At 42.8% G+C, this 268,965-nt stretch overlaps 1 protein-coding gene and 1 long non-coding RNA gene across 5 annotated transcripts; one reads left to right on the top strand and one right to left on the bottom strand.

Moving 5' to 3' along the window:
• Positions 1–25,793: 25,793 nt before the first annotated feature.
• PIP4K2A (phosphatidylinositol-5-phosphate 4-kinase type 2 alpha) lies at positions 25,794–203,946 on the top strand. Of its 4 annotated transcripts, none has more exons than XR_012330417.1 (10): positions 25,794–26,198; positions 130,639–130,736; positions 131,969–132,065; positions 145,271–145,423; positions 158,940–159,086; positions 163,193–163,231; positions 188,297–188,410; positions 196,917–197,160; positions 199,089–199,305; positions 201,756–203,946. XR_012330417.1 is itself a non-coding variant. In XM_019933393.3 (10 exons), exons 1-10 carry the CDS (start codon positions 26,055–26,057, stop codon positions 201,834–201,836), a joined length of 1,221 nt encoding a protein of 406 aa, XP_019788952.1. In that variant the 5' UTR covers positions 25,798–26,054; the 3' UTR covers positions 201,837–203,946. The 4 variants fall into 4 exon arrangements, 3 of the variants coding, with proteins under 3 accessions (XP_019788953.1, XP_019788952.1, XP_033708332.1); XM_019933393.3 differs by having other exon boundaries at positions 25,798–26,198; positions 199,202–199,305; XM_033852441.2 differs by lacking the exon at positions 25,794–26,198 and adding an exon at positions 57,150–57,172 and having other exon boundaries at positions 199,202–199,305.
• Positions 143,810–163,582, bottom strand: LOC141278107 (uncharacterized). Its single transcript, XR_012330418.1, has 3 exons — positions 163,256–163,582; positions 161,756–161,935; positions 143,810–144,060 (listed from the first exon to the last, which is right to left on the bottom strand). It is a non-coding gene; the product is annotated as an uncharacterized lncRNA (long non-coding RNA).
• Positions 203,947–268,965: the final 65,019 nt, after the last annotated feature.

Below are 268,965 nucleotides of genomic sequence, written 5' to 3'. Positions count from 1 at the left end.
TTAGAATCAAGACTCGAGTCCTTAACAGGGTCTCCCAGGCTCTGCGCAGCCCTGCCCCTCCCCACTTAGCCCCAGCTCACATGGTTTCCCCAAGCTGTTTCTGATCCATCCCCACTGTCTTCTTTCAGTCCCGGGAACTGCCATGCTCCCTCCTCTCACTGGGATCTGCACGTGTGGCCCTCTGTCTATAAAATAAAGCTCTCTGCCTGGTTTATCCCTACCCATCTGTATCAGTTAGATGTTACAGCTAATAAATATTTCAAAACTCAGTCTCTTAAAACCACGATTACTTGATCGTGGCTGGAGATCGGTGGGTCAGCTGGATGGTTCAGCTGCTCTGGGCCAGGCTGGGCTGATCTCAGCTGACTCGCTCGTAGGTCTGTCCTTGCTTAACAGGTCAGCTGGGGCCTAGCTGTTCTTGGATGGCCTTGCTCACATGTCTGGCAGTTAGCTTGTTGTTAGTGAAGGGGTCAGGGGCGACCGGGCCATGTGTCTCTTAACATCCAGCAGCCTAGCTCAGCTTATGCATATAGCGGTGTCAGAATTTTCAGAGGGAGAACCATGAACCCTCTTAAGGACTAAGTTCAGAGCTGACTCACCATCACTTCTTCTGCTAAGGGATGTCACAGAGTCAGCCCAGATAAAGACGGTCATTGAATAGATTCCCCTGATGGCAGGAGTTGCAAGTTACCTTGCAAAAGGAGGGAAATAATTGGGACACTTCTGTAATTATCTACCACATTATCTTTTAGATTTTGCCTCTGGATAACCTTCCTTGGGGGAAGCCCAGATTAAATCACACTATTACGGACTTGCTCCAGGAACCACTCCTTCACTGCACTTGTCACAGTTGGAATTCCACATGTATTTGTGTGATTTTTTTTTGCTTAAAGTCTGTTTCTTCCCCTCCCCACCCACCCTGCTTCTTCCCAGACTTAGAGGCCAACAAAAAGCTCATGTCCATTCGTGCTCGCCTTGGTATCCCCAGCATCTGGCACACAGTAGGTACTCAATAAATATTTGCTCAATGAATTATTTTACTTTACATTGTGTTAGTTTTAGAACAGATTCCCTGTCTCTTAATAAAATGCTTTAAAAAAAAAAGTGACCTTTTGCTTATATGGGGGAGGTAGCCAGAGGATATTGAGTCCTGTCCACAGCAGACCCCCCAAGTGATAAAGTGAGAATTATCGCCTCTTTGGGACATGTGGTCAAGAAAGAACTGCATGGAGAGCCACTGGGTGCTGGACAGTAGCTTCAGAACTTAATATATAGAGACTCTTAGGGTCTTCTCGTTAATTGAGGCAACACATATGCACGTACACACACACACATACACACACCTGCGTGCCCAGGAAAAGCAGCAGGTTATTGGGAAAAGAAAATGAGTTCCATTGTAAATTTATTGAGTTTAAGGTGTCCAGAGAACATCCGTGAATCTAACACTTGGGAGAGAGCTCAAGATTGAGACGGCTGGGGAGCTTACAGTGTAGACACTGGTGGGTAGCTGCAGCCATCGAAGCAGATGAGCTTGGGCAGGGAAAGAAGAGAAGCCTCAGCGTGGAACCCAAAGGACAATAATATTTAAGAGGCAAGAGGAACAAGCAAGGAGCAGTGAGGGACGCTCAGAGAAATGAAAGCGGAATTGAGAAACAGCCAGTCTCAGAAGTTAAAGGAGGAAAGGGCCTCAAGAAGAAGGAAGCAGCCACTAGCTCTGAATGCAGCTGAGAGGTCAAGAAGATAAGATGCAAGAAAGACTGGTTTCCAAACGACAAACGCTTTAAGGTTATGAATTCTTTTCCCTCAAGGAATTATTTCCACTGATGTGTATATTCTAAAAGTCTTAAATACTGTGTAAGTTGCAAGAAGACAATTTACAAGCACAGCAATTCACATATTGTCCATTTTGTGGATGGACTTCTACTTTGGTTGATTAGGTAAGCCCTGTTCAAATTCCTGTTCCCTTCCCCCTGTGCTGTTTGGCCTCTCATTTATATGCATAGGTGAAGTTATTTTGATAATGTTCACTGCCACTTGCATCAGCAAAAAATGCCAGTATAGCTTAAGTATAATTTATTCCTATATTCCACTTAACTTCAGTTAAATATCATTGTGGCAAAGTACCTCTAAGAATAGCTTTTTTTTAAAAAAAAAGAAAGACTGTCTAATAAAGCAAATAGGACATGTTCGATCTCTACCAGCAAGTGAGAAGGCTATTGCTGGAATAAATTCATTCAGTTGTTAAATAAATGTTGGCTGTTGAGCTATCAACTGAAAAATGTATAGAATTCTCCTCTAAGTTCTGTCTTTTCAGAGAATTACAGTACAATTAAATTATAAAATCAATGCAAAGAGAGGAAATATTAAGCAAGAAATACTGAATGTTCCAAGTATTGAGGAAGCCCATGTCTTCCTTTGTAGATAGTTTTCTAATGTTGAACTAATCAGAAGCACGATCGTTCAGCAATTTTTTTTTTAAAAAAGGCTTTTTAGAAGTTATCTTATCAAAAGTCTTTCAGATCCATTATTTTATTATATTTTTAAATAGAATTGAGCTGTAACAAAATGGGATACGTAGTGCAAGAGAAATAGTCTGACTTCTACCTACAACCAGGTAGCTACACAAAAATTTTTCCAATAATTTTCAATAATTGAGGCTCTAACTAAACACTTTGATATTTCTACCCTTATAGATACCTGGGTTTTGGTTTCGCCATAGATTTATTCCTCAAAAAAGAAGCTGTCATTTTACTCCGGAAATAAAACAGTGATCTTGTTCCCCAGAGCATCTATTCTATAAATAAAGAAACTGAGCCTTCAAGAGATCAAATGATTTGCCTAAGAGGGCAAAGGATAGAGGCAAAACTAAGGCTAGCCCCCAAGACTCCTCCCTCCTGGTTTCCCCACCCTAGTATATAAGTATTTATAGTAATATGTAAATAAATTTTTAAAATCAAATGTTATTTTAATCTAGTAGGATAACATTATCTAAGAACAATAACCTTTTTAAACAAAGAAACCTTTTAAAATGTTGCTATCTTGTTCTTGAGGTTGTTGTGTTATTTAACAAGGTATGTCAGTGAAAGATTACATAGTATTTGCATTTCAAGGAGTTCATTAGAAAACATTTCAATACTTACACTCAACCAGAGGCTCTGATAACGTCATTTAACAATGAAAATGTTAATGAGAACTTGGTGCTACACTGTGGTAAATAATACTTCATATCAATGTAATGTTAATCTAAAGAGAATGGATAGATTGTGAAAATAGCCACAAATTCTTCCCTCCCTGCATGCATTCCCTTGTGAAGTGACTTTACAGATTCTCCTACTGGGGAGATGGAGTCTATTTCTCCACTCCTTGACTCTGGGCTTGGCCATGTGACTTGCTTTGGCCAATGTAACATCAGCAAATGAGACTCAAGTGGAGATTGAAGCACTTGCACATTAGAGCCTGCTCTCTTTTATCTCCTGGGGATTCCACTACCATGTGGAAAAGCCTGGGATTTCTACTGGTTAATAAGAGACTAAGTGATGTGGTCCCAGCTAAGAGGTGAGCCATCCCAGCTGAGCCTCCAAGACTAACGAGCTCCCAGTGTACCTGGATGCTGACCATAGATCCATGAGTGAGTCCAGCCAAGACCAGTAGAACTGAGCTCATTCCAAATTGCTGATCCACAGACTTGTGAGCTAACTGAAGCCACTGAGTTGTGGGGTGGTTTTTTACCCAGCAAGACCTAACTCATCCAGGGAGAGAGAACAAAAACCATCAGAGATATATTAATGTTTGGTAAACAAAGCTAAGTTAGAAAGAAAAGAATATTATCCTTTTTATCTAAGAAAAGAAACTAAAGCACAATGAAGTCCCACAACTTTCTCAAAGGTCACATTTTTAATATAATAAAGATTATGGACAAAAACAATCAAAATAGGTAACGTACCAGCTGTGTTCTAATTACTATTCTGTAATTGTTCCAAATACTGTTGTTCTATCAGATTAAAAGTGATTTGGATTTTGGTATGCTGATCACTATTATAACTAAAAATTCTAGATCATCTAGGCTGTAGCCAGTTGGGTTGCAAAGTAATCAAAGAGAATGTTCCCCTAGTTGTGGGAGGCTATATTACGAGATTTAGAGTGACTAAACTTTAGTTTTCATTGTTCCAGAATTAGAATGGGAATATGGAGGGTTTTCCTTACTGATACTTTGAGTGTTCTAGAATCTCTATATATTCCATGTATCTTTTTATGGGGCTGTGTTCAGGAAAGACTGTCTTCCTCCCACGGTTCTCCCTGACTCTTCCCACACACTACTACTACTACACTCACAGGGCTTCTGACACCAAGTGTAGGGATTTTCCCAAATACAAAAAGGTTTAAACAAATATTTTTTAAAGTTTAGACTTTAAAAAAATCTCATTGGCAGGTACAAGGCTGTACCCTATACTTTTTTTTTAAATTAATTAATTAATTTATTTTTATTTTTTTGGCTACATTGGGTCTTCGTTGCTGCACATGGGTTTTCTCTAGTTGCGGTGAGCGGGAGCCGTTCTTTGTTGTGGTGCGCGGGCTTCTCATTGTGGTGGCTTCTCTTGCTGCAGAGCACAGGCTCTAGGCAAGTGGGCTTCAGCAGCTGTGGCACGTGAGCTCAGTAGTTGTGGCTCATGGGCTTAGTTGCTCCGAGGCATGTGGGATCTTCCCGGACCAGGGCTCGAAACTGTGTCCCCTGCATTGGCAGGCAGATTCTTAACCACTGCACCACCAGGGAAACCCACCCTGTACTTTTTATGTTGGAAATAATGCGTACAAATGAGAATAACTAAAGACTATTTAAATGCATTTTTCCATACGTCTGGTACAGATTTTCTTAAAATATAACTCTTTGATTAAGTTTATTGATTATGTAGGTTTAATCTACATTTTAACTTATTTTCTAATCTATTTACTTCTAAGGTATTTTGTCAAATTTCCTTTTATATTAAAGCAGTTCTTACTTTTTTGTTTTTGAGAAATAAAATGCTGCAGGTACAGCAACCCTTTCTTATCCCATTTATCTCTGTTCCTCTCTGGGGGTAACAACTATCTGTACTACAATGGTGAACTTCCCACCCTGTTTTTATATTTTCATTACATATATATGTCTCCATGAGTAATATATAGGATTGTTTTATGTATTTTTAATACATACACTGTAGGGAAGGAAAAAAAAAAAAACACCTTTATCTCTATCCTCCTAGGTTCTGTGGCTGGGTCCCTGGAAATTAAACTAACAAAGACAGATCAACAAGAGAAAAACATAGTTTATTAACACACATGGTAGAAACTCAGTGATGAGTAATTCAAAGTGGCATTAGAACTTGGGGCTTATATAGCATCTTGACAAAGAATAATACATTTGTAGAGAAGTGACAAGACAAAGGAAAATGTGGTTAGGCTTTTAGGGGTGGCAAACTGTGGGAAGGTAAATGTATGGGGAAACTAAGGGAAGACAAGGGCGGCTGAGTGAGATTTGTCAGGCAAAATCCTCTCCAGGCTGATAGATCGAGTCTCTAGTCATCCCTGGACATGAAGAGTGATCAGGTGATGATGAGTTGTTCTCCTCTTATGTACAGCACGGTGACTACAGTTAACAGTTCTGTAGTGTATATCCGAAATTTGCTAAGAGAGTAAATCTTAAAATTTCTCATCCAAGAAAAAAAATTATATCTATGTGGAATGATGGATATTAATTAAAGTTGTGGTGGTCATTTCACTATATATACATATATCAAATCATTATGTTGTACACACCTTACACTAATACAATGTTATATGTCAATTGTATCTCAACAAAATGGAAATTTTTAAAGATAATAAACCAACAACAAAAAGTTCTCCTCTTCCTGGTACTGGAGAGAGTACATTTCCTTTACAAATGGAAATGTATGTCCTGCTTTTAGCCAGACAGGGGGAGGGCAGAGAGCTTTTTTTTTTCCTGTCTGCTGTCTCTTAATTTATTTAAATATGTATCTTTCTGCGATATTTTTAAAATTCAAAATAAAGTAGCCAAGCTGTATCCCTTTATTTTTTCCCCAGCTTTATTGAGATGTATTTGATGTGTAATGTATCCATTTAAACACGTAACATCAAGTTCATTCATTTTAGCTGCTGTGAAGTCTTCAATTCAGTCATCCATTCTCCCACTGATAAAATTTAGGTTGCTTCTAAGTTTTTGCCATGACAGTAATTCTTTAGCGTACACCTTTGTATGCACTTTTGTAGGAATATGTAAAGGCATTTCCCAGAGAAGTGGGATTGCTGAGGAACAGGCAATTCACATCATCAGCTTCCCTAGATATTGTCAGATTGTGCTGAGAAGTTGCACGAATTTACATTCCACCAATTTACATTTACTGGAATGCAGTGGCTAAGATTTCTGATTTCCTCACATCTTGACTAATTCTTTGCGTAATTAGATTTTTTAAAATTGGTGCCAATATGATGGAAGAGATATGGAACAGTTTAGTTCAGGTTAGATTTCTAGATTACTCAGTAATCTGTTGTCACATGGCATCTAACGTTGCAGCTGAGAGATAGATACCAGTTTAACTGTCATCCTTTTTAGGTGACTTATTTCTCTATCTTTAATATTTTTCTTTGTCTTTGACATTAGACAGTTTACTGTAACATGATTAGGTGTTGATGTTTTAGTTCATTCGGGTCTAGACTGGTGTCCTTACATTAGAGCCTTTATAACTTATCATGATTGAAAAATTCTCAATCATTATCTTTTAAAACACTGTCTCCTGACTTCTGTTTCCAGCAATTTGGTAAAATTTGGTGTAACCATCCAGGTACAGAACCCTTTTTAAGTTATGGATAAAAATAGGAAAGCATATGTTTCAAAAAGATGCTTCTCTGCTGTCGAGAACATAAGGGAAAACAATCAGGCTGTAAAGCACTTGAAAGCATGATTTCAAATCACTCAACCCAGCATTTAACCTGAGGGCATCTGGAGATCCCTGATGGCCCAGAATCTGAAGGCCAAGCAGAGTAAAGGGCAGACTAGAGGAGGCCCACAAAAGCCAGAACATTCCGCTAAAGATGATTTTGTAAATGGATGAACTAGGAAAGATATACCTTGAAAAAAAGTAGTTGCCTGTGTCGGCCTTGACTCTGGGTAGAGTAATAAGAGGACTGACAGGTCTGTAGCACTTCAGCCACAGTGTGTACTCACGCAGCTTGGGGAGCCAGAGCCATACTATTTGTAAGGCAAAACAAGGTCCAAGCTGGCATCGTCTCTAAAGGAACATACGTTAAGCATAGGTCCCAAGGAATGCCAAAGTATTAAGTTCCAAACACACAGTCCTATTAACACCTTGAGTTTAGCCCAGTGAAATCCATTTCCGACTTCCGGCCTCCAGAACCAGAAGATAATAAATTTTGTTGTTTTAAGCCATGCATTTGTTACACTCCCCCGCCCACATTCCCCATCCAAGCTCTCTTGGAGAGACCCCTGTCTTGAGGGAGAAGCAGCCCCCTGACATGTCAGAGTGTTCTGTCAGATTTACTGTGATTTGTTACAGTCTCAGGAGGAAACTAAAAGTCTGGCAAAAAGCCTTAAGTTTTCCCGTGGATTTAGTCGGTTTGCAGAAAGTAGCCTGCCCAGCACTTACCAAGATGAATGGCAAACTTTTCTGGCCCTTCACCAGGAAAGTGGCGAGTTCTTTCTATTGTTCTCTTCATGGGTGGGGCTGACTTTTGAGCTCAGGTTTATGCACACGACCCAGTTCTAGCTTTCAAACCTGTGCAGAACCTAGGTCATGACTCCTAGGATTTGAAAACTTTAGCAGATGGCCCCTCAGGCCTTTTTCCCATCAGCCTTAGGAAACAGGGCAAACATGGCATCATTTTCACCTAGTTATATCATTTCATTCTTTATTTCTGGCTTCTTTTTTTTTTTTTTTTTTTTTGCGGTACGCGGGCCTCTCACAGTTGTGGCCTCTCCCGTTGCTCCGGACGCGCAGGCTCAGCGGCCATGGCTCACGGGCCCAGCCGCTCCGTGGCATGTGGGATCTTCCCGGACCGGGGCACGAACCCGTGTCCCCTGCATGGGCAGGCGGACTCTCAACCACTGCGCCACCAGGGAAGCCCTCTGGCTTCTTAAGGTATCTTTTTTATTTCTGCTGAGCTACTTACTAAAAACATTTTTGTTATATTTTGTTATTTCATTTCCAAATAATATTAGGTTCAAAAGGACATTCAAAATAAAATTACAGACTATTTGGAAAAGAGCAAAAATGAGGAAACATTAAACCTGTGAGATGCAGGCAGAGTGGTAATTAGAAAATATTTACGTACTTTTTTTTTTTTTTTTGGCCGCACTGTGAGACGTGTGGGATTTTAATTCCCCAACCAGAGATTGAAACAGGCCCTTGGCAGTGAGAGCACGGAGTCATAACCACTGGACCACCAGGCAATTTCCGAAAAAAATTTATGGATATAAAGGCATATATTAGAAAAGATGAAAGATTAGAAATTAATAAACAAAACATCTAATCATTCAAGAATCTAGAAAAAGAATAAAGTAATCCACAGAAAGTAATTAAGAAATTTAAAAACTAAAATTAAAGCTATAAAATTATTTTAATCAATAAAACTTTTTTTTTGAAAGGAAGAATAAAATACTTGGAATTCTGTCAAATAAGCTCAAGAAAAAAACAAAAAAAAATACAACTTGAAATTGTACATAACTCCAGGTATAAAAGATATTAATAATTTACAGGAGATTACTATGTAGAAATTTATATCAATAAAATATAAAACCTAAGTGGATAATTTTCTAGAAACATGTATCTTATCAAAATTGAGTCCAGAAAACTGAACAGGTAAATAACTACCCTCCAAACCCAGACATAGACACTCTGACAAGAGGGTTTTATGAGTGTTTTCTGCTATACCAGATGAACAGATGGATCCTATTTTATTTAAATGTGATAGGAAAAACATGTAAAGTTTCAAACTTATCTGTTACCAAAACTATGTAAGATTTGTTAATAAGAATATCATTATAAACCAATCTCACTTATGAACATAGGTATACTAAAATGTTAGTAACCAAACGAGCAGATTGTTACATGTGTAATGTAATACATCACTGGAAGAAAAAAAAAAAGATTCCATTGACAAACGGGAGGGAAATAAGCAAAATTCTTAGAAGTAAACCTAACAAGAAATGGAAAGTCCTATATGAAGGAAATATAAAATTTTACTAAAGGTAATTTTTTAAAAATCTTAAAAAGAGAGAGAGAGAGGTGTGCTTTGGTGAGAGTCTCAATGTTGTGAACTTGTAATGTTTCCGTTTAGTCTACACATTTAATGCAATCAATAAGACAAGTTTATTCTCAAGTTCATAAGAAAGAGAAAATGCTTAAGTACGGATAACGGATTACTGGAATTGCAGAGTCAAAAAATATTCCCGTTTAAGTGAAAATTTTAATCCTAGTATGTATACCCATTTACATCTATCTATAGAGAATAGTCTACTAAATACATGGTGTTGGACATCGCCTCTTACCATGAACACAAACTCCAGAGGAATTAAAGAGCTGTAGCTGTTTCTTTAAAAAGATGGAACCATGCAAAAAAAATATAAATATTTTTATAATCTTGGAGAAGAGAAATGGACAAATTTGATTATCTAAAAATGTAATAGATCTTCAAAATAAATGACCCCTTAAAGTTGAAAACTAGCAGTAGACTGAGATAAAATATTTGGAACACATGCAATATATAAAGGATTAATATCCAGAATAAAGCACCACTACAAATCAATAAAAAATCAGAAAGACTCTGAACAGACAATGCACAAATTAATAAATACAGTCAGTGTAGTGCGTGCTGTGCTGTGCCCTAGTCCTGAAGGATTTATTCCCCCAGCTGCTGAGAGGGTTGCTGGCTGACTGCCCTCAGCTGTCAGCCTCTCTGGAAATGACCCTCAGTGGAAAATAGTTGCCTCATCCAAGGGTATGTGCCTTCCCAGGGCAGCCTTCATCCAAGGACTGGGCAGCACAGGGGTGTAAGGGCCTGGCACCACGTGCTACTCAGGACAACTCCGAAGGGCCATCCTGACTTCAGAGTTCACCAAGAGGTCAGCTGAGGCCTTACTTGTGCAGCCCAACTTTTCCCTCTGCCTGTTCCTGTCTCCCTCCCTTCCCCCATGGATGGTAATCAAAAGAGCACTCCCCAATAACTTCCTGCACCCTAATCTACGTCTCGGCATTGTCCTCCTAGAACTTGACCTGCAACAGTCAGTGAACATGGAAAGATGTCTTACCCCAGTAAGACCCCAGTAATTCGAGAAATGAAAAAAAAATTTTTTTAAATCAAAGATCCCATTTTGCTCATTAGGTTGGAAACATTTTCAAAACTGATAGTATCAGGGTCCGTGAGGGTGTGGGAGAAGAACATTTCATACACTATCAGAAAGTAAACGGGTACATTATCTTTGTAAAGCAATTTGCCATAACCTGTCGATTCCACCTATAGGTACCTATCTTAGAGAAATTCTGGTACCTTTGTATAAAAAGACATATATAAAGATGTTTCATCGAAACATTTTTAATAGTGAACAACTGCAAACAACGGTACGTGTGCTGGTTTATAATCTCAGCTTTCCTTCCTTTGGGGAATCACCTCTTCGCATCTCACTTAGTGCAGGTGCAGCTGTCATTTACAATAGGCCTGTGATGGTTAATTTTATGTGTCAGCTTGACTGGGCTAAGGGATGCCCAGATAGCTGGTAAAACATTATTTCTGGGAGTGTCTGTGAGGGTGTTTCTGGAAGAGATTTGCACTTGAATCAGTAGACTGAGCAAAGAAGTTCCCCCTCGCCAGTGTGGGTGGGCATCATCCAGTCCATTGAGGGCCTGAATAGAACAAAAAGGTAGAGGGAGGACAGATTTGCTCTGTGCTTGAGCTAGGACAGTCACCTTCTCCTGCCCTCAGACATGAGTGCTTCTGGTTCTTGGGCCTTTGGATTCACACTGGGACTTACCCCACTGGCCCCCTTGTCTTAGGCCTTTGGGTGTAGACTGGAGCTACACCACCAGCTTTCCTAGACCAATCATGAGACTTCTCAGCCTCCATAATCACATAAGCCACTCTCATAATAAACCTCTTTCTGTAGATCTATATCTATACCTATGTCTATATCTATCTCTATGTTTGTATCTATCCTCTTGGTTCTGTTTCTCTGGAGAACTCTGATTAATACGAGCCCCTTCCTCTATCTAGGCACAATGGCAAGCACAGAACTGAGTCCTGATCAACCACAGCATCTCATTCACCTGTACCAGTGACAGATCCAGAGGGGTACCCTGATTCCACCATGGCCAATCTGAGACCTGGTCTGGAACTGATGGATAGACACTGGTACAGAGGAGTTAAGCCAGGGGCTGTCAGGGACCGTCTTCCCTGGCCCATGAAGAAGCCTGTTGGTGAAATGAAACCAACACACACACACACACACACACACACACACACACACACACACACACACACACACGGGCTGATCAAGAGATGGAAGCACTGATCTTTGAAGCAATCATTCAGTCTCCACATCCAGCTATGCCTAAATCTTCAGAAAATCAGCAGTTCCCCTAATTTTGCTAAAACTGGTTTAAAGTGTTTGTAAATCTTGCAGCCAAAAGAGTATTAACATAATTTGTTGAGCATTCATGACCATAATTAGGGGACAAGTTAAATAAGTGACAGTACCTATGTACCAGGAGTCAGCAAACACTTTTTCAGTAAAGAGCCAGGGAGTAATCGTTTTATTTTAGGCTTTGCAGCTCATACAGTCTGTGTTCACCTCTGCTGCTATGGCGAGAAGCAGCCACAGACAAGATGTAAATGTTGACTGTGGCAGTGTTCCCATAAAACTTTATTCATAAAACCAGGCGGCAGGACTTCCCTGCTGGTCCAGTGGTTAAGACTCCATGCTTCCAGTGCAGAGGGCCCAGGTTTGATCCCTGGTCAGGGAACTAGATCCCGCATGCCACAACTAAGAGCCTGCATGCTGCAACTAAAAGATCTTGTATGCCGAAACTAAAAAATCCCACACGCCGCAACTAAGACCCGGCGAAGACAAAAAAAAACAAAAAAAAAACCAACCAGGTGGCAGCTGGATCTGGTCCTCAGGAAACAGTGTGCCAAGTCTTACTGTACCATGGAACCATGAAGTATTTTAAAAGTCATGTTCTTCTATAGATACTCATGTAGTAGGATAATATTTTGTGTCATAAACCCATAGCTTTTCATTCTCAGTAATTCCTTTTAACCTTTCTGCATTGGAGCCTTTGTACTTGTAGATGTTCTGCCTGAAATACTCTTTCTGCAGGTACCTGCCTGGCCGGCTCCCTTCCTCTTTCAAGGTCATGATTCAATGTCTCCTCAGGGAGGTTTTCCCTGGCAGTGCTATCTAAAATTGCAAGCACTCTCTTTCTTCCTCCCTTGCTTTGTTTCTCCTTAGTTATTTTTCCTATATACATATTCTATATTTTTCTACCCTGAATGTTCTATGAGGACAGGTCTTTTACTCTGTGTTATTCTCTATTCCAATGCTTAAAACAGGATCTGGCACATAGTAGATGCTCAATAAATATTTGTTAAATGAATGAATAAAAATGACACCATTTGGCTTCCCTGGTGGCGCAGTGGTTGAGAGTCCGCCTGCCGATTCAGGGGACACAGGTTCATGCCTGCCCCGGTCCGGGAAGATCCCACATGCCGCGGAGCGGCTGGGCCCGTGAGCCATGACCACTGAGCCTGCGCGTCCGGAGCCTGTGCTCCGCAACAGGAGAGGCCACAACAGTGAGAGGCCCGCGTACCACCAAGAAAAAAAAAGATACCATTTATTGACCACTTACTCTGTGCCAGGCTCTGTGGAAAGTGCTTTATTCATTACATTAATCCTCACAACAACCGTCTGCAGTAGGTGCCACTAAATCTCTGATCTGTATCTGGGCAGGGAAAATGCTGGCACCTATTTCCACAGAGAAAGGCCAAAGAGCAGAAAATACAAAGCGAAAATCCTTGGCTTTTCCTTCCAGAATAGGTCCTTGAAACTCAGAGAAGGTAATCATCTTGAAAGCCAGGGCATTTTCTTCAAGGGCATTTTAAAAAATAAGAAATGTGAGGTTTTCGTGTAACCAAAAGCCAAGTATCCAAAGGACTTGAGCATAAAGGTTATCCTTAAATGATAGCTGGGGATGAACATATGCCTTTTAGAGAGAGATGGGGAAAAACACTTCTGGTGTAGCCTGGAGATTTTCTCAGAGTAGAAGAGCAGCAGAATCCGTCCCTGGTAAGGGGTAGGAGTCCCAGATCAGAGAAGGTCCAGGCCTTGATGACTGGGTGTGTCCCAGGAGGCTGAGAGCCTCACAGAGAACAGCCAGGGAAGGACCAGGGCATGGAGCAGTGCTGACTGATTGAGGCTCCAGGGGGAAGGGCCAGTAGCCCAGAGCCCAGGGGATTCTCTTAGGGAGCCTGGATGGCTGAGGGGGGAAGGGTAGGTGTGAAGGGAACTGGAGTTGGGCTGGGAAGTTTCCTGACCGCAGGGGCCTAAGTAGAAGAGACTGTGCTGTGAGAGGGGTCATCTCGGTGGACACCAGGAGAAGGGGATGCCCACAGTGCATCAGTGGTCCCCAGGCCACAGCGCATAAGCCCTCTGTCCCCATCCCAAGTCACTCCTAGGAAGAGGGGAATTGACTTTCACTGACGATTTACATACTGGAGACGGAGAATAACTCAGAGTTGACCGAGTTTATCCAGAAGGGACTCGACCAAGTTCTCTGCGGCTCAGCTAAGAACTGAGCTAAAAGCTAAATGAAGTACACAATGGATTAAGAAAAAAGACAATTTTGTATACATGAGATTTGTGATAATGAGATCAGTCCCTGTTACTAAACTATGGAAAGATCTCCAAGGCATAGTGTTAAGAAGAAAGGAAGCAAGTCGTAAAACAATATGTAAGGTATATTCCCCTTTGCAGTAGTCTTCCCCACTTTTATCCTCAGTTTTGCTTTTTGCCATTTTAGTTACTCATGGTCAACCTGGGTCCAAAAATATTAAATGGAAAATTCCAGAAATAAACAATTCATATGTTTTAGATTGTGTGCCATTCTGAGTATCGTGATGAAATCTTGTGCCATCCCACTCTGTCCAGCCCAGGCCTTGAATCATCTCTTTGTTCAGCATATCCGGCCAGCTAATCACTTGGTAGCCATCCTGGTTATCAGATTGACTGTTGCATATGGCAGTTCTTGTGTTCAAGTGACCCCTGTTTCACTTACTCATGGCCCAAAGAGCAAAAGAGGATGCTGGCAATTCAGATTATGCCAAAGAGAAGCTGCAAAGTGCTTCCTGTGAGAAGGTGAAAGTTCTCAACTTAATAAGGAAAGAAAAAAATCATATGCTGAGGTTGCTACGGTCTACAGTAAGCACAAATCTATCTGTGAAATTGTGAAGAAGAAAAAAACTCACGCTAGTTTTGCTGTTAACACCTCAAACTGCAAAGTTAAGGACACAGTGGGTGATAAGGGCTTAGTTAAGGTGGAAAAGGCGTTAAATTTGTACAATAATATTTCTCAAGAGAGAGAGAGACCACCGTCACATAACTTTTATTACAGTAGATGGTTGTAATTGTTCTATTTTTTTTAATGTATTTATTTACCTATTTATTTATTTTGACCTCCTGTTACTTCACATCCTCACCAGCATTTGGGTCTGTCAGTGTTCCTAATTTTGGCCATTCTAATAGTGCAGTGGTATTTTATTGTTGTTTTAATTTGTATTTTCCTGATGACATATGCTATGAAGCATCTTTTTATATGCTTAATTGCCTGTCTGTATATATTCTTTGGTGAGCTGTCTGTTAAGGTCTTTGGCCCATTTTTTTTTTTTTTTTTTTTTTTGCGTTACGCGGGCGTCTCACTGCTGTGGCCTCTCCCATTGCGGAGCACGGGCTCCAGACGCGCAGGCCCAGCAGCCATGGCTCACGGGCCCAGCCGCTCCGCGGCATGTGGGATCTTCCCGGACCGGGGCACGAACCCGCGTCCCCTGCATCGGCAGGTGGACTCTCAACCACTGCACCACCAGGGAAGCCCATTTGGCCCATTTTTAAACTAGGTGTCTACTTTCTTATTGTTGAGTTTTAAGTGTTCTTTACGTATTTTGGATAACAGTCTTTAATCACATGTGCCACTTGCAAATATTTTCTCTCTTCAAATGCTTTTTCCCCCAGTTTTGTTGAGATATAATTGTCATACAGCATTGTATAAATCTAAGATGTACAGCATAATATCAGTAATGTGACTTATGTTCGTCATGAAATGATGATCACAGTAAGTTTAGTGAACATCCATCATCTCATAGAGACACAACATTAAAGAAATAGAAAATAATTTTTTTCCTTGTGATGAGAACTCTTAGGATTTACTCTCTTAATGTTCGTATATAACATGCAGCAGTGTTAATTATATTTATCATGTTACATTACATCTCCAGTACATATTTATCTTACAACTGGAAGTTTGTACGTTTTGATCACTTTTATCCAATTCTCCCTCCCCCGACCCCCTACCCCCCCACACCCCCCCAACCCTGGTAACCAAAAATCTGATCTGTTTTTTCTATGAGTTTGTTTGGGTTTTTAAAAATTTATTTATTTTATTTATGTACTTTGGGCTGTGTTGGGTCTTCGTTGCTGCTCGCGGGCTTTCTCTATTTGTGGTGAGCGGGGGCTACTCTTCGTCGTGGTGTGCAGGCTTCTCATTGCAGTGGCTTCTCTTGTTGTGGAGCACGGGCTCTAGGCACGTGGGCTTCAGTAGTTGTGGCACACGGGTTCAGTAGTTGTGGCACGCGGGTTCAGTAGTTGTGGCGTGCAGCCTCAGTAATTGTGGCTCGCGGGCTCTAGAGCGCAGACTCAGTAGTTGTGACGCCTGGGCTTAGCCGCTCTGCGGCATGTGGGATCTTCCTGGACCAGGGCTCAAACCCGTGTCCCCTGCATTGGCAGGTGGATTCTTAACCACTGTGCCACCAGGGAAGTCCCTGTCTGTTTGTTTTTGAAGTATAATTGACTTACAAAATTATGTTAGCTCCTGGTACACAACATAGTGGTTTGATATTTCTATACATTTCAAAATAATCACCACAATAAGTCTAGATTTGATCTGTCACTGTACAAAGATATTACATAGTTACTGACTATATTCCCTACACTGTACATTTCATATCTGTGACTCATTTATTTTGCAACTGAAATTTCTATTTTATTATTAGTTATTGTTGTTATTCCCTTACTGTGCCTAATGTATAAATTAAACTTTATCATAGGTATGTATGTGCAGGAAAAATCATAGTATGTACAGGGCTCAGTACTCTCCACGGTTTCGGGCATCCACTGAGGATCTTGGAACACATCCTCCAGCATAAGGGCACATTACTATATACAAATGGGAGCAGAGGGAAGTGGGAGGGGGAAGGGAGTAGGAGAGGGAGGGAGAAGGAGAAAGGAGAGGGGGATGTGGTGGACGAGTGGGAGGGAGACTTTCTCTTTTTAGTTCATGACCTTCTATACAGCTTGAACTCTTTACAGGAATGCACTTAACTACTTTTTATGTAAATACAACAATGAAATAAAGTGATGCAATGATTATGCTGCATTTTTTTTCTCTTTTACTCAAGAACCATCATTTCAGGACCACCCTCTCTGGCTCTGACCACCCAGTTTCCCTCCTTCCTCTACCTGATCCAGTGATCTTCCTCCATGTATCCCTACGGTCTCACTATAGCATGTATATAGCATTGGAAACAATTGACTCATGGATTTATCTTCTCCACTAAACTATGTGCTCCTCAAAGCAAGGATGCATCTTAGTCATGTTTGTGCCCAGAATCTTCTAGGACCTCAACACATATGTGATGAATAAGGAAAAAAATTATCATAAACCTATTTCTGACTTCAGATTTCTCCCTGAGTTCTATTTTATCAGGTTTTAAAATATTACTATTATGATCTACTTAAAATTTGAATATGAAAGCTAAAACATAAAAAGCCTGAATTAATAAAGGGAAAGCAGCATTCTTTGTTGAAAGTTAGTTTTCTGCCAGCTCTCTAAGGAAGAGCCATGTCATATTTAAGATGAAAGCACAAATAAAGGCCATGAATATAATGAATGATCAACAATCTCCGATCTTTAAAATTCAGGCCTAGAATTTTATGTAATAATGATTTCATCTGTAGCCTCCTTTTAGTACATTTAAATATTAGCTGGCACAAAAATATTTAGGGGAATTAAAAGGTACTCTTCTGAGTCTAAGCAACCCAGGAAGTCCATCCCCCCCTCTTTAAAATGTAGGAGACATGACTAAGGCATGGCTGGGGTGACAGAATGGACACCAGATTATGATGACTGAAATTGACCAGCACTTTACAGGCTAGGCACCCAAACCTAAAACAGTGAGAAAACTCAGGCATAGAATTCTGAAATCTTTGTACAGGTAACAGGGAAGGTTCAATGGTTTTGCATATTTCTGTATAACTTTCAGGGGTACAACTGGGGTGCGAAAATGGAGGCTTCCCAGGTTTGGGAGATTCAATAGTTTTGCATACTTCTGTATAACTTTCAGGGGTGCAATTGGGGTGCGAAAATGGAGGCTCCCCAGGTTTGGGAGAAGTGGTGTGAGAACACTGATGTGCCTAAGGGATGCCTTTACAGCACACCTCCTGACTGAGAGCTGCTTCTGCTTACGCAGGAAGCAGGAACAGCTAAGTTCAGGAACTGAGAGCAGCGAGGAGGAAGTGGAAACAGCCTGGGTAGGTCTGGGAATCTCTCAGGAACCTCTCGTTCCTCTTTCCCACTTCAGTTCTTCCCCTCCCTGGCTTGCAGGACTAGACCTGCCCGGGGTTAACCAGCTCAGACCCTGGCTGCTACCAGGATAGGAAGGCTTTTGTCCTTTGTTAACTCTCAAGGCTATTGTTTTCTATCTTCCATTTGGTTCTCAAGCGCAGTGGGAACCATCCCATCTCAGACTATTGGACACAGCAGCATGAAGATGGCTGTGATCATTTTCTTTATGCTGATTTCAGGTTACATTTCTTTGGATGTGTTTCAAATATACACATCAACTCTCTCTCTTAGGTTTTCTTTAGTGTAGCATCAGTATAGCAGATACTAGATGTGAGAATTAAAAATACTTCCGTGAAAGCAGACTTTAGGGGAGATTTCCTTTTTTGTGAAGAGCAGCAGGCACTTAAACCAGGGTGCCCTTTGGTTGCAGGAATGTTAAAAAGGGCAAATGAGGCAGTGGCTGAGATCTCCCACTATGTGCCCCGTTAAGCTGAGGCCAAGTCGGCACTTCCTCCACACCCATCCACGTTAAAACACGACTGCCCCTCCTAGATGAATTTGCCCACTTTTCCCTTATCTTTATTGTCAAGATGTTAGTCCAATTCCCCGTCATCTCTTACCTGGATTCCTGTAATATTTACCTTGTTTGCCTCTCCATTTTTTTGTTTTGTTTTGTTTTTTTGCGGTACGTGGGCCTCTCACTGTTGGGGCCTCTCACTGTTGTGGCCTCTCCTGTTGCGGAGCACAGGCTCCACACGCGCAGGCTCAGCAGCCATGGCTCACGGTCCCAGCCGCTCCGCGGCATGTGGGATCTTCCTGGACCGGGGCATGAACCCATGTCCCCTGCATCGGCAGGCGGACTCTCAACCACTGTGCCACCAGGGAAGCCCTGCCTCTCCATTTTGACATTTACGTTCCTTCAATCTATTGGGTCCACAGGGATCTTTTTTTTTTTTTTTTTTTTTTTTTTGGGTACACGGACCTCTCACTGTTGCGGAGCACAGGCTCCCGTTGCGGAGCACAGGCTCCGGACGCACAGAGCTCCGGACGCACAGGCTCAGCGGCCATGGCTCACGGGCCTAGCCGCTCCGCGGCATGTGGGATCTTCCCGGACTGGGGCACGAACCCGTGTCCCCTGCATCGGCAGGCGGACTCTCAACCACTGCGCCACCAGTGAAGCCCCACAGGGATCTTTTTATAAACAAATCCTCAGCTTCCCAAGGGCTCCCGTTGCACTGAGAATAAAATTCAAATCCTTGCCAGGGTCTCAGTGCTGAGCCCTGCCTGCCTTGCCAACCTAGGCCTCCTGGGGTTCTAGAACGGGAGTTCTCATGCCTGATGACCCCCTCTGTCCAGGCTGCTCTCCACCCCACTGTTTACATGGCTGACTGTTTCTCATCTTTCAGGCTTATGTATCTTTTCCTTGGAGAGGATCTCCTTGACACTCTGCCTATTTTCTATCAAGGTGCCGGGTTTATTACCTTCAGAACCCTCATCACAATCCGTAATTATAGGATTGTCTGTTTACTTGCTTCTACTCTATCCTCTCGATCTGTAAACTCTATGAGGGAAGAGGTCATACGCAGTACCTACTATGGTACCTGGCACATAGTAGGTGCAATCGATAAATAGTAGCTGCATGAACACGTTTTTTCTTAAGCGTCAATGAAAAAATAAATGTGGAAAATACCAACCGCCTTAACAACAGTCAGACTTAACTCATGCCACAGCCATAAGGGATTGGGGCAAATTCACAGGCACCCTGCAGGGTTTCCTATCTTCCTAGTAGGGTCAGGGTTCCCGTGTTTTCTGCATCTGGACACCGTGGACTTTTCCCTTAGCCGGGACCAAAATCTCAGGCGAAAATCTTCTGATTCTTCTGGTCTTTTCATTCAACCTTGACTTCTGAAGGTCACACCAATTTGCATGGACATTGTTGATCAACAAAGAATGGAACCTCCCTTCTTCCCAGAACTAAGTGCCCGGTATTCTTATTTTTGGAGGCTCCACCCACTCATTGTATCAAGCATACTGAGATGAGTTCATATCCCACATTTAATACAATTCTTTTGCTGTAAAATATATTAGAAAAGGTGGTTAGAATTTTGCTCTTAGAATTTTTGGCTATGACTGACATTTAATTTTTGATTGGCTATTATATTTTTAGGCAATCATTATGCATACTTGTAACACGAAACCTAACTCACAAACAGCTTCTGTCATGATTTTTTTTTCAAATGTTTATTTTTTTAATTTATTTTTATTTATTTTAGTTTTTGGCTGTGTTGGGTCTTCATTTCTGTGCGAGGGCTTTCTCTAGTTGAAGCGAGCGGGGGCCCCTCTTCATCACGGTGCGCGGGCCTCTCACTGTCGCAGCCTCTTTTGTTGCGGAGCACAGGCTCCAGACACGCAGGCTCAGTAGTTGTGGCTCACGGGCCCAGTTGCCCCGCGGCATGTGGGATCTTCCCAGGCCAGGGCTCGAACCCCTGTCCCCTGTATTGGCAGGCAGATTCTCAACCACTGCGCCACCAGGGAAGCCCTGTCATGATATTTTTTATATAAAATCTAAAAAACTTGTTAATATTATGTTACGTGTTGTGCACAGTTAATAAAGTGTTTATTAGAATATTAATTTTGCAGTTTTCTTTTGGAGTATGTATTTTTTTTCCTGATTTCGAACTTTTTATAAAAAATAAAAAAATAAAAATTCATAGGCCCTATGCATTGGGGATATGATGTCTAATAGATAAAAACAACACTATTCTATTTTCCTCGTATTTGTAGCCTTCCTTTCTCTTAAGGACTTTTTGTGAACTCAGGGAAGCTTCCCTCCCCTCTACATGTAGAAAAATGGCCTGTTCCACTAAGACTTGTTTTAACAATAACTATGATAAATAGCAAGAAGTAACTTAAAAAGCTGTTCTCTTATAGAAATTGAACTACTATGTTAAATGCCATTACTGTGTTATTTATTTAATGAGGGAAGATGGTTGCATCTTTTTATAAAAGATGGATTTAGACAATAATTTAAAAATTATTATAAAAGACATGAATTTTTACAACAGTACAATGTATTTTCTTTTAGTGTTTTACATGTATACATACACAAATACATCTTCTAATCTTAATATACAATATACAATTTTGTATCCTATTTTTTCACTTATTTTAATATCATGATTAATGTCATTACATTTTATGTGAAATTACCATTTTTATTGGTTGCATTATAGTCTGCCATAGGGATCTACTGTAATACATTTCATTGCTCTGTCAATGTTGGAAATTTCTATTTCTGTTATGAAGGTATACATAATAAAGATATGATGATATTGGAGATTGACTCCTGTCCTCCACTCAGCTTCCTGTCTCCCAAGGGAGCGACTAAAGTCCTCTTCGTCTGCTTGGGGAGTGGAGGGGAAGGCAAAGCAGGCTGGGAAGTGGTCACCCTAGTGTTGGCTTTTTTATATACTGTCTTCCCTGTCCGATCTGCCCAAGTCAGGCCAACAAAATAACTGCCAACCAAGAGGAAGATTCCTGGAATTGCTGCCACTGTCCTGGAAGTGCCAGCCAGCTGCAGAAGCCAGAAGAATCACCATCATTTTCAAATGGGTGGACAACCCCTGCCAGCGGGTGCCAAACCACAGCCAGCTCAGGAGGCATTTGGACGGCACGGCTAGACCCTCAGAACTCCCAGATGGCAAGCTGTGTTGCATCGTGTCAACACCTTCCCCCCGCAAAAGTAACTCATATGTCACAATTGAATTCTTGGATCCCATTTATTTGGCTGGCATTCTGGCTGAGTTTGACTGTATATGCACTTTAATAATGGTCTTCTAAAATAATACCATTTTTAATGGCAAGGCTCTGGATGACACTACAGAAGATCGAACGGCCTTGTCCCACATTTTGCTCTGATCTCTTCATAGAGCAATGGAAAGCATAACAGCTTCCGAACAGCACTAAGGAAGTTACTGAATTTATTTTCTCAAGGAAGAATTCTAATTGAATTATTAAATTGAGGAAGTATTTTTTTTTGATGAAAAGGGTAATAAAATAAAAATTCAGAGCATCCACCCTATTTCAACCTCCATTTCTGGTATTGCGTACCTTAGTTAACATAACACTTTCACCGTACTCTTCTAGGACAGTAAATAAACTTGATTACAGTAAAAGAAAGTATTTTTTTAAAAAAGTAACAACAAGCAGAAGCAAGTCAGTATTGGGAGGCTTTCAATCTTCCCAACATTTCTTTCCTGCTTCTTGGTGAACTTGGCTGCTGGAGCATTTCTGGCAGCTGTAATGGCCTTGGAAGCTGGATGAACAGCCCAACAGGCCAAATGCAAAGAGGTGGGAATGGCCTTCTCCTTGACTGACATGACCACATCCCCATCCTGAGATGGAACTTCCTTCCTCTTCTTTCTCTAGCCACGCCCCTCATCAAGACCATTGTCGATTGTTGATGGTTGGGGTGCTTCCACCCTTGATATATAAGCAGCCTGAATGAGATGCTGAACCAAAGACATGTGTATTGTTTTGTTATCACACAAACTCCAAAGGAAAACAGTGATCAAATTGCTAAGTTGTTAAATCCAAATGTGGCTAACCCTCAAGTTTAAATATTATGCCTAACCTAACCTAATTTCCCAATAAAGTATTTCTAAATGGACCCCTCCACACACAGTTCCTGGGTGTTGAATCTTGTAACTTTGATGTGAGAGATGAAAATTTCCTTTTCATTTATTCATCAAAAGTTTGCCATAGGTGCTATGGGAAAGGGAGTATGTTAGGTTCATTGGAAGCATACAGAGTGAGTATAACACAGACCCTGCCTTCAAAGAGTTTGTCTCCCAACAAGTCAGGAAATCACTTAAACTTCTCTAGATCTCCATTGTCTAATGTAGATAATCTGAGAACTGGGTTAGGTACTTTCTGAGGTCATTTCTGCAACTCTAGAACTCCTACACCACATACATCCTCTGCAGAGTACAAAGGTAGTGTGAAAGGTCATTGGCAAAAATCATCTCATGACCTATTCCTGAATGGCATTATCGTAAATGCCATTCAAAGTAAGTTAAATCACCCAAAATTCTGTCCCTTAACATGATTCTATTACAAACTCTGGTTTCTAAGAGAGTAAATCTTAAATGTTCTCACTGCACACTCACACACCCACCCACACATGGTAATTATGTGTGATGTATGTGTTAACTAAACTTAAGGTGGAAATCATATATATATATATATATATATATATATATATATACATCATCAAGTTGTTCACCTTAAACTTACCCCATGCTATATGTCACTTATATCTTAATAAGGTTGGAAAAATATTTCTGTCCTTTCAAAGCTACAGGTCTCCTCATTACTATCTGAAAATACCACGTGGATTTTCATCTCCATGCCGGCACCTCAGTCTGCCCCTAACAGGGATGACACTGTGCGCCCATCCAGACCTTGCGCCCTCCTAAGTGAAACCTCACCTGACAGTGCCCACACATATCCATCTTCCCTTCCTGTAGGTTCATTCAACACTTTGTCATCACTAAATTCAGCTTTTAAGCCTTCACAGCTAGCGTGTCGTCTTCCATTATTAATATACAGTTAAACCCAATAGAGCCGTCATAGAATAAAGTGCTATGGAAGCACTGAGGTGGACGGATTAATTTCAACTAGGGGGACCAGTGAGAGCACCAGGGAAGAGATAATATTGGAGCACAATTTTTTTCATGGACAGGACCTGGTAACAGGGTTTATGTGGAGTGGTGGTGAGAGGCAATAATCAGTGATGATCCTAAGCTTTGAAGCCTGGGTCAATGAAAATTTGTTAAACGAATGAACTTGTGGTTGGAGTAACGCAGTGACATGAATGCCATTTTCAATATAATAGAAAAATGAACCAACATGTGAGATGAAGGACAATGTTGAACTTGGTTTTAGACAATTTTTAAGCTGTCTGTGGGCAATTGATGTAGAGATGTTCAACGAGGCACTTCTCTGAGGTCAGGGGAGAGTTTATGGGTCATCCACAAGTACTCTGCATTTCATCTTGTATGTATACAGTGCTGTATGATTTATAGAGTGCTTTTCAGAGCCACTGTCTACTGTTGATTTTGATTCTAACGAACATCCTATGAAGTAGGTAGGGCAGGATTATAATTACCAGGCCCAGAGTAGTCCCTAAAGTGACCGTTGTGTCTGATTACTCTATTATTTTATACATTTATTTATTTTTGGCTGCATTGGCTCTTCGTTGCTGCATGTGGGCTTTCTCTAGTTGCTGGCAAGCGGGGGCTGCTCTTCGTTGAGGTTCTGCGGGCTTCTTATTGCAGTGGCTTCTCTTTGTTGCTGATCACAGGCTCTAGGCACGCGAGCTTCAGTAGTTGTGGTGCGCGGACCCTAGAGCACAGGCTCAGTAGTCGTGGCGCAAGGGCTTAGTTTCTCCGAAGCATGTGGGATCCTCCCAGACCAGGGCTTGAACACGTGTCCCCTGCATTGGCAGGCGGATTCTTAACCACTGCGCCACCAGAAGTACCCTGATTATTCTATTATTAACACAAAGAACCTGAGGCTCAGAGAGGTTCTCTGCTCAAATATGTGGGAGAACTGGGCAACCCCACCTCTTCTCACTGCAAATTCAGGTTGTTCTTTTTTTAAACCACTAAGAGTGGTGATGGTTGAGGCTGGGGGAGCAGATAACATTTGGGACAATAGTATGAAGCAAGAGAGAAAGAATAAGAGGATGTTGGGGCAACCCTTGTGTTTAAAAAACAGTCAAAGCAAAAAGGAGCAAATGAAGGTGACCACGTGACCTGTCACTTCCCACCCTTCGAGACTCATCAAGCTCCTTAAGGGATCAGGATCTGTCATGCTTTCTTTCCCTGAGAGAACCAAGCAGGTTAACTGGTACACAGTAGGAGACCACTATACTTGAGGGGGAGTATTAATGACAATAGATATATAATGACTTGCCCAGTGGGCTGAACAGGGTTATGATTACTGGGGAAGATATAGGGACAACAGGTTTTTAGACATACTTGGAATGGCAGCTTCCTGAGGTGGTTCAGGTATTCCCAGCATTAAGAAGGGCTAAATTTAGGTGTACGTGTATGAAGACAGTGAAAAGGTTTCCGCGGAAGGTGAGTGAGATGAATTAAACGGATATAGGAAACATCGCGGAGGATTTGACATAGAAGGTGCAATTTGGGGCATGATTCTCCTGGCCAAACCAAGGGCTCTAAATGAGGAATCAGGGTCCCATCTAGGGAGGGCGTTAGTGGTGGTGGGAATGAGAGCCCAGCGGCTTAGGTGGGAGTCTCCCTTCTGCATGCATGTGGGAAGGCCCAAGTTTAGGGTCCAAAAGGCCCCATGGTTAAAGGCACAAAAGGATTAATAAGTTCATTGCAGGGCTACTTTGGGAGGCGGCCAACCATGTGCCCAGGTCCTTTCCCTCGGTGCTAGGGAAGCCCTGGTCTTCACGCAGCGTTTCACGTCTCACTAGCTCTCCTGATTCTTGGCACCGGTAAGCGGCGATGCCCCGAGCCTCCTTCCTTCGCCTGACCACCGTCTCTGGGGGCTCCTCTCCTCCGATCTCCCTACTCTCCCCATCCTTCCCTCTTTTCTCCTGAGCTGCAGAAGGGATACCTTGCGGGAGTCCTCACGCTCCCCGCGCCGCACGCCCACCCCGCGGCCTCCTGGGCCGGCGGGGAGCTGCCGCCCCGAGCTCGCCTGCGACCCGGGGGCGGCCAGGCCGCCGCAGAGCCGGAGCGCGAGGGCGCAGCTTAACGGTCCCGCGGCCGCGCCTCGCGCTCCGCGCCCCGCCCGGCGGCGCCGCAGCTGCTGCCCGCCCGCCCCCTGCGTCATGACGCCGGCGCCCAACGCGGAAGCCGCTCGCGGCGCGCCCGGTCCAGCCGCGGGCTGAGCTCGGAGCCGCGGCGGGCGCGGGAAGCGGGCCGGAGCGCGAGCCGAGCGCAGCCTCCCTCGCCAGCCGGGCAGAGCGGGCACCGCGGGACAAGGGTGCCGGCGGCCGGAGCGGGGCACGGCGCGCCGGGGCCGCCGCCGGGGGTGATGCAGCTGCCTCCCCGGGCCGGCGTGTAGAGAGGGCGGGTCCCCGGCCTCGGGAGCGCGGCGGTGGAGGGGACAGAGGCGGCGGCCATGGCGACCCCCGGCAACCTGGGGTCCTCCGTCCTGGCGAGCAAGACCAAGACCAAGAAGAAGCACTTCGTAGCGCAGAAAGTGAAGCTCTTTCGGGCCAGCGATCCGCTGCTCAGCGTCCTGATGTGGGGGGTAAACCACTCGGTAAGGGCTCGGGCTGCGGTGCGCGGTCCCTTTCCTCGTCCTCGTCCTCCTTGTCGTCCTCCTCGTCGTCGTCCTCGTCCGCCGCCTCCTCCTCCCCCTCCGCCCCCTGCAGCTGCTGAGGGGCGGGGAGCCCGAGCGGGGCCCGGGCCCTACGGCTGTTTGCCCTCCGGGGCTGCCCGTTCGCCGCGGCGCCTCGGTGCCCCCAGCCCCGCGCCGCGCGCCCGCCCCTCGGGGCCGCCCAGGCGCCACTTGGACCCCCTAGGGACCTAGGGCCGGATGCAGGACGAGGGGGTCCCATTTGCAGTGGAGCCCTGCGGCGGGTACCAGTGTCGCCCCCGGTCCGTGCGTCCGCTTGCTGGCCGATCTGTCCCCTGCAGCCCGGGAACTGGGAAGTTTGTGCGGGGCACGACTCCTCCTGGGCTGTCACCCCAGCGGGGGCTGTTGGGGCGAGAGTCCCGGCGCTTTCTTTCTCTGCGGGGGCGGCGGGGGAGGCCGGGTCCTCCGCCGTCCGGCAGGTGTATCTGCCCGAGGCTGGGAGCCTATGAAGCCTCCCCGCACCAGGCACAGGGGTGAGAATACTGGAGATCGCGGAGCTTTGGGCAGCGGCTTAGTGCTTAGGTCCTTTTTTCCCTTTAAAGGCGATATTCTTGGACGCCAGGAATCTTTTTGGCAAAGATAAAGCCAATGTAAATATGGCTCTGGTGTTTAGCATCTTCCTCTGCTCCTCTCCCGCATAGCCCTGCCGCTGTGCCCGCTGAAGAGCTGCCTGGCGGGGAGTCTTGCTCCCCAGACCTCCTCCCCCACCTTGGGGAGCCAGGCCGAAGTCGCCGACTGCGGAAGGGCGGCCTGGGGATGACAGCGGGAGGGGGTCTCGGCGGGCGCGGTGGACGGCTGTATTGAGTTGACTGCACCCGTTTGGGGGGGTTTGTTTCAGAGGTTGGAGGAGACGGCTTGGAAAGGTTAGCGTAGCCCGCTAGCCCGAGGTCCTGGAGATGCGCCGCTGCGGGCTATGCGGACTGCGGTCTGAGGGTCCGAAATAGTTTCCTGCTGATCTTCCAGCGAGAAACTCTTGCAGTTTTAATCTTCTTGGGATCAGGAAATCTGATAGGAGCTGTTGGCTGAGCCATGAAAGTTTAAATGAGCCTGTGAATTTTGACCATGACCTTACCCACTGCAGTCGGTTAGCTTCTGAGGAGAAGTGTACGCTTGCCTTCCGTACTTTTGATTTCGATGGATGTCTGTGGGCCCTTTTCAGCATAATAGAAATGACAGAAAACCATGTTGGATTTCGAAAGAACATTCTCGGTGTAGTGAAGAAGTTGGTTGAAATGGCTCAAAAGCATCGTATTTGTATTTTTCTTTCCCAGGCTGAGCTGGGGAAAAGGTGAAACTGTATCAGGATTGATCGATTGTGCTTGCAAGCAGTGACTGTTTTTAAGAAGGTTGAGACTTGATTATTCCTATCAGCCTAATGCCTGATCGCCTGGAGTTCATTTTAACTTCCTGATAACTTCTTGAGCAATTAGGAATGCAAGCTTTTGCAACAGCGGACACTACTGCATCAAAAACCCCCTACGTTTTATTAAAGTAAACAAAGTGTTATTTTTCCTGTGTAATAAGTGTACAGTTTAGAGTTATGTTCTAAATTTAAGTTTTTTTATTATGTTGCTGTTAGTTGCTTTTTAAAAAAATAATATTGTTAGTTCTGTATGTATGGGTGCTTTTATCTCCTTTGAAGTTCTGGTGTTTTGGTCAGGAGAGTGTTTGTGTCTGAGCGTTTAATCTAGTAAAGTAGTGATGATAATATGCCTCTGAAAGGGTGTGCTGTCTGGGAATTAGTCCCAACTCCAGTTTACTTTAGAAAACCTTGTAATTGTGTGGTGTTTTACTGTACCCACTTCTGTTGCTACTTTATACTTTTGAATTGCTACATTTGTTTTAGAGTTTCTTGCTAATTGGAAATATTTTGAAACTACTTAAAGCTTATTAAAATAATGTGATTTGTAGATAGTGCATTTTCTTTTGCTTTCAAGAGAAGTTAGCAAGTCTAAGTGTAGTCATCCAGAGGAGTCATTTCCATAGTATGCAGTATAACCATGTTATTCATTCAACAAATATATATCAGGCACATTGTGCTAGCCTCTGTGCAAAAGATTGCTAAAAATGCCCCTCACATTTTTGTCCAAATATTTTTATTTTTAGGGCTCGAGTTGACATAAGAAAGGTCTGTTTCACAGGCTTCTTTTTAAAAATGTTTATTTTCTTTCTTTCTTTTTTTTTTTTTAAAGAAAGGACGGGTATATAAAGATGAGATCTACACTCAGATGCCATGTGTTTCTGGTTGATTTCATTTTAGGTAGCAAAGTCTTAGATAAATGTTTTCATATGACCTTGTATGCACCAAAGTCTACAGTATAATATGAAAATAAATTTGTCGGTTGTATTGTGTATGAATGGAGACATTTGAGAAAGCCTAGTAGAGCAGGAAGAGATCATTCAAATCAGTCCTTCCCTACATTTCTAATGTGATCAGGATAAATGGGAAAAGATGTCATGAACATAGCAATTTCTTGCTTTTAAAATTCATGTGCATTTGTCTTAAGGACATTTAGAAATAACCATATATTTGGAGCACTAAAGGGGAACCATAGTCATCTACTACATGGAGGATCCTTTAAGCATTTTACAAGATTGGGAGTCATCTACACACCATAGTAAAATGCTCATTGGATCCATGTTCTAATTCTTTCTCTAATGCTGTTGACCTTGGGCCTGTTAACTATTTTTGTATCGATATTTGTATCTGTGAGTTAAGGTGACTGGAATGGATGATTTCCAACTTTTTTTCTAACTTCAAGATTCAACTCCTTTTACAGTCGAGTAGGTTCCTACCATTAAGTTAGGAGCCCCAGACTAGGAAGAATAATAGTGTATAACAAAAGTTGCATCGCTATTATAACCTTGCAAATGCAGCCACACTCAGGGAATTTTCAAGGCCATGGTTGGGGCAAGGAAATCTGTGGTGATTGCAAGAGATGTGTGAACTAAGAGTTTGTGGGATAGATTGTAGTCGGACTGCGTTGCAGTCTATTAAGTCCAAGTCTATTTGATTGAAATATAGAAACTTGCAGTTAAGGTGGAAAATTTCAAGTCCATTGTGGTGGTAATTCTCAATGACAAGAATAAGCTTGACTTTGTGTGGTTAATTCGATATGTTACTGCTTTCTGACTTAGACTACCCATCAGTGAATGGATCACTGCCAATTTTTATTTTAAGTATTTTAAGCGGAGAATATAATTGAATACATAAAGGAAAAGATGACTTGAGGCAATTTTGTCTTGTTACATTTGGAATTAAACTAAAAACGATGAGGGAGTTAGCTTCTTACAATTATATTTTAATAGTGTGTGGAGCATGCATGTAGAATGTTAGGAGTCAAGCCTTGTTTTAAATAGATATTCTAAAAGATTTTTATGCGGAGTGAAATGAGGGCCTTTTAGAAATGAGTATTTAAAAGCCTATTTCAATATCTAAAGGAAGACCTTTGCATAGAAAAAATTGAAAGGGCATAAAACTTGTTTAAAACAAACATAGTGTTTCGAAGTAACCAACATTAGTGTTCCTTTTTTTGGTTGCAAGCTGTGGAAATGTGGATGAGCAGAGGCAAAATCTGTAAATATTAGGAGGGTTTTGGAGGTCACGGTGGAAGGACAAATTGGTAAGCAGACCAGGAGAGCGGGGCTGGGGCTGGGCTTTGGCAATAATTGGAACCAGGTGCTTGGGTGTCGTTGGGTGCGTTTGGCTATATTCTTGCTCATTGCTGTCCGGTTTCCTCCACAGGGCAGGGAACTAATACTTCCTGAATTTCACATTTTGTAATTTCCACCCCCCAAAAGGGTCTTTCTGTCTCCGATTCAGTTATAAAAGTCCAATGGAAGGATTCTGACTGGTTTGGCTTCCATCATTTGTGGCATTTCCCTAGACCAAGCCGCTGAGAAAAGGTGGCAGCTCTTGCCCATTGGAGTTGGGGAAGAACAGTTCCCAGAGAAGGGACAGGTGACATCAGGCAGGTATCCATCCTAGTGTTAGAGCTAGTACTTACCTAGTACTCGTCTAAGATTGTCTTGGTGCCCATGCGCCATGTTTTGTGTGTTTTGGCAGATAACGCAGTTTTCTGAGCTGAGCATCGTAGCCTTTGTTATATTCTCAACAAGGTCCTGGAATTGAAATAATATTGAAGAAATAGTGATGTCTTTTAGGTTCATGGGTTTATATTTGGGCACTGAAAAAGGTAAAAGAAGGAAACTAGGGTTTAAAAGTGAAATAATTATGAAATAGTGTCTGAATGGAACGTAATGAAGCAATTAAATGAGAACAGTAATGAGCTAGACATTAGATGAACCCAGTGAATGGAACCCAAATAACCATTCATTCAAGAACTAGTCTCACACAATTTTTCTTTCTTCCCTTTACTTTAGAGAAAAGAAGAATGCCAAGCACACAACACACACAACGTTTATTATTAGGGAAATATTTTCATACCCCCTAAAACTTGGGATTACATCCTGAGAACAGAATATATTTTGTTCTCCATTTATTGACTACCTTAGAATGAACTTGAATATTCAGAATGATGCCCTTGGCAAGACCATGATTTCTCTTTCTATGATAGGATGTCTGCTATGTCTTTAGAAAGATTTTCAGCAAGAATTGTAAATAAACAAACAAAATCTACCTTATGTTGATTAGAAAATGCAGTCACCCAGAGTAATTAAATCTGCCAACATACCCTTGGAGTTACAAATTTTGGAATTTAAGGGAATTGGTGCAATTTGGCCAAATGGTTTGTGTTCAGACAGATTAGGTTCAAATTCTGCCTCCATCTTGATGGGCTGTTTGAGCAGATAGATGATTTATTCTCTTGAGCCTCAGTTTACTCATTCTTACAAATGGAGATGATGATGATTACCTCACAGTATTATTTTGAGGGTAAGATAATGTATTTAAAGCCTAGCACTGTAATTGGCACATAATAAGGATTCAGTAATTGATACCTAAAAGTGAACAAATTCCGATGCTGTTAGGCTGGTAGCATATTAATAAGCGCTAGACAGGTGTTTCTTAAAATTTAATGTGTGTTAGAATCACCTGGGGACATTTTAAAAATGCAGATTCTGACTCAGCAGGTCTGGGGCGAGTCCTGAGATTCTGCTTTTGTCCCACTCTTAGGTGATGAGACGCCGCTGGTCCACAGCCTGTACTTTGAGTAGCCATACAGTAGAAGGAATATCGTTAAAAATAAGGAAAAATGTTCAGGATTTGTCCTCTGACAGCATGTGATGAATCCTTGGAAGAATGGTGACCATGTGATCGAGCTTGAAAAGTTAAGAGAAGGAATTGTGTGTTGAGAAAGGATACACAGATTTTTGATTTAAGACGTGTTGAGTTGCAGGTGATGGTGGTGGACAGTCTAATGACTGTGCCCACCTGCGGGGTGTTGGAAGGTAGCATTGGGGCTCAGGAGAAGGTTAGGGCTGGGATGGAGAATTGATAGTTATCCATGCAGGATTGGTGGTTGAAGCCATGGGGGTAAATTCAATCTCTGAGGGAGAAATAGGAACACCTGGGACGCTTGGCTTTGAGGGAGGGATGGAGAAGGAAGAAATGTGAGACAAGAGAAAAGTCAGCCGGAAGGTTAGCGGAATTAGATGTGCCGGAGACCACGGTGTTCATGGATATACTTTTGAGACAGTGGTTGATTCGGATGTGTGTGTGCAGGTGTGAGAGCTTAAAGATTTATGGAGCCAATGAGTAGAAGTGGGGCAGCTTCTTCTAGAAGGTTAGAAGGGAGGTAAAAGATGCCGTTTTATTTAGGAATACCTAGGTATTTCCCTTGAGTCCATATCTTAACATTCTCACCTCTACCAACCAAACCAGGTTTATTTCCTTTCTTGAACAGTTAAAAATACCTCCTAGCTTATTTCTCGGTATATACTTTTAACCACATTTCCGCTTTTAGTGCCAGGGACCCCACGGGAGTCCAGTGAAGGCTGTGGATCCCTTCTTAGAACAATGCTTTTGAACAAATGAATGAAAACACATAGGATACATCCTACCCAGTTCACAGATCCCCTGAATTCTATCCACGGACCACTTGAGGGTTCATGGAACCCAGTTAAGAACCGTCGCAAGAATAAGTTGGGGATGGTGTGGGGTGGGAAGCCCAGCGGCTCGGAAGAATAGTAGGAACAGGCAGAGGTTGAATTAATTACCTGCCGAGATCACAGTGCTAGTAGGTGGTGGGATTCAATCTCGTACCCTTAACCGTGGAACTGTGCTACCTGGGACAGGCCCGGGAGTTATTCATTTCTTGGAGATCTTTTCTTTCCTTCCTTAGTCTTAAAGGCTTTGACAAAGTATTAGCTATTAGCATGGAGAAAAAGAGAAAACAGTTTTTCCTTTACAGAAAGAAGAGCATTGCTTATATTCAAAGCATGTAGGAAGAGGGCATATATAAAACTTCTTTATGAAAAGTCTTGTAGGGAGTTTTAAAACAGTAACCTACCTAAAGATAAGCCTTGACATTCAAAGTAAGCATAGTTTTTCACCGGTCCGCAGTGGTTTGGAGTTCAGGCTCTGAAGCCACACTGTCTGGTTGGCTGTGTGACCTTAGTCACAATTCTTTTAGGAAAGGAGATATTAATAGTGCTTATTATGGAGGTTATGTGGGTTAAATACGTTGGTACTTGTAAGATGCCTAAAGAGTTGCTGGCACATGGCAAGTTCTCAATAAATGTTAGGTTTCATTTTATCATTTTTAAAGTATTTTAAATGGCAAAACATGGAAAATTACTAGAGCGCATGTTAAATTAATTGTTCTCTTATCCTGGTTCACAGACAAAACATCACCATTGCACTTGGCATCCTTGTGCATCTTTGAGTTACAAGTTAATCATTTTAGAGTTATCTTTGTGCCCTTGCTTTGATGTCTTTTTCTGCTTTGTTATAATGTTCTTTTTTGTATCTTTAACGCCTTGATCAGGCAGTTCAAGGAGTCAAAAATGTAATTCAGATTCATTAGTTACAGGTTGTGTCAGCTATTAATTTGATATTTCACCTTTTTTTTTTTTAACATAAGGACACTATGCAGGACGCTTGGGATGCAAAATAAATATATTGTGGACCGTACCTTCAAATTGCTCATAACTGCAGGGGAAACAGACATATGCATAAACATGTGTATAAACGACTATAGTATCAGGAATGCTGGGGTGGAGGGTGTTATATAGGGTGGTCAGAGTATAAACCTTAAGAAGAAGACATTTGAGTAAAGAGATGAAGATGAAGGGGTTGGGCATGAGGATATCTGGGGGGAGGGCATTTTATTTAGGCAGAAGCAATAGCTCATGCAAAGGCCCTGGGGCTGGTGCTGACTTGGCATGATTAGAAAACTGCAAGGAAGCCTGTGTGGCTGGAGCAGAGTGAGAAAGGGGGAAAGTGCGGGGGGTTTGGAGGTGGGGGCGACTGGGTCATGATTACTTCTGCCCAGGACTCTTGGAGAAGGTTCAAGAGGATGTGACATTGAGAGGCCCTTGAAGATGGAATAGAATCTCCCAGCTGGAGGAGGCAAGGAGGGGTGTGTGTGGCCAAGGGGAAATACTGGCAAAGGTAAGCCGACCGAGTGAATGATGCTGAGGGCTCTGCTGTGGCCGTGGCCTCGGGCCTCGCCGCTCACTCCAGGTGTAATCCACAGACGCATGACAACAGCCGTCACCCAGGAGCCTGCTGGAAAGGCAGAACTGTGGGCCTCTCTGCAGACCTTCTGGGGCAGAATGTGCATTTTAATAAGACAGGTGATTTGTAAGCACCTTCCAGTTTGAGAAGCACTGTCTGGGGTAACTCTTTGGTTTCAAACCCTGGGGTTCCCTGGAGGTGCCTCTGAGGCTGGGGGGAGGGGGCTGAGTTGGTGGGGGAATTTATCCCTCGCCTCAGCCTCATCCACAGCAGCTTGGTTTTGTTCTCATCGTTGTCAACTTTTTTTTTTTTTTTTTAATTGGCAAGGAATACATACTGTACAGGTACAAGGGAAAAAAGGTTCTGCCACCAAGAAGATCGAAAACCACAGAGGTGAATGAGGGGGAGTGCTAGGAGATGGTTGAAAAGGTAGTTTGAGGGCAGATTTTCAAAGGCCGAGGAGGCTTTGTTTGCCAGAGAAAAACTTAACAGTTCTGACAAGGGCCACTTTAAAATTTACCATCAAAAGCAAGTGGTACTCAACCCTGGGACTGTACTATTCTCTCTCAGTGTGTTCTCTGCTCTTTGAATCTATTTCTTACTTTTCCACTCTCCTTAAACTTCCCTCTGGTGTTTTGTCCCTCTGTCTCCCCCACCCCCTAGCTGATTACCTTTAAGGCTTTAGAAGGCGTTGAACACGTAGAAGGTATCGCCTTCCACTCTCCCTGCTACCCAATCCACCAGCTTTTGGACACCGAATCCATCAGCCTGCAGATGCGCTGGAGCACCGTGCTGTCTAGTTTGCTGGCTGCTAGTCGCAGATGGCTATTTAAATCTCATTTAATTAAAATTAAATCTTATGATTCAGATTTCCCTAAAGTGCTCGATAGCCACCTGTGGGTGGTGGCCACCGAATTGGAGAAAAAGACTTTTTCTTTCCATTGTTGCCTCACTTGGTGTTGGACGGCGTTCCCGGCTCTGGGACCTCCCATCTCGGAAACAAAATAAACAGCCCTGACAGCGGAAACCCTCCTTTGGTGTCACATCTCTCATGTTAGCGTCCACTCTCCTTCTCTGCTCCTTGTTAGAGCAGAAGTTGAAAACCCTCGCCTGAAGCCGCTCTGTCCTGTGGTCTGTAGTGGCTGTCCGGCCCCCCTGCGTCCCACCTGCCATTTCCACCTTCACCGCTCCCGGGAAGCTGCCCCTGTCAGCCTCACCTTCATGTTTTCAGATCCAGAGGCCACCTTCTTGGTTTTATTCTTGTTTTCCTTCACTCCTTAGGTGCCTTATCGAACTCTTCATCCTTCTTTCAGCCCCTAAATGTTAGAGCGCCCCAGGACTCTGTCCAGGGTTTTCTTCTGGAACGACAGAGTGTATTTCATCTGCATGACCTTATTTGTTTAGTCCCGTGGCTTTTCACGCTCATAGTTAAGAAATGGACATCTTCCCTTCTGACCTCCCTGCCGGGCTCCATATTTCAATTTCTTATTTGGTATTTCACTTGACTACCTAACGGGGCACCTCAGATGTGTCCCCACCAGGACTCCTGGTTGCCTCTCCCTGCCCTGCCCCACCTCCCGTCATGCCCTGAACTAATTTCTCCCTCATCTCAGTCAATGGACCACCATCTACCCAGGTGCTCAAGGCCCAAACTCAGGAACCAACCTCCTTCTCTTTTCCTCACCTCTCCCTCCTGATCCGCATTTCTGATTTCTGACTCTGCATACTTCTCTCTTTCCGTATGAATTCTCTTCCTCTAGAACATGGCAGGGGCCCTCAGGTCCCTCGGGTGGTCCCTTTGCCCTGTCTCAGTCCCAGTTCTCAACAGCAGTAGCAACGTAAATGATGTCCTGTCACTTCTTCAGAGAAAACCTTCCAGAGGCCTCCCTATATACGTATAACTGAATCACTTTGCTGTACACCTGAAACTTACAAACATTGTAAAAAGAAAAAAATAAGTAAAAAAATAAAAACAAACTTGAGGGACTTCCCTGGCGGTCCAGTGGTTAAGACTTCACCTTCCAGTGCAGGAGGTGAGGGTTCGATCCCTGGTCAGGGAACTAAGATCCCGCATGCCTCGTGGCCAAAAAACCCAAAACATAAAACAGAAGCAATATTGTAACAAATTCAATAAAGACTTTAAAAATGGTCCACATCAAAAAAAAATTTTTTTAAAAACCAAATAAACAAAAAGTACAAACTTGAAGAGGAAAAAAAAAAAAGCCCGAGCTCTTTCCAGTGGCTTAGACTTCTTACTGGCCTGGCCCCGACGACGCCCTGTGCCTTCTCCCTTCCAGCCACGCTGGTCTTCTGTTCCTTACACAAGCCAAGTTCAGAGCAGCCACAGAGCTTCTGCGTTTACTTTTCTCTTTGTCTGGAATGTTCTTCCCTCGGGCCCCTTGTCATTTTACTTTGCCAGCTGAAGGGCTGCCCTCTCCGAGAGCCTCCCTGACCACATCTAAAGAAGCCCCTCCACTCCCACACAGCTCTTATCCTCTCTGTGACACTTGACACTGTCGGAAAAGGAGGTGTTTACATGTTTATTACTTCTCTCCCCCAGCTGGGCTGTGAACCTGTTAATAACTTCAGCTCACCAGCAGCTGAGACCAGGTCATATTTGCTGCCACCTCCCTGCACCCGGAACGGTGCTTGCATGTAGCGGGTACCCAATAAATACTGTTGAATGACTTAGTGGAGCCGCTGAAGTGCTCCACGGGTGTGCTGTGAGCCCTTCCACGTTGAATTTTCATCAGCACGTAAGCTCTGTTTCTGCTAGGATTGAGCAGAGTGTTGAGAGCGGTTTGCTGAGCGGGTTGAGCAACGCCTGGGAGAGTAGGGGAGGACTCGCTGCAAGCTGGTGATAAGAGATGTGGGGTAACCACAAGCTGATGACAAACCAAGAGCCGATGGCCACAGCCGCCTGCGAGAACTTTGCCTTGTGAACATGGCAGAGAAGTTTCAGGGAGAGTCAACAGCTTCTGTCCTAGAACCTCACCAAGTCAATTGTGTGGAGGCCTTGAAAGCATTTCTGAACAATCCGAGACCTTATTTCATAGAAGAGTGCACTGCAATGTCATTTTTGCTTTATTCCCCGTAGTTGGGGCCTGTTAACAGCCTCAGGTATGCCTCTCAAAGTTCTAGCGTTCAGAAACGTGCCGTAAGTTAAATTTAAGATTCTTCAAGCATTGTGAGAATAGCGATGATACTAGTACCTTGAGTCTTCCGGGGTATCTTTCTACCATGTTACGTTTCTGCTGGTTCTTAGTCATGGTGCCTTGTTCCCATGTTTGCTTGGTAATTTTGGCCATGAGCTGCTCATTTGCCTTGAACCATTACTCGAGGAGGATTTTCAAGTCTTGGAGTGAAAGTGTGTCCCTCTAGAGAGGATTGTCTCCTGGCCCAGGTGGCTTAGGGGCACTACAGACCCAGGCCATTTTAGACTAAGCTCACAGCTTGGGAGTTTTTGGACTTGCTGGTGATATACATTTGGGCTGCAGTCCCCTGGGGGTGGAATGGGTTTATTCTGGGATCACCTTTACGCTGAGGCTGTGACCCTTTTGGATCCTACCCTTACGGAGAAAGGGTTTCCTATTAGATCCCCACCTTGGGGATCCGACTTCTGTTCCTCTCAGCCCATGGGACCATCAAAGCCGTCAGAGTGAGTGGCTTCCATGGGAGCTCACAGCTCTCGCACTCTGCTTTCACTCAGATTTTGGCAAGGTAACTCCTGCTTCTTCAGCGCTTTGATGCCTTTAAGGAGATGTTTGAAAAAATATTTTGTTCAGGATGTTTAGCTGTTTTCAGTGGCAGAGTTGATCTGAATAACCTAGTTCCACCCTATTAGCGGAAATGGAAATCAGCATCAAAGTTTCTAAACAGAGGGAGTGACAGGCAACAAGGGAGAAGTCAGAGCCCCGGGGTGCTCGGGTGTTTCTGTGGCCACCCCAGGGATGGGTCAGTGACGGGACTCAGTGCCACCAGAGGAGACTCTGCTAAAGCCATTGCTGTCCTCTGGGTAAGAGGCGACCAGAGTCTGAACTAGGGCAGTTCCGTGGTGGCAGAGAGAGGGTGTCCCCAGAGATGTTTGGGAAGTTGACTGAGCTGGATTTGGTAACTACCCGGGGGAAATGGATGGGAAGGAGTTGAGGGCGACCCCAGGTTTTCTAGTTTGGGTACCTAAATAGTTTTCTTCCGTTCACACTCTCCATTACATTAACGGTTATCTTTTGGGCTATTAGCCAAAAGGAGTTCTTATTATCTGCACTTAGTTTACTCATATGTGGAAATGATGTTATTTCCTATTTTGGTGTTTTCACAAATCTTCCAATTTATAGGTAAATCCAGCATTTGATGTACTTCATTTTGTAAAATGTCATTTTCATATCTAAAGTTCTACTACCAATAACCTGTAATTGGTTTAGGGTGGTTTTTTTTTTTTTTTTGAGGTGTTTTCTTTAAGGCCTTAGAGGAAGCATTATGAAAAAGACAGTTTTTGCTTGTACGGAGTTCCTAGTCCTAGTGGGAAGATAGGCATGTAATTATGTAAACAAGGTGCTAAATTGGTGAATTAACAGAACTGCCTTCAAGGTTTATTTGGTTGTAAATGACAGTCAGATCAGCTAAAAGAAAACACAGGGAGGGGTGATGGGGCAGCTCCTGGAACAGATGGGCGTTGAGAGTCCAACAGAGACCAGGATCCAAAGCTCCTCCTTCCTCGCTTTCTCGCTAATCTTTGCATCACTTTTCGTGAACCTTTTCTCTAATAATATTGTCTTTTCTCAGCTGCTTTGTACAAGTAGACCCCACACAGCAACAATGTTTATTTGCCCCCAGATCCAGGTCCATTCGGATGGCATTTAGTCACCCTACATCCTAATTTCAGATTCCATAAGAGGGAGAGAAGGGTAGAGACAAAAAAGAGAGCGGCCATCAGATCAGACAGCTGCGGCCATTGGGTCTCCTGCCGTGCAGGCTTGGCTGCTGGGTGGCACCTGGGTGGAGGGACAGTGATAGTTCTCAAGCCTTGGAATCCTTCTGGACGAGGGACCCCTCTCCCCAGGTTGTGTGCACAGATCTCCAGACAACAGAGGCTTCATAAACTGCCCAGGGAGAGTTAGTGCTATTTGAGTTGTATCTTGATGAATGAGTTGGCATTCAAAGAGGCTGGAGAAGACGGTCATAGGCAGAGTAAGCAGCATGTACAAAAGCATAAAGGAGGCTTCCCTGGTGGTACAGTGGTTGAGAATCCGCCTGCCAGTGCAGGGGACACAGGTTCAAGCCCTGGTCCGGGAAGATCCCACATGCCACAGAGCGACTAAGCCCGTGCGCCACAACTACTGAGCCTGTGCTCTAGAGCCCGCGAGCCACAACTACTGAGCCTGCACTCTAGAGCCTGCGAGACCCAGCTACTGAAGCGCGCGCACCTAGAGCCTGTGCTCCGCAACAAGAGAAGCCGCTGCAGTGAGAAGCCCGCGCACCGCAACAGAGAGTAGCCCCCGCTCGCTACAACTAGAGGAAGCCCGCGTGCAGCAATGAAGACTCAATGCAGCCAAAAATAAATAAATAAATTTATTAAAAAGAAAGGAAAAAAAGCATAAAGAGCCTGTGTCATTTTCAGGGACCTGCTGAACCTTTCCTCAGGTGCCATTATGCTTCCCATCTTCTATTTTTACAGTTCTGTTTTTTTCCATTCTCTTGCATGTATTCCTTTTTTTGGGGGGGGGGGGGCGTGCCTCTTGGCATGCAGGATCTTAGTTCCCTGACTGGGGATAGAACCCGTGCCCCCTGCAGTGGAAGCATGGAGTCTTAACTACTGGACAGCCAGGGAAGTCCCACGTATTCCTATTTAAATTGCTTCTGTTTACATTGATTCCTTTGGGCTTGGTCATTTAGGATTCAAATCCTATCTGCAAGTTGCTGGACCCCCTAACATTCAGAGCTTAGTGCTATTTGTAACTGTAATAAACATGCTCTGTTTTTGTTTCCACCTGCATGTTGAGGAAGGTATTCTGTATTAACCGACCCCAGAATGAGGGACCTGGATGGCACTGCAATCACATAACCTGCACAGAGGCACCTGGGTGGAAGGGGCAGTACTGCCAACCACCCGCGGCAGAGGGCCACAGCTCCCTTTTTGTAATTTGCCTGCACAGAGGAAGTTCATCTTCTGATGTGCACAGAGGTGCCCTGTGTGCTAGCAGCTGCCCTGCTTTTCTCAGGTCATGCATCCCAGACTTCTCATCTGGAATTCCTAAGTGTTGGTATCCTGGAGGAAGCTTTCACGCGGTGGTCAGGCTGGATGGAAGAAAAGAAAGTGGGGTTTCCTTTACAGATTTGAATCTACTTTAGAAAATGCGTAATCATGCAGGCTTTTTTGCTATGTGCGTGTTTACATTACACAAATTAGTTTACACAAGTTTGGTCAGTGGGGAGTGCTGACATACGAGGCAGAAATTGGTCCCTACACAGTTTTCCTTGGGCACAGCACTGTTTAATGCCTCCAGATAACAGCAACTGGATGCAAAAATACCCGATGTGGCCAAAGGAGCAGACCAGGTAGGACAGCGGGACACCTGTCCCCCTTGTCCTTGCTCTTTGCTTGACTCAGGTGGCCAGGTCCAATGTCTTGGAAGAACTAATTTCATGGTTCTGTCCAGTCTATGTGCATTTGGTTCTAGTCTGTATAAACTCAATCGTTCCTTATATTATTTGTGTTGAATGATCTTCACAATTGTATTTTTAAAGGTAAAATTTCTTCTGTTTTTCTTAGGAATTAAACAGTTTTGAAGACGGACATGTATATTTTTAACATTTTTTTTTTCTTTTTTTCTTTTTTTTTTTTGCGTTACGCGGGCCTCTCACTGTTGTGGCCTCTCCCATTGCAGAGCACAGGCTCCGGACATGCAGGCTCAGCGGCCATGGCTCACGGGCCCAGCCACTCCGTGGCATGTGGGATCCTCCCGCACCGGGGCACCAAACCGTGTCCCCTGCATCGGCAGGCAGACTCTCAACCACTGTGCCACCAGGGAAGCCCAACGTTTTTTTTTTTTTAAGCCTTCCACAGGTTTTGAGTGTTCTCCCTAAAATCTATTTTAGTGTTAGGCAGAACCTAAAGTTTTTCAAGAACACCTATCGCATTATAAATAGAAACATTTGTATTTACAGTTTATTTTGCATACCCGTACACCCAGGTTGGAATCCGGCTACACACAAACATACACACAATCGCTGTCATTGTTTTTGTTTGTTTGTTTGTTTGTTTTGTTTTTCTAAATAAATTTATTTTTGGCTGCGTTTGGTCTTTGTTGCTGCACGCAGGCTTTCTCTAGTTGCGCTGAGCGGGGCCTACTCTTCGTTGTGGTGCACGGGCTTCTCATAGCAGGCTTTCTCTTGTTGCAGAGGCTCTAGGTGTGCTGGCTTCAGTAGTTGTGGCTCACGGCTCAGTAGTTGTGGCGCACGGGCTTAGCTGCTCCGCAGCATGTGGGACCTTCCCGGACCAGGGCTCGAACCTGTGTCCCCTGCATTGGCAGGCAGATTCTTAACCACTGCACCACCAGGGAAGCCCAGTTGTCATTGTTTTGTTTCCAGGGATAACCAGGTATGAATGGTGCTGGAAGCCTTGCTGACTGAGTCATCCATAGTCTTAAAAAATTTGAAGACACTCATCTAAATAAGCAGAAACTTAATTTCTTTACTCTTGAATTTCCTGAGTCATCCTCCTCCAGCCCGACCACGTTGCCCTCTCCGTCTTTCACACACCCAAGGCCTGCGGTGTTCATGCATCTTTCACACGTCTTCCCTGACTCCTGAAGTTTCCATGTTCCAAAATGACCCGTTTCACTGTGCTGCTAATTAGCTTTACCTTTTTGAAACTGTGCTCTAGCTTTCTTCTGTGCCCAGAAGCCTGAGAAGAAACTTTCTCTTCAACTAACCGCTCCCTCATAGGACCAAGACCCCAGGCTTTTACTCCATTAGGAATTGGAATACGTTTCCGCATTGAAACAAACAGCCACCTTCCAAATGAACACTTGGAATACAACCCATTCATAAACTAGGCTCTGCCTGCACTCAGGTGAAAAGTTCAAATGCTTTGGCATAGCAAGAACTGTTGAGAAACAACTGTGATAAACCCAGAAGACACTTCTTTTTTTTTGGCACATTGAGCCAAAGTAGGAGGACAGGAGCAAATTTAAGAGGCATTTTAAATGAAAAATATAGGTTAGGAGAAGCTAGTGTGTCCCTTTGACTTACTTTTCTTTTGCAGTTTCAGCATCAGATATTCACAGATTTAAAACATGTCAATGAAAATTTGGTCCAGTAAATAGGCCACAGTGAATATTTTTGTTTTGTGTTATATGGAACTTCTTTTTTCTTACGTCTGTTTAGGTGAACTAGAGCTTTTCATGGTTTTCAGTGGCATTTAAGAGGAGAGACGTGTGTGTGTGTGGGGGGGGTATATTTTCTATATGAAAAACTTGAAAAATATTGACAAATATAGTGAAGAATTACCGTGATCATTTTATCCAGCAATCAATGTCAATGTTTTGGTGGGTATCTTTCCAATATCTTTTTAAAAAATCTCTTTGAGATTATACTGTCTCTATATTTCCTCATATCATTAAGTATTCTTCACAGTGACAATTTTTAATGACTGCCTAGAAGTCTAATGAAGTTTCAATAGCCTGTATATTGGTTCCAGTTCTTTGCTACCATAAATAATGGTGCCATCAACATCTCTTTGTATAAAACTTTTTCTTATATTGGATGATTTCCTTAGAACAGATTCCCCTTTGGGGGAGTTACTTGTTCAGAGGGTATGAATATGTTAAGGCTCTCAGTACATGTTGCCAGGTTGTTTCACGGAGGGGCTGCACCAGTTTGTAGTCCCAGCAATGTGGGTGAGAGCCCTTTACCACATCTCCTACTCTTTTTTTTTTTTTTTTTTTTTTTTTTGCGGTACGCGGGCCTCTCACTGTTGTGGCCTCTCCCACTGCAGAGCACAGGCTCCGGACGCGCAGGCCCAGCGGCCATGGCTCACGGGCCCAGCCACTCCGTGGCACGTGGGATCTTCCCGGACCGGGGCACGAACCCGCGTCCCCTGCCTCGGCAGGCGGACTCTCAACCACTGCGCCACCGGGGAAGCCCATATCTGCTAGTCTTGATTGAGTATTTCTAAGTTGAACAGGAAAGATTGGAATAAAAAGATACATTTTTCTTCACATATATATTTTTAAGAGGATGCTAACTTTTTCAAGCTCTGTTTAGAGAAGCTTTAGGCAGAATAATAAAAGGGGTGCCCACATGGGCAGTATGGGGGCGTCAAGTCTGGGGGATGGAGGACCGGCTGCCAGGTAGGCTGGCGGACAGAGGAGTCTGCCCTCTAAGGAGAGCCGCTTTCAGCTGACCCACTTCTCACAATTTCGTTCTTCCTTCTGCTTTAGAATCCTCAGTGTCTCTGAAAATAAAGCTTGATAATTTTCTAACTTCCTTTCTTCCTTCCTTCCTTCCTTCTTTCCTTTCCTTTCCCTTCCTGCCTTCCTTCCTTCCTTTTTCTTCCCTTCCTTCCTTCCTTCCCTCTCCCTCCCTCCCTCCCTTCCTTCCTTCCTCCCTCTTCCTTCCTCTTCCTTCCTTCCTCCCTCTTCCTTCCTCTTCCTTCCTTCCTTCCTCCCTCTTCCTTCCTCCCTTTCCTTTCCTTTCCTCCTTTCCTCCCTCCTCTCTCATTCTTCCTTTCCTTTCCTTCTTTCCTTCCTCCCTCCCTCCCTTCCTCTTTGCTCTGACATAGAGTGGGACGGTGGTGTGGGTCACTGGAAGTTGGTGATTTGTCAGGCAGAGTCCTTGGATCTCAGAAGCAGTGTGGTATCCACTGTTTGTGGTTGACTCACTTTAACTGGTCCTACCCTACGTAACTTATGGTACACCGAACCCGATGGCGTTTATCGGCAGGCAAAATTCTCCAGCTAGAAGTATCCTAGTCAGGAATTTGTCATTAGTTATTTAGTCTTGCTACTTCACATCAGACTTGACTTATGAATGATTCAGATGAACCTGTTCAGAAGATGTCATGGGCGTCCACCAGAGTCCACAGTCAGAGTGTATGTGTTTGCTTTTTATCACCCGTGTGTAGTCCTGTTGTTGGCTTGGAGCTTGATTGTGTGTGCTGTGCGCTCCGCTCGGCCTTATCTGATGTAAACATGTCAGTCACCTGTGCTGACTTTACAGCCATCCTGCAGCCTGGCAAGGCTGGGGAGGGGAGGTTGAAGCTTTAGCCGATTTTAACTGTGAGTGCCCGGCTCCTTACTGTTTAGATAACTGGTATACAGAAAGGAGAAAGCAAGGTAATTTTTCCTTGCAGCAGAAATGAATGAGTATACCGTGTATTTTCATAATATAATAAAATTACCTATTTTAATTCTTTTACACAATATAAAAAGTAACATTTCTCTTTTGCGGAAGAAAAAGAACTGAGAACATTGAAGAAAGTTGAAGGAACAAAGGTAGAACTCTTAGAAAGAAAGGAATTCTTATAAACCAGAGCCGTCCAGATTAGCTGTTATTTCCACTTCCTGTGAATGTGTTTTGTTGTGACAGTAGTAGATACAGTCACCAATTTTCGGGAGGCCTAAATTACTGACTATGTCAGATGGATGCAGGCTTTAAAATTAGCCCCTGGGGAATACATTTGTTTAAAAATTGAACCTTAATTGATTTTTTTTTTAAGCTTGAATTAGAAAATTAAGGGCCTTTTATAAAAGATGGTAATATATATTTAACTTGAGTGATTGATTACCTAAGAGAGAAATATTCCTATCCTGTAATTATTTTAAAATATTAAATGCTTGATACAAAAAGCAGAAAATATTCTATCTTATTAAAGAAATCTCTTTATTCACGTGTTATGAGTCACAGACCATTCTGAATAGGCTTTGGGAAGTGTGTTGAATGAGAACATAGTGTGACTTCAGTTAAATAAACAATATCAATTTTTCATTAATTTCAAAATAAGGACTTTTAGAATTATGAATATAAATCTTTCATATTCTTTTTGTTTTAAAGAAATTACCTTGTTTCCTCATGTGAAAAATTTTTGCAAGAGTTCGAAAAAGCTTCAGTGCACAGTAACATTTTGAAAGCAATTGTTGTTTTCCACTTAACCAGAGTGGCCAAATACTATTTCAGAACAAATTCATCCCCATTTCTGCAAATCTGAAACAAAAGACCATTTAAGAATTCATTTCAACTTGGTATTTATGAGAAGAAAAGACTGTTCTGATGATATGCAGAATAGTGCTAAATAATGAGTTATAAGCTAGAAATATTTACCTAAAACTATTGGATACACCAACTGAGGAGAGACCTTCTATCCTGTGTTTCGTTAAAAAACAAAAACCAAAACACAGATCTTTCATAGTAGTACATGAATTGGAAATAATATGAATGTCCATTAGTGTGATATTTGGGCTAAGTGAAATAAGATGTATCTGTATATTGAAATGCATTGAAACTATTAAACATGTTTATGGAGGTGAATGTTCTACTATGGAGAAGTGACTTTGAATATTGAGTGAGAAAGTAGCCAGTGCATTTAAAAAATATTACATGCTTTTCTGAGGAGGGAAGGGAGTGTAGATAATTTTTCACTTTCTACTTATATCTTTTTCTGTGTGTGATTACTTCTGTCTTTTTATAGTTTGATTTATTTTCCCCACTACTACTCATTGCAGTACTTTTACAGTTAGAAAAACAAGACATGTACTAAGGTGTGATGGGTGGAAAGAAATCTTTTACATATTGAATTTGATGAGGCAGAAATAACTTGTAAATTTCTGTTTGTGAACTAGATATACTTGCTTGGTACAAGGGATTCTTTTCTTTGGGGAGCCATCCCAGGAAATCCTTTGACTTAAGGCGTTATTTATTGTATTGGGAGAAATGATTAAGTAAATAATGATTCTAAAGTTTGTTACTTTTTTGCGAGCTTGGGAAAAACAAAGATAAATTGGTGTGATTACCACAGATTTACCAGGTGTCCAAGTTTTTATTGTGCATCACATCAGGGAAAAAAATCTGAGCACATGCTCTCAACATTTGCATTTTAATTTATACGTGTCATGTGTGTACTACTGCATTATTTTATGTTTTATAATCTACAGGAATTTTAAAAGGATGCACTAAAGATAAAATAAATATTAAAGCTAAGAACTTGCTCTTGTTAAAAATTATCATTGATATGTTGTGGGGTGTTTTTTTTACCTTAATGAAGGTACTGTGTATGAATTTATACCATTGTCTTTAAAAATCTCGGTAAACACTTAGCGGGGAAGCAATTTGAAAGTCTAGCTACATTCAGTTTATTTTGCTATTTGGTTTTAAAACTTAGAATAGCTGAAAAAAAGGTTACCTCACAAAGGTTTATTGATCCAAATGGACGAAGAGCATTATTGGCTAAATTTATTAACTAAAATTAATTCTCATTTTTAAACAATCTACCAGTTATGCAACAGTTTTGGTTAAAATCTGTCTGGTAAATTTCTATTTTCATTATGTTCTCACAAAAGGTATTAGAGTTTATATTAATAAGGATGAGGGAGTTCAAAATAAAAAAACCTTTTTATATTTATTGAAAATGTTAAAATAGGGCTTCCCTGGTGGCACAGTGGTTGGGAGTCTGCCTGCCGATGCAGGGGACACGGGTTCGTGCCCCGGTCCAGGAAGATCCCACATGCCGCGGAGTGGCTGGGCCCGTGAGCCATGGCCGCTGAGCCTGGGTGTCCGGAGCCTGTGCTCCGCAACGGGAGAGGCCACAACAGTGAGAGGCCCGAGTACCGCAAAAAAAAAAAAAAAAAAAAAAAAAGTTAAAATAGATTAGAAAAGTATTTCTAAGTTCTCTATAGATACAAAAGCACATCTCTTTTCAAAATGCTTTCTCCATAGTATGTTTCTTTCCAAAAGGCAGCTATTTTCTTGCACTTGTTAAAACCTCATCTTTACCTTGAAGGGATTAAGTAAGCTCACTGGAAAAAAAAAATCTGCCAGTCCAGTTGTGATCATAGAATACGTCAGTAAATTTAGAACAAATTCTTCTATGTATTTTGCCATAAAGTAACTATATCACTTCTGTATAGTACAAAATATTTTTGTGGTCACTCTTCACCTCATTGCTTAAAGGTTTTTTTTTTTTTTTTTAAATAAAACCACAAAGATGACGTCCTACCGTAAATAAACCAGATGCTTGACATAGGGCCATCTAACGAGTGAACCCAAATGAGGGTGCTGATGTTGATCTAAGATGCATTTCTTTCCTTTTAAGGTAAAAAGAACGATGAACGGATGTTCTGGTCATTTTTTCTTGCACCAGTAGATCGACTGTCTTGCTTACTCCTCTCCCCATACACACCCCTAAGGAGATTCTTCTAGTACAGTATGTAAATGAAGGAGTGACTCCAGCTTTACATCTCTTTCATCAGATTCTTTTCATTTCTTAGATTCCATCTCAAAAATCATAAAATGTTAGAACCGGATAGTGCTTGCGGCTTTTTTTTTTCCCTAATGGCTTCATTTTGCAGATGAGAAAGCAGACACAGAAATAAAGAGACAACACTCAGTGATAGAGCCGACGTTTCCCGACTTCGCACCAGGCTAGTTTTTGTTAAATTCATCTCTGGAGAGTGTGTAGATGACCAACAGCTGCCCAGATGTGGACTAGTGAAGATTTGTTGATAACTAGCTTCCTAAAGACTAATTTCCTTCCCACATCTCGCTGCTGTGTTCTTTTGCTTCCCAAGCATATGGCCTTGAAATCATCTTCATCTTTCTCTTTCTCCTTCCTTTTATCTTAGACACATATGCTTCGTCTAGATATTACTGAGTCTTCTTTCCTGAGAAGTAGCCTTCTAAGTGAATCAAGATGCAGTGTATCATCACTCTGACTCTTTTTCTTGATGAAGATGAAATCCTTATAGGTGTCAGCTCTCCAAAAACCTTTGAGGCTTTTAACAATGAAAATATAGGTAAAATAAAACAGAAAGCAAGCGGGGTGAAAATATCAAGTTGGAAAGAAGGAGAGGGCCATATATATTTACTATAAATTTTTGCAGTCTTGGTTAAGGACATTTGAACTTGAGACTTAGGTTTGAATTTCATAGCAGCCCTGAGAAAGCTGTTATATAACTATTCTTGTCTAATGGGAAGACAAATACTAGTTTATTTCCATTCCCTGGTTCTGAGGGGAATTTGCTATGAAGGGAGTTAAATGACAAAATGAATGACCCCGATTGAGTAAAAGAGGATTAAAATTATTGGATATGCATAACTATTTATTACTGACTTCAGTGGAAGCCAAGGGCAGAATGTGACACGGGGACTTAGTAATGTAGGCCAAGTGTATGGCCTTCCCCTCGTCTGGCTTTATACAGAGATAAAGCTTGAATAAATGATTGCTTTAAGGAATCAGCTTTCCAGTCTGGCTTGGTGACAATATGAAGTCATTCTTGAGTGGCTAAGGACGTGTTTTCTACATCGCTGACTGAGAGAAGTTTCATATACTGTAGGTATGTTGGTAGGTAGGTAGTGAAGACCATGTAAGGTGAGAACCTGACTCGTGGACCCGTCATAATGAAGGGCCATCTCTGTCTAAGTCAAGGTCACAGGCAGGACCTGGCTCTTTCTCAGAAGCATTCAGTAGCAGTACTAAGCTGAAGCCCCCAAATCCTGAGCTCTAGAGCAGGGAAGACAGCGTTTAGGGTAGAGCTAGCGCGTACCTACCTGACAGGAGAAGAATCCAAATACAGCTTCCGTAATATGCTTATTTAGGAGCATATCCTAGCCTACGCTCTTCCTCAAATGATCTGGTGTAGGTTTTAGACTATTTTCTGTTGTCTAAGAAACTGACAGTTTTCTGATACATGGTCCAGATGGACAATGCCAATAATTCGTTTTCAGTAATTATTAGAAATGTGATGAAGAAAAGCTTATTTCTGAGACGTTAGCCGTGTGCTGCCTCGAAGTGTGTTCTTGAAAGTCACTTACGAAAGCCCTGTGGGTCCAGCCTTTGCCGAGAGCTGCGTTTCCTTTCTATCAGGGGCTCACAACTGAAAATGCAGGAAATGACATCCAGCTGTCACAGTCATGGATAAACCACCTCATCCTTTGTGGCATCAGGTGGGGCACACATAAATAAAGAACAATTCTAAGTGTTAGAGAACTTGTATTTTGTACAAATGACGGTGTAAGGACTTATATTTGATGATGAAAAGTAAGGAGTAAAAAATTTTAAAAACTCAGTAACCAAAAAGTTCTCTAAGTCCTTCTGGAGGAAATAAAAGCCCAGCCCCCTCTTTCTCATGCGACGACGCATATACACAGAAATCTACTGGGATAGAAGTCAGTCATCCCGAGAAGGCGGAGAAGGTGTGAGAGAATGAGGAGAAACCTGGGGCTCCGTCATATACAGATGTGAAGAAAAAAGTGATGGATCTCGAAAAGCACTCCCGGTTTTTGACCTCCAAGGTCCTGTGAGACAGAGCAGGAGGGAAGATGACAAGGACTCAGGAGGGCACAAGCCTGATGTCGTCGGGCTGAGGGCGGGTTGCCAGGGAAAGACCTCGGGGTTCAGCTGAATCCCAGCCGCCATCCTGAACGCTGCTAGTGAGCACGGAGTGTCGTGGGCAGTGTGGACGGCGGCTGTCGTTTGGCAACAGACACTAAGCATCAGCGTCGTCTGAGCCTCCAGTCTTCTTCAGGCCTCCCCAGAACTCTTCGGTTTTCATATTTGTCAAGTGTGAGTACCATCCCCTCCTCTGCCTCTCCCAGTTTGTTCTGTGGGGACACATAAGATGACGTGAGCTCGGTGATTAAGGACACTTCCAATCCTTTAGCGGGAGCAAGCGCTGACCAAGGGGCAGGGGTGGTAGAAGTGTTTGCTTGAGCACCCCACAGCCAATTTATACCCACTGCTCTTGTGTTTTACATTGACTCCCGCTGTTAATTTTTCTTCTCGTTCGGAGGAAATACATATATATTGATTTTACAATCCAGGCAGCGTTGCATAATAAACAAAGGGTTGGCCTTATTTAAAATCTTCTAGTTCGTGGACCACACGTTACGATGGTAAATAATCTCAGGAAATCTTCGAAGTTGAATGATTTCCAAGGAGGGGGTACCCTAATCATTTAAGTGGGACCTGATCCTGTATTGGAGACTTATGAAAGACAGTCACACGGTGCCCAAGAGTTCAGATTTAGGAGCCAGACTGACTGGGTTCCAATCCTGACCCCATCACTTGTTAGCTTTGTGATCTTGGGCAAGTTGATTAACCTCTCTGTGCCTCAGTTTCCTCATTTGTACAATGGCGGGGGATAGTACTAGCACCTAGCTCATAGGGTCCTTCTCCCCTGCCCCCAAAATAGGGTAGTTTTGAGAATTAAATGTGTTCATATACATAAAACTCCTAGGACAGTGCCTAGCACTACCTGCTTTTTATATTATTGTTATGATTCTACTGCTGCCACTGATGTAATGCTAGTAAGGTTAAGATTAATACACATTTAAAGAAATAATTAGAATACAGTATTTTCTAGGGATAAGCAATTACTACAAGACTCTTTTTTTTCCACACTCCTCAGGGCTCAATTGTCCAAAAAGAGTAGTAAGCAAATTTGGGCCTTGTTCAGGGCTGTCCTTAGAGTGATCCATCCTTTTTTGACATGAAAGCTTTTGCCAAAGAAAAGCTTGAGCTGTCAGTGAAGACCCTACCGGGCGTTGTACCAGTACCAACACCCTCTGTTTGCCGTGGTCACGCTTCGTTAGTTGCTTTCCTCGGGTTCCACTTTCCCAAGGTAGATACACCAAAGCCATATATTCCTTTCGTGGTATTCATGGAGGAATACCTGTGTCTGTTTCATCTGAGGGATCAGTGACATTGCAGACCAGTCGGCTTGTTAACATTGCTAGGTATGTGAAAGGGGAAGAAGGGCTCTGGGTGGAGCGGCCTGGAGAAAGGGCGGGGGTGGGGAGTGGGGGGGGGGGGTTGGAAGGAAGGAAGGACCTGGAGCTCAGGGGGCCCCGCCCCAGCAGCCCCGTGAAGGGTTCCCGCAAGCCCCGCTTTGTGAACTCACCTAGAAGGAAAACCTTGCCCAGAAAGGAGAAAAAGGTAGGTCGGTGTCTTTCCAGTTGTAGACAGACATGTAGCCGAATCCTGACGTGATTCCTTTCTCACATCTAAGTCTTGATGTAATTGGTTATTTGGAGATGTGCGGATAAATTATCATAAGCCCAGATCTTTGGGCTCTGGGTTCCAGGCATGCACATACGTAAAGAACTGAATGGAAATAGGAGTGCCTCGGCTTTTGTGAGTAAAACACTTCATGCTTTTAGAAACCGTGCAGTTTTCCTATCATATGCCAGCACTACAACTGAAGAAATATAAAAGTAAATCCTATAAGGTGGTTTTTAACCTTGTGCTTGATATCTGAGACTGTGTACAGGTTTATTAGGTGCAGTCTTTGTTTTAAGTCTGTGCAGAATCCTGTTTTCTATTGACACCCTATTTTAACTCTTGCGTGTTACGTGATCATTTTCAAATTTTTCTATTCATATTGCTTCCTTAACGTAGTCAGAAAATGTTTCGTAGTGTTTTCATTTTGGTGGGCCCTTTTACTCCTCTCTAATAAGATGTGAGCTGTATTCCTTTTCAAAGTTAAAATATTAAAGTGGTGCTAACCCACTCGTTACCACACTGGCCTTTGTCCGTAGATTAAAACGGAAAGAAGAGCTTGCTTGCTTGCTTGCTTCAATTACTGATTGTCTCTTTAACGTAGAATCACTGCCAGGAAGAAAGTAGTCTTCGACACCTATTAATATCACTTTTCAAGTCTCTGAAAGGAGCCCAGGGGTTCCGTGTCCTCTCCCTCCATTCCTTTGTGGTGTTTGATGAAGATGTAATACACAGAGCTGATTGGAGATTAGATTTCCTTCGGTAGATAAGAACAACTGTCTAGGAGGTCAAGTTGTCCAAGGATGAAGTCAGCTGCCTGGGAATAATGAGTTTCCTGTTCCTGAAATTCTCCGACACTGCTGGGTCAGCACATTTCACAGTTTTTTCCACGGTGGTAGACAAGACTCGTAAACATTCACACCCGGAGCAACTCCCATGGGCACATTGGGTTTGGGTGGCCTTCCTGACCCCCAGCCTTAAGCCCACCCCTAACCCCTCGGTCAGGAATGGATATCAAAGCGAGAGGCAAAGAGATACAGTGGTCTTGAATCTACTCACATTCCTATGTAAAAAGTGAATTATTACAAAACTGTAATTATTACTGGTGTCAAATGACCAAGAACACAGTTGCTAACTGAGCAGTGCCCAGTTTCCAGCATTGGAATTGACAGCGGCTGCCCCCAAGGCCTGTCCTTATCCAGGGGTGGCAGCACCACGTAGGTGATGGGATTAGGTAGCTTTTAACTTTCTTTTTTTATTATTAAAGTATAGTTGCTTTACAATATTATATTAGTTTCAAGTGTACAACATAGTGATTCAGTATTTTTATAGATTATACTCCATTTAAAGTTATTATAAACTATTAGCTCTACTCCCTGGGCTCTACAATATATACATGTATCTCATTTTATATATCGTTGTTTGTACAGGGTCAAGTTTTAACTTTCTTGACCCTGGGGCCTTGATTCTGTATCATGACCAAAAATTCACAAGGAAAAATTTTATTTTAATGACTCACTTTTCTTGTGAAATGTATTGCAGTTGACATTATGATTCAGAGAAGTAGGGACTTATGTCCTAGCCCATTCTGCCTATGTCCCTATGTAGCAGTAAGTACTTGACCCAATACTAAATATAAAAATCACTGGGTAAATAAAAGAAAATCAACTGAAGAATATGCACAGGTACTCTGTTAAACTCCTCTTAAAAATTATAGGCATAAAATCTCTTATGCTGTCATTATACATTATAATTTTCATTCCATGTCTTTAAACACTCTCAAATGAAAGCAGAACCATTTTAAGAATCAAAATCCTATTGAAAATGTAAACCTGAGAATTCCAGAAAAAAAGTACACATGGCCTATCTGCCATAGTTGACATTAAACGACAAGATTGTCACCAATAACGAGGAGTTTTTTCCTTTGCATCTGTTGCACGAGCATGAAAGTAATCCTTCTTAACCCGCTGTTTTTCGAGGCTGGACACTTGCCGAAACAGCCGACAGTATGAGCAGTCAAGCAGCTGTACATGTTGGGCTAAAGAGAAACAGCTGCGAGCAAGATGGGCATAAGAAATGCTCTAAGGACCCACCAGAGCACAACTTGAAATGATTTGGCCGAGCAGTGAAATGCTAGGAAACAGCAGTAATAGACCGGGCTCTTTCCCAGAAGTTTTCAAAGAACTTGAGGGTATTTTTACAAGTCCCTCTGCCATCCACCAGAGACATCGTAACAGTTTTCAGCAGGTGACTCTGCTTCCAAGGATGATGCCCCAGGTGACTCTGGTGTCCTGTAGACCAGGAATCCCTTTAATAACAGGGAGCTTGAGCTGATAGTGTATATTGGGAGGGAGCTTCCAGTTTTCTGATAGACATAAATGATGTTTCACTAATATAGTTTCCTTTTGAGGTAGGAAATATCTTTAAGGGCATAAGTAGAGCTGGTATGTGTGTATATATATATATATTATTATAAACATGTACACAAAAGGGTATAATGACACGAACAAGTACAGTTCAAAGAATAATGGTAAACACATTGGCTGTAAGCTGGGGTTTGGGTGGGGGGCACAGAGAGAGAGGCTTAAAAGTTTTTCGACAGCTTCCTCTGGCAAAAGAAGTGGAGGGACTGGCTGTGAGAGAAGAAACAAGGGACAGGACAAAGGATACTTAGTGTTGACTGTTAATATCACAGACGTTGATGCTGGTTTTTAATAAAAGGGGACCCAGTCTGTAATATCTTTGAGATTGCCTGAATTTATGTTTTGATATTAAGCATTTTCAGATAGGAAAATAACAAACCAATGGGGAAGATAAGGCTGAAGGTGATCTGCCCCAGCTCTGAAGCTGTAGGAGTGGGCAAGCCAGGCTACTACATCGTGTACAGAAAGAAAACGGTAAGGCAGTGCATTTAGAACCACTACAAAAAAAGAGCCTACATTATATGTAGCCAGTCATCGGGCTCCAAAGTTGTATTTCAGGATCATTCAGACTGTTTCTAACAGGTATTTGGCTCATGTGCTGCCTGTTATAGCCGATGACGTCCAGGAAATGCTGGGCGGTTCCAGGACAGTTATAAATATTTCAAGATCTTACGCTTTGAATCATGTGCACGCTTGTGTGCGCGCCGTGTGTGTGTGTGTGTGTGTGTGTGTGTGTGTGTGTGTGTGTTGCTATTTGGTAGAAGGGCTACAAGAGCGCTGGAAAGAGTTAAGAGGAACAACTAAAAGACCTACCAAACCAGGAGAAGAAATTAAAATCAAAAAGGACTCTTCAGTCTGGAAAGATGAAACTGTGATTACAAACCAAAGCAAAAACATAGGCTCATCTGACTTCTTTCCCAGCCCCTGCAGACCTGAACAAAAGTTAGTTGTTGATGCTTGAGGAAGAAGGTTTATAATAAAAGAAAATAGCTTTTGTTTTAACGTTTACAAAGCAGCTGTACCTTTGTCACGGGCTTGACCTTTACACAGCCCTGAGAGGTCAGAGGGCATGGGTCATCATTCACGTTTGACGGATGAGAAAACAGCCCAGGGAGCCAGTTGGCTGAGCAGACACTGTTGGGGGGGTGGGGAGGAGCAGGGGCGGGAGCAAACCCAGCTCTGACTCAGGCCCCGGGCAGTGGTCCCACCTCCGTGTTTGAAAAACTCAGGATCAATACGCCCCACATGTGGAGCCTGTCTCTTTGGTGACTTAAAATGTGATGGCAGACTCTAGGTAATGAAGTACAAATGTAAAATGTGAATAGTATTAAGATCCTCAAGGAAAGCCTTGACTCTGTGGTGGTATTAGCATCACTTTGGAGAGTCAAGGTCATAGACAGTAACCTGTCATCTCTTAGCTCCCTTGGTGAAAGGTTGGGGACTGAATAGGATAAGGTTACTGACTTGATCCAATATAAAGTCTCGTCATTTTTGTTTGTACTGTACTATCATGTAAAATAAGTTTTTTTTTTATCTTGGTATCAGAGATGGCCTCTGCTAGGCAAAAAAAAAAAAAAAAAAAAAAAAAGCTGAAGGATCCAAACGATCAGTCTTGTTTGAAAAAAGGACTGCAGGTAACACGGGAGATGATGGAACGCTGCTCCTTTCCTGGGGCAGGGGCGCTGACAGCATTTTCAGAGGCAGATCATGCATATTTAAAGATTACCGGACCATCTGTGCCTCTTCAGATGCCTGGTGAGAATGCCAAGTGTTCCAAACAAGGGTTAATGTGGTATGTTGACCCCTTAGCTGACGTCAGGTTCGAGTTGTCCCTCACTGAATAAAGACTAAGAGCCAGATTCAAATGCGAGGAGTTCACAGACGAGGCAGGTTCAATGTCAGAGCAGATACTCTTAGTATTTTAGAGGCCGTCATTCCCTCTGTACCTGGCAGCTTGGTCCTGCCACCATACCATCACCAAGAGCGTTGTTTGTTCCTTTCGTATGTTTTGAGCTAAACTGACAAGTGTCTAGTTGCCTGCACATTTTTTTTTTTTTTATGTTCCTGGATACTGTTAATGTGATCATCAGTATTTTTTTTAATCATTTGAATAAAACACTACACTAGGAATAAAATAACCAGAATAGGGTAGTTTTGTCATTTTTAGGTTGCTGGCATTTTCTAGTAAATAAAGGCAAAGTGGGCTCGCTTGAGGTTGGAAGGCTGACACAGGAAGAGCACAGGCCTTACTGTTGTCAGTAGCAAAACAAAAAGAAAAGAAACCAAGAATTAAAGTAGTGAGAAAAGTTGAACGGAAGGTAAAACGGCTCTTCGGTAGAGCAGTTTGAGGGCAGTGAGAACTTTGGTAGCTGCAGGTTGAAGGTTCTACACAGGAAATGCATGTGGCTGTGTGTGTATAAGGTACTCAGCGGAGTATTTCCTCTCTTGGCATTTTAATATATCTTTTGAATCAACTATAGCACAGGGGTTGGCAAACTATAGCCTGTGGGCCAAATCTGGCCCCCTGCCTGTTTCTGTATGGCCCTTGAGCCAAGCATGGTTTCTGCATACAACCTAAGAATGGTTTAAAAAAATTACAAGAATATTTCATGACGGGTGAAAATGATATGACATTCAAATTCCAGTGTCCATAAATGAGTTTTATTGGAACACAGCTACACTTGTTTCGTTTGTATACTGCCTGTAGCTGCTGTTGTGTTACAGTCAAGCAGAGTCAACTAGTTGAGACAGAGACTGTATGGCCCACAAAGCCTAGAATATTTACTATCTTCTCTGCTATAGCCAAATATGACTAAAATCGAGTTTTCCCTCTTTTTTTTCTGTGATTTTTTTTTTTTAAATAGTGAAGTTTTAGCAAATGGAATGGGGCTGTTTATCAAATGAAGGGGCCAGCATTTTTTCAGTAGACTGCATCTCTTACAAGAACAGTAGAAAATAGGGGCCAGGGGCTTCCCTGGTGGCGCAGTGGTTGAGAGTCCGCCTGCCAATGCAGGGGACACAGGTTCGTGCCCCGGATCCCACATGCCGCAGAGCGGCTGGGCCCGTGAGCTATGGCCGCTGAGCCTGCGCGTCCGGAGCCTGTGCTCTGCAACGGGAGAGGCCACAACAGAGGCCCGTATACCGCAAAAAAAAAAAAAAGGAAAGAAAATAGGGGCCAGATAGCAGCCTTTCACCAAATACAAAGTTTATCTGTTGTGTTAGGGCTGACTCTACTGGTAATGGGTTTCTCTGGGTGTGTCTCCAAACTGCCTGCAGACAGGTTCCCCAACAATCCCTCCCATTCTTGCGTCACGTACTGCTTCTCTCCTCGACAGGCAGAGTCTGTGCTCTTCCCTCTGAATCTGGCCCATCTGACTTGCTCTGACCAGTGAAATATGGGGATTGTGATGCTCGGTGGCTGCAGGTACAGGCTTCCTGCAGTCCGCTTTCGCCCTCTTGACCACCAGCCTCCAGGAAAAGAGGCCTGAGCTGGGCTCTCACATGGTGAAGGAGGGAGAAGGAAGGCCGTCCAGCTGACAGCCATCACCAAGACCCAGAAGTCAGAGTGCGGTCACCTTGGAGAGCGGAGTGGAGCCCTTCTCGAATTGTGAGCCCACAAAATGGTGGTGGTTTTAAGCCACTATACTTTGGAGTGCTTTGTTATGCAGAATTAGCCAATGGGAAAAGTTGGGGGATATATGCGACTTTTTACTATGAAAAATGAAAGGGAAAAATATTCTCTAATATACGATATTAATAAAGGATCTGCAGTTAAATAATAATTACAGTCACATGCTTGCGTTCCTGGTGCATGTGGTTCATCTGAAAAATTAAATAGCTGCTTTTATGATTGTAAAAATAATGTATGCTTGTTGGATAAAATTTAGAAAAAGGATAGAAAATTCTAAAGCACAGTATTTAAATTGCTCACCATTCTGCCATCCTAGAGAGAATCCTTTTTTCATTTTTTTACAAATATATTCTTGTTTTATAAAATTATAATTATATGTAGTTTTGTACTCTGCTGTATTTGTTTACTATTATACCATCATTAAATATACTTCAAAAACATGGTTTTTAATGACCACAGCAGCCTATTTCAGTGGATTATAAAAAATTCACATAATTCAAAGGTATTTATTACAAGGTCTTCATCTTCTATTTCTAGGTTTGCTAGTTAGAGAATATTTTTACAGCAAACTTTTTTTTTTTAACAGCTTTATTGAGCTGTAATTCACCTACCATACAAATGTACAACTTAAGTACCATTTAAAGTGTACAATTCAGTGTCTTTTAGTATATTCACAGGATTCTACAACAATCATCACAATCTAATTTCATCCCCTCTGAAAGAAACCAAACCATATCACCCTCCCAACCCCCATCCCGAGCAGTAGGCAACCATGAATCTCCTTCTTGTCTGTAGTTTCATATAGCCTTTTGTGATTGGCTTCTTTCACTTAGCATAATGTTTTCAAGGTTCATCTATGTTGTAGCATATAGCAGTACTTCATTCCTTCTTCTGGTCAGATAATATACCATTATATGGATACATCCCATTTTATTTATCCATTCATCAGTTGATGGGTATTTGGGTTGTTTCCACTTTTTGGCTATTATGAATAATACCACTTGAACATTCACATACAGGTTTATGTGTGAACATATGTTTCTGTTTTCCTCAGGTATATACCTAGGAGTGAAATTGCTGGGTCATGATGGTAACTCTAACTTTCTGAGGAATTACCAAACTGTTTTCCAAGGCAATTGTATCATTTTGCATTCTTACTACCAATGTATGAGGTTTCTAATTTCACTGCATCCTTGCCAACACTTAATACTGTCTTTTTGATTATAGCCATCCTCGTGGGTGTGCAGTGTGTTTTTGATTCACACTCCCCTAATGGCTAATGATGTTGAGCGTGTCTTGATATGCTTATTGGCCATTTTTATATCTTTTTTTTTTTGAGAAATCTCTATTCACATATTTTGCCCATCTTTCAATTAGGTTGTCTTTTTATTACGGAGTTAGAATTCTTTCTGGATACAAGTCCCTTATCAGAGATGTACTCTGCAAATCTTGTCTCACATTTTGTGGGTTTTCTTTCCCTTTCTTCCTTTTTTTTTTTTTTTGGCGGGCCTCTCACTGTTGTGGCCTCTCCTGTTGCGGAGCACAGGCTCCGGACGCGCAGGCTCAGTGGCCATGGCTCACGGGCCCAGCCGCTTCGCGGCACGTGGGATCTTCCCGGACCGGGGCACGAACCCGTGTCCCCTGCATCGGCAGGCGGACTCTCAACCACTGCGCCACCAGGGAAGCCCTCTTTCCCTTTCTTGATAGCATTGTTTGCAGCATTAATGTTTTCAATTTTGGTGTTAGTCTGTTTTATCTGTTTTTTGTTGTTGTTGCTTCTGCCTTTGGTGTCATATCTAAGAAATGATTGCCTAAGCCAAGGTTACAAAGATTTTAGAGAATTTTAAAATATGTTATTTTATTCATTTATTTTCAACTCTACAGCTAGTACTGACAGGGGTTGGGTTTTTTTGTTTTTAAATGCAGACCCCCTCCAGGACAATACATACGAAGCACATTTTTAAAAATAGCTTCATAATATTCTATGGTGGAAGAATAGACTATTTTCCACAGACCAACAGAGTGAAAGAAATGCAGAAAGTCTTGGAAATAGCCACTAAGAACAGTATCTCAGTGTGCCCCATCTTCTATGTGGATTTATTTTGGTGGTCCACATAAGGACACACACATACCCAGCCTATGTTGATGTATAAACTAATGGGATTGCTCTGGGAAAGTGGAGCCTGTGCTGGTTCTTTGCTGAGGTCCCGTAACTGATATTTAATTTCTTATGTATTGTTGAAGGGGGGATCGGCAGGGCTAAGAAGGATGTACCTGATGTTTTTCAGGCGTTTGTGACAAAATAAAGACATTTTAGAAATGAAAGTCAAGCAATTAAAATCAAATATTATTTTTTGTATCGTTTATTCCTACTGGTTTAAAAGGAGTGAAAAACCTAGAGGAGTTTTAACTGATGTCCTGGCCCTGTAAAATCTATTTTAGCATAATTACTGGTCAGCTTTTCACCTAAAAGTACCAGAGTGGCAGGGTATGTTTTAGTAGTTTTAGATTGTTTTAAGAGCCCTTAGTGGCCTGTCGTATTTGACTCTACCGTGGGACACACTCAGCCTCCTTTTAATAAATCTTCGTATCATTGCTGTTATTTAGACTCTGGTGAGAGGGCCACTTTGATGCCTCAGTGACTGACTGAGAGTTATCGTTTAGCTTCATTAACAAATTTTTTTCTGATGGTTTTAGAATCTGTTGTTGCCTGTTATGCGTTAAACTAAGTAAATCATTTATAGGAAACTAACAACTAGAGGTGCTTTTGAGGGCATTAAAAAAAATCTTTCTATTAATGGAAACTTTAAGACTTTTCAAAAGTAGAGAGAATAGGGCTTCCCTGGTGGCGCAGTGGTTGAGAGTCCGCCTGCCGATGCAGGGCACACGGGTTCGTGCCCTGGTCTGGGAAGATCCCACATGCCGCGGAGCGGCTGGGCCCGTAAGCCATGGCCGCTGAGCCTGCGCGTCCGGAGCCTGTGCCGCGCAACAGGAGAGGCCGCAACAGTGAGAGGCCCGCGTACCGCAAAAAAAAAAAAAAAGAAAAAATTAGAGAGACTAGTGTACTGAACCCCCATGAACCTGTTCCTCATCTTCAGCATCTAGCATCTTAGAGCCGATTCTGTCTCATCGTTCTGTGCAGTCATCCTGCATGGCAGCCACAGGGCTGTGGCTCTTGAACACGTGGGCTGTGGCAGGTCTGAATTTAGATGAGCCTCGAGTGTAAGATACCACTTCACAGCCGGTTTGGACATTCTGCCCTCCCTCCTCAGGGAATCCTTCCCCGACTCCCATATCTAAACAAACCTTCCCTCACCCCTTTTCCCTGCAAACCCCTTGTTTGTTTGTTTCCTTTATAACCACAACTTTACAGCTGGTGGTTATTTAACTGTTTGACTTGCTTGGTAAGTTTCAGTCTGACTTCCCACAGTAATGTAACTTGCAGGAGGGGGGGTGGGCAGCACGGACATGCACGTGATTCGTGGTGACTACCCGGTGAGCGAGGGCTCCATGGTCGGAATATTCAACCCGGGTAGATCCCACACCTCCTTTTTTGCAAAACATAATTGTAATCTCCTTTACTGTCCTGATGTGAAACTCACAGATTACAGAAACAATCTACACACATAATTAAAAAAAAAAAATGAACAGAGTGCCCTAACTAGAATGTCCAAGAGAAATGTAACTTGTAAAAAGCAGCTAGCTTCCCCTTCTTTGCTTCCAAGTCTGTCAGTCTATCTGTCTGTCTGTCTCTCTTTGCTGTAGCATGATTCTTAGGAGTAGAGGTGTCTAAGAAGCATGGAAACTGCTTTTGAAGGGACGATTCACCCAAAGAAAGTGAAGTGAAATGAAAGGGATTACTAGGGAGACAAGTGTCGATACAGATGTCAAGGCTAGTTAACAGTTTTGTAAGTACCCACGATGAGCAAGGTACTATCTGCAGTTGCTTTAACGCTAAAATGTTAGGGAAAGTGAGAGTCGGCTTCCCGGTGGTTAAATGTTTCATTGTCAGCATGCATGAAATAGACATGACACCACATTAGAAAGAGGAAGAAGCAGAAGCAAAGCAAAGGTTCTGTGTAGAACCAAGAGGGTGGAGTAGAGAAGGTTTGCTTGCACAGCACATTTCTGCAGAAAATAAGTTGGTCTTTAGTTGGCGAGATGACTTCATTTGGCTGTAATCCTCTGGGATGGCTCTGTGAATTCAATAAAACAAAGCTAAAGAAAAACCTATTCTGTTTGAGGGAATATATAATTAACCCACAGAAATTAGTGCCATCCAGTATATTACTGAGGAAAAAGGATTAAATACTGGTATGAATAAAAATAGTATCTATTATTGTTCTCCCTGGGATAACAATTAAAAGGACTGTCAATCATTCTGTGCAAGGGTCTAGTTTATTATTGGTTGGGTTGGGAACAGTGTCTTCTATCTCCCTGTTACATAATAGTCCACAATTAGGTGAATAGTGGGATTTTTTTCCCCCTTTTTTCTTAAGGGTCTGGTGTGAGATGCTACAGGACCAGAAAAGGCAGTTATGGTTGTTTTGGGATTGTGTTTGGTATATGTTTGAGTGCTGTTAGAGGGATTTGTATACCTTTCAAAATTTCTTTGTTGGTATTGCATGCTACTTTTTAGTTTAATGTATCCTCAACTTGAAACCAGACCCCCAGACCAGAACGGGGACACCTGGTTCTAGTTCTAGGTCTGCCTTTGACTTTTGTGGTCATTTAAATTAATTAATTCATAAACATTGATTGCATTTTCCTGCATTAATTTCTTGGAAAACAAAGCACTAGACCCCAGTTCCTGCCCTTAAAAAATCAGTTTAGTCATGATGATAAGCATGATGATAATGTGTATGGACTATTTTGTGATGTAGGGAAGGAGCCCAAACCATTCTTGGTGGGGAACAGTGGGGAAGACTTTCTGGAGGAGTTGATACCTGAACTCAGTGGAAGTTGCCACCCTGGGGGATCAGGCGATTTGTAGGATATTTGGGCCAGAGGCAATCGCACAGCAAGGCAAATAGTATCTGGGTATTTTCAGAGGACTTAGTGGTCAGAGGAGTTATTGGTCCAAATAGTATCTGGGTATTTTCAGAGGAGTTATTGGTCCACCTCCTGGACCAGGAGGCAGGACATGAGATCCCTGGATCTGTTTCTGCACCTGAAAAAGAGGCTGAGTTAATATTAGAACACTTCCAAAGAACTCATTAATTTTCTTGAAAAATTTTACATTGCTACTATAGGAGAAGAAAAATGTCTTTTTTTCCCCTTTGCCCATCATAGATTCATTGGCTGGGGCCCTGTAAATTAGGCTGACAAAAGACAGATTAGCAAGAGAAAAACAAATACAAGTTTTTTAACATGTGCATGATACACACACCTGTGAGTACCCAGTGATGAGTAATTCAGAGGACTGGCGAGAATTGGGGGTCTATACCCCTAGTTTAGAAGGGAAAAGGGAGGGACAGAAGGTGCTTTTGGAAAAGCGAATGACCTTTTGGAAGTCACTGGAAGTCATTGGAAACGGGCCCTTAGAAGAATAGATGGGAGATGTAAGAGTTCGTGACAACAAGATCTGTCTGGGTGTGGTGCTGGCTTCTTTTTCCCAGAAGGGAAGATCAGAGTTGCTGCCAGAGATGGGGTCTATGACTGTGAGTTCTTCTGAGAGCTTCTGCTTTTAAGCAGAAGCTACAGAAGCTACAGGATTTCCGGAACTCAGATGCCTTTCAGCTTAAAATAATTCTTATGTCAATGTGGCATATTTTGGGGTGTCATGTCTTGATCCCCTTTGCTTTTCCTTGGTTGATAACATATTACCCCTCAGCCCACCTTTTTAGGACGTTGAGGGCTGGGTATTTACTCTCTGGCATTTGGCATCGTTTTGAACAAGCACATCCTGAATCAAGGTTGGCATGACTCAGGTTTGAGATGTCAGACTCTTCCTTACGTTTCCCGGTCTGTATCTGTTGGTCTTTATCTCCGTGTCTGTCTTGTTCTGTAGGTCTCCCTGTGTCTCTTTTTGCCCCTTCCTAATCTCTTCTGGAATTTATCCCTGCATCCATCTCTTCTGGACCTAAATGCTTGTTTCTGTTTTCTCTAGTCCTTCCCCAGTTCCCATCCCCCATACGTGTAGCTGTCCCACACATTTGGCTGGATTTGCCCCTATGCATATCCTCAGGTATTCTTTTGTATTTTCAGATATTTGCACTAGTGAGAAATATGCATAAAAAGAGACTGAAGTGAGCATGTTTGTAAGATTAAATCACTGTGGACAAGGAATCTCTTTATCCATTTTTGAAATTCTCTGGAAGCAGAATGTGAAGGTGTAAATAGATTCACTGTTTGAGGACACTGCCCCTGCTGATATGTTATTCATGGTGTAATGGAATTAAGGGTGTTAGATGGCTAGGCTCCTTTTTTCTTTTTTAACAATAACTGCATATTGTTGATTGGTCTTTATCCTTAAAAGAATTAGAATTATGAGGAGTCTTTTTGAGGGAGAACCTTTGCTTTAGGTTGAGATATACCTTATATGGTTTTCGTTGTTAGAATATATGTAAGACATAGCTGCATATTTTTGTAATAATTTTGATCGACGTTGGAGCTTTGGTTGCTGAAAGAAATTATTTCATATCAACACGTTATTAGTTACTTTGATAATTTATTCTTCCCAGTGGGTGCTAGTCCAAACATTTTTATGTTTCTTAATGGTAATGGGCCTGCATCCTCCGTGAAAGAACAGCTTTGCTTTTACATTTAGCTAGAAGAAGATTCTTGGAGGAAAGTCCTGGACTGCTAATTCGTGTGTGTGTGTGTGTGTGTGTGTGTGTGTGTGTGTGTGTGTGTGTCTGTGTGTGTGCATATATGTGTAGATTCTAACTAAATCTGGAAATTAAGGCAAGTAAGAGTGAGAAGTGTCTTTTCTCAGTAACCTTTTTTCAAGTCTCAAATGACATTTCCTCAAGAAGTCCTGCCCTGGCTTGTTAGATCTGGTTGCACCCCTTTGCCCCCCGGCACCCCGTGTGTAATTGCTTACATCACGCCCATGATTACTCACACAGCGTGGAAGCTCCATGCAGCGGGGCCTTGCAGTCTTGTTTATTGCTGTATCCCCAGCAGTGCCAGGACTCAGGCTGCCCCCCTCCAGCTGCGTGCCCTAGTCACGTGGTCCTGAGGATGAAATGAGATGGTTTAGGTCAACACCCGAGAACAATGGCTGACCATAGTACGTAATCAGTGAATATCAACTCTTGTTAAAAATTAATCAGTGCTTTGTCTCCGTCCAGAAGAGACCAGCAGTTAAGGTTCACTAGGTTTTTCTTCCCCCTTCGTTCTTTGCATTTTTATTCATATTTCTACAATTGTTTATTACTAAGGACATTAAATAAATAGTATTTAATTAGCTATTTTGATAATATTTTAGACCAATATATTCTTACTTCATATATATGTGTGTATATTTATAAATATATATGATTATATATACATGCATATGTGTATATATGTGTATTATATATATACATGTATTATATATACACACATAAGTATATATAAAAGGTTTTCCCCAACTCTTCACTAAGAGATTACCGTAAGCACCAGTATTCACCGCAGTGCCTGGTGAGTATTCAGTAAAGGGAAGGGCATTCACACAACAGTCATTAGTCACTGGATGCCCAGTGTGAGGATGCCAGTGCGAGGATGCCAGTGTGATGTTTTCCTTCCTGCTCTCTCACTTGGAGTCCATTCATTTCAGGACCTTTGTGCTCATTGCAGCTATGACCGTACTTGCAATCAAATCATAGTTTCCAGTGTCACACTTATATTAGAAGTGAAACTAATCAACTGTCTTGCCTTTTTTTTTTTTTTAATTAAAGGTTAGAATTACATTACTGTCCCTGGCAAGAATTTTTAGTGGAAAAAGATAACCAAGCATTTTTATGATCAATGATAAGTACCAGTTCATTATAATATGTCAAGTAGTCATATTATAATGTATTTTTTAAGATTTCCGTGGTGTGAAGTAAACTGTTTTTAGGTACCATGGAGAAGTACAAAAGTGAGTTCTTACTGATTTAGCTTTGAAAGTTATATAAGCAATATAATCTTATGGTAAAAGCAGAAAATATGGATGAGCAAGAAATATAAAAATTACAGTCATTATTAATTGCACTGCTTAGCCCCTGGAATAGATCCTGGAACACAATACATATGTAATAAGTGGTTGTTGAATGAGAGGATGAATAAATGAACCCCTGGACTTTATAGAAGGGAGGCTTCCGAGCAAATAAGGGCACAGCTGTTTACATCTGGGAGAAATTAATCAGGTAGAACTTGCAGAATGGGTGTGCAGTCTTTTTAATTGTCAGAATGAGTTACATTATGTGTGTTGTTATGGTTACTCAGTTAAGACTGCACTTGATGAAAGCACTAAGAGAGAGTATAGGTCATTGTAATGTTGCATAATCATTTATACCTGGATAAATGCTGAGACCCCTCCAACACTGTGATGAAGCCTCAGCTAGCACAACCTCCCTTTCTGTAACCATGGTCAGTATGTCAGCAAACAGATCATATTCATTTACACTGCGCTTCTGCAAATAAACAAATGTGCAGATCATAAATCAGAAAACCAGTCCTGTTTTTTGCTAGCAATGATTATTTGGTAAAAATTTAAAAAGTGAATGTGCCGAATCTTCCAGTCCTGCACTGCCCTGGTACCTACGCCTGGAACTTCGTGAGTTGAAAACCATCGGTATGGTTGCTGTTCTCTGAGCTGTGACCTCCTTTCCAGCCAGAGCTTTGCCTCGTTCCACCACAAGCCTTGCTCTTCTAACTCAGTGGAGATGAATTATGGGCCAGGGTTGTCCTTTCTCCTTCTCTCATAGCTTAGTTTCCACTTCAGAGAGGTTTTTTTTTTTTATCGTTTATATAAACATACCTTCCCTCCCCTCTTTTCTTGATCTTCAACCTCTCCTCTTTCTCTTTGTGTACCAAAAAAGTCTCCCCTAATTATAGTTGAAAAACATATGGTTAGCACTTGTGACGCCTATTAGAGAATTTCAGAACCATACATTCTGAATTAAAGTGAGGCTTAAGTAGTGTCCTCTGTCTCCCGAACTCTTGAAAGCTCCGTAGAAATGTTTAAATCGTCTTTCTCTCCAGTTAAGCATGTTTTTCCTAAATAAATTTAAACTGATAATTTTCTATATAATAGTAGTGTATTATTAGCTAGCAAGAAAAGAATGGGTATTGAAACCAGGGTTTCACTAAAAATGAAACATGTAGAACAGAAGCTAACAGAAGCCAGCCTTCAGAATTACAAATGGTTTTTTCTCTATACTTTTTTAACTCCCTAAATTACCCACCATAATTTTGTATTACCTTCTTAAAAATTTTATTTTATTGAAGTATAGTTTATTTACAATGTATTAATTTCTGCTGTATTACTTTTAAATATATATATGCATTACAAATTCATAAATACTTATAATTTTAAAAAAAAACACAACAGAATATTGTTGTGACTTATTGTGACTTGATACATCCCCAAAGTTTGCTATTAAATTTTTGCTATTAAATTGTCTCATTTGTTTGTTTTACAAAAACAGCCCAAATTATGTTTTGCTTCAAGCACCAGGCTTCAAGATGAGTAAAAATTTCTAATATAATTTCCATTAGTGTTTGGTTTTTGTTTAATGTCTAATGTTGATGATAGAATGGATATTGCAAAGGAAATTATTTTCTGGTATTTTCTGCACTGAAACCCATGTAATAGTATTCATTTACATATGGGTCATAGAATTTTGTGGACTCATTTGGAAAACCAACTTCTATTTATAACATTAAATTTTAGGGAAAATGCATTTTGAATTGGGAGCTACTTAACTTGTAAGCCAACAAAGGGCTTTTACTTTGTACCATGTTGAAACACGATCCAGAAGCATCTAGTTCATCTAGCAGAAGGAAAGCTTTTTTTGGTAATTAGCCAGGAAAGGCCTTAGTTTTCATTGACAACCCATTGTCTTTTAATTCGCTGACGAAAAACACCTACAGAGAAACTTCTGGAGAATTTTGAAAATTTTAATGCAGAGATTTTAAAAGAACAATTTAAAAATATTACTTATGTAAGTCCACTGAAAACTTCAGGATTTTCCATGGCTAAGAGTCATATCAATCATGAAAGCATGACCTATCTTCTAAAATATTTCAGAGGGGTTTTAAAACTGGTGTTCAAAGTTTTTTTCCAATGTTCTTTCTACAAGTGGGGAAAAGTGTCTGAAAGACACATATATTTTCTAATTAAGAAATACAAGTAAAGGATTCACTTTAGAAGAGAGTTTTAATCTTATAACCCTCCCATATTAATGTTTTGGTGTGAAAATGTGTGTCCAGGGAAACATGTAACATGAGAATTCATTCCTTTGTTAGGTGTTAATTGTTTTTATGACCATTAGTTTTATAAATGACCCTTTGTTTGTTGAAGAATGATTAAAAACCACATAGATGTGACTTTCCCACTTAAAACTTTTGGATGAAAGCCAACACATTCAAAGCCAAGGAGTTTATAATGAGATTTTAAGGTATTTGCTACCATAATTGTGATTTGATATTCTATGAAATAATCAAGCAGTATTTCAAGAGTAGTATGCTGGAAAAAAAAAAAAAGAGTAGTATGCTGTATTTGAATACCCACATCAAAATTTGCTGGTTACTTTCTTTTTCCTAGATGGGAAATTTAATTTAAGACTATTTAATGGAATGTAATTGAACTGTATAGTTATTTTAATTTCCTTGCTACTTGATTGAGATCTTGTTCTTTTAAGCATCATATGAAACCATTAGTACCCGCATTCGTACCTGGTAAAATAAGGTGTTTTACATGATGTGGAAAATATTATTCTGAATCTGATGAATTTTTGTGCCAGTCACACATTATTATTATGATTATTTTTTTATTTTACAAAGTTACAGTCTGTGTATTAGAAGCATGAGTATTTTTTTCTTCTCATTTTATTTGGTATAATTATTAATATTGTCAAAGTCTTTTCCTTTTTTAAAAGTAAGTTTTCCTAAAGTAAGTAGTGAATTGGATTCACCTGCCCTTTTTACACATGGCCCATAGAATGGCATCAGCCAGTGATGAACTTTCCTGTAGAGATTCGAATGCTGGTTATTCTGATGCTGTACTGGCATATCACTCATCAGCATAGAACTATTAAAACCTCTTTGCAAAGGTAATGGGAAAATGTGTATTTGGGGAGCAAAGGGGTAGCGTTTATCAAATGCAAGTGACTGCTGGAGCAGCTCTGTTTCAAATGGGGCTTCAACTCCGTGTCTGACAGGGCCTGTGGAAAAGTGCGTGCCCGGAAACAGTGCAGTGAGCGCTTAGGTCCTTGAGCAGACCTGCAGCTGGGGGTTGTGGCCACTGAAGCAAAGCGTCTGATGATAAGCCAGCTGCAAGATGTTTTCGGGTTTGGAGTTGCCTTCCGCGTAGAATTTTAGAGCTGCCCCTTGGTTCTCCCTAAGTATTTGAGTATATCGTTTTGGATTGATAAAATTTCAAAACAGACTTCCTAAATTAAGGCCTTCCTGCTGCATAAAAAGGTATTCTTTGATAAACTGGGGAGAGAGGACTTGAAAGGTCCTGGTTTCCTTTGTGACTTTTGTATATACTCAGTGTTTCCCCCCCTGGAGTTTAGATGGCTAGCATAAAAAACTGTGGTTGATAATCAGTAAGTTTGTCAATATATTTTAAAGTCATTATAACGCTCAACATTTTTCAGATGTTGATTTTGAAGTTCATGGTGGAAAATTTTATTTTCTGTGTTCCTTAAGTAGTATCAATAATTAGAGTGTTAAAGATGTTAAAAAAATAGTGTTAGTGGCAAACAAAGATAGTATTAAAAGTAGCACAAACCGTATCATTAGAATTTGGGGAGAATAATTAAAATGTGGTCAGTGGGTATTTAATTTTTTCCTCAGGATATAAGTGATAAGTCAATCTCTACATGGTCAAGTTTATTAGAAACCTATCTCAAACATTGTAAGATAAGGCTATATGTTTATAGTCTTTCTGGAAAATGATCTGGAGATAACTATCAACATTAAAAGTATATATAGACCATAGCCACAGTCCCACTCATGTTAGTCTTTCCCTAGAAATAAAAGCACTGGGCAGGAAGGTCTTATATATACAAGTACATTTATGGCATCATTGTATATAGTGTCAAAATATTGGAAACAAAGTGAATAACCTTCAGGAGTGGAATGGCCAAATAACCTGTAATACACTCATACTCTGGGATATTGGGCAGCTATTAAAAGTGAGTTAGACCAATTGGGTAAGAGTTAGACCAGTCGGGTGAACTCTATGATGTAGTTAAGGGAAAGAAAATTTCAGACAAGTGTATGTAATAAGATTCCGTATTTTAAAAATACAGAATGTTTCTCTGCATTGAGTTCTTTTTTTTAATGTGTGTGTGTTTTTTTCCTCTCTGCAGTGCTTTTACTGTCATATCTTGGGAGGGGCAGGAAGGTTAGGGGAAAAAAGTGAAGTGATGAGACAGCTATAGAGCCAGTTGTTTATGTAGAAGTATCTGTGTGTGTATATGTATGTATATGTGTCTCTGTATGAATGTATTGAGTATATGCATAAAGATATGTATATAAAAATGTTTAAAATATTAATGTGGTCACCTTAGGTATTAGTATTATAGTAATGTTTTTCTGTTTTTTCCTAATTTTTCTCTATTTGAATTTTTTTTCCCCAAAAACCCCATGTCAATATAATGTGAACAAGAATAAAACTTCTTATAGCGGGGAACAAGTGAACAATGTCGTCTAATGTTCAATTGTGTGTTCCTGTCATTATGATATAAACCCCAAACCTTTAATGAAATGTGCTGCCTATGCAGAAATACATTTCTTTACAAAATGAAAATAATCTTTGGCTCTGGGATAGTAATTTGTATACATCATAAAGCTATTTTCTTTTGTGTTAAATCTGTGTAATAAATACCATTTATTAGTATTAAAACTTAAAAAGTAAGTTTCAAAATTGTAGAATTTTTGTTTAAAAACACATGGATACCAGACTGAAAACATAAAGGGAAAAATATAGATATAACCACATAAAAATGAAAACGTCTTATCATCAACGCTTACTATAGTAAAATCAAAAGAAAACAATGGAGAAAACTTGGCAACCATAAAAGCATACTATTTTGTGTGTGTGATCAAGAAAAAACAATTCAGTAGAAAATAACATGATAAACATGAACAAAAAAAAACCAGAGATAAAGAAATATAAACAACCAGTAAATACAAAAATGTTCAATTATAGTAGTAAGCAAGGTAAATTAAAACAACAGTTATACATTGCTGATAAGAATATAATAAGGTCGGGCTTCCCTGGTGGTGCAGTGGTTGAGAATCTGCCTGCTAATGCAGGGGACACAGGTTCAAGCCCTGGTCTGGGAAGATCCCACATGCTGCGGAGCAACTAGGTCCATGAGCCACAACTACTGAGCCTGCGCGTCTGGAGCCTGTGCTCCGCAACAAGAGAGGCCACGATAGTGAGAGGCCCACGCACCGCGATGAAGAGTGGCCCCCGCTTGCCACAACTAGAGAAAGTCCTCGCACAGAAATGAAGACCCAACACAGCCAAAAATAAATAAATAAATAAATAAATAAATAAGCCAAGCATTTGAAGCCCTTTAAAAAAAAAAAAAAGAATATAATAAGGTCTTTCCGGGCAAGAGTTTGGTGTATATATAGATATAAAATTATATATATGTATATAATTTTATATATATTTTAGTGCCTCAAATTATGCATATCTCTGACCCAGTAATTCCACTCCTTGGAATTTATCATGATTTAGCTAATTAGAAACATCTTCCAAAAAAAGTATGTACAGTGATCTTTATTATGCAGCTCTAAGGGCCAAATATGAAAATTATAAATGCACAACAGTAAGGATGGTTAAATTATGGTATGGCTATACATAGTTGAGTCTTATTAATACTAATCATGATGTAACTGTATTTATATGGAAAATCAGTACAAAAAATTGCAAAATAATATATATAGTATGATTTCCATTTTTGTAAAAAAAAAAATATTTATAGAGTATTGCATGGAAAAAAGTCTGGAGGAATATATGTTGAGACACAGTGATATCCCTGGATGATAGAGTGAGTGATTTTTATCTTCTTCTCTTTGTATTTGTTTAAGCATTCTGAGATAACCTCAAACTTTTAATGAAATGTGGTGCCTACGCACAAGTGCATTTCTCGACTTATAAATGTAGCGTGTAATATTTTCACTTTCTACAATGAACATGTATTACTTTTATAATTAGAATAAAATGACTTTTCTCATTTGATAAAATGAAAAAAAGAAAAAAAAGCCAAAAAAAGAAAAAGCCAAGTGGAAAACCACATGGAAAAAACACACAAAGTTCAAAGTTAGAGAGGAAGAGGAGGGTCAAAGCAGTGAACATTTATTAAGCCCCAACTGTGTGCGAGTTCTTTGCATACGTTATTTCAGTTAAGTATTCCTTTATTTACTAAGTTAGCAAATATATATTAAACACCTACTATTGTGTTACAGTCACAACAAACAGACCTCTTTACAGAAAAAGAAATAGACCCAGAAATATGTCTTTGGAGATCATATGGTGCGTTAACTGGAAAGCCAAGGACTGACATCCAGTTAGAATCGCCAGGATCCTCTCAATTTACCGCTGACACGAAGCTCGAATGGTTAATCTGCCAGTGGTCACCAGACTGTTGGTAGGATTAGCAGAATTTGCATCCTAATTCCAGGGTGATCCCAGAATATTAGAGTTTACCAGCTGCCTCCCCTCTCTTCTCATCCTGGGCTACATATTCTGGATGTTGGAGAACCGCATGTGGGCTGCACTGCTTGTCCCAGACCTTCCTTCATGTGTGCATTCCACCCTGTGTCCAGGCATGGTCAGATGGTCAGAATTGCATCACCATGTTTAGATGTCCCTGCCATTGGCTTTTAGCCATTTCCCCACCTCTCTGAGTCCAGATACACCGTTAGTATAATTTCTTTGTTTCCTGGCGGGGGTGCTGTTCGTTTCTAAGCCATTCAGGCGGTCCTCAGATCAGGCCAAAGGTTCCTTGTATGTTGCTTGACTTCACATCTTGTCAAATAAGCTTTTAATCTGGCTCAGGAGTGTATTTTCCCCCCAGATGAACAATGATGTGCCTTGCATATTAAAGGGCAAAAGCTGAACACTGAAGGCAAGAATCCTTAATTATGTGTAAAATGTTTTCAACTGCATCTGCTGGCATGCTCGCAAGTATCAAGTTGAGGTTGCCTCTTAGAAACCTCACAGCGTTACATTTCAGAAATCCTCTTCAGCATTCAGCAGAATCCCACTGAAATGTTGGACCCAAACCAGAGAGAACGCTTCTGATCTCACAAAAGCCTCTTGGATCTTTGAGTTATATTTAGGAAAGTGGAAAAGGAAAGGATTTGGAATGTGGGAAGAGAGGAGATAGAACTGATGGAACAATGAAATCTGATAGAAAAATGAGATTAAACGATTTCAGTCTATCTATAAAAATGAAAATGTGGTGGAATAGGAAGGTGGAGAATGTAAGTAGATAAGAAATGGTGCAGATCCAGTATTGACTAGATATCTGATGTTGACCTGATACTGATTTGGTGTGGAGACTAGATAGCTTTTCATTTCTGCTTCCTCCAGAGTCATCGGTGGTTACTTACTTGGGTTTTCCTCTTGTCATGGCTTGTGCCCAGCTTTTCAGAGTCAGATGTTTCCGAGTCAGATGCTGTCGTCTCTGCTGGTTAAGGAATTTTTATTCTAACTAACTGTGAGCTCCATTTTGGCCTCTGACTGAATTTCATAGGATTCTTTCCACATCCCCGTCCCCTTTCCTCATTTTTCCCAGTGTTCATCTGTGCTTTTCCTCCTGTGACTTGTTCTCTCATTTTCAGCCTCTTCTCTCTGGTCCTCAACCCTAGATTCTGCGTCAAGTATCTGTAACGCCCTGCTCAGAAATACCAAAAAGAATATACTCATTTATTGACTGATTCATTCAAACAGCGTTTGGTTGGTACCTACTGCCTATACCAGGTGTCAGGGGAAGGGGAAGAACATCAGTAAAAAGCAAGTTCCTTGCCCTCAAGGAGTTTATGGTTTAATTTAAAAGAACCTTTCGATTTAGACCATTGATTTCGACAATTAGAATGAGGTGCAAAGAAAAGTGTCCCAGAATGTGAAGGGCAATGGGCTGGCTGCTTGCACACCAGCAAAGGAGCAGCTGGGAGGGAAAGGGCTGAGTGGCTGAGGGTGTACTGTGAGCCTTGAGCTTCTCTCCAGCGGTGATCTCATCACCCTGTGGGTGGGATTTTCCATTTCTGGCAAGGAATCCCTTTGCTGTCCAGGCACACTGCTTTTCTGTTTCCTCATTAATATTGTCAGCCCTGCTCTTCCATTATTAGGAAACATCGCTCTCAAAGTCTGCTCCGTCTTGCCTTCTGATTCACACTTGGATTAAAATGGCCTCCTCTGAAGGCTTATTGATTGGTTCCACCTTGGGGACGGGGTCTGGAGGGAGGAAGGTGTCCTTGATGATGGGGGTTCCATGGCCCGCTTCAGAGCAAGTGACACTGCACGTCTTTGTTCTCATGTATTAAAAGCATTCATACAGATAGTATACCCTCATATACACAAGTCCGAATTAAAAACAAGATGAATTTGGAGGATAAGCATGCATCTTTCCTGGGAAAACTCCATCTGATTCATTTTAGGCGCTTGCAGATAACAAATGATTTTGTCATGCTGTGGTTTTGCAACTGTGGGTGTAAACAAAGGGTCTCGGTTAAAACACTCAAGTCTTTAACAGTGTAAATTAACTGGGGTCGTGTCCAGGTTCCATGGCACAGTTTTTGCTTTAAAAAAAATGCTGCAAATTTTCTTGAGTGATAGAGGCTGTCAAGTATATTGAAGTATTTATTGTCGTCAGGAGATGGAGGATGTACAGATTATTAAAGAAAAATGTAAGGAAATGCTCCATCTGAAATTAAGGTTAAGATTCTTGGAAATTATTAGCAATATGAGTTCAATGCATAAATCTCCTTGTCTTTCAGGAATAGGTCTTTTGAGCAAAATGAGACAGGCCTGTACTCGGGTGTGTGCTGAATGGGATCTGTGAGTCATAGAGCATATAGATCACCTAGGTTCTTTTCTCTCATCTGCCTTCCTGCCTGCCTTTAAAAAAAAGAAGGAAGGGAGGGAGGAAGGAAGGAAGGAAGGAAGGAAGGAAAGAAAAGAAAGGAAAGTCAGTTTTCAGGTGAACGTTTATTGAACGCTGATATGTGCGCAGCATCGTAGCAAGGAGGCGGTGCCGAGGATGTAGGGATAAGTGAGATGGTGTTCATGCCGTCAGGGAGCCCACATCTTGCAGGGCAGACAGGCATGGAAACAACCATCAAAGCTTGCCGCAGGGTGTGATAAGGGTACACTGTCTGCAGTTTGCAGCTGGGAGAGACTGAGTTCTTCTGTGGGTGGGAGGTATGTGGGAGGGAAAGCTGCTTAAGACCAGGACGTTTCAGCTGCATGAGATCACCAACCCTACCACAGCGCTGTCACCCTGAAAACAGCCTCTAGAAAGATCCCCAATAGATTCCCAATAGGTCTGTCCCGTATGACCTCTGTCCAGTTTGTCCTTAGGGTGAGTCATTCTGTGGCTAAAAGGTGTAGAGTGGCGTGTATTGTGCGTATACGAGGTGATGCGTGCTTAAGAAAAGGAAAGTCGTTGACACCTGCTTAAAGCTAGATTTCTCCAACTGAACTCAACTCTTAGAAAGAGAAGGAACCAGGACCCACCCAGTCCAACCTCCTCCTGAGCTGAGGCCCAAGGGCTGGGGCTGTGTCTGGCCCGAGGGGAGCCAGGGACAGCTCCAGATCTCCGAGATTCTGGTTGGTGCACATTCCACAGCCCTGAGCTGCCCCAGGCAGCCTCCGGGAGCCTGGAGATCTGCTCTGGGGCCTTCTGGAGCCCTTATCAAAAGGACCTGAAAAGCTGTGGGTTTTGTGTGGGATTAAATATGACTTTGTGATCTTGGGTGAGTTATTTAACTTTTCTGAACTGAGTTTCCTCTTCTTTCAAGTGGAGATAAAAATTCATATCTAATGGAATTGTTCTGCAGACATTAGGGAATAATATATGTAAAATGCCTAGGATATTACTGGGTTTAGGATAGCGGCTTAGAGTTAATTAAAAAGGACATTCTCATCTGCATTCCTTTGGGATCTTTCGCTACATAGCAACTATATAATCCCTGTGGGTTGATGAGATAGAGATCTGGTAAAAATCTAGTGAAAGAAGCTTCTCATTTTTTTTTTTTGAGGTTTTTCTTTCTTTTTTTTTTTTTTTAACAGATAGGTATGGAATTTCTTCTAATTGCGATTCTTGAATTTGAGTAATTTTCACTGCCTCACTGTATTTCGACCTTTTTGTGGTTTAAACCAATTATCCTTCTTGTTTTTCTTCGCAATGTATTTGCATCATCACTTCAACATAAATTTTTTTTAAAGTTCTCAGATTCCTATATGTATGCAAAACATGAACGTACTATGGCTGATTTCTCCACCAGAGCATGGACTTCAAGTGTTAAAGATGGTATTACGTTGCAAAGTGTTGCAATTCTTTCCAACAATGAAAAAAATCTCTTTCATTGTACTTTATGTCACATTCAACACTTGGAGTCATTTTTCATAACTGTTGCATTTTCTAATTGGCAGTATTTTTCTAAAATGATTTATATTGTGGCATGACATTTTGTTGCCACATGTTCAACTTAGAGCAAAGCCTTGAAAGTCTAATTCTGAAAAGATCAACAAAAGTTTATCGAAAACAGTTTCCCTCTGGGTTGAGTCAAGTATTTTTGCATTTTACTCATCGCCGATTGCTTAGAAAAAAATTACACGTTTCTTTTTCTGTCTGTACATTTGGTGTCACATAGTTCTGTAGCAGTGACGTCAGTATGGTTTGTAACATCCAAACTGGTTGGTCCTATTTGTAAGTCCAGTTGAAAATGATTTCACAATAGTGCCAGCTTATATCCATCAAAGAAAAAAAGAAAGAAAAGATACTGGTTCTGAAATTTAGTATGATTGTAGCCATTTAAAAAGTCATAGTAATAATAATATTCCCATCTACTATCTCCTGTCTCATGCCTGGACTTTAAGCTTTGCAGGTAGACAGGCCAGCTATGCTATATGCCTTTCAAAGAGTCACACGTGGTAGAGAACACATTTCCAAAATTCAAGCTTGTCATCAAGTCTTGTCTTCCTTGGTGGGTATATTCTTTGAGAACACATTTATATTAAGAGCAAAGAGGGGCTTCCCTGGTGGCGCAGTGGTTGAGAGTCCGCCTGCCGATGCAGGGCACATGGGTTCGTTTCCCTGTCCGGGAAGATCCCACATGCCGCAGAGCGGCTGGGCCCGTGAGCCATGGCCGCTGAGCCTGCGCGTCCGGAGCCTGTGCTCCGCAATGGGAGAGGCCACAAGACTGAGAGGCCTGCGTACCGCAAAAAAAAAAAAAAGAAAAAAAAGAGCAAGACGATTAACGTCAGGACTTACCTGGCGGCGCAGTGGTTGAAAATCCGCTTGCCAGTGTCGGGGACACAGGTTCAATCCCTGGTCCGGGAAGATCCCACATGCCGCGGAGCAACTAAGCCCGTGCACCACAACTGCTGAGCCTGCGCTCTAGCACCCGCGAGCCACAACTACTGAGCCCGCGAGCCACAACTACTGAGCCCGCGAGCGACAACTATTGAAGCCCATGCGCCTAGAGCCCATGCTCTGCAACAAGAGAAGCCACTGCAATGAGAAACCCGTGCACTGCAACGAAGAGTAGGCCCTGCTCGCCACAACTAGAGAAAGCCCGTGCGCAGCAACGAAGACCCAATGCAGCCAAAACTAACTAACTAAATAAATAATGATTAAGTTCTAGCCATCTGCTGTACAACATTGTGCCTATAAGTTAACAATACTGTATCGTACACTTAAAAATTTAAGAGGGTAGATCTCATGTTAAGTGTTCCTTTCACAATAAAAAAAAAAGGAAGAAGGACAGAATGTTTAGTGCTATAGACTCTAAATTAGTTCTAGTTTTTAGTCTTTTTTGGTTTTGTTTTTGTAAAAATAGTCTTTCTTTCAGTGACATGGGTCTTTTTCTTTGCTTTGGAGTGTGGAGATTAAAGACACCCTTTTGGAATCCTTCAGGTGAAGAGACAAATCTGAAATTGCTCTTGGAGGAATTGTTATAACCCCAACAGAAGTAAAAAATAAAATTTAAGAAGTTCCTTGAAAAGGCAAATGTTAGTCCCTTGAAATTTGGAGGTGTTGACAGAAGACTGGTGCTTTGTTCCTAAAAAATCACTCATTGCCCTAAGTGATCTGGGGTTATTCTCACCTGTTCTTCCTGGACACCCAGAGGGATAGGCAGAGGGCAAGAAGCACGGCATTACCAACAGCACTGTCTCCACCAGCAGGCTGTGATGGGATTGATACTTAGGAGACTGTCTTATTCCATTTGGAAATATGAGTTCTGAAAAGTAACAAACAGATGTTCGGTGTGTCCTTCGCAGTATTAGGTGCTAGGACAGAAACAAAACAAAATAAAACATATTCCTAGACCCAAGGTCTACATTAAACATCGAACACTGTTCTCGATATTGTTGGGAGCCAGAGGACACTTACTTAGGCTCAGGGAATTTAAAATCCAATTGGCAAATAATTTAGGACTCTAAGATCAGTTTTAATACCTCAAGCTGGCTTGATCAAGAAGGGCACTTCCTGTCCCACATGTACAGAATCCAGGTGTCGTTCAGCCTAGAGGCTCCCAGAGTTCACCACTCCCTGCGTCTTCCTTTTTATCGCAACGCCACTTGCTTGGTGTTTGCTTTATCTTCATCCTTGTGGTTGCAAGATGGCTTGGACTGCCCCAGCTCTACATTTTTCATCATTGAGTCCAGCAGGAAAGTGTCTCTTGCCCTAATAAATGTTTGAATAAAAGTCTTGGGCCTGTCACTGGTTCAGACTGGGTCCTCTATCCCTGATGGTGTTCACGTGTTCCACTTCTGGGGCTGGGCTGGAAAGCAGAGAGGGGCTGGTTGCCCCAGGTAAGGACACGGGATGCCGTCACCAGAAGGAGCTGAATAGATGCTGAGTGGCAAGAACAGCAGGTGTCCATCACAGGGAGACAGGACTAATCCAAGAGGAAAAAAAAATCACATGACATTAAACAGTTGGGGGCGATTATATAATTATTTCATCAGATGTGCTATACGAGTTGAGAGTAGGGCTCTCAGCTGAGTGCTGGAGTGATGAGGGCATTAAAGCTTCTTAGAGCAGACGCACGTGAACTTGGTCCTTAAAGATGGGTAGAATTCTTGGTTTAACTCTCCCAAGATGCTGACGAGGCTGGTGGCTCATGCTGTCAGAATTAATGGTGTCCCTTCCAATCCTTTGTGAGTCTCCAGTGGAACAAAGCAACACTGCGTAATAGACCCAGCCGTTAGCCTGATAAAGGAACTGAGAAACTAAACCCTCCACCTGAGCAAATCATGGGTGTGACAAAATATGGGGGTCAACAGTATTTTTTTTAAATGATGAATTATGGTTCAGATGCATGTTAGAATATTTTCTAGCCATTTAGTCATGTTTACCTTTCAATAAATAGTTACTGAGTACCTATGCACCAAAATATTTTGAAGACTTTTTAAAGGAGAAAAGTAGGCTGCAGGATGGTTTCAGTAAACCCCTACAGTTAGGGGCTCAGCCATCTGCAAACGATTTTGAACCCAAAAAGGCTAGAAGGAAATCCATCAAAATGATATGCGGTTGCCCCTGTTCTGGAGACTCACCTGTATTTTCAAAACAAATAAAATGTGAACCAGCTAAATCAAGAGGTGGCGGTGTCTGAAACGTGGAGCATCAGGCTTTGCAGAGGTAGAGCAGGGATCTCTGCAGTTGTGAACGTCAGGGCAGAGGTCACAGACAGGCCTTCCACTCCTGCAAAGAGCTCCAGCCTGGAAGATGCCATCCAGGTGTGCAGAGACAGGTGCAGTGTTAGCGAAACTTTCCACAGTGCCTATCCCATTGGTTTAAGAACTCCTCCTTCCCTGGAAATCTAGGGAGTTCTGCCTCCTTGGCGTTGGGTCCAATCATTCTTCCACCTGGTGGTACCCCAGGACCTCCGTCAACTTATCTTGCATGCGCCCCATCTCCTGCCTCTCAAGAGGCACTGTTTCATCCCCTGATTTCTTTCCCCTGCCTTTTCCTCGGCGAAGCTCCAGACCTGCTCTTGCCAGGGCCTTCCTCTTTGGCTTTAACTTGAAGAGTCGCAGGCGTCACCCTTCATAGTTTTCAAAACAGTCTCACACATCTCGTTGGATACCTTGTGATATAGCCAGACAATGTTCTAACCCCTATTTCAAAGTGTGAGGAGAGGGCTAAGGGGTTTTCACTCGCCTGGAATCACATACCCAGGTCCTGTGGCTCCCGATCAGTTTACTTTCCGTGGCACTGCGTTGATTCACACTTTCGGGAGTGCTTTCGTCTCACCAGCAGAAGGACCAGGTCCTTTGCTGGGAATTACATGGTGACCCCCCCGCCCTTGCATCTCTTTATAAGCTACCACCATTTGAAGGCCTTGCTTCTCAGAGACAACTAAATTAGTTCTCTTCAGTCTAGCTAACCACCATCCCTCCTAACACCTTTTAAATCCTGAAATCTTAGCCCGTGTTGAGAACACCTTTCACAGATGTCGTTGTTAATAGAATTCTCTAGTTTGTAATTTTTTATACTTTGTGATTGGAATCATTTGTCCACTAAGGATCTGTGTTTCTCCGTTTTTTCCCCTCCTCCTTACACTGTAGGTTCTTGGAAAGCAAGAGCTATGTTTTCCATTTCCTTAACGGTTGATGTTTCTCCTAGGGGAAAGTTCAAGAAATGCTGAGTAACTGACCAGCCGACCTTGGGGAAATAGAATCATTTTCATCCTTCAGGAACCTTTTCATGGCATTTCTGGAAATGATTATGAGATTAAATTTTCCTGAAAAATTTCCTGAAACATCTGTTTTCCAAAATTAAATTGGAAATAGGAATGGCCTTGGGCATCTCTGCCCAGCAGAAAGTCATTTACCATTCCAGATCCCCTAGCCAGGAGATTTCCTTTATTCCGAGTTATTAAAATCTATGCCCCTTGGCAAGCAGGGACACGATGCACTTGCCCCAAAATCCAACTTTATGAAACGTACGGTCACTTCAGAGGCTACAGCTGTTTGGTCTCGGCAGTAATACTGACCTACAGTTATTCAGATTGCAGACCTTCACCAAAGTCTCCACCAACTTTGGGAGTGTCAGATTGACATCTGTCAGAGCTATGGTGGGAATTTCAGAGCACCGCCTCCCAGCAGGATTCTTTAAGCCGACAGAAGAGGTGTCTGTGCAAGTTTACCCCCAGTCGTTTTCTCACCACCCCGTTAGAAGCTGCTGATGGGCAGGAAGCACCTTCCCCTCTTCTCTCTGTCTCAGGGCAGCGTGTGCAGTGTCTCTGCTGACTGAAGTCTCTGAGAAAAGATGAAGATTGCGGGGTGGAACCTGTAGCCTGCTGATGCTGAAGTTCACCTCCCCGGCGACACTGGGCAGTGCAGAGAAGACAGAAAGATTGAGAAGTTTGAGAGTTAGCTTTCTGCATCAGCCTGGCTCAGGGTCTCGGGAGACCTTCTCAGAGTTGTCTTTGGCGAGGCCCCGAACTTCACTTACATCCAGTTTGATTCACACCCCCAGGGGTGGCCTTTCTCATAAACATTTTAAAGCAGCTTTTAAGTAGAGCACGGAGCAGCATTTTCCATTGAGAATTATTTGTTTTCTGTTCATCAAACCAGCTATCATTTTCCATTTCCCTGCATCGCACATAATAAATATAACCTGAGTTCTAAGACTGAACTTAGCACACAGTAATAGACTTTTAAAAAAATTTTTTTTATTGAAGTATAGTTGATTTACAATGTTGTGTTTATTTCTGCTGTACAGCAAAGTGATTCAGTTATACATATACATTCTTTTTCATATTCTTTTCCTTTTCTGGTTTATCACAGGACACTGAGTATAGTTCCCTGTGCTATACTGTAGGACCTTGTTGTTTATCCATTCCATATATACCAGTTTGCATCTGCTAACCCCAAACTCCCAATCCTTCCCTCCTCCACCCCCTCCCCCTTGGCAACTGCGGGTCTGTTCTCTATGTTTGTGAGTCTGTTTCTGTTTCATAGGTTCATTTGTGCCATAGTTTAGATTCCACATGTAAGTGATACCAAATGATATTTGTCTTTCTGGCTTACTTCACTTAGTATGATAATCTCTAGCTCCAACCATGTTGCGGCAAATGGCGTTATTTCATTCTTTTTTTATGGCTGAACAGTATTCCATTGTAGATATGTACCACATATTCTTTATCCAAGTGACAGACTTTTTTGATTCTGAGTTTTAAGACACATTTGACTATCTTAAAAGCAATCGTTCACCTTCGACCCATAAAATAATAGGCTTGATGACTTTTTATCACAGATATTTAAACTTTCTGATTTTAATTATTTCTTAATGAAAGGTAACCACAGTGTTACATCACTCTGAAGACATTGCTTTGCCAGAGGAATCACCCCACAAAATGTCACAGTTCAGCTGTAAGTCTATAAGACAGTCGCTAAAGTGGATAGTTAAAAATTGCCACGTGTGTAGCTTATAAATTTGTTCATGAATATCAAGTGGTCACTCAGCCCACGTCAAGCACTGTCCGAGTCAGAGTTCAGTTACAGAAATCAGAAGCTACTGCAGCTGATATAACTAGATAATAAAGGGGCTTCCCTGCTGGCGCAGTGGTTGAGAATCCACCTGCTAATGCAGGGGACACGGGTTTGAGCCCTGGTCCGGGAAGATCCCACATGCTGTGGAGCAGCTAAGCCCGTGTGCCACAACTACTGAGCCTGAGCTCTAGAGCTGGTGCTCCGCAACAAGAGAAGCCACCGCAATGAGAGGCCCGCACACTGCAGCGAAGAGTAGTCCCCACCCGCCGCAACTAGAGAAAGCCCCGCGCAGCAACCAAGAGCCAACGCAGCTAAAACTAAATAAATAGATGATAAGTAATCAGATGGATTAGTGGGTATTAACAGTGGCTCAAAGAATCTTGGCAAATGCAGAAGAAGCGGCTCTAGGTTGAGCTGGAGGTAGGGATTCTGGTTTTATATCCAGAGGGCTACTGTCAAGGAAGTTTGAGAAATGTAGTTTTTAGCCCCCAGCCTTGGCAGTACAGGAAGGCACACAAGAAGGAGTGGAAATGGGGAATGAGTGCTGGCCAGGCTGTCCGATCCGTTGAGCTTGAACCTGAGCGGACTCTTGGGTGGCACTAAACTTAAGGGTCCTGGTCTGCTCTCCTGGGGAGACAAACACTAAACACATGACACCAGTAGCGATAAAGACAATCACGATGAGGCTGAAAAGGGCATGTACAAGATGTAACTTAATAGTAAGTGGACTTGGGCTTCCCTGGTGGCGCAGTGGTTGGGAGTCCGCCTGCCGATTCAGGGGACGCGGGTTCGTGCCCCGGTCCGGGAAGATCCCACGTGCTGCGGAGCGGCTGGGCCCGTGGGCCATGGCCGCTGAGCCTGCGCGTCCGGAAGAGGCCACAACAGTGAGAGGCCTGCGTACCGCAAAAAAAAAAAAAAAAAAATAATAATAATAAGTGGACTTAATCTGAACTGGAGGTGGTGGTGGGGTGCTAGGCTCTTAAGGAAGATGCCTTTAAGCCTTGAAGATGGAGGTGAGCTTGCCAGGTGAAGCAGGAAGTGGGGTGGGTAAGAGAGTTCCAGGCGGAGAAGCACACATGAGACCTGAGGCCCACTGGAAGGAGGCGAGAAGGCCCGTTGGGGGAGTGACGGGTGACAGGGCTGCAGAGCTGGGCAGGGTCCTATCAGGCAGGGCTTTGAGATCCCAAGAAGGATTGTTTCCTAAAAGCAGTCGGAAGTCATCTTTTGAGTATAGAGTGATAGGAGATGAGTGTTTTGTTTTTAAACAACCCCCGATTTTTAAAAAATATTTATTTATTTATTCATTTATTTGGCTGCGCCGGGTCTTAGTTGTGGCACGCGAGCTCTTTTAGTTGCGTCATGTGGACTCTTAGTTGTGGCATGCGGGATCTAGTTCCCTGACCAGGGATTGAACCCGGGCCCCCTGCATTGGGAGCGCGGAGTCTTAACCACTGGACCACCAGGGAAGTCCCGCAGATGAGTGTTTTTAAATGATGCCAGCAGAGACCAGTTTTGAGACTAGTGTGGTAGACAGACCAGGTGGTGGAGCTGGCTTGGATTACGGTGGTGGAGATGGAGAGACGCAGATACGGATGCATATTTAGGAAGTGGACTCTCCAGGACTCAGGGAGTGATTGAGTGTCACGGGTCAGTGTGAAAGAAGTGTCAAGAATAAAGTTTCCTGGGGCTTCCCTGGTGGCGCAGTGGTTGAGAATCTGCCTGCCAATGCAGGGGACACGGGTTCGAGCCCTGGTCTGGAAGGATCCCACATGCCGCGGAGCAACTAGGCCCATGAGCCGCAACTACTGAGCCTGTGCATCTGGAGCCTGTGCTCTGCAACAAAAGAGGCCGCGATAGTGAGAGGCCCGCGCACCGCGATGAAGAGTGGCCCCCGCTTGCCACAACTAGAGAAAGCCCTCGCACAGAAACGAAGACCCAACACAGCCAAAAATAAAAATTAATTAATTAATTAATTAAAAAAAATACAGATTCCCAGCCCCACTGTAGACTTTAAAAAAAAAAAAAAGAGTAAAGTTTCCTGGGTTCTGGCATAATTAACTGGGTAGTGAGTGCTTTTGACCCATCTCCATGGAGCTGTCAGGAAAGCCGCTGGATCAGAGGAAAGTGTGAGCTGGGGTTATAAATCGGAAGTTGTCACACCCAGCAGCAGAAGAGGGAGCCTTGGGAGAGGGTGTAGCACGAGAGGGCCTGAGCCCAGCCAACCCTGACACGTAGAAATGGGCCAGAGCGGGGACAGCCAGTAAAAGATGGAAAAAAAAAAAAATTCAAGCAAAATCAGTATATTTCCAAAAAAGAGGAAATACTTCATCAAGTTTGGTGGGGAATCTTTATTTTTTGGAATAGACCACTTCTAAAAACTGGAGAGATGAATTCAGTATGTCCTGTTCTGCTAGCAGCTAGACCATGCCTAGAAAAGTTCATTTAAAATAATGAATTTGGGACTTCCCTGGTGGTCCAGTGGTAAAGAATCTGCCTTCCAATGCAGGGGACGTGGGCTTGATCTCTGGTCAGGGAACTAAGATCCCACATGCCGCGGAGCAACTAAGCCCGCGAGCCACAACTGTTGAGCTTGCGCGCCTCAAGAGAGCCCGCGTGCCGCAAACTTCAGAGAGAAAACCCGCATGCCACAACTAGAGAGAAGCCCGTGCGCTGCAACGAAGAGCCCACATGCTGCAACAAAGATCCCGCGTGCCACAACTGAGATTCGACACAGCCAAATAACAATAATAGTAAATAAATATTAAAAACAATAAAATAATGAATTTATTTCTATCATGTTAACTGTCAGCGGCATACCGTGAGTGATACCTAAATGTGAGACTATACTTTTGAGACCAGAAATCCCGATTATTAACAAAATCCAGCTCAAATGTGGCCTCACATCGATAGAGCACTGTTACAGTGTGCCCTGATATCTCATGGTGCCTGTTTCCATTTTACAGTTGAGAAAACTGAGGCTAAAAAAAAAGAGTGACCTGACAGCCAAACATTGACGCCCCCTAATAAATTCCTCAGATGGATCATCAGATCAGCTGTCTGTCACCTGAGAAGTCCCCAAGGGATGAGCAAGTACCGATAACAGAGAGACTGGGGGTGCTCTTGTTGGTTTCCTGTAGCCAGATGGGAGGGGAGGGTGGTGTGAATGACCTTAAGGGAAACACAGCAAAGAAGGGGCTGGTGGTCCTTTGGTGAAGAAAAAATCTGCTTAAGCATTTTGGTCCAGGATCAGACCTCCCTCCTACACTGCACAAGGAGTCATGTTTTGTTCCTCCTATCGAGTTAATCCCCTGTTCCGTTGTGTAGCCATGGGCCCCATGGCTAGACAAGGTACCAGACGCAACATGGCACTTGCGTAGAAAAGAAATGGCAATTTGGCATGTATTGGGGCTCGGAATATTTTCTCACATTCCAGAGTGATTCCCATCACTCTGCCCTTTATGTGTGGAACATGAATCATTTGATAGCCAAGTTAATATTTTCAAATGTGAACCTAACAAAGAAACTTTTCTTGAATCGAAAAATTATAGTCGAAGGAGAAAGAAACTTCGAGACATCATAGATTCATCTGATAGTCAGTGGAATACTGGAAAATGTTAAATTATTCATAAGTTGCTTGCTAACTGGTGAATAAATGCATGACGGAACATTTAGAATTTGGCAAAGCCTTCTAGAGAATCCATTAAACAAATGCATGCATGCTCAGTCTCACATTTGCAAGAATTTCTGGAGAAATTTTCTCAAAACTTGAATGACATATAAGCTAAACTCCAGTTAGCACTATGAATGAAAATATCCCAGTGCCTATGTTAGTGATTTTTTTAAATCAGCGCTTTCCGACTTGTAAAAATGAGATTTTGAGATTACTTCTTGATGGTAAGGTATTGGTGTCAAGAATGTGCTTATTGCCCCTAAGCAAATACCTTTGGGCTACATTCTCATAATCAGAAACATCTCTCTGCTTTCTCATTTCAGGAATGTGTTTCTCCAGCTTTTATTGGCCAAATTGATCTCTCATAGACATTGTGGTCTGGCAAAGACACTTCTTGCTAGTTAGGCTTGGAGTAGGTTTTAAATAGTTACATTTAATTATATTTGTTGCCTTGAAGCAAGTGGAAAAAACACGCCTGTTTCAGACCACAAAGAGCAAGACATTTTTGTGATGTTTGATTGTGGTTAATCAATTTTCTGTTCTTCCTGGAGTTAAACTGCATTAAAAAAAAAAAAAAAAAGTGTTCCAGGATCCCCTCCCATAACATCAGAGAGATTTATGGAATGACCGAAAAGAGTCAAACTCACATTAATGATTGTTTTTCAGTCTGAGGAAAAATACTTAAAAGACGCATAGAGTTCATTGTCTGGGACAAGTGGTTAAAGATCTTCAAAGATATTCATAAAAATTTGAATAGGAGGAATAATGAAAAGAAGCTGTTCCGTGGAAGAAAATTCCTTGATATTACTTTTCCTCTTCTTTGATACGGTAATAACCTAAGGGCCATTTAATGTTGGCGAACAGAAGATTCACAGAATGACTGCATTATGCAGCTTTGCCCCTTCATTTAAATGAGTGCTAGTTGTTTTTGTTGTCCGAATATTTTCTATTCATAATATCACTGATTATTTGGTGCCTAATATTCTTTTTTCCTTTTTCCTTTACTCAGTCTATTTTAAGATACAACCTTTGCAGAAAAAGAGGGAGAAAACTATATGTATAAACACTGAATGGTCTGTTAATATCCTGCAGAGGCTCACTGACTGGCAAGAAGATCAGTCAGGCTGGAACATCCCGGGATGGCTTTGAGGGGGAGAGAGATCAAATTTGAACAGCCTTCAAGGATGGGTAGATGTAGGAAAGGATTCGGGAGGGTTTTTAGAATGATTTCCCAGGGGTAAAAGATACGGTTGAGATGTTCTCCTTGATATTTTATTTTTATCTTCTAAATGTTTTTCTTGGAACATAATTCTTAATTCTTTTCTCACATTGTATTTTTTTTGTGGTTCTCAGCCCTCTGCTTCCAAGGGCTACAGCTGACTTCTGTTACTCACTGGAGATTTTATTGCATGAAATCCAAAAGGGTCACTTTGCATATACTTGTTGTCAGTAGCATATTCTCATTGGGTCACTGTGGCTTAATTTGCCAGCTTCCTCAATGGACCCGATGCACAGCAAGTCTCCGCAGCCCCATCCTCTGTGACCTTTCAGGGGCAATTCCCTTGTTACTGGGAACACAGATGCGGTGGCTAGTTGTGGGAAGAAGCATTCCCTGTCAACCATCGCACCAGTCACTTTTCATTTTTTCCATATAGTTGAAGGCACACTGAATACTTGTCATTTTTTTCTGTTATTGTCTTGCACGTTGTGATGGGTCTCAGGTGGGGTTTGAGAGGGGATGCCTTAACCATCGAATCGTGCGAGTGTGTGTTTATCTCTAACTAAAACCTCCTGATGCTCCTTTCATTTTCTTGTCTGTGTCCCTACCTCTACCTACATCCCAAACCCTTTCACAAAATAATGGCACATCTACTTTATGACAAAGCAGGAAAACACACGCACACCACACACACACCACACCACACACACACCACACACGCACACACCACACACACACCACACACACACATACCACACACACACCACACACACACACCACACACACACATCACACACACACACCACACACACATACCACACACACACACCACACGCACACCACACACACACCACACCACACACACACACCACACACACACACACAACCACACCACACACACACCACACCACACACACCACACACACACCACACACACCACACACACCACACCACACACACACCACACACACACCACACACACACCACACACACACAACCACACCACACACACACCACACCACACACACACCACACACACACACCACACACACCACACACACACCACACACACAACACACACACACCACACACACACCACACACACCACACACACACACCACACACACACCACACACACACACACCACACACACACACAACACACACACACACACACAGTATTTAGACACCGAATTATCTGGGAAGACTTAGAATGTGATCCTCCCTCCTTGCTGGTGCTACTGAATGACAGGCATGTGGCCACTCTTAATAGGCTTCTTGGAGCTCAGGAAACAATGAGAAGAATAATGACAATGGGAGTTATGAAACCTTGTATTATTTGTGGGATTTTTTTTTTCTGCCACGCCTCGAGGCTTGCAGAATCTTAGTTCCAGGGATTGAGCCCGTGCCCTCGGCAGTGAAAGCTCAGAGTCCTAACCACTGAACTGCCAGGGAAGTCCCAAAGCCTTGTCTTTATTCTGCCTTTGCCAGAGAGCCATAAAGTCTCTTTTAGAAAGTGGGTATCCATCCTCTTTAGAAAAAAACTTTGTAGTGTAAGCAAACAATATTGTTTATTTATTTTAAGGAGAGAAAACATCCATGGCGGTCAGCCGAGTTGACAGACTAGTCAACTTTCATCCTGTTTGTTTTTTTCCTGCTGATTCTTTTCTGTAAGAAGACTCAGTCTTCTTACAGAAAAGAAGGCAGTAATTAAAGAAAAGACTATGTCAGCCAATTTATCTTGAGAATGATCTTGGTCTTTCTTTGATGTGTGCGTCTAACACTTGGGGGTCGTCCCAACTCTGCAGGTAGGGGTTATAAAGAGAGCAGCTTCCTGGAGATTCTTCCAGGGAGATCACGCTGGCTCCCACCCCTGCTCGGGTTCAAAAGGGGAGGAAAACATGTCCCTCGTAAGTTAGAAACTCAGTGTAGAGACTGTAGCTTTTACTCTGATAAACAGATGGCATTCCCAACAATTATTCCCAGCAGAAGTAAGGGTGGTCTTGACTTCCTGCCATCCAAACTCCTCTGCTTCCTGTCTCTCGGAGCCCAAGGCTGTGGGTAAGAAAAATGTGTGTACTTAAACCCACCTAGAAGCAAAATGCAAGCAAAATACAAGCTCTCAGTTAACTTCCTTGGTGTGAGGTGAAAGAATAAAAATGCAGTATCAGACGGTTTGAATTATTTTTTAATAAAAAAATTATATTGAAGTGTAGTTGATTTACAATGTTGTGTTAGTTTCTTCTGTACAGCAAAGTGACTCAGTTTTATATATGTGTTCTTTTTCATGTTCTTTTCCCTTATGGTTTGTCACAGGATACTGAATATAGTTCTCTGTGGTTCACAGTAGGACCTTGTTGTTTATCAAATTATTTTTTAAAGTAAAAATAGAGTTGGAACTCCAAGGAAATCTTAACCTTCCCTTCTCTTCTCTTGGCCCTTTCTCCAGCTACATTTGGGGACAGGCCCTGTCTTCATTGAGAGACACATCATCACCCCAGAGGTGGGTCCCTCATGACCAGAGAGCCAGCCTGCAGAAAACAGAGAAGATGTTTCTTTGTAGTGCATGTGGAAAGTTAGCTTTCGGATGTGGTCCTGTTTGTTGATCTGCTGTGCACTACCAGGGCTATCAGTTTCCTAGGGGAGTTGATCATGAAATGAAAAGTGTTTTACCTGGGTTAATTATGTTATTAAATATTATATCCGATTGTAGCTGAGCAGAAAGAGGGCTTTGTCTCTAGGATACCAGGGTGCTTTCTGGAGGTTAAAGCTTGCAGCATGGCAGGGACCAGGGCTACCGACACTGCTAGGACCTGTCTGTTTCATCTTCTGCTTCAGCCCTCTCCAGGCCAAATTGTGGAGGATGCTGACAGCCTCCATTCTTTGTATCTCATCATTCAGCGGCAGGGAGAGGCCAGCGTGAAGCTCCCCAGTCCAACCTGGGGAAGAAGATTCGTTGCACCTGCGTGGGGCTGGGGCCAGCCCTGAACAGGGCAGCTTTGGCAGGGAGTGGGGAAGTCTGACGACCAGGGAATAGGGTCCTAGTATATGTCAGTAGAGTCCTGTGTCCTGTGTTAAACAGGTGGGTGTGGGGAGGGATGTGAGTGGTGAGCAGGGCATTCAAAAGAGGTGGCTGAGTGTGCGTTAGATGCGTAAATATGAGGTCTCTTGAAGACAATAACAGTTCACTTTTTATGCCAGTGTCATCAGCTTAATGTGATCTCTGAGGATCTGTTTTCTGAGACAGACTGTGTTTGTCGTGACACAGTGGCCTTGGTAAGCTCAGGACCATTTCAAAATGCCCTCAAGCCTGTTTCTTCATTTATAAAATGAGGGAGTTATATTAGGGGGTCTGCAGGGTACTGGGTACCCTCTGAATCTAAAACTGCTTTTCTGTCTGCAGCGTCATTTGTTGTAGAATATCATAAATTTACCATGAGATTTGATGATAAATTTTAAAAGTGCTGTTGCCCTACAAGCATACGTTGCACTTGTCTACTTGATAAGGTTTGATATGGTAGAGGCATTACAATATTTTTTTCAAAATGGAATGTGAAACATATTACGTATTTTTTTCCCCAAAATCTTTCTCTTGCTTCTTGGAACTGTGCATTGCCTTTTTGTTTGATAATTTTCCCCTAGATCTCATTGGGCTCCACCTCTTTGCTACATGCTTATATAGAGTCTTAAATGTCGTTCTCTTTCATCTAACTACAACTGCTTCTCCTTTATCTAAGCTGCACTTTACTTCTGCTTTGCAATAGGGAATACAAAACGGAGCCATGTTTAAGCAACTTAGTGTCGATCACTGGAGTCTAGATTCCATTTTCCCACAGGCTGAGAAGAAGGTAAGTAAATTGGACCGAGCAAGAAGCCTGAATATTAGGATGTGCCCATAATTGTCTTTTTCAGCAGAACTCCATGAAGAGGGCTGGCAAGTAAGTCCCCAGGGCGGTACCCAGGTCACCGGGAGTGCTGCCTTATCACACAGCATCAGCATAATCCACTCCCGGGGTCCTTTGTGGGGCAGGGGGTCTCGGCCAGCCTGTCTGCCTGCCACAGCTGCCGTCCTACCAGCCTATTCTGCTGCTCCTTAAATGCTTTCCCCTAATTTTTTATTCCCATGAAAAAGACGTGTTGGCCAACAAGCTGACACATCTACGGGATGAATCTCGTTTCTCATTTCGCCCTGCCCCAGGACTGGCATGCTCTTGTGTCTGTAGAAAGAGCACTTGAGTGTTGCCAAGGTTTCTTTTGGTTCTAAAATACCTGGTGCTGCTACCAAGGGAGATATTGAAGGCGTGAATTTCCCAGATGTAATACCGTCATCATTCTTCCATGATTTATGAGTCCCTATTATGTGAAGCTAAACAAACATTTTCCTTCAGTATTCTAGAACTAATGAAAAATCCAGTGGGCTTCATGTAAAGGATTGTGTTTTAATAAAAGTGGTAATTCAAAACACCTGTTTAACTCGTGGCTCTCAATTCTAATCAAAGCTCTGTTAATCCTTTGCTTGGGACATCTTGATTTTTCTTTTGCTTTTTCTTAAAAAAAAAAAAAGACAACATACCCATTTGATTGAAATTTGATTCTTCTCAGTAAAACTGCCAGTTTTAATTAAGTTTGAAAATTGGAATACAGCTGTGAGTTGGATGAAATTCAGCATAGTAATTTCCTTCTTGTGTTCTGTGTGTTCTGCTTGGAGAGATTGTGGATTTGTGTAGATGAGGACATAGGACGACTAATTGTTCCCGCTTCGATGAATTAAATACAACTTTTTAGTTTTGTCGGTGTTCATAAAAGTCCTTTTATGCGTATTGAAGTAAGAGATCACTAAAAAAGATGCTCAGTTTTAAGCTATAGGTACTTCTTTTTATAGCTATAGCAAATAAGTGTTTTGATTGGGAAAATTAGAGGCATTTTGGGCTTGAAAAAATTGTGCTCTGATTTTAAAGAAATTTTAGGTACGGTATTCGTCTGCGATGGTGCACGCTCTGTGTTTTTACCGATTTGCATTCTTGGGTGTGTTATCCACTTTTTTCCTTACTCATTTCCAAATCTGTTTGGACCTGATAAAAGTTGAGGATATACATACTTTTTTAAAAAAGCTCTTGATCATGACCCTTGAATGGTGAAAGTAAGAGAAATGCATTTATTTTGTCTCAATTAATTAAAATATTAATTCCTTTTAAACCTTCTTTGATTTCTCTTAAGTATAAACAGGGGAGCCCGGGAGGGCGTTTTTGGCAAGCTGAGCTGTGGTTTCTGTGAGCAGTTTCTGGTTTGCTTACTTTCATGGTAAAAGTTGACAGTGATCTAAACGTGCTTCAGGTATTTTTTCCTGGTCTCATTGGATTATCTATTTGCCTTTTACTTTATTTTTTTTCTCTGATATCTTCCTTTTGATGGGTGTCCTTTTTTTTTTTTTTGCGGTACGTGGGCCTCTCGCTGTTGTGGCCTCTCCCATTGTGGAGCACAGGCTCCAGACACGCAGGCCCAACGGCCATGGCTCACGGGTCCAGCTGCTCCGCGGCATGTGGGATCTTCCCGGACCGGGGCACGAACGCGTGTCCCCTGCATTGGCAGGCGGACTCTCAACCACTGCGCCACCAGGGAAGCCCTGATGGGTGTCCTTTTACTGAGGATTCCCCCCGCCCCGCCCTGCCAACTCTGATCACATGTTTGGGTAATTGTTTTTCCTATCAGTATAACCAGACTATTGATTGATTGATTAAAGTATAGTTGATTTACAATGTTGTGTTAGTTTCTGGTATACAGCAAAGTGATTCAGATATCTATATATAGATGTATATATAGAGCTATATATATGGGTTATTACAAGACACTGAGTATAGTTCCCTGTGCTAGTGGGTCACTGTTGTTTATCTATCTTATGTACAGTCATGTGTATCTTTTAATCCCATGCTCCCAGTTTATCCCCTCCACACTCACACCTTTCCCCTTTGGTAACTGTAAGTTTGTCTTCTCTGTCTGTTAATCAAACTAATTTGATTTTGCTGCCTCTGGTTGAAGGTACAGGCTAGTGCATCTGGTTCTGGCCTCGAGAATATACCTGCCAGCTTAACTGCCCTGTTAGTCACAGCACACCCTCAGGGTGCTGTTAACAAAAATACTTTTATTTATTTTCGAACAGATGCTGGAGATCAGTGAAGATTAAAAAATGTGGATAGTTACAAGAAAGATTTTTACTTGGGTATACCACTGCTAATATTTTAGAGAAAAACTGTAATAAATATTCCAAGACACTGTAATTTTTAGACCATCTCCTTCTTTGAACTTCAAGGCCCCACAGAATTCTTCTAAAACAAAAACCAAAAAAAGTGTGTCAGAATTTCTTGTGATTGAACATAGAATAATAGTAGAAAAGTGTTTTTCTTTTTCCTTCCCTTTAAAAAAATTCCTGTTCATTTAGGGAAATGGTAGTAGACAGTTTCTGTTTTAAATGTTTATTTTGAAAAATGTTTAGATGAGATCAAGAAAAAGTCGGAAAAAAAGAAGAGGGAAGGAGGGACAGGAGTTGTGGACTCTTCCTGCCCTTCCTTTTGGTTTCACACTTAAATATGGGATACTTTCAAGACATCCTTTAAGGATAATTGGAGGCAGGAAGTCAGGAAAATTGATTCTCTGGAGAGGGGAGGAGAGAAGTTACTGAGACAGGTTATAAGTTTAGGTCAAATCAACCAAAGAACATGGCCACACATATATAGAAAGTTAACAGGGAGCTATAAAGAGATTATTCAAAGAAAAGGGACAGTGTGGTAGAGACAATGGAGTTCGTTTAATATGATGTGCTTTTAATATCTCTACACCTCATTTTATATCATATAGTGTTTTTATAAACATTGCTTAATCTACCTCATCAGAAAGGTGGGTTATTTATTTATTTATTATTTTTGCTGTGTTGGGTCTTCGTTTCTGTGCGAGGACTTTCTCTAGTTCTGGCAAGCGGGGGCCGCTCTTCGTCGTGGTGCACGGGCCTCTCACTGTCACGGCCTCTCTTGTTGCGGAGCACAGGCTCCAGACGCGCAGGCTCAGTAGTTGTGTCTCACGGGCCTAGTTGCTCCACGGCATGTGGGATCTTCCCAGACCAGGGCTCGAACCCGTGTCCCCTGCATTGGTAGGCAGACTGTCAATCACTGTGCGCCACCAGGGAAGCCCCCATATAGTGTTTTTAAAGTCAAATCCTAATGCTTTTTATTTTTATTTCATTTATTTATTTATTTATTTAGCTATTGATTTTTGGCTGTGTTGGGTCTTCGTTGCTGCTTTCTCTAGTTGCAGTGAGCGGGGGCTACTCTTCGTTGCGGTTTGCGGGCTTCTCATTGCGGTGGCTTCTCTCGTTGCGGAGCACGGGCTCTAGGCACACGGGCTTCAGAAGTTGCAGCACGTGGGCTCAGTAGTTGTGGCTCACAGGCTCTAGAGCACAGGCTCAGTAATTGTGGTGCAGAGGCTTAGTTGCTCCGCAGCATGTGGGATCTTCCCGGACCAGGGCTTGAACCCGTATCCTCTGCATTGGGAGGCGGATTCTCAGCCACTGCGCCACGAAGGAAGTCCCAATCCTTTTTACTTTAATTATATTAACTTATTCTTAGCAAGTACAGTCAACCAGGAAGATGACACCTGCTTCAAAATGCAGGTTATTACCCCAAATGCAACCCTCCTGGAGCCCCGATGGAGATCATTAGTGCAAATTCCACTGTAGGTTTACAATGAACCCGGGGGACCGTTCAGAAAGAGGGATGAGGAGAGAATAAGGCAGCCAAGTTGCGAGCGCTGGGTCACCAAAGGGCAGATTTTCCAGAGACAATGTTTGTTTGCAGAGCCATCACAGAATTGCCTTGGCGCTTATTTTCAAATTATCCATTTAAATCATCCTGTGAATCCTGTGAGTCAGAAATGCCTGTTTCAAAGCGTACTGTGAAACCCTTTCAGTAAACAAGTACTGTACATCCTGGGACTCTGTGTGCATCAAGGCTAATTGTTGCAGCAGCGTGGTTTTCAGTTGCTCTGGTGCTGGTGGCAGCCGGAGTTCTGGGCTTGTCTCGGCCCCGTGGTTACTGCCACCCTTTAGCCTGTGCACTTCATGCTCCTTGCCTTGCTGCATGTTACTTCATCGAGCACCACCTGGATGATTCCATCCAACCATTGAGCCTGACTTGACGAAGAGGAAAAGACCGTGCACCCCGTGTGCACTAGGGCATGTAAAAGGCTGGCTGTCTTGCGGACAGTGAGTCTATGAATAGAGTCCTTACACACTAAACTATGCCTAGAGTCTGGTTATGACCGGGCAGGTTTGTACAGCCCAGAGCACATCGGGCTGAGGGGTAGCACCTCTGGATTCTGGTTTTGACGCTAGAAGTAATTAATTTGTGGCGCTTTAGAAATGAGTCACTGCTTTGGCTTTAATTTCCTTGTCTTTTGGTCATCTCTAGAACCTCTCTGTTCTTAAATTCTGAAATCCATATTTGTAGATTATTATGGATGGAAACAACAGGTGAGAATGTAACAGTTTAAAAAGAGCCATCTGGGAATTCCCTGGCCGTCCAGTGGTTAGGACTTGGTGCTTTCACTGCGGGGCGTGGGTTCGATCCCTGGTCAGGGAACTAAGATCCTATCCTGCAAGCCACAAGGTACGGCCAGAAAATAAATAAAAATTTAAAAAATAAAAAGAGCCGTCTGGTAAAGGTGTTCAGTGCCAGAGGGACGAACCCCAGTCTCAAATCTTGGGGCCATTTTCAATCTTCTGTGGAGACAGAGTGAGTTAACCTTTCATTCTGAACGTCAGACTTCTTCCACATTTGCTCTTTCTTGTCTCCCCACATACAGGTGCTTTGCCCCCATCTTTAAAATGTTCCGCAACAGTTAGTTATTGCTGTACAATAAATCACCCCAAAACTCAGTGGCTTAGAAACAACAGCTCTTTATCCGGTAATGATCCTGCAGGTTGGGCCAGCCTTTGCCGGGCCGTGCTTCTGGTCTCACGCGGCTGCCGTTACCTGGGGAACCCACCAAGGCTGGCTGGCCCCTGATGGCCCCTCTCAAGTGTCTAGTGGTCAGCTGAGGCTGTCACAGCAGCGGCAGCCCAGAAGGACAAGCCCAGGGCACAGAAACTTGTCAGGTTTGTGCTTATGGTCTTGTCTCCTCCGCTGATGTCCCACTGGCCAAAACGAGCCACGTGCAAGGCCAAGACCAGAGTCAGTGAGGCAGATGTGCTACCTGAGGGTGTGAATGTGGGAGAAGGGATCCACTGGGGACCGCTAATGTGCAGTCTACCACATATTTATCCCCTGAACTTATAGTTTAGAAGTCTGTACTTCAGATTTGAAGTACACATTTGTATTCCTTGTCCTAGATAGTAAACTTTCAGAAAGTAACAGTGTAGGTTTTGCTTAACAATATCTATGCCCTGTAGTGAAATGGGGAGGGGGCGTGTGAATGATTTGTGATGATAGGGGTAGATGTCTGTATCCCCGAGTGTGGCCAGGAGGGAGCATTCCCTGCTGCTTTCTGGTTCCTCCATCTCTGAGTACTCCTTTTCAGACTCCTTTGCTGAGTCCTCTTCCTGAAGATTCTGGCCACTTTCTTCTTTCATTCTGAATGAGTCCCTTTGCAGTGTTATCAATTTCTATAATGGCGGTTCTTCTGAAAGCTTTAATTACTATCTCTTTGCAGGTTACTTCTAAATATTTTTGGCCTCAGAACCACATTTGTAACTGCGTGTTAGACTTCTCCACATGAATAATCTGTGCACACCCAAAATAATACATCTTCTATGCACCCGAAATCTACTTCTCTTTCTGTATTTCCTATTTTCGGTAATGGTTTCACTGTTCTAGTCTCAAAGGCTCAAAAACCTCTTAAGCGTTCTTAGCCCCTCCCTTCCCCCCTCCCCTCCTGGGTCCCTGCCGCCACATCCTGTGCCCCAGCTCATTGCCTCAGGCCTCACTGTGGCCTCCAGGCTTCATCTTTGCTCCAAATTCCAGCCCACATAGTAAGAAGCTAAATCCTTAGATGGTCCTTGTCCTGTTACCCTCTGGCTCAGGACCTTCTGTACCTCCTCACTGCCCACGGAACAGAAACCAGCCCTCTGGACCCGGCACGCAGACTCCTGTCAGTTGGTCCCTTGAAGTCCTCCACGTCCCTGGCCATCCAGTGGTTAAGACTCCGCGCTTCCACTGCCGGCGGCGGGGGTGGGGGTGGGGGACGACGCAGGTTAGATCCTTGATCGGGGAACCAAGATCCCGCCTGCCGCGTGACACAGACAAAACAAAACAAAAAAACTCCACGTCTTGGGCTTCCCTGGTGGCGCAGTGGTTGAGAGTCCGCCTGCTGATGCAGGGGACACGGGTTCGTGCCCCGGACCAGGAAGATCCCACATGCCGCGGAGCGGCTGGGCCCCTGAGCCATGGCTGCTGAGCCTGCGCGTCCGGAGCCTGTGCTCCGCAACGGGAGAGGCCACGGCAGTGAGAGGCCCGCATACCACAAAAACAAAAACAAAACTCTACGTCATTTTCCAAGTTAGTGCCACGTTCTCTTCTTATCCAAACCCAAGTCCTTTCCCTCCTCCAAGCTCCAGCTCCAGCATCTCCTCAGACAAACTCCGTGGATAACAGTCTCTTCCTACCTGATGCTGGTAGCACTTTTTTTTTTTAATTAATAGACTGTATTTTACAGATATTTCAGATTCAGAACAAAATTGAGGGAAAAGTTCCAGAGTTCTCCCTCACCCCCGCCCCCAGGCGCACCACTACCATCACCATCCTGCACATCCAGGCAGTACCTCCGTTCCAGTCCATGAACCAGCACTGACACCTCATTACCAACCCGAGTCCATAGTCTACATTGGGGTTCACTCTGTGTTGTACATTTTATGGGCTTTGACAAATGTACCATGACATGTATCCAGCATTATAGTATTATCCAGAGTATTTTCACTGCCCCCCCAAACCCCCTGTGCTCCACTTATTTTTCCCTCTCTCCCCCCAAAGCTGCTGGTACTTTTCACTCAACTTACATGTGTCTGTTTCTGTCACTTGGTTTTGAGCCCTGTCGTCTTAGTCTCCCTTCACTACATAGATCTCTAAAAAATATGGATACGTATATTACATCTTTAAAACCTCACCTGAAGAGCAGTAAATATCTCCTATGGAAGGTCTGGATTTTACACAAATTGGTATTTTTGCGGGGGGAACACAGCACCAAGTTTACGAGGTTGCCTTTGGAAGAGAACAATGAACCTTGACAGTTAGGGAGACATTCTTCAGCTTAGCTCAGGTCAACAAGTATTTGGTGAAATTAGAGATAATCTTTGCTTCATGTAACAGTTGTGCTCCTTCCTCAATGGTTTCTCCATCGATTAAAAAATCTGTGCTTCCTAAAAGCTTTGTACTCTGCTGAATTGAGAGACAGAGACAGAGAGTTGGGCCGTGGAAAAGAACACTTCAGTGGATTCTTCCTTAGAGCCACCTCCTTTTCTAATGTAGAATAACCACCTCTTAATTAGCTTTCTAAATTCAGACTTTTTCAAGATGGTGTTTCATTATAATTAAAAAGTGAGTAAACACCGAACAGGTTAGCAGTAATGTATGCAGAGCATGATAACTGCTGCAGAGAGCTCAACAAAAGCATATACAGGGTTCTAACATTGTGTGAACAGCATTGTCAGCAAGTGTCTAAATGTTCCGCAGATCTGCAACCACTAAGGAAATGAAGGTTCACAGTAAACAACAGATATTATAGGAAAGGAAGGGGAGACACCAGAGAAAGACATCATCACAGTTTCTCAGAACAAAAGGTGTGATGTACCGTTGTCTCAGGTTTGCTAATGGTCATGAAGGAAACGGGCAACGTAACTTCTGGAACACAGTCCTGTTTTGGTCAAGCCTCCTTCCCCCATCCTCTTTCAACTGAGTTCTTTGGTCCTTGCTGTAATCTGTGGCCAGAAATTTTCCAGGCGCTCGGGGTTGCCTTGGACTCTCAGCTGCAGTGCGTCTGCTCTGTGGAATGTCAGCTGTAGTTTCTCACTTTAGTTGCAGACTCATCAGGTCTCTAAGCCAAATAAGCATTTCTCCTTTTTCCAGTTTTATTGAGGTATGATTGACGTACAGCACTGTATAAGTTCAAAGTGTACCGTGTAATGATTTGACTTCCATACGTCATGAAGTGATTGTCACAGTAAGTTTAGTGGACATCCGTCATCTCATAGAGACACATTAAAGAAATAGAAAAAAAAATATTTTTCCTTGTGATGAGAACTCTTAGGATTTCCTCCCTTAACAGCTTTCATATATAACACACAGCAGCATTAATTATATTTATCATGTTGTACATGGCATCCCGAGTAATTATTTATCTAAATAATCACATTTTGATGTAACCACAATTTGTTTTAAATGAAAGTCAGCAGAGATTTACTAAGGATCTTCTCTGGAGCAGCACCCCGGGGATATTGATGACAATGACAGCCAGGCTCGATGACCAAGTGCCAGGCAGTGTTGTAGACTCAGTGGGGTCCTCCCAGCAACCCCAAGCACATGGGCTTGTGCTCCGAACACTGCGTCTGAGATGCCTCGAAAAGATACACTATCTTTGTCTACGTGTAGAAGTTTCACTTCCTATGGCCAGTTGTCCCCAGGCTGGGGCGAGAATTTGAGAAAACAAAACTACCCTAAAATGCTTAGTATTTGTTGTCTCACCTCTTTGGTTGTCACTTGTATGAAGTGTTTTTAGAGCATAAAATTATGAACAGCTTTTGGGTGTGGCATCACAGAATGACAGCCCAGTTGCGAAGGAATCAGCGCCGTCCGGGAGGGGGAAATCTCCCCCTCTTCCCCTCTCCCTACCCTCTCCCCCTGCTGAGTTCACGTGGCTGGACTAAGAATCAGATCCACACAAGAAGAATTCACCAGAGAAACAGAAACACATTTTAATTCATGCACAGGGAGGTCTCACAGAAACGGGACCTACAGAGTGGCCGAAGTAGGCAGCTTTTACATGTTTTAGACAAAGAAATCAATTTGCAAGGAATTGATGGGACAAAGAAACTTAGGTTTGGAGTACCCAATTAGTGAAGAATTTGAACAGAGTTTGGGCTTGGGGTCATCAATGAAAGAAGTAACCAGGTTTGTTTATATAGGCTTCTGGCCGCAACTCCCTATCTTTGGTGATAAGGGTGTCCTTCCACCTCCACAGGCAGGGAGGGCATCTTTCATGGGAATTTATGTCTTGCTTTCAGGGAGACAGAAAGGAGGGTCAGAGTGTCCCTCTTGGGTTGGCAGTTTCTTAAGTCACTTTAATTGAAAATAGTCACTATGCCATTGAGGCACATCTGGGGGTGGCCTGCCCTGGGCCCCCACAGCACCCCTTCCCTCTTGGGCTTCTTGCCCCATGTCCCTCTCCCCCGCCCCCCCCCTTTCTCCCTGCACCCTCTCCTCCTGGGAGGAGCACCCAGAAGGTGCAGCCTACACTGAATGATGAGGGTAACATTGTTTTTTCCCTCTCTTTACCAACTGACCGGGCAGAGCTAGGATTTTTTTCCTGAGGAATTTCTACTGTGGGTGACTGGGTAACCTAAAAAGAGCAGAAAACTGTGTAAACTTAAAGTGGACAAGTGTACTTTACATAGAGCCTTTGGTTTGTTTTAATTAGTTGCCATCTGCCCCCTAAGCAGTTTTCCTCTGGTTACTTTAAGTAATTGAACAGGCAGTTTTTTGGTTTGTTTGTTTCTTTTTTAAATTTGTGTCCTTTTTATTTATTTATGTGTATACAAGACAAGGGGCAGTTGAGTGCCATGGCTGAGAGCCCAGGTTCTGGAGTTGCTCTGACGGCTGAACAGAATCAGGCCACACTGTGTAGAGGTCACTGTGACCTTGATCCAGTCACTGAACTGCTCTCAGCCTCCTATCTGTTTAGGGCTGGAGAGTCTAACAGTCCTGTTCATTTCACAGGGTTGTTAAAATGATTACCTAAGAAAGACTATAAAGCAATTTGCAGATACCTGACACATAGTAAGCCCTAAATAAATGTTAGCCTTGAGAATGTGGTGTTGTTAATTTTTAGAAATAATGAATGTTGAGGATGAAAAGGTGCTGCATAGATAGAAAACCAAAAAAAATAAATAAATAAAAATAAAACAAAAAATAAAACCCAACTGCTTTCCAAAAGTAAGGCTTTTTTTTTCCCCCTCTTGACTGGGAATTATTCATAAAACTTGATAATGAACAGAGTCAAGAATATATCATTTCTATTCCCCTTGACTTTTTTCCCATAATTTTAATTCTTAAAAAAATAAGCATTAAGGATCGATTCATTGATTCATTCATTCAACACTGAGCCAGGCACTGAGCCTGGTGCCTGGGCTGTAGATACCTGTCTTACCCCTGAGGGACATGCTTCTTGTTCATGGAATAGAACAGATGGCACTCTTATCCCAATGGGGCATGAGAGAAATATTCCAGTTAATACTATATAAAATGCATATGTGGCATAAGAGCTGCAAATTGACATAAGACCAAGTTAACTTCAGTGAACAGGGTGCAGATGATTGAGGAGAGAAACGATGGATGTTCTATACTAAAAACACAATTTTAATTTTTTTAACTTTTTATTTTAAAATAATTTCAGACATAAAAACGTTGCAAAAAATAGTACAATGAATTCCCATATACCCTTCATCTAGATGTTACCATCGTACGTAGCCAAGAATACATTAATGAAATCAGAACATTAACACTGATACGATGTTATTATGAAATTAATAGATCTTATTCACATTTCCCCAGTTGTCCCATTTTAGTTTCCTTTCTGGTCCAGGATCACATGTTGCATTTGCTTGTCTTATCTCCTTAGCCTCCTTCCGTGTGGACCAGTTTCTCCATCTTTTTGTGTCTCTCTGGATCTTTACGCTTTTGATGAAGAACACTAACCAGTTTCTTTTAATAGAATGGCTCTCAGTTAGGGTTAGCTTCCTAATGATTGGATTCAGATTAGGTGCTTTTCATCAGAATACCAGGTTATCGATACTGTGTCCATCTCAGTGCATCATATCAGAAGACATGCGATGTTGATTTATCTCAGTACTGGTGATGTTAACTTTGATCTCTTGATAATAGTGGTATCAGCTTCCTCCACTGTACAGTTAATTATTTTTCCCTTTGTTCTTAATAAGCATTTGGTGGGGAGATACTTGGAGACTATGTAAACATCCCGTTTCTCACCATACTTTTGCACATTAATTTTAGCATCCATTGATGATTCTTGCCTGAAACAGTTATTACTGTAGTATTTGCCAATTGATGATTTTTTTTTAAATTGCCATCATTCCTTCTACATTTATTAGTTGGAATTGTATTGTAAGGAATCACTTCCTCTTCTCCTCTGTCTGTTTGTTACCTTAGCATGAACTCATAGATTCTTATTCTTTGGGTTACAATCTATTATTACTGTTATTTACAAAAAGGTTATTTAAAAAATTATATTTGGGAGAGGGAGTATCAACACCAAGTTCAAGTGCACATCGTTTGGTGTGGGGAGTGTACCATGGTCTTATCTGGGCAGCGTACATGACTTGGCTCCTGACCTGTGAGAAGTTGGCATCTTAGTTCCTGCCAACCTTCTTTCCATTCACTAGTGTTTGCTCTTGTAAAAAGAGTGAGAGAGTTGATGTGTCAAACTTGGCCTGAGTCTTTGGCTTAATTGGGTTGGAGGACAGAGGGAGCGGAGAGGACTCAGAACTCAGGTGCATCACAGTAACTGGCAGGTGATGAGTCAGACCTCAAATTTGCACACGTGTCTGAGCTTTAGTGGGTGTTGTGGTTCCTGAAAGTAAGACTTGTAGAACATGAGTTTTCTGTTAGTCGTTTCGAGTCTTTTGCTCTCTTCTCTGGCTCTTTCTAAAATTTTGCTGATAATCACACAGTTGCCCATGTCTAAAAACAGAACACCATGGTCACTGGTGTAAAGTGAATAAATGCAGCAGTTCTAGAAGCTGCTGACTTGGTGGACTCACATTTACAAGGTAAAGCAGAACTCCATTCCATGTGTTATAAAGATCATCTCTATCTAGTTAGATGTTTAACAGTCATTTAGTAATTCTGTATTTTAATATCTAATTAGAAACGTGTAACATATTCTGAATGGCTGCAACATCTACCATCTGAATGGTAGAACATTTGAAACAATCTTTGTAACATCACGGTATATAATACACGCTGTCAGGACTCTCAGTTTTAGTGTTCTATGTCATAGGGTTAGAGGAAAGAGTATAAGCTGCGTAATGAAACTGTTATTGCAATCATCAATGTACTATAAGTCATTGTTAAAATTGGCAGTTGGGTGGAGGAAATGGTATTGTATCATTAACAGCTTCCTATCAAACAAGAAGGCAGTCTGTCCTATATACTCTATTCATGCTGTGGCCTCTGGTTGGAAACCTAGCCTAGTGGGCAAGCAGTTAGTCAGGAGGAACCTGCTTATCAAGTACAGACCATCATGTACACGATCCAATCAACTAAAAGGTCAGACTTTTGGGGAGAACATCTGTCCTAGTCCATTTGGGCTTCTGTATCAAAATGCCACAGACTGGATGGCTTATAAACAGCAAAAATTTATTTCTCACGTTCTGGAGGCTGGAAGTCCAAGATCAAGGCACAGGCATGGTCACGTTTGGGTGAGAGCCCTCTTCCTAGCTCATAGCTGGCATCTTTTCTCTGTGTCCTCGCTTAACAGAAGGGTGTAGCCATCTCTATGGGGTCTCTTATAAGGGCACTAATCCCACTCCTGAGGGCTTCACCCTTATGACTTATGCACCTCCCAAAGACCTCACCTCTACTACCAGCATATTTAGGGGTTAAGATTTCAACATATGAATTTTGAGGGAGCACAAATACTCAGACTATAGCAATACCTAATACCTCTTTCTGTTTTCCATCATTTAGCGAAGGTAACATATCTTTTTTTTCTTAATCCCGTTTTGAAAGAAATCTTTTAGAAAGGAAGGTTTTCCCCCCTCTTTAGAATTGAGCATAATTATTGCCATCAATAATTACAGGCTCTGTCATCTTTGTTGTGAAGTAATACTTTACATAGGAAGTATATATCCCTCTAGAGTGTTAAAAAAAATAGAAAAGATAGGAGAAAATGGTGAGATTGGGTTAACAAATCAACAAATTAGGAAAATGACATTTTCTAAAGCTTTGGTGAGGTTAGGCCTATCTTCTCAGTAAAAGTGGTAAACCACCTCAAATATTACATTTGGCTATGTTATTATTTGTATTTTAAATGTATCTACAATGTTGTTTACTTATTATCCAAAAGTCACTCTTGCTTTTTGAAATATAACATAGAATTTTTTTTTTTAACGGACAGCCTTTTTTTATAGTTAACTCGGTTGATATTTTGCTTTCCTTGAAATAAAAATAGTCATCCCCCTCTAGGTTACTGTGTCATTTGGGATATTACTGTCCTTGTCTTAGAGTAATCCAGGGTCTCTCGAGCTCTTGATGAATCCACATTTTTAAAGAACTCAAGTAGATGACATTTAACCAGATGTTAAGTAAAGTATTAAGCAAAGCATGCTTATAATAGCTGGTTTCTTTTTCTTTTTTCTTTTTCAGGCTTTCAATAGTGTTTATTTAGATATGGTGAGATTAAAGATGCTTGTGTATTAAAACAATACATTCTTAAGCTTTATTGAACTAAGTTTGATTAATGCTCTATTCTGTTTGATTTGCTGTCAACAAATTATATGGGAGTGGGAGAGGAACTTGTGTTTTGTTTTGTTTTGTTAATGTGAGGAATTACTGTTTCCTTAGTGTAAAGTAACACTTTAAAGTACTTAGGGCAGTGGTCCCCAACCTTTTTTGCACCAGGAACCGGTTTTGTGGAAGACGATTTTTCCACAGACCGGTGGGTGGGGGGATGGTTTCGGGATGATTCAAGCGTATTACATTTATTGTGTACTTTATTTCTATTATTATTACATTGTAATACATAATGAAATAATTATACAAGTCACCATAATGCTGACAGGAGGCGGAGCTCAGGCTGTAATGCGAGTGATGGGGAGCGGCTGTAAATACAGATGAAGCTTCTCTCGCCCGCCTGCCGCTCACCTCCTGCCGCTCACCTCCTGCTGTGTGGCCTGGTTCCTCACAGGCCGTGGACCAGTACCTGGGAGTTGGGGACCCCTGACTTAGGGTACCGTTTTTTCTGTGATTTCTGGGCCTTTGGATGATGTCAGAGGTTCATGTAGTATAACGATGATTTAAGTAAGAGATATGAACATCCTTTGTAAGTTTGAAATGCTATGCCGATGTACAAAAACAAACGTTATCTTCCTCAAGAATTGCTCAGCTGGTAGAATTAGATAGGGTTGGAGAATATTTAATTTATTTGATTTTATGCCAGTAAAATGATCTTTCCATAAGTCATCTTGCATTCTATCAGCCCAAACTTCGATAACTTGGTAAATAGGAATTAGTCATTGGCATTGCAGGTTTTGGTTTTCTGAGGGATTGATACAAAGAGCAGGACTTGTCTTTGCTAGATAAAATAGTAGAGTCCCTTTTAAGTTTATAAGTGATAGATTTAGCTTAAAATCTGTTCAGCAACTATTTCTTGTAGTTGGTCCCTGGGCTGGGCAGGAATGTACAAAGATGAATAAAATCTAGTTTCCACCCTTAACGTGCTTATAATCTATTGGGGTAAAAAAGCTGACTATGGGCCAACTTTTCATGATGTGAGAAATTTTGCTTTATTCTGCCGTTACGGCAAATGCCTATAGTCGCATAGTCTCCATAGTTTGTCCTTAGATGAGGGGTCATTGGGGCCCTTGAATAATTGCTGTCACTGAATATCACGGGGATTCTTAAATTCAACAGTAAAGGCCTTGATCATAGTTAGAGGGCGGTGATGAAAAGCATAATTTGTCATGTATTGTAGCAGGGTTTTAAGTGGCTTTCCTTCTCTTTGTTCACGTATTAGATTTTGGTTTAACAAATGCAGGTTTATTTCAAATATTTCTTAGAGCTCACATCCTCAGTGAGCAGAAAAAAGCAATACAGTAGTTTTTGGCTGCCTTCCTGTTCATGGTCTACCACAGAGAGTCTGAGTTTTGTTTTCGTTTTTATCTTGAATTGGTACCAGTGAGCATTGGTTAAAACTCTCGTTCTTCACTTTCAAAGGTGTAAGTGGTTCCTGTGTGTCATCACTGAACATTTCCATCAGGCCACAACGACTTGCTTGTGGCCAAAAGTGTCCTTTCCTGCTACTGAGAGACATAGGAAAATTCAAGTCCTTTGGCCTCTCCTGAGATACTGTGTTGACCTGTGACAAAAGGGGAAAAAAAGAGAACATGAGAAAAATTAGTAATTAACAATGAAACAATAAAATTTTGGTCTTTCTCTACTAGAATTAAAAAATATTCATGATTCTCATGGAACTTCACACAGCATTTCCTTGATTTTACCTTAAGTAGGTTCAGAGGTATCAATAGAAAAAAACCAAATTACCAGGAATGAACTTATTCAGAGCGGACAACACATGAATTTGGAGTTATGTCACGTTTCTCTCTAGTAAATATGCCTTCTACCTGAGATGTGACTGATAAACTTTGTTTAGCTCTTTAAGTCATGTTTTCCAAAGGCAAGCATGCTTCAGACACTGAACCTTTAGCCTTTAAGATCAAAGAGGAAAATATATGTGAATGCAAAAGTTGACTCCTGAAGTGAAGGTAAAGGAGACGTTCCTGAGAAAATATTAAAAAAACTAATGCACTATTTTAAGATCTGCCTCTTAAACCTCATACCTTACCTTGGAGAGACCACTTAGGGCAGCCCTGTGTCCTGTGTTGTTCCTGAGAATATATTTGTGATGCTGGCACAGGGAGTGGATTAAATGCCCTCCTGCAGTCTTTTCCTTATCTTAATGAACACTATTAGCCTCAAATGATTGAGAAAAAAGATGATCGAAATATAATGAGGGGGAATTCCCTGGCTCTCCAGTGGGTAAGACTCCGTACTTTCACTGCTGTGGGCCTAGGTTTGATCCCTGGTCAGGGAACTAAGATCCCACAAGCACAGACAAATTGAAAAAGAAAAAGAAAGAAATATAATGAGGAAAGAGAAACATTTGGATCTTCTGTAACAGCTAAGAGTACAGTTCCCTGTCCAGACTTTAGAAGTTTCCAGGTTTAAAATAGAGACACAGATGTAGAGAACAAATGTATGGACACCAAGGGGGGAAAGTGGCTGGTGGTGGTGGGATGAATTGGGAGATGGGGATTGACATGTATACACTAATATGCATAAAATAGATAACTAATAAGAACCTGCTGTATAAAAATAAATAAAGTAAAATTCAAACAAGAAAAAGAAAGAAGACAAAAAAAAATCAAATGAGCAGTGCCTGGATTAAATCTGGTGTGTTGCAGCCTTAATTCATGTTCGTAGCATGTGGAGAATGAGAAATTAATGTCGGTTGAGCTAATTAGGAATTAAGATTCTCTGTCATCTAATTCTCTGGGGATTTTTGCTTACCTATTTTTATAGCTGATAGAGTACATAGAATGTAGTGGGAGGAGGTGGGGAAAGGAGAGATTAATTTATGCAAAACTCATGTGATGACAAGTACTCTTTTTCCTAAAATAATGAAAACAAACAGCATTTTTTGTTCTTTTGATAGTTTGTGAATTAGGAGTATTTGTGGATAGGAGATCTATATTCGTTGGTGTGACATCTTTTTGAAAATTAATGAATCATGAAATGGTGACAGTTTTTTTTTAAACCAGGTTAATATAAAGTGCTTGTTACTTGCATTATTTGTAAAACACTTCAGGACATTTATTTGTGAGTATATATGCACCTAAGTAAAAGGTTAAAAAGATCCTATTTTCAGCCATGAAGAAGAAATTAGCCGAGCTAATGATTATTTTTTTAAACCACACCCCTGTGCTTTACAGCAAATGGAAAATAAATTTGTATCTGTACAAAAAAGTGATTTTCTGTAGTTCAACGTGATGGAAGTGTAGGTATTTTAACTGAAATCTAAGTTGAGCTTATCCTCAAATTTCAGAAGCATTTTCAGTGACAAAAGAAAATTATGTAAGAAATGTAGTTTGGTATGTCTTAGAAACAGTATCCTATTGTTCTGAATAAAATAGCTTTGGTCTGTTGTTTGTTAAACAATTATTTCTTTTCTGGACAAAACTTGAGTTGCCTATTGGCTTTCATTTTTTAGAAAATGCATTTACACATGCTTGGAATAGTCTTTTAGGCTAAAGAATGTAACTCACCAGGAAAACATGATTAATTCAGCACATCAGATAAAAAGGCTCAGAAGCAGGTTACTCTAAAGTTTTTGAACAAAATGTATTTTAGAAATGGGGGAGGGGGGAGGAGAAATTAACCTAGAAGATTGTGATTAGAAGATTGGATACTAAAAGTGCGGTTAATCCCTTGCAATCATTTGATATACATTTATATTCCCAACTTTCAAAAGTTTGTGCAAACTCCTCCCACCTGTGCTAACCGGACGCATCCTCCCACAGACCCACAGAAGGGGCTCAGCTGGACCCCTGCTCCTTTGTAAAATATGGGGCCACAGGGGTGGCTGCAATACCATTTCTTTCCATGGGGCACCCCCTTCGGGACTGTAGGGTCCGGTGTCAGAACCGTGTGTGCGAGGTTGGCACGAGCATAGGGCTTAGCGGAGAGGTGTCTAGTTCTACCTTTTCTCATGATCTGAGGGAGGCCGTTTACCCTCTCTGCTGAGTTATTTAACTTTATTTCTCATCTGCTCAGTGAGAATAATCCTACGTCATTGTTACGAGGGAAAAAGCAGGTATATAAGAAGGTTTTGGTGGGGACAGTTTTTAAAATGAGCTGTTGCCATGGCCAAGCGAATGCTGAACCGTATGCCTGCCTCTGGCCAGCACCAATGTATCAGGATCAAGCTTCTTCCTCACTCGTGATCACTAAATGCTCCGAGCAGCAGAGGGCCCGCTGGCTTCCTGGGGGGAGGGTGCGGGGGGGAAAAAGAGGGGGGAGAGGATTCTGTCAAAAATACCTGGGGACTTTTTATTCTGCAGAACACACAGCCAAATTCCTGTTCCCCACCACAGGGCTAGTGGATGGGTAACGATAGGTGCATTTTGAAAAATCCCCCATAGAACGATGTACTACAGCTTTTTTTTTTTTTTTTTTTTTTTGCGGTACGCGGGCCTCTCACTGTTGTGGCCTCTCCCGTTGCGGAGCACAGGCCCCGGACGCGCAGGCTCAGCGGCCATGGCCCACGGGCCCAGCCGCTCCGCGGCACGTGGGATCCTCCCAGACCGGGGCACGAACCCGTGTCTCCTGCATCGGCAGGCGGACTCTCAACCACAGCGCCACCAGGGAAGCCCTACTCCAGCTATTTTTGATCACACATCATGTGGATGAAATTTAAGCATGCTAACATGTATACTTATTTATACATAATGTTTGTATGCAAATCTTAATGTTGTGTACATGTTACAGCATCTCCAAAAGTGAAAAATGGTAAGATTAAATATGTTAAAATAATTTTAACACTATAAAAAAGTCTTTTGCCCTCATTAAAAATGATTAATTTTTTAGTGAGAGAAGTATACTTTGTGTATTTGAAGAAAAATTTGTCTTAATATTGATTTTTTTTTAAAGCTACCTCTAAGGTTCCATGTATTTTGTTTTTATTGGAGTATAGTTGATTAACAGTGTTGTGTTAGTTTCAGGTGTACAGCAAAATGACTCAGTTATACATATACATGTATCTATTCTTTTTCAAATTCTTTTCCCATTTAGGTTGTTACAGAATACTGAGCAGAGTTCCCTCTGTTTTATAGTAGGTCCTTGCTGGTTATCCGTCTTAAATATAGCAGTGTGTACATGTCAATCCCAAACTCCCAGTCTTTCCTGCCCCCCACCCCGCTTCTTGGTTTTAATGGCTTTTGTTTAATGGCTGAAAAATATACTCACAAAGATTTATAAATGGAAACAGAAGAGGTGTATCACTAGCCATTGTCACTAAATCATCATATGCCTTGTCTCGGCCCATCCTGCCAGTTTCGGTTGACTTGACAAAGCTTTTAGTTGACTTTCAGATGTTAAATTTTAATTTTCCTGAAAACTTTAAAATTTACTGGAAGGTATTGTTGTTTTTAAAGTTTTAACAAATGGGTTCAGCACCCAGTAGTAACAAATAAGCTTTGAAACTCTTTGGCAAGATTTCTAATAGGCTGGAATATTCTACTTCCAAGGCTTTGAGTGTGCTGATACAGGAGTTTTCAGATGGCATAGTTACACTGTTTTTGGCTACAAGATCACAAAACAGTGGAAACATCTCCCAACATCTGTTTTCTTAGAACCTTCTCTTTTCAAAGCTTTGGTTTCTCTTAAAAAGCAGTTATTTTCTTACCCCATGTTGAGTCTTTACTTTGAAAGGAAGCTTAACACATGTTTATTTTTTTGCTTCTCAGTAGCATGCTACTGACAGGCACCTCCCACCCCTGCAAAGGTCCACGAATTTGGAACACTTGTGTTTTCGCGAAGGAAAAGTGCATGGCTCATGCCTTAAATTCCACAGCTTTTTAAAGTACAAGGGCTCTGCTTCCCTCTCAGCCACACACAGTGGTTCTTTGAATATATGGGATCATTTAGCAAATACCAAAAGCAGAAACATGTTAGAATCCTCTTCACTTTGATGCAGCTATAAAGGAAATCATGCAGGCTACATAATTTGTTCTCATCCTCAAGTCTTAAGATACTGACCAGTATTTTCTGTGTATCTGCCAGTAGTATTTGCCGACAAAGGAACTCATTTGAATTTGGTGCCATATCGGTTTTTCATGTACTTTTGGCCATTTTTACCTTAGTGGGAATAATGAGTGGTATGTGGTTTTTAATCCTTGGCTGTTAAAGGAACCCAGAAAGTAGCTTCAGTATGTTAATCATTAAATTCGTAACATTTTGTGGAGTGCTAAACTTGGTAGTTTAGTATTACATGATGTTAAACATCATTGAAAAAACTACAGCTGTTTGTCTTTGGTTGAGTGCTTAGTTTTTAAACGACTTGCCCATTTTGATAGCTGTCCTCCATCTGTCATCAGCTAATGTCTCAAGGTACAACGTACTAAGACTTAGAGAAGTGTACGTATATCAGTTAACCAAAATGTATGGGAGTCCACATTTTAAACAGTCTTCTCAATAATTTCAGTTGTTCTCGAACCATTCTTGTCCTATCTGATTAAATCATCAGTTCTTTGACCTCATAAATAGTCAGTGGAGAGAATGTGGCAGAAGCTCGGCTCTCTTAGCGCTGCCGTAGTCTTGTTAACTGGTGCTTGTGTTTTTAGTATTAGTTTCACTTGGTGGTTTCTTTTCGGGTATCCTCTTAAGCACAGGTCTGTTTTTCGAGGGTTGATTTAGCTTAGTTAAATCCAGATGGTATGTTCTGTAAATCCACCCCGGTGGGCACACGTAAGATGCAAGCCATTGCAACACACCAGGCATGGACAAAGCTGGGCTGTTTCCCGCTGCCAACCCCTCCACTGCCAAGACGTGGGTTCCTACTATTTCTTCAGGTGATCTCCCCTACAATATACAGCACATGACAGTTTGATATATGGATTGTAGAGGCCATATGTCAAACTGTAAAATAAATTTCGCGAAGGTTAATTTTCTTAGATAAAAGATAAATAGAAATGCTCCAATCTCCTTGCAGGGGAACATGCACTGCTTGTGGGGAACCATTGACTTGGAGTTACATGATATGCCCCTGAGGTAGAAACTTCACGAGCACTTTGGTTTTCCCCTCCATCATTATTATGAGAATAAGCATGTGAGGAACTTCACCTCCACCCCAGACCCCCAAACCTGCTCCTCTAGCTTTTAGGTACTTCCTATAAGTTTCATATACAAATATATGAATGTATAACATTTCTCAAAAACAGAAATGAGGGTGTATTAAAGGCATCTTGCTCTTTTCACTTCATACTGTTTCTTAGAGAACTTTCCATATTAGCACACACAGATATTCATAATAATAATTTCCCCTGGTATTTACCCCTATGCTTATAGGTAATAAGCTTATACTGTTGTTTATGAATTTGTCAATTATAGATATCACCTGTTGACTTTCTGCCATGATAGATGATGCTATATTTCCTGTTCCTTTTCATTTCTCCTTCCATCCCTCCTTTTGGCTAAAATAATACACAGCTTTTGGTTAAAGGAATAGTGTTCACCTTACTAGGCCTCAGATTTTTTTGTTTGTTTTTGTTTTTTTTTGCCGGTGGGGTGGGTTTTGCCTGCACTGCACAGCTTGTGGGAATCTTAGTTCCCTGACCAGGAATCGAACCTGTGCCCCCTGCAGTGGAAGCATGGAGTCTAACCACTGGACTACCAGGGAATTCCCTGCCTCAGTTATTTTGAGTACTTTGTGAAGTACTGAATTTGGTGATTTAATATTATGTGATGTTATATATCACTAAAAATTGTAGATTTCTTTCAGTTCTTTTCTTCCATATTAGAAGCTTTCCTTCTATATCTGGTGGTTCATTGCTATCCATTCAGATTTCAGAATGAGATGTTGGAAAACAGATCCCGCCCTCTGGGCACGTGGCAACGCCTGACCTGCTGGGCTTTTACGTGAAGGTGGGTGGGGAGTGGGACAGCCTTTCTCAGCGGTTGTTCCTTCTGAGAGGCGTGGCCACTGGATTTGGGTATGTCTGGAGCAGAGCAGAGAGCAAGGGCTGAGGTCCCAGGGGTGACAGCGGAGATTTCCACTCCTCCCGTGCCCCAGCCCAGCCCTGCTCTGGGCCTGGTGTTCCCAACTCTGAAGCCTCCTGCGTTCAGTTCCCTAAAGAATCCATCCCCTGTCTCCCGCGGGGAGCCGTGGTTGGCAACGGGCAGCGCACCTTCTGTTACCTGAACCCTGGGCGCCTGGCCTCTGCATCTCTGAAGCAAAGTGGCCATGGGCACTGAAGTAGCATCTTTCTCTCCTCTTCTATCAGTTAACAATCCTCCCTTTATTTTTTTGTCTTTGAAAGATTCTTTGACATTTCTCCTCTTATGTTGTCCATGTTACAGTTTTCTTTGTTAGGGTTGTTTTTTCCATTGCAAGCTTCCTTTATTGTCATTTTAGCAGGGTTTCTGGAAGGGAAGGAGATAAAAACGCATGGTCAATTCATCACTTGACACGGGAATCCGGGAAAGCTATATAAACTGCATAATGGTAACCTTCCTCATATTGTTCTTTCTTGTGCAATAAAACAAGCCGCCCCTCTGTTCTGCTGATGGAAAGGAAAACAAAATTCAGCCCTAACCAAGTCAGGAGTTCAGTGCTTCCCTTCTGGAATCTTAATATAGGTCCCAACTGCTGAAAAAATCCTTTTTTAAAAAAAAAGAAATGCTGAACTATACATGTTCACCCCCTTCTCCATCATCTGGTAGGTTTTATTGATCGTGTGTGAGTGATAGGTTTACTAAATGCATGCGATCTCTCACTGACTTTTCAGCAGATGTGGTCCCCTGGGTGTACCGGGGAGATAGCTGTCTTCCACACCGGACCCCACCCTGTCTTCTCCGTAGCCAGCCAGGCCCCACTCCTGGAGGGCTGTGGGACTTAGGGCCCCCTGCCAGAATTGCTGCCAGCATCGGGTCTTCCAGTGCCTTATGGAAGCCTCTCTTTCACAATCCACTTGGGGGACCCTCCTTTTAGGGTGACCTCATTGCAGGATGAATATCCAGAAAGCCATCAGGAAGTATTCAGTGATTTTGGCATATGTTAGATCTCTGACTATGAGAAGTAAAATATGTTCATTGGAAACTTTCAGGATCAGTTTCCAGAAGTGTTGCGTCCTTGCTGCTAGCATTCATCTCCCCCAGATGAAAGAGGTTTATATTCATTCTATCTTCACTAAGTGTTTTGAGTGTTGTATTTGGATGTCTTCAATGGCAGGTGTCAGAAACCTAACTTCCGCTGGCTTAGAGGGTTGGTTGGTTTGCGTATCTGGGAGGTACTGCGTGGGTAGGCTGGCCTCAGATACACCAGGTCATCTCATCTCCACCTGGCTCTCGTCTTTCTCATTCCACCTTTCCTGTGAGTCCACCTTGATGCTCCTCTGGAGACACAGTTACAGGCAGCTGCAAGCGTACATCTCCGTTTAGCATCCCTTCCACATCTTTATGTCGATTTCAGGGAAGGCCCAAGATCATGCCTGTTCCTGATTATAATACTGGAGCTGTGGCTTATCTTTCTACCTTGTCCCTGCCTCCTCCACCCATATTAACGCCATACTTCATGAGGTCTTCTGTTTCTTCTAGGATTAAGAGAATCTCTGGGGACAGTTGTTTCACGATTCATTTACATTTGGGAGACTGTCTCCTGCATGCCAGGCACTGGAGCCCAGGGGTGGCCGAAACCCTGGATGAGCAAAGACATTAGGCGGAAGACTATAGGGAATGGTGGGTCCTGTGCCCGACTAGGGGTGCATCTCTGCCACTACTCAGCGCCGGGTGAGTGATGCTGGGCAGGATGCCAGATCTTTCCTTTTTTCAAAGAAGCCAGAGATCTAAATCCGTATGTAAATTTTCTCCAGTCTGAAAAAAATTGGTGATTAATTCAGACATTTTCTGAATCACAGTCTAGGCCAAACAGTACATCATTTGCAATCTCTATCTTCTCCAACTCACTTTTGAAAGTATAAAAAGCGAGATCATGAGAGTTGGGGGCTTCCCTGGTGGCGCAGTGGTTGAGAGTCTGCCTGCCGACGCAGGGGACACGGGTTCGTGCCCCGGTCCGGGAAGATCCCATATGCCGCGGAGCGGCTGGGCCCGTGAGCCATGGCCGCTGAGCCTGCGTGTCCGGAGCCTGTGCTCCACAACAGTGAGAGGCCTGCGTACCGCAAAAAAAAAAAAAAAAAAAAAGAGAACAATTTGCCCAAGGGTAGGCAGCGATGAAGTGGTAGGAGGACCAGGGCTCTGTCACAGGTCTCCTGACTCCAAGCCCAGGCTCCTTTTGAATGGACCACATTCACATTGTTTTCATCAGCAAATTTTTCTTGAATTTTTTTAAAGCCTGTATTAGCCTCTAAATCTTTGGTCTATTTCAATAATTTCATGTCAGAGTCTTTGGGAGGTAAAATTTTAATGTGACTTCATTCTTTTCGTTGAAGTTGGCCACAGGTCAACCAGTGAGAAACACCCATCAGAAGTGTCTGATCGAGCTTGAAGTCTGGTACACTCTACCATAGACCATCTGTCAACATAGACCACGTTGACAGATGGTCTATGGTAGAGTGTACGTCTCTGATACAAATTAAAGTAAGATTCTAAGCAAGAGTTTAAGTATTCCTGATGATGTTTTAATTTTAGTCAAGTAGTCATTAATCAAAAGATTGATCTAATGATCCTTGTTCAACACAAAAATCCCCTTAAGGTTACTAACTTGGGCTTTTGAGTTTATAGATGCTGGAATGGCAGACCTTTGTACTCTGATTCACATCTCTATCCAGCTTTGCTATCGGAACACTTTTATTTGGCTCGTAAAAATAAAACATTTATTTTCTAGACATCTAAAGGTAGCTCACATTTCAAAAGAAGGCTTTAATTGAAACCTACGTGTGTCTTTGCTTTTGTCTTATCTGCACACAGAAAGATATTAACTTTTAAAATATGGTAATCTTAGTAAATGAGTGTTGATGGAGCAGTTGTTGAAAATTGACCTCTTGCCTCAGGACAGATAAAAACACAATTCACAAACATTTTCAACTGCTTGTTTTTTCCTGCCTCTGTAATTGACTCTAATTTGCCGTGTCTGCTCCTGTGAAACCTCAGAACTTTCAAATTGCTGTTCAATTTGCAGTCTAAGTTGTAATGAGAGCCACACCTTTCCAAGAGTGGGCTTCATGCTAGAATCGTATTGAGACATCAGTTTTTTAAATTCTAAATTATTTCAACCTATATTCTTTACAAGATTATAAAACTATTTCCAAATGAGAGCTGATGTTCAAGTTAATATATATAATTTAAAACATAGAATAAGAAATTAGGTATCAAAAAGTAAAAATAAGATTAAAAATTTTAGGTGATCTTCTCCCACTGCCACAAACTTGTTAAGAAAATTAGTAGAAAAAAGTCCTTTTATGATATTCTTTGTTCTGAGATTGTTATGGTTGCTACCACCACCATAAAATAGAAACTTCAGTATGTAAATTGGTGGCGGTATCCCCATTTTACAAAGAAACAGATATAATTCAAGAATTTTTTAGAAGTCTTCTTCAGAAGGTATTTGGAAGGGGTGGTCATAGGTATTGCACCTAACTTGGACAATTCTGTACACGCCAGGCAGGCTACCTAATTGCTTAAAGTTTGTTATTACAACCCTTAATGTTATTACACCTCTCTGCTTCGTGGCTGCTCCCCAAGCTACCGCTCCCCACCCTCTCCAGAAACAGGGAGGCAGATGGTCTGGACAAGAGTGTGGAGAGACTTGCACAATCTTGGTGACCTTTTCTAGGTCACGCTATGGAAACTATTTTCTTAAAAATGCGCCGGAGGTCATTTTGTACACCTTTGGGGGAGAACCAGGGAAAGTTCCCATTCTCATTTAAACGACCCCTGCTGTTTGTGGAACAGGGACCAAAGCATTAGACCATCCAGCTGTGATTTGTTCCAATCGCTCTTGGAACACCCTCAACTATTATCTCTTGGTAGTAGTAATTTTAGTTTTCCACTCATTCACTTCCTAAAGCCAATGAACCCTGGGGCAGAAATGTTCAGAGTAAATTATCGGGTGGGAGGAATCCTATGCTTATCAACCATAGAGTCATAAAGGAATTTTGTGGGGTTTTTTTTTAGGATGAGTCCAGTAAGTGGAAAGTATCTATTTTCAGACACTGATATGAAGGAATACGGAGGGGGGAAAAGAGATTTTTTTGTTTTAACATTAATGGTGAATTTGTATCGCTTTTTTTTAAATTGTGAAGTCAGGATTCTTTTGTAGAAGCTAGACGCAATTGCAAAACTTGTAAAGTCTAGGGGATCTGGTATGACATATTTATTGATTTCCCTAAGAAATTAATTAAAGTTAAAATAGTATCCAAAATTACAGTCATGTCAAGTTACACATTATAGTTCTTTTTCCCAGTGGGTCCTTACTGATCTTGAATCCTTTGTGGTTATGTTGTTCCGTTTTCTCATTGTTCAGTCTACCCTCTTTATTATTATTATCATCAAGTTGTGTTTTAAAATATGCATTCATATTTAAGTGGTAGGAAATGTTCAGGAGATAAAATAAGCCTGGTTCAATCTGTGTCTTGAGATTTTGAGGAGGAATAAATAGCCCTTTTAAGATAATTCCCACTCCTGCCGTGTCCGACTTGCTCCAATCTGGGACGTGCTCCCCCCACCAGTGCCCATGTACCAGCTTCCATACCCAGCACCATACCCCGCGGCCTGACGTGCTGGATGCCTCCTGTTTCACCTGAATGTGGCATAATTTGTAGTGAATTGTCTATTATAATCAGATTAAATATCTCAGTGTCTACTGCGTGTGAGAGATTTCTGGGTTTTTTTCAGTCCTTTTTGTGTAAACTTGGCTGAATGAAAACCAATACAATTCTGCATTCGTCTGGGAACATAGTATCTAGGGTGCATATATCTGAATTAATGAAGTGTCATTAATAATGCCTCACGATTTATAAACATGGTTTTGACTGAAAAAAATCATGTAAATTAGTGAAGTTGATTTTTTATATGTCTCAGTGTGAAATGGCTATGCGAGGACACGTCTGTATGCCTTCACTTCAGAACCATTACCAGCTGGGTCTCATTTATTCCTTGTCCAGTAGTTGTTTATCATTCCCAGGTTTGCAGCTTAACCGCAAACTCGGTTTTCTTGCCAGTGTGAATTCAGTGTTACCTCTGCAGGAATGACACCCCTTGCAATCAGCAGATTTAATACACAAAACAAATAAACAAAGACCATGTTTTGCAGCATTGGAGGTGACTTGAGTGGGATAGAAGTTTGAATGTTTTGCTGAAGAGAGTGATCAAGATACCTTTTGTGAGTTGGGTCATTTAGTAATATAAAAGGAAAAGTAAGTCACATGAGTTTTACTGTACCATGTGTTAATCATACTTTTCATAAGGGAAAACTCAGCAATTTGCTTTAATAAATAATGGCTTTCGGGCTTCCCTCGTGGCGCAGTGGTTGAGAGTCCGCTTGCCGATGCAGGGGACGCGGGTTCGTGCCCCGGTCCGGGAAGATCCCACATGCCGCGGAGCGGCTGGGCCCCTGAGCCATGGCCACTGAGCCTGCGCGTCTGGAGCCTGTGCTCCGCAACGGGAGAGGCCGCAACAGTGAATGGCCCGCGTACTTTAAATAAATAAATAAATAAATACTTTGGAAATCAATTTCGTATCCTTTAAGGATACTATTTATGATTCATTAGGATTTAATGAAACTTTGAGGAATATTTATTTTCTCCTTTTTTTGTGTATTTTTTTGTTTTTTATTGAAATATAGTTAATTTACAGTATTTTCCTTTTTTGAAATGACAAAGGATGTCAGAGAAATGAAAACTTCTCAGTGATACAGGTCTTTGCAAAGTTAGATTGTGCTTATTAAAATCACAGCTGATGTCATTGTAGGTTATGGCGCGTATCCAATTAAACATGCATTTAATCATTTATTCTAAACATCTGTTTAATTACTCCTTAAAGAAAAAAAAGGAAAGGACTCCTTTAGAAGTTTTTAACATGATGAAGACTTGAATTTCAGGTGGATGGTTTCTGACGTTGCTGTGACTCTTGCCTCAGAGGCTGTCAGGATCTCCAAAGGATCTTAGGGTCAGCCAGCCGTGCTCTCTGACTTGCATATTTGAGGTAACTCATGTGAGTTGCCTGACTGAGGAAGGTTTAGGCTGGACTAGTTTACCTAATCTTACTAAGCCTCAATTTTCTTATCTGGAAAATGGAGATAATAATACTAGTACCTACTCCATTTGGTTAAAGATCAGATGAGATACGGTGTCTAGAGTGTTGAATGTGATGCTTGGCAGGTGTCCACTAAGTATGAGCAGCAAGGTTAATGCCAAGTATTAATGTGAGTCAAGGCCAAGGGTAGCCTAGACCTCACCAGCTCCCCCCACCCTCCTCCCTCTACCATCCTCCATGTCAACAATATCTTCCCCTCTACACACTCTCCCCTGACTCTAGAATTGTAATACAATCAGGAACACTTGGGCACTTTGTACTAAACCTTTTCCTCACCCTCCCACCCTCCACTTTGCCCTTGTGTCTGTTGACGTTCACAACAAAGCTTCTTTATTTAATGTCTTATGTTGGGCTCCGGCACTGTCCACTCTGATGCCCAGTGGCTCAGCGGAAAGACTGGGCTGGTCCACATCAGTCTGTTGGACTGACACGGTATAAACAGGAACAAGAGGCCCTTCCCAGGGCACCGGGGAGAAGCCTACAGCTTCTCTGTGTGGGAGTATCTACAATATACAATCATGAGCGTTATAGGACTCTGAATGTGACTGTCAACACAAATAGAAAATGAAAAACTATTTGCCCAAGTGGTTTGACAACTATTAAGTATAAAGTGGTATTGCACCTTTGTTGTGAGAGTTTATTAAATATTTGCAACCTGAAGGAACTTTAAATGTTGCCTTCATAATACAACTAGTGCTTCCAGTTTATTATTTAACTAACCAAATAAAAGTTTAGTAAGTAAACTCCAAAAGCACTTTTATCTCCATAAATTAAAAACTATTTGGATTTCATGATGCATGCTTATTCCTGCGGGGTGTGTTATTTTTTCCTTCAAAATAGTAATGGTTAACACAAATCTTTTTGTTTTCTTTCATGAATATTATGTAGCATATATAAATGAAACTATATATGTGTGTGTGTTTCCTATATGTATAGAATATCTATAAAGACAGGAAGAAAAGTATAAATGCTTTGTTAAAATACTGATGTAAAGGGCTTCCCTGGTGGCGCAGTGGTTAAGAGTCCGCCTGCCGATGCAGGGGACACGGGTTCGTGCCCTGGTCTGGGAAGATCCCACATGCCGTGGAGCGGCTGGGCCCGTGAGCCATGGCCGCTGAGCCTGCACGTCCAGGGCCTGTGCTCCGCAACGGGAGAGGCCGCAACGGTGAGAGGCCCGCGTACTGCAAAAAAAAAAAGTAAAACTGATGTAAGCTAATGATAATAAACCATTATTAGTTGTGCCACCAGTTTCGAGGTAGGCCATATAGCAATAGAATGGTTGAGCTAGGTAGAATGCCAAACTAATAAATTAAAATTTTCTCAGACTGAAGACTTTGAAACCCAAGAATTTTGTCCTAAAGTCTGAAAGTTCACAGTCCATTGCCCTATGTGGAAGATAGAAGTTGACAAATAAAATCAACTCAGACTTATTCAAGATGATAGCTCATTAAGGTGAATTAGAGACAAGGATATATTTTAGTTTGTGTGATGTCAAAGTAATAGGCTACAGGAGAGAATTATCCAGGCCTTTCAATGATCAGGCAGCGCTGTAGTTAATATTTTGGTAAAACTTATGAATGACTGGTGAGCCCTATATATAAAAAAATTAAATGTGCTTATAGAAAAAAGGGGGGGGCTCACGGATACACTATTGAAAAATATTGTTCACTACTTAAGAGGTTCTTTTAAGTGGTAGAGCCTGTGGTTTGTGAAGTGTTTGTGTGCAAATCATTAAATCTAGCTATTCACCTGACCAAGGGGTGTGGGGAGAGGATGGGGGGGGTGGCTGGCGCATGGAGAGAAACCCAAAGGAAACGTGAAGGCATTGTGAAGGAAAGGCATTGTGGAAGAAATGCTGATGCAGTAGCTGTCTAGTACAACTCAGTGGCAAGCTCCTCCTCGATTATAAAGGCTCGGCCGTACCAGGGGGTGCTGTAATCTGCACAGTGAGACACTAGCATTAGACTGGGGGATCGCTATGGGTCTCCGTTATTTTATTTATTTATTTGGAAAAATGAAGAATATTTAATACACAAAAAAGCACAACAGAATCAACAGGTCTTAAAAGCATTACATAGTGCAAACACCAGAAAGATACAGAGCTATTAACTTGGCGGTGCTTGTAAAAGGTTAGGCAGGAACTCATGAAAATCTCTCCTTTGCTACGGGTCTCTTTTAATTTCATCATGATTGGCTTTGACTTCTCATCTCTTTTCTTCTCAAATAACGAGGGCCAAACATTCCCTTCTTCCTGGGGAACTCTTGGTTTGTGAAGACGGAACTTGTCGAAATGTATTTAAATGAAACACTAGTCACGTCTCTCCATCTTTCAAGAGCCACATCGGGCTTCACTCCCTCCCAGAAGCCCTTCCGCACACCTGTCACAGGTCCCTGCCCTGAGTTCCTGGGACACTTACTGTCTGGACTCTAGCTTTCCTGCTCTGCTGCTTTGTCCTTCACGCTGTGTATGTGCTGCCCCATCAACTACAGTGGGAAACTCTTTGTGGTCGGGGATGAGTGTTTTGTACTGACTTTCCATTTCTGAGTGATTATCCTAGAATTAATTCCATTGCTCTCTCCGTGACACTTTGTGTCATCTTTCTGGCACACCCAACTAGCAAAAACCTCAGACCCAAAGAAGCCCAATCATCCTCTATCAGCAGCTTCTTCCTGCGGCCCGGCTCTGGGGAATGCCACTGCACGGGTTCGCCTGGTGCCCTGCACACTAACCATCACCGCGAACGGACTCCCAGCTCTGCCCCAAAGCCCAGCCACATTTCTCTCTTCAGACTTGTTCTCCCACATCCTGCAATCACTTTTTCAGCTTCTCTGTGTTCTCTCTAAGCCCCCGCACCGCTCGGCCTGCCTCTCACCCTCAGCAGGTCGTCATGGCTCTCCTTCCCAGAGAAAAGAGGAGCCCGTGGAGGGAACCCCGTCTCCCCTGGGGCAGGTTCTGCCACGCTGCACAGCCCCTGTCCCCTTTCTCTCTTCTTGATGGAGGGGCTGACTGCCTCCCCAAAGCCATTCCCTTCAGGCAGGCTGGGAGTCCGGAGCCCACACCTCCCCAAGAAGGAATATCCCGTCTTTAGACTCAGCCCCTTCCTCCATCCCTCACCCCTCCGCATCTCTCTCCTTCCAGACTTCTGAAAACCTAGCCAGATCCGGGTCTGCCTTCTCCCACCTCCCCCTGCTCTCCTCAGCGTTCCCCAGCCTGGTTTCCTTGGCTGTCCTCCATCAGAGCCCCCAGCCCAAGGGCCCCAAATGCTTCCAACTGCCATGTTACAATCACCGTCCCACTCCGCTTCTCAGAAGCATTCGCCACTGTTCGTCCCCTTCTGTTCTCGACTCGCTCGCTCCTTGCTGCCCACGAGCTGACCCTGCTTTCACTCCCTCCCTTGCAGGCAGTTCTTCCTGTTCGCCTTCGCCGCCCCCGTGGATAACCTGTGTCTTACACACAACGTGCCTGTTTTCCTCTCTCCCACCCCACTCCTCGTCTCCCCTGGGAATGTCAGAGCCACAAGTCCACCTGCCTGCCTGACACACATAAGGTGTCTCAAGAGCACATCAAATTTCACAAGTTCAAAACTGGACTCTTCCCTTGAAGTGCGCTCTCTCGACAGATGCACTACGCTGTCCTGTCCCACAGCCCGTGTTTAGACCCGTGCTGTATCGCCAGAACCTTCTCCCTTCCCCTCCGCCCCGTGCGTCCTCTCTTGGAGCGCTCCTGTGGCCTCTTACAGCCCTTTTAGGCGGTTCAGCGCCATCCCGTCTCGTGCGCCTGGATTCCTGCACTCCTAACACATTAAGCTGCCGTCTCTCCAGTTAACTGAACCCCCCACACACAACCCCACCACAGGGCCTTTGCATCTGCGACCCTGCTTCCTGGAACCCCTGTCCCCTCCCCCTCGTGCTCCAGGCTGGCCCCTCCTTCACCTCCATCCCCGCCCTGGGCCACGCCTCCGTCCCGCTTGCTCATAGCCCGATGACCTCCTTCCTCCTGACACTAGTCATTGTTGGAACTTTACATTTGTGCACTTCTTCAGCTAACATGTGGGCCCCTCTGGACTGTGGACTGGGTGAACACTGGTCTCTGCACGGCGCCCAGCAGAGCGGATGCTCACATAACAAGGCTGGGTATGGAACACATATCGATGAGGGAAATTCACAGATCACACATTCCATTTGGGCTGGAAGGTTTTCATGTTTTTAGAACAAAACATTTTTCAGAGCAGGCTCTCCAAAGTTCCTCTTTCCCTGCTGGCTTTCTAAGGAAGATACTGTTGTTACCAACACAGATCGCAGCAGCACAAGAGTGGAATGGATGGATTTCCATGTTCCTGCTGCCAGGTGGGGTTTTGCTTTCTCAGAAATCACTGGAAGCACAGATGCGACAGGAATCACTTATTATGTTCTCTCCAACTTTCTTATGTATAATTTGGTGAAAGCAACGTGAAGTTGTCTGCTCCTTCACTTTTCCTTGTCACCCTGTAAATTTCCTTTGTTTTTATTTATTCTCTTCTATTTCCCATACGATATTGAGAAATGGATTTAATTGCCATCCAGCTTCATTCTAACTGTGCTTGTCACAAGTCTTGGTTTCCAGGTCTTATTCTCTCTCTCTCTCTCTTTTTTTCCCCAAACTTTGATATTCCAGTGCTAGCATAAAGAGATATAGATTTTAATTTTTTACAAATATACTCTGAGAATTAGTTAATATTATAAGATACATGAGTAAACTGAATGGGAGAGATTATATGATTTTAAATCAGTCTAGTGGAAGTTTCATACATTTTTATGGGCCATAACACAGAGGAGATTTTAATAATATAGTATAGAATGGGCTAAAAGTGATGTCTGATTAGGTTATTGCCATAATTTGATAGGAACAGAATTGTAATTTGGCTTTGCACAAATGCAGTTGATATAGCGTTATCCCAAGAAAGCTATTTGCTTGGGAAGGTTATAGAGATCATCAGTTTATACGGGCTGAGGATTAACTGGTGATTGTAATGAAGGTCGTTTGAGGTGAATATAAAGTGGTTATATGTTATAATCCAGTACAATGCATTTAGGGGATTATTCTGATTATCTTATTCTATAATTAGATTATGTCATTTGCTCTTTTAAACATCTGCTGCTGTTTATAGCTGTGGTCCCCAAACAGTGCCCTGGGGCACTGCAGCAAATTCACAAGGAGTACGGAGGGAGATTTTAAAATTTCAAGGGAAACAGGGTGCTCTCTACATCTGTGAGACACCATGCAAACTGCTGGTTTGAGGGAGTTCACAATTTCAACTTTGTACTACTTCCTGTAGCACAGTGATAATCTTTAGGAAGCTGGAATCTCAACGGTTATATGAAAAAAAAGCAAATACCACATGAAAGTCAACGTGGATCCAGAAATGAGGGTGGTGGTATCCAATCTGAAAATCTGTGCAGTGCTCAACATAATATAATTCTATACTAATTATTATAAGTAGTAAATATTGTATGAATATATATTTTATAACTGTAGCTGATAGTTTGCATATATTTTTTTTGTCATAGGGTTTTTAAAGAAGTATTAAATTTTTAGACCAGTCAATTCTTTAACATGATTCAAAAATCAAAAAGCGTAAAGAGAAACACGGTGAGAAGTCTCCCCCATCTCGGTCGATGGCAGCTCCATCTTCTAATTGTTCAGACCAAAGCCTGTGAGTGGGCCTGAGCTTCTGTCGTTCTGACACCCCTGCTCAGAGCTCCAGGAAATCATGTCTCTACTTTCCGAAAATATCCACAATCTGACTCCCCGTCTCTAACTACACTGCTGTCGTCCTGGTCAAAACAGGGTATTACGGGACTTCCCCGGCGGTCCAGCGGTTAAGACTCCGTGCTTCCACTGCAGGGGGTGTGGGTTCAATCCCTGGTCGGGGAAGTAAGATCCCACAGGCCACAAGCCGCGGCCAAAAGAAACCCAAAAACCAAAACAAACAGGCTATTACTACACTTGCGTGTAACTAGTCTCCCTATTTCTATGCCTGTGCCCACCACCCCGTCATCTTTCTAAGCCCTAAGTTCACTGATATCATCTCTTTATCACCCAGAAGCTGCAAGAGCTCCCTTATCTTTCAGAGTAAAAGCGAGTCTTTCTAGTGACCCGGAAGGCCCTATAGGAACCCCTTGCCTTTACCGCTGATCTCAGCTCTTACTGTTTCTGCCCTCACATAATCTGCTCCGGCCACACTGGTCTCCTTGTCCCAAGCATACCAGGCATGTCCCTACCCGAGGGCCTTTGCACTGCAATGTTAAATCTCATCTCCTCCAAACTCTGGCCTACTTGAATCCACCCTGTTTTAAATACTTCAGTGACTCTCACCTGTGCCCTGATGCGTGCTCCCTAGCTCTTTTGTCCTGCTCTTTTTCCTTTTTCCATAGCCTTTTAACATAGTAGATAATTTACTTCTAACACAATAATTTACTAAGTTTATTGTTTTATCTTCTGGCTCTTCCCACTAAAACAGAAGCTCCAGAGGGCAGGCATCTTAATCTGTTTTGTTCCACAGTGTATCCCAATCATCTGGAAGAATACTTGGCCATAATATAATAGGTATGCAACATATTGGCTTCAATATGTTGTTTAAAAATCTCTATCTTTCTTAATTTTGTGTCTGTTTAAACTGTCAATAAAAGCACATTCAAATGTTCCTCTATAATGATGGATCGCCCGTTTTCCCTGAGGTCCTAACAATTTTTGCTCTATACTTTTCAGGCTAATTAGGTGCTTATAAAATATGAATCCTATCTTCCTGGCTAATTGAACCTTTTATCATTGTGCACAGACCTTCTTTATCCTTAGTGATGCTTTTGTCTTCAAGTTATTAGTTTATTTGATACTAATAAAAGTAGGCTAGCTTTTCAGTAATTTTTAGTACTATTTAATATATTTTTTCTGTCCCTTAGCTTTTGATGTATTTGAGTTCTTATGTTTTAGGTGTGTCTCATGCACATACCTTATAGTTTTTAATTCATTATGACAGTCTTTATGTTTAACTGCTAGCCTATTTATGCCTATTGTGATTAGGTATATATCCAGATTTATTTATATCACTAACTTTCTATTTGTCCCACTTTTGTTGTGCAAATTTTTATCTCTTGCTTGCATTTCTTTTTTTATTTTTAAAATTTATTTACTTATTATTTATTTTTGGCTGTGTTGGGTCTTCGTTGCTGTGCACAGGCTTTCTCTAGTTGCAGCGAGCGGGGGCTACTCTCTGTTGCGGTGTGCGGGCCTCTCACTGCAGCGGCTTCTCTTGTTGTGGAGCATGGGCTCTAGGTGCGCAGGCTTTAGTAGTTGTGGCACATGGGCTCAGTAGTTGTGGCTCACGGGCTCTAGAGTGCAAGCTCAGTAATTGTGGTGAACGGGCTGAGTTGCTCCACGGCATGTGGGATCTTCCTGGACCAGGGCTTGAACCTGTGTCCCCTGCACTGGCAGGTGGATTCTTAACCACTGCGCCACCAGGGAAGCCCCACGTTTCTTTTTTTTTTAATTGAGTTTTGTTTTCTTATTCTGTTTTTCCCCTTCTACTAGTTTGGAAGTTATCTACTGTGTTTCTTATTCTTTTAATGTTTGCCCTTGAATTTGTAGCATAATACTTAAAGTCTGCAGTTAATATCTTACCTCTCCTCCTGAACAATACCATGAGCATTATAACCGTGGCCATCTACTTTCCAACTCATACTCTGTTGCTATTCAGTGTGTATTTCTGTCCTTTTTAATCTCATAAATTTGGCATTATTACTTTATATAGATGATGTTTACTTACATTTGTCCTCATATTTACCAGTTTATTTACTTACTAATTCTTTTTGTTATCTCAGACCTTCCACCCACAATGTTTACCTTCTTTCTGAAGTATATCTTTAATAGAGTCTAAATAATGTGCTTCTAAAGCTTGTAAGTTCCTCTAGGGAGGTGTGTTGTAGATAAGTTCTCAGTTAAAAGCCTTTATTTTGCTCTCATTTTTTTGAAACATAGTTTTTTAAAAAATTTTTATTGGAATATAGTTGATTTACAATGTTATGTTAGTTTCAGGTGTACAGCAAAGTGAATCTGTTATACATATACATACACCTACTCTTTTTAAGATTCTTTCCCCATATAGGCCATTACAGAGTACTGAGTAGAGTTCCCTGTGCTATACAGTAGGTCCTTATTAGTTATCTAATTTTTGTTTGTTTGTTTGTTTGTTTTTGCGGTATGCGGGCTTCTCACTGTTGTGGCCTCTCCCGTTGCGGAGCACAGGCTCCGGACGCGCAGGCTCAGCGGCCATGGCTCACGGGCCCAGCCACTCCGCGGCAGGTGGGATCTTCCCAGACCGGGGCACGAACCCGCGTCCCCTGCATCGGCAGGCGGACTCTCAACCACTGCGCCACCAGGGAAGCCCCTAGTTATCTATTTTATATATAGTAGTGTGTATATGTCAATCCCAATCTTCCAGTATACTGAAAGATAGTTTTAATGGGTTTGTCCCACATGTGTTTTTTTCCAATATCCTGAAGCAGTAAGTCAGTTCTGACACTGTCTTCCTGGAGATCGAATCAGACCCCACAGGTTATTAGCCCAGTCCCACAAGACTGCCCCTTCCGCGACTTCAGTTACCACTCACAATTCCAGGTTGTTACGTGTGCTTCTGAGCAACTGGCTGCAAATCAGAGGTTCCCACAGTCCCCTCCTCCAGTTCCATTATTTTGCTAAGCGGCTCACAGAACTCTGAAAAACATTTATATATGTTTACCAGTTTATTATTATTATATGTTTAAACATTTGTTTAAACATTTTATATGTTTAAACATTTATATATGTTTACCAGTTTATTATTTATATATGTTTACCAGTTTATTATTATTAGTATCAAATAAACTAATAACTTTAAGACAAAAGCATTACTAAGGATAAAGAAGGTCTGTGCACAATGATAAAAGGTTCAATTAGCCAGGAAGATAGGATTCATATTTTATAAGCACCTAATTAGCCTGAAAGTACAGAGCAAAAATTGTTAGGACCTCAGGGAAAACGGGCGATCCATCATTATAGAGGAACATTTGAATGTGCTTTTATTGACAGTTTAAACAGACACAAAATTAAGAAAGATACAGATTTTTAAACAACATAAACATAAAGGATACCGATGCAGAGGTACATAGGTCCCGAGTACAGGAGCTTCTGTCCCCATGGAACTGGGGTGCACCACCCTCCTGGCGTATGGATGTGTTCACCAACCCAGAAGCTCTCCAACTCTTATTGTTCAAAAGTTTACACAGAACTTCATCTCCAGCATCTCCCCTTCCCCTTCCCTGAGGTCAGTGGGTAGGGCTGAAAGTTCCAACCATCCAGTCACTTGGTCTTTCTGGTGACCAGCCCCCTCCTGAGGCCATCTAGGGGTCTGAACCTAAGTCACCTCATTAGCATGAATTCAGGTATGCCCCGAAAGGGCTTCTGGTGAACGACAGAAGATACTCCCGTCACTTAGGAAGTTGCAAGGGTTTTAGGAGATTTGTGCCAGAAACCCAGACAGTGATCAAAATATATTTCTTCTTATACCACAGTATACAATTTTATGTTGACAGTAATCTTCCACTCTGAGGATATCCTTCTACTGTCTGTGGGCGTCCAGTTTTGCTGTTGGGAAGTGAGCTGTCAGTCTGATAGTCATCTCTTTGTTGCGTTGTGTCTTTTCTCCCTGGCCACTTTTCTTCTCTCGGCTTTTGGTGTCCTTTAGTCTAGCTGCAGTGTCTCTAGGTGTGGGTTTCTTCTGTGTACATTGGGTATTATGCGTGTACAGATTTATAAAGTCATGAAAAATTCTCAACCATCACATCTTCAGGTATTATCTCTTCCCCATATTCTGTATTGCTCTCTTCCTCTAAGATTCCATTTAAACCCACTCCACTCCCCGTCTTAACCATCCTCTCATATATTACGTTTCCATTCTTTCTGTCTGTGGTCTTCTAGGTAGTTTTCTCAGATCTACCCTCTGGTATACCAGTTATCCAATCTGCTGCGTAAATACTAGGTCAGAGGCTTTTGGTTTTGTTTTCAAGTCAACAGTTACAGTTTCCATTTTGTAAAATTTTTATTTGATTCTTTTTCAAGTCTGACTGGTCATTTTGAAAGTCTCATAGTTTACTCATTTTTGCTAGTCCATCTCTTACTCTCTTCATACGTTTTATTCATAGTTTTTATCTTCTGTTCTGTATCTGATTGTCCTACCAGCTGAAGCCTTGAAAATAACATCAGTCTTTGTTGCTGTTGACTCCACTCTTGTTGTCTTTGTGAACTCCTATTTGGTTGAACTTAATCTGTGGGAATCCTGGAGGTCTGTGTTAAGGGTGTTTTCTTCCAGGCACCCTTTACATTTACTTCCACTGGGTTTTGGGACCACTTTCACTTCCTTCAGGGGTCCTAGTTTAATGTTGAAGTCTTGGGTTGAGCTCCGCAGTTACGCTTTGACCCAAAGTGTGAAATTGGCATCTATCTTCAGAGAAACCCCTCCTTTCACGCTTACCTGATGGTCACCACATGCCCTATGGATGATTAAACTCACTTTAGGGGAAGGAAGGTCTTGAAAATTTCCTTCTGCTTTCTGTGAACCCAGCAGTGGGTTAACAACTCTGCTCCATCAAGAAACTCATTCTGTTTGTTTTTGTAACTGAGAACCCTTCCAAGTATCTCACATTTACTGGAAGTATAAACCTTTAAAGTGGTTTTTATTACTAGCAACCAGGGAGTTATCACTTGGGAGCTAAATGCAAAAATAATTAACCAAGAGGTTCAACTTTTTCAAAGTCAGGTGTCAAAAGCTGTCCCTGTCCCTGCCATTCACTGGAATGTAAACCGAAATGGATTTAACCTTTTGTTCTCTGTAACCACATAAAGATGTGTCTTTGTCTTGACCCCTGGCCAACCCATCTCCCTCTCATCCAGTTGCAGGGCCACATGCTTCCTTCCTTTCCTTCATGAAGGTTCCTGTTCTGGTAAATTCATGCCCTATCCCAATACTTATTTTTAAATTAGTTCCCACAAGAAAGGTAAAGACCACATGAATGGCAGTGTTCCTTTTTAGTACCCCGAAGTGTGAAGAAATAGTCTTATTGATTAATTCAACAAATATTTATATCAGAAATTAAAAAGCCCTCTTTCTCAGAGAATTTTTGTTTGTTTGTTTTTGTGTTTTTGGATTTTTTGTTTGAGAGAATATTTTCTTTACAGAGGGAAATTGACCTGGACATGGGATCAAAGGAGCTCTGGGTCAAGGCTCTGGAGGGGCAGTGGGAGGGTGGACGGGGAGAAGCAGGGACGGCTGGCCCTGAGGGTTCACCCTCCAGAACCCCTCCCTTGCCCCTGCCATCCAGGGGGCCAGCGGCAGACAGGGCTGAGCCGGGGAGTTGCAGCCGACGTGGGCTTGGGGGCAGTGGTGACGGCTGATGAAAAGAGTGGGGAAGGCGTCAGAAGAGACGATTTGGGGCAGGAACAGGGAGGAATGTGGGCCAGGAAGTACAAGCATCCAGGAGGTTTTCTTGGTAAATTACGTGTTTAAGTCAAGCACTTCCCACCTAGATACTTACAACCTGTGCCATTTATTTTATATTTTTCTAGATCAATGAACTGAGCCATGTTCAAATCCCTGTTATGTTGATGCCAGATGACTTCAAGGCCTATTCAAAGATAAAGGTGGACAATCACCTTTTTAACAAGTAAGTACAAGCACAGCCTTTTGTACAACTTACGTGGCTGCCAGGAGTGTGAATTCAAATTTGACTTTTTGTGAATTTCTATAATCACATTATTTTTCAATGGGTGAGAGTGAAGTTTTGCTGATAAAGTTTATCCTGTGATCAACATAACCATCTGTCATTTTCAGAGAAGCAACAGCAGGCCCTCTTGGGTAATATCTTTTTGCATACGGCATATTGTTCTCTGTGAATATCTTATATGTTAAAAGTGATGTTCTCATTACTATTTAAATGTTTGAAGCTGTACATTGCTTGGATTCTTTTTTTTTTTTTTGGGGGGGGGCAGCTATGGACCTCAGCTCTCTTACACAAAACTCTCCTGATGATTCCTTTATGAACAGAAATGACTACTTCCTAAAACAATAAAGAATGAAGGTGTATTTTTATAAAACATAATTGGATGCCATGTTGGGCATTGAGACTATTTCTCCCTCTTTTGAATGTCATTTTAGACATCATTATGGACCACCTTCTGTGGCAGGCAGTCCATTGAGAGCCAGACATACACCGATGTATAAGAAACAGTCCTGCCCTCGGGGGTTCACAGTCAGGCGGGTGGTTGAAAATGGACACATATACAAATCACCATCACTTAGTGTGTGGAGTACCCCAGTGGGGGCACGGGGTGTGTGTGTGTGTGCGTGTGAACACAAAGGGGGAAGCAATTCTGAATGAGTGGGATGAGCCCCAGAGAAATCCCTCCCATGTGAAGATCAATTGTGAAATTCCTTAATGGGGCCATTGTTCTAATGTGAAACTGATGTATTAATTATTCTCATAATGCCCTTTAAAGGTTGACCTTTTGAAGGGATCTTTTCTATGTGAATATAGAATGTGGTATGTATATAAAAGATAAAACAGGTCAATCTAGGAGTGAGAGTCAGTCTTGTTTTGTAAGATTTCATCAGCAGGCAACCCAGGACCAGTGTGGGAGCCCTGTTTGTGGCTCTCTGTGCTGCCCCTCCCGGCCTCGCCAAGCTCTTTGCTTTTCCTTCACCGTTTCCCCTGCGTGTCTGTCCCTTCTGTCCCCCAGATCCTACTGTGGGTTCTGGTTGGCCCCTTGAAACCCACCTGTGCCTTCTGTGGGTCGGGAACCCCAAGTGCTTCTTTGGCTGCAGGAGAGCATGATGGTGGCAGATTCAAGTCTGGTTCACTGTTTGTACGTCTGAACTTTATTCCACAACCTGTTTCAGAGAAAACATGCCGAGCCACTTCAAGTTTAAGGAATACTGCCCGATGGTTTTCCGTAACCTGCGGGAGAGGTTTGGAATCGATGATCAGGATTTCCAGGTGAGTTGCTTTCGTAACATTCGTTTCACATGGGTTTCATCGTGCCTTTTGCGCTGTAAAATGGGATTCACATTTTTGTCATGACAAGTAATTAGATAAGAGTAATTTTCATTTTGTATGAGAATTTTTCAGTGTTCTTTCTGAAATAAAGGGTTCTTTCAGTTAGGGACCACTATACAATATGATTTCAGTAGTCCGCAGAAGAAATTATTCTTTGGGAAGGGAGCAAGCCTGTGAGTTTTATATAATATTCTCACTTACAGATGAAAGTATTCTGCCCGCAGAGCTTCCTTTTGATTTTCTGCCCTCAAACGGGTTGGCAGCCCCTAGGGCTGTGTATGTGTGTTGAATTCACATTTCCTTTATTTGCAGAGGCCACTTAGGAATCTTAGAAATTTGTTTTCGTTCTTGCTGATTTGCCGAATTGGCCCACCCTGGCCCTCCCCGCGGTATTTTGTCAGAGACCCCCTTAGAACCCTGCAATGCCCAGCGGTCTAGTGACTGCAGCACCGCTGTCACCACCAGGAGCCCGCCAGTCCCAGGGACACTTCTGTGCAGTACCGTCTCCTGCTCTTGGGACCCACCATGTAAAGATGTGCCCTGTTGCTTTTCTCCCCATGTTTGCCCAGTTCTCAATTTCAGCTTTTAAAATCGCTGTCAGATCTGGTCATTTCTGGTCATTTCTCCTGAGAACAGACCAGGCATCAGTTACCTGATTTTCACAGAGCTGGCCAGATTCGTAGAAGCCAAGGATTTTTTTAAGAGCAGAAATCTAAGGCAGGAGATACAAGGGCTGCTTTCTGGTCTGTTATGGCAGGCCGTTTATTTTACTGTAAGAGTACTGACTTATTTTAAATGTGGTAAACACTTTCTCTCGTTTGCCCCAAACCAGAAATCCTTTTATCTTGCATTACGTGTCCTGTTGCTGCCCCGGGTGACCTTACAAGGTGAATACTGGCACAGCTCACCCTGTACTTTCCCTTAAAGAACAGGGCCCTAAGGCAAATCAAGCTTAGCCAGCATGCTTTCTTATAGATCTGTGGGCCTCCCTGCCCTGCCCCATTGTTGAAAGTTTCCAAGAATCTCTCACAGGCTCACTCAGGCATGAGAAGCCTTGAAGCTGCCATGTTTTGAAAAAGCAATGCTGGCCAGGCTGCCGGTGACGTTCCCTCCTCTGTGGACCTGGCCAAGGTTTCCACGGAGGTCCGGGCTCTGAGCAGAGGCTCGGGTGCGCCCCGGAGAGGGCTGAGGGGAAGTGGGCGGGGAGGGTGTGAGCGCTCGGTTTGCTTTTAAAAACTGCGATGGAGCCAGTGTTCAGGTGTGGGCTTCATGTGTAAGAGAGAAAGAACTTCGATCACACTTGGACTTGAATTTACTGCTGCAAAAGCCAAGTCACCTTTAAAGAATAAATTTTGGAATTGTAAAAAAGCCTCGTATAAAATAAAAAGGAATCATTCTACATTATGTAAGAACTGTTATTACATTTCAAGAGGCCTATGAAAATAGTATGCTTTGAAAAGAATGAACAGCTGATAACTTTGACATCCTAAGAAAATCTCCTCTGACTCTGCTGCTACATTCAAGTGTGTATCTTCCTTTGTGCCCCTCCTTTTTTTTTTAATTTTAATTTTTAAAAATAAAATAGCGATACTGGCGTTTCACAGAAACTGACTTTCAGGGCCTGTGCTACAGGATCTTGTTAAATTCCTCAATTCATTACCACAGTGAAGTCCTTATATTTCTTCTGAGAACCAGCCCTGTTAAATGAGATCCAAATGGATCTATTAGATCCTTAGTTGCTGAAATACTAAGACAGGAACGGGGTTTCCCTCTCTTTTTCCCCCCTAAAAACAAAACCATGTAAGTTGATATTTAAGTAAGTGCAAATTGCTGATACAAACTTTGAAGGCAAATTAGGCGAGTGGAGGATGATTCACACGGAACTAATTGGCAAGTCTGTTAAGCTCTTAGCGTGAGAGATCAGTACAAGGGAGAACCGGTGTGAGTGTAATTAATCATTTGAGCACCACTCCTTCCCTCAGCCATGCCTGGTGCTTTTGGCATTTAGATTGCTGCTTTCTCTTTGGCAACTGTATTTCTATTAAAAAATAAAAAAGTGGGTGTTTACAGTAACTTTAGTAAACCAGACATACACAGTCCCTCTGCACCCACAGATTCCACCAACTGTAGATCAAATTGCAGTTGGAATCTGCGGATGCGGAATCTGCGGATGCGGAATCTGCGGATGCGGAATCTGCGGATGCGGAATCTGCGGATACGGAGGGCCGATTGTACTGGCCCCATTTCTATGTTCCTTTCCCAATGTTTGTACCTCTTAAAATTTTTTCAGCTGGGGCAGGGCCCCTGAGTTTAAACGGAAGATAAGATCGTACACATGGGGCTTAGCCCACCTTGTTGGCTACTTGGTTTGGAAAACGGAGGAAGTTGTGCCAACAGTGGCTCTGGCTTGGTGCGTCTGGGTGCCTGCGCGCCGCAAGCCAGGGAGGCGGAGTGCAGTGCGCTTGCGGGGGCCGGCGGGGCTGTGGTCTCGGCTCTTCGGCTCACCACTGCCCGGACACTTCATTCACTGTGGCCAGAACAGGTAACAGGTATCAGTTGACACCTAGTGCCAAACTGAACTCTCTTTCTCAATCTGATTTAAAAAGTGGGATCAATGACCCGGCGTCTCATCCTCTTTGGAGGCACTGGATGGCTCAAGGGGCCCAGGCCCCTCACTGTTCCCCTTGCCTTGCTCTGTTTAATTTTCAGAAGCGCTTGCTTATTGGACAAATGACTTTTAAATCTCTGTGGCGGAAAGGAGTTCCACCGTGCGGTTCATTTAGTATTCAAACCTTCATGTTATATCAAATGGATAAATGTTCGCCACCTGCCTTGCGTGTGTGAATGCAGTTTTGCTGCACCTGAAAAAAGTCAGTATCGATCCATCTGATCAAAGTAGAACATAGTAATTAGCCAACTTAATTGACCTCCGTCAGCCAACTTAAACTTCGTGAAAGGAACTGAGAAACATCCCTGCTGTCTCCGTAAACACTTGTATCTTTCCTCTGGTTTTGATTTCTTGACAATGTCTTTTAAAAACAACTTCTTTTTCTTGCTGTTAAAGATAAATTCAAGCAACAGTTCTAGAATACTCATTATTAACAACAGTGTCACTGAACATACATATGTAAACCTGTGTGCGTATGTGTATGCATGTATGCTCAGTGCTTTCAGATTCAAAATTTTCTCCAACTTATTAGGGCTTTTTAAAATCACTTCACTGGTTTGTAATATGCACAGAGGTGAACTGTGTTCTGATCATTGTTGGGACAATGTGACTCCCCATGACGGTTCTTTTAAGATGTCTTTCAAGTTGAATGCTCCCCCAGAGGCCTCGCTGTTACGGTTGCTACAGTTCTGTTCTTCCATCTCCTCTGCCACTTTAAGCTCCGCTCCCCATAGGTGGATGATTTCACGCACGATTATCAACTCAGTGTGTGTTTATTTGCACCTACTGTGTGTAAGGCTCTGTGATAGACATCATAGGGAATGCAGAAGAGAAGAAAGGATGAAGGAATTTTTTTTAACTATTACATGACAGATTCTGTATTAGATGCTAATGAGATTTACAGAAACCCAGGCATCTTGATTTTTAATGTTCTTCAAGAAAACCTGCATCCCTCTTTCCAGTCTCTCATAGTATCAGAACCTCTTATGACAGGCCTGGGAAGTCAACTAGAGGCTTCGGTTGAAGTTTCTGAGCTGCAGGAAGGATTGCCCACCAGAAACCAAAAATTTATACAGGATGGCGATGATGCAGTTAAAGCTAAATACACCATATAATAGAAACTGAGCCCTCTGGTTCTTTGTGGAGGATAATACTAGGTTTGCTTTTCCCCTGCCGCATCTTCCGAATTAGAATCGCTCGTTATTCACATTGGATGCATTTTCTTCTTTGTATTGGTAACAGAGGATTCTAATTTTAAAATAATTAATTTTAAAAGCTAACGTTTTAGGGCTTCCCTGGTGGCGCAGTGGTTGAGAGTCCGCCTGCCGATGCAGGGGACGCGGGTTTGTGCCCCGGTCTGGGAAGATCCCACATGCCGCGGAGCGGCTGGGCCCGTGAGCCATGGCCGCTGAGCCTGCGAGTCCGGAGCCTGTGCTCCGCAGCGGGAGAGGCCACAACGGTGAGAGGCCCGCGTACCGCAAAAAAAAAAAAAAGCTAACGTTTTAAACTTTTGATGTTCTTGTTTCAAGTTTAAAAATAAAATTCTCACGATGAATAGCGGACAGAAACTCCACCTGGGCTGGAAGCCAAAGGGCACCCCTCAGATTGGACGTCTCTCCTGACAGACTTTAGGGAAAACTCGCTCCCAGCCCATCAGCATCCTCAGATTTTTTTCACGTGCTTTTTCTGCTGTTTCTCAAGTGTTGAACCAATTACTGCCCCACCACAAACTGATCCCACCTGACAGCTCAGCCTTGCTGTTGGCCTGCGTTTTCCGTTCCTGAGCCCACGTTGGGTTAAGTCTCCTCGTTTTCAGCCGAGCGCTGACAATCATCCCTGCCAGGGAGCTCCTGTCCAGGGCAGATGCTGCCTGTTTGCTTATCAGGAGCCTCGGACACAGGCCTCTGGTATTTTAATCTGAGTCAAGTACCAACCTGATCTTTGTAAAGGCGATCTCACGGCGCTCAGTGACGTTCCTGCAACTTTTCTTCTTTCTCTGCTGGTCATTACCGTTCATATCTGTTTCCTTCTTTTCTGGTAAGTTGTTTCATGATTAATAAGTGTTCAATTGCACAGTGTTCTGCCCCCCTCTGCAGTGAAAGCCATTCCACGCCTGGGATCACAGCTCAGACTTTCTTTGAAATTCCCCAAGAGCATAACACAGGGCTTTAAACACAGTGGGCTTTTAATAAATCCTTGATGATGATGTTAGCACGTTGGTCTTTCCCTCCCTGATGAGGTCAGAGGACCATCTGCTCACTCAGATCCGTCAAACGCAAACCCAGGTCCAGGCTGTGGCTCCCGGCTCCTGGGCCGTGTGATTTGAGGCGTGTAATCGTAATCCTGAGTTGTCAGCAGGGCAGGTGTCAGGTCCAAGAAACAGGTAGCCCGAGTTGGGAGAAAGAACATTTTCCTGCGAGTTGAGAAGCTGGTTTGCGTCTTGGATCTTCAGTGACGGATACTGTGACTTAATCTGGTCGCTTAGCCCTGGTAGGTCTCAGTTTTCTCATCTGTGAAATGAGGGAGAAGGACTCCATGCTCTCTGAGGCCCTCTCAGCTGTCACATTTCTGAATCTGTTATTAAGTCACGGCCAATAGGTCACTGACTGTCACTCAGGTTCCTGTACATGATACTGCCGTGTCTCCTTTGTAAGGAGCTGGCTTTTACACATTTGAGCATGGCAGAATTGATTGTACATGGCCTTCCTGTTGACTAAATGGAAAAACTTTCATACATTATTTTTAGCAGAAATACAAACTCATATCAAAATGGAAAAAAAAAAAAACCCAAATGTCTGTAAGACTATATGAGTAGTTCAAGGGTATTAAATGTTCAAAATGCTTGGGTATTGAAAAAATGGATAGGGGACCGTAATGGTTGATGTTGATAGATTGTGACATTTTATGAGAAGTATAGAAAAATTGGTGGCAAAGATGAGCTAATTAAATTGACATTTCCTCCACCCCCCTGGAGGCCCCAGTAATCCTGGACCTCCCACTGTGGAAATAAACATCTTCAATGCAGACTTTTAGAGGCTTGGAGGCGAGCACCATTAATCCCTTTCTTTGGGGAAAGGAGAATAAATTTCCAATTATAAATGTAGGAAGGCCATTCAAGAGTGAGTTTCATCTCTCATTATCTTCCTTTATTTCTCATTGAAGGCTGACATGGCACTAGAGATTCAAACACAGCTCTTGAGGTTTGAGATGTGGTGTTGTAATGCTACCCACCGGGGTTCTTGGACTCCTTAATCAACAGAAATTGATAAGAGGCCAGACGAGAAATTCAGGCAAGGCCTCACTGGGACTCATACTGCAGCACTAGGGAGCGAAAGCACGTAACAGGTGCCCATCCTCGCTCACTGAGTGGGCAAGCTGGTCCTTTAAACGGGGTAAGGGTGGGGGTGGGATGGAGGGGGGCTTAGGGTGGTCAGCCCCTCCCCCAGGTGGTGCTGGGCGCAGGGATCGTGTGCAGGACCCTGCTTTTCTCCCGACACCTCAGAAGTGGCAGTTGTGTTTTTGGTCTTTTTGTATCTTGTTCACAATCTGCCCCGACTGCATGTAGTTGTTTTTCGTCCCTTACAGTTTCCTTGTATCTCTTGCTGGAGGAGATGCTTGTCCAGGTGCAAGCAGTGCAGCGGAGGGTCCCAGGTCCCAGCCTGTCTCTGTAGATCTGTGATGTACTTGGCTGTGGAAAACAGGAGTGGTGGACAGTGAGCTTACTTATCCAGAGGCAATCGTCCAGCAAAATGGACTAAATCATCCTGTTCTTACGTGCCCTGCATCTACTAGCTTTGCCCTAGCACTTTAATTTTTTTTTTTTTTTTGCGGTACGCGGACCTCTCACCGGTGCGGCCTCTCCTGTTGCGGAGCACAGGCTCCGGACGCGCAGGCTCAGCGGCCATGGCTCACGGGCCCAGCCGCTCCGCGGCATGTGGGATCCTCCTGGACCGGGGCACGAACCCGTGTCCCCTGCATCGGCAGGCGGACTCTCAACCACCGCGCCACCAGGGAAGCCCTAGAACTTTAATTTTTGTCCAGCGGTTTATGGTATCCCCAGCTCCCCAGCAAGCCCGGCAGCATCCTCAGAAGCAGCGTGGGCTGGCTGTCACGGGTCCACCACACTGGACTGAACAGGGAGCACCCATGATGTCGCCTCGCTCGCCCAGACACGGCCCAGGGTCTACAGCCGGACCCCTCGGGGTGCGTGTGCTCCGGGGACTCGGGGGAAGAATGTTTGGACCAATCACAGCCGCCTGTGTGCTGGATGATTGTGCAATAGGAAATGTCCCGACAGGCAGATCTCTAGGACAGAAAGTGGATGAGAGGTTTCCTAGGTGGGGGGTGGAGGGAGAATGGGAGGGACTGCTCATGGGTATAGGGTTTCTTTTTGAGGTTGATGAAAATGTTCTAAAATCCGTTGTGGTAATGGTTGTTTAATTTTGTAACCGTACTAAAAACCATTGATTTGTATGCTTTAAATAGGTAAATGGTCTGGTGTGTGAATTATAGCTCAGTAAAGCCATTAGGGAAGAAGAATGTTTGGAGTTTCAGATTAGTCTATATTCAATAGGAGAACTTTTTCCCCCTCCACCATTGATTTCGGCTGCCTTTTTCTTGATGTAGGGGCTTATGTTAATAGTATTTCCACTTAGAACAAGTGAATTTAAGGAATTACATAGTTTATAATATACAACTATCAAACGTATAGGAGAAGAGGGTAGCCAGTGAATAAAAGCCAGTTTGTTGCGGTTTGCGTACATTTATCATTAGATTTCCCCCAAACTAAAAGCAAATCATCGTCCATTTGCTAAGTCTCCACAAACTGAAAGCAGTAACACATTAATGAACCCTAATTCGTAGAGCAAGAAGGAAACCTAGAGACCATTAAGTCCTACTGTCTTTCCTTGCAGATAACCAGATAACAGAGTAAGGAGTGGGGGGTCTGACTGCCCTCAACTTCTCACTGCTTCTCTTTCTGCCATGCTGAGACCTGAAAACCTGAAAAGGACAGAAAGGTAGTAAAGGAGTGACGGTTGTGGGCAGACGCTATGTCAGATTTCTATTACGTCTGTATTTTCAGTGTTGAATTAAATAAGCCTTTTAAGGCTCTGCATTGAACGGGATTGTGGATTTTGTGGTAGCCCAGTACGTTACACAAATGACTTTCCAGACCGGCATCCCAAGGTTGCTTTTCCAAACCTTCTCTCCCCTCAAGCCCTCCCACAGCCCGCCGCGGCTCACCCTCCTTGCCCTTGCCGCCACCTCAAGGTCACTAGAGGCCCGGCCGTCAGGCTCCCTGACGTTCCCTCCCCTGTACCTTCAAGTCTGTCGGCATCTTCAGCCAGCCTGCTTTCCTCCCCTCCTCGGGAAGGGGTCACCCCAGCTCTGCTGGCTACCTCCCCCGTGCTTTCTCCATCTTTTAAAGAACTGGCCTACTCTCTGCCATCCCTCCTGCCCTTTGGCTGGAGAGGATGCTGGGAGCTGAGCAGGGGCCACGGATAGAAGGGAGACCTAGTGGGGCTGGAATTTTTGACTTGAAACTTAACTTGTGTAAAATGTTTTAAATTCTTTTTCAAACTGCAAGTGGTTCTTATTGAGGGCTGTGGAAAGTAAGCCGTGAAATGGAGAGTATGAGAGTGACAAGAATGTGGTTCTTGATCTTCACTGGGTACGAACCAGAGGCTTGGCCAGGGTGGACTCAAGAGCCAACTGAAGGGACTTCCCTGGCGGTCCAGTGGTTAGGACTCCTTGCTTCCACTGCAGGGGGCACGGGTTCGTTCCCTCGTCGGGGAACTAAGATCCCGCCTGCCACACTGCAGCCAAAGAAGGGAGCCAACAGGAAGAACCCATTCCGTAAGTCCTTCATTTTTGACTCACCAGCTCACAGAGTAGTTTGCTAATGTTGATCTGCACCTCTAAATGTCTTCTAGGTTGAAATTTGCTATTTATAATAATAGCTACCATTAAGGAGTGCTACTGTTCCAGGCACTATTATCAAAACTCTGTCTTATCTAATTTAACCCCCAGGCAAACTTCTAGTGATGGTGATTCTCGTCATTATTACCTTTCTACTAGTACGGAAACTGAGGCACAAAGAGCTTAAATAACTTGCCCAAAGTCACACAGTCTTAATGTAGAGCACCCGTGTATATGCTTATCCTGTCTTCTAGCTTCAATATCAGAGCTGTTTGGAACCTGAAAGGTCATCAGACCTCTGCTTATGACAATATGAACCTGAGAGAATATGAATAAACTAAATGTAACACAAGAGATAGTTTTGATGTTCAGAACCCTCTGATGAGTGTGTACATCGTGGGCTTAGAATGTCTGCTCTTCTGATGGCTTCTAGACTAGGGTAGGTCTATTAGGATATTTCAGAAGACCAGTCAGGGGGTGGAGGCCTCTGCAAGGCCTTCCACGGATGCCGTCCCACTCAGGTCTCAAAGCAAGTGGTTTCTGCCCTCTGGGCCTCTGTCTTCTCATCTGTAAATTGGGTGGTTTGGAATAATCTCCAGGGTTGCCTCCACCTGTCATGCTCTTTGATTATGACGTTTATTTACACATAAGGGGACCCTCTGGGGCTTCTGGAGGTCACTCCCCAGCTCTGTTTCTCTCAGGCCTTTCTCCTCCTGGCCTCCCAGACTTGCCCAGGCATCCTGTATGAGGCTATGGTTCACTCTTCCTTTGTGACACAACAAGGGACACTGAGGAATTTCAATATTCAATTTCTAGATAGCAGACTGTTTTGACTACATTCCATGTGTGTCCGCAACCTCCTTCCCTTAGCTCGTCCTCTCGTTCTTGCTGAAATTGTCCAAGTACATCTGGAACCTCTGATGTGTTATTTCCATGCTGCTCTAAGAACTATTGCCATCTCTCTTTAGTCCTGGCCCAGATGTCCTAAGCCATCATCATGCCCCTGCTCAGATGGTGGTTGGACTCTCTTGTGACTGGACTTCTGCTGGAAAACATCAAATCACCTTCTGAGGCCTGTGCTGCCCTGCACTTCCTAGAGCCATATCTTCGAGGAAATACATTTTTTAGAGTCATAGGAGGTCTGAGGGAGAGACCTAGTTCAGCCTGCCCCCTCCCCTGGGCTTATCCTCTGTCACTTTATAGTCCCGGGAACTGAGGCTCAAAGATGCTGAATGCCATATCCAAGGGTTGGTGAGTGGAGAGAATGTTCTAGGTCCCAGACCAGCACCCTGCCTTACTCGGTACTGCCCTTACCAACACACACTCACTTCTATCTCATGTCAAAGGTTACAAAAAGTCAGTGATTGGTATTAATTAATGGCAAAAGTTTAGCCTTGTCTTTGTAAATTGCCCCTTTTTGTTACCTCAGAGGAAGCTTTTAGGCGGGAGCCTTAGGCATGTCACTCGGTTCCACTGTACCCCAGTTTTATTATCTTCAAGTGGAAAAATGCACCTGGCTCTATCACATAGGAATGTTGTGGGAATAAATGAGTATGGATTTTTCCAGGCCTTAGAGTCATTCCAAGGATCACACATTGTGTGTAAAATCGCATTCACTCTTCTGATCGTCTGTTTGTCTAAGGCTTTCTTTAAATCTGATTCGTATATTTTTATATTCATAGTGATTATAAAAGGTACATTCTGAATTTTGACACAGTGTGATTGTTCCTAATTTCACTGGTTATTGGAAAACAATGAGCCTTAAAAAAATTCCTCCACACATTGGAAGTAGATATTGTGGGTTGGGACTACTTACGTGATTATTGAAAAATTGAGTTAAGGCAGAATCAAGATGAGAATTTGTAAAGTTTTATATGCCAGGCCATTATGGGAGGGCCTATGGCCTTATACAAAATCTGTAATAAATAATTATCAATGTCTGAAACTGAAGGGAAAGGCAAAGAATTTGGAAGGAGATAGCATCTGTGCTAAGGAGTTTGTACATTTTTGACTCTGCCTTTCTAGCCCTTTAGTTTGTCAATCCATACGTTGCTTTGAATGTAGTATTATTAAACATTTCATTAATGAATTAATGCAGTGAATGCAATGAACTATCATTCTTCACTGTAAAGTTTCACATTTTAATGAAACCAGAGTTGGACAGACTATAATGGGACAGGCATTCAGGCAGGTACGTTTGTAATTATAACACACTTAATACACTAGACTCTCCACACTCTGCACCAGACAAATCCCCTCGTAGCCACGATTCAGTAGACTCTTGGTTCTCACGTGTGGTCTGCAGACCCGCTGCAGCTGTATCGGCGTCTTCTGCTGCTTCAGACGCCCCATCCCAAACCTGCCAGGTCAGACGCTGCATTGTCACGTGATCCCCAGGTGACTCCGTTGCTCATTAGAGTCTGAGAATCACTGACTCTGCAGCTTTCAATTCTGTTCTTTCCCACTGGTCCGTAATAGAATGTTACATTTTCATATCCAGTACGCCTAAGAAAACAGGCTATGAAACTGATGCTGCTGTAATTCTGTCCTTTGCTAAATATAATTATCCTTTACTATTCCCCCCTCCCCCCAAAAAGTTATTTTACATGTGTTGTCAGTTTTACAGAGTTTATAACCTGGTCCGCCTGTCTTTCATTAAGTTGATTGTTCCTGCTTTGAGTTTTATCCCTGAAAGTAATTTGTAATCTTACAGTTCCTAGTGTTCTTGTTTTATTTGGAATAACCTTTTACAAATTAATGTTTGGGAGGAAAAAGACCCTTAAGCCAAGAGCAATGATTGCTTTTTTTGGCCAGTGTTTAAAACCCCCGAAGAGGGCATTCACTTTGACTTTCTTCCCCTTTGTTCTTAGTAGGAAGTGGTATAAAGGAGGAGTTTTATGTTTGAGGGAAAAAATCAATATAAGTAAGAATCAGACTCTTGTTGTTATAGCCATTTTCATCCTGAAAATCCTTTTCCTCCTTCGCAGCCTATCTGATGAGTTTCAGCTGTCTTCATCATTTAACATGGCCAGTTCCTGCTTTTTAAAATCATTGGGAGTTACACTGATTTCCCGCCCCCTTCCCGCCCCCTTCTCAGGTTTTCTGATAAGCTAAGGAAAGCAAATTCAGTTAATTGGCAGGAGTGGCTCTGCACTTGGCAGTTGTGCCCGGCTACATTCAGATCAGGATGTGCTGTCTCAGGATGTAAAGACAGCAGCCGAGGTGCCAGGGCTGGTCCTGGAGATGAGAATGCGCTCACTTCCCTCAGCCCGAGGAGGCCCTCCACAAGTTGCTGCACCACCGCAGTGTCATTAAGACCTCATACGGCTCAGTCCTGGTGGATTTCACCTGGGAAAGAAGGAAAGGTTAAGGAGGCTTGAACATTCTAGACTGATGGGGAACTCTCACTGACAGTCATGATGCAGTGATACCACCTGCCTCTCTAAAGATATCTGTGTCCCCCTAACTAGACAGACTTTGGTTCATTGGGGCTTTCAAATGCCCACTTTGGGAGAGGAAGGTGAAGTGGGACTGTCTTTCCCTGAGAATCCCTCATACGCCGTCCAGTGGGGCTGGGCAGGGAATGGAGGTCGGTTCTGAAGGGCACAGTTAGCAGAGGCGAAGACCAGGCTTCCTCAGATGCTGGGGGTTTGCTGATCCACTAGCCTGGTGACCAGTGTAAGACGGTTGGGGGAAAGCGGGACAGACTTCCTGGAGGCTCTGGGAAAACAGATTCAAACAGGGGAGTCACAGGTGAGAGCAGGGGAGACAGCAGGAGTGACAGTGAGTATGGAATGGAATGCTAGATCCTGGAGTGAAGTGATTGCAGAAGAGCGCCCACTCAGAGCCCTGCCCCATCCTCTCCAGGAGATGAATCATCCTCAAAAATGGCTGAAGTGGGGTGGAGGATGGGCCAGGTCAGAAACTTCTGGAGCTGGGTTAGAGCACACCTGCCCAGGCCAGGCCCTCCCAGGGCAGCCATGGGCCACAGAGTTTAGTAATTAAGTTGTTTACTACTTGAGTAGTTGACTAGTTGAGAACTTGGGTTCCGAGCCAGCCACACTGCAGATGGCATTCTGGCTCTTCCCCTTACTAGCTGTGTGACTTTCTCCCAACGATTATACCTCTCTGATCCCCATCTCCTCGTCTGTACAACGACGGTGATATCACTAGTAACCATTTCATGGGAATGTTATCAGAGTTGGGAGAAGTCCTCTGTGTATAACGCTTGGCAGAATACCTGTCATACAAGGAAACACTCAGGGAAAGTAACATGTCCTTTCATGGCTGGAACCTAATTTTATTGAGAGGGAAATCTCAGCTCTTGTCCAACTCAGAAGAACAAGGTGAACAAAGTAACTTTGATTATAATTCTAGACATTAGAATCGCTGTTTTCATTTCTGCCATTTGAGGTACAATGAATAGAAGATGTTGTCCTCCTACTTAGCAACTTCTTCCAAACACAGATGTTTTTGAAAACTTGTGGTGACAACAAATAACCTGGAAATTAGTCTTTAACCGGTTTTCTTCCCTCCTCCCCTGTCATCCCACGGGAAGAATTCCCTGACCAGGAGTGCACCCCTTCCCAACGACTCCCAAGCCCGCAGCGGAGCCCGGTTCCACACGTCCTACGACAAGAGGTACATCATCAAGACCATCACGAGTGAAGATGTGGCTGAAATGCACAACATCCTAAAGAAATACCACCAGGTAATGTTTATCTTTATGTGAAACTCTGAGAAGGTTGACATTTGTGACAAATTATCATCAAGGCCAAAGATTTAAATATATAGTTAGGACATGACTAGAACACATTTGACAGAAAAATTCCCTCTAGCTGTGTTTTTAAAAATTACTGTGGCCGGATTACCGACAGTTAACATTTAGGAATGAATAGATCGGTGGTTAATAGACGTAACACGTTTAATCTAAATACCCTTCTGTACAATAGTTGTGATGATTACCACTCTGATTTTAAAATCACTCTGCTTAAGGTTTGGCAACATTTCGGAAGTGCTTTTGCACGTGCTGGAAGTGAGGTGCTGACCTCTGAGTATTTATCCATTTACACCTGCAGATCCTCTCCTGCTTGCACTGGTCTCTTCCTGTCCTGGCCCCAGAAAGGCCCACCCCCACCCCCACCACTCACAATCTCCTGCCCAGAGAAGTTTCTGATTTTAGAAAGTGTTTGTCTACTCACCACCTCCATTTCACGTCAGCGTTATCCCCTCATCATCACCTGGGCATAAAGTGAAACTACCCTTGGGAACAGCCATCTCTTTCTGTTTCTTTCCCACCCCCCAATCCCCCCTCCCCGACTCCCTTCCTCAGTACGTTCCAGCACAAGGGCCTGGAAGAGCACACGATCCCAGCCCCCAGCTAGAGCTGTATGAGGCCGTACTGTGAAGTAGTAACAGCGTGAAGTCCCACGTCAGACAGTCCTGGGTGCAGATCTCAGCCCTGTCACTCACTCATAGCCACGTGACTTCCAGACTGTAAAGCCTCAGCTTCTTGATTTATACGGTGGAGATGGAAACATCAGCTGACTCCGGAGCCCTGACGATTGTAGGGCAGGTACTCAGCACAGCGTCTGCCACACGCCAGGCTCTCCACACGTGGTGGTGGTCATAGCAGTCGTCAAGTCCTACCCCAGTGGCCAGTAACAACAGTGTCACCTTGAGAAAGTGTAGTCTCATGGCATGAATATGACCATTGATGGAAATATCGCAGCAGCCACCTTGAGAACTGGCGTTTAAACCACACACTGAAACACACACACACATACACACACGCTGTTGCTGTTAACCAGGGGCTTCTCAGGTGTTTAAACCATCACATCAAGTACCAGCCTCTCAAAGTGACTCCTTCAAAGGTACTGCTTGGTTGGATTTGTAGGCTCTGAGGTGCCTGTAAAAGTCAGCTTCCTTCCTTTACTGTCACGCTTTCTGCTGTAACATCAGGAATTATTTCTTTTTTTTTAATAAATTTACTTATTTATTTCTTTCCTTATTTTTTGGCTGCGTTGGGTCTTCGTTACTGCATGCAGGCTTTCTCTAGTTGCGGCGAGCGGGGGCTACTCTTCGTTGCGGTGCGCAGGCTTCTCATTGCGGTGGCTCCTCTTGTTGCGGAGCACGGGCTCCAGGCACGCGGGCTTCAGTAGTTGTGGCACGCGGGCTCAGTAGTTGTGGCTCGCAGGCTCGCAGGCTCTAGAGCACAGGCTCAGTAGTTGTTGCTCTGTTGACATGGGAGATCTTCCCGGACCAGGGCTCGAACCCGTGTCCCCGGAGTTGGCAGGCGGATTCTTAACCACTGCGCCACCAGGGAAGCCCCAGGAATTATTTCTTGGCAGTTGCTTATTCTTCTCAAATATGAACAACTGCATTTTTAAAAAATTTTTATTTTTTTTAACATCTTTATTGAGTATAATTGTTTTACAATGGTGTGTTCGTTTCTGCTATATAACAAAGTGAATCAGCTCTACATACACATGTATCCCCATATCTCCTCCCTCTTGTGTCTCCCGCCCTCCCTATCCCACCCCTCTAGGTGGACACAAAGCACCGAGCTTGATCAACTGCATTTTGCTTGCAGTGAGGTCTGTGAACATCTTGAGGCTACCTTCTGTTCCTGGAAACTTGGGACTGCCCCTCATTTGTTTTTCTCAAAAACACTGTTCAGCCTCTAAATCCATTAAACATCTAATCACTCTTTTATAACATCTATTCCTTTTGAAATCTGTCCTACAGCACTTATGCTGTTGCCGATTGTGAAGGAAATTTTGAAGCGCTGGGTTAGTACCTATGAGGGTAAAAATGCTCAGGCGTTGGCTTCTGAATAAATGGAATTCTAGGACGCAGCTTCAGCCATTCACTCCTCTCTGGAACTTAAGGTCGCGCTGATGCATTCTTTTTCTGCTTTCTTTAAATTGTCTCAGAACTCTTAAAGCAATGTGATACTTCAGTGACCGATGAAAACATATTATTCTGATAAGTGACTATGATACTATTCTAATACAGTGTGACATGCAATTCAAATATCAACTTCTTGATGACATCTTTGAGTTCAGAATTTTTTGACTCTACAGAAATTACAGTTTGAAACGTCTCCTCTGGGGTAGTTACTGTAACAAACATGCAGATTTGACATATCATCATTATTACATAAAATACATTGGGGAGCAAAATATTAACATGCTCCAGGGGCTGTCACAGTACTAAATATTTCATTTCACTGCTACAGAATGATTATTTTCTTGGTATATTCTTTATCCAGAAAAAGTTCATTTCTTCAGCATCTGTGTTTTGCTTCTTATAAAAAGTATTTTAAATATAAAGGGTCTTAGTGTTAACCTTAAAACAGAGTGTTGTAGGTCAATTATTCTTGAAAAACAAATAAAGCCATAGAAAAAGGGATCGGATTTGTGGTTACCAGAGGTGGGGGAATTGGATGAAGGTAGTCAAAAGGTAAAAGCTTCTAGTTATAAGTACTTAGAATGCCATGTACAACATGATAAATATTAACGCTGCTGTGTGTTACATATGCAGGCTGTTAAGAGAGGAAATCCTAACAGTTCTCGTCACAAGGAAAATACGTTTTTCCTATTTCTTTGCTATTGTGTCTCTGTGAGATGCTGGATGTTCACTAAACTTACTGTGATCATCATCTCATGACGTATGTGGGAAATCAAATCATTATGTGGTACACCTTAAACTTTGTACAGTGCTGTGTGTCAATCATATTCAATAAAGCTGGAAGAAAACAAGTTTTAAATAAACAGAGGTAAAGGGTCTTAGTGATTGAGAGTCACCATTGTTAATATGATTTATTTAAAGGACGCTACATTGAAGGTCAGGAGACCTAAGTCATAGTTTGTCACAAACTGGTTACTTAAGCGATCTCTGAACCTCAGTTTCCCCATCTGCATTTCGTTCACCCTTTCATTCGTTTGTGCATGTATTTACCCTCTTTCTTCTTGAAGTATAATTGACTTACAATATTATACTGGTTTCAGGTGTACAGCATAGTGCTGCGATATTTTTATAGATTATGCACCACACAAAGCTATTATAATACTATTGACTGTTTTCCCTGTGCCGTGTATTTACTCTTGACCTAATTCCAGAGAGGATGTAAGGTGGCCTAGACTACTTTTAGGATTTATGTCTAGTCAAAATTTTTCTGTCTCCTGCTTCGGTGTGGGGACTGTCAGTTCATTTATTTCTTCTTGCTTTTTGTTGCTTTTACCTTCGAATGTGCCTTTGCTTCTGAAACCCCCCCCCCCCCCATCTGGACAGGTCAGTAGGCGTGTTCAGATCCCAGATCAGTAGATGGACAGGCTCTCAGAGAGGGCGGCTCCTGTGGAATAAATTGGATGGGCTTTCTGACAGCTTTGGTTACTCCATGGCGCTTGACGTCTCTTTTTTCTTTTCTTTCATTGTTTTATTGTTTTAGTAAGATATATCCGGAGGTGCAGCTGTATTCTGGAAGGTTAAAATTACCCCGAGGCCAGCCTCTGGAGAAGTAGAACATTGCTAGATATTTAAATAAATTCCTCTTAGGGTTAATTTTCTGATGAGCCAACCTCACCAGCAGTGCTGTGTGACAGGTGGTTTTCAGGGCACACACTCAGCAGCTGACTGCTTTGCTCCCGACCTGCTGTGTGACCTTGGCCAAGTTTCCCATCCTCTCTGAATCCGCTTCTCTGTCTATACAATTTGGATAATAGTACCTCCTTCATCCAGTGTTGTACTAATCAGGTGAATTGATATTTATTATATAACCTGCTCAGAATAGTGCCTGGTATATGATAAGTGCTATGTAAATGATCGAATAAGATCATTAAATACCTTTCTTGCACATACTTAGTTGCCGTAGTCCCAGTGTTGAAATCATTTGCTCTTTGAATCCACTAGGGGGCCTGGTTTCTGGTAGAGTGTGGCACAGATGCAGAAAAATCTGAAGATTCAAACCATGAGGAGTTAGATTTTTTTTTTTCCAAGCTCCAGCATCTTGCCTTAGTCCTTATTTGCTGCCCAAATCCTACCCTAATTTCCACTGTTCGCTAAGAAAGCATAGCATCATCTTTCAGACGAATGGAAAATTTATATTAAGCAGAGCAAACTTTTATGTCTCTTTTCCTTTTTCTCTTTTTTTATGGTTGGGAAAATAACTTAGTGCTTTTGTGTAAATATCCTTTTCTTCAAATTTCTGTTAGGTTAGGACAAACTCAGGTCTTACAAATTACGATTAGCCAAAGAAGAGGGGATATATGTATATGTACAGCTGATTTACTTTGCTGTGCAGCAGAAACTAACACAACATTGTAAAGCAGCTATACTCCAATAAAAATTTTAAAATATAATAAATGACGATTATCACCTGATTAGCTGAGCAATGCTGAAGAGCATTCAGAAAGGAAAAAATGGTCAAGAACCTTCTTGAATGTCTTATTTCTTCGAAATTGACTGATTTTTCTTTTTTGACCTGAATTCATTGGGAGTTTTGGTATCGTGTGGCTTCGGCTTTAATTAAGAGTCAACGTCAATAAAATTTTAGAAATTTTAGCGGAGGGAACAAGTTCCAATGCAGATGATCAAGAAATGCCTTATGAAAATAGTGTTAGGAATATCTTTTATGTTTTTGAAATGTAGTGTTTAAATTTATTTGTTTTTTATTTCAAAGTGACTGAGTTGACAGAATTGATAAAGTAACCTAAAAATCCTTCCTTATCCTTTGTTATTTGGGAGACAGTAACTGGAACCAAATCTAGAAGTTACACCTAAAAATCTGAAATCCTTGTTGAAAAAGCTGGCTAGTACCTCAAGTTTCAGTAAAGGATTGGGGGGTGAATGCCTGACTTTTTTGGAACCTCCTTGGAGTACATCTTTTTATCCTCCCACGAAGGACAGTCACATTGGCCACGAACAGAGAGAAACCGAGAAAATAGGTCCCTTAAAAGCCAAAAATTAAAATTTAAAAATTGAGGGCGTGCTGCCCAAAGAGAAGAAGTTACACACTCCTTCAGCGCTTCCCAAACTGCCGATCATAGACGGAACCCCCGCGCATCTTGTAAAAAATTTACATTCCAACTCAGTAGATTGTGGGTGGACCTGAGGTGCTGTGTTCTTCACGTGCTCCCGGGTGATGCTGACGAAGCCCCTGTAAGTGGCAGCACAGGACCAGCTTTCCAGAGCAGGAGAAACGTTCTGAGTCTGCTCTTTGGCTTTTCTGTTCTCTTTGGAGGAGAGGCCAGTGGAAATGTGAAAAGCACATTAAAGTGTGAAGCCCTATAAGCACCTGGAGCTATGAGATTCAAGGCAACTCCCAGCAGAGCCTCTGTGCCTTCAGAAGTTGCACATACTTTTCTTGCTTCTCTCTTAGTAAAGTCTGGAAGGCGCTGCCACCGCCAGGGTCCCTGAGCACCCCTTCCAGTTCCACTCTGCAGACACTTTGCAGGTGGGGGCGTCACCGTCTGTTCCCAGCGTCCCAGCCGTCGTTCCCCAGGTTTCCAGCTGCGCAGCCCACTCAGCAGCACGTGTTTCCTGCAGCACGTTATCTCCAGTTTCTGGAATTCCCGTTGTTCTTTTTTCTTCACACACCGCCTGTCTCCCCGCCTCTCTCCAGCATCTACGGATTTGACATTTTCATTCCAGCCTCCACGGCGCTTCACTTTCCTTTCCCGTTTTCCGTCTCCAAACATCTCTGCTCCGTTTGGGATAAATTTCTCAGCTGTGTCACCCACTCCTAATTCTCTATTCAGCTGTTCTAATCTGTTGCCTCCCCGTCCAATGGTTTTTTTTTTTCAACGATCATATTTTTCCTTCTAGAAGTTCCATTTAAAAAAATCCACCAGTGCACTCCTGATCGTTTTTTATTATATATGCTCATTTCTGAACTTGCATCCTTTTATTTCTTCAAATGCTCTATGCATAACTCTTCAAGTTCTATTTCCGGTAGTCCTAAGCTCTGCCATTCCTGGAGGTCCTGAATCTGTTGCCTCTTGCGTCTGCTGCTCAGGAGTGACTGGCCTGAGCAGAAGGCCTACAGCATGTGGAGTCAGGATACTGATTAGGGATGGAAGCCAGTGAGGGAGGAGGAAAGGAGGAAGACTGGACAGAGGGGGAGGGGCAGGCTGCCAGCCAACCTGGTGGGGCCCTTTGGGGTCCTCCACCCAGATGCTACCATGTTGGGCCAAAGGGACAGGAAGGCAGGCCCAGAAGGAGCTGCCAACCAAAGGCTGCTGACTGCAGTCCAGAGCTGGGCAGCCAGGCCTCCCAGAGCGCGTAACACCGGGATGCTTGGGGCAGTCCATCTGCATTTCAGTTGTAACCACTGAGTAAACTCCATCTATACTTATGGTAAGGTGAGTTTTTTTTTGTTCTGGTTTTTTTTGGCCACACTGCACGGCTTGTGGGACCTTAGTTCCCCAACCGGGGGTTGAATCTGGGCCCTTGGCAGTGAAAGCTCAGAGTCCTAACCACTGGACCACCAGGGAATCCCTGATAAGGTGTTTTTTACAAAGCCATTTCATCTTTAATGATGATGTTATGTATGGGTCTCTAGAACAGCATAACAAACAGAGTTAGGGTCACCAATGTTTGCATTCAGGTATATTCTGCAGTATCTCAGTACTAAGAATGTTTGTAAATACTGCAGAGGAATGTTTATTCCTTTTAAGCCTGCTTTTTATTAAGTTTAAGAAAAGTAGTAAAATTTTATACTTACATTAGCTTAAATGGAGTCATCCGTACATTCTTTTATGACTTAAAACTATTTGAAACCAAAAGATATCATATTAACTGACATGGACCATTATCCCAAAATTCAAGGAATTTTGAAGGATAATTCAAAATATTCAAGGAATGTTTGGATTATTTATTTATTTGGTCCTTTTAAAGCAAACCAATCCTTAATTTCAGGCTGGCTTCTTTCTTTTCTTCCTTCCTTCCTTCCTTCCTTTTTTTCCTCTTTCCTTTTTCTCTCCTTCCCTCCTTCCTTCTTTCCCTTTTTCTTTCTTTCTCTCCCCCGCCCACCGTTATGGAAAGAATGTTGTTGGAGCGATCTGTAAACATAGGCAGAGGCACAATAAGGATTACAGATAATTTAACCTTTCAAAAACATTAACTGAAGCAAGACTTTACATTGAAGTATTAATTTGATGCTATATTAAATTGTCACTTCAAGCCTCTAAAAAAAATGAGTGAAACATGATAATAACAGCAATTTCCAAGAGCTGGAGCTCAGGTTCACACTATCATGCGGAGATATAAATATTTATCCGTTCCAGTACATCACTTAGAATCCTCTCTGCTGAAACCTTCAGTCAGCTGTGAGTCTTTTAATGGCATTTCATTTTGCATGAGAAGAAGCAACAAATCGGGGATTCATAATACTTGTTATTCTTGCTGAGCACCCAAGAGCAAAGGAAACCGAGATCTTGTGGCTGTTGCATTTTATGTTTTTAAAATTCCTATTTCACCACGTCAATTTGTCATTACATTACAGTTCTGACAAGCTGTTATATAGGAAAAAGCTCTAAGGGAGACTAATGAAGAGATAAAATTTGCCTTTACTGGTGACACCATGGAGTTTTCGTACAAGAAGATATTTTTTAAAAGAAGACAGAAAAAAGTAAAAACTGTTATTGGTTACAGATGAACATTGCCAGCAAATACAAGTGTCTGAGAAGCGCTCTTGGAAAAAACAGAAGCCACCGCAGGATAAATGACAACGCAAAGTGACACGAGGCATCCAGCTATGAAAATGCAAAATTGAAAAATACTTAATAAAAAACAATATTTTAAAAATGCAAATGTAGGTAATGCCGTGAGTTTAACACTGAGAATATGGACGCTGATCCCAAGAATACTTGTGATGGTTTTAGCTCCATATAGTAAGTGTAAGAAGAATTGATGACCATCAAGGTCACTTTTAAAAATTTGGGACTAACTGTTCCATGCCTTATTCAGATGGAAGCTCAGTGTCATCACTGAATCGCAAGCATCTGAAAGCTGCCAGTTCATGTGCCAGACAAGACTTTCCCTGTTTGACGTGAGAGAAGGTGACCTAGAGAGCCTGGAGGGGTGGAAATAACAGGCCAGCTTTGGGCCACAGATGGGAAGGCCTCTGGGAAAGGAGCGGATCTAAGGAGCCACTGAGAGGAAGGCTCTGCAGGCTTGTACGTACACAGCTGGGGCCCTCAGAACAGTCAGCCCTCTGGCAGATGTGCGCTCCTAATTCCTGAGCCACACGTGGATGACCAGCTTTGCCAAGTGTTTGGTCCACTTGTGACCTCTTATCTCCCTTGGGACCTCAGAGTGGCACAGGGCAGAAGTCCACAGACTCATCTGACCTCTAGGGAAGAGTCTACTGGGTGGCACTAGGGCACTGCACCTGTTGAGTCTGTAAATTGAGATTTTAACATGGCAGACAAGGAACATCTGCGTTATGTCCTTTGCCAGTTAGGCAGGATTGCCTTGTAGCCACATCAGAACAGTGGTTGAAAGTGAAAGAAATACCTACACTTATTTTTATTTTATTTTTTATTTTATTTCATTTCATTTATTTTATTTCATTTATTTTATTTGTTTATTTTTTGGCCACGCTGAGCTGCTTGGGGGATCTTGGTTCCCCGACCAGGGACTGAACCTGCGCCCTGGCAGTGGGAGCACCGAGTCCCGACCACTGGACCGCCAGGGAACTCCGCTACACCGTTTTTAAAGAGTGACCCTCGGGATTAAGTCGCTATTTCTCCATTCTTGTAATTACAAGAATTCGAAATTAAGCGTTTAAAAAGGATGAAGCAAAGATTCATCCTTAGATTGTCTTGCAATCAAATCAACAATGTTAAAAAGAAATTAATAGATGCTGAGGCTGTAACTATTAAAAAAAGGTTGCTCGTGCCAAAAACCTGATCATGATACTGTAGTGCTACCAATACACCCTTTTAAAATAATTTTTGAAGCATTTATTTACAGGTTGTTTTGTTAATTTGTCAGTGGTTAAGTTTTTGAAGGGGAAGTGCTTAGAGTTCTGATCCTAAAAGCAATATGAGTGAGAAATATAATTTTTTAGTGTTTTACATTTACAAAAATATCGCCTCACTTTATAAATAAATACACACACATGCAACATTATTCATTTTTGGTAAGTCTGTTCTGTGGAGATGCCCTGAAATTGGGAGTTCCCATCCTGCATTTAAACAGAATCCATTTCTCAGGGAGCATTTGAGGAGCACATCAGGTGCGAGCTTGCCTCCCTCACCCTTTCCTTCCCTACTTCCTTTCCCACTCCTCGCCCCAGGGTCCTGGTTTCATCCGGCTCCCGCTTGAATCACCGCCATCCTTGCAGTGCTGTTTCCCTGATCTTCACACCCTTCACAAAACCCCTATGCTCTAACTACTAATCTTATGCCTCATCTCCAAATGCAGAGACACAGAGAGGTTGAATAATTCCCCAAGGTCACACAGCTAGTGAATGTGGAGCTGGATCAGGAAGGCTCGAGCAGCGTGATGTGGCCATGAGTTTACAGTCTCCCTAGATGTGGGATAACGTCCAGTAGTTTGTGGGGTGGGGGAACCCTCATAGATGTGCCCACTGATGTAGGGGGTGTGTGCACAGCATTTCCTGGGTCAGCTGGTGAAGAATCTGAGGGGAATCGTATCTGGGCCTGTTTGTGTCAACTCCCACACGCAGTGACTCCGTGTGCAGTGGTGCCCCAGCCCAGGTGCTCACAGACCCAGTGAGACCTTCCTCCACTGACGTGAAGCAGCGTCTTCCCGGTGCGCCCACCCAGAAATTCAATTCACAGGGAGAAGTTCCTCTTCTGCAAAGTTTTGACGCATAAATGCTTTCTAAACCTTTGCTACCAACTGCTGCTTGTCAATACTGAACTCTAACGTGAGAGGCTTTCTGTGGTTGTGGTTTTGTACATATTTATAAACTCAGGAGTTTTAAGTTTATTAACTCTCTATTTTTCAAGGTGTTCATCAGAGAGCCTCATAGGTGAGCCTTGCCTTTGAGAACAAGTGCACATAGGAACTTGCTGGATGAAGTGGATCAAATTTGATCTGTTGTTTTTTAACATGGAGTAACTTATGTAATCTTAAAGATAGAGGAGTTGTAGAATGTAATCTGTGTGTGTGTGTTTTCCCCTGGGGGAAAAAACCAGCTTGTCGGTGATTTCCTGTAGTCAGGTTTCTTTAATATATTCATCAATATGGTTAGTGGTCAGTATCTGCTGTGTTCCGGGTGCTCTGTGACTGTACCAAGATTTTGATCTAAGAGTTATCTTCTACCAGCAGGACTTTTAAAAGATAGACCATGATGAGAATAACTGAGCAGAATGGCACAAAGGCAGGGGACTTGAACAGCCAAACAAACCTGTGTGCCTCCATGTGTTTAAAAGGCCCATCCAACCATCTCTCTTCAGAGGTACCAGACAACCACTCTCTGTTGTTGCTTTACATCAGATGTGAGAAATCTTCATTTCAGCCAAGAGCTCTTTACCACCTATTTTGTATTAGCGAAAATCAAGTTAATTTACTGTTCTCTGAAAGGCGAGAAATAGAAAATGTTCCTCTGATCAGACTTTGCATTAAGAGCAGGTTGTGGGTGAAACTCAGAAAAATCCATCCAACTAAAATATGTAGCTCAGTTATGGTCAGTACGATTTTTTTTTAAGGGCAGGAGCATCTTTAAAGTCTTCCAAAACTCTGGGTGGCAAAAATCAAACTCCTATACTGATGCTGTTCATCTATTCTTTAATGATAAAAACTAAAGGCTTTTTAAAAAAAAATCTTAAGTTGGTTTAATATTATCAGAGTTGATTATTACAGTGTTTACCACTAAAAAGTTTGAAAGGGCATTCTGATTACTTTCTTATTTTTATAAAATGTTCACTGTACAACAGAAAACTTCGAGCAGAATAGTTTTTTTTTTTTTTTAAAAAGGAAGAAAGCAGTTACCCTAAATTTCACCATTACCATAGTGACCATTCTTCCAGACACATCTCTGTAAATAGGCACAACAGGTACCATTTTTACAATTTTGGAATCATGTTATTCATGCTGTTCAGTTATCCGAGAGAGTTCACACACATGTCATGGGAATAAAAGAGCTTTTTTGAAATCTTCTTTCCCCTTCATTTTAAAGAAAGGAAAACCTAACTTTCCTTTGGAAAGTGCAATGGGACCCAGTTTGTAAGGATGGTCTTTTGAGGAGAAGTGTCTCCATCTTGTGGCCTTTTAGAGTATCGTCATTCAAGACTGATAAACGCATGTTGTGTTTTTGCAACTCTCCTTGGAAATGGTGTCAGTTCTGGGACTTGTTCAGTGGATTTGATGAATCCAACATGGGGCCAGAGTGTGTCCGTCTGTCTGTAGAGCGGGGGCAAGCCCTTTTTCACACCGCTGCTCTGGTGGGCAGTTTATTTATTTCTTCACTGACATGAATTTTTTATTCAATGTCACTTGTAAATATACAAAGTATTCATTTTAATGTATCCAAAAAAAGAAGAATATTTTTTCATAAATTATTTTTTTTAATTTTATTGAAGTATAGTTAATTTATAATGTATTAATTTCTGCTGTACAGCAAAGTGACTCAGTTATACATATATATATTCTTTTCATATTCTTTTCCACTATGGTTTGTCACAGAATATTGAATATAGTTCCCTGTGCTATACAGTATAATGTTGTTTATCCATCCTATATATAATAGTTTTCCTCTGCTAAAATCAAATTCCCATTCCTATCCTCCCTCCCCCTTGGCAACCACAAGTCTGTTCTCTATAGTTGTGAGTCTGTTTTTGTTTCATAGCTATGCTGATCTGTATCGTATTTTAGATTCCATATATAAGTGATATATGGCATTTGTCTTTCTCGTTTACTTCGCTTAGTATGATAATCTCTAGGTCCATCCATGTTGCTGCAAATGGTATTATTTAATTCTTTTTGATGGCTGAGTAATATTCCATTGTATATATATACCACATCTTCTTTATCCATTCCTCTGAGGATGGACATTTCGTTTGTTTACATGTCTTGGCTATTGTAACTAGTGCTGCTATGAACAGAGGGGTGCATGTATCTTTTCAAATTATCATTTTCTCTCAGGATATGCCCAGGAGTGGGATTGCTGGATCATATGGCAACTCTGTTTTTAGTTTTTTGAGGAACCTTCATACTATTTTCCATAGTGGCTGCACCAATTTACATTCCCACCAACAGTGTAGGAGGGTTCCCTTTTCTCCACACCCCCTCCAGCATTTGTTATTTGTAGACTTGTGAATGATGGCCATTCTGACTGGTGTGAGGCGGTACCTCATTGTAGTTCTAATTTGCATTTCTCTAATAATCAGTGATGCTGAGCGTCTTTTCGTGTGCCTGTTGGCCATTTGTATTTCTTCTTTGGAGAAGTGTTTTTCGAAAAACCAATTTTTGATTGGGTTGTTGGTTTTTTGTTGTTGTTGAGTTGTATGAGTTGTTTGTATATTTTGGAAATTAAGCCCTTGTCGGTTGCTTCATTTGCAAATACATTCTCCCATTCTGTAGGATGTCTTTTCATTTTGTTTATGGTTTCGTTTGCTGTGCAGAAGCTTGTATATTTGATTAGGTCCCATTTGTTTATTTTTGCTTTTATTCCTTTTGCCTTGGGAGACCAGTGGGCAATTTAAACATTAGAGTCTCAATAAGAAACAGGAAAACCAGGACCGGAGCCCAACTCTCCCAGCTTCTAACACTGAGCTTTCGCCACAATTTCCTTTTTAATCTCGACTTCAACACTGTTAAAGGAGTTGATCTTAGTGGCCAAGTCACGCTGCCTGAACCTCATGAAATCATCATAAAGGCTTCTAGGGAGGAAGATGGCAGCCCCAGGTAGAGTGTGATTTCACTTTAAAGGAATTACAGAAAGGACCAATCACTTGTCCTCTCACCCTACACCATTATATCCAAGTTTTGACTTTACAAATTAGTTTGGAATGTTAGGGAGAAAATATCTCTGGAGATAGAGTTGAATTTTATCTGTGCACGGTGGATGCAGACCTGTACTGCTGAAGGCAGTACAAACATGGTCATTTTCTGTAAACAGGACATTAATAGTTGGATAATAAACCATTATCACTTTGTATAAACACCAGAGCAGAAGACTTACATTTTACATCTGAATGAACACCTTTTGACTGGATCATTTCCCCCCCCGTTTTTCTTTCTCTCCTATGCAGTATATAGTGGAATGTCATGGGATCACCCTTCTTCCCCAGTTCCTGGGCATGTACCGGCTTAATGTTGATGGAGTTGAAATATATGTGATTGTTACAAGAAATGTGTTCAGCCACCGTTTATCTGTATATAGGAAATATGACTTAAAGGTAAGACTGATTTTTATTAACTTGTATTCATTAAGTTTGGTCATCCACGTTGTATGTAATTGATCACGCTGAGCACTTAGGAGGCGCCCAGAGCACAAAGCTGCCAGGAGCGCTCCTTTGTGTTAAGCGAGGACCACTTGCACCTACGAGAGATACCATGTCTATTTTATTCAACAAGTATGTATTGAACACCAGCTATGGGCCAGGCACTGCTTTAGGTGCTGGGAATAGCTCGATGAACAAAATAGACCAAACCTGCTCTCAACGAGCTGACATTCTGGTGGGTAAAGACGGATGGTAATAAGTAAAAGGGGTAAGTAAATCATGGAGTATACTAGGAAGTGATCAGTGCCATGGACAGAAGTAAAGACAGGAAGCATGGGGAAGGGATGCGGTTTGGAATAGGGTTTCGCTTCACTGCAGACCTGAAGGAGGTGAGGGATAGGCTGAGGAGCAGACCTGGAGACAGGCTGTTTCAGAGACCCCAAGTGAGAGGCGGACCACTGGAAATTCTGATTGTGGAGTGAGGGGATCTGACTTCTGGGATCACCGACATAGGCAACGTCCAGGTCAGGAGCTGGCAGGCTGTGACCTGCCTCCGTGGCACAGCCAACATGGCCATTTTTGTAAATAGTTTTATTGGAATCCCACAATGCCTGTGGTTTGTGTATCGTTATGTGGTTGCACTGTAACAGCAGAGTTGAGTGGTTACCATAGAGACTGTTTTGGACCACAAAGCCTGAAACACTACCCCTCTGACCCTTTTCAGAAAAAGTTTTCCAACCTTTGGTCTTCATCAGTGGATCTCAAATTTTTTTTTTATCTCAGACTCCTTCACACCCTTAAAAGAGGACCCCAGAAAGCTTCTGCTTATGTGGGTTATGTCTACTAATACTTACAATATTAGAAATGAGACATTGAAAAAAACTTATTTAAAATAGTAAAACCATTACATGTTAGCATATCTTTATGAAAAATACCTTCCAAATCAAAAAGTTTAGTGGAACAGGTAGCATTGTTTTTTATATCTTTGCAAATCTCTCTAATGTCAGGTTTGGTGAGACAGTTAGAACATCCTGTCTGGTTTGGCTGTCCACCTGTTGCCAAGTTATTTGATTGAAGTGTATGAAGAAAATCAGACCTTACACAAATATGTAGTTGGAAAAGGAGAGGAGGAGTTTTTAATAACTTTTTCAGAAATTTGTGGATGTTTTCCTTTGATATCACACCTTAACCTGACAAGTGGTAATGTCTCAAAGCTGAGTTACAGTGTGGAATCTGAAATCACATCGGTGAACTTGTTAAAATCCGTCAGTCTGTTTGCACGCGTTGGTCTGGCTACGTCATGCTTTGGTCATTTGGAACGATGGATTGACTGAGTTAGGTGAACTGCTTCCTCGAGGCTATTCATATGTTTTATGACGAACTCCACTAATACCATTTGGTGCCACTGCTGGGTTTGTGCTGAGCTGCCAGCAGCTTTACCCACCATTGTATTTGCAGTATCCGTGCAAATATCAAGGTGGTGAAATAGGCAAATAGTGTCTCGGTATTATTATAAAGATAGTTTTGCCTTTGCAGACCCCTGGGTGCTGAACTATGCTTTGAGAAATGCTAGTCTAAGGGAGGGGGAATGTTCTAGGCTTATCTCCTACCCTCTGGAGTTCAGATGAACAATATAAGCTTCCTAAATACAGCTTTGCTCTGTCCTGCCTCCAAGTCGTAGCTATTTTACAGGTGGAAATCCCAGCCTCCAGGGCTCTTTGGAAGCATCTCCCTCATGAGGCCCTTGGCAGTGTTACTCAGCTCACTCTGCTGAGTATTATAGGTCTTTTCATTGGCCTGACTCTCCCATGTAAGAAGCCAGTTGACCTCTGAAGCCACATGTCCTGGTTTCTTACTGCTTGTTAGCCGTGTGCAAGACGCTGAACCTCTATGAGCCACAGTTTCTTCATCTGTAGAACAGAGGTGATCTTACCTCCGCTGCTGTGAGGATTAATGAGATCTGTATGTGTCACGTCCAGCATAAGGCACGTGGGGAGGAGTGGATGGATTTTCATTGTCTCATCCATTCTACTGACAAGTCCCTTAAAGGCAGTTGTTTTGGTTCTACTTTTTTATCCCCCGGAAACGCTTAAGGTAGTGCCTCTATCTTGAGCATATCCTGCTTGAGTATATCCTCATGTACATTATGCTTATAGACTGGATGTTATAGTTTTAACCTTGGATGTCATGATTTCAGCTCCCTTTTTATAAACTTTTCTTGCCAGTACTTGCCGTTGTGAGGGAACCTGGGCATCTGGCATCATTTCATGGCTCAGACTCTCAGCCTTGACTGACTTAACGTTTCTAATTTTGTTTTAATTTTTAAATTCTGAATGAATTTAAATTTGGACGAGTTTTTCCAGGCTAATGCTCTGCATTTTTACATAGAGACGAAGCTTCAGTGAGAATTAGGAGCAGAGTAAATTGTATCGTAGAGGGGAAAACACACACAGAGACTAAAAAACTTGGTTAAAGATACAGAGACTCAGGTATTACAAGTATTTAATACCTGAGGATTTAGCCCCCCCTCCCCTTTAAATTTGGGAACATTCTTTGTTAGCAGTCAGTGTACAGAGGAAGAGACTATGGCCCAAATTCAAGAATCTGTAAAGGAAGAAACAAACCTTTGCAGGTGACGGCTGCTGGGCTCAGCCAGGCAGAGGGCTCTCCTTCACGACCAGGTTACACGGTTCATCTTCACGTGCTGGGTCAGCTTTGTGCTCCTCCGACACATCCCCCAGAAGCTTCGAGCATCTTCCCTGGGTTGGCAGCAGGGTCTTTCGGATCCACCAGACCTGGGAATGCTGAGCATGGGGCAGATGGAGAAGTGGCCCCAGGGACCCCCTGGCCTGGGCTTGGCCCCCTTCCCCAGTACAAGGAGTCTCCCCAGCTGTGAACACGTTACACACATCCTGACTAATGCCTGAGCTGCTTGAAGGCAAGATGGTCATAGAGCAAAAATGTTAAGAGTGGCCAACCTAGAAGCTACTTTAAATTTTCCCAAGTCACATACACATTCTCTTAATGATTGGCTAATGCAAGTATTCCAGGCCAATAAATATCTATTTAAAACATGGTCAGGTAAATGGATCGCTCCAGTGACCTAGTCATAGTCTGGGCATCCAGTGCTGGCAGGGGAGGGAGAGCAGTCAGTCGGGCCGTGATCCTCAGCAAACACTGGGCGTTGCTGGGTGAGACACTGCGATGGTCACCACGGAGCACAAAGGATAAATGCTCACTGTTGTATTAACAAAGTTAGGAATTCACTGGCCATTTGTTTCCTAATCTCTCTTTTGCATTAAGATCTTCCACAAACAAAGGACAGTTTCTGTTCTTGAACTCTACCCCAAAGCACCCCTGTCGGCATCAGGAACACTCTGTCATTTCAGACAACACAGAACCGAGGGCATCATTTGGAAAACCAGCGCAGTAGAGTAGAAATTGCTGCGACCAAGAACTGTGTTTTCTTCTACTTTATACCTCTGTGCTCAGCCTAGGTTCTGACACAGAAGCGGTGCAAGGAGACGTGTGTTTGAAGGGACCTCCAAAGTGAAAGGGGCCGGGAAGTACCCACTGGGTCTTAGTCATGGTAAGTGAGGAAGCACATGCATCAGTAACCCTAAGCCAGGGGGGAGACGGGCATTCGGGGGCCAGGGCACGCCCCCACCTAGAGGACGCAGCGTGGGAAAGAGGCCTCTATGCCCCAGTGGTCACTGCGGCCAGCTGACGGCCCACTTCACTTTGAAGCCCCTCAAACCAACCACTTCTGACGATTGATGTTTGACTCCACGTTTAGTAAGTCATTGTTCACGTGATTGTCGGGTTTTCTGATTGCCAGCAGGAGGACAGGAACCAGGGAGAAGACAGCACAGGTGACACGGCAGGGAAGGGGTTGGAGACAGGTGGACAGAAATCCCTGCAGAGGGTGCAGCACACTCGGGGAGGGGCCAGAGCAAAGTCGGTGCTCATTTATTTCCGTGCTCTGCCCTGGAGTGCTTGCATATTTCACGTGAAGCTGATCCCTCGCGTGCGCATGGTTTCATTATCTCTTTCTCTTTCAGGGCTCTACAGTGGCTAGGGAAGCAAGTGACAAGGAAAAGGTAAGTGCCCGGCATCTCTCTCACCTCACTCCCGCGGACATGCGGTTCTAGCCATTTCCCCTCCGCTACAGTGAGAAGCTCTTCATGGGCCTGAGGGACGTTCTCCTCCAGTTCTCTCCCTCAGGTTGGCTGCCCTGTTGGACAGTGAAGCAGTTATTAGTTTGAGGTGTGTGTGAAACATTTCCTATCAACGTGATCTTGAGAAAACAGCCGCCTCTGCTGTCAGCACGCTCCAAACTGGCAGGTACAGCCCAGCACCCGAGTCCTAGCCCCGCTTTATGACTAACAGGGCAGGTGTGACCTTGAGTCAGTTTCTCTGCCTCCCTGAGTCCCAGTTTTCTCACCTGTAAAACGACAGTGTTGAGCTTCAAATTCACCAATAAAATATTGGCTTAATGAGCTTCAAACTCCTTTCCAACTATAAAATGTTAAGATCTCATTAGCGTATTTTTTGTGTGTAAAGACTTAGGGATGGACGAGGAGACTCTTTACTTTCTTCTGAGTCACTGGACATTAGGTAATACTTGAACCACATTTTGTTGATTATGCAGGATTATAAACAGATTCAACTGGAATCAGTTTAAGAATTTGGGAGGCAGCTTTCCGTGTGCAAACCTCTACTGCCCAAAATGGGGATTTGCTTACATGAAAGGCGCCCCGGTGCTCTCAGCTTACTCCTCATGATGTTGAGGTGCCTTTTCTTGACCAAACCATTTGAAAGCTGGGCTCAAGGTTTTTGTTTCTAAATTAAGTTATTTAGGATGATATCACTCAGTGTGGGTTTGAATTTTACAGACTTGGAAATCTCCTTTTACTTATTCATCCAGAAGTTTGTGAATGTCTTTATGGTTACTGTCCTAGCTTCAGGGGCTAAAATAATGAACCACACACACATGGCCTGCAAAGCGATACAGACATTAAATAGGAAATGACAGTATCATGTGGTAAGTGCTTTGATAGGAAACACGTAGCAAGGGCACCTAAATCGGGCTTGGTGGTCTTCCTGGAAGAGGTGATTGGAAACCTGAAGGATGAGCAGCAGTTGGCTAGAGAAAGAGGGAGCACTCAGTGCTTTCATTGGAGGCTGGGATGAGGCCACACAGGTAAGCAGGACCATCTAGAGTGGCTGTGGAAATAACCCAGAATAGATGGTGGCCCGACCTGGGGTGGTGGAAGAGGATAGAGAGATTTAGGAAGAAGAATCCACAGAACTCAGAGATTGAATATGGGAGGTGAACAGTGCCAGGGAGTGTGTGTGGAGGGAGGGTGACTCCAAACTTTCTGGTTTGGACAGTGGGGTAGGTGCTGATTCCACTCATGGAAAAAGGAAGCAGGCAGAGTAGTTAGAATTGTCAGCACAGCATCAGAACAGAGATGTCCAGTAGGCATGAGAGGGCTTCAGCGGGAAAAGGGGGCTTGGGAAACCTGCCGGGAAGGATGATCAAAGACAGGGAAGTGTCAATGAGGTCACCTAGGATGAGCCTAACATGAACACTCACTCAAGTCCAGGAAGCACGGAGAGTCCCGTACAAGATAAACCCAAGGAGGACTACACCAAGACATATTAATCAAACTGCCAAAAATTAAAGACAAAAAATATTAAAAGTATCAAGGGAAAAGCAACAGTTGTTAACATACAAGGGAACTCCCAGAAGGTTATCAGCTGATTTTTCGGCAGAAACTCTGCAGGCCAGAAGGGAGTGGCATGATATATTTAAAGTGATGAAAGGGAAAAACCTACAACCAAGAATACTGTATCCAGCAAGGCTCTCGTTCAAATATGACAGAGAAATCAAAAGCTTCACAGACGAGCAAAAGCCAAGAGGATTCAGCACCAGCAAACCAGCTTTACAACAAATCCTAAAGGAACTTCTCTAGGCAGAAAATAAAAGGCCACAACTACAAACAAGAAAATTATGAATGGGAAAGCTCGCTGGTAAAGGCAAACATGAAATAAAGGTAGGGGATCATCCACACACAAATATGTCGTCAAAACTAGCAATCATGAGAACAGGAGAGTACAAATGCAGGATATTGGAAATGCATTGGAAATTAAGAGACCAGCAACTTAAAACAATCTTGTATATATATTGACTGCTATATCAAAACCTCATGGGAACCACAAACCAAAAATCTATAGTAGATACACACACAAAAAAGAAAAAACAATCCAAACACAACACTAAAGATAGTCATCAAGTCACAAGAGAAGTGAACAAAAGGGGAAGGGAAGAAAAAAGACCTGCAAAAACAAATGCAAAACAATTAACAAAATGGCAATAAGAACATACATACCTGGGCTTCCCTGGTGGCACAGTGGTTGCGAGTCCGCCTGCCGATGCAGGGGACACGGGTTCGTGCCCCGGTCCGGAAGGATCCCACATGCCGCGGAGCAGCTAGGCCCGTGAGCCATGGCCGCTGAGCCTGCGCGTCCAGAGCCTGTGCTCTGCAACAGGAGAGGCCACAACAGTGAGAGGCCCACGTACCGCAAAAAAACAAAACAAAACATACATACCAATAATTACCTTAAATGTAAATGGATTAAATGCTCCAGCCAAGACATACACTGGCTGAATAGATACAAAAACAAGACACATATATATGTTGTCTACAAGAGATGCACTTCAGATCTAGGGACACATACAGACTGAAAGTGAGGGGATGGAAAAAGGTATTTCATGTAAATGGAAATCAAAAGAAAGCTGGAGTAGCAATACTCATATCAGACAAAATAGACTTTAAAGACTGTTATAAGAGACAAAGAAGGACTCTACATAATGATCAAGGGATCAATCCAAGAAGATATAACAATTGTAAATATATATACACCCAACATAGGAGCACCTCAATATAAAAGGCAAATGCTAACAGCCATAAAAGGAGAAATCAACAGTAACACAGTAATAGTGGGGCACACCCACTCTCATCAATGGACAGATCATCCAGACAGAAAATCAATAAGGAAACACAGGCCTTAAACGACACATTAGACCAGGTGCACTTAATTGATATCTATAGAACGTTCCATCCAAAAGAACAGAATACACTGTCTTCTCAAGGGCACATGGAACATTCTCCAGGATAGGTCACATCTTGGGCCACAAATCAAGCCTTGGTAAACTTAAGAAAACTGAAATCATATCAGGCATCTTTTTCAACCACAACTCTATGAGCTTAGAAATCAGTTACAGGAAAATAAGTGTAAAAAGTACAGACACGTGGAGGCTAAACAATGTTACTAAACAACCAATGGATCACTGAAGAAACCAAAGAGGAAATCAGAAAACACCCAGAGACAAATGACAATGAAAACACGACAATCTAAAACCTATGGGATGCAGCAAAAGCAGTTCTAAGAGTGAAGTTTATACCAATACAATCTTAACCTCAGGAAACAAGAAAAATCTCAAATGAACAACCTAACCTTATACCTAAAGCAACTAGAGAAAGAAGAACAAACAAAACCCAAAGTTAGCAGAAGGAAAGAAATAAAGATCAGAGCAGAAATAAATGAAAGAAACAAGAAAACAATAGAAAAGAACGATGAAACTAAAAGCTGGTTCTTTGAAAAGATAAAATTGATAAACCTTTAGAAGAAAAGGGAAAGGACTCAAATCAATAAAATTAGAAATGAAAAAATGTTACAAGTGACACCACAGAAATACAAAGGATCATAAGAAATTACTACAAACAACTATATGCCAATAAAAAGAACAACCTAGAAGAAACAGGCAAATTCTTAGAAAGGTACAACCTCCAAGACTGAAGGAAGAAGAAATACAAAATATGAACAGACCACTCACAAGTACTGAAATTGAAACAGTGATTTAAAGACTTCCAACAAAGAGAAGTCCAGGGCCAGATGGCTTGAGAGGCAAATTCTATCAAACATTTAGAGAAGAGTTAACACCTACCCTTCTGAAACTCTTGCAAAAAATTGCAGAGGAAGGAACACTCAGCTCATCCTATGATACCACCATCACCCTGATACCAAAACCAGAAAAAAGATGCCACAAGAAAATTACAGGCCAATATCATTGATGAACATAGATGCAAAAGTACTCAACAAAACACTAGCAAACCAAATCCAGCAATACATTAAAAGGATCATACATCATGATCAAGTGGGATTTATCCTAGGGATACAAGGACTCTTCAGTATCCACAAATCAATCAGTGTGGTATACCACATTAAAAACTGAAGAATAAAAACCATATGATCATCTCAATAGATGCAGAAAAAGCTTCTGACAAAATTCAACAGCCGTTTATAATAAAAACTCCCCAGAAAGTGGGCATAGAGGGAACTTAACCTCAACATAATAAAGGCCATATATGACAAACCCACAGCTAACATCATTCTCAATGGTGAAAAGCTGAAAGCATTCCCTCTAAGATCAGGAAGAAGACAAGGATGTCCACTCTCACCACTATTATTCAACATAGTTTTGGAAGTCCTAGCCATGGCAATCAGAGAAGAAAAAGAAATAAAAGGAATCCAAACTGGAAAAGAAGAAGTAAATCTGTCACTGTTTGAAGATGACATGAAACTATACATAGAAAATCCTAAAGATGCTACCAGAAGACTACTAGAGCTAATCAATGAATTCGGTAAAGTTGCAGGATACAAAAGTAATACACAAATCTCTTGCATTCCTATACACTAACAACAAAATATCAGAAAGAGAAATTAAGGAAACAATCCCATTTACCGTCACATCAAAAAGAATAAAATACCTAGGAATATACCTACCTAAGGAGGCAAAAGACCTGTGCTCTGAAAAGTATAAGACACTGATGAGAGAAACCAAAGATGACACAGATGGAAAGATATACCATGTTCTTGGATTGGAAGAATCAGTATTGTCAAAATGACTATACTACCCAAGGCAATCGATAGATTCAATGCAACCCCTATCAAATTACCAGTGGCATTTTTCACAGAATTGGAACAAAAAATTTTTTTAGTTTTTATGGCAACACAGAAGACCCCAAACAGCCAAAGCAATTTTGAAAGAACGGAGCTGAAGGAATCGGGTTCCTTGACTTCAGACTATACTACAAAGCTACAGTAATCAAAACACTATGGTGCTGGCACAAACACAGAAATGCAGATAATGGAACAGGATAGAAAGCCTAGAAATAAACACACACACCTGTGGCCAATTAATTGATGACAAAGGAGGCAAGAATATACAATGGAGAAAAGACAGTGTTTTGAATAAGTGGTGCTGGGAAAACTGGACAGCTACATGGAAAAGAATGAAATTAGAAAATTCTCTAACACCATACACAAAAATAAACTCAAAATGGATCAAAGACCTAAATGTAAGGCCAGACACTATAAAACTCTTAGAGGAAAACATAGGCAGAACAGTCTGACATAAATTGCAGCAGTATCTTTTTTTGATCTACCTCCTAGAGTAGTGAAAATAAAAACAAAAATAAACAAATGGGACCCAATTAAAAGCTTTTGCACAGCAAAGGAAACCATAAACAAAACAAAAAGACAACCCCCGGAATAGGAAAAAATATTTGCAAACAAAGCAGCCGACAAGGGATTAATCTCCAAAATATACAAACAGCTCATGCAGCATTATGTCAAAAAAACAAACAACCCAATAAGAAAATGGGCAGAAGATTTAAATAGACATTTTTCCAGTGAAGATATACAGGTGGGCAGAAAGCACATGAAAAGATGCTCAACATCACTAATTATCAGAGAAATGCAAATCAAAACTACAATGAGGTATCACTTCACGCTGGTCAGAATAGCCATCATCAAAAAGTCTACAAACAATAAATGCTGGAGAGGGTGTGGAGAAAAGGGAACCCTCCTACACTGTTGGTGGGAATGTAAATTGATACAACCACTATGGAGAACAGTATGCAGGTTCCTTCAAAAACTAAAAACAGAACTACCATATGATCCAGCAGTCCCACTCCTGGGCATATATTCAGAGAAAACCATAATTTGAAAAGATACATGCACCCCAATTTTCACTGTAGCACTAGTTACAATAGCCAAGACATGGAAGCAACCTAAATGTCCATCAACAGAGGAATGGATAGAGAAGATGTGGTACATATATACAATGAAACATTACTCAGCCATGAAAAAGAATGAAACAATGCCATTTGCAGCAACGTGGATAGACCTAGAGGTTATCATACTAAGTGAAGTAAGTCAGAAAGAGAAAAACAAATATATGATATCACTCACGTGGAATCTAATTTTTTTTTAATGATATAAATGAACTTATTTACAAAACAGAAACAGACTCACAGATTTCGAAAACAAACTTATGGTTACCAAAGGGGAAAGGTGAGGGGTGGGGGGATAAATTAGGAGCTTGGGATTAGCATACATACACACTACTATATGTAAAATAGATAACTAACAAGGACCTACCGTAGAGCAAAGGGAACTCAATATTCTATAATAACCTATATGGGAAAAGAATATGAAAAAGAATGAATATATCTATATGTATAACTGAATCGCTATGCCGTACACTTGAAACTAACACAACATTGTAAATCAGCCATACTCCAATACAATTTTTTTAAATGAATAAAAATTTTTAAAAAAGAAGTGAGGCAGGACTTCCCTGGTGGCGCAGTGGCTGAGAGTCCGCCTGCCGATGCAGGGGACACGGGTTTGTGCCCCGGTCTGGGAGGATCCCACATGCCGCGGAGCGGCTGGGCCCGTGAGCCATGGCCGCTGAGCCTGCGCGTCTGGAGCCTGTGCTCCGCAACGGGAGAGGCCACAACAGTGAGAGGCCTACGTACTGCAAAAAAAAAAAAAAAAAAGTGAGGCAGAGAAAAAGGAAACGGTGGCTCCTTTGACAGTTTATATTTTTACTGTGCACCAGTGACTACATTTTCACACTTCCAACCTCTGTGTAAATCACCGTGACGCCACCGGCTTTGGCCAAAAGCAGCAGAAACAACAGATTGTCAACTTCTGTTTACATGTTGCTATGTAAACATTTTTTCCAGGTGCCAAAGACTCAAGCCGGTGTTTGAGTTTTAGTCCATGAGAAACTCAGAGGCTTAGTATTATTGGGATTTTCTGCTAGGAGAAAATATCTGGGCTGTTTAAAGAACCACACACTGGCATTGAAAGAAGGCTTTTTCAGTGTCATCAAAAGAAGGCAGCCCCGGAGTAAGAGCTGTGGCCCTGATGCTGTGCGCTACTCCACAGGGGTTGCTGTTTTTATTTCGTTCCCAGGTCTCTTGAGACTACTGCTAGTGGCCTTTTTTTCCTGTTCATTTTGATTTCTCCAGCTTCTATGCCCAGGGGCTTGGTCTGCTATGACAATAACAATGCCAAGAAAGACAGTTACAGCCAGTGGGGTGATTGCTGCAGAATCCGAAGTCCTAAAACAAGGACACATAGGAAGGAAAGCCACAGTATTTGACGTGGCTATGACGGCTCATCCTCAAGAGCAGAACATTCAGTTACCTGTCTGTCCCTCCGCAGCTCTGCCTCTAGACACTTGCCAGGAACCCAGGGCATTTACCACAGTTCCACCCCCCGCCTCACCAAAAATATTTAGCCCTTCATTGGTGTAGGTTTCTGTGAAAAAGACATGAAATTACAGAATGTGTTTAACAGAAACCCACTTTTCTGAGGATGCTGCTAGGATGCTTTTATCTTCTATTGAATGTGCACAAATTGTTCCTCAAACCATCTCCCCTGGAGGTGGACTCAGAGACGTCAGAGACAGGAGGTACCTTAAGAGGTCAGAGTCCCATTTCCCCACCTCACACATGATCGATTTGAGACCCAGAAGCTTACGTTGCCACACAGTCGGTGACAGAGGCAAAACCTTACCTTAACTGTGGGTTATTTTTTTTATTGTTAATGTACTGGGATTTAAAAGGTAAGTAATAGTAACCACCGTTTGTTGAACGGAACGTGTACTATATGCCAAGCCTGCTGTAAATTTTACACCAATTTGCTCATGTCATCCTGACCACCACCTTTAAGGTGGAGGCTATTATTACTTCCTTTGCGTCAATGAAGTTACTTGACAGACAGGCTGTAACTTGCACCACAGTTTTGACATGACACAGCCGGGGTTCCAGCCCAGAGCGCACATTTCTAACCTTCTAAAATGTTTGAGACTTATTTCGTTTTTTTAAAAGAAGAGGATTTATTATCAAAAATTCATATTACCCCATGAATCATGAAGATGAACAAGGAAACATTTCACTACAATGTTTCATTGACAAAAACATGTAACTCCAAAAACAATATGGTACTAAGGCAGTTCCTTAAGTCTTGATTTAAAAGTAAAAAAAAGTAATGAAATAAATCGTTTGGCCTCATACCATGTTGGCAAAAATAACCAATTCATATTTCCTCCATTTAAGAAGTGCAGGTATTTCTGTAAGTACAGCCTGTGTCACTGTATCTTACACTATGTAAACATGAGGATTGTCTACGCAGCAGCCCCTAGGAAGAATTCAATGCTTTCTGCTTCTTTCTGGGCTTGGGGTTCCTGATAGCTCTTCTTCCAGGAGGAGCAGCTCCAAAGCATCATCCGCCTGCCCTTTTAGCTTACTGGCGCTCACTGGGCACAGGCACTCACAGAGGAAGTAGCTTGAAGACGTGGGATGTGAAAGTAATTAAAACTGGCAATTTCTGGAGACTGTGCCTGCCTTGACAATAGGACATGATGTCTCTCTGATATGGCAGTTTGTTTATAATCTGGCGACAATCAAGGTAACATTTACTAACTGTAACACATAACAGTAAATGAAATGTATTAATGGAGCTGAACTCTTAAAACCCTTGGGTTTTTAAGTTCAAAAAATTTTCTTTGCTTTCCTTTTTCTGTCAATTTTCAGGTTTTCTTTCCATGATCAGTCAATATTTTTGACTCTTCCAAAAAGCATGCTGTTGTCTTCACGAATAAAACCATAAATTATCAAAGCAGTCATTGTTATCTCTAGTTAGAAATAATTGGAGAAGGCTGAAAATATTTTCTACATTTTAGCCTTTTATAAATGAAACGAAATGGTCTGCAAGAATATTTTCATTGCAATCATTGTATAATCATTTTCTACGAAATTGCAAAGAACAATTTTCACAGAGTCTCCATTGATGTGGCTTAATTAGTAATCTGAATTCTTAGTTTTTCTTTCATTTGCATCATTGTAGCTGTTTTAATTTCACATACTTTTCGCTTGTTGATGGTAAGTTTTAAAACTGTCATTTCAGATATTTCGTGATATAGGTGCAGAAAGGTCCCCTCCCTACGATTTGAGCTTGACACGTAATTAGTGTGATTTGCATTAGCATAATAATGAAGATGGAACTGAAGGAAATAAAGAAGTTATATTCCAACAATAATGGAATCACTTTCATGGCAACAAGTATCAGAACATGCGTGTACAGATGTCTTGAATTTTTTTTTGTAAAAAGAGCAGAACGGTGTCTTTTTTTTTTTTTAAACCGTTGTCAGATTCTGACAGCTGCTATGACTTGTTTTATTCTTTAATTCTTTCCTTTATTAATGGAAGGGCATCCTCCATTCATGGCTCCAGCAGTATCGCCCCCTCTAAATGAGACAGAAATGCGAATCTCCCTGGTGGTCCATCTTTTCACAGCTGCACTGCAATTCCAGTGTGACATCAAATTAGTAATTATAGCTGAGCGGACCGCTTTTTACAAATGACAGTCTTAGCATGCTGCCAGCAAACAAGCTACCCAGCAGGGAATCCGGGCAAGTAAAAGGAAACATAACTGGACTCACTTGATTTCTGGGGGATTTGACCTGACTCTTTAAAGAGTCCATGTTCTTGAGAGGGAGAGAGAGCGAGTCCTGGGGATTTACACAGATATGCATTTTGTTCATCGTTCTATGCAGTTCTTCTCAAAACTCATGTCTGGTTTTATTAAGTAAAGTAAAGCCTGTATAATGGGGTCATTGGGTCACAATAAGAAGATTCCTTTTAACATCTAACCTTCTCCCTGGAACCCGTTTGAAAGAAAACAGCTGCCCTGCAGTTGGCATTTGTATAACTATATTGGCAATAATCACTGTTGACACTTTGATAATGGGCTACAAAAAGCTGCCTGGTCGATTCTTCGGAATTGTGAATTGCCCTGGCAATTAACTGACTGTCACCATCTCTGACATTTTACCTACTACTGACTGAAGGTTCAGGAAAATTAATCATTAATACCCTCACATCAAAAAAAACAAAACAAAAAACAATGCTTTCCTAAACCAGTTTTCAGCATTTCTTTTGTGATCTTTAAATTGTAACGAATTATAATTAATTACCACCTCCATCTGGTTCTTTAGGATGAGTTAAAGGCAAGGTAACAAAAGATGGTAAGCTTGGAGCATAAGGTACAAAACAGCAGTGTGTCCTTCTGGGAACCTTCCTTTGCTATCAGTTAAAAAGCGCTTCCTTTTCCGTTGTCAGTGGATGATCAGTTAATGGGAGATTGTCAAGGTTTTTTAGGCCCTCAACTCCGCTAATGCTTTAACCTTCTGTGAAATTCATTTCTTCTGTGAATGAAGAAAGATTGATTTCATTTCTTCTGTGAATCATTTCCCTTTGCCAGCCAGTGTTAGACACAGCTATCCTGGCGCCCAGAGTGCAGGGGGAGATACGCCATCCGGGCAGAAGCAGGACCATCTGCCTCCTGGCCCGGAGATGTTTTATAAAAGGGGGTCTGGAGGGGAAAGGCACCAAGCAGAGCCCTAGCAAATCTGAGTCCCAGCCCCTGCTCTGGCACTAATGGAAGTTTGGGGTTTGGGGATAAATCATCTTAGTCTTCATTTATTAAAGGATTTCATTGGTCCTCATGCTTTAGTGTTTGCAAGAATCCCTTTTTTCAAATGAGGCTTTCCCTCCCGCAGAGGTGCACTTCAGCAGACTTGACAATCACTTAAATCCTGTCTGCTCGAGGCATGGGTTAAGGTGATTGCTATTACTAATGGAAAAAATGGTCTGAACTCTTACATAAGTTTGCAGATGTCTGAGCAAAGCCTTAAGAACCCTATAATGTAAACCATGGGGGTCATTCTGGGAAGCGGAGTTTTAAAGTGAGTCCTTTGGACTTTGGTAAGACTGGCATGTGAAGAAGAAAGATAACATGAAGTAACTCCTGTGAGCATCTCCCAGATGACAGCATTAGTCCTCAGGCCAGACTGGTTTATGGCAGTGTATAAACTCAGTTTCACTGGAATGAACTGAACTCAGATTATCCCAGTCACACAGAAGCAGTGTTAGATGTGGGAATTTTTTTTTTTAAGCTGACAACTTATGCAGTTGGTTTCAAAAAGAGTTGGGGCGGAGACACAACTCCCAAAATATAGTATGTGGCTTGAGTTTAAGCCAACCTGCTGCAGATGTGTAATAAAACAATAAACTTACGATGTTCACTAGATTAGTATTAAGCCAGAAACTATACGACTTAGCAAACTTCTTGCATTTTCAGATTTTGACATTTCTTAGATTATCACCATCGACATCCGTGCAACAGAATCTTCCAATCAGATGGGAACCAATCTATTTTGTAGGGCTTGCACATGGTTTACCTGTCACATCACAGCTCATGGAGGAAAACCAAACTGTCACCACGTCACTTAGAGTTAAAGGGTCATTCTGAAAAGTCTGACAGTATTAGAAAAGGAGTAAGTTTCACTTCCTAAATATCAGCTTTTAGGGAAAATAAATAACCAACAGCTGGGTTCCACCAGGCATAACAGTTCTAAATTGTAGAACTATGATAGGGCTCATCCGGTTTTGTGCTGCTTAGTTGCAGCGCTATTTCTACAAGTATGTTGAGGTATATTCTCTTTCTACATTTACACAAAGAGATTCAGAATAAAAATTATGAGACTTTCGTATCCAGATGCTGGTCACAAATGTGTACATTCTCATTGGGGTAATAACTAGTTATTAAGACATGTTGGATCACTTCCCAAGCTGTGAACTTGTGTAGACACTATGCTTACGTTGTTAAAGGTTATATTGTACCTTTTGTGAGAAAACACCTGCCATCTTTGCCACTTCTGTCTGAACTTCACCCATATTCACTAATTTGCCTTTCCATGTAACAAATTTGTGGCTTGGATATTTTGAGAAGCAGAACTGATTTTATTATAAAATCTTTAACATCTCTTATTACCCCAAAATTGATACCACATATGTGATGTTATTCAAGCTAATTATCTTTAACCTAGCTCCAATGTAAGGATTACCTAAAAAGTCTCCCGCTTGCAGAAATATTTCTGGAGTATATCTTCAGCCCCAGAGACTCTGATTTTTTTTTAATTTATTTTTTTATACAGCAGGTTCTTATTAGTTATCCATTTTATACATATTAGTGTATACATGTCAATCCCAATCTCCCAATTCATCCCACCACCACCACCACCACCCTGCCACTTTCCCCCCTTGGTGTCCATACGTTTGTTCTCTATATCTGTATCTCTGATTCTGCCCTGCAAACCGGTTCATTTGTACCATTTTTCTAGGTTCCACATATATGCGTTAATATACGATATTTGTTTTTCTCTTTCCCACTTACTTCACTCTGTATTGACAGTCTCTAGATCCACCCACGTCTCTACAAATGACCCAATTTCATTCCTTTTTATGACTGGGTAGTATTCCACTGTATATATGTACAACACCTTCTTTATCCATTCGTCTGTCAAAGGGCATTTAGGTTGCTTCCATGACCTACCTGTTATAAATAGTGCTGCAATGGACATTGGGGTGCATGTGTGTGTGTGTGTGTGTCTTTTTGAATTATGGTTTTCTCTGGGTATATGCTCAATAGTGGGATTGCTGGATCATATGGTAATTCTATTTTTAGTTTTTTAAGAAACCTCCATACTGTTCTCCATAGTAGCTGTATCAATTTACATTCCCACCAACAGTGCAAGAGGGTTCCCTTTTCTCCACACCCTCTCCAGCATTTGTTGTTTGTAGATTTTCTGATGATGCCCATTCTAACTGGTGTGAGGTGATACCTCGTTGTAGTTTTGATTTGCATTTCTCTAATAATTAGTGGCGCTGAGCAGCTTTTCATGTGCCTCTTGGCCGTCTGTGTGTCTTCTTTGGAGAAATGTCTATTTAGGTCTTCTGCCCATTTTTTGATTGGGTTGTTTGTTTCTTTAATATTGAGCTGCATGAGCTGTTCATATATTCTGGAGATTAATCCTTTGTCCGTTGATTCATCTGCAAATATTTTTTCCCATTCTGAGGGCTGTCTTTTTGTCTTGTTTGTAGTTTCCTTTGCTATGCAAAATCCTTTAAGTTTCATTAGGTCCCATTTGTTTATTTTTGTTTTTATTTCCATGACTCTAGGAGGTGGATCAAAAAAGATCTTGCTGTGATTTATGTCAAAGAGTGTTCTTCCTATGTTTTCCTCTAAGAGTTTTATAGTATCTGGTCTTACATTTAGGTCTCGAATCCATTTTGAGTTTATTTTTCTGTATGGTGTTAGGGAGTGTTCTAATTTCATTCTTTTACATGTAGCTGTCCAGTTTTCCCAGCACCATTCATTGAAGAGACTGTCTTTTCTCCAGTGTATATCCTTGCCTCCTTTGTCATAGATTAGTTGACCATAGGTGCATGGGTTTATCTCTGGGCTTTCTATTCTGTTCCATTGATCTCCGTTTCTGTTTTTGTGCCAGTACCATATTGTCTTGATTACTGTAGCTCTATACTATAGTCTGAAGTCAGGGAGTCGGATTCCTCCAGCTCCATTTTTTTCCCTCAAAACTGCTTTGGCTATTCAGGGTCTTTTGTGTCTCCATATAAATTTTAAGATTTTTTGTTCGAGTTCTGTAAAAAATGCCACTGGTAATTTGACAGGAATTGCATTGAATCTGTAGACTGCTTTGGGTAGTAGAGTCATTTTCATAATACTGATTAATCCAATCCAAGAACATGGTATCTCTCTCCATCTGTTGGTATCATCTTTGATTTCTTTCATCAGTGTCTTATAGTTTTCTGCATACAGCTCTTTTGTCTCCCTAGGTAGGTTTATCCCTAGGTATTTTATTCTTTTTAGTGCAGTGGTAAATGGGAGTGTTTTCTTAATTTCTCTTTCAGATTTTTCATCATTAGTGTATAGGAATGCAAGAGATTTCTGTGTATTAATTTTGCATCCTGCAACTTCACCAAATTCATTGATCAGCTCTAGTAGTTTTCTGGTGGCATCTTTAGTATTTTCTATGTATAGTATCATATCATCTGCAAACAGTGACAGTTTTACTTCTTCTTTTCCAATTTGTTTTCGTTTTATTTCCTTTTCTTCCTGATAGCCATGTCTGGGACTTCCAAAATTATGTTGAATAATAGTGGTGAGAGTGGACATCCTTGTCTTGTTCCTGATCTTAGAGGAAATGCTTTCAGTTTTTTACCATTGAGAATGATGTTTGCTGTGGGTTTGTCATATATGGCCTTTATTATGTTGAGGTAGGTTCCCTCTATGCCCACTTTCTGGAGAGTTTTTATCATAAATGGGTGTTGAATTTTGTCAAAAGCTTTTTCTGCATCTATTGAGCTGATCATATGGTTTTTATTCTTCAATATGGTGTATCACATTGATTGATTTACGTATATTGAAGAATCCTTGCATCCCTGGGATAAATCCTCCTTGATCATGGTGTATGATCCTTTTAATGTGTTGTTGGATTCTGTTTGCTAGTATTTTGTTGAGGATTTTTGCATCGATATTCATCAGTGATATTGGTCTGTAATTTTCTTTTTTTTGTAGTATCTTTGTCTGGTTTTGGTATCAGAGTGATGGTGGCCTCCTAGAATGAGTTTGGGAGTGTTCTTTCCCCTGCAATTTTTTGGAAGAGTTTGAGAGGGATGGGTGTTAGCTCTTCCTAAATGTTTGATAGAATTCACCTGTGAAGCCATCTGGTCCTGGACTTTTGTTTGTTGGGAGATTTTTAATCACAGTTTCAATTTCATTACTTGTGATTGGTCTGTTCATATTTTCTATTTCTTCCTGGTTCAGTCTCGGAAGTTTATACTTTTCTAAGAATTTGTCCATTTCTTCCAGGTTGTCCATTTTATTGGCACAGAGTTGCTTGTAGTAGTCTCTTCAGATGCTTTGTATTTCAGTGGTGTCCGTTGTAACTTCTCCTTTTTCACTACTAATTTTACTGATTTGAGTCCTCTCCCTGTTTTTCTTGATGAGTCTGGCTAAAGGTTTATCAATTTTGTTTATCTTCTCAAAGAACCAGCTTTTAGTTTTATTGATCTTTGCTGTCGTTTTCTTTGTTGCTATTTCATTTGTTTCTGGTCTGACCTTGATGATTTCTTTCCTTCTACTAACTTTGGGTTTTGTTTGTTCGTCTATCTCAGTTCCTTTAGGGTTATGGTTAGATTGTTTATTTGAGACTTTTCTTGTTTCTTGAGGTAGGCTTGTATTGCCATAAACTTCCCTCTTAGAACTGCTTTTGCTGCACCCATAGGTTTTGGATTGTCATTTGTCTCTAGGTATCTTTCTATTCCCTCTTTGATTTCTTCAGTGATCTCTTGGTTATTTAGTAACGTATTGTTTAGCCTCCATGTGTTTGTGTTTTTTACATTTTTTCCTGTGTAATTGATTTCTAATCTCATAGAGTTGTGGTCAGAAAAGATGCTTGATATGATTTCAATTTTCTTAAGTTTACCAAGGCTTGATTTGTGACCCAAGATGCGATCAGTCCTGGAGAATGTTCCATGTGCACTTGAGAAGAAAGTGTAATCTGCTGTTTTTGGATAGAATGCCCTATAAATATCAATTAAATCTATCTGGTCTATTGTGTCATTTAAAGCTTGTGTTTCCTTATTAATTTTCTGTCTGGATGATCTGTCCATTGGTGTAAGTGAGGTGTTAAAGTCCCTCACTATTATTGTGTTACTGTCGATTTCCTCTTTTATAGCTGTTAGCAGTTGCCATATATATTGAGGTGCTCCTATGTTGGGTGCATGTATAATTGTTATGTCTCCTCTCGGATTGATCCCTTGATCATTATGTAGTGTCCTTCCTTGTCTCTTGTAACATTAAAATCTATTTTATCTGATATGAGTATTGCTACTCCAGCTTTCTTTTCATTTCCATTTGCATGGAATATCTTTTTCCCTCCCCTCACTTTCAGTCTGTATGTGTCCCTAGGTCTTAAGTGGGTCTCTTGTGGACAGCATATATATGGGTCTTGATTTTGTATCCAGTCAGCAAGCCTGTGTCTTTTGGTTGGAGCATTTAATCCATTCACGTTTAAGGTAATTATTGATATGTATGTTCCTATGCCCATTTTCTTAATTGTTTTGGGTTTGTTTTTGTAGGTCCTTTTCTTCTCTTGTGTTTCCCACTTAGAGAAGTTCCTTTAGCATTTCTTGTAGAGCTGGTTTGGTGGTGCTGAATTCTCTTAGCTTTTGCTTATCTGTACAGCTTTTGATTTCTCCATCGAATGTGAATGAGATCCTTGCCAGGTAGAGTAATCTTGGTTGTAGGTTCTTCCCATTCATCACTTTAAACAGATCATGCCACTCCCTTCTGGCCTGTAGAGTTTCTGCTAGAAATCAGCTATTTACCTTATGGGAGTTCCCTAACCTTATGGGAGTTCCCTTGTATGTTATTTGTCATTTTTCCCTTGCTGCTTTCAATAATTTTCTTTGTCTTTAGTTTTTGTCAATTTCATTACTATGTGTCTTGGTGTGTTTCTCCTGGGTTTATCCTGCCTGGGACTCTCTGTGCTTCCTGGACTTTGGTGGCTATTTCCTTTCCCATGTTAGGGAAGTTTTCAACTATAATCTCTTCAGATATTTTCTTGGGTCCTTTCTCTCGCTCTTCTCCTTCTGGGACCCCTATAATTTGAATGTTTGTGCATGTGATGTTGCCCAGAGGTCTCTTAGGCTGTCATTTCTTTTCATTCTTTTTTTTTTATTCTGTTCGCAGTAATGAATTCCACCCTCTGTCTTCCAGGTCACTTATCCATTCTTCTGCCTCAGTTATTCTGCTATTGATTCCTTCTAGTGTATTTTTCATTTCAGTTATTGTATTGTTCATCTCTGTCTGTTCTTTAATTCTTCTAGGTGTTTGTTCTTTAATTCTTCTAGGTGTTTGTTCTTTAATTCTTCTAGGTCTTTGTTAAACGTTTCTTGCATCTCCTCAATCTTTGCCTCCATTCTTTTTCTGAGTCCTGGATCATCTTCACTGTCAGTCTGAATTCTTTTTCTGGAAGGTTGCCTATCTCCACTTAATTTAGTTGTTTTTCTGGGGTTTTATCGTGTTCCTTCATTTGGTACAAAGTCCTCTGCCTTTTCGTTTGTCTTACCTTTCTGTGAATGTGGTTTTCCTTCCACAGCCTGCAAAACTGTAGTTCTTCTTGCTTCTGCTGTCTGCCCTCTGGTGGATGAGGCTGTCTAAGAGGCTTGTGCAAGCTTCCTGTTGGGAGGGACTGGTGGTGGGTAGAGCTGGATGTTGCTCTGGTGGGCAGAGCTCAGTAAAACTTTAATCCACTTGTCTGCTGATGGGTGGGGCTGGGTTCCCTCCCTGTTGGTTGTTTGGCCTGAGGCCACCCAGCACTGGAGACTGCCCGGCTCTTTGGTGGGGCTAATGGTGGTCTCTGGGAAGGCTCACACCAAGAAGTACTTCCCAGAACTTCTACTGCCAGTGTCCTTGTCCCCATGGTGAGCCACAGCCACCCCCCACCTCTGCAGGAGACCCTCCAACAGTAGCAGGTAGGTCTGGTTTGGCCTCTTTTGGGGTCACTGCTCCTTCCCCCTGGGTCCTGATGCGCACCCTACTTTGTGTGTGCCCTCCAAGAGTGGAGTCTCTGTTTCTCCCAGTCCTTTTGAAGTCCTGCAATCAAATCCCACTAGCCTTCAAAGTCTGATTCTCTAGGAATTCCTCCTCCTGTTGCCGGACCCCCAGGTTGGGAAGCCTGATGTGGGGCTCAGAACCTTCACTCCAGTGGGTGGACTTCTGTGGTAAAAGTGTTCTCCAGTTTGTGAGTCACCCATCCAGCAGTTACGGGATTTGATTTTATTGTGATTGCGCCCCTCCTCCAGTCTCATTGTGGCTTCTCCATTGTCTTTGGATGTGGGGTATCTTTTTTGGTGAGTTCCAGTGTCTTCCTGTCGATGATTGTTCATCAGTTCCAGACTCTGATTTTTATGAAGTTACTTTGGCAAGCCTGATGAAAAGGGGCTTATACTTTCTTTGCAAGTTTATTTTTATTCAGGTGAGCTTGGACTAACAAGTAAATCAGGAACATAATAAGCAGTCCCTAACTTGAGACAATAGTTAGTACATGTTTTTTATGTTGTGCGTTCAGCTCTGAGTGTCATAATATGGCCCATCAAAGGGACACCAGGCAGCAATCTTAGATGTCGAAGGTTACAATTAGACTTTTTAAAAACAGGTTGTCCAATGAGCACATTGAGGAAAAGTTCGTTTCTTTCTGAAATACAAGTCCTGTAATCACGGAGCGCTATGCTATGCGTTATCCTTTGCATTGAAACCTTCTGGGGCCAGAATCCTGTTTGCATTAAACACTCGAGTGTGACAGAAGTACATTCCATCTTTCTGTTAAGGTTTCCATGCTCAAACGTGACTCTGTATTATGTAAATTTTGGCTCTGTGCATTTTTAAGTACATGTATTTTTTTCTTTTTCCTGTTAGTGGCAATTTAATAGACTCTTTGTAAAAGTTAATTGTATAATGATGTTAAATGCAGTACATTGTAGTTTGAATTCTGTATTTAAAGTTTATGGCTGTAAATACAGATTTTAAATATTTGATTTAAAAATTTTTGAGTCATCCAAAAGACATTTTAGTGACATTAAAGATCTAATTAAGATTTCCATGTAATTTCTGGCTTTACTAACTCTTAACACGTTCAGTATTACTAAACTCCATGCAATCACGCACCAGGTCACAGAACCCAATGAAATAGTTAGATATTACAAACAGGTTAACTTCTTTTCGAAACAGAAGATTTAAATCCTTTCGATAAGCATTATCTTTTGTTTTCAGAGAATGTGCAAAATTTAGTAATTTAAAATTTTAAAGTTTATAAAAAGTGCTAAATATTTTTATATTAGAAGGGAAGTTCTAATGCCTTGTCTTTTTAAAAAACCTCCTGTCTACCGTTCTAACGGGAGGAAGCAGAGCCCCGTGCTTCCTTTGCCCTCCTGGAATCTAATTTTCTCTCTGGCCACTGCATTTACGCCTGGGTCTTTGCCGAGCTGGCCACAGAGGCACAGTTCTAAAAACGAAAGCTCTGGACTTTGTAGCTCTTCGTTCTGAACATTTTTCCTTTTTTAATCTCAAACCCCTAGCCAAATCTCTCCTTAGAGATCATTTATATCTTTTATTGAACCCGAGGGAATCCTTATATTCAGAAGCATTTATACATTTAGAATGCTATCCACACATTGGTTATCTTCAAGCCCTGATGCAGTTGTGTGTATACCTCAACTCTCATGTCCACTTGTGTTTTAGTTGCACATAAAGCATCTTTGACCATGACTGACACTGTTAATAGTGTGTTTCTTACTATTGAAGAATATGGACTTGCCAAGCGGCAGCCTATATAATACTGTGCCTTAAAAGAAACTAAAAACTGGAAATTCCCTGGGGGTCCAGTGGTTAGGACTCAGCGCTTTCACTGCATGGGCCCAGGTTCGATTCCTGGTTAAGGAACTAAGATCCCACAAGCCACGTAGCGCAGCCAAAAAAACCCCCAAGAAACAAAAGACTTTTCACCCAATAGTGTAGTTACAAAAAGCAGGGGAGGGAATGTTTATAATGAAACAATTTTCTTTTTACAGCTCATACCAAGTGAAGTGTTCCCAAGGAGCTTGTTACTTTCTAGTTTTGGGGTTGTTTTCTGGCTACTGGGATTCCAATTAGTGAATTTTTGCTTTAGGTCAGCAAAATCACATTCACTAAATTACCCACTGTTATCACCTACTTGCTGAGAAAAACTAAACACGTGAAAAATTAAGGTAAAACAAAAGTCAGCAAACTTCTCTCTTTGGCCATAGATATCGAAGTATTTTATTCCATAGTAATAAAATACACTTTATTACTCTAAAAATTTAACTTACCCAATTATTATAAAGCAACATTTTATTCTCACTTGGGTTTCAGTGAGGTTTTCTGGCTAGGGAGAGCTTTTGCGGTGACGAGAGGTCTTTCTGACCAAGAGAATTCACAGTCAAGGTTTGGACAGCAGGCAGGGTAGGGGCTTATGCCAATGTAGCCTCTAGTGCACCTTGTCTGATACAGTGAAGTGAAATAACCTTGCACTCGTGTGTGCTAGGTGTGTGTGCAACAAGGAAAGTATCTTTAGAACTTAAAGGCCGTGTGTAGAAAAGTCGTGAGGTTTGTGCCTAATAATAAAACCTGAAAACAGGCAATTTTAAACATGGCTTGGGTTACTGATACCCCAAATTTAAAGAGCCTACTTCTTTTAGAAAATCAGGAAGGCTAGAAGACGATGGGCAAGTCTGTATTCTTTAGTAGTTCGAAACACTATGTAACAGTATTGGTCACGGTCAAAGCTAATGTGTAACTAAGACGCAAACTAATATCTAGTGAGTTCTCATTGCCAAGCACTGTCATTTCATTCACACGCTAACCCTATTGGATAGGTATTATTAATATTCCACTATATAAGATGAGGAAACTGAGGTTTGGACAGATTGAGCAGCTGGGTCTAAACACCTCAACTATTATAAAAGTGTTAAATGTGCTTTAAAAATATGCAACTTTAAAAAAAACCTTGCTCTGAATTTATCAGAGATGAACTTTTCTCTAGATACACACGCCATACTTGAGAATATGACCAGCAAATAACAAGAATATTTATATATAACTCTCTACATGGCAAGCAGGGCCCTAAGCTTTTTAGGTGTATGAATGGGTATAGTCTTCACAGCAGTGTGGTTTGCTAACCCCCATTTAAAGATGAGGAAGCCAAGTCACAGAGAGGTTAAGTAACTTACTCTAAGTCACACAGCTAATAACTGGAGCAGCTGAGATACAACCCTGGCGGCCTGGGTCCAGTCTGTGCTCAGAAGCTCATGCTTCAGTGTCCCAAGTAGAAATCTGGGCCATACTGAATCTACGTGGGGTCTGGCATCCCCCAGCATTGAAAGTGCCAGGGATATTCACTCTGCCAATTTTATCCACACAACAAAATAAGGATAGCTCGGTTGCTTATGCCTTTAGCTGTGTTTGTACATTGACACATCACATTAGTAGAGATGAATGCCATTTTGAGTCCAACCCACCCTAGTTCAATCACTTCCTGCAAAAGGAACTAGCCTTAGACTTGGGCTGTGCTGGCCTTGGTCCTGGGTTTGGTTGTACGCAGCCTCACTCCCCTGGCCAGGCTGGACAGACTGGGGAGGGCCGTGTAGGAAGAGCAGGCCCATCGCATGCCTCAGCCTCCTCGGTGCTGCCCCCCAGTAAGTACCACGTGAGGTACTGCAATTCCCCATCACATTTGGAGGCTGCCAGTCTACGTGAAACTGGCCAGGAAAACTTAATTCAGAGCTAATAAGTGAAGACTCCACCTACGACCACTTCAGAAAGGTGGCTGACCGCTGGCTGGAGGCCGGCGTCCGAGTCCACAGTTCAGAAGTGTTTCTGAGCTGATGTCTTCAGCCCTGGTGTCTTCCTCTGCCCTCTGGCTGGTATCTGCATTGAGCTAGAAAGGGTATGAAAGATGCCCATTAAAGGAACCAGACCCAGTGACTTTGACGCTTTCAAAACTCCCCGCTAAGTGCAAGTAATTCAGTGTCACAAAACAAAGGGTGGGACCGGTTGCTGCCCACGATTATTTCTGTGCTGCTCTGCAGACATCACCTTTGTGGGCAGTGCCACACCGAGAGTTTATGATGTTCATTAATTCGTAGCAAAACGGTTGCCCTCAAAACAAACAAACAAAAAAAAAAGGTGTGTCTTTAGTATAAATACTGCTCATTATCAGAGGGATATATTGACATTTTTAAGAAGCCAGGCAACAAGGTTTTCTTGAGGGTGCATTACTGTCAGGTGACTTCATCCTCGTCATTCAGTTTTTAGTAGAAAAAGTTCATCTCTGTTTTTAAACATCTTCTATGCAGCATTACTGAATGCTCACGGCAGTGACGACACTAACCACTTGCCTCACTATTTAAATGTCACAGGGGTTTTGGTCGAATCCTCAGTCACTCAGCTAAAGGTCGAGTTGCACTAAGAGTCAGGCAGCCCGGGTCCGCATCTCAGCGCAGGAACCGGCTTACCAGCTCCACTTACCAGGCTGTGAGACCTTAGCTGTGTTGTCTCACTTAACCCAGTTTCCCTGTTGGTAAAGTGTGGATAGTAAGAGTTAAGGTTGTTTCGAAGAGTAAATGAGATAATGCACTTAAATAAATAGATGCCTGTCAAGGGCTTAGCAGGGTCTCCCCCTTCCACACATATGCAAACGGCCTGGAGGGGCTCCAGAAACTGGCCCCTGGCAAGTAAGGGGTGGATGGAGGGTGGGAACCTCAGGATTCATGTCTCCAAAACCCTGTGCTCCTAAAGCCTCTGCCAGCCTGCTGACACCGGGGGGTGGGCGTTGGTGGACCAGTGCTGGGTTCCTCTGGCAGCTGCCCTAAGGACCGGCCTGCACCTCTTGAGCCTTTCAATACGCCCTTAAGTCTTTTAACCAATCTGGTTGCCCTTTTTTGAATTTGATCCAATCTAACTTCAACCCTAGTGCCTGCGAAATTCACAAGTAAGCCTAGTAATAAAGTACAGGGTGTCCAGAGTGTTATGAGGTAGGATTACACTCTCCCTGTCACATGAGGTAATGCTGCTGGGGTGACCCTGAAATGGCATTCATCTGCATTAATGAGACTGCTCTCACCAGCACGGGTCGCTTACCGCTGTCTGCAGCCTGTCATCCCTGCCTTCAGGTTTCTCGCGCCCACGCACCCACGCACAAAAACCCCTCTCCCCTGCTCTGCTTGCACATATAAAATAAGTTGCAGAGTTCAGGCAGCTCTTAATCCTCAATGCCCCCAACCACACACCACCGTCCCCTAAACAGACAAATGCCCGAGCTGTCCAATGCTTGGAGAATCATGACCCTCTCCATCTCCTGTGTTTGTGCATAAATCCGGCTTCAGCGCTTTCTAAAGCACCCCAGTTTTGTACCTTTGACAAAGCTGCTCCGCTGGCCTCTGAGTTCGTTAAACTTCAGATCCTTGCATTTCATTCACTGTGAAACTATGTTTCAGTTCTAGGAAAAGCACGTCAGGTCTGTGTGCTTGACTCAAACATTTAACATTAACACGCCATCTTCACATTCAGGGTTTTCTTTCACATTTTACATTTTTAAATTGATTAATGATGAATTTACAGAGTTAGTCTACCAGGCCCCTCCCTAGTTGTTGTGTAGAATGGCACTGCATCTCATTTCCCCAGACTCTGACTCGGCAATGAAATATTTGAAAGTAGACCTGTCTCTCCCTAAGAACCGTATTCTTTATCTATAGGCCTTACAAACTCATGCTGCCTTGTTTTCTTACCTACTTGCTTCGGTGTGTCTCATACAAGATTACAAACTCCTTTAGAATAGAAATGTTGACCTATTCATTTTTATATTCCTATACGTGACATTCAGTAACCGCTTATTGAATGGGATCTCTGGATTTCTGAGCTTTGCTATACCTGCTTTGTAAGGATAATTATTTTGGCAATAGTTATATCGAATTCGAAACTCACAAAACCGCACATTTTCTCAAAGTTAAAATGAGCAGCAAAGCTAATTTAGAATTTCATAATATACATGCGCGCGTGTGTGTGTGTGTACAGATAGATGTGAGTAGTCTACATACATGTGTGTGTACCTTACAGAAAGAAAGGAAAAAGTGAGCAGTTTAGGGATTTGGATGGTGGTTCAGTAGACAGATGTACCCAGTGAGCTTTTAATCACTCTGAATGAGGGGGAGGTAGTGTGGAGACCAGGAAGGACAGTATGTTCTTTCCTTTTTTTTTCCCTCCCCATTTAGTTCACACTATGGAAAGGAGGCATTCATTAGTATACTAAGAAAGGCAATGTATTACGTTGGATTCCTTTCAACTGGAAGACAAGCAGGAGTGGTTATTTCTTATAAGGTCAGCCCAAAGGTGTGGGGAGGGGTTTTGAACTCTCCCAGAATGCAGGTTGCAGGAAGTTGAATAACCCACACTATTTTAAAGCTATAGGCCTCTATTATCTTATATGCTGCAGTACAAGCTGGTTTTTTGGTTTGTTCTCTTTGCCTGTGACCCATGTTTTGATAATCACGCATTACTTTGTGTTGCTCAGCCTAAGCATAGCTTAGTTGCCAGCTCACTACCCTCTCGTTTATTTTTAAAGGGTAGAACTTCTCATCTTAATATGCTTTACTCTAGAAAACATTTTCCTTCGATATTGCCCAGATGCAAACAGAGTTTCCTTCTTGGAGCGGTGTGCAGGAAGGCTTAGAAGGGCAGATCGCTAACCTCTGGCTGCATATCCTCCCTGACTCAGAAATTAGATAGGATTATGGGTGGTGCTTTTCTGAGCAAGACAACATGTTATTTGTAACATGAACCCAGCAAAGGCTATCCCAAAAGTGTGTGTGTTGTCAGGGACGGGTGGAGTTGGGTTATACCAGTAAGAAAATTGAGGGTTCCTGACAAAGAATTCCAAGGGTATGAATTCTATACCTAGGAGACTTCTTGTGAATCTTCTTTAAGAAAGTGAATCTAAGAAAGCAGTCAGGTTCGTTCATATGAAAACCATGAAATCTGTTACAAAAGCCTCATAATATTGGAGTACACCTGACCCTCCATTCCTAGTGGAAATGCTTCCAGTGGTCATAGCTCACTGGTGCCCCCTTGCGGCACTCAAGCTACCTCACATGTCGTTGCCTTGGGTAAGACCTCTGCGGTGAACAGGGCAGATTCAGCTTCCAAGAGTGGAAACTTAACCTCCAGGATTGGAGGGCATACATGTCTTTTAGATTTTAGTCAAGCTTCTTTCTTATTCTTCTTCTTTTTTTTTTTTTTAGGCCAAAGAACTGCCAACTTTAAAGGATAATGATTTCATTAACGAGGGTCAAAAGATTTATATTGATGACAATAACAAAAAGGTATTCCTGGAAAAACTGAAGAAGGATGTTGAGGTAAGAAAAAGAAACTCAGCATAAGGGACGGCCCATTGTATGAATGTCAGCAGTCCCGGGTTTTCAGGAGCTCTTAAAACCGTCTATTTAAATCGGCAACCGAGGCAAAAACATATGTTGTACATTATCCAAAGCAGATATAAACAGGTATATCTCATATGTGATCTGGTTTGAAAGAGAAGTGTGCCAATTCAGCAGCTCCCCCCTTTAGAGGACAAACAAAAGCAAGCACGCGGCGTCTTCTGGTCTCCCCTCCCTCCGGTACCCGTCTTCTCTGTTGGGTAGGGGGGTAGACTGACTGCCCACGGCAGCCAGGGCTGGGGCCGAGGGGACTGAGGGCATTCTGTCAAAGAGCACAGCGTGTCGACAAGTGGATAGTAACCACCTGAATTTGGGGATTTCTCCATCTGAACCACATCTTGGTGTTGCAAAACCCAGCCTCAGTTGCTTAGTGCTTCATATTTGCGCCAGCCTCTGTGGAGTTAGTGACGTTGGGCCCATCAAGACAGCCTTGCCACAGCATGGGAATGGCACAAAGGCAGTTTAGGACACCAGGGTCATGGGGGATGTTGTGAGAAATAAAATACTATGTGGAAATGGGCTTTGAGTCTGTAATGGAGCTCTCTTTGTAAATGCTGTTTTACGAATTAAAAATACACCTTTCCCTGTCTTCCATTTATTGTAATGGCATTGCAGTTCTCCCACCGAACTTCCTTATATATAATTCTTCTAGAAATAAATTCAGGAAAAACGTTCTTTTCTTGAAGTTTGTTAGGTTACAAAACAGTGCAAGGAGAGTTCTAATTTAAACAGTTACTAAGCTATGTTTTTCTTAGCTGTTACTTTTTTTTTTTTTTTGCGGTACGCGGGCCTCTTACTGTTGTGGCCTCTCCCGTTGCGGAGCACAGGCTCCGGACGCACAGGCTCAGCGGCCATGGCTCACGGGCCCAGCCGCTCCGCGACATGTGGGATCTTCCCGGACCGGGGCACGTACTCGTGTCCCCTGCATCGGCAGGCGGACTCCCAACCACTGCGCCACCAGGGAAGCCCTCTTAGCTGTTACTTTTGTTCATGTGTGTGCAGTTTTTGTTTTGGTTTTTTTTAACTTTGAAGTACAGTTCTCCACATACCAGTACAGATCTGCTCCTCAGAGAGGCTTTGTGGAAAGATTTTCCTGTGTCATTAAAAACAAAATGACTTGGGAGTTCCCTGGCGGTCCAGTGGTTAGGACTCGGTTCTTTCACTGCCGGGGCCCAGGTTCCATCCCTGGTCAGGGAAGTAAGACACCACCCCCCGGCAAGCCCAGCCACATGGCCAAAACAAAAAAGAACCCAAACAAAATGACAAAATGACTTGGGCCGAAGAACACATGTCATGGGTTAGATTATATCCCCCATGAGGGTAGAAGCAGTTTTATAATTTTCTTTTTAATCTTCTAACATCTTTCATTGCAAGACATGCAGACTGACAAAATTAGTTCATGATTATTTTTAGGTTATAAATTATTTTAAGAAATTTTTTTGCACTTTAACCTACATCATGTATATGCTTTGATTAGAACCTAGATATTGGTTATTTATGAAGGATACAAGTGTCTTTTTTTTTTTAAAGTTTTTCTCCAGTTTCTCATTATTAAGCATTTATTTTTCCTCAGTTGTCAGTGGTTTTTATTAAAATGCATATTAGCTAAGTATTTCCCTTTTACTTTGGGGTCAACTTGCTCTGATAACAAAGTGACATAGGTAGACATGCTCTTTGAGAATTTTATTCATTATTCTGCAAGTCTTTGATCCCAAGAATCATATTGTTTTAGCAATTATGGTAAACAGGCCTTAGGGTTATCTGATCTGCTAGAAAGATGGTTTTCATCTTTTCTGTCGGCTGTATATTACTATGCTATTTAGACCCCACAAATAATGTAACTGAAGCCGTTCAAATTTACAGTTGAATTACACAAGGATTCTCTTCGCCCTTTCATTGTCTCTAACAGTGTCTTGATTAGAGGATTTGGATAATTTTAACCCCATCCATGGCTCTCGCACTTAGCTGTTTTGTTGAACTGGAGGCAGGGCATAAGGCGTTCTTTCATTTTAATAAATTCTCAATGGTCGGTAAGTGTCTAGTTTTGAAATTCATGCAGAAGCATTATTAAATTTTTAAGCAGGTAATTATGGTGAAGTAGCTTGACATCTGATCTTGATAATGAGACTAGAATGTAATCTCGTTTCATTTTTCCATCAGGTCCATGCTTTCTAATTTAGCTGGCCGGCCTGTTTAAGTACAGGATTTGGGGGTTGGGGGTTGACTCAATGCTTTAAGTAAAAGATGAGTTTACTACAGCTCAGTAAATATTTTTGTAGGAAAATTAGAACCTAGGGGCTTTTTTCTGCGTTTGAAATTCTGTTCTATTCATATGCCGCTCAAAGTACTTTAGTTCTGATAGCTTTACACATGAGTATATGTGAACCCTTTTCTCCAGAAGAAAGCACTCTACGGAGAGTGAGAAGTCACTTTTGCCCTCTGACCCGCTTCTTGTCCGCTCTGACCACGGCCCACGCTTATCTCTCATCGGCTCACACTGGGATCCAAATTTCACACAATGCAAAACTGTGCTTTGTGTCCTGTGGCATCCGCCCCATCATAGGCCATCTCATCCCTCACGTCTTGGGTCGGCGGTAGGGAGGGGGCACTGCGGGTAGCAGGATGGTTGGCGGCCAACACTTACAGAGCGTGTAGAGCGTAAGTCCTTCCTGTGCAGTCATTCTCTCCCTTCAGTCTTCTAACTCCTTGAGGCTGAGTGCTGTTATCCCAATTTATGGATGAGAAAACTGAGCCCAGAGACACTATGTAATTTGCTCAAAGACACACAGCTACTAAATTCAGACTGGGATTTGAGGCCACTGGCAGCCACACTCCTAAACTGCTGATATAACATGCAGATGTTATAGATGAGACTGTTTTCAGATAAAGTACTCCAAGAGAGGATTATTACGGCTTTCAACAAGCGATTAAATATAACCGAAATAGGGATGGTTGGAATTTTAATCCTGCATCACAGATGTGTTGGGAGGTGGTGATTCAGCAGAACAAGTGTGTTAATAAACTTAGTAAAAAGTAAATTCAAATCTGTTGTAAAGAAGTTTTTTTTTAATTTTATTGTAGTTGATTTAGTGTTGTTTGTGAATTTCTGTACAGCAAAGTGACTCAGTTATACATATTCTTTTTCATATTCTTTTCCATTATGGTTTATCACAGAATACTGAATATATCAGTAGTTCTCTGTGCTATACAGTAGGACCTTGTTGTTTATCCACTCTATATATAATAGTCTGCCTCTGCTCATCCCAAACTCCCACTCCTTCCCTCCCCCACCACCCCTCTTGGCAACCACAAATCTATTGTCTGAATCTGTGAGTCTGTTTTTGTTTTGTAGATATATTGATTTGTATCGTATTTTAGATTCCACATGTAAGTGATATCTTACGGTATTTGTCTTTCTCTTTCTGACTTCACTTAGTGTGATAATCTCTAGGTCCATCCACGTTGCTACAAATGGCATTATTTAATTCTTTTTGATGGCTGAGTAGTATTCCACTGTATATAAATATATACCATACCTTTATGCGGTCATCTGTTGATGGACATTTAGGTTGTTTCCATGGCTTGGCTATTGTAAATAGTGCTATGAACACGGGGTGCATGTATCTTTTTGAATTATAGTTTTGTCTGGGTATATGCCTAGGAGTAGGACTGCTGGATCATATGGCAACTCTACTTTTAGTTTTTTGAGGAACCTCCATACTGTTTTCCATAGTGGCTGCACCAATTTACATTCCCCCCAACAGTGTAGGAGATTTCCCTTTTCTCCACACCCTCTCCAGCATTTGCTATCTGTAGACCTGTGAATGATGGCCATTCTGACTGGTGTGAGGTGATACCTTATTGTAGTTTTGATTTGTATTTCTCTAATAATTAGAGATGTTGAGCATCTTTTCATGTGATCCCTATCAAATTACCCATGACAGTTCCCACAGAACTAGAACAAAGAATCCTAAAATTTATATCGAACCATAAAAGACCCAGAATTGCCAAAGCAATCCTGAGAAAAAAGAACAAAGCAGGAGGCATAACCCTCCCAGACTTCAGACAATACTACAAAGCTACAGTAATCAAAAGTGTGGTACTGGCACAAAAACAGACATTAATGGAACAGAATAGAGAGCCCAGGAAAGAAAACACACACCTACAATCAATTAATCTTCAACATAGGAGGCAAGAATATAAAATGGGAAAAAGACAGTCTCTTCAGCAAGCTGTGCTGGGAACGTTGGACAGCCCCATGTAAATCAATGAAGTTAAAACACACCCTCACACCATACACAAAAATAAACTCATAATGGCTTAAAGACTTAAAAGATATGACACCATAAAACTCCTAGACAAGATCACAGGCAAAACATTCTCTGACATAAATCATACCAATGTTTTCTTAGGTCAGTCTCTCAAGCCAATAGAAATAAAAACAAAAATAAACAAATGGGACCTAATCAAACTTACAAGCTTTTGCACAGCAAAGGAAACCCATAAACAAAATGAAGATAACCTATGGGAGAAAATATTTGCAAACGAAGCAACGGACAAGGGCTTAATTTCCAAAGTATACAAACGGCTCATACAACTCATCAACAAAAAAACAAACAACCCAACCAAAAACTGGGAAGACCACCTAAACAGACATTTCTCCAAAGACAACACACAGGAGAGTTTATTAACAGCTCCTTAGCCACAGTTTTCTAGAAGGGTTTGTGTGTGACAGGGCTCATAAAAACCTTGAGGGAGGTACTAGCTCAGATTTGGTATAATGAGGAATTAATTATGAAGGAAGCAGATTAGGTGGGATATTCCGAGGGAAAAAGAGGCTGATCAAGGTCTGGTGGATAATTATTAATTAGGAAAGCATGGGACCTAGAGATTATAAAGATTTTTAAATCTTCATGCTTTGAAACGTTATGTATTTAGAAATCACTGATTTGAGTTAGAAGCTTAAAGGGATGACAGAAAATAGCAAATGTGTATTAAGTTCCTAATGTTAGCTGGAGGTAGACCCTCCAGGGGGCCCTGAACCCCTCTTCTCTTTGGGGTCTGTCATCTTCAGCCCACAGTAGTTTTGTGATGCCCAGCAGGGACTTTCTCTAGCAAGAATCTCAGGTCTGCTGCTGCCTTGTGTTTCCCTCTACTTTAGAAGAGATTTTAAACGGCGTTTTATGACAGTAAGAGCTGAGGAGTCAATGGGCTCTTTAGCACATCTCCCCTCTTGGCCCACCTCACTCGAGCCCATCCCCATGTTTAAGTTACCTACTTGATGAAAAAAAGGTTTTTACCACACGGACAATGATAAAACCGTGCCCACTGTTACACGCAAGGCACTTTTCATGGCCTCCACTACATTCCCTCTAATCCTTTCCACACCACTGTGAGTTTAGTGGTGGTGTCCCATTTCATAGTTAGAATAACTGAGGCTCAGAGAGGTGAATTTATCATCAAGGCACAGAGCTAGTAACATAAAATTTAATTGCCCACCTGACTCCAAAACTTTTTTTAACATTTTTATTTAGGATTATCTGATACTTTAATGGGTCACCTTTATCAGCAAAAGCTACACTCTTAACCACTGTGCTCTCCTTGGTCTTTTCCATTTCTGTCTCGGCCACACAGATTTGAAGATTTATATAATCCCCATTTCTTATATAATCCCCATTTGGGGCTGCAACTGGTTTCCTTGATCCTGAGTATGTCAGAACAACTTCTTGTCAAGAGATGCATTTTTCATTTCACTGATAGTTTAGTGGGTGATGCTGGGAGCTAACTTCACTTCTATTTATTGAATACAAATGTTTCCTTACTGGGAGAGGAGCCTAAGCAGTGGTCTGACCACAGATCAGAGACCCAGGAAAGGAGCTCTGGGCCTGGCTGACGTTGTGAGAGCAGCACAAGTGCCAGGGGAAGACGTGGGCCTGGAGACCCATCCTACTTCATGTGGCAGTTCAGCCCTGGTCATCACCTCTTCCCTGCCTGACCTTTAGCAGGTTAATTACAGGCAGTCCCTTTTGTACTCTCATACATAAAGCACACCTGATAGTGTATTTGTACGGTCAACCATCTGAAGGTCAAACAAACCTATGTGTTAAAGAGAGATTCTGCTCTGCAGAGCAAAGATATATCGTAAGTGGGGCTTCCCTGGTGGCGCAGTGGTTGAGAGTCCATCTGCCGATGCAGGGGACGCGGGTTCATGCCCCGGTCTGGGGGGATCCCTTGTGCCGCGGAGCGGCTGGGCCCGTGGGCCATGGCCGCTGAGCCTGCGCGTCCGGAGCCTGTGCTCCGCAACGGGAGAGGCCACGGCGGTGAGAGGCCCGCGTACCGAAAAAAAAAATATATATATATATATATCGTAAATCGTCTCGTTTTGCTTCCAGTAGGTGCTGCCTCTTGCAGTCTCAAAGGAAGGTCTTTTTGTTGTTCTTTGTTTTTATTTGGTTTGGGTGGTTATTCGTCTTAGAGGAAAGGGTCAGGGGAAGTTAGGGAGAGGTAAGGAGGACTGGGGAAGAAGCAGCAGGCATCCTGTTCTCTTGTTCAATAAATACCAAGTAGCAACATCACTTACCTGGGAGTCAGGAGTGCAGCGAGGGTGTCACCGAACCAGGCTCGTTTGTGCCCGACGTGCAAACCGAACGCAGAGACGCTGAAGTTTGCAGCAGAGAGGGTTTGTTCGCAAGGCAGCCAAGCGGGAAGAGCAAATCTCAAATTCGCCTCCCCAAGGCAAGGGGCTCGAGGTGTTTATGGGACAAGCAGCAGCAGTGCTGCCTGAGGCCCGGAGAGCGTGAGGAAAGGCGATTGGGAAAAGGTAGGGGAGTCAGCTTTCTGCACGGGCTTAACTAGGCTACTGGCCTCTGCGCGATCCAAGGGTGGAGCTTTCCATCCTCTGCACGTGTGAAAAGACCCTCACGCATGCCCAGTTGGAGGGTCAGTGTTCCTATCCAGTCTCAACCAACTAAGCTCAAACTAGACACAGCTGACTCCAAGTTTCTAGAAAGCAGCTGGGCAGATATCATTGTTTAGGCTACATGCCCCTTGGAGGACATGCAAGTCTTAAAAAACCTTGATTAGTGAAGGCAGGTGAGATGGATTTGACTAATAATGGCAGTTTCAAGGGCAAAATCGGCCAGAGCCCCGGTCCTCACGGGGCTGCGCTGTTTGGGGAAGATAGAAGTTACTCAAGTCAGCTAATGAGTGTGCAGCTAAACCAGGTGTCCTTAAGGGAAAGTGTGCAGTGCACACATGCCCGGCAGGAATCGGGACAGGCTTCCGTGAGCAAGTGCCCTGCAGTTGAGACCTGAAGGTCAAGTGAGAGGTGAAGGGGCGCAGTGAGGGGGCCAGAGGCCAGCACAGGGTTCAAGATGGCCCGAGAGGCGATGAGGCCAAACTACCCAGGTCCCGAGGACAGTGTTAGAGTTTGTTTCCACCCTGTGAGAAACGATACTCCACTGAAAGGTCTTAGGCAGGGGCGTGACCAGATCAAATTCTTCCTTGCCAAATGACCAGAAGGGGAAGTTCGGGCAGCATGCAACCTTTGCCACTTCCCAGGGACCTTCCAAGGGCCCAGAGGGAGAAGCAGGGATGGGGCAAGGGGGCTTTTGCCTTGTTACCCTGCAAGCGGAGCAGGACCTGGCCCGACCAAGCCCCACCCACGCTGCACCCACTACACACATGTGGGTGGGAGATGTTGCCACCCGGCAATCCAGCTTCTCCAGCTGTGCCCAGACCTCTGGAGGGCATCCAGGGTACGCAGTGGAGGCGAGGGGAATGGGCCAGAGAGAGCCCCCAGATAAAGGGGGTCGGTCGGGGCAGGCACTGTGCTAGGCACGGGAGGGGGTGATGGAGGAGCGTCTCCGGCTCCCGCTTCCGTCAGAAGGAAGCCCCCCAGCAGGCCTGAAGGGCAGCGCTGAGCAGAGACACAGGCATTTGCTGGTTGGCTGGGACACTGATGCTTGTGCTTATTTGTGATGGACGGCATAATACTCTCCTCCACAGAGTGTGCTGCGTTTCAAAGTGCTTTTCACAAGCCGTTCAGGGGCTCCCCTGGAAGCTACGTGGGAGGTCCCTGGTTTCCCCATTAGCCAGTCTTAATTGTTCGGAGAAACGTTTTCTTCCCTGCGTCTCCTTGCTCTCTTGCTCTCTGGTGTAGTACGACCTCCACGTGATAAATGCATCCCTCCCAGCATCCCGCTTTGCATCTCAGGGAGGTAATCCTGGCTCTGAGCCAGCCTGAAATGCGAGGCTACAGCTTTGGCTGGAGAAACTTCCAGGGACCGTGACAGCACCGTTAAAGAGGCTCCCGGCTGCTCCTGGGGAAACCTTCTCGCCTCTGCCGCCCTTTTGTGAGCTTGCTGTCTTTAACTCTGGGGTTGTGTTTAAGGCATAACTGACCATGTCGCTTCCCACCTTCCAGTTTCTTGCCCAGCTGAAGCTCATGGACTACAGCCTCCTGGTGGGAATCCACGATGTGGAGAGAGCCGAACAGGAAGAAGTGGAGTGTGAAGAGAACGACGGAGAGGAGGAGGGGGAGAGCGACGGCACCCACCCTATTGGAACCCCTCCCGACAGTCCTGGAAATACGCTCAACAGCTCACCGCCCTTGGCTCCCGGCGAGTTTGATCCAAACATTGATGTTTATGGAATTAAATGCCATGAAAGTAAGTTGAGTTACTATCAACTCTTTTTACCATTGGTTGGATTTTTCTTTTTGCATGATCTGCTGGTAATCATCACCCCGGTTAAAAGCATGCTGCCCTGGGGCTTCCCTGGTGGCGCAGTGGTTGAGAGTCCGCCTGCCGATGCAGGGGACGCAGGTTCGTGCCCTGGTCCGGGAAGATCCCACATGCTGCGGAGCGGCTGGGCCCGTGAGCCATGGCCGCTGAGCCTGCGCGTCCGGAGCCTGTGCTCCGCAACGGGAGAGGCCACGACAGTGAGAGGCCCGCGTACCGCAAAAAAACAAAAAAACAAAAAACAAAAAAAACCCGCATGCTGCCCCGTAAGACTCCTTCTCAAGAGTCCCAATCAATTGATTTCGGGACAAAGTATGTTAAAGGTAACTGTAACCTCTGGTTTTGAACTGTAATGTGATGAGGTCCTTGAATTGTGTGATGTTGAGGGAACAGAGTGAAACCACACAAGTGTGTGTTGTACATACACAACACACATATGCACATGCTTGTGTAAATGTCCATACCATATAAGGAATGGTTTAAAATATTCTTTTTCTTAGCTATCTCTCTTTTATGTGGATCTCAAGTGTCACAAGTCTATCCTGAGCTAGGTACATACGTGATCCACTCCAAACCCCCTGTGGACATCGTGTAGGGCAGGCACCTCATTGCTACCAGCCCTTTCCTTCTCAGGAGTGCTGAAGCTGGCCCAGGGTGTGGGATGAGAATCTCCAATTTGCTGCTGTGTCTGTCCTCTGCTCTTTCCCCCATTAAGGTGTCTGTGGCCCTCTTCTCTAAAGTGAGATCCATCTTTTTTTTTTTTTTGCGGTACGTGGGCCTCTCACTGTCGTTGCCTCTCCCGTTGTGGAGCACAGGCTCCGGACGCGCAGGCCCAGTGGCCATGGCTCACGGGCCCAGCCGCTCTGCAGCATGTGGGATCTTCCCGGACCGGGGCACGAACCCGTGTCCCCTGCATCGGCAGGCAGACTCTCAACCACTGCGCCACCAGGGAAGCCCAAGATCCATCTTAATCCTCAAAATCTGGGTGATCAGATATTTGTAGGAATATTACATGCTACCTTAGCTACTTATACATGGAAAAAAAAAATTAGAGATAAAAGCAGGCCTCTGATTTTTTGAGTAATAAAAATTGTGGTCCATCATTGTTTAAAAAAATGTCTCATGGCATAGCAGCCAGGTGAGTTTGAGTTATGTTTATTTACTTATTTATTTATTTATTGCGGTACGCGGGCCTCTCACTGTTGTGGCCTCTCCCGTTGCGGAGCACAGGCTCCGGACACGCAGGCCTAGCGGCCACGGCTCACAGGCGCAGCCGCTCTGCGGCATCTAGGATCTTCCCGGACCGGGGCACGAACCCGTGTCCCCTGCATCGGCAGGTGGACTCTCAACCACTGTGCCACCAGGGAAGCCTGTTACGTTTTTTATTTTGCTCAGCAAAATTGTTTCTTCAACACAGAAAATCAGATATAGTCAAATGTACTTTTTCGTATTATTCATAATTGCAACAGCATCATATTTGTGGAAATATGTAGAAGATGGGTACTGTAGGTGATATATGCCTTTATCCAGTTCTGATACTAGATCCAATGAGAATTAGTGAACAGCTCATTAGGAACAGTATGTAATGGTAGAAAGTATTAGGGAGCATAATTACTTCTACTTGTTTTAGAGTATTTTTTAAATAGCATTTTTCTTTATACCAAAGCAATACACAATCACTAAAGAAAATGAAGATTAACAAAAACAGTCTCAGCCTTGCACCTCTACTGGTGATATCCTGAGGTTATATTCTCTTTTTTACTTTTCAAATTGAGAGAGAACTGGGGACAGAAAGTTAAGCTGTTTCACAGGGATATGCAAGACTTTTGAAAAGCCTCTATTGCCTGTGTTTTCAGACCCCTTCGACCCCCGCCCCACTGAATCCCTCGCCTCTTCCTCCGTCAGCAGCTCGCACTCTTCCAGGTGCTGTCATCACCTGTCCCACAATCATCGCTCTCATCCCTTACAGATTCGCCTAGGAAGGAGGTGTACTTTATGGCAATTATTGACATTCTGACTCATTATGATGCAAAAAAGAAAGCTGCCCACGCTGCAAAAACTGTTAAACACGGCGTAAGTATCTCCGTTTGGTTTCCCTCTCTGCTCCCTGCTTCCTGTCGTGCAGGGACCAGCTCAGGTCCGCTCCTTTCCGCTGAGCTGCCCACAGGCCTTCATTGGCTCTGGTTCCCTGCAGGGGTCACGCTCTGATGCGGAGTCAGAGGCAGCACGCGCTCGGACCGCCGCTCCCAAGTCACTTAAACCCGGCGCGGCTCTTCTTTTCCCCACCGGGGTTATTAACAGACACATGCATCGTGAGAATATTACACAAAGTCTTTTCTGTTCGAAAAATGTTTCAAAAGACAAAAGGGCTGAATGATGACAACTAAGTGTTTTAATATGAAATGTTCAGAACTGAAGCACTATTCTCTGCTTCAGATGCTTCCAGGATACACAATATTATATTCCTTTCCGCACAGCAGATTGTAATTTTTTCTACTACAGAAATTTGTTGAGTGCAGGCTCAAAGTTGAGTAATACGAACCCCTCACCTTTGCTGTCCTTGCTCAGAATTCTCAGTGTCCCGGCCTATGGTAACTTGTTGAGTCCCCGGGACGAGCCTGTGAGGGAAAACCAGTGCACTCCTGCTTACAGGTGAAGAAACTGAGGGCGAGAGCTTACTTGCCAGCCAGGATCGCGTCCTAGGCAGTGGTAGAGGGAGGGCTGCTCCTCAGGACCCAGCCCCACCCCCAGATCTCCCAGTGAGGCCCGCCTGGCCGGCTGGACTTCACAAGTCGTGAGTCTGCACCGTGCCTGCATCGCAGGGACCCATTTTGGCTTTCAGGCGCGCCAGAAAGGCCACAGACCCCATCCCACAGGGATGAACTTGTGCCCTGGCTCGTTCACACTGGCAGGAGAGATGCTTCCCCACAGTGTGGAGCCGACCAACACCCCGCAGAACATCAACCGCTACTAAAGGCTCTTTTTCTCTATTTTAAAGTCAAACAGGCTGTCGTGTCAGCAACGGAACCAGCCTAACACCATACCCCACTTGCCACAGAAATATTTCAGTCACACCGTCAACTATTTCTGGTGTGCCTGCTGTGTGCAGCGCACGGACCACGACCTACCCAGCCCACCGAACGCGTTAAGAATCCTCTATCGGTCAGAGAGAAGGGTACACAGCAGTTCTCACACGGGAGTCGGCACCGCGGCCTTCTGAGCACCATTTGCAAACTGTGTGCCTGACAGATGCACCACCCCTTTCCCTGATTCCGAGTCCAGCTCAGGAGGCTGGGGGAGGGGCCTCTAAGAGGCTGGGTGTATTGCAAGGACAGAGCTGGGCCAGAATCCTATCTCACCTTTCCAGTGTGTGACCTGGAGGAAGCGCTTTGGCGCTTCAGTTCCGCCAGCTGATGAAGGGGTCCTAATGGCTTATTGATGAGATTTTTGTGGTGAACAGACTGAACAGTGGGGGGCGCTCCGTGTTTGTTCCCACCCCTCCTCAAACCTGCTGTGATATTCCAGACCACGTGCAGCTGGAAACATGCCGTTGCAAACACGGCTTCATTTGCATCTCCCCTGTAAGTCACCAGCTCAGCTCCGAGACACGGCACACGGCCTAAAGCTGGGTGCAGTTTGTGTCGAGCTGCTGTCGAGAACCATTCTCTGCCTTCAAAACTGGGGCTCCTCCGTGGAGATCCCAGGGGCCCAGGCCAGGCTTGGAAATGACAGGTTCTCCTGTGAGCTGCGTGTGTAAAAACAGCCTCTGGTGACTTAGTAAAACTCGGTCCTGACCTTTGCAGATCAGGAGGCTGGCTGGTAACTGGGGGGGGTCTGCTGGCCCTACTGTGCTCTTGTCATAGGAAACCCCCCACTGAGCCTCTGCGAGGGGCCAGCTTCCCAGCTCCAAGCAGGTCTCTGTGAACGGGGACGATAGTACCCCCGTGCCCGTGCCCCTCCGGGGGAGACGCAGTCACAGCGCTGTGTCTCGCCTGCTTCCGGGGCCGGCAGCTGACACCGCCCCTGCTGCTGTGGCCGTCGCCCCTCATTTCTGAGCACCCAGCCGCTTACCTCGGTCCTGAAAAATGAACACGGTCCTTGTGTCCTTGCCATTGGAGTTTCCCTTTGGCCAAACGTTGCTGTTTGTGTCATTCTCAAGGAATCTCCAATCTGCTCTCTTGAGAAACAGAAGCATCCTCCCGTGGCTTCTGAATGTAGGCCACGCAGATTCCACATTTGACGGGAGCATCTCTAACGTGGTTGGTTGGATTTTTTTTTTTTTTTAGTGGCAGCAGTCACAGTGTGTGTGACAGTGGCATCTGTTGGTCCTACGACTCTGCCTCGTTTTCACACACAGATTCCTTAGAGCCTTGGCTATTCAGACCAATATCCAAGCTATTCTGAGTTACGAGTAGAGGCTGCACAGGTTTGAAAATGACTGGCTTCATATTCAGCTGCAGTGGAAGTTCCTGCAGGTACTGATAGTAATTCTGTCATTGTTCCTCTCCTCTCACGCTGCCCAGGCTGGTGCGGAGATCTCCACCGTGAACCCAGAACAGTATTCCAAGCGCTTTTTGGACTTTATTGGCCACATCTTGACGTAACGTCCTGCATGGCCGAAGACGGACGTGAGCGTGGGAAGGACAGAGGTGGCTTCGGCACAGGAAAAATGAAAACCAAACTCAGTGAAGCACACCTCCTCGTTTACATCTTCAGGCCAAGATGACTGATTTGGGGACTACTTGCTTTAACAGCTACCTGATATTTCCCAGCATCACTCTAGCTATTTCTGACTTGGGTGTGTATGTGGGGGGGCGGGGGGGCGTGCGTGCGCACGCGCACGTGAGCATCTTAAAAACTGATGGATTGGTTGATGGAAACCGACTTCGGTCAGAGTGTGTTTGGAGTAGTAACCCTCTGATTCCAGCTGTGGATGAATGGATGAATGAGTGAGTGAGTGAGTGAGCACATGCAGGGGGGAGGGGAGAAGGCGATGCGATGTCAGACCACCCAGGTTGGCACCACACGAGAAACTGTGGATCAGTTTATCTTTTGGAGTTGAAAGATGTGAGACGGTAATCGTAATAATAATGGAGATAATAATGATGATGATAATAATAATGATGGTGATTAAAAGGAAAAAAAACTTACTGCAGATGTTACACTTCTACCACGCACGCTGACACTCCTTAATAGTTGCACCCCGGGCGCTGGACGGAGGAGGCTGGCATCTCCCGCGCATCCTGGTTCAGGTGTCGGGACTCACGGTGTCTGGGGACAAAGGTCCCTCCTCCAGCAGGAAGCTGATGCCCCTAGTGTCTCTCTCTGTACATTTTCACCTCAGTAAATACGCCCAGGAACACTGCTTACTTCTCTTTTCTTGCCTGGAGCTTCTTCACTGACACACTCTTACGTTGCAACATAGTAATTAATGCTACAAAATAAAAATAAAGCTTACCTGAAAAGTGCAGTTTTGGGCAATGGCACCTACATCTCCCATGGTGGGAAGGTGAGCAAAGCATTTAGAACCCTCAATTTTCCAGTTAAACAGTGGTATTTTGTTATGAATTTGCCTTTAACTGAAACCCTCAATATTACTGTTTACATTATTAGGAAAACAGGGATATTTTTGAATCTAAAAATTTAATGTACAGCGTGTGATTTTTGAAGTTTACATGTAAAGTCACTTTACAGTGTAGGTGAAATGTCTGTCATATTTTGAAGTGTATCCTGCAGTCACATTTTAATGGTAGGCGGTCTTTTACAGTAAAAGGAAAAGGGTTGTTTTCCTCCGATGCACATTTATCAACCTAATGATTTTTTTTTTTTTAAGAAAATGTTTAACCCAGATCTGGTTACACAAGTTCATTGCCCTAAACTGTGCTGACTGTGTCTAATCAAGTTATAAATTTCCAACATCGATCATGTATTTACCAACTTCCTGGCATTTTCTGAAAGGTGTCAAGCTAAAATATTAGACTTGCTTAGAATAGGTTATCAACTCATACACTGTGCTAAAGCTGTGCCTTTGAAATTCTTTGTTTAAAACGTGAGATGATTTTTGTAGGCAGGTTCAGAAAAGAAAAAAAAAAATCCACCCCTCAGTAATTACTTACAGCTCAACAAATACCCCGCACCATACTGCCTCTGCCAGTGACTTTCCTTCAGGGCTTATCAAGTCTGCAACTGTGCCCAACGTATGTGGGTTTACTTCAGAAAACACCAGGTGACAGCAGCCGGCATCCTGGGAAGCCAGCAGCAACTGACTTCACAGAGATATGTTATCCTCAACGGACGATGTCAACAGCACTGTGACCTTGTTGTACAAATCTGTATTTTTTGTGTTTAAATTAATTGAGATGGTGATTTAGTATTTCTCCCCCCCCCCCACCATTCATTCTGGCGTTGAGTCCCTTTCAGTGCTCTGAAGTTATGCTGTAGTTTCTTTGATCCAGGATTACAAAAGCGAGACCCTGAAGTAAAGAGAAGGTACCCGTACATTATTTGAGTAACTGTTTCCTTTGTGGCCAATCCGTGTATGCTTCTAGAAGTTTACAAAATGCTTTATTTTTGTCTGTAACAGTCTCTGTCATCCGTTCTGTTGATCAACTCTTCGGACAGAGTGAGGAAGTTTGCCTTGTATCTCCTAGTGCTAACAGTACACTCCAGTCATGAGCCAGGCTTTACAAAATAAAGCACTTTGATGACTCACAAGGTGGAGCCTTCGTGCCTCTCTCTCAATTGTGTGTCTCTCTCCCAATTGTGTGTCTCTCTATTGCAAACAAAGTTTAAATACTCGGGACTAAGAGTGTCTTTAGCTGATCCCTGAAGAAGTAAAAGTAAAATTGAGTCTTTTCACGAACTAGAGCTTTGCCTTCAACCTGTGAACTAGTTTATTAGTATAAATGATAGAGACTTCCATGACAAAATCAACTTACTGGAAGACGGACAGAGAAAAGAAATCTCTTCACTGAATACCCTTTAAAGTTACACAGTCTTATTTTTTAAATTTACCAACCATAATTCTGTGTGTCAGCGTTTTTTTGGAACTTTACTGGGACACCATTGGTGGCTAGAAGGCTTTTTAGAGCGTTCCATTGTCACTGGTGCCAGGTGAGCAAACACAGTTCAGCTGTAGCACTTGTTTTGAAAATGCGTAACTGTTGTAATGCGATTGAGATGCGAGGGAATCATTTGAGCGCCATGCACTTTTCACATTTGCTGCATGCATGTTGGTCCTCACAGAACATTAGATGAACACGGAAGACGGCACCCAGCTGAACTGTGCCAGTAGGAACATGCCAGACACACCCTCAAACATCTACCTCAGCTCCACACACTGGGGGGCACAGTGGCCAGGACCTGGAGCTGTGACTGTGCCTCTGACCTCACATCACTCTCCCTTCCTCACTTCCAACAACCCAAGAGCTGCAGCCCTTCTGACGCCCACTACCCACGACCACAGGCATCCTCCAGGTCTTTTTCAAGATAATGTGCCACATTTATTGTGGTATTTATATATTTCCTGACCATTTAGTATGTTTAAAACTGTGCTACTGTTTGTATTAATAGGCTCCTTTTTTTTCAGTGTATCACTAATGACATTTTCGGGTGTTATGCCCTGATCCCATCATTCCCATGAGCTCTGTGGTTTTTACTGGGCAATTTTGCACAGAGCAGGGATTTTTAGGAACATATGTTACACTACAGCAGAGCTGACTGTGGTCAGCAGGGAGCTTAAATTCCATTTTCTTTGTGGAACACAGACATTCATTTTCATTTTGGTTATTTCATTTCGTGGGTTGAATTCACATTAGTCCCAGAAAATTGGTTATCGCTAATTCATAGAACGACCAGCGTTGGTCTGAAGCATTAATCCTTCATGCGGGACTTATGGAAACACTGGTTAAGGGTTAACTACAAGAGATTAGGAACTGTATATAATACTAGTGAAGTGGTAATGCATATAATATATAAATGTGTAAAATGAAGTGGGAGAGCGGAAAGAAGGCAAGGCCGAGAGGTTTAAGCCCTGGAGTTCCTAGCATCCATGGACTCTGGAGGCCCCAGCACCACTGCACACGGCCTCTCCAGGAATTCTGTAATCAACACAAAAACAGTGGTCATAGTGTGTGTCCTGCACGTGTACAGCCTTCTTCCAGCTCTTAAAATCACACCCCATCTCTTCCTCTCTCCCTATCTTAAACAGCACTTTACTCGGCTCCAGTCACGTGACTGCTTTGTTAAAAATGAAAGTTACCTCTGAAGGGCAGAAACCTGCCCGCCGTTTGGATTCCCGTGCACGGAGCTACCTGACTCGCCTGCTCGGTCCCGGCCCTGCTGCAGCCCCTCTTCACACGCGACTGGCCTGGCTCTGCAACCGTCGGCGCACCGTAAAGTGGCCCAGAAGACCGGCGAAGTGTCTGGAAAAGTAGAACCGACAAGTTCCCGAGTGATTATTGAAAGTCCCTTCCTAAACGGAAACCCCGTCATCTAAACCAAATGTCCTTCAGAAGTTTAGTCCTGTTTTTGTGATTCTGTGAAAATCCTGCCAAAGGGCCATTAACATGCCGTAGTCTATAATTTTCTCACTCTTAAATACTTGTTTAGTTTAACTTCATAAGAGAAGGACAAAGGTTAGGATTTCTCCGAATCCACCGTGATATGTCTGTGTTTTATGGAATCCTACACGTGCTGCTGGGAGAGGTTTCCCCAGATGAGGAAACCTTGGCCCAGAGAAGCTAAGGGACTTGTCCGAGGTCACATGAGAGTTGACGGCAAAGCCAGGGCTGGGACTGGGCTCTGCGGCAACTCAGGATTGAAAGTTGAATGTGTGAGCAACGGACCTGGTACCCCTGGGGCTCCAGAGCTCACGGCCACCCCTCGTCCGTCAAAGCTCTTCTTTCACCTGCCCCTTCAGCTGCCTCTGGAGAGCCCTGCCTGGCATGCCCCCTCTGGAATTTTATAGCAAATGGTCCACACATTTCATTTTATGAGAGTCAATCTGTATCATTCCATTTTCCTATCATTTTCTCCTAGTCCAACATCATTTTATTACTGTCACTTGACTTTTTAAATCAAAGGGTCTCACTGGGGAATATAAAAATATCCCTAGACCTACCGAATGGCAGTCTCTGGAGGTGGACCTTGAAAATCTATGAACGTTTCCCAGGTGCTTCTGATGCATGACCTGGTCTGGAAAACACTGTCTTGTGTTTTCCCTCCCAATGAACTGATCACTAATTTTAAATATTTTTTGTAATATGCTTCCCTCCCCCGCCTTCCTACCTCTCCCCCTCCCCCTTTTTCTGTACTTGTAATATATGAACAAAGTAGTTTCTTATTGATTAGAGAAGGGGTCAGCCAACCACAACCTGAAGGCCAAATCCAGGCCACCACATGATTTTTGTAAATAAAGTTTTATTGAAACACAGCCATGCCCATGCATTCACATATTTTCTATGGCTGCTTTCAAACCATAGTGGCAGTTTGTAGAGTTGTGCCTAAGACTGATGGCCCACAAAGCCTAAAACATTTTACTATGTAGCCCTTTTCAGAGAAAGTTCGCTGACCCCTGAAAGAGAGCCTCGTTTTAGTATCACAATGTAGTTTCTACAAAACCATGGACTTCAGCTACAATTATCTACATAGATCTTTCACCTCCCATCTGGAGACACTGAGATTTCTTTCATTCTTTTACTAAAGTTGTTGCGATTTCATGATTGCCCTTGGTTTTTACTGAAGTTATACTGTCCTTTGAGTTTGTTTTTCAGTAAACTGCTGTGGTTATTTAAATTAACATCACAGTTACCAGTGGAGCTGACTGTCTGAGACACCCATTTATAAAAGGGTCATAACTTCAAGTCATTCGGTCAGTTGGTTAAAGTCCTGTGAAAAAGGAGGCCTAAGTTCTTCAACATATGTGACATTTTCTTAAGAAACAACTTTAATATCTTCATACACACTTTAAAAATTTTTTTGGCCTCAGGTACTATTAGTTAAGGTCTCTGTGGCAACTAATACATGCTATTGCTATTTTTACTTAATTTTACCAAACCTCATAGTACTAAAATGTAAGAATTTGGTTACACTGTGTTTACCTAGTATTTTTTCCTCTTAAGCTTCTTGGTGGTCATGGGGAGGGGGGGGTCAGTGCCTTAAATGACCTCGGATAGTTTCCCCAAAATTCCAGAAAGGACCTTCTTCTGGCTTTGGTTTTACTTATACATCCCCAAACCAGGGTTTGACCAGGCAAAATAAGGGAGTTTTCCATTTAAATTCTGAGAACTGAAATCATCCTTCTCCCATCTGCCCTCTTTTTTTTTTTCCACCAGACTGTGGAGTTGATTTCCTAAAAATTAGCAGGTCTTTCTAAGTCTCTAAAGATAAATGAATAAAGAGTGAATAAAACATGTTACTGCAGTGAATGCAGATGCACTGCTGGGCATGAAAGCAGAATATCCTCACATTGTCAAACACAAGGCCCCCAAAATCAAACACTGAGCGTTTAACTGTGAAGTCATTCATTTTTTCCTTTAATATTTTCCTACATGGGCTTACTTAGTTTTTAACTAAACAAAATGCCATAAACTGAGCATCGCCTCTTCTGATCAAAAATAAGAAGCAGCAAAAATGCTAAAAATACACAGATGAATTGTGTGTACTGATCACAGCTCTAGAGACCAGACTCAGGGGCATCTGGGATTTGCTGACTGGGCTCACATCCACTGTTCCCATGTGGGTGGAGGATACATATGCCATTGATGTATAGATGTTCTTGGCTTCTTCCAGTCTTCTTGGCTATTCTGAATTATGTTATGTAAAATGGGGTTTACATCATCAATGTGATAAAACTTAATTTTGCAGTCTTTATAGTAACTCAGGTGTTTACGTTATGCTTTACAGTTTATAAAGCACTTTCCTTCACTTTCTCTCATTTAAATCTCATACCCATGGTTTTATTTTTATTACTATTCTCCTTTCACAATTGAGAACACTGAGGCTCAGACAGGTTGGTTAGCTCTGAGGTAGTGAGTCACAGAGCCAGGTGGTCTTGGTGTTCTCTGCACTGTGTCCAGTGTTCTTGGCACTACATCCCATCACCTCTGCTTTCATGTTTCCCAAACTATTAGATGTCCTATCCAATTTCCTTCCATTTAGTGCACGTGGAGTCAAACTGCTTCCTACACCGTTGTATTGTACTTCATCTGATTTGGGCAGTCATAGCTGGCTTGCCTTGTTTACAGCTCTTTAAACCTGGTGCCTTCTGAGACTTACCCCCATGGCTTCCCTAGAGAGAAGATGAAAAGAATCAAACACTAATCCGGGTGTCGCTGTGAAGGTATTTTGTAGATAGGATGGAAGTCTATCATCCGTATACTTTAACTACAGGAGATTATTAGAGACAACCTGGGTGGGCCTGAGTCAATTAAGCTGAAAGGCCTTAAGGGCAGAACTTAAGTTTCCCAGAAGAAGAAATTCTACCTGTGGACAGGAGCTCCAGCTCATGCCTAAGAGTTCCAGCCCACCCTTCCTGGGCGTCTGCTCTATGGATTTTGGACCTACGTAAACAGTCCCCACAGTCACATAAACCAATGCCTTGCAATAAATGTCTTAATATATACCTCCTACTAGATGGGTTTTTCTGATGGAACGCTGACATACAGATCTTCCAGAGCTTTTTCAAAAACAAGGGGAAGAGGCACTTCTGGAATGATGGGATGAAAACCTCTGAAAAATCCACTCCTCCATGAAAGCAATCAGAACTAGCAGACACTGTCACACTCAACTTTCCCAGAACTCTGGACATGAGCCAAAAGAGACTTTACTCAAGAAAACAAGTGAATCTTGGAAAGAACAGTGAGCTCTCTGTGTTATATCTTACCTCATGTAAATATTAAACGAGGTCCTTTGAGCTGAAATGAGAGTGAAGTCAGCAAGATGGTGGCGTAGGAGGCCCTAGACCCTCCTTCCCCTACTAACACACCAACTCAGCAGCAATTCACAAAGTCTCTTTTTGAGAAATCCAGAAAGCAAGTGAAAGGCTCCTGCGCCTGGGAGAACACAAAACTAGACCCACTGAAGTCAGCAGGAAGATTCAGGTTTCCCTTTCGCTGTTGTCCCTGTACCTGGCACAGCACCCTACCATCAGAAAGAGACCCCCTCGCTCTCTGCTTAACCCAGCGGAAAGAAGGGATTGCTTTACACATCCAGCACCCCCTCAGCTCCTCCAAGGGGCCTCCTCAGAGGACTAGCTTCTGCCTTATTTTTCTTTTTTTTTTTTTTTTGGCCGAGTGGCTTACAGGATCTTAGTTCCCCGACCAGGAATTGAACTAGGCCCACGGCAGTGAAAGTGCCAAGTCCTAACCACTGGACCGCCAGGGAATTCCTGACTAGCTTCTGTCTTGCCAGTCCTGGAGCTCTGACAGGTCTGGAACAGTTTAGCTGCCTGGGGTAAAACAGAATTGGGGCTTGGGCTGGCAGATGCCACAGACCTTCCCCCTGCCTAGCAGACAGTGAGTGGATGAGAAACCCCAGCTGTCAGCACCCTCTAGGGAGGGAAAGAGCTGATCTGTACGTCTACCACCCAAACCTCTCCAGGACTGTCCGAAGCACTAGCATTGGTCTTTCCAGTCTTGAATCTCTAACAGGCGTGCACAGTCTAGCTGCCTGGAACAGAACAGAGACAACAGTTTGGACTGAGACGCCAGAGCTCCCCCCAGCCCCCTCACAGCACAGAGTAGCTGACAAAAACAATAGCTGTCTGCTTCTCCCTGAGGAGGGAAAGAGTTGACAAAGACCCCCGGAATCTCTAACTGGGCTGATTGATGGGGGTTTTCTCCTGTACGAGACCAGTCCATGAAGACTGGAAAATGCACCTGTTTTGTCCAATGCACAGATACCAACACAGAAAGTCAAGGAAAATGAAAATCAGGCAAAGATGTTCAAAACAAAGGAACAAGACTTGTATCTAGAATTCATCAAGAACTCTTACGACTCAACAATAAGAGAAACAAATTTTTAAACGAGGAAAGAATCTGAATAGACGTTTCTCCAAAGGAGATACACAAATGGTCAATAAGCACTTTGAAAGATGCTCAACATCATTAGTTATTAGGGAAATGCAAATCAAAGCCACAGATCACTTCACTCCCACTAGGATGGATAAAATTTAAAAGACAGACAACGGCAAGCATTGGTGAAGATGTGGAGGAACTGGGACACTCAAACACTGCTGGTGGAATGTGAAATGGTGCGGCCACTTTGGAAAACAGCCTGGCAGGTTCTCAAATGGTTACGCATAGGTTACCATAGAACTCAGGAATTCTATTCCTAGGTATATACCCCAGAGAAGGGCTGCATGGCTTCTAGAAGAATCTATTCCCTGCCTTTTCCAGCATCTAGAGGCTGCCTGCATTGTGGGCTTGTGGCCCCTTCTTTCATCTTCAAAGCCAGCAGTGTAGCATCTTCATTTCAATCTCTCTCTCTCTCTCTTTCCCTCCCACTCTCTCCCCACCTCTCTCTCTGACTCTGCTTCTGTCGTCACATCTCCTTCTTGATTAAATTAGCTAGTGGTCCATTTTGTACTTTCTTCCCAAAGGACCAGAATTCTGATTAATGGATTTGATCTACTATTTTTGTTTTCACTCTCAGTAATCTCTGCATTTATCTTTATTATCTTTTTCTGCTTTCTTTTAGTTCATTTTATTGTTCCTGTTTTTCCTAGATTTTTGAACTGGGAATCTAATTCATTTATTTTCATTTAAAATTTGTACTTGATATATGTGTTTAGGGCTATGAATTTTTTTCTGAACATTGCTTCTTATAATAGAAGTAATATGCTCTTGCTTTATAGACTTTTCATTATCATAACTTTTCAGAAATTCTGTAATTTTTGTTTCTAATTCCCTTTTAACCCAAGAGTTGTCAAATAGAAATTTTTTTTTAGTTTCCAGGTGTAAGTGCCTTTTTATTGTTTTTAGTTTCATTTTTAATTTCTAGCTTTCTTACATTGTGTTCAGAAACTGTTAGTAACATCTGACTTTAATGAAGGCCTGTCAATGATTTCCTTCTGCCCTAATATACGATAATTTTTCAAGACTGTTCCTATGTACTTAAAAAGAAGGTATAGTCTATATTAGCAGGGAGTAGTGTTTGATATACATCCAAAGGATTCAAAGACCCAGCGTGCGCAATTCACTCTGTCGGTGATATTGTCTGAACTGTAACCCACAATAACCGTACGTCCCAGCTTTTGTTGCTTTGTTCAAGTTTACACACACTTTCATGTGACCAAGAGCCCCCCACCGCCGTCACACACTATCACTCTCAACTTCACTCAGATTGGCTCTGCTATCAAATCAATGGCAATGTTTTCACTCACCTCTTTCTAATGACCACAATTCGAATTTTCCTATAGTCTTTAACGTCACAATCCTGGCGAGTGTGCATGACCCCCAAACACCGGGTGCCCTGGGGCAGGCTCAGAGCCGCCACAGAGCTCCGGGCCAGCAGGTGCCGGGTTCCCGCCGCCGCCATCTTGCTAGGCTGACCCTTGACCTGGCGTGACGTTGCGTCTGTACCCGCGTATGTGCACTCTCACTGTCCTTTAATAGGCATCCTTTGACTCCTAATTTATGTGCACAGCAACATACAAGCTTTCTCCACTTTCCTCTCTCTCTCTCTCGCTCTCTCTCTCTCCCTTCTCTTCCCATTTTGAGCTGCATTCTTTCTACTTTCTCAGAACGTACATGTTTCTATGTTATTATTATACGCATAATCTCACCTTTATTTTAGCCATGGATCTGCAATTAAATATGGGACATGCTCACCATCCGTCCTTTTACCCAAGTTTCCCCAATCATCTCTTATTAGGTCAGTCTCATCCCACTGAGCCTCACGTGAGACTCAGTGCTGACAACTTAATTGCAGCTTCATGAGAGACCTTTAGGCGGAGGCACCCAGCTACGTTGCGGGTAGATTCCTGACTCACGGAATCTGTGAGATAATAGTTGTTTGCTATTTTAAGCTGCTAAATTTGGAGGTAATTTGTTATACCAAAATAGATAACAAATACCCCAGGATATCTCAAAGTTGATCGTCTCAGGTTCATTTTGAGTGTGCCCAGTTGCCCCCCCGCCAGCTTTTTTTAATGTGGTAAAATACACATAACATAAAATTTTCCATTTTAATCATTTTTTAAGTGTAGAGTCCAGTACCGTTAGGTACTTTCACACTGTTGTACAAACTATCTTCAGAACTCTTTTCATCTCACAAAACTGAAACTCTATACCTATGAAGCAACAGCTCTCATATCCCACCTCTCCCCCTGGCAACCACCGTTTCACTTTCTGTATCTATGAACTTGACTCCTCTGGATTCTTCATATTAGTGGAACCATAAAGTATGTGTCTTTCTGTGACTGGCCTCTCTCACTTAGCATAACGTCCTCCAGTTCAGCCATGTTGTAGCCTATGTCAGAATTTCCTTCCCTTTTAAGTACAGTATTCCATTGCATGTATACACCACATTTTATTTATCCATTCATCTACCGACAGACTTGGGTTGCTTCCACCGTTTGGCTACTGTGAATAATGCTGCTATGAACATGGATGCATAGATAGGTTCAGGGTTTGTTTGTTCGTTTCCAGGAAGTTTTCTTGGATTATAATTTTAAACATTAGTTTAGTTCCATTGCTTTGATCTTCTGCAGGGTCTCCAACTATAACAATATTGGACCTACTTCGCCCTCCATTTCAACCACTTTTTCTATGATCCATTTCACATCTTAATTTACCTAGTTTTTTGTCTCTTGGTTTTTTTCCCTATGTTTTTCTTCAAAATCCTTTATTAAAATTTCATTAGAATCTATTCTCCTTTGGATACCTTGTAATTGAACCTTCGTTTCTGAGAAGATTTTGTATTTTCCTATTGTTTTCCTGAGTTCGGTATTCCCCTGTTTCATACCTTATCTTTTTCTTCTCATTTTTGTTCTTCATTTTTGTATTTCTGGTTCAAGATGTTTCATCAAATCTCCAAATGCTGTTCGAACATATTTAATCCAGTTTGAAGTATCACATTATAGTTTTCTTCAGCTTCACAGCTGTTTTTCTGGAGAGAATTTTCACTGTCGGAATACTGTGCTTTCTATTTTTACAATAGTTTTGTATGGATGGGGTCTGGTCTCTCCTCCTTGCTCACGTTTCCTCAGTAGGGTGGGAGGAAGCATTGGCATGCTTTTTGTTTCTGCAGGATCTGTCATTTTCTCCTCGTTTCCTTCCCTCACTGCCACATCTCCAATAGGTACCTTCTTTCCCTGTAGAGCTGAGTCTCCCCCAGAAGAGAGGAGGAGACCTGGCGGCTTCTCCAAGAGGCCACTTCCTTTCCTACACGCGTGCCAGCTGCTTCCCTGTAGCCAGTGCTATGAATTACCAAGTCCTGACTTGCATCCTGTATTTTCTATTTGGACTGTTTCTTTCTGGGAGTAACTCTTCTGTCTTCTGTACCCCTCTGCTCCTTTTTCTTGAGTCTCTTAAGCTTCCTTTCCCTTGCTGTCCTCATCCATAGGTTTGCAGTGGTGAGTGGATGCGGTGAGGACAGGAGCTGTTGGAATTTGGTTAGTTTTCTACCTACAGGTCATTTGAGCGTCATGGTATTCTCTGTCTCCTCTTACTGCTGACGAGGTGGGTCATGTGTGGTTTTATTTGCTCTCCTTATTGGATTTATAGGTATTTGGGGAGGGGAAGTGGGAAGATTCAGAATTGGGCGGCCACCATTGTCCTCCAAACCTGAAAGTTCTGAGCTTTACATCGTGTTCCCTGGGGTTGGGACCTGGGTCCTCTGCTCACGGTATAAAACCAGTTCTAGTCAATCTCAACTACTTTCATGACTCCAGTTACCAACTGTAGACCATTAACTCCCACATATATATCTCCTGCCCAGACGTCTCCTTTGAGATCCAAAACTTTAGCTAATTGCCTACTCATCCTCTTCATCTGAATGTTTCAAAGGCCCTTAATTTACAGACCCTGCAAACACCAAACTAAAGTCATGCTATTATCTTCTGCAAACCCAGGCTTCCTCCGGTGTTTCCTATCTTACTCCCATCTGTTTAGGCGCATAAGGCAATATCTTAGGAGTCATTCCTCCCCAACCTCAATTCCATCACCCCTCTGACATCCAGTAATATCACATCCTCCACATTCTCCCTCCTGAATGTCCCTCAGATTCACCCACTTCCTCCAAATCCACCCACCCTGTTTAAAGCGCAGGCTTCACTCAGTTGCTCAAGCCACAAACCTGGGAACTTCCATTACTCATTCCTTTCCCTCATTACCCCAGACCATCCATTAGAAGATCCTGCTGGCTTTTCTTTCACAGTATCTCGTTCCATCAACTTCTCTGTTTCCACGGCTACCATTCTGGTCCAGGCTGCCATCATCCCTCACCGAGCACCCTTTTGCTAAAAGGTATATTCTCTTCTTCCTGAAAGGTAAATCAAAGCATATCGCTCACATAAATAACATCTTTCAGTGGCTCTCACTGTGCTTAGAATAAGATCCCCTCCTCACATGGCCTGCCATACCTTAGATCATATCGCCCCTGCCTGGGATTTTGGGGGTTTTCTGTTATTTATTATTGTCTTATTCCTTCAAAAGAATAATGTATTAAAGTATAGTTGACACATAACATATTAGTTTCAGGTGTACAACATAATGATTTGATATTTGTGTACACTGTGAAATGATCACTACAACAGATCTCATTAACATCCATCAGCTTACATAGTTACAAATTCTTTTTTTCTTGTGGTGAGAACTTTTAAGATCTGCTCTCTTAGCAGCTTTCGAATGTACGATACAGTATCATTAACCTTAGTCACCAACAACTTATTCTCAGACTGGTTTAAGGTTTGATTTCTTGGAGCTTCCTCTGGATGGGGGACGTGGTCAGGTGTCTGTGCTTCAAAGGGCCCTCGTAATAGACAGTGGGACCAGCACACGGCTAGTTCTCCTTTCTCCTGGTGGCTGCGAGCCTAGATATATCTGCTTGCACGTTAAGCAGAGAGGGTGATGCATGGCAGCTTTTAAAGCCCTTGTGTTTACAGAGAAAGCTGTGAGTTCACCTTGAGTTAAATTCTCACTTCCACATTCTCCACACCCCCAAGCAGACTTCATAAGTCTGGTCACACCTAGGTGCTGACTGGCGGGGCCTTCTCATGGCTGAATTAAATCACACGTGTCAGGGATGGTACCAGCTGCATATAGATTCACCTCATTATTCTTGGAGTGAATGTCAATTCAGCATTTATAACTTTTCTTGTGAAAAATAGGACGTGATGCTCTCCCCACCTTTCTCCTTTTTATTTCCTCACTTATTCTCATGTATTTGTTATTCCCCAGCCAGAATTCTCGCAGAGGCAAAAACAATTGAAACATGTGAATCAGATGTCAACAGCAAGCCCTGATACTTGTGCAGGGAGCAGCCTTAACAGTCAGCAAAGGAAGGGACGGTGCTGCACGCGCGGACTGGGTCCCAGACGCTTATAAAACCCGGAAAGAGCCTGAGAAAGCGCTGCCACGAAACAAGATCTCTGGACGAACGGAAAAGGCCTCTAGGATCTGACAGTACAGAATTGACATCATAATCTCCCACCTAGTACACTGTATGGACCTCCTGCTGTGTGCTAAGCTTCGTGTGAGCCACTGATGATGTAAAAGTAAATGAACTCAAATCAAGGAGCTTGCGGCCCAGCATAAAAGATAACGGCAATGTCCTGCCAGCACTGGAGGACTAGGGCTCCTAAAGAGGTGGGACCATGCCCTGGGCACCATTATGCTAAGGGTCTGGGCCCCTGTTCTCTGCTCGCTGCCTGCGGGTAGATCTTTTGTCTCCTTTGCACACTCCGAATTTCTGAGTGGAAAGCTTAAGGTTCTTCTTCCGTATCCCATCGTAAGAACACAGACTTTAAAATCACTCAGATCCGAGGTTGAATCTCGGCTCTGCTGCGTGACCCCAGGCAGGCTTCTGAGCTTCCGTTTTCACGTTTATAGAAGGTGGACGATCTATAGCTCACATGGTTGCTTGGTGATGAGAGGAGATAACCTCTGTTATGCACTGGTTTTAGGACCTAGCTCATAGTAGGTGTGTGTGCCCCACATTGCTCAGGACTCTGGGTATTCATCAGATGTTGCTAATTCATTAATTAGAAGGAATAATCCAATCCATTTCCATATGGTCGTCTAACAAGACAGGTGAGTACCATACAGCAGATGCTGGATGGTTGTAAGAGATCTGTCAGCGTTCAGTCCTCATCCACAGTTTCCATTCCTTTCTATTTATGAATCAAATTATCAGAAAATGGTCCTTCCCTCTGTTCATTCTTCCTGTCAAACTTCCTTTCTTAGGTATTCTTATGATGTCTCAGAACAAGGTCAGCCACGTCTAATATGTCAGAGCAAGGATGACGTTTGGGGGTTATGATTCGATGTGTAGGTACGACAAGGTAGGTTCCAAGGTAGTGGGAACAAATAGGTCACCAAACAGGATCAGATTGTGCCCTAGACGAAGTGATGTCTTTTCAGGCAGTTACAGAAAGCAACACTGGGACTTCCCTGGCAGTCCAGTGATTAAAACTTCGAGCTCCCAATGCAGGGGGCACAGGTTTGATCCCTGGTCAGGGAACTAAGATCCTGCAAGCTGCACGGCATGAGGCTTAAAACAAAACAAAAAAAGCAAGCAAGCAACACAGCAACGAGACGGATATAACTGCACAGAACTGGGGACCTGCCTCAGGAGCCTGGGCTCTGTGCGGGAAGGAAGGGAGAACACAGGCGAGGAAGGAGGCTGACTCTTCACCCCACACACACCAGCCTTCCGATGAGAATTTTCTCCCAGGCAGATGATGTGACAGACTCTCACCTCCAGCGACAGAAAAACAGCTTTGCAGGACCTGGTGTACACGTGACTCTGATGGGTTTTCTGCTGGGCCGAGCACTGTATCTGAAGGCATCGTAATAACATCTTAGACATATGTTTCTTCACCTCCACTTGCCTCATCATCACCCAGCTCCTCGCTCACCATCCTCTTGAAACCTTCCTCTCTGGCTAATGACTTCCAGCCTGATTTTCCTCTAGAGGTAAAGGGTATGCAGACCCCCCGTCAGAGTATTCTTTAGAGGATCTAGGATGCAACTCAGAAAAAAAATAAGCTTTATTGTAGTAGGTGTTCAGGGAAAGCACGTTGATGGGTGTGTTCTCATCTTGAGAAGTCAGAGGCACGAGTCTGGTGAGCGAGAATAAATCTCAGCTTCTTGGATGTTGTGACTAAGTGAGCCTTAGATGTTTTCCTAAATTTAAAAGCTAAATAATGAAAACTTCCTAAAATGTTTTTGAAGAGCAATGAAAAAGTGTAAAAAGTATAAGAAAAAAAAAGATGTCAGTCTCATTAAATTGTAAGTCTAGGCAAGGTCACAAAGAGAAACCCAATGACATAAATCCCCAAATCCTCAGTTTTTTGCTTGTGGCTTAAATCAGCCGATTCTCGCTTCCAGAGGATCCCGTTCTCAGAGCTGCCAGCAGCCCACTGAACAGAATCCCACTTAGCAAAGGTCAAACCCATCAACAAAGGTCAATGCTGTGGCGGCCCCCTCCTACAAAATTCTCCTGTCAAAACCTTAAGCACAGATTGGATAATAGCATGTTTCATTATCTAAAAGCAAGAATAAAAATGTAAGTAAAATAAATTCCTATTTTTCAAGAATCAAAGTTATCTGAAAACAAGAGTTGGCAGATGCCTTTGCCGAGCTGCGCAATGATAAATGAGGCCTGGGCGCTGCACTATCCTGAAAGGCTTTATGACTCACCAGAGAACCGCATCAATCATGGCTGGATGGGTCTGTGTGGTGTGAATGTTATTAGGGCCTTTGAACACTTTTTTGAAATTAAGTGGTTCACTTAGGGCATATTAATCAACTGAATCAGAACTCCCCATTTCCCAGTGATCCAAGGTGGTGGGGTCGGGGGTCTACAGGAAAAGCACTGATTGACCTTCTCTGGGATCACAAAAGCTTTCACTCCATCCACCCCAGCCATACGAACAACAAGTCCCTACTGACACCTGCGTTACGTCACGGGAGCTCTGTGGCGCCTGCAATTCCCCTCTCTACCCAACACCTTCACTCACCCATCTGTCCTTTTCTCCCCTCCTCTGTTTCTAATCACCCGCTGGTCCAGTCATTTGTGACAGAAATTGTGAAAGAAAGGCATGGTCTGTTTCCCCCAGACTTCTCATAGGTGTACAAGTTGATTGTTAAATGCTCGGGACTGAGACATTTCCTCAAATGCACACCTTCCTCTGAGAAACATTAGACGTTTTGATGAAACAAAGTATTCATTTATGCCCTGCTTCTCACAATTCTTGTTTTTATGGTGATTTCATGCTCAGATCCAAAGGCAGACATCACCTCATTTGACTGTCATGTGCGTCTCACACATTCACCCTCTGGTACCCAATCATCAATCTGCGGCTAAGAGCCTCTTCCTGAGACCGAGGCTGCTTCGATGTTACGACGTCCGTCAAGTGCCTTTTCAAAAATAAATTTACCAGAGAATCTCAATTTCCCTTCATAAGTCTTCCAATTAGGAAAAAAAGAATTCATTATGCACGAAATCTGAAATAATAGGATTACTTTCTAAGCAATGAAATACTTAACCGTTTTAGCCCTATGGATGGGAAACCCAGCCAGATGTCTCTTTCACACAGAACAGTATTTTAACAAGGTGAGGGCACCTTCTTTCGATGGATACACTTTAGTAGAGCTTTAACATGGCTCTTTATTTGCAGACAGTAAGTGTAACCTGTATAAATGTTCACACAGTTGCAGACCTTGTCTTCACTTTTAGTTTTAACTTTGTGTCAGGAATCTCCTCTTTCTAACAGCAGCTGATGCTCTCTTCCTTACATGATAACACTACTTTTAATTGTTTTTTTTTTGAAATCAGTAAAACATGCATCCACATTCATCTCCGCTAGCTTTGCCGGTGACTGCAGGCATTCTGTCAGCACACGCTGGTTCTGCTCTGTGTCTTGAAGTCAGTCTGTCTCCCCCTGATTCTTAATACATGTTGACTTGGAGAAACTGGTCAAATTATTTTAAAGCATTTCAAAAACGTAAAATGTCATCACAGGGCAAATAAATAACCATGATGAATATGGAAAGAGCGATAACGTTACAGCTAAATCCATTGCCCCTGAAGTAAGAGGAAAGTCGGTTTGGAGATGGCTGGAGGGCGAGGGGTGCTCGGTGAGGCCTTACTGCCCCTCCAGGAAAACCACCTTCTTGCATTTTTTGTGTTTTGCCACAAAACACAAAACAACGGGACTGTTTAGCCAATGATCAATAACTCTTAACTCTGTTTCATAATCATTTTTATTGACATGCATGTCTCTAAATCTGGTCTGAATCAGCTAATGGCACGGGGGCTTAGAAGTAATCTGAAAAGGGTCCTGTAGGGGGATCCGATATGTCATGATAGTACTGAAGCCATCTCTTCTGACTTTTATGTGAAGCTCTTATTAAAAGCTCCTAACACTCCTGGGAAAGGTGGTTCCCCCTGATTTCCAAAGAACAAACACAGCACGGAAGGTGCAGGATGTCTCCAGCCACACAAGAATCCTGGGGCCACGGTGAAGGTTAGAATTGGATGGGTCTGATTCTGAACTTTTAAATCTTACGAGGAGAACACACTCCCTCCCCTTAGGCCAATAAGTCATATTAACCCAGGAATTGATGTTGCTATTCCAATCTAATCATAAAGGTCACTTTCAGTAATGGGAAAAGGACACATTTGCATATATCACTGGCAGTCCATTGTCCTGTGAACATTGCCACGAGCTAAACAAAGGCTTCCTCTCGCAGTGTAATCACCGGGGACTTCAGAATTCTTATCTGTCTCGATGGTCCTGAGTATACGGCCCACGCCACAGTACAAAAATATGACTGCCAGCTCAAGGCAAGTTTGTGTTACTCTAAATGCTACGGGAAACGTCTGTGTGTATGTGTGTGTTTCATCAAAGCCATTACTTACTATAGACCATCATTTTTTCCCTATGACCCTCTCTATACATCCTGGTTTTAAAAGGGGGAGGAGAAACAGGATGACCGGTGTAGGCGGAAATGTATGGGGAAAGTGCAAATGTTCGTGTTGATTATTGCAAACTGCAGGGCTGGCCTGGGTTGGGTTTTTTAAGCAGCTTCTCCTTGTTGGCAGAAAACAACTCCTGACAGATGAGAAGATAAACATCACTGAGAAACACTGAGAAACTTCTGTCTCTTTTCAGCTTTAGCTGTGATGAATTGAAGGGCCTGCATCCTTCCCCTGAGGCTGGGACCACTGGACACTGAATGTATTCATCTTTCCTTCAGGCTTCCCTCACCCAGCGTCTTTCCTAACATCTATTTCCTACCAGTCTCCAGGCCAGTGCTAAACTTCAGATTTGGGAAAGGACTGGATTGGCTGCTGGCATTGGAAACTTTTCTCCATGAATGATTTTTATATTGTTTTGGTAGACACATAATAATATCAGCAGAGAGAGAGAGATCCTGTTGGCGGGAGAAAATAAAACCTTAACATAACTGTAATGGCCTGAGTGGTGTTTTACATGTTCTGCCTGCTCAAGATTTATGTTAAAATAACCTTGCAAAAGAGGTTTTTAAAAAAAAGTCTATCAAGCTGCCAAAATTGAACCAGCTCTTTCTTTCCTGTCCAGTGACAGTTGGTTTAACAACCTAAACAACCTGGTACGAACTGGTGTTTCCCAGCAGTCCAAGACCTTGCAGGCCTGGTCTAATTTCACCCGGCAATTTTTCATTGACTTTGTAAATGTCTGAGTCCTTTTACCCTCTCTCCTCACTTCTCACTCCTCTCTCCTCCTTTCACCCTTAGTCTATCCTCTTTCTGACCCAAGGGACGTAGTAGCAATTAATCAAAAGGCATTGAAATTAATGTTTTAATTTGGAGACCACATTTGGAAATGCTCTTTCTTCACCCTAAACCCCTCCCCTCAGACATCCCTGCCAGGCCCTCGTGTTGTCACGAGCACTCCCATGCCACTAATTGCTGATGGTTTCTTCCTGAGTTACTAGTGGTCACTATTCCATGCACATCCCCTCCCCAGAGCAGCTTCAGCAGCTCCGCTGCGGGCCAGCACTGCCCTATGGGGAGGGACGGGTGGAGGCACAGGTCTCACCAATGCAGCTCTTTGCACCCCTACCTTCACCATCCGAGACTTCTGCCACCCAGGAAGAAGAAACACCTCTGCATCTACATAACTACGCAATATTTATATCTCCCTTAGCTGCCTAATTAATTTATCCTGCAACGCACACTTTTTCAATCTCTGCCTCTGACAGTCTGACAAGAAAGGTTATTTTCTGCCTAGGAAGTTCCTTCACGTGGTTTGAGGATTTACTTAACCTTGAACGAGGACTGGGTCTTTAATAAGAAGCCGGTCTAACAACAAACCAGGAATGTTTTCTTTCTTTCTTTTTCCTTTTTAATGTATTCATCATGGAGACGCCACCTGCTTCCACGAAGGAGCTGAGCCAGCGGAACCAGGTGCGCAGGTAATGAGTTTTCATGCTGACGTGGAACCTCAGATGCCTGGTAAGTGACGAAGGGCTACAGGCTACAGACAGAAAGTGCAAAAGAACTCCATAACCACCTTCAAGGAGGAAGGAGGTTGGCCAGCTCCTTTCCATTCTGAGTGAGGCCAGAGGAGAGAGAAAGCAGCTGAGCTAGTGACCTTGAGAGAGAGGACAGACTTGCCAGGAAACCCAGGTCTGGGTCTGAGGCTGTGCTGCCTCCTTGGGAGCCTCACCAGGAGGCTGATGAGTCCCCATCACAAGGAGCAGATGAGGCCCCTCCGGACACAGGGTTCTGTGTGGGGACTCTGAATCCCTGCCTGGACTAGGAATCTTCTCTCGTTGATTTGAATTTAGTGTTTTATATTTGCTCTAATAGTTTATAAACAAAAGACAATGGTGATGACCATCAAAACAAGAGAATATGCTGCTCAGGCCGACAGCTCTGCTTCCCCGACTCACACCAGCTGCGCGCTGTTTTCAGCTGTCTGAACAAGCAATAAAGCCCACATTGCCTTAAGGGGTGGGAGGTGTCATCATAGAATCTTCCACACGTGGGACTTCCGGGTGGGGATTTCCTAGTGTGAGATGTGAAGGTGGTTATTCCCTGAGAATGTGGCGGGTTGGGAGAGGAAGCCTGTGTCCTGTGAGGACAGATTAACAATGCAATGATGCAGAGGGTACCATGTGTTCTGTCATTGGGAAAGACCCCTGCCCCAGCCCCTCGGTAGAAACTGGGCCCTCACCCAGTTTCTACCGAGGCATCTGTGAGCTGCTGAGCAGAACTTTGCCCAAGTCCTCCTCTCAAGCACCGGAAGACCTAAGCAGGGGAATGACAAGATGAGATTCGTGCTCTAGGAAGATGCTCTGACAGCAGCGGGGACTGTAATGCCCAGCTCTGGGGCTGTATGTGGGAGACAAGAGGGGCAGTGCCCTTGGTTAGGAAGGAAGTGGTCCCTGTGGCTTATATGACATGTACACCAAAAGGCAAGACTCCTACCTTGTGGCATCTAAACAAGTCTGAGTGACAGTGATTATCTCTGGATAGCAAGTCAAGAATGATGTGACTTCTTTATAACATTTTATGTTTTCCAAGTTATCTATAATGAGCATGTTTTACTTTTATAATCAGAAAAGTTCTCTCTCTTTTTAAAGCAAAAATATTACCGGGCTTCCCCGGTGGCGCAGTGGTTAAGAATCTGCCTGCTAATGCAGGGGACACGGGTTCGAGCCCTGGTCTGGAAGGATCCCACATGCCGCGGAGCAACTAGGCCCATGTGCCACAACTACTGAGCCTGCGTGTCTGGAGCCTGTGCTCCATAACAAGAGAGGCCCCCACTTGCCACAACTAGAGAAAGCCCTCGCACAGAAACGAAGACCCAACACAGCAAAAATAAATAAAAAATAAATTTTAAAAAAAATTACCAAAATTAGCATCAAATTTCAAAAGAACTTTAAGGACCAGGACTAGCCTCTTCACTCCGCACCTAGCGTAGCTCTGGAAAATGACTCCTGGGACGTCTGTGATAGCACCATTCGGCAGCACCTACGATGCTGGTGGCCACCTTGTGGACATGGGGCAACCCACACGTGGTGTTTCAGCCTGCTGGCCCTCAGCTGGTACATTGGTCCTCATATGCTGGAAGTTTGACAACTGTAGTCAATGGGGAATGGGCAGCAGGAGTAAAATCAGAGATAAAACAAAAATCAAGAAACAGAAAGCTGAATCTCTGCAAACTGAGTGCAGGGCAAACCAAAGGGACAAGCTAGGCTGGGGGGCTTACAAGAATCAGAGGTGGTGATTAAGGGGTGAGTCAACACTGGACAACTCTCCCCACCCAGGTCTAGAGAACCCAAAGGTCACTACAGAGCTGAAGGTCAAAGACAAATTAGTAATCAGGGCAAAGGTAGATCCCAGACACAGAAAGATCTTGATTTGGGCAAGTCCTGACTCAAGTATGAAAACTTTTATACTCTTCCTATTTTTGGAAGAAGGTGAAACACTTGCTGCAGTTTAGCAACCTGACATGCCAGGCAGACCCTGACATCCAACCAATCATTGGATGGATTCGTTCATTTAACTAATACTTACTGCTGTTTGTGTCCCTCCCCCACCAGATTCATATGTTGAAACCTAATCCCCAATGTGATGGTATTTGGAGGTGGGGCCTTTGGGAGATGATTAGGTCATGAGGATGGAGCCCTCATGAATGGGATTAGTGCCCTTATAGAAGAGACCACCCACAGAGATCCCTCACCCTTTCCTCCATATTAGGTTACGGTGAGAACCTGTAAGCGGACTCTCACCAGACACTCAATCTGCCAACACCTTGATCTTGGACTTGCCAGCCCCCAGAACGGTGAGAAAAAAATTTCTGTTGTTTATAAGCCACCCAGAATATGGTATTTTGTTACAGCAGCCCGAGCTTACCAGGACACATACTGAGCACCTACCATGAGGCAGGGACTATGCCTGGTGCTGCAGTTAGAGAACAAGAAAAACAAGTTGCTGACATGCATTATGTCAGTACTTGGATGCTACCTTGGAAAAAGTAGTTTATCATTTGCAAAAAGTTGGAGCATATTTAAATTGTCCATTTAGCAACTGAGGTGCCACTTTTGTACAGTAATCTGAGTTGTACCAGGTCTTACCATTGCAAAATGATTCAGTCAATGGGATGTGGTGCTGGCACCTTGGGTAAGCAGCATGGGGCGGGGCGGGTGCTACATTCCAGTCCCCTTCTCGGTGACTCAGCTTTCTGTAGGTACATGAACTGGAATTCCCTAAAAAGTTAGCTTGCCAAATAACACAACTTCGAGAAACCTCTCCAGATCTTGATATAATCTTCAGTGTCCCTTATTCTGGTCCACTATGATGGCTGCGTATCAGTGATGGTGGTGGTCTGAGACTGGCCTTAGGAGTCGATGAGAATCAATAGCATCAGCAGCGCTTCTAGATAAATCTGGAGGTTTTAGAGAAGTGATACTTTAATCACTGAGTTTTCAGGTGTTTTTGTTAGGTTAGGGGAAATCCTCCTTTTGTGCCTTTTCAAGAGACCATGTACCCTCTCTCCCTTGGCATTAACCATAGTTGAAAGTTTACATTTAGGTGTGTGGTTATACAATTAATGTCTCTCACCCTTCAACGGTAAGTCACGAGGGTAGGCACCACAGCTGTTTTCTCACAATCTTATCCCTTGAATCTAATGTAGTCCCTGAAACAAAGTGAGTCCTCCACAGAGACCTGTGAAAGTGTGAAGGGTCGGGGTGGGGTGGGGGCAGAGGGAGGATGGACAGGAAACCGGAGGAAGGCGGAGAAGCCTGTTCTGCAGCCGCACGGCAATGCACGTTTCCCACCTGGGGAGGTTTGTTTTGTGTCAACTGAGTTAAGCTGAAACCGTCCCCCTGAACCCTCTTCCCAGCAAGGAGATTCGGCCAGGAGAAATTTGCACTGGACTTGGAAGGCAGAAGCGAAGTGGTGGCCAGGACGCTCTGAAGGTCAGGGTTGGACAGCGGAGGCCCTGCAGTGCCTGCCTGTGACGTGCTGGCTTGTCTGGCCTGTCAGGGTGGACCAGCCCCTGGCCGGCAGCTCCTGCCTCACTCCTCTGGGGCCTGGGCAGGTGTGCACACGGTACCAGCTCCTCTGCAGGCCTCCTGGGACTCAAGGCTTCCATCAGTGAGAGATAATGCAGATTCCAGAACCCTGTGGGTTCCAGTCAGTCCTCACTCTCTCCCATGTGCCTCCAGATTTTCTTCCCAACTGCCAGCCCTGCCCACCTCATGGACTTGGGGGTCGCCGCAGGCTCGGGCAGCAGCAGCCCGCCATTGTCTAATCTCTGTAATAAATCCTTTCTTCCAAGTCACTCACAGTGCTGCTGCTTCCCTGTGAGCCCCCAGACGTACCATCAGAGCAGTCTGAGTCTCTTCCTTCTGGGGGCAGTTGCTCCTATAAATTAAGTGCTTTCATTACTGATAATACAATCATCAATAGCATTAGCTACGAATTACTATGTTCCCGGCTGAGAAATCCACCCTGTCACGCAGCTGAGGCAAGGATTTGCGCCTAGATCTGTCGGCCTCTAATACCTATACTCTTATTATCATGCCCTACTTTCTTTTGTATTAGTAAGGTTTTATTTTTAAGTTGGACATTTGTCCCCCTTGAGTTTCACCCATGAGCCACAGTAAGCTGATGTTTCGTTTGAGCAAAAAACCCAAAATGTAGGGCTCTGTTTGGTAGATAGGGCTGCTCAGAGACACCAGGTGCCGTTTCTTCGGCGCTAAAAGGATCAATATTCTATTTGCATGTGCTTTTTCAGTGTGAGATATCATGAATGAGGGACTCAAGGAAGTTGACTTTCCAGAAGAGAATTTAGGGAACACTTAAAGGACCGTGGGGCACTTACATCCATCAAAGCACTTTTCACGACGCAGGGCATGCACTGCTGACCACCATCTTCTCGGGAACAGCAGCGACATCAACTTCATACTGCGGACTTCCCTGATGGCGCAGGGGTTAAGAATCCCCCTGCCAATGCAGGGGACACGGGTTCGATCCCTGGTCCAGGAAGATCCCACATGCCTAGAAGCACCTAAGCCCATGCACCACAACTACTGAGACCATGCGCCACAACTACTGAAGCCCACACGCCTAGAGCCCGTGCTCCGCAACAAGAGAAGCCACCGCGATGAGAAGCCTACACACATCAAGGAGGAGTAGCTCCCGCTCGCCGCAACTAGAGAAAGCCCGCGAGGAGCAACGAAGACCCAACGCAGCCAAGAAAGAAGAAAAGAAAGAAAACATCACCAAAAATCCATCAGTCGATCAACTTCGTATTGCTTCTTTGCACCTACCGTAGCAACTGGCAAACAGGAGGTGCCCAATAAATGCCTGTTGTTGAACAGATGAGTTGTGAGTAAGTTTCATTTATTCCACCCAGCATTTCATTCTACCAGCATACTGTTTTCTTTCTCTCATCACTGCTCTATCAGCCTCTTGGAATATTTTGACATATTTTTAGTGCGGCAATTCTTACTTCCCCATTATGTTGATTAAATAGTGATACGCTTAGCAGTTAGGGCCAGATTTGGGAAGTCTTTATGACAAAGAAATGAGCTCTGTCTGCACTATCTGACTCATACCATGTCTGCCATGAGCAAAACCCCAAATTACATGAAATGATGTCATCGGAGTTAATTTTCAAATATATTTTACTTCCTATAAAAGACTCCCATGACAGACACTCCTCTTCATAGATGGAAATCTACCTAGCTTCAAAATACCCTCAAAATTAAAGGGAAACTTTTGTACAGTCAAATGACAAATGGTTTTGCGAGATTTCACTCTTCTTCCAGTCTTCAGGGATGGGCCCAGGAAAGAAGGCCGTGTATCAGATAGCAATCTGTTTCCAAAGCGACACGTGGCTTTTCTGACAGGTTCTGTCATCGGGCTGCTGGAGACAGGATTTTTAAGGAAGTTAAACTGTGACTTTCAGTTCTTCCTGGCCAGTTGGAATTTGACAGTGAATCTGCTAATTTATTTTCCATATAAGACATTTATCTGGTCTTTATGAACCATGGACTTCATTTCTACCAGGCCAGTCCCTTTGGGGGATCAACAAACTGACGGTGATTTTTGGTAGAGCCTTTCCACCTGCCAAGGCCTTACTATTCTCAGAGAACTTGACACACCATGAATCTATTCAGCCCTTTTCACCTCTGTGATTGCTCAAAAGCAGTTAAGTGGTGTTCCTACGGCAAATATTTATTAGCAAATATTAGCAAATATTTATTAGGAACATACCATGCACAAGGCACCAGAGAGAATACAAAATCAGTAGAGGAGAGAGGGCCCGCCCTGGTCGTGAAGGGGAAAATAGTTCAGGAGGAGCATGTGGTAAAAGGCTGAGTGATCCAGGAGGGCTCCTTGGAGGAGGTGAGTCAGGTTTCCCTAAGCCCTGAGAAGCTGCAAGGTGTTAGAGACCAGTGGCGACTAATGACCAGAGACCTAGGACAATACATGTACTACAATTTTAAATTAAGGCGTGATGACTTAGTAAATAAACAGGCAGCAACAGGGTGAAATAACATGACCTAAAAATAAATCCACAGCCACAATCAAACAGACAGGAAAGGCCATCAAGTGACTTTAGTTTACACTTTCCTTGATTTCCTCAGTTTCAACCATCTTATCTTTATTCCATTCTCAGTATTCTTTTGAAGGAGAACTTGTCAGGGACCTAAAGTGATTCCAGGCTCAAACTCGGAGTTAGGCCAAGTAGGGCCAAACCCAGCTCCACTGTTACCAGCTTGAGAGAGGTAAGCTGTGCGAGACTCAGCCCCCTGGTGTGTAAAATGAGGGTCATAGCACCCACCTGGACAGATTGTACAGAATAGTCAATACAATTGTATGTGGGGAGTCCTTGGTATGAGCTCAGGAAATGGCAGCCACAGTGGTTTGATTCCTCTGGTGCAGCAAGAGTGGAGTGTCAGAAAGATGTTTCTTTCACTGGAGGCACGCGACAGGCATGTGCTAAATGTTTACTGAATGAACGACTGAACTCATGAAACAAAGGCCCTTCCTCCATTCCATTTAAAAGCTTCTAACAGATCAATGTGGCATTCATTTTATATTCCAGTGACCCTTGATCTTAATTGTTTTGAAGAACACCTGTGACAGAAAATGCTCTTATCTACTTGACCTCAGAGAAGATGAGTCAATAGTTCTGGTCTTCTACCCAAATTGCCAAGCACTGCTGATGAGGTCTCCCATAAGCATGAGAAGCTGCAGTGCAGTCAAGGGAACGTAGCAACTATTTTGATATGACAAGTATTTGGCTGCCAAATTCAAACCTGAAGAATTATGAGTTAAACGCCTTTTTCCTCCCATCGCGTTTTTCTGGGTCTTTACAATAAATGGCTCCCCCTCCCTTCATGTAAGAAGATCGGGTGAGTTTTTAAAAATATAAACAATGCATTGGTTTAAAATAAATTGGCTTTTTTTTTTTTTTTTTTTTTTTTTGCGGTACGCAGGCCTCTCACTGCTGCGGCCTCTCCCGTTGCGGAGCACAGGCTCCGGATGCGCACGAACCCGTGTACCCTGCATCGGCAGGCGGACTCTCAACCACTCCGCCACCAGGGAAGCCCAAATTGTCTTTCTTTAAAAGGAAGATGCACCACCCAGCAGAGGCCACAGTTTCTGACTCCTGTTTCTCAAAGAAGGGCTTTGTAAGCTGCTTTGATAGGCGAACGTTGCAAATTTTAAAGAGACATTTCAAGCCCCAGGTATACAGTCAGCCCACTGACACATTTCAGGAAGAAAAGTATCTGTTAAGATATCAAAATTGCAAAAGGAAGGCCAAAGGATAAATAGATTACAGAGTGCAGCATAGCGGAATACGGGGCGGCAGCGGGAGAAGTTGGGAAATGAACATTGGCAGTAAACCTGCCTCAGTACGATTCCTTGGTATTCTGGACGCCACATGGGTCAAATTAACTTCATGGTTCAAGGATATCCTGTTTTCTGAAGCTACTGTGCTTTGAACAATTTTGTAGCATCCGTTGGAAGTAAAATATAACCTGTACCAACTAACTTGTATTTCTTTAACTTTGCCTCAGCAAGCCCTTCAGATGTTCTAAGAGTACATCACCCACTGCTGGGGGCAGAGCTTTGGTAAAAGCTGATGGTCTCCAAGAGAAATAAGAGGCCGCTGCTTCCAGCCACTTTTCTGGAAAGGAAGAGTGGCTGGGCAAACGCTAACGGTGGCCAATGACTGCCTGAAACCCCACCAAGCACAGGTGCTGCTCCAGAAATGTTTTATTTCCCTGATTTCTTTTTTATGCTTAGATTTGTTCCCTGCATATTTGCAGAAAAAACAAACAAATAAAGAAAAACTTTCAAGATGGCCACAGACACAGATTCTCCTACCTTAAAAAGGAAAAAGACAGGGATTGTGATTCATCCCTGGTGCACTTATGGCTACAGCCCAGCTGCTAGTGGAGAACTGAGAATAATCCAGGGGTGAACCTTCACAAAACAGGGGGTTTGTGTGTGGTGGAGATGTGGAGGGAGGGGGAACTCGGCTGGGGAGAGTAACACCTTCTGGTCAGGCCATCTCTCTTCACCCCATGGGTGTGCTCCTGGGCCCTGGTAACTACCCATGAGCAGATCTGTAAAAAAAAAAAAAAAAAAAGAAAGAAAACAAAAATTAAAAACCTCGGTGAATGAGTCTTAAAAGATTCAATGTGGGGAGGGCGGGGCAGGGGGAAAAGGTTGCTTGCTAAAACGCACATATTTAAGGTATGTAGGCAGAGATTATATTAAATTAGGAAAAATAACTCTGATATACATGGTATTTCCACCTCAGAAAGCCTTTATAATTAGGGGAGAACAATCATGTGTAGTCCCCAGAGGCTGTCTGACTACCTAGTAAGATTACAGAAAATTTTTCTTTTCCATTTTGGGAAAGTACAGGGAGAGGGAGGTGAAGACTAAACCTGAGTTAACGCCATCTACGGTTTCAGGCCACTCACGTTGACCTGAATGAAATATCGTTTCTGTTCTTTGCTTTAAAATGTTTTTACAGCTAAAAACATAAAAATCAGAGATGGCTATGCAGGTTTCTGTTAAAAGAAATATGTTATTATTTTTAAAGAAAAACACAGAGGCTATATATGCTTCCTTGTTACATGATTCTATGTAAGGGCCTCTGGTTTCAGGGACAAAAAATGGCAGAAGTACGTTCCGTATTCCACCCAAGCTTGAGCTTGACCTGTTAGAGTTGAGGAAGTTCACCCCTAATTAACTTCAAATGATCAACTTCAGTTAGTTTTGATAAATAATACTGTGTAACAAAATCACCACTGAGTCATCTGGCAGCGCTGCAAATGGATCATTTAAATCATGGAGCTATCCTTTCTAAATGTAGCTACAAAAATACCACAAAGTCAACCACAGGCTGGGATAATGTTTTAATCAGCTCTGAAAGATGAGGATCATTCTGTATAAAATATAAAAGATCATTCAAATTCATTAGAAAAATTGACCCCAGTAAATAAATGGGCAAAGTATACTAACCACAATTTACATATAAGAGGAAAAACAAATTAGCAAATGTTTCAAAAATATACTTGTCCTCTTAGAAAGGTATAACCTTCCAAGACTGAACCAGGAAGAAATAGAAAATATGAACAGACCAGTCACAAGGAATGAAATTGAAACTGTGATTAAAAATCTCCCAACAAACAAAAGTCCAGGACCAGATGGCTTCACAGGTGAATTCTATCAAACATTTAGGAAGAGCTAACACCCATCCTTTTCAAACTCCTCCAAAAAATTGCAGGGGAAGGAACACTCCCAAACTCATTCTATGAGACCACCATCACCCTGATACCAAAACCAGACAAAGATACTACAAAAAAAAGAAAATTACAGACCAATATCACTGATGAATATAGATGCAAAAATCCTCAACAAAATACTAGCAAACAGAATCCAACAACACATTAAAAGGATCATACACCATGATCAAGTAGGATTTATCTCAAGGATGCAAGGATTCTTCAATATACGCAAATCAATCAATGTGATACACCATATTCACAAATTGAAGAATAAAAACCATATGATCATCTCAATAGATGCAGAAAAAGCTTTTGACAAAATTCAACACCCATTTATGATAAAAACTCTCTCCAGAAAGTAGGCATAGAGGGAACCTACCTCAACATAATAAAGGCCATATACGACACACCCACAGCAAACATCATTCTCAGTGGTGAAAAACTGAAAGCATTTCCTCTAAGATCAGGAATGAGACAAGGATGTCCACTCTCACCACTATTATTCAACATAGTTTTGGAAGTCCTAGCCATGCAATCACAGAAGAAAAAGAAATAAAAGGAATACAAATTGGAAAAGAAGAAGTAAAACTGTCACTGTTTGCAGATGACATGATACTATACATAGAGAATCCTAAAAGTGCCACCAGAAAACTACTAGAGCTAATCAATGAATTTGGTAAAGTTGCAGGATACAAAATTAATGCACAGAAATCTCTTGCATTCCTATACACTAATGATGAAAAATCTGAAAGAGAAATTAAGAAAACACTCCCATTTACCATTGCAACAAAAAGAATAAAATACCCAGGAATAGACCTACCTAGGGAGACAAAAGAGCTGTATGCAGAAGGCCATAAGACACTGATGAAAGAAGTTAAAGAAGATACCAACAGATGGAGAGATATACCATGTTCTTGGATTGGAAGAATCAATATTGTGAAAATGACTATACTACCCAAAGCAATCTACAGATTCAATGCAATCCCTATCAAATTACCAATGGCAATTTTTACGGAACTAGAACAAAAATCTTAAAATTTGTATGGAAACACAAAAGACCCCGAATAGCCAAAGTAGTCTTGAGGGAAAAAAATGGAGCTGGAGGAATCAGACTCCCTGACTTCAGACTATACTACAAAGCTACAGTAATCAGGACAATATGGTACTGGCACAAAAACAGAAACATAGATCAATGGAACAAGACAGAAAGCCCGGAGATAAACCCATGCACCTATGGTCAACTAATCTATGACAAAGGAGGCAAGGATATACACTGGAGAAAAGACAGTCTCTTCAATAAGTGGTGCTGGGAAAACTGGACAACTACATGTAAAAGAATGAAATTAGAACACTCCCTAACACCATACACAAAAATAAAGTCAAAATGGATTCAAGACCTACATGTAAGACTGGACACTATAAAACTCTTAGAGGAAAACATAGGAAGAACACTCTTTGACAAAAATCACAGCAAGATTTTTTTTGATCCACCTCCTAGAGTAATGGAAATAAAAACAAAAATAAACAAATGGGACCTAATGAAAAGCTTTTGCACAGCAAAGGGAACCATAAACATGATGAAAAGACAACCCTCAGAATGGGAGAAAATATTTGCAAACGAATCAATGAACAAAGGATTCATCTCCAAAATATATAAACAGCTCGTGCAGCTCAATATTAAAGAAACAGACAACCCAATCCAAAAATGGGCAGAAGACCTAAATAGACATTTCTCCAAAGAAGACATACAGATGGCCAAGAAGCACATGAAAAGCTGCTCAACATCACTAATTATTAGAGCAATGCAAATCAAAACTACAATGAGGTATCACCTCACACCAGTTAGAATGGGCATCATCAGAAAATCTACAAACAACAAATGCTGGAGAGGGTGTGGAGAAAAGGGAACCCTCTTGCGGAATTGGTGGGAATGTAAATTGATACAGCCACTATGGAGAACAGTATGGAGGTTCCTTAAAAAATTAAAAATAGAATTACCATATGATCCAGAAATCCCACTACTGGGCATATACCCAGAGAAAACCATAATTCAAAAAGACACATGTGGGCTTCCCTGGTGGCGCAGTGGTTGAAAGTCCGCCTGCCGATGCAGGGGACACGGGTTCGTGCCCCGGTCTGGGAAGATCCCACATGTCGCGGAGTGGCTGCGCCTGTGAGCCATGGCCGCTGAGCCTGCGCATCCGGAGCCTGTGCTCCACAACAGGAGAGGCCACAGCAGTGAGAGGCCCCAACAGTGAGAGGCCCGCGTACCGCAAAAAAAAAAAAAAAAAGACACATGTACCCCAATGTTCATTGCAGCACTATTTACAATAGGCAGGTCATGGAAGCAACCTAAGTGCCCATCGACAGACAAATGGATAAAGAAGAAGTGTTACATATATACAATGGACTGTTACTCAGCCATAAAAAGGAACGAAATTGAGTCATTCATTGAGATGTGGATGGATCTAGAGACTGTCATACAGAGTGAAGTAAGTCAGAAAGAGAAAAACAAATATCGTATATTAACGCATGTATGTGGAACCTAGAAAAATGGTACAGATGAACCGGTTTGCAGGGCAGAAGTTGAGACACAGATGTAGAGAACAAATGTATGGACACCAAGGGGGGAAAGCCACAGGGTAGTGGGGATGGTGGTGTGATGAACTGGGTGATTGGTATTGACATGTATACACTGATGTGTATAAAATTGATGACTATTAAGAACCTGCTGTCTAAAAAAATAAATAAAATTCAAAAAAATATGTAAACTAGAGTAAAAAATATATATATATACCTGTCCTCATTTGTAATCAAAGAAATACACGTTAAAACAACCCCACAATGTGATTTTTACACCTGCCTGGGGAGCATCTTTTTAAAGTAATAACAACATCCAAGGTTATCAAGGTTAAGTTGAGGCTGGTTCCCCTTCTTCTTTGCTAGAAGGATTATATACTCTCGCAACGCCTTCAGAGAGCGATATGACTGGGCCTACAAAGAGCCATAAAGATGTTCATTTTTCTTCCCTTGAAACTGATCAATAAAAGACTAAAGGTAGAGGTGTGGCAGCGTCAGCTGTCACAGAGTGACTGAGCGCCTGTCGGGGAGGGTGCCCTGAGCCGACTGAATCCTAGCTCAGGCCCTGACTGTGTCTGCCGCCAACACTCAACGCCTCAGATGCCAAGTCTGTGGAATAAGATGAATAAAACCTGTATTCTGGGGCTTCTGTAAGCCTAAAGTGAGATCATGTATACTTTAAAGTGTGTATTTTCTTAGTATGAAGTCTGTAGACATCATGAGGTATTTATACAATAATATATTAAATAAACTCTAAAATAATATGCTTACTCTTACTGAAATTCTTCATGTGAATGCAGTGTTCAGAAATAAAACAGTTGTATAAGGGTAGGGGGATTGTGGTTATTAAACATGATTTTAATGTTATCACACTTCTATTTATAAAATAAATTGTGTACCAAGATCAGGGCACACAAGAATGATTCCATACTTTAGCATATACTTAGCATATTAAATCAACCAAATGTACTTTGTGGAGAAGAGAAAAGACTAAGTCACTTTCCTAACCAATCATTTACATCTACTTAGTTCAAAATATTTCCCCTTTAAGAGAGTCTCTGTATTTCTATCAAACTAGCACTTTAGAGGTTGACTCATTCTGGCATAGATACATACAGACTATTCAGAAGAAGCAAAGAGAAAATCTTAAGAGTTACTCTGACTAAATATAGAGGCATAACAAAGCTTGTGGAGCGATACATTATTTGGAGCTATTAGACAGTACCTTCTTGGTGTAATTAGCCTTTTAAAAGTTTTACTAACAACCAAAAGCACGAGAATATGATACCATATGCTTTTTAGCAAATAAATATTCTGAGAATATTACTAGTCAATTAACCAATCCCCCTGGATTTCAGCCTCTTGATCTGTAAAAAGGAGCTGATCATATCCATACCTCAGGGTGAAATGGGAAATAAATAAGAAAACATACATAAAGCATGTAGCTCAATGCCTGGTACTGAGAATACAACTTTTCCTTTTCTTCCCCAATCCCACCTACTCATTTTTTCTGAGAAAGGATAACATGCTCTATCTAACTCTTTCGATGTGAGAAGAATAAATGAAATAATATGCAAAAAAGTGCTCTGAAAAATAAAGAAGCACTCTAAAAACACAGAGTATTATTACTAAAAAAATATGACTCTAGGACTAGGGAAAATACACACGTGTCTAAAACGTTTTGAACCACAGCAAGGTTTTTAATAATCACTGAAACAAGGTTATAGCTTGAGAGTCAAACAGTTCTCTCTGAAAATCTTTAATTGGCATCGATAAAAAGCTGTGTGTATATTAATCTAGGCATTCCCTCTCATTCTTTTTCTTGTTTTCAACGCATTATTTTACTTTTGGTTTCATTTTGTCCACGTCTCGTTTCTCTGGTTTATTACATCAATTTCAGTTAGCTTTATCCCTGCTGCCTCTCTCATTTCCTCTGATTTAAGAGAAAGATAAATAAGAAAGCAGTGCAGTGACAAGATGGACTGAAGCTTGAGGCAAAAGGAAATGTCAGTCATACTGCTTTTATTGAAAATTTTTATTGTTTGTTCATCTTGTATTTTTTGTGCTGATGTTGATTTTAATATTGCATTGAAATATGCATCTCGATCACTGAGTTTTTCGGCACCTCCTGAAATTTTGTGCCCAAGGCACATACCTCATTCACCTCACCCTCGTCCCAGCGCTGCAAAAAAGGCAGGTGGAGGTCAGAAAGCTAAAAGTAGTCCTAATAGAGCAGACACAGCAGCAAAGCGTATAGGCACATGGAAACCTAACTAACTTGATTCTTTTACTCATAGGAAGAAACCTGCATGTGGACCATCCCACTTTCTGTCTTGCCAAAGACGGGAAAAAAGAGGGAAAGAGAACAAAGCCATCTGAAATTTTTACAAACCCACATCCCTTTCTGGAGAAATGACTCTGACATCCTGGACATTCAGTCTCTTGGCTGAATGCCATCCAAGAGCAAAATGGATTGTTAGGACAGATGAAGAGGCAGAAAAGCATCTCTGCACCATGGATGGTAGGGTTTCCAAACTCCGATTTGCAGGGAGAGGGTAAGAACAATTTAGGGAAAATGTGTTGAAATGTGAACAGATAGTACAAGTTGTAAAGAAGGGAAAGCCCTGGAAGAAAGTGTCTGGGTAAAACTGCCTCCTTTTGATGGTGAGGCCAGCACGTTTACATTTTTCTCCTTCCGAGGGCACAGTGAGTCACTGGGTTCTATCTGGGGCAGGCTGGCCTAGCCTGGGATCTTTCAGGGAGCCAGCCTTCCATTCCATACTTCGAGATAAGGCCCCAAGTGCCAAGAGGAAACATCTAAAGTGAGAGGTGGGGTAGAATATGCTTTGTAGACAAAATATTGATACATGCAATTGTGTAAAAGACACTGTTACCACTGACCTAAGGCACAGTGGATGTTGAATGGCTGTAACATGTATTTTCTTTGAACACTTAAGCCCAGCTGCATTCGGAGCCATTTGGGGCAGAGGTTAGAAGAGGAATGAATGGCAACAAATCATTACATTTTAACAACTTGCCACCTTCTTCCAGGCTCAACCACAGGAATCTCAGCTCCAAGGGGGGAAGGGGAAGGGGCAGGGAGGAAGGAGGAGAAAGAAAACTTGAAATGTGTTCTTGCTAAGAGAGTGAAGAATTAACTTTCCAAATGAAGCCACTTGGCATTAGTGACCACAGCTTTGGATAAACCAGCTAAACCTGTTTGATTGATGGCTTGCATTAATTCACAGGTGAACCAAATTTAGTCAGATCCTGACTCTGCTATTTACCAGCACTGTTACAGAATGGCTCTGTGGCTCAGTTTTCTCCCCTGTAAAGTGGATACAGCCATAGTCACTACCCTGTAGGGTGGTCGTGAAGGTGAAATGAGTCAGTACATGTCAAGTGCTTAGCACAGTTGCCAGGTAATTAGACTCACTGCTTTGGTGAACAGCAGCTGAGCTGTAATTTTCATACATTTATAAACAGTTCACACAAATCTTCAAATGCTCATTAACCCCAGCCCTATCCATCAAAAAATGCCATTTTCTTTCTAACAAAACACCTTCCTACCTCAATTCAATATTTTTCATGCCCCTGGGCTGAGAACATGAGGTACTCTAAGTAGCAAATATGAAATCCAAGCAAAAAAGAGGAAGACTACATTCACTTCTTGTAGATCCCAGTCTCACTGTCTCAAGACCTAGCCAGGTGAGAGGTGTAGATGAGATTGGTTATTCAGGACCGGGAATGGCAGGTGTGTCCCAGTGTCTATGCTATATAAAACTCAGGACGCATTATTGTTCCGAGGTTGTTGAATGTCTGGTGCTAATAAACGTCACACACTGTAGCTTCTGAGGAGAAAAAAAAGTCCCAGTCCATGACCTGATGCACTGATAATCAAGGCCAGCTGCCCGGGCCAGTGTCCACTGAGTCAGGCAAGGGTGGAGGTGGGGGAAGAGGAGAAACAGGGTCACCCATCACCACCAGGGGGAAATCCCCTGTCCTGCCGCTGTCTTTATGAAAAGGGATTTCCTCTTACTCAGGGAACATCCTCCAGCTGGAAGGCCACGTACTGCGGAAAGGCCTGGCTCCCACTCGTCTTTGGCCCTGTTGGCTGCACTGCAGGCACCCTGGTTCTTGTTAGGCACCCACTAGTCTCTCTGCCACTAAGAGATGTGTTTGCTAAGCAAAGCGGAGATGCAATTTGAATTCCAGGGTGAAATACTGATTAGAGTTCACAGTGTCTACTGCTGATTTTAAAGTGACAGGTGTGGTAGCAAGAGCCCAAGGTCAGACTCACAAGATCCCTATTCTCTCCACGTGGCCTTGGCCTAAGCACTTAACCTCTCTGGGCTTCAGTTTCTCCATCCGTGAATGGAGATAATAAGGAGTTGTAAGCAACTAGCAAGAATGCTGTCAGCTCTAAAGCCCTACAAAGGCGGAAAGTGTTATTTTGTGATTCCTGTCACAGCTCCAGGGTTGAGGGAAGATCACTCAACAGAGTTCTTGTTTGGTCCAGTCTGGCACCTCGAAGCCAGACTCAGCTGGCTGGTGACAGACCAGCAGCTTTCTGGGCCCTTTTCTAGTGTTGCATCATCCTGGGAAGTACAGGGTGAGGCTGAGCCAGCAGAATTCAAAAACAGCTTCCAGACTTTTACTGCCAGAGAGGACTTAGAGTTGTGTGTAGGGTTTCAGATAGACAAGTTGATACATGACTTTGATCTTTAGCAAGCTACAGAGTTACCACAAAATACAAAAAGGACAGATTTGTGAGTGTAGGGGCAGAGCCGTGAGAGAAACAGAGAGAGGAGAGATTCCAGGGGCTCCCCTGGTGGCGTACTGGTTAAGAATCACCAGGGTTCGAGCCCTGGTCCGGGAAGATCCCACATGCCGCGGAGCAACTAAGCCCGTGACCCACAACTTCTGAGCCCGCATGCCTAGAGCCCATGCTCCGCAACAAGAGAAGCCACCACAGTGAGAAGCCCGCGCACACAATGAAAGCAGCCCCCGCTCGCTGCAACTAGAGAAAGCCCGCACGCAGCAACAAAGATCCAACGCGGCCCAAAATAAATAAATTTATTTAAAAGAAAGAAACAGAGATACCAAAACTGCCATTAGCAAAGAACAATGTCAAAATGCCCATTGTTCAGCCTTGTGAAACCCTTCTTGGTGGAGATGAGTTTCCAAGACAATTGGAGAAATACTCCCACTAGCAGAGTTCCAGGTGGCTTCCTGTGCTCTAGGGACAGGTGGCCCTTGGAGCTGCCCACCTCCCACCACAGCAGAAAGAAAAGTTCAAGACAGAATGAATGTTACTCTGCGCAGCCTCTAGGCCTGATTCTAAACCAGGCAACTCAAGCAAAATTTCTCTTTAGAGAAGGCCAACCCCACGTCGTCGTGTTCACAGAGCTCTGTGTCTTTTACATTTACTCGACACCTGCTGGGGGCAGGAATAATAATAAAACCCATGCCTGTCCAGATGCCCACTGCTGCCCCCTCCATTTGTCTGGCAGCTCGGTGCCCTCATCATCACCTCCTCCCAGGCTTACTTTCCCACACAGGTGACCTGGGTGCTGGATGGAGGAAGCAGAGAGGGGAAGATGCAAAACCACAGTGTTAATGGTGGTAGCACTGACCCCCTGCCCTGACCGCCAAAATGGGATCCTCCCCAACTCTGAGCCTCAGTTAACTACTTGCTGCCAGACCCTGGCGCCTATGTTACTGTTACAGGAAACTGATTTGATCAGCAAAAAAGCTGATCTTGCCTCTGGCGTGACTTGGAGAAACTGCCTACAGTTCAAATAGTTACGAGTCCAAGCATCTGACCTCTGGGGTGGATTTCTTTCTGTCCTTGTAGAAACTTTCATGTCCTTTCATGAAACTCAGTGACCACCACAGGTCACCCTGATCGACACTTCCGGCTGAATAGCACATACAGGTAGTGAGTGTCTTTTAATTGGGCCTCCCTGATGGTTCTGCATTTTTAATTATTGCTAAAATAAAATGGGTACTAATTTAACTGCTGTAGTGGCTTTACCTAAATCCTTATTTTACTTTTTGAACTTTCCTCTTGATGCAGTTTAAATGGGAATGAATCGAGTAAATGACCATTAATAATTTTAAATGTTCATAATACTCGCCGGGAAGTGGACAGTACCTCTCTGTCATGGGCAGCTCTTTGTTGGCACACAACTCCTCGAATAAGTGGAAATGAGTGGACGAGAAATAATGCGGCAGCCCCTCTTGGCCTACCATGGTGCCTTAGAAATCTGACTGACTACATCCACGCGCAGATGGCTGGGCCTCCTCGAGGCACCGATGGGTGGTGCGTCCTCCCGACAGGGCGCCCGGCCTCCACCGTTTTCCCAGGAGAAGCGCGGCTACGCTGCTCCCGCGCCGCGGACGCTTAGGTACCGCAGAGCCTCCTCCCGCTGCTGGTTCCTGCGCCTGGGGAGCGAGGAAGGGCCTCCTCTCGGCTCCGCGAGCCCCCGGGACACCGAGCGGAGGCACGGGCCGGAATGTGGGCCCGCGGGCCGGGAAGCGACGGGAGCCCTCACCCCGGGCCTTTCCTGGCTACTCCCAGCGCCCGGCCATCTGCGAGCCCGCCGCCGGGAGGCCTGGGCAATGGGCGCAGCCAGCGCGGGGCAGGGCATCCCCGGCGTCGCGCCGAAACCCCAGTTCTCAGCTTCGGCGGCGCGATGAGAGTATGCGCGGTGAATAGCAGCAGCCCATGTACTCACCCCAACCTCCAATCCCGGGGAGCGCGCGCTGAGCCACGGAGCAGCAGCCCCCAGCAGCCCGACGCCCCTTCACCACCGCACGCGGCTCCTTAGGGGTACAGGGAGGAGCCCTCGGGGAAGAAGGGGGCTCGCGGGGCGGAAGGACTCCGACGCTCGGGGCACAGTGTGGCCGGACTGCCGTCAGGAGCGTCGAATCACTAGGACTGCTCTCCTACGCGCAGCGGGGCCGAACCCTTCCGCGGCCCGCAGGCCTCGCCCGGGGCCGGGGCCGCCACAGGTGCCTTCGAGTCAGATCCGGAGCGGCCCCACCCGTTCGTCAAATCCCTCACACTATTGCTTCAGTAGCGTAAGGTCGGGGGTGGGGATAGAGGCCAGGTCCCCTGGTGGCAGGGAGACAAATAGTGCGCACGAGGCGGCCGGGGATGCAGGCTAGCGAAGGGCCGTCGGCTCGAATCTCTCCGAGGGTGATTTTAACACGCCGACAAGCGCAGCGTACGGTTTCCATGTTGGGCGGAGGATACAAAGAACGACTTTGCGCCGAGGAAGTCGCCTGACACCAAAACCCAGCAACCCCGACTTAGGGGGCCCTGAGTGGCAGGAGGCTGGATTTTTGGTTGAGTTGCAATTAATGGGAGATAATTATGACCGGGCCTCTCAGCTTATTAATATTTATAGCCTGGAGCGACAAGACCTTCGCTCCCTGGAGGCGGGTTTTTCGGGCCCAGGCGCGGAGCCCGGATGTCTCCGGAGCCAGGGGCTTCCCCAGTGACCTGGGAGGAAAAAGTGTGGTGGGTAAAATGGAGACCGTGCGCCTTCTGCGTTTCTCCTAATTATATGAACGGTGGAAGTCGGGCCTGGGTGTGGACGCACCCCGCGGGAACCGCTGTCCGTGCGTCCCGAAGGCTGCCGGGCCGAGCACCTCGCAGGGCCTCCCGCCGGGCCCTCGGCCCGGCCCCGGGCAGCGAGCGTTTCCGGAGCCCCGTTGTTGTCACTATCAATTACCCAAACATTGCCTTCTGTTTCTAGCTCCCGGGACAGCCGGGGTGTTAGGGAAGTGTTCCAATAAGTAGGCTAGGACTCGGGGGTAAATGTCTTTTAAGCTCCCTCCCTCCCCTTGGAGAGCCTTGTGGGACGAGGGCCAGGAAGAGTAAACGCGGCCTGGCTTTGGGACGGTTCTGCTAAAACGCCCACGTCGGGCCTCTGTCTCCATCCGTGGGGCGCCGCGCTGCGGTTCCTCCCCCGGGCGGGGTCCCAGGGCGTCGGCGGAGCGAGGGGGGCTCTCTGAGCCCCGCGTCGCGCCCTGGGCCTGGGGGACGCGCCGGAATGGCTGGGAAGGAGGGGCTGCGCGGGCCTATCTCGCATGGGCCTCCACCCGGGGCGTCCGGCCAGGCCACCAAGCAACGCTTACGAAGCGTTTGCAACGCGTCCTTCGCGCCGCGTCTGATTTTAGCTTTCCCCGCTAGGCTGACGCGGGCAGGGAAGATGCGAGTCCCCCCGGCCCGGGGGGTGGGGGCGGCGTCCGCGCGCGGATTCTCAGGTAATAAACGTCTGGTTCCGCAGGGGAGCCGCCGCGGTTCCCATGGCAACGCAGGGGCTCGCAACAGCCTGCCAGTCTGGGCTGCGGGCGGCTGCGCTGCGTAAGGAGCTCTTCTCTTGGGCCGCCGCGGCGGGCGGCCTCTTGCTCATCTTCGTCTCGGTCTCCGTCGGCTCTGGGCCTCTCCACCAGCCTCTGCACCAGAACTGTTAACTGAAAAAACGAATCTTTCGTCGCAAGGGGTGCTCCCGATGGAGCTGCGCGCCACAAAGGAGGGTACCTGCTACACCCTACGGGTACCAAAGCAGTCCTCGCCTCCGGCACCCAGGCCCAGATGTGGCGACACCAGACATTGCTTCACAGTTGTGTTCGGCCCGTGCGATTGGCTTCGAGGGCTGGTTAGCATCGACCCCAAAAAATGAGGAAGACTCACAGCGTATTAAAAGGGTGATGAACAGGATTTTATTATAATGATAATGGGTTATAGCATAAAGGCATATTTATCAGAGACACGGATGGCTCGTAGGCAAGTTTTCTTTACACACAATCTCTCTCTATATACACATTCACACCTGAGAAGAAAACGTTTTGGCAGGCACGAAATGAATTTTTCTCTTTACCTACATAAAGAATGTATGGAAGTCTTGGGTGGTGGAGTTAAAACAGGACGGAACAGTGGCACTAGATAATTTACAATGACGAATCTGCTACATCGAAAATAGAAGCTATACTGTTTATCCAGTCCATTGCCATTTGTATGTGTACAACCTTTTTTAACGTGTTAGTCCAGTTAAAAAAAAATAATGGTAATGATGATAATCTTCAGTTTTATCATGGGAAAGTAAATCTGATAGGAGGGCATCTATTCGATGCTAATGTCCAGTAAATAAAAACACTTGCTTTTTATGGCTAATTTACACTTACTGCTTGAAATAGATAATGCAGACGTTTTCATTTTCAGTTTCTTGACCTTCCAGTAGGGTCATATATATTTTCCATTCCCCACTCCCTCTCATCCTGCTTTTTTTCTATTTTTTAAAATAAGCTTAAATTTTTTAGAATAGTTTTAGGCTTGTAGAAAAGTGGGACAGTTTTCCTATACCCAGCCCCAGTTTCCCCTATTGTTAACACCTTGCATTAGTGAGGTACATCTGTCACAACTAATGAACAAATACTAATACATTATTATTAACTAAACTACATACTTCATTTGGATTTCATTCATTTTTAAATTTTCCTTTTTCTGTTCTTAGATCCCATCCAGGATATCACATTATATTTAATCCTCATATCTCCTTAGGCAGTGACAGGTTCTCAGACTTTCCTCGTCTTTGATGACGTTGAGAGTTTGAGGATCTGTTTAAATTGTGGTATACTGTAATTTACATACAGTGAAATGCAGAGACCCCAAGTTATAGTTTTATGAGTTTTGACAATTGCATATACCTAATATAATCCACTTTTGCATAGAAAACATCTAATCTTACATTTGAAATGTCACACAAATATCATCTTTGTATTTGTATAGTTTCTCCCACATATATACACAATTTACTAAATATTTCCCCAAATCTTTCAATTCCAACTTAATATTTAAAAATTTTCAGTTCCAAAGGATATTAAAGTTATTTACCTGTTGTTATCTTAATGAGCTGTTGATCAGTTAGTTCAATAATCTTAATTTAAGCTACTGATTGTTCTTTATTCTAGAACATTTTCTCCTCTGTGGAGAGTGGTCTAGCATGCTCCTTAAGAAACTAGATAAACGGGGGCGGGGGGGGAATGAGTCAATCTGAGGACACTTACTGTGATGGCTTAGCAATTTTAAAAAACAGATTCTTCATTTTTAAGTTCTTAATATTGAAGTGATAATTAATGCACTCATTCATGCACAGCTCTTCGGGGAATTGTTTTTAAGTACATTTAGGCCATTTTATCATAGCTCACTGATTCTCCTAATTGTTGAAAAAAAAAAAAGGTGTTTCACATTTAAGTCCTTGAGAATTTGACACATGGTATAACCCCCAAATATATATATTTTAAGTGATGTTAACAAACTTAGAACTGGTAAAGGAAATAAAGGTCTTATACCCTTGTGAGCATGGACCCTATAACCCAGAACATGTAACAGGCGAGTTAACAGGTGAGTGAAGCACTCAGTTACAAGCATACCTCGTTTTATTGCGCCTTGCTTTATTGTACTCCACAGACACCACTGCATTTTTTTTTTTACAAATCGACGGTTTGTGGCAACCCTGCATCAAACGAGTCTATCTGTGCCACTTTTCCAAAAGCATTTGCTCACTTCGTGTCTCTGTGTCATATGTTGGTAATTCTCACAATATTTCAAACTTTTTCATTATTATATTTGTTATGGTGATATGTGATCAGTGATCTTTTATGTTACTACTACTACTTGCTGAAGGCTCAGATGATGGTTAGCATTTTTTAGCAATAAAGTAATTTTTAACTAAGTTGTGTACATTTTTTCAGACATGCTATTGCACACTTAACAGACAGCAGTCTAGTGTACACATAACTTCTATATGCACTGGGAAGACAAAATGCTATTGCACACTTAACAGACAACAGCATAGTGTAAACATGACTTCTATATGCACTGGGAAGACAAAACTTTGAGTGATGCGCTTGACTGCGTTATTTGCTTTATTACAGTGGTCCGGGACTGAACCTGCAATATCTCTGAGGCATGCCTGTAATAGAATCTAATTTCCTCTCATTTCTGTGGTATTTCATGCTAGCAGGCTCAATGGATCATATTTTTATGGCTGGTAATACAGAGGAATGGACATGAGAGAGAAAATGTCAAATTTATGGCTGTGTTTCTCCTCTTTGCTATTCACTATTCATGCATGACTATTTTTAAGAAGCCCAGTGGGGTTGGAGCCCTGACCACATTTAGTTGAAGCTGGGCATGTCAGAGGATGCTTCTGTCAGTAATTCCAGGAGCTGCCTTTCAGAAGAAATTGTTCGTCATTATAGCTTTTAGAGTCAGGCCATTTTGTGCCAACACAATTCTGGCCCATGTTATCTTTCCCAGTCCACAAGTAAAAACCAAGCCAACTAGGGTAGAAGACTGTTCAAAAGGTGTGGGTAGCAGCAAGCAGATGATTTTCATTCTTTTACCATGACCAAAGAGGATTCAAAGATCTGTGTAATTAGCATAAATATATTTTCCACCCATTCTAAAAAAAAATAAATCTCAGTTCCTACCCAAACCAAGTAATATGAACAAATATCTTCCAGAAAGATAATTCTGTGCAGGAAGAGAATGAATTTTTTTGAGGAGTAATGCCTTTTTAATGAAGTCTACCTTTACTTACAGCTAAGAAAAGACATAATGTTGAACAAGTTAGCATGTGTGATATTTGATTATTTGCCTGAATTTGGGTAAGCTGTGACTATCAGAAAGGATGTCAGAAACAGTCTGTGTTTTTCTACATGCTTACAAATTGTATTTCAGCAGCTGTCACTCATGGCTGAGAGTTTGGCTGAGTAGAACCACAGAGTCCTGTGTGTACTAGGTCAGGCAGCAGTGACTAACAAAAGTTGCCTCTGAAATTAGACAGCTGGGTCCATATCTGGTGCCGCCACTGACTTGCAGGTGACCTTAAGCATGTCACTTAACTCTGTGTCCTCAACTATAAAATGGGGATATTAATACCAGCTTTATAAAATTGGTGTGAGGATTAAATGACATATGCACATAACACTCAGAATAGGAAGCACATAGGAAACATTTAGTAAGTGATAAATATTATTATTATTGTTTTTATTGTCATTAATTTTTCAATAGCTGCTGTAGCCAGGTAGTGTATTATATGCTGGTTTTCAGTAATGTAGAAATCAGATGTGTTACTGCATGAAGACTAAAAACCGAATCCCTAGGTTTGAGCCTGTTTGACCTGTCCATTGTTCTTTAACAAGCTCTTTTTTCTGGCCTATAATATTCATAACATTGTCCTAAATGCTGTTGATTTTGCTGTGTTCTTCTTTATTATCACAAAAGAGATATAAACGAAAAGGAAATGTAACTCCTGGCGAGCCTACCCCAAGCCCCAAGTGGATAAGCTGTGTGATCACACACTGATCCTGACAAGATTCCCCCAGGAACGCTGAAGACAGGACCACTTGAAAGTCTCCTCGACTTACTCAACAGACTTTAATGAGTAATGACCAAGCGTAGGGCTCTGTTCAGAGCTGGCTATTCGCAAATAAGACACAGTCCCCACCCTCGAGAAGCTTATAGTGCACTGGAGCAAGATACAAAAGTAAACATGCAATTAGGGGACAGGAGGAGTGCTGATAGAGGAGGGCACAAGAGGCAGAGTGAACTTACCGGAGCCCAGACTGAGGGGTGCAGGGAGGCAAGAAAAACCTCCCAGAGAAGATGCCTAATGTGGGTATTGAGGAAAAATGTGGCATTGATCCAGGTGAGTAATAAGGAGAGCTGAGCTGAGAAGGACGGAGAGAAGGGAGGCTCCAGAGGAAGAAGAGACAAAGCCTGGCCAGCAATTGGATGTGGGGAGTAAGGGAGAGATGAGGGGGAAGAAAGCCCCCAGGTTTCCGTTTGGGGGACTGGATGGATGGTAGAGCCACTGACTGAGGGGGAACCCTGGAGAAAGAGCAGGTTTGCAGAGGAAGATGTCTTGTCTGATCTCAGATACAAGAGTTTGAGGTGTCTAGGGGACATGAACTTGGAGATGTGCAGTCTACAGATGGATACTTGGGTGATACCCAACTTGGAAGCATGATGAAGGCATGATTTCTAGGTTTTCTAGGGTGTCCTATATGATCATTCCTATAATCTTAACCCTTTTAGATCAGGAAAATTTCCTGTGAAAAATAGACTTTTAACGGTGGGAAAATAGCGTTCACTCTGTGGAACGTCATTTTATAACTAAACTGAACACGCATTCCAATCCTTAAATAAAGTATGTGCAGAATTAGTTACCTCATTTAGCTTAAGATGTTTAACTATTATAAAATTTCTCAAGGAGTTTTAAGAATTGTGAAAATGGATTATAGTAAATACATTTCACTCCTGCCAATTTCTTTGCTTATTCTTCTGGGCACACGAAGAGCCAAAGTATGAAGTTTAATACCTGTGAACAAAGAAATCACTCTTACTGACTCAGATGGCCTGATTGGGGTGGGTGTTGATGGAGAGAGAAACCCATAGCCTAGAGAGAGATGGTCTGACACGGCAGGTGAGAGCTTGGGCAACAGAGTGAGGGGGGAATCTGAATCCTGGCAGGCTTTACTACTTGCTAGCTGTATGCCCTTGGGCAAGGTTACACCTCCAAGCCTCAGTTTCCTCCTCTAAAAAGTGGATACCACACTAGTACTTTTCCTACTTATTATGAAGATTTAACTAGGTAATCCATGTCATAGCCTTAGCGCAGTACCTGCAACATAGTACGTCTCAATAAATTTAACTATTACGGATGACCCACTTAACTATCTTGGGGTCATGTTTTATTTAGAATAAGTTGGTACCTCTTGGGTTATTTACTTCTCAAAGTCTGGTTTCTTCCAACAAGCCATCCCAGGAATTGCTATTTATTGTCCATAGAATTATTTCTGCATTTAGTTATTTATTTTAATAAATTCATTTAATTTTGGCTGCATTGGGTCTTCGTTGCTGCACGCGGGCTTTCTCTAGTTGCATCGAGCAGGGGCTACTCTTCGTTGTGGTGCGCCGGCTTCTCATTGCGGTGGCTTCTCTTGTTGCAGAGCACAGGCTCTAGGCACGCGGGCTTCAGTAGTTGTGGCTGGCGGGCTCTAGAGCTCCGGCTTGGTAGTTGTGGCCCACGGGCTTAGTTGCTCCGTGGCATGTGGGATCATCCTGGACCAGGGATCAAACCCGTGTCCCCTGCGTTGGCAGGTGGATTCTTAACCACTGCACCACCAGGGAAGTCCCTATGCCTGCATTTAGAATAAATGATACTAGAAGGAATGGCCTTACCGATTTCAGAGGCTATAGTTTTACAACAATAAAAACAAATATAAAGCTTTAGGTGTCATTTCTTAGGTAAAATTGAGACCTTACCCCATGCTTCTCCTGAGCTATCATGGCAGCAGCAACAAAAGGCTTTTTTCCTCCCAGATGAAGGCCATGCTTTCTGACTTTCAGTTTGCTTGACTTTTCCATCTGCTCTCCCAATGTTTCTGAAAAAGGCCTGAAGGGTGAACGCTGCAGACTGGGAAGTGAGGCCAGCGCTTGTGTCAGTGATTTGCGCAGCATCATGAGCTTTGGTTAAACACAAGTATAAACGCTGCTTCTCTGAACTCTGACACTGATACACTAAAACTCTGCTTCGAAAGAAAGCACAATTAACAATTTTGTTAAAGTTGGCATTTGGCAACAATGACGTATGGCCAAAGTCCCTGCCTGCTCACGCCTAGGAGCAAAGACATCTGGGGACAAGGCCAGTGAGAGGCTGTGCCTTGCAGGAGGACCACTACTCTGCAATGGAAGCCAGAGCCTTTCCAGTGTGGGCCAGGCTCAGGAGAGCACCCTGGGGGGCAGGGTCCAGGAGGAGTGTTCTCAAGCTCAAGCATTTTGTTCTCAAGCTCTTTGACAGCAACGCATCCTGCAGGGCCTGTGAGAGGCAGCAGACAAGCTTCCCCTTCTTCTCACACACGAGACTGTCACTATGGCTTCTGCAGTTCCCGACTTTTCTTGTGCGCTCAGTATACATATTTTTAGTTGCCTGGTTATTGTCCTTGAGTTAAAACAGAACCCCAGAGCTCAGAATCAAGGGGTGTGGGGTTAGGAAGTAAAGGGTCCCAGAACCTGGAATAACATCTATGATTATTTTTGAGGCAGAAGAGTAAATATTTAACAAATAAATATTTGTTGAACACTGAATCACTGCCTAAACACGTCTGCATTTCCTAAGCATGATAATATATGAAGACTCATATATTATTCCATTTTTGACAGATTAAAGCAAAAGCCACATCAAATTAAGCAATTTCTCAATGATGGCAAAGAAGTCAGTTAGCTGAGCTGGAATTTCAGATCCCTTAATAGTGAGCTGCACACACACACCTCCCAGTAGCAAGAATACCATTTATATGCAGATCAAAACTACAATGAGGTACCACCCCGCACTGGTCAGAATAGCCATCATTAAAAAGTCCACAAATAACAAATGCTGGAGAGGGTGTGGAGAAAAGAGGACTCTCCTACACTGTTGGTGAGAATGTAAACTGGTGCAGCCATTATGGAAAACATTATGAAGGTTCCTCAAAAAACTGAAAATAGAGTTGCCATATGATTCTGCAATCCCATTCCTGGGCATATATCTGGAGAAAACTATAATTCGAAAAGATACACGCACCCCTATGTTCACAGCAGCACTATTCACAATAGCTGAGACATGGAAACGACCTAAATGTCCATCGACAGATGAATGAATAAAGAAAATGTGGTACATATATACAGTGGAATACTACTCAGCCATAAAAAGAATGAAATAATGCCATTTGCAGCAACATGGATGGACCTAGAAATTATCACACTAAGTGAAGTAAGTCAGAAAGAGAAAGACAAATACCATATGATATCACTTATATGTGGAATCTAAACTATATACAAATGAACTTATCTGTGAAACAAAAACAGACAAAGAACAGACTTGTGGTTACCAAGGGGGGGGTGAGGGAGGGATGGACTGGAAGTATGGGATTAGTAGATGGAAACTATTATAGATATAATGGATAAACAACAAAGTCCTACTGTATAGCACAGGGAACTATATTCAATATGCTGTGATAAACCATAATGGAAAAGAATATGTATATGTATAATTGAATCACTTTGCTGCAGAGCAGAAATTAACACACTGTAAATCAACTACACTTCAATAAAATAAATTTTAAAAAGTTAGGAAGAATACCATTTATAGAATCTTTTTTGACAAAAATGCAGAAACTAGGTGATATATATGTTAAATGTTTAATTGCTTTCTGGTTTTATATTAATCAAAAAGTGCAGAGCAAATTACCAGACTTCTGATTTTTCACCTAAGTGCTTGCCTAGGATTATTTCTATTTCTCAGGAAACAGCTTGAAGTATATAAGCTACACAGCTACATTTAAAAAACAATCATGTTCCGTATAATCCCAGCAATATCACATGAGATACTTTCAATATTTGCTGTCACCTGGAATAAAATACAGAAAGAAGCACAAGCTTGTGTAAGAAGGGGGAGTGCTGAGTCAATGCACAACTTTAATATTGTTATTAGTCCATTGTGTACGGTAATTGTCTTTTCCAAACCAAAGCCTGGTATCTGATCTGGTAAATACACATGAGAGCAACAGGGCAAATATTTGAAACCAGAACAGTCTCAGAAAATTTGCATGATCTTTTTACTGTATTATTAAGTGTGAAGCAAGTATTTGGGGATAACTTGGAAAGGCCTGTACATTCTATTAATATTGACTTTAAATGTACCTTTTCAGTTCTTGTTGTATATATTTGCCTTTCTCTTAGAAACCTAAAATAACTATTAGTAGTGGCAATTCAACTTAAGAATCTTAAATCTTAAAATATTAAATGTTAAACTTCAGATAATATACTGCTATTTTTTTTCCAAGATAAACTCCAAAGACTATGTCTACAAAGGCACTGGAAAATTGTATATAGAATAACATCAAGGTTGGCAGACATAGTGGAAAATCAGACAGGAACATCTTTCTCCTCAGTTTAAAAATCTGTATTTTCTCTGAATTATGTGGCTGCTTTTATCTATTTTGAATTTCAGTCACCACCAGATACATCACTATTTGCTTGATTTGAAAGAAAAATTAAAAGAACTCAGAGAATCGTAATGTCCAGAAAAACTCATTTATTGAGCACTTAACTATGTGCCAGCTTCAATGCTCAGACACAGAAAAAGAACAAACAGCCAAACCAACTTATGGCAGATTGGCTCCTGCCCTCAAGAAGCCTCTGAGGAAACAGACAGTAGTAAGGGGATGGTTGCAATACAAGGTGGGAAGGTTTTGACGGGGCAAGGGTATGTTCCAGGAGCTGAGTTCAGCAACTCACCCTCCGAAGGACAGCCAATAAGCGATTGAGTGATATCACCCAGCATGGTGGCTGCCTCACTGCTCTGCTTCTCAGGGATAAAACCTTCCAAAAGTTTCCACTGAAGGATATTACTCAGGATTTAATAGAAGATATGTCACAGTTGAAAATATACTTTGTAGGCATAAAGATAGGTGGTCATCAGTGATCTGTTTCTGCTCAGTAAGTTTTTTTAAAATTTTTATTGGAGTATAGTTGATTTACAATGTTGTGTTAGTTTCAGGTGTACAGCAAAGTGAAGCAGTTATACATATACATATATCCACTCTTTTTTAGGTTCTTTTCCCATACAGGCTATTACTGAGTATTGAGTTCCCTATGCTGTACAGTAGGTCCTTATTACTTATCTATATTATATATAGTAGTGTGTATATGTCAATCCCAATGATCGGTAAGGTTTCAATGTCAAGTCTTAAGAGTAGGTACGGAAGTGCAAAGCACAGGAAAGCAGGCACTGGACAAGCTGCAAACTGTAAGCTAAACATGCAGCCTTTTCAATGGTAAGGTTAGCCCGGATGAGGAACCAAAAACAATGTATTTGGTCATTTACCTATTCTGAGTGTTTGATATTGGCCAAGTTACTAAGCCTTCTCTGTGCCTCATTTTCCTCATCTGCAAAATGGGATAATATTATCTACCTCACAGGGTAGGATTAAATGAGATAATTCTTGTAAAGTACTTGGAACGCTGCCTGCTACAAAGTGCTATTATACTTTAAGCCAAAAAATAAATAGTGTCTGAAGTAGAGATATTAATAAAAGGGGATAGATGCAGTTTAAATAATTTAGTTTGGGAGAAAGGCAGAATTTGTGTTCTGAAATCTTCCTTTATTTTTATCTTTTACTTATTACTCTTGTGAGAATCATTTGTTAAAAAGAGGGTCCTGGACTTCCCTGGTGGGCAAATGGTTAAGAATCCACACTTCCACTGCAGGGGGCACGGGTTAGACCCTGGTTGGGGAACTAAGATCCCACATGTCACATGGTGCGGCCAAAAAAAAAGGGTCCTTACCTTTTAGAGATTCATATAGAGGTATTAGTGAATGAAATGACATGATAGCTGGGATTTGTTTAACAATAAGGCAGTGGGTGAGGTCTGGAGAAGGAGGGAGGGTAGAAATGAAACAAGATTGGCCATATGTGGATGGTTATTAAAGATGGCAATAGACACGCGAAGCTTTGTTAGATTTGCCTCTACTTTTGCATATGTTCAAACCCATACTAAATTTTTTTTAAATAATAATAATAAAGCCAGGATTTGTAGCTTCTATCTGCTCCTATGTATAAGTACTCTGGTGGAGATTGAATGCTCAATTTTTCTTTTCACACCAGGCAAGCATGAATTTATGTCAACCTGATGCAGAAATCATGTTGCTATGGCAACTTTTCACCATATTAAATGATTGCAGAGTCAAAATGGCAGCAGGTTTTCTCCAGGGGATGATCTGAGTATTGGAGAGAGAAACCCGTTCCAAATACCCCTCCTAGCCACCCCCATACCCTCTAAGAGTCTCCGTCCCCCACCTGCCATAACGGATTGAGGGGTATAGAGGCCAACAGAGTTTTGAGCCCAGAAAATTAGGGGATTGAGGAGCCTCTGGTGCAGACTCTTGGAAGAAGCCACCTAAATTCTCACTCTGTCAACTGGACTTCATGTGGAGTAGTTCAGGTGAGGGCCACTGGTTGAAAGCAATGAGTTCTCCATAGGAAAACAGACCATCAGTGAACATCAGTTCCTTTCCTTTTATGCCCTTGCCCAACATGTGCAACTGGGTCAGTAAGAATCCAAGCCCAATCCCAACTTCCTGCACAAGGGATTCTGTTTCCATAGAGGCACACTAGGCACTTGCAGAATCACAAGGAAACCATCATGTGGCCAGGATCTATGGTCATCATGAAGTCCATGGCCCTGCCCTCAGAAGACTTTCTCTAAATCATTCCATATGTGACCTGAACAGCAACACAAGGACAGAGGGACACCAGGCAAGGGGCAGGAGGGTTCATTCTACAATACGGAATGGGCCCTCTTGGCTTTGCTTGTTGGAGAGATTGACCGTGGTTCCCACTCCTCAATCTGTTGGCTGCATCAACGTGGGCAAGTCATATAACCTCTGTGTGCTCATTTCCCTGCTAAAAAAATGGTTCCCTCAAGGTTGTGATGGGAATGAAACAAGATAAAATATGAGGGAAAGCCCTGAAGAATGTATGGGTGATTGCTACTCATGAGAATGGGGGGGAATTACAAAGCCACTTAAATCATTGTTTTTTCCCCTTTTTCTTCCTTTCTCCTTCCCTATTTCCTTCCTCCCTCCCTCCCTTCCTTCCTTCCTTCCTGCCTTCCTGCCTTCCTCCTCTCTCTCTCTCTCTCTCCTTCTTTCTTAAAAATTCCAAAAACCACCCTGACATTTTTAGCATGTCCCTTGGAAAGAGTTTCCTCACATTTTCAACAATTTGTTTATTTTTAAGTTTCTGGGCACTGTTAGTAAAGCACCCAGTACAGGGCACACTAGTCCTGGATGGATTAAAGCATCCATCAAAGTCCGTGCTAGGGCCTATCACACTAACTCACAGTGCTGTCTTTCTCCTTCAGTCTCCCTCTAGCCAATCGAATTCAATACTTTATCATGCATGTTATTATGCTGTGTCTCTAAAAACTGCCTACACAGACAACCTGGAAAGCTAGCTAACTGGAATTTCATCCACTCAATCGAGAAGTCATCTTTATTATGGGAGTAATGAAATGTTTATTTTGGCTGAGTCAACATGGAGGGTTTGTTTTTTGTTTTTTGTTTTTTGATGTTTCCTCAACACTTGGTGCTGGCTGCAAGAAACCCCCAGCATCCTGCTTGGCATCAGGCATTCAAAACATTTTTAAAGTGATAGAACGTCTGTGCTGGTGTGTATTTTAATATAGCTCTGTGGTTTTGAACAGGCTGTTTTTCCAAGAGGCTGCTTCTGTTTTCCGTTTTTTAAAAATTATTATTATTATTTCAGGTAGAAATGCTGACAAATGTAAACAGTTCTTATTTAAAGCCTTTTTTTTTTTTTTTCTTTTCACTCTTGAAAACAGTCCTTTCCAATCCTGTCTTTGGTTTTCAGAATGTGTGATGCTTGTCAGGCCTTTGAATGGTATGTTAATTACAAATTGATTGAGCATGTCTTCATTTAGTTACCGCAGCTTGCTGGCTGTGAGAAGGGAGACACATTCCCCTGAGAGCTCCCCATGGGGCAGAGGCCCCAGAGTAGAGAGGGGCTGAGGCATGAAATGTAGTACACACGGCAGGGGAGCCTGCGTGAGGGAGAGTGGGGACCAAAGTCTCCGGTGGATCCAAAGGGCAATAGGGATCCACTGTAAGTCCTAGAGCAGTGACACGAGAGCCTGTTGAGAGCCGTCATCTTTCGGTCTCCTCTTGCTACTTGGGTTAAGTCTATAACAATCCAATCAGATCATAAAGCAATCTGCTTGATGGCCAGGCAGTCAAATGGCAAATAATGGTCTAGATGGGGCTCAAGCCCACTAAATCTAAGATGTGTCCATATTAGACAAAGGAACTAACACACTGCGAACATACTCAACCCAATTATTTAAAAATAGCAGTGGAACACCTCCCTCATTTCTAGGAAAAATATACCAAGGATTTGTTAAGGAGAGGGTCATCTGGAACTAACGAGCTTTGTGAAGAAGATTCCTTTCTCAGTCATATTTGCCATCATGATAGAAAACAGACAAAACATTGAAATTCATGCAACACTTTGCAAAATCCTGTACAAAGAAGGGGAAGTCTTTGCATGAAAGAAGCTTGAGCTCCAACTCAGAAAATACCTATATAGATGTGAAAAAGATACAAGACCCACCAGCCAAACAAACTATTCACTCTCTGTAAATGCAGGACTGACTTCCCAGGCCCACCAGTTTGGGAGTAAAAACAGTGTCCAGTCAACAGTCGAAATCTCCTATGTTTCAAAACACAGTATCACTCACTCAGCAGGGCCCCCAGCCCTCCCCTCAGACCCCCAGAATCCTCCCAAACACTTCCAGGACTTGGGGATGGGGGAGGGATGGCTGGGGAAAGTGGAAATTCTCTCTCTTGGTTCCCGCGTCAGTTGTACAATTTTCCTTCTCTTCTGCTCTCACAGCAGGCTGTCATGCATGGCTGGGCGTGGTGGATGCTGGGAGCTGCAGGGCCAGCTCAGTCCACACGTGGCTCCCTGAGGCTCTGTGTTAAGTGTGCCTCCACCTCCATGGCCGCTGACACTGTTTTTTTTTTGCTCTCTGGGTTCTGTGGAAACTTTAGTGAAGCAGCTCTTCATTTTTATTCCCTCTTATCATCCACTCTAATTATTATAAGCAAGGGCTCTGAAGCCAGTCAGACTTGGGATTTGGGTCCCAGATATCCTTCTCTCTCTCTTTGTGGTCTCTTTGTGAAGTCACTGAGTCTCGGTTTTTCCAGCTGTAAATTGGGGATTATCATAATAGTGCCTCTGTAATCAGGATGTCCTCAGGGCTGAACTAATTGATCCATGTAAAAAGCTAATCCTGTACCTGATCTTGGTCAAGCTCTCAGTAACATTACCTGTTTCTGTCCATGTTGCTGTAGTTGATGCTGCCGTGGTGGTTGTTCAGGTGACAGTGCCCTTCCTGCGGGCATTCGGCCGTGAGTCCAGGGGCACAGGCAAGAGAATGATGTGTGTGACCCCCACTATGCTATTGGAAAAGCCCAGCCCCATAAACAGCCAGCACAGTGCCTGGCACATGGCATCTGCTCAACAATGCTGATGTCCCCAGTGGAAATGGGGAAATTTAAACCATGTCTGTCACCTGTGTTCTGAAGGGCACACTTGATTATATAGTCTGTCCTTGGGGTCTTTCTTTCTTTCTTTCCTTCTTCTTCTTCTCCATCTCCTTCTTCTTCTCCTCCTCCTTCTTTTTTAAGCTTTTCGGAAAGCTTTCAGAATATCTATCTGTGTTGTTGTTGCTTAACCTTTGTGTCCCTGGAGCACCCTGCTTGCTCTTGGAGAGCTCCCCCTGACCCTGGAAACAGACCTGCTCTGCACTGTGTGAACTTCTGCCTTCCGGCTCCACCAAGACCACCGGAAGGGTGTAAAGTCCTCAGCCACAGCAGCATCTACATCGGCCTGCTCCGGGCTCTCTGCTTCCCAGGTTCTCTTCTGTCCAACACACCAGGCCCCAGCTTGTCGAGAGTCTTCATGACACTGAAAGGAGTCCTCAGACTTTTAAAAGTATCTCCCAAAATCCAACAGCCTTCAACATGGACCTGCTGTAAGAACCCCGTGTCTGATTAAAATGCCATGAGCCACGGCATTTGGCTAGAACAACATCAGTGATTTGGGATAATATTTGTTCTGCCTGTTGATCAGGTGCTCTGAACCTAAAAAGTGGAAAACCAATTAAGGTTTTGATTGAGGATACTAAAAAGAGTACTTGGTGGTAAAAGGCTGGATGCCTCTGCTCTAGTCAATTTCATTTTACAGATTTTCACGAAAATTAAACCAGAGGGGGCAAAACAGGTTACACAAGGATGTGAGAATACGATGAGCCTTTAAGGGCGATGCCTGGTTTGCCGGAAACCCAAAAATCTGTTGTTGTTTTTTTAGGCTGGGAGCCCCTAGGCACCAACGCTTAGCTTCCTGGGGAAAATGCACTGTTGCTTTCCAAGAGCAGTATACCCCAAAGACCTTTTTAGATTTCTGGCCGCCTAGTCAGTGGAGGGCAGAGTATTCCCCAGCGCTTTTCCACTGCCCTCTAAACCCAGGTCCACTCCTGCCTCACTCCTGCTTGCCAGCTGCCTCCTCTGTGCTTGGCCGGTTATGGCAAACGTGTGGAAATCCTCTCCGGTCCCAGAGCCCTGTGGGGAGCAGGTGGGGACCAGACTCCCCATCCATCCCTAAACCACGGAGTAGGGCATAAGATAAGCTATTCTGACCATACTGGAACCTTCTGTAAAAAAAACTTTCATTATAGCTTTATATTTTTTCTATGATGACTCGGACCACATTGTCGAATGAGCCTTAGAATCAATACCACGGTCAAGCCACGGAGGAGGTGGGAAGTCTGGAGGGACTATTTCACAGTTTAGGCAAAGTGGTGGCTATTTTTAATGTTGTGCTCTAGGCCTCATTAGTGCTCATTCTCTTAATACTTTATTCTTCTCTAGATTGGTCATATTAATAAATATTAATACATAAAGCATGTGTAGGGAGGGATCTCTCCTAAAAAAGGAGTTCATTCATCTTTGAAAGTGTGTAGGATGTTTTTTTAAGTGTCTACTTGGGGAAATGCTGTGGCGGCATTAATAGACAACAGCATTTTAATTATGAATCTGATATATTTGTATCACAAAACCTGGTAACTTCAACAATAAAGCACTGTGATTATACGAAGAGTTTTAAGAAACTGCTGAATATACTCATGAACCACATTAAGATTCAATTTCAGCTCTTGTTAGCCATATCAAATAATATTGGGTGAATTGGTTATTTTAAGTGTATTGGATGTGAACTGATTTTGTATCATCAGAAAGAATATTGAGGGATGTTCTGTAGTTGCCATTATGCGTCCTGCCCTGGCTCCTGACCTGTATGTGTCTAATCATGAAAGATTTATATAGCATTTGATTTTTATTACGTGTTATCTTGAGTGACGGATAGATACTTGCTATACTTTCCTTCCCACCAACCTTGGACTTGTTTGTTCAATATGAGCCAGGGTCCCAGTGGGGATAAACACTGAGCACCAGGCCCAGGGCAGAGCTTGGGAGACTGGGGCAATGTCCCAAGTGCACGCTCATCAGGGGCTGCATGGCTTCCAAGCCCCTTTCCTCACATGATCGCTGTTTCTGCTACTACCAGCGCATCTAAGTCGCAAATATGAGTTTGTCATGCAACATGAGTTAAGACTTTTCAGACACAACTTTATTCCACTTTTGGCTGGATCACCGAGCACTGATTGCAAGTTCCCCTGGGACCTGCAGCAACAGATCTGGGTATCTGAAAACAGAGCTACCATATGATCCTGCAATCCCACTCCTGGGAATATATCTGGAGAAAACCATAATTCAAAAAGATATGTGCATCCCTATGTTCACAGCAGCACTATTCACAATAGCGAAGACATGGAAATAACCTAAATGTCCATCGACAGATGAATGGATAAAGAAGATGTGGTACGTATCTACAATGGAATACTACTCAGCCATAAAAAGAATGAAATAATGCCATTTGCAGCAACATGGATGGACCTAGAGATTATCATACTAAGTGAAGTAAGTCAGACAGAAAGACAAATATCATATGATATCACTTATATGTGGGATCCAAAAAATGATACAAATGAACTTATTTACAAAACAGAAACAGACTCACAGACATAGAAAACAAACTTACGGTTACCAAAGGGGAAAGGTGGAGGAGAGGGATAAATTAGGAGTTTGGGATCAACATACACCCACTACTATATACAAAGTAGATAACCAAAAAGGACCTACTGTATAGCACAGGGAACTCTACTCACTAATCTGTAATAACCTATATGGGAAAGAATCTGAAAAAGAATGGATATATGTATATGTATAACTGAATCACTTTGCTGTATACCTGAAACTAACACAACATTGTAAATCAACTATACTCCAATAAAAAAAAAAGAGAGAGAGAGAGATCTGGGCATCTGTAATTCTTAGGTTTGCTCATGAAATGTGCTTCAGGGTATGTTTAGTAAATATGATACAAAAATCACATGCCTCCTAGAAGCTTTCCTCTTCTTAAGTACCTGGATAAATATGCAGAAAGTGAAAGCACAGGAGAAATTAGAGCAGAAGGCAAGACCTTAAAAAATCAACGTATAGCACAGAAAACACTTGTCAAGGAGGACTGGGGAATGCACTGAGATGGGGAAGAGAGAAGCACTTTCTGGGCAAGAGAACAACAGCACATGCGAAGGCCTGGAGGCAGGATGCACTGGAGAGCAGGCTGGGCTGAGGGAAGCAGAGCAGTGTGGGAGTAGAGGTGAGGCTGGGCCCAGCTGAAAATTGCCGCAAATTTCAGGGCTTTTTCTGAAGGCCCTGAGCAGCCAGTGAAGGAAGGAGGTGAAAGAGAAACACATTTTATACATAGTTTTTTTTTTTTAACATATTTGCCGCTGTCTACACTCTGTGTTATAGCCTGCTTTTTCATTTAGCTGTATATCATAAACATTTCCACTGTTCTTCATTAGAGCCATTTTTCATTGCAATATGGCCAGTCATTCCATGAGTCCCCTTTAATCAGATATTTAGATTGTTTTCAACTTTTTTTTTTATTATTATAGAGTAGAGTAGTGCTGAGTAACTTGTACATAAAACTTTCCCTCCTATTTAAAAGTAATTCTGTGTTGGGATACATTCCTAGATGTCACACCAGCAATAAGTGGCAATATTAGTTTCTTTGCTATGACGACTCTTTGATGGGGGAAAATCATTATCTTCGACTTTTAGTTTACATTCCTTTGATGACTCGGAAAATGTAAACGGTCTCCATATTTATCAACAAATATTCTTAGGGCAATAGGTAAAGTCATAAAGTAATTTAGTGAACAGATAAAGAGAAGATCAGTTTACCCCAGTAAATCTATGGAATGTGCAGAGAAGCAAAACAATTTTAGACTAAGCTAAAGTTATTTTATAAAACGATATTACTTAAAAATCAATGTGTTTTCTAAAGGCTAAATAAATTGTTCTTTGGAAGAAAGGCATTAAGACAAGCTAATAAGTTACATATACAGACAAGTATAGATAGTGAAATCAACTTATCTATATGGCTCAGATACCAGAGTAATCTGTTCATGTGGTTTAAGCACAAATCTATGCCTAAATCAGTGTCCAAGTATCTGAGAACTTGTCTATTCCACTAAAAGAAACACAGGCTCAGCTTCTTTTTATTGACCTCAGGAAGTGTCTGGAACGACCTCACTAGAGGGGGTCTCTGTGTGGGCCTCCACTGGTTTTTAAAATAGCTGCTTCACTAAGCCACCCCCCACAGGAAAGCTGTGTTTTCTAGCCCATTAGGAGAAACTCCCAAATCAATGTACAACTGTGTTCCTGAAAAGCCCAGAGCAAGAGAGCTGGCAGAGTGCACTTCAGAGCTCACGTTCTAAGAGGAAATCTGTCCCCCTCCGGCTGCCCCCAGGATAGGACCCTACTCTTAAAAGATTTGTTTAAAATCTATGCAAAATCAGACTGGTCCTCAGTGAAATAATCACCACCATTGAGCCTCAGATGGCGCAGACGCCTGAGGTCTACCTGACTTCATCACAAGGAAAGCTGTCGGCCAGGAAAGGCTCTGGTGCTGGGTAGAACTACCCTCTTCCTGGGTCTTGTTTCCCAGAGTTAAGTTGACACATCCCAGAGGCCAGCCCTGGACGGAAAGCCCTAGCAGACCGGTATAGAGCTGGCCCCTCGTGGGCGCGCCCAGTACAAATCAGAAAGTGCCTTCTCAGGGACTGGAGGACTCTGTGCTGAGGGCACTGACTGAGTCATGGGCAGGGAAAGCCTTTGGAATCCACAAACTGCCGTGGTAAGAAGTACCCCTCAGCCCTGATATTAGCCCAGGCTGTGGAGAAACACACATGGGCTCGTCTCTGTTGCCGGGCTCTTCCCGCAGGTGGTGTAGACCAGAGACCATACCCTCCTGCCACCAATGCTCTGCCCTGCAGTCATAAGTTCAGTGCCTATTTAATACCCTTGTGAAAGCCAGCAGTTTACAACTGGTTTTAGAAAAGGCAGTCAGAATTCTGTGTGTCACTCAAAGTTAAAACCCTGAGGATAATTACTTAAGTCCAGTCAGCACAGAGCTCCTGGGGATAAGGTTTAGTCTCTTAGCCATGGCAGCTTGTTCTTATCTTGGAGCCTCTGTTGTACTATTTGGGGCAACCTCCATACGCATCATCTTGAAAAACAGAGCATTTTGCTGAAATCCTCCATGTGGAAAGCCAGTGTGACTGGACCAATGATTTAATTATTGGTCCTTGATTTAATTATTATCTTAGGTAGAGTCAGCAAGTGGGGCAGTGAGCAAAAGACCTGAGGAGGGATGAGAAACCTCTCTATGGTACTTTCTGCCTCAGGAAAGAGGGGCTGTTCATTTGTGGGGGGGCTTACTATTCTCTTCCAAGCTCCTGAAACTGGACACCACTCTGGTGAGGGAAGAGGGTGGAGCGCTGGGACAGCACAAATAAAAGGATAATTAATCAGGTTGCTATTTGGCTTACAGCCATAGCTTCCTTGGCAACATGGATCCTTCAGCTGTCAGCAATCAGTCTACAGGCAACTTTCAATTATCAACGCTCTTGGAGGGGGCAATGATGTGGATAATCCAAAGCAGCAGATAATCCCTCCAAATCATTTAATTTATCTTTTGCATGGTTTTCACATGTACACACACGCAAACACACATGATTCTTTCCTTCCTCATTATGTTCCGCTTAGGCCCCAAATCAAATTGATATGCATTCCTGGGCGTACACCAGTTGATAAGAAGGTTGACTGAAGGAAGCTAGTCCTCAGATTAAACACTCTCTGTGGATCATCCCCTCATGGATAATCAAGGGTTTAATATATCGATTTCATTCATAGACTCATAGGACTGGAAGGAAGCAGGAAATTATTCAAGTCAAACCCTTTGCTTTGCAGATGAAAAAACTAAGTCCTGAGGCACTTGCCTAAAACCTTTTGGCTGGCTGATGCCCATGGGTTGTCATTATCTCATTCACAAGATTTGTCCTTCCATTGACTTTTAACCAATCTGTGCCCAAAGGGGAAAAGCACAGGAACCAAGGTACAGTGTCTCCTCAAGAGTTTCTCATGACTGCACAGGAGGATGCTAAGATGCCGGGCCCCAGACCAGAGGCCCAACCCTGGCCACTCACTAGAATGGCCCAAGGAATATTTTTAAAATCCCTGAAAAATTAAATTAGGATCTGGAATTGGGGCGGGGCCACTGCAGCTGAGAGCCAGGCATCAGAGTTTAAAAAGGTCTCCAGGTGAATCCATCCTGCAATCAACGTTGAGAATCACCGTCCAGAGCCAGAATCCTGACTCCTTCCCCTACTAGCTACACAGTCTTGGACAAGTCCCCTCCCCTTTCTGTGCCTCAGTTTTCTCCCCTACAAAATGGAACAATGAGGATGATGGTTTAATAGTTGCCTTACTGTGTTGTTGGCAGGATTAAATGGTTTAATATATAGAAAACACCTACAACAGTTCTGTTATGGACTAAATGTTTGTAGCCCCCCAAAAGCCATATGTTGAGGTCCTAACCTCCAGTGTGATGGTATTACAAGGGGGCCTTTGGGAGATGATTAGGTTTTGAGGATAGAGCCCTCATGAATGGAATTAGTGCCCATACAAGAAGAGACACAAGAGAGTTTGCTTTCTCTCTCTCTGCTCCCTGACGCATGAGGATACAAGGAGAAGTCAGCTGTCTGCACACCAGGCAGTGGCATCTCACTAGACCTTGATATTGGACTTCCCAGACTCCAGAACTGTGAGAAATAAATCCTTGTTGTTTAAACCACCCACTCCATGGTATTCTGTTGCAGCAGCCCTAACTGACTAAAACAAGTTCCCAGTACACAGAAATCATTATATAAACGTTAGCTGTTATTGTTGCTGTTGTCATTACTACCACTACTACTACTACTGTTACGATAGAAGGAACATGCTGAGGGTGCTTCTGGAAACACTGGGCTTTAAAAGAGACCCCTTTTGAAAAGTTGGCCTGGGACTTTGAGTTTTAAGGTGACTTCTCTACTCAACAAAATATCCAAGGAGAGGGACGTAAGTACAAGGCCTGGGAAGAAATAAATCAGCTTCTGAAAACAGATTCACCATTCAACTTGCAGGAAAGGAAGAACATTTTAATGGGTTGGATTTGAGTGCTATCTCTGTTTTTGAAATTTTAAATGCCATTTGGCCATTTTTCACTTTACACTTACCACATTGATTTTAAGCATGCAACAGTATATTGTCAGAGTCTGAATTTAAAGCATGACAGAATCTATATTACATGTAGTCACAGCTCCCTTTGAGCCCCTGTGAGGCACCTTACATTGGGATGAATATTGAAATGTGTATTTGCTTCCCTAGACTCACAGTGTCAGGGAACACTTTTGATATCAGTGTACTGGTGGTTTTAAGAAGTTTTATACTGTAAGTTCACTCTGATGCCAAGAATTTTTGGATTTCCTGTGTTTGATTTTATTAGCAAACTAATGGGTTAGAAATTATCAGCTACTGGCCTTCAGAAATTGACCTACTTACTGTTCCTTAAAAAACTGGCAATCAGGGGCTTCCCTGGTGGTGCGGTGGTTAAGAATCCGCCTGCCAATGCAGGGGACACACAGCCTGCATTGTGTCCAGGGTTCCAGCCCTGGTCCGGGAAGATCCCACATGCCACAGAGCAGCTAAGCCCGTGTGCCACAACTACTGAGCCTGCGCTCTAGAGCCCGCGAGCCACAACTCCTGAGCCCGCGTGCCACAACTACTGAAGCCTGCGCGCCTAGAGCCCGTGCTCCGCAACAAGAGAAGCCACCGCAATGAGAGGCCGATGTACCGCAACGAAGAGCAGCCCCCCACTCGCTGCAACTAGAGAAAAACTCTCACGCGGCAACGAAGACACAACGCAGCCAAAAATAAATAAAATAAATTTATGTTTAAAAAAAGTGGCAATCAGTTTTTTTCTATGGAAACAGAAGATGTAAAAGCAGTTTCAGACTAGATGAAACTCATATGCTTCTCATTAAATGATTCCTACGTAAGTGTTGGCAAATGGGTTTCTTTCTAAATAGAAAACTACTATTTTACAGAACATTTTTGAGACTAATCATTGCTAGTAACACAAAGCATCATGATATTTGTATATTATAAATGATACAAGAGTTCAGAATTGAGTTCACTTCTTGTGAAGAAACAATGTCAATTGAGTTCACTTCATGTGAAGAAACAATGTCAGGGTTAACCCACAATTTAAAAGACTTTCTTTAGTAGAGAAGTTTCAAATAATTCACTGCACATTTTTTTTTTTTTTTGGTAAATTGCATTGACCTATAACACACATAGAGAAAAGTGGGCCAATCATAAGTGCACAGCTTGACGAATTTTCACAAAGTGTATAAAGCCATGCAACGAGCGACTTTATCAAGCAACAGAGCATTCACAGCACCCGAGCGCCCCGCCGCGCCCAGTGCCTCCCCCCACACACCACGTAACTATGACCCGCAGTCGTAAGGCCACAGGCTGGTTTATCTTTAGGAAATGTTTTCATATTTTAATGTAAACATCTTACTGTTATAGAAATGGAATCACAGAGTATGGATTCTCTTGCATCCGGCTTCCTTTGTCCAACATGTGAGATTCACACATACAGTTGCACGTAGTTGTAGTGTCTTCCTGTCATTGCCGTGTAGTATTCCCTTGCATAAAAATGCAACAATTTACTTATCTATTCTACTGTAGATGGGCACTTTGTTTCTAGTTTGAGGCTACTACGCTCTGCTGTGAGGATCCTAGTACGTGTGTACACCCTTCTGTTGGTCTATACACCTAGGGTGGAATTGCTGGGCCTTAGGGTAGAGGGCATGTGTGTGTTTAGCTTTACTAGGTACTCTCAGTTTTCCAAAGTGGCTGCAGTAGTTTATACTCCCACCAGCAGAGTATATGATCATTCCAGTTGCTCTACGTCCTCACAAACCCTTGCTGTTATATACCTTTTTCATCTTAGCCATTCTCCCATTCGACGTTTTAAGAAAAGAAAAAATTAAAGGACCTTATGAATTACAATACTGGGGAAAGCTAAGCGTGTCCTCACACCAGGCCGAGTCAGTCCATCTGCAGTAGGAGCAAGAAAGGAACTGGCACAGCAGGACAGCAGCCCTTGTCCCACACATTCCATGGCAATGGGAAAAAGAGGGTAATGAAGGTGGCCCTAGTTCTCACTCAGCATGCTCTGATCCCTGGAACAGTCGGCAAATATTTGCTTAGAATCTCCCAGATTGGAGTCTCATCGAGACCCCAGGACCTGCCCTCAAAGAGCCTACAATAACCTCGATTCTTTGGAAGAGCGGCTCTGCTAGCTGTGCTGAGCTATCACAGCACAGGGAGGAACTGAGGCAGGAAGTCTAGGTGCTAGAAACAGCAGGGCAAATTTTCCAGTAGCTTCATCTACTCAGTTTGCCCCTTTCTTGAAAGTGAGTCTCCTTTCTTTGAAAATGCAGACTCCACCTTAAAGTTAGTTTACTTTTTGGCTTTGTATTCTGAATGTTGAATACTGAGTTGCTGCTCAAGAGCTCCTCGGGGGCCTTGCACCAGGCCTTCGTTCCTAGGCCTGTCACCTTCACGGTTGTCTCTACATCTTTCTAGCGCACAGCTCCTCAGTAACTGAATGCTTACAAACTTTTGCCACAAGAGCTCGTTAAACACAAATCCTCTTTCATGGCACTGCTGGCCATCCTCACCCAGCATCACAACTGCAAGAAAAGGCCTGGGCTCTAGAGTTCGACAGATGCAGTTCTGAAACTTCTAGCTGAAAAGTCACAACTCCCTGAACCTTAGTTTCTTCATTGGGTTCTTTAAATTTTACATGAGATAACTTGTGTAAAATGTTTAGTACTGCCCCTGGTAGATACTGGCATGTAATAAATGGTAGGTAGTATTATTAGCTATTTAACATCTCACCTGTTGTACTGGTCCTGGGTTTTCCAGAATAAACAGAACCAATGTGATATATACAGAGTGAGACAGAGAGAGAAAAAGAGACAGAGACAGAGATTTATTACAACTAACTGGCTCACGCAACTATGGAGGCTAAAAAGTCCCAAGGTATGCAGTCTGCAAGCTGGACACTCAGGAGAGCCCATGGTATAATTCCACTCTGTGTCCAAGTCCAAAGACAGAAGACCAATGTCCCAACTCAAAGACAGACAGAAAGAGAGAAAGTTCTCTCTACACCCTCTCCCTTTGTGTTCTATTCAGCCTTCAATGGAGGATGAGGCTCACTCATGCTGGAAGGGCCATCTGCTTTACTCCGTGTACCAATTCAAATGCGAATCCCATCTAGAAACACCCTCACAGACACACCCAGAATAATGTTGAACCAAGTATCTGGGCAACCCATGGCCAATGAAGTTGACACACAAAATTAACCATCGCATTTGTCAAAGCATACGGCAGTTTCAGTTAAGTGCCTCATCTCTGATGAGGCTGCACTGATACCACAGATAAGGCCACATTAGGGAAATATTCCTTCTTGGCCAAGGGAAGTCAGGTTGACACCCACAGGCTGAGGAAGGGAGTTCAGGGAGTGATCTATTGTATTTTTACCTCTGAAAATCCTATCTTCCAGAACCATCAGGTGTATTGACTTGATCCCAGTGTTCTAGGAATTTTCTTCCGTAGGTTGTTAATTTCTCTACTTGTTCTGAAGTAAACCTATAGAGTGAAGACCAAACTGTATCAACCTTTCTGGTCGATTTGTCATTTTCCAAATTTAAACCTCAATGTTTTTCAACCTGGACCCTATTCTTTGGAATCATTCCTTTTCACACTTTTTCTTTATGTAGGTTTAAGCTTCCAGGTATATTCTCAAACATTTTTCTTAGGTGGTTATTGTATAATCATACACAGTCCCAAAGGCCAGCTTGGAACATATGGGCCAAGAACCCCAGCTCCTGGCCTAAGGAGGTTACAGCTGTATGGTGTTGACACTTGGATGACTTGCTGAGATCATCTAACAAATATTTATTAAACATCCACTTCCATGTTTAGACTAATGAAAGACTGCTCTCAAGGGGCTCACAACCTTGAGGAGAAGACAATTAAACAGGGCACAGGGCAGAAGAGTATAAACCAGGGTAGCCAACACTTGACGCCCTGCACTGCTTACAAGCTGTGACCTTAGACAAGTCTCTTAGCCTCTCTGAGTCTTACTTTTCCCATTTGCAAAGTGGAAATAATAAAACTCTTCCTGAGGCATATGGGGAGGTTTAAATGAATGAGTTGTGACTTTTCAAAGCAACTGAGCATATTAGGGGGCACAGTAGACATTCAATAAACTTCCTGGTCATACAGCAATACTCACACACACCTTAAAAAATCTCAAGATACATTAAAAACTGAGGAATGTTTTTAATTAACTTAAAAACTAAACTTTTACATATAACAGTGCTATGTTAACTAAACACACACTTAATGGTGACCATTGGTTCCAAGGACCAACTGACTGAGTGTCCGTAATTCACAGGGTGAGAGTTGCAGAAGTAGGAAAATGACCCCTCATCCCCAGATTACTTAGGCAAATCTGACAAAAAAAAAAATCCAAATTTTTATTTATAATATTTAAGTTTCAGAAGACGTTTCTCAAAAAAAATTGAAGGCAATATTATGTTGAAGATACAGATAATAAAATGTTCTCTCTAAGTAACCAATATTGTGCAAACTGACTCAATGAAGGTTTTCTTCTTTGTTTTTTTTTTTTCAAAAACTGCCTGTCTGAGTATCACCACACCTTGTTTATTCACACCGATAAGCACCCTTGGAAACTCACTGTTTAACTTATAGAACTTTGGACTTTATGGAAGTGAACAAACTTTAAGATCTACTTATTGCTAAAGTTGTTGGAGATTGTGCTTAGAAACTATTTTTCCAAATTTGCTTTGCACCTGAGAACTGTCTGCAACTGGCAATAAATATTAATATAGTTTAGTAGTTGATTCAACTATATATGTTGAAAAACAGATGTGTTCCCAAAAATTGGCTAAGAAAGTGAATTTCTAAAGGGAACCCTCCTACATTGTTGGGAACGTAAATTGGTACAGCCACTATGGAAAACAGTATGAACGTTCCTCAAAAAACTAAAAATAGAGTTGCCATATGATCCAGCAATCCCACTCCTGGGCATATATCCAGAGAAAACCATAATTCAAAGAGATACATGCACCCCTACGTTCAGAGCAGCACTATTCACAATAGCCAAGACGAGGAAACAACTAAATGTCCATCGACAGATGAATGAATAAAGAAGATGTGGTACATATATACAATGGAATACTACTCAACCATAAAAAAGAAGGAAATAATGCCATTTGCAGCAACATGGATGGACCTAGAGATTATCTAAGTGAAGTAAGTCAGAAAGAGAAAGACAAATACTATACGATATCACTTATATGTGGAATCTAAAATATGACACAAATGAACCTATCTACAAAACAGAAACAGACTCAGAGACATAGAGAACAGATTTGGTTGCCAAGCAGGAGGGGGAGTAGGGGAGGGATGGACTGGGAGTTTGGGATGAGCAAATGCAAACTATTATATATAGAATGGATAAACAACAAGGTCCTACTGTATAACACAGGGAACTATATTCAATATCTTGTGATAAACCATAATGGAAAAGAATATGAAAAAGAATGAATATATATGTGTAACTGAATCACTTTGCTATACAGCAGAAATTAATACAACATTGTAAATCAACTATACTTGAATAAAATAAATTTGTAAAAAAAGAAGAAAGAAAGTGAAGTTCTCTATATAAGCCCTCTACTTTCTAACTGGCTTTACTTATTTTTTTTAAATAAAGATGTTCCTTTGGAAAATATTCTAGCACAAATACACAATAAAACCACAGATATGCATCCCTTAAACAAATTTTTTTTCACACTGAGGTGAGGAGTAATCATTTCAATTTTGTTATTTAAAATAGTTACTGTACAGCA

The sequence above is a fragment of the Tursiops truncatus genome, chromosome 2 (genome assembly GCF_011762595.2).
Source record: "Tursiops truncatus isolate mTurTru1 chromosome 2, mTurTru1.mat.Y, whole genome shotgun sequence".
Lineage (NCBI taxonomy): Eukaryota > Metazoa > Chordata > Mammalia > Artiodactyla > Delphinidae > Tursiops > Tursiops truncatus.
Note: the sequence above shows the minus strand (reverse complement) of the source record. Positions and strands in the feature narration are given on the sequence as shown.

What these genes read in the sequence shown, in the direction of transcription:
- PIP4K2A (XM_019933393.3), top strand. Translation starts at nt 26,055, where the DNA reads ATGGCGACCCCCGGCAACCTGGGGTCCTCCGTCCTGGCGAGCAAGACC. An exon ending in GACAATCACCTTTTTAACAA is followed by an intron (nt 130,737 to 131,968) that starts GTAAGTACAAGC and finishes AACCTGTTTCAG; the next exon opens with AGAAAACATGCCGAGCCACT. An exon ending in TCCTAAAGAAATACCACCAG is followed by an intron (nt 145,424 to 158,939) that starts GTAATGTTTATC and finishes TCTCCTATGCAG; the next exon opens with TATATAGTGGAATGTCATGG.